At 41.6% G+C, this 263,403-nt stretch overlaps 1 protein-coding gene across 1 annotated transcript; it reads left to right on the top strand.

Moving 5' to 3' along the window:
- The first annotated feature begins 43,965 nt into the window (after positions 1-43,965).
- On the top strand, positions 43,966-238,966 carry ANO10 (anoctamin 10). The gene is made up of 12 exons (XM_065885930.1): positions 43,966-44,104; positions 50,846-51,043; positions 52,187-52,321; positions 63,583-63,702; positions 65,853-66,422; positions 67,826-67,881; positions 70,234-70,308; positions 73,113-73,295; positions 83,855-84,046; positions 93,762-93,890; positions 205,906-206,022; positions 238,715-238,966. Exons 1-12 carry the CDS (start codon positions 43,966-43,968, stop codon positions 238,964-238,966), a joined length of 2,166 nt encoding a protein of 721 aa, XP_065742002.1.
- The last annotated feature ends 24,437 nt before the right edge of the window (positions 238,967-263,403 follow it).

The following is a 263,403-nucleotide window of genomic DNA, read 5'->3' as shown; positions in this document are numbered from 1 at the left end:
GAGCTGAGTAGTTTTCCACAGTTAGTTTAATCAGTCACCTGTTGAAGGACATCTGGGTTGTTTCCAATATTTTTGGATATTACAAATAAAACTGGCATAGACGTTTGTGCACAGGTTTTTGTGTAAACCTAAGTTTTTCATTTTTCTGGGATAACTGCCCCGGACTGTAGTTGCTGGTCACATGATAGTTACATATTTAGATTTTTTAAAGAAACCACCAAATTATCTTCCAGAATGGCTGTACCATTTTCTGTTCCCAACAGCAAAATATAATTGATCTCATTTCTCCATATCCTCACCAACATTTGGTGTTGTCTCTATTTTTTATTTTAGCCATCTTGATAGACCAGTAGTAATGTCCCATTGTGGTTTTAATTTGCATTTCCCTGATGACTAGTGATGCTGAGCATCATTTTACATGCTTATTTGCCGTATGTATGTTCTTTCCAATGAAATGTCTGTTCATGTATGTCTTTTGCCCATTTTCTAACTATTAAGTTTTGAGAATTTTTAATATTCTCTAGCGACTAATCCTTTGTCAGATACGTGGTTTGCAAATATTTTCTCCCATATGCAGCTTGTCTTCTTATCCTCTTCACATGGGCTTTTGCAGAGAAAACATTTTTTAATTTAATGAAATCCAATATATTGATTTGTTTTATGGCCTATGCTTTTGATGTTGTCTAAGAATTATTTGCCTAACCTGAGGTCTTGAAGATTTCCGCCTTTGTCTTTTTCTAAAAGTTGTATGGTTTAACATGTTACATTTAAACATTTAAGTCCATGATCCATTTTGAGTTAATATTTGTATAAGGTGAGAGGTTTAGGTCAAGGGTTTTTGTTATTTGCCTATGGATATCCAATTGTTCCAACACCATTTGTTGAAATCACCAATGGTTTTTTTTAGTTTTTAAAAAATATTTATTTATTTTATTTTTGGCTGTGCCGGGTCTTAGTTGCGGCATGCAGGATTTTCATTGCTGCGCACGGGCTCTTTGTTGCAGCGCATGGGTTTAGTTGCCCTGCGGCACGTGGGATCTTAGTTCCCCGACCAGGGATCAAAACCTTGTGCCCTGCGTTGGAAAGCAGATTCTTAACCACTGGACTACCAGGGGAGTCCTGAAATCACCAATGGTTTTTAATGTATTACTAGGTAGCCTCTTTTTGCTTTCTCCTATTTTTTTCTTTTTTTAAAAATTGAAGTATAATTGATTTACAGTGTTATATATATTCTTTTTCATATGGTTTATTCCAAGATATTGAATATAGTTCCCTGTGCTCTACAGTAGGACTTGGTTGTTTATCTATTTTGTATAGAGTAATTTGTATCTGCTAATCCCAATCTCCTCATTTATCTGCCCCCCTTTTCCCTTTGGTAACCATAAATTTGTTTTCTGTCTGTGAGTCTGTTTCTGTTTCGTAAGTAAATTCATCTGTATCATTTTAGATTCCACATATAAGTGAACTACTTATACTAGGTAACCTCTTATGCTCTTATAAAGGATGTCTGGTGTGTGAATAATGATAGGTGTTTTTCTGGGTTAGGAGATTTGTAGTGGTGCACATGGTGGTGGGGTGCTCAAACCCCTCTTCAAGGAAGGACTTATTACCCCAGCTGCTGTGAGAGCTTCAGTAGAAAAGCTCCCAGCTTACAGTCCTTTCAGGGAGCACATCAGCTACAGACAGCCACCTCACCAAGGTCATGCCCTCTGAGGAAGGCTCACAACTAATGAAGGACGGAGGTAGAGATGCTAAAGGACCAACCATTTCCACCCAAAGTGAGATGATTCTGATGAGCCATTTCTGCTCCAGAACTCCCTGTGGCTGAGGCTGTCTAGCCTACATCACGGCTCAAACTTCTCCCTCTGTCGGATCCCACTTTCCCCCCTCCTTTCCACAGGTGTGATCTTGAGGGCACTCCCTGAACATTATCTCAGAGACTGCTTCCTCCAGATTCCAAACTGTGATACTCGTTTTCATTTTTCTTTAATGATAAGCATGACATTTGGCTTAGGTACTGAGAATGGTGAAAAGGTTATAACTTGGTGGTCTTTACACCAGTATTATAGGAATCAGTAACAACAGGAAAACTCGCATCAGAAACTCTACTCTCAAAACACACCACTGCAAAAAAGGAGCAGTGAGCTGAATGGTAGGGAAAGGATAGGTGTGAGAGGTAAGATTAGCACAGGCACGCATATGAGACAGATCACAAGCGAGATAGAGTGAGAGTTGCATGACGCTGTCCCCTCCTCTGTCACCATGGTTTATAGAGGTTCCAACACTAGAAAGGTAGATGTGTGGGTGAGTATCCAGACGTACAGCAGACCAAATCTCCCCATCGACGTGATCAGAAATCAGGTAGGCCTAACCCTTGAAATAATTTCCAGGCTTATACCGGTTCCCATTCTAATGTGTTTCTGATACTTTTCATAACTTCTTAGGAAACCCAAATGTGGATAGATAGGGAAGTCATAGACGTGATTGTCCAGTTTCTACCTCAAATGCCGTTGGAGTTGGAGGCAGGAAAGAGAGAGAGGAAAAGAAGCCAGAGGGGCTAGCATTCAATTTGCAGTCATGTCCCCTGGCCCCAGGAAATTTGAAGTAATGATGATCTGGGGAGAGAATTTTTAACGGTGGCCCTTTTCTCCACCTTCCACTTCTTTTGATTACAATCGAAGAGTCCTAGATTTTTAGTTTCAGTAGAATCAGTGTTTTTAAAAAGGACTTTTCTCACACTATTTGACATCTTTTAACTTTTATTCTAGTTGTTTTTTCTGATCAGTCCATGCTGAACTAATAGACATTCTCATAAACCAGGAAAAATGTTGCCCTCCAAACTGCTGACACTGCAAATGTCAGTGGCCTTTCTGTGTTTCAACTTCCAAGAGCAAAACTCATCTATGTAGTTATTATGCCACTGAACACTTTTATCAGGGGCTGGTTTATACAGTAGTAGAAAGAAGGTGTTCATACCCATAATTCCCTCTGACATTTATGTTGCCTGTTTATTTACCCCCTCCCCATTTTGAAAATGCATCCTTCAGTGTAAAACAGTTTACTGAATATCCATTCCGCTTAGTCTGCACTTAGGGCAGAAAACAAACAGCAGTGGGTGTCTTGGCTCTATTACATTTTCTGACAAGTGGGAAATATGTTTGTAATGCAATAAATACTTGGTTCTAAGTAATTCAGCAAAATGGCTTATTTAGCTTTAACTCTGAAGGGATGCACAGAGGCAACAATTTTCACCCATCATTGATTCCACACCGAAATATGATTGTACGCCCGCAGCTGGGGGAACTTTGTGGTGGTATGAGTGAATAAGCAGTTAATGAAAACGCTGTTCGGAGTCAGTGCAAAACTAACAAAGACCTTACTGCTTACCTGGATGGCTGGAGCTGACTCTTGTTGGTTCATGAGCATCTACTGTTAAATATTCAAGAGTTTTGTGGACTTCCCTGGTGGCGCAGTGGTTGGGAATCTGACTGCCAGTGCACGGGACATGGGTTTGAGCCCTGGTCCGGGAGGATCCCACATGCTGTGGAGCAGCTGGGTCCGGGAGCCACAACTACTGATCCTGTGCTCTAGAGCCCACAAGCCACAACTACTGAGCCCGCGTGCCACGGATGCTGAGGGCTGCGCGCCCAGAGCCCGTGCTTCACATCGGGAGAGGCCACCGCAGTGAGAAGCCTGTGTGCCACGGCGAGGAGTGGCCCACGCTTGCTGCTGCTAGAAAGGGCCTGCACACAGCAATGGGGACCCAAAGCAGCCAAAACTAAATAAATAAATAAAAATTTTAAAAAAGTAAATAATTGTTATGGGTACTGTTTCTAAAAAAAGACAGTTTTGTGAGCTGGATGTTAAACCTTGCGGGACTTTGAAATTGGGAGTATTTACACCCCAGAAATTGGCAATCACTTCAAATCAGGGCTCTTTTTTTTTCCTTTTGAGAGCTGGTTTACCAACACACCATTGCGTACTCTATCTCAGTGTAGAAGAATTATCAATACAAAGCAGATGGCAGGCCAAGAAATTAAGTTTTCACAGGGAAGGGGGAATAAACACAAGTCAACTAAAAATACACAAAGCAATGGATGACAAAGGTATAACAACCTTCTGTAAAGGTACACGAGTATAGATTAGCACATTTAAGCACTGGAAAGACAGAGACCTGGTTATTAGATCAAGCAAGTGTGGTAATGATTTATGAAAGTGAGTCTCATAAGGCTTGTTTTCTTTTAGGTTGAAATATACAGCACAGATCATAATGATTATCACAAAGTGATAACACACCCACATAAACACAATCCAGATTATTAAGCAAATTTTCTAGGAGAAAAGGGGACGCTCTGATACAGATTAATGGAGTGGGCAATCCAGGAAGGCTTGCACCAGAAGAGATGGCTTGCAGCTTCACAACACATATCGAGCTTCAAGAATGTCACCTAGGCAATATAACCTACTCTGGATTTTTATTTTATTTTAATAGATGCTGCAAATCAGTTTATGAAGATTTTTTTGCTGTGCTGATGAATATACGTTTAATAGCTAAATGTAGGGCTTTTCTCCTTTGAAATTTGAATGTGTCGCTTAGCTACCCTCCTCTGTTTTTTGTGTAGTCTCTGATTTACTATAATTTCTTCAGCTGCAGGTGAGGAAAATGGGCTGTTATTAAATATCTTCCAAGTTCAGTAGCACATGCAATGTGTATATTGCTCTCTGATACTTTCGTGTTATTAATGTCTCCCAAAACTAGACATTTAAACTATCATTTATGTATATATGTGCATTATTTTCTTGGGGAGAAGTTGTATGTAAACAAGAGGGATAATGTTAGTGATGACACATGTCTATATGAGAGTTAATCTATCATTTTTTGTAATAAAAATTTGTTTTTTCAGTACAAACCTTTCAAACAAAAATTACACAGTAATATGAGATTATGCTAAAATGATTAACCAAAATAATTAAACTCTCAAAAGTGAACCCATCTTACATGCCCAGTTTTCCTTCCTTGAGTCCAGTAGACCTTCCTGTTCATCACATCTGAATCTAGTCACAGAGCATTGGAGGAACATCAGAGTCCTAGTCAGTGGCTGCAATTGGTTATATTTTCATTAGTTTGCTTACCAGCTTTCACTGGGGTTGGTCCTATCTCACCTGAAGTATAATAATTCCTTGAGAATAGAAATGTGTCTTATACTTCCTTTACAAGTCCCAGAAGTACTTAGAACTTTATTGTAATCTATATACTGTGGGGACCAAATCCTTTTAGTTGACTGAGTTACAAGCAGATTTAAATAACACCTGCAAGGAATTAAAAATGCTACCTGATTAAGCCAACTGATCTTTCCATCGCTCTCAACAGCTCATACAATTTCCATCATACAAAAGAGAAATCAGGGATTAGGGGGGTTCCATTGCTTACCAACAATTATACAGAGAGAACGAAGAGGACTTTTCTCTGTCTCTTTGTGTCATGTGTCCTAGCATGATGGTGGCTGTTCCGTGAAGTGACAGTAAGTTGATAAAAGGCTATCCCACCACACCCCCACTGCTAAGGCACTCTCCTGGAATTGTGTTTCTAACAGTGGTAACAGATTTGCATCTATTGCAGTGCAGTTGAAAGGAGCTAGCAATTACGGCTTTATCTATGAACCTGAAAGACTAGTTTTGTTGGCCTTTTTAGTGGGAAGCAATAACCACTGGTCTACCAGCTAAAGATACACTTTAGAGCCATAATGCAACTGTCACCAGCCAGAGACTCTGTTCCCATTGCCAGTCAGCCCATGCAAGTAATGCTCTAACTAGTAAATTAGAACAACTGAGACCTCAGCTATCCATTACATTTGTAAATCAGTTATACACTTGGGCCATTTAATTATAAGAATGCTGAATCCTCTGTTTTTGCCCAGTTTCACTTCTGAGGATTGGAGCAGATGGATTATTTTTCACCCTAATTGGAAACTTGGAAATCAAGTTGGTGTAGTCATATAAACATTATGTAAAAATATCACCAAAATCTGCTAAATAAAAATGTAGGCTCTTAACCATAAATCTCCCAACCTGTTAGAAAATTAGGAATGATCTCCAGATTTAGGCCATAGAATTTCATTTAAAAATAAACTAAAAATTTGCTTTGATTATGATAGATGATAGATTAATATCTACAATAAAGATGTATGTAGATATAGCCACTGTTTTTTTCTCCTCATGAGTATCCTGTCAGCATAACATTATCTTTTTTTTGGTTGAAAATGAAAGAAAGGAAAAGAAAGCAATTATCTCTAGACAAAGTATATAGAATCCTGGTTGAATTCCAAAGCAAGAGAGAATTTAGGTCTCTTATATTAATTTTTAACCATTTTAACAACTTACAGAAAAAGTAATTGCCAAGCTAACAATTCAATCCCCCAAATCCAGGATGAGATGTTTCATTCTCCTTTTAACTGTGATTCTTAATCTTTTCTTAATTTTTGAATTATCACTGCAGTTTAGCCTTTATTCAAGTGGAAGACTTTTTTTTCTCTTGCGAGAAAGAAAACAAAGAGACGTTAAGTACTTTTGTTTTTTTGGCTGTGTTGGATCTTCATTGCCGTGCACGGGCTTTCTCTAGTTGCAGGGAGAGGGGGCTACTCTTCTTGGAGGTGCGCAGGCTTCTCATTGCAATGGCTTCTCGTTGCAGAGCACAGGCTCTAGGCGCTCGGGCTTCAGTAGTTGTGACACATGGTCTCAGTAGTTGTGGTGCACGGGCTTGGTTGCTCCGCGGCATGTGGGATCTTCCTGGCCCAGGGCTTGAACCTGTATCCCCTGCATTGGCAGGCAGATTCTTAACAACTGTGCCATCAGGGAAGCCCAAGTACTTCTTTCTGAAGTACTCAAAATATAGATTTAATTCCCAGACCAATGTTTGCACTTTAAGAGCGTACAGATCAGGATTTGAATTTAAAAACCCTGAACCTATGACAGAAAGATAGTATTGTTCTTTAACATGTAAATAAACTACATTAATTTTTTTTTCTCATCTATGCATGCTCTTGTTTCTTTGGAGTTATTAGATTAAAAATGTACTCAAAACAAAACAAAACAAAAAACCCAGTAACACTGAAAGCACCTGCTAGAAACTCTTTATCATTGTATCATTAAACATCCCCAGGTTGGGAAATATAAAAGTAAACTTCCAGAGAGCAGTCACCTCACCATGTTAGTTACAGTGAGTGCATTACCCAACTTTGCTCACAATGATTTGAAAATATAATCACCTTTAAACTAGTTGGTTGAATTCTCAGAGTTGGAGCTATGGCCAAACAGTAAATAATGAGAATTTCGCTGGTGCCTCATACTCTATCCTTGAGCAGGAGCAATATGTTTTTAGAGAGGTGTTGATAAAGAGAGTGGAAAGTAAATGAAAAGGGCGACAGAACAGTTAATAAAGAGAAATTTATTGAGTTTTCGGTAATAAGCTGCCTTAAGAATCACAGTACTAGAAAGCCAAGATTTTTTCTTTAAAACCAAAAAATATATATTATTTTAAAAGATACTACCGGGCTTCCCTGTTGGCGCAGTGGTTGAGAGTCCGCCTGCCGATGTAGGGGACACGGGTTCGTGCCCCGGTCCGGGAAGATCCCACATGCCGCGGAGCGGCTGGGCCCGTGAGCCGTGGCCGCTGAGCCTGCGCGTCCGGAGCCTGTGCTCCGCAACGGGAGAGGCCACAACAGTGAGAGGCCCGCGTACCGGAAAAAAAAAAAAAAAAAAAGTAAAAGATACTACCTTTTTTCCCTCATTTTAAATTTTTTCTACTGAAATACATATGCAGAAAAGTGCACGAAACAATTATCCAGACCAATGCTTTATCATAAAGCAAACTCTCATGAAACCACCACCCAGGTCAAGAAATGGAACATGCCAAACATCCCTAATACCTCCGCCATAGGCCACTCAGTCATTACCCCTCTTCTTTAAAGGTAACGCCTCTCTTAACTTACAATACCACAGTTTAGTTTTGCCTGGTCTTGATCTTTACATCAGAATATGAGCTTTGGTGTCTGGCTCTTTTCACACAGCATTCCTTCACGTGACTACAGTTCCTACAGATGTTCCTATCCATGGTACAAAGACACCACAATGTATTGATCCAAGCAACTGCTCTTTCTTCAATGACTTGCTTTGTGACTTTAGATCTATTTTAATAGGTTCTTTTTAATATTAGCTTATGATCCTTCCTGTGCCTTGATGAACTGTCCATTCCCATGGAGTTTAAAAAATACACCTTAAGATATATTCATCTTGATTGTTCAAATTCCCTAGAGGCAATTTTAAAGCTATTTCCAATATAACTTGTACTACTATGATAGTTCATATTGTTTCCAAGGACTGTTTAAATAGCAGCGGTTGTGTGCTCTTATGGTGGGTTTTACCTAGGCGGAAGTGGGACCAGCAGGCAAAAGAGAAAGAAGAAAAATCAAAATATGAATATAAATACAAAATACTTATGTTTAACCCTGGGAAGAAACAGCAAAATGTCCAGATTGAATACACATCTTATAGGAAAGAATCAAGGGCTGTGTAATTTGTTTAGATCTTCAAATTTTCCCACACAATAAATAAAAACATAGCTCTTTCCAAGTTGACATTTGTGAGGCACTGACACTCTCTGTACCAGTTCCGTTCTTCGGCTTCAATCGTAGCAACTCCCTCGGGCCATCGTAAGCAAGAAGAAAGGTACCTGAAGGGTACCAGGGGCTATAGAATAGATGGGAGGCTGGATAATGGGGTTAGAATAAAGGCTGTCCTAGATTCCAGAAAGATCCTCAGTAGCCATTTGATAGCAAGAAGAATATGGGCAAGTGCTACGAGTCAGATGGAATTAAATTAGTTTTCAGTCTCTATTCCTCAGCTCAAGATTCACATTCCAAGGTGGGAACAACGAATTGCTTTGACTTGGGTCAGATACCTTCCCTTTAGCTGGGCAGAGGGGGTAGTGGGAGGAGGAGAACTTCAGTGACAGCCCCACAAAACCCTATGCACTAAGAGAAATGAAAACTTAAGTCTGAAAACAAAAAAAAAAACCCTCTGCAGTAATTGAAGGCTAATCCTAATAAAGGAAACTGAGGGGCAGATAGGAAAGGGAAATGGATGCAAGGTAGCCCCAACTCTGTTTTCTTCTGGTAACTCATTTAAATCCTTTTAAATTGTTTTATTGAGATTTAATTCACAAACCATAAAATTCACCCGTTTAAAGTGTAATGTCCAGTGGTTTTGAATATATTCATGGGGTTGTAAAACCATCACCATTATCTACGTTTAGAATATTTTCATAGCCCCCCAAATGATTTGAATACGTGATTCATTTGGAGTTAATTTTTTACACGGTGTTAGGTAAGGGTCCATCTTCATTCTTTTGCTTGTGAATATCCAGTTGTCTGAGCACTAATTTTTGAAACAACTATTCCTTCCCCATTGAATTTTCTTGGCATTCCTGTTGAAAAGCAACTCACTGTAAGAGTAATGGTTTATATGTGCACTCTCAATTCTATTCCATTGATCTATATGTCTATCTTTATGTCCGTACCACCCTCCTTGATTACTGCAGGAAGTTTGGAAATCAGGAAGTGTGAACCCTCCAACTTTATTCTTCTTTTTCAAGATAGTTGGCTATTCTGAATCCCTTGCCTTTCCATGTGAATATTGGGACCAGCTTATCAGTTTGTGCCAAAAAGAAAAACAAAAACAAAGGGCAGCTGAGATTCTCATAGAGATTACATTGACTCTATAGGTCAATGTGGGGATATTGCCATCTTAAGAATTTTAAACCTTCTGACCTAAGAATGTGAGATGTTTTTCCATTAATTTAAATCTTCTTTAAAAAAGAAGGCTGTTGTGTAAGAAACGCTGCCTTATTTATAGTCCTGGCCCCCTTTCAACTCTGGAGGAGTAGAACCAAAGAGAGATACGAAGCAGTCCTGCAACCGCCAGCTCTAGGCTGTGCTGTAGGAAGGAGGGAGGTAGAATCTGCTTCTGATGTTATTAAGGGTCAGGCCAGGAAGATTCAACCATAGAAATGTTGAAGCCTGATTGGAAAAAATAAAAATATTTTTCACATTTATAACTCAATGGGTTAAGACTTCAGTAAACCTGTTCACACAAAGCTGAATAGGAGAAAAGCTCTGCTCTCAAGAAATTCATCATCTTACCTGCTCCAAGTGACTTTGCTAAGGCTGCCTCTAGCCCCTTGTGACATCTCTGTGCTAGTTTAGAAGAAAAGCCCCATAGTTTCTCAAGACACTTTGCTTCCATCTTCAAAAAAATGTTGTAATAAATTACAGACCTACAACATCTACCACATGAACGGTGCCCCTTCCACTGTGATATAGAACGTGCAATGCACAATTGAACACGTGGCTGTTCTTAGAGGAGGAATTTCATAACGTTTTACAGCATGTCTTTATGACATAAGCTTGTTATCGTTTTAGCTGGCTTTTTAAGTCATCTTTTGTAGGTTTTTCTTCTGTGCAAGATTATAAATTCTGTGAAAGTGAGGACAGTGTAGGACACATAGTAGATATTTATTATTTGTAGACTTGGCTTGGATAGAACTGAATAAAGTCTTTTGAAAGAGGTTATGAATGGTCCTTTCATCCTAAACTTCGTCCAAATTTCACATCCATTATTTCACCTAATTTTATTGACTTTCAAAAATATCACATTTAGTGCCAAACACCTTTTGTGCAAGAAGCAGAATATTAATTGAACACAGACTTGCTGACATATCAGAGGGACAAGGAATAAGTGATGGGATGAGCACTTATTATTCATTTTATCAAAACATGCTGCCTGAAGGAGAACGCTGTTGTGTTTCTTGTCAAGGAAATTAACACAGGTGTTTGTTATTATAAATACAACTTCCACGAGTGATTTGGAAGCTGTTGACTTCTCTCAGAGATAGGAAAGTACTCATTTATTACATTTTAATGTATACAACTTAATACACACTATTTGTCAGACAGGAAATAAAAGAAGCTGAATTAACACAAAGTCAGAACACAGCTGCCTTAAGATAATTATTTAGGGCTATGGGGAAATGCTCAAAACAGCCTAAAACCTAGAAAATAATGATCCAGTACTTTAATTCTTGCATGTGTACTTTCCCTAAGCCCTACTCTAATCCCTACCCAGAAACCCTTTGATGACAGTCTTGCCTTTTACTGAAGCTATTTTTTGAACTTCCACAAAAGAATTTCTGATTGCATTTTTCCTGTAATTCTTTACGATTTACCCCCCAAAAGTTCAAGTTACTGCAGCTTGTCTCTTTTAAGTTTGATTTCCTGTTGCTTCTTTTTCTAATCACCCAAAAAGGCCACCAGACGATATCCTTGATGATTTTGCTCTGTAAATCAATGGTTTACCTCCATTTTCAAAACAGTTTCCTTTCTATTACTTGTTATTTTTCTTATCTTGCACCCACCATGTCCCTTTACTTACGTAGGACATTCCAAACACCTCTGTCTCCAGCCCAGACAGTACAACCCTGTTGTACTTGGTGAATTCTGTGTTCTCACTGCTCAGCTCCACTACTTGTGAAATCCTCTCTCCTCATGTGGTGGTGTGTGTATCACAGGATGATGTGTATGTATATGGGTAAGAAGGACTTTGTCAGGTTATGTATGTGTACAGCCATAACGGGAGTCATGACTAACTCAAAGTGGAGTGGACAAGGGACTAGTCTTATAGGCAGACATCAGCACTGGATACTTTAACATAGGGTATGCATTCTTCTTTTTCTTCCCTAACAGATTTATTGACATATAATCTACATGCCATAAAGTTCACCCTTTGCAAGTGTCCAGTTCAGTGGTGTTGGGGATATTCACAGTGTTACAGGCCTATCACTAGTATTTAATTTCAAAACATTTTCATCTGAACATTTGCATGTTCAAAAGAAAACATTAGCATCTCTCCTTCCCACAGCCTTACATGGCCACTGGTTTATTTTCTGTCTCTACAGATGTGCTTATTCCGGATATTTCATACAAATGTTACCGCACAACATTTGGCCTTTTGTAAATGACTTCTTTTTTTTTTTTTTTTAATTAATATATTTATTTATTTTTGGCTGTGCTGGGTCTTCGTTTCTGTACGAGGGCTTTCTCTGGTTGTGGCAAGCGGGAGTCACTCTTCATCGCAGTGCGTGGGCCTCTCACTGTCGCAGCCTCTCTTGTTGCGGAGCACAGGCTCCAGACGCGCAGGCTCAGTAGTTGTGGCTCACGGGCTTAGTTGCTCCACGGCATGTGGGATCTTCCCAGACCAGGGCTTGAACCCATGCCCCCTGCATTGGCAGGCAGATTCTCAACCACTGCGCCACCAGGGAAGCCCTGTAAATGACTTCTTTAACTTGGCATTTGCCCATGTTATATAACGCATCGATACTTAATTCCTTTTTATGGCCAAATAATATTCCATTGTATGGACATATCACGTATTATTTATCCATTTATCAGTTGATGGACATTTGATTTGTTTCTGTTTTTTAGTTACTATAAATAATGCTAATAAGAACCTGCTGTATAAAAGAATAAATAAAATTAAATTAAAAATAAGTAAATAAATAATGCTGCTATGAACATTCATGTACACATTTTTATGTAGACACACGGTTTCAGTTCTCTTGGGTATATACCTAGCAGTAGAATTTCTGGGTTGTATAGTAACTCTATGTTGAGCACTTTGAAGAATAGCAAAAAAATCTTCCAAAGCAGGCACAGCATTTTACATTCCCACCAGCAATGCATGAGGGTTCCAGTTTCTCCACATCCTCAGAAACACTTGTTATTGTCCTTCTTTTTGATTAAAACCACCCTACTAGATGTGAAATAATATCTCATCATGGTATTGATTAGCCTTTCCCTAAGTGCTAATGATTTTGAGCATCTTTTCGTGTGCTTGTTAGCTCTTTCTATATCTTCTGTGAAGAAATATCTGTGCAAATCCTTTGTCTATTTTTTTTTTTTTTTTTTTTTTTTACGGTACGCGGACCTCTCACTGTTGGGGCCTCTCCCGTTGCGGAGCACAGGCTCCGGACGCGCAGGCTTAGCGGCCATGGCTCACAGGACTAGCCGCTCCGCGGCATGTGGGGATCTTCCCGGACCGGGTCACGAACCCGTGTCCCCTGCATCGGCAGGCGGACTCTCAACCACTGTGCCACCAGGGAAACCCTGTTTTTAAATTATTTGTCTTTTTTATGTTGAGTTGCAAGAGTTCTTTATAAATTCTGGATATGTCTCTTATCAGATAAATATCCTGCACTTTCTCCCATTCTGAGTGAGAGCTTTATTGATGGTATTATTTGTTACAAAAAAGTTTTAAATTCTTATGAATGCCAGTTTATCTATTTTTTTCTTTGACTGCTTGCGCTTTTGTTGTCATATCTAAGAAACCATTACCTAACCCAAGGTCATGAAGTTTTAATCCTATGTTTCTTTCTAAGAGTTTTATTGTTTTAGCCCTTACGTTCATGTCTTTGATCCATTTTTAGTTCATTTTTTTATATATGGCATGAGCTAGGGGTCCAACTTCATTCTTTTGTATGTAGGTATCCAGTGGTCTTTGCATCATTTGTTGAAAAAGCTATTTTTCTCCATTAGCTCCCTTGCCAAAAATCAATTGACCATAAATGTAGGGGTATATTCCTAGACCCTCAATCCTATTCCATAGATTTGTCTATCCCTATGCCCGTACCACGATGTCTTGATTACTGTAGCTTTTTAGTAAATTTGAAATCTAGATGTGTAAATAAAAGAACTTTGTTCTTTTTCAAGATAGTTTTGACTCTTCAGGGTTCATTGCATTTCCATATGAGTTTTGGGATCACTTGTCGAACATTGTGAAAAAAGGCAGCTAGAATTTTGATAGGAATCGTTTGAATCTATAATCATTTTAGGGAGTAAAATATGAAATGAGATGTACTTCCATTTATTTAGGCCTTCTTTAATTTCTTTCAATGATATTTTGTAATTTTTAACATCCAAGTATTCAACTTCTTTTGTTAAATTAATTCCTAAGTATTTTATATTTTTGAAAAAGTTGCACATGAAATTGTTTCTTAATTTCCTTTTCAGATTGTTCATTGCTAGCATATAGAGATACAATTGATTTTTGTATATTGACCTTGTATCCTGCAACCTTGTATCCTCCTAACTAGTATAAGTCTTGTATTAATTGTAATGGTTTTATTGTGAATTCTTTAAGATTTTCAATATACAAGGTCATGTCATTCTGTGAATACTTCTTCCATTTCAAAGTTATTGTCTTTTATTTCCTTTTCTTGCCTAATAGCCCTGGTTAGAAATTCTAATACAGTAAACCTGTTAATAATGAGCCCATCACTAATATCCAGTGTAAACTTTAATACGGTTTGACAGTAAATAAATGTGAATTTTTTCAAGTTAAAAAAAAAAGAAATTCTAATACAATATTGAGTAGAAGTGGGAAGGTGGACTTCCTTGTTTTGCTCCTGCTCTATGGATGAAATCATCCAGTGTTTCACCATCAGTGTGATATTAGCTGTGAATGTTTCTTAGCTGTCCTTTATCAGGTTAACGAAATCCCTTTGTATGTCTAGTTTGGGGAGTGTTTTTATTTGTAAAGGCTTTTGCCAAATGCTTTTTCTGCTTCTACTAAGATTATCATGTGGATTTTCCTTTTAATCTATTAATAATGGGTGTGTGTGTGTGTGTGTGTGTGTGTGTGTGTGTGTGTATTGGGTGGGCCAAAAGGTTCATTCGTTTTTTTGCATAAGATGGCTCTGGTAGCATTTAGTTGTCTTTTTTAAAATTATTATTTATTTATTTATTTTTGGCTGCATTGGGTCTTTGTTGCTGCATGCGGGCTTTCTCTAGTTGTGATGAGCGGGGGGCCACTCTTCGTTGTGGTGCGTGGGCATCTCATTGCCGTGGCTTCTCTTGTTGGCTCACAGGCTCTAGGTGCGCGGGCTTCAGTAGTTGTGGCTTGCAGGTTCTAGAGCACAGACTCAGTAGCTGTGGCGCATGCCTTTAGTTGCTCTGCAGCATGTGGGATCTTCCCAGACCAGGGCTAGAACCCGTGTCCCTTGCATTGGCAGGCGGATTCTTAACCACTGCACCACCAGGGAAGTCCCACTTAGTTGTCTTTAACTTCATTCAAAACAATTTTGTTAGACTGTATGTGACAGTTGTCATATCAGCGTACATTTTAAAAAAAGACATCAGAATTGGTGAATTATTGTGTAGCTATTTTAATATTGAAGATGGAAGAAAAACAACATTTTCGGCCTAATATGCTTTATTATTTCAAGAAAGGTAAAAAAGCAACTGAAACGTACTTAAAGATTTGTGCTGTGTATGGAGACGGTGCTGTGACTGATCAAATGTATCAAAAGTGGTTTGTGAAGTTTTGTGCTGGAGACTTCTCGCTGTACGATGCTCCACGATCAGGCAGATGAGTTGAAGTGGATAGTGATCAAATTGGGACATTAACTGAGAACAATCAGCGTTATACCATGCAGGAGATAGCCAACATACTCAACGTATCCAAATCAAGTGTTGAAAATCATTTGCACCAGCTTGGTTATGTGAATCGCTTTGATGTTTGGTTTCCTCATAAGATAAGCGAAAAAAGCCTTCTTGACCATATTTCTGTATGCAATTCTCTACTGAAACATAATGAAAACGTTCCATTTTTTTTTTTTTTTTTTTTGCGGTACGCGGGCCTCTCACTGTTGGGGACTCTCCCGTTGCGGAGCACAGGCTCCGGACGCGCAGGCTCAGCGGCCATGGCTCACGGGCCCAGCCGCTCCACGGCATGTGGGATCCTCCCGGACCGGGGCACGAACCCGTGTCCCCTGCATTGGCAGGCGGACTCTCAACCACTGCGCCACCAGGGAAGCCCAAAATGTTCCATTTTAAAACAAACTGTGACAGGCGATGAGGAGTGGATACTGTACAACAATGTGGAATGGAAAATATTGTGGGGCAAGCGAAATGGACCACCAACAACCACACCAAAGGCCAGTCTTCATCCAAAGAAGGTGATGTTGTGTATATGGTGGGATTGGAAGAGACTCCTCTATTATGAGCTCCTTGCAGAAAACCAAACGATTAATTCCAACAAGTACTGCTCCCATTTAGACCAAGTGAAAGCAGCACTTGACAAAAAGCATGCGGAATTAGTCAACAGAAAATGCATAACCTTCCATAAGGATAACACAAGACCACATGTTTCTTTGATGAGCAGGCAAAAACTGTTACAACTTGGCTGGGAAGTTCCGATTCATCTGCTGTATTCACCAGACATCGCACCTTCAGATTTCCATTTATTTTGGTCTTTACAAAATTTTCTTAATGGAAAACATTTCAGTTCCCTGGAAGACTGTAAAAGGCCCCTGGAACAGTTCTTTGCTCAAAAAGATGAAAAGTTTTGGGAAGAAGGAATTATGAAATTGCCTGAAAAATGGCAGAAGGTAATGGAAGAAAAGGGTGAATACGTTGTTCAATAAAGTTCTTGGTGAAAATGAAAAAGTGTCTTTTTAAATTTTTATTTTATTCATTTATTTATTTATTTTTGGCTGCGTTGGGTCTTCATTGCTGCGCCCGGGCTTTCTCTAGTTGCGGCAAGTGGGGGCTGCTCTTCGTTGCGGTGCGTGGTCTTCTCATTACGGTGACTTCTCTTGTTGCAGAGCACGGGCTCTAGGCGTCCGGGCGTTAGCAGTTTTGGCTCGCAGGCTCAGTACTTGTGGCTCATGGGCTCTAGACCACAGGCTCAGCAGTTGTGGCACGCGGGCTTAGTTGCTTTGCGGTATGTGGGATCTTCCTGGACCAGGGCTTGAACCCATGTCCCCTGCATTGGCAGGCGGATTCTTAACCACTGCACCACCAGGGAAGCCCTGAAAAATGTGTCTGCCATTTTTACTTAAAAAACCAAAGGCACTTTTGGGCCCACCCAATATATATATATTATATATTATGTAATATATAATATATACATTATATATTATATAATATAATATATATACACACTTTATGTATGTATGTATATTTTACAGATTAAACTACCTTTACATTCCTGGGGTAAATCACAATTCCTCATAGTGCATATTCCTTTTAATATGTTGCTGCATATGGCTTACACTATTTTGTAGGGGATTTTTATACATCTACATTCATAAGCGATGTAGGTCCAGTTTTCTTTGTTTTGTGATGTCTTTGTCTGGTTCTCTTATCATGGTAATATTGGTCTCATATATTTAGTTGAGAATTGTTCTTCCTCATATTTTTGAAGGAATGTGTAAAGGCGTGGTGCCAAAACTTCTTTAAAGGTTTGGTAGAATTCACCAGGGAAGCTATCTGGACATGGGAAATTTTTAAAATTACTAATTCAATCTCTTTACTTCTTATTGATACAGATTTTAAATATTTTCTTGAGTTAGTTTTTGTCTTTCTAGTAATTTGTACATTTCATCTAGGTTATCTAATTTGTTGTCATACAATTGTTCATAGTATTCTAATATTCTTTTTTATTTCTTTTCTTTTTTTAAATTAATTATTTTGGGGGGAGGCTGCGTCGGGTCTTCGTTGCTGTGCGCGGGCTTTCTCTAGTTGTGGCGAGCAGGGGCTACTCTTTGTTGTGCAGCGCGGGCTTCTCATTGCGGTGGCTTCTCTTGTTGAAGAGCACGGGCTCTAGGCACGCGGGCTTCAGTAGTTGTAGTGCACGGGCTTAGTTGCTCTGCGGCATGTGGGATCTTCCCGGACCAGGGCTCAAACCTGTGTCCCCTCCGTTGGCAGGTGGATTCTTAATCACTGCACCACCAGGGAATTCCCAATATTCTTTTTTATTTCCGAAAGGCTAGTAGTGATGACCCCTCTTTCATTCTTGATATTAATAATTTGCATCTTCTCTCTTTTTTCTTGTACAGTCTAAGTAATGGTTTGTCAATTTAGCTGATCTTTTCAAAGAGCCGATTTTTGGTTTCTTTGATATTCTTTGTTGTTTTTCATTTATCTATTCATTTATTTCCACTTTAATATTTATTACTATTTTCCTTCCATTTGATTTTTGTTCAGTTTGCTCTTATTTTTTTTAAATTTCTTAATGTGGAAAGTTAGGTTATTGATAGGAAATCTTTCTTCTTTTTTAATACAGTTAGTTACAACTATAAATTTCAGTCAAAGCATTAGCTTTATTCCATAAGTTTTGCTATTTCATGTTTTCATTTGCATTCATGTCAAGTTATTTTCTAATTTCCCTTGTGAGTTTTTCTTTTATGTATAGTTATTTAAGAGTGTATTGCTTAATTTCCACATATTTGAGAATTTACCAAATTTTCTTTTTTATTGTTGATTTCTATTTTTATTACATTGTTGTCAGAGAATATTCTTTGTATGCTTTACATTATTTAAAATGTATTGAGTCTTGTTTTATGACCTAGCATACAGTAAATCTTGGAGAACATTATATGTGCACTTGAGAATAATGTGTATTCTGTTATTGCTGGGTGGAGTATTCTGTAGTTTCTGTTTGGTCTCATTGGTTTGTAGTGCTATTCAAGTCTTCTATTTCCCTGTTTATCTTCTCTCTAGTTATTCTATCCATTATCGAAAGTGGGATATTGAAGTCTCTAACTATTATTGTTGATTTTCTCCCTTTGATTCTGCATTTTGTAGCTCTCTTGCTAACTACATATATGTTTGTATGTGTTAAGTCTTCCAAAGGGATTGAACCCTTTATCATTGTCAAATGTCCTTCTTTTGCACTAGTAACAACTTTGGGCTTAAAAATCTGTTTTTTTCTGATATTAGTATAGCTATTTCAGCTCTCTTTTTGGTCTTGTTGACCTGCTATGTGTTTTTCCATCCTTTTACCTTCCATTTATTTATGTCTTTCAATCTAGTTGAATCCTGTTTTTGTACCAATTTTTGCCTTTTGATTGGGATATGTATTTCATTTGCATCCCATACTATAACTGATAAGGTAGGATTTGCATCCGCCACTTTTTATTCTGCACGTCTGATGTCTTTTTTGTTCCTGTGTTCCTCTATTACTGCCTTCTTTTCTGTTAAATATTTTATAATATATCATTTTAATTCCCTTATTTCTTTTACTGTATTTTGGGGCTATTTTTCTCAGAGGTTGCCTTGGAATTACAATTAACATCGTAACTTAAACCTATCTAGTTTGGATTAATACCAACTTGATTTTAATAGTATACAAAATTCCAACATGGCTCCAATTAAATGTTGAACAAAACTCCAGCATAGCTCCATTCTCTCCCCCTTCCTTTGTCTATTATTGTTAGGCAAATTACATCTTTACACATTATAAGCACATCAACACAGTCTTATAATTATTGCTTCACGAGTTGTCTTTTCAATCTGAAGAAAAGTACATTTATACTGTCTTTTATGTTTACATATGTATTTACCTTTACTGGTGATCTTTATTGCTTCATGGGAATCCGAGTTCCTGTCTAGTGTCCTTTCATTTCAGCCTGAGGACTCCCTTTAGCATTCTTCTATGGTAGGTCTGCTAGTGATTAATTCTCTCAGTTTTTGTTTATCTGGGAGAGTCTCAATTTCTGCTTCCTTATTACAGGTTAGTTTTGCTGTATATAGAATTAGTTGACAGTCTTTTTTTTTTAACATCTTTATTGGAGTATAATTGCTTTACAATGGTGTGTTAGTTTCTGCTTTATAACAAAGTGAATCAGCTATACATATACATATATCCCCATATATCCTCCCTCTTGTGTCTCCCTCCCAACCTTCCTATCCTACCCCTCTAGGTGGTCACAAAACACCGAGCTGATCTCCCTGTGCTAAGTGGTTGCTTCCCACTAGTTATTTGGTAGTGTATATATGTCCATGCCACTCTCTCACTTTGTCCCAGCTTACCCTTCCCCATCCCCGTATCCTCAAGTCCATTCTCTATGTCTGCTTTTTTATTCCTGTCCTGCCCCTAGGTTCTTCAGAACTACTTTTTTTCTTTTTCTAGATTCCACATATATGTGTTAGCATATGGTATTTGTTTTTCTCTTTCTGACTTAACTTCACTCTGTATGACAGACTCTAGGTCCATCCACCTCACTACAAATAACTCAATTTCGTTTCTTTTTATGGCTGAGTAATATTCCACTGTATATATGTGCCACATCTTCTTTATCCACTCATCTGTCGTTGGACACTTAGGTTGCTTCTATGTCCTGGCTATTGTAAATAGAGCTGCAGTGAACGTTGTGGTACATGACTCTTTGAATTATGGTTTTCTCAGGGTACATGCCCAGTAGTGGAATTGCTGGGTTGTATGGTAATTCTATTTTTAGTTTTTTAAAGAACCTCCATACTGTTCTCCATAGTGGCTGTATCAATTTACATTCCCACCAACAGTGCAAGAGGGTTCCCTTTTCTCCACACCCTCTCCAGCACTCATTGTTTGTAGATTTTTTGATGATGACCATTCTGACTGGTGTGAGATGATATCTCATTGTACTTTTGATTTGCATTTCTCTAATTAGTTAGTCTGTTTTTCAGTACTTTGACTCTATCATTACACTGCCTTTTGGTTTCCATGGTTTCTGATGAGAAATCAGCTGCTAATCTTGTTGAGGGTCTTTTGCACATGCGTTTCTTCTCTCTTGCTGCTTTCAAGATTTTCTCTTCCGCTTTTGACAGTTTAACTCTAATGTGTCTAGCTGTAAACCTCTTTGAGTTTGTTATAATTGGAACTGGTTGAGTTGCTTTGATGTGCAGATTAATGTTTTCATCAAATTTGTGACATTTGGACCATATTTTCAAAAAATATTCTTTCTTTCCTCCTTTTTTCTCTATGCTCACCTTCTGGGACTTCAATGATGTGTATTTTGTCCCTTTTATAATCATGGAAAATAGAACTCCTGGAACCTTCTGTTTTTATATTATATAATAGTGAAACCCTTATGATTTATTCCCAAGGTCAGTAGTCACTGAAACAAACGTAAGTCATAACTTTGAACATGACTCAGCAGTAGAATAATAAACCTCCCATGCAAGTTTCCCACTGGTCAACTAAGCAACTTATAACTGGCAGAGCTATTTGAAAACCTTTGCTAGAGCCTTTTAAAAGCTAAGTACAGAAATATCAGGGTAAAGAAATATACTCAGGAAATAGCATCTGGGGCTTGGCTATAAGTGATGGGACTAGGGGTTTTGTTTTTTAAGCAAAGATACCAGAGCCTGTACTTGCTCCTGTCTGACTTCAAAGCAATCGCCCCAGAGAAGATACCAGCACAGAGCATTTTAGGAATGCTTTTTAGTGGAACTGTCTTCAGAGTCAGAGAACACTGTCTTTAGTGTCCTAGGAAGAGTTCAACCTTAAGCCTTTGAAGATGGACTTGATTTGTGAAACCAATCACAAATTAGACCAGAGCCTTGTATAGCAAATTAGGAAGATAATCAAGATAAATAATACCACACTGGATTTCTAAATGAGGTGTGACATAATTGAGTGTTTTTCAGCTTTACTCTGTAACATTTCTAATTTGGGGATGGTGGAATGGAACCATACTGCCTACCTTTTTGCTGATAGGTTGGTGTGTATTTGTGATGCCATTGGTATATCAGGCTCTGACAGGACACAGACTGCATGCTCAAAGGGCAGAGAGGCATAAGTGAAAATGGTTTAGGAGGACCTTTTTACAGTGGTGTGGGCGGGACTGAGACAGCAACTGGGCAGGACAGAGCATGGATCTAGAACGGCTAGTGGAGGACCACGCATGTCTACCATTGTGAGCATTGTTTCTCTCCATTCCAAATAGTGAAGGAGTGTTTCTATTCCACACTAGAGTTAAAATGTCTATTTGTGGGTCTCATTTCTCCCTGATGTTTGTTCCTTAGTCTCTGTGTGCTGCATTATATCAAGTTAATGTCCAAAAATAAATCAAGTTATTCCTATCTGAGGAAAATATGGGCTTTTTAATAAATGATGTTGGGACAGAGAGAAAGCCATCTGGAAAAGGATGAAAGTGAATCTAAATCTCACACTGAAATAAACTCCAAATGAATCAGGGACCCAAATGTAAAACATGAAACCAGAGACCTATGAATTACAGGTGAATTATTTTATAACCTGGAAGTGAGGAAAGCCTCTCAAAATCCAACAGTAACATAGGGAAAAGACTGATAAACTTTACTACCTAAAAACAAACAAGCAAAATGAAACACCATAAGCAAAATCAAAAGACAAATGATAAACTGGGAGAGAATATTTGCAAGTTATTTCACAAATGAAGGCAAGTACACAAAGAGCTCTTAAAAATGGAGAAGTCCCATATATCCGGAAAAGACAAAAGCTCTTAACTCAAAAAGATACATGCTGTGTAGCACAAGGAACTGTGCTCAATTTTTTGTAATAAGCTGTAAGGTAAAAAATTCTGAATCTAAAACTGAATCACTTTGCTGTATACCTGAAACTAACAAAACATTGTAAATCAACTATACTTCAATAAGAAAAAAAAAGATACATGCACCCCAATATTCATAGCAGCACTGTTTACAATAGCCAAGACATGGAAACAGCCCAAGTGCCCATCAACAGATGAATGGATAAAGAAGATGTGTTATCTATCTATCTGTCTATACACACAATGTAATATTATTCAGCCATAAAAAAGCATGAAATAATGCCATTTGCAGCAACATGATGGACCTAGAGATGATCATACTAAGTGATGTAAGTCAGACAGAGAAAGACAAATATCATGTGATATCACTTATAGGTGGAATCTAAAAAAATGATACAAATGAACTTATTTACAAAACAGACTCACAGACATAGAAAACAAATATATGGTTACTAAAGGGTAAAGAGGGGGAGGGATAAATTAGGAGCTTGGGATTAACAGATACACACTACTATATATAAAATAGGTAAACAACAAGGACCTACTGTATAGCACAGGGAACTATATTTAAAATCTTGTAATAACCTATAATTGAAAAGAATCTGAAAAAGAATATAAATAAAAAATATATATATATAAACTGAATCACTCTGTTGTACACCTGAAGCTAACACAACATTGAAATCAACTATACTTCAATTTTAAAAAATGGAGAAGCCCCAAAATTGTATATAAATATGGACAAGATTCATGAACAGAGAGGAATGTGGTAACAGAGAAAAATAAATGTGAGCAGTGAGGAATATGGTAACAGAGAAAAATAAATGTAAGTCGCTCCTTACACATATGAAATGATGCTCGCTTTCCCTTATAATAAAAGAAACACAAATTTGAATTTTCCTGAATCTAAAAGTTTGATAACATGCTCCGTTGAGAGTGGCAGTGCAAAATGGAACAAACCCTACAGAAGGGGATTTGGCAAATTTTAACAAAATTACATATGCATTAACCTTTGACCCAGCAATCCCACTTTTAGGCCCCTACCCTGAAATTTCCATAAACTTGCACAAGGTTATACAATATTGTTTGTAGTACCAAAAGATTAGAAGCAACTTAAATGTTCACCAACAGGAGAGTGGGCAAATAAACTATAGTTCATAAATGAGTTGGAGACCAGGCAGTCATAAAAAGACAGGAAAATGTGAACTGAAATAATCTCCAGAACATACTTTTAGATGAAAAAAGTTAGCAAACCTCAGTATATAGAGTATGCTATATTTTGTGTTTAGGGAAAAAAGGAGGACAAGAATATATTTAGATATTTGCTTATATTTTCAAAAAGAAGCAATAAAAATGGTTACCTAGAGGAGATGGGAGGAATGGAGTGAAGAGAGAGTTGGAATTGATACTTCTGTGAGTTTGGTTACCTTCTCACACAGTTTTTCTCCTTTTTATTGATATAGTTTTTATTATATAAGTTTCAAGTATACAGAATTATAATTTGACATCTGTATGTACTACAAAGTGATTACCACCACAAGTCTAGTTACAATCCATCATCATATAGTTGACCCCCTCTTCCCATTTCCCCCAATCCCCTTTCCCTCTGATAACCACTGATCTCTGTATATATGAGTTTGGTTTTGTTTTATTTCGCTTGTTTTGTGTTTGTCAGATTCCACATATGAGTGAAATCATTTGGTGTCTTTCTCTGGGTGACTTATCTCACTTAGCATAATACATTCAAGGTCCATCTATGTTTTCACCAATGGCAGGATTTGATTATTTTTTATGGCTAATATTCCACTATATATATATAAAGAATATAAATAGAATGTGATATATAATATAATATAGAATATTCCTTATCCATTCATCCTTATCCGCATCTTTGTCATCCGTTCATCCATTGATAGACACTTAGGTTGTTTCCATATCTTGGCTATTGTAAATAATGCTGCAATGAACATAGGGGTACATATATCTTTTCAAATTAGTGTTTTAATGTTCTTTGGATAAATACTCAGAAGTGTAATATCTGGGTCATATGGTAGTTCTATTCTTAATTTTTTGAGGAATCTCCATACTGTCTTCTATATTGGTTGCATCAGTTTACAGTCCCACAAACAGTGTGCAAGGGTTCCCTTTTCTCCACATCTTCTCCAACATTTGTTATTTCTTTTCTTTTCAATTGTCATTCTAACAGGTGTCAGCTGACATCTCATTGTGCTTTTGATTGTGTTTCCCTAATAATTAGCAATGCTGAACATCTTTTCATGTGCCTGTTGGCCATCTGTATGGCTTCTTTGGAAAAATTACTATTCAGGTCCTCTGCCCATTTTTTTTTTTTTTTTGTGGTACGCGGGCCTCTCACTGTTGTGGCCTCTCCCGTTGCGGAGCACAGGCTCCGGACGCGCAGGCTCAGTGGCCATGGCTCACGGGCCTACCCACTCCGCGACATGGGAGATCCTCCTGGACCGGGGCGCAAACACATGTCCCCTGCATCGGCAGGTGGACTCTCAACCACTGCGCCACCAGGGAAGCCCCTCTGCCCATTTTTAAATCAGGTTGTTTGGTTTTATTTGGTTTTATCAGTTGTTGAGTTGTATGAGTTCTTTATATATTTTGCATATTAACCCCTTATTAGATATATGATTTGCAGATATCTTCTCCCATTCAGTAGGTTGCTTTTTCGTTTTGATGTTGATTTCCTTTGTTATTCAGCTTTTTAGTTTGATGTAGTTCCATTTCTTTATTTCTCCTTTTGTTTCCCTTGCCTTTAGAGTCAGATCCACAAAGATATTGCTAAGACCAGTGTCAGTGAGGTTACTGCCACTTTTTTTTTCTAGGCATTTTATGGTTTCAGTTCTTACATTCAAGTCTTTAATCCATTTTCAGTTAAATTTTTGTGTATAGTGTGAGATAATGGTCCAGTTTCATTCTTTTGCATGTCATTGTCCAGTTTTGCCAATGCCATTTATTGAAGTGACTTTCCTCTCTCCATTGTATGTTCTTTGCTCTTCTGTCATAAATTAATTTCCATATATGTGCGGGTTTATTTCTGTCCTTTCAGTTCTGGTCCATTGATCTGTATGTCTATTTTTTGTGCCAGTACCATACTGTTTTGATTACTATAGCTTTGTAATATAGTGTGAAATCGAGGAGCATGAAACCTTCAACTTTGTTCTTCTTTCTCAAGACTGTTTTGGCTATTTGGGATCTTTTGTGGTTCCATAAAATTTTAGAATTGTTTGTTCTAGTTCTATGAAATATGCCATTGGAATTTTGATAGGGATTGCAATGAATATATAGATTGCTTTGGGTAGTATAGACATTTTAACTATATTACTTCTTTTAATTCATGAGCACAGAATATCTTTCTATTTATTTGTGTCTTCTTCAATTTCTTTTATTAGTGTAATAGTTTTCAGTGTACAAGTCTTTCACCTCCTTGGTTAAATTATTTATAGGTATTTTATTCTTTTTGATGCAATTGTAAATGGAATTGTTTTCTTAATTTCTCTTTTTGATAGTTTGTTATTAGTATATAGAAAGGCCACAGACTTCTGTATATTGATTTTGTATTCTGTGACTTTACTGAATTAATTTATTAGTTCTAACAGTGTTCTTTTTTTACATCAATCCTGTGTCAAGTTCTTTAAACATGTTAGTATGGATAAGGGCAACAAATGTTTCCCTTCACTCAGTATGACAATCTCTAGGTCCATCCATGTCACTGCAAATGGCATTATTTCATTATTTTTAATGGCTGAGTTAATATTCCATTGTATATATGTACCACATCTTCTTTATCCAGTTCTCCATTGGTGGACATTTAGGTTGCTTCTGTGTCCTGGCTATTGTAAATAGTGCTGCAATGATCCTAGTTCAGAATTATAACACTATAATAAGTCCCCTACATATGAATGAGTTCCATTCTAAGAGTGCGTTTGTAAGTCCAATTTGTTTGTAAGTCCAACAAAGTTAGTCTAGGTACCCAACTAACACAATCAGCCATATAAATAGTACTGTACTGTAATAGGTTCACAATACTTTTCACACCAATAATACATAAAAAACAAACAAACACAAGAAATAGTGAAAACATTTTTACTCTTACAGTCCAGTACCTTGAAAAGTACAGTAGTACAGTACAAGAGCTGGCATCGAGTGAGCAGGCAAGAAGAGTTACTGACTGGAGGAGGGAGAGGAGGTAGGAGATGGTAGAGCTGAAGGATCGTCAGCAATAGGAGATGGAGGGCAAGCTGCAATTTCACTCATGCCTTACATGATTGGACATGTGACACACGTTTGCATCTTTGAAAGTTTGTAACTTGAAGGTTCACATGTAGGAGACTTATTGTATTAACAATACATTTCTGAGTGAAGTTTGAGATTTCATTCTATTCATTTATCCGTAGATCATATCCCACAAAGGGTGGATAATCAGAGTACTGAAATAATTCTGTTCTCTGTGTAGCTATGTCGCCACATTTCAAATAAAGTTAGGCTCATTTGTCGCAAATTGTTTTCCACTTTAGGGGTTTATTTTTATCTTTTTAAAAAATCTTTTGAATATGTAAGATATTTACATGATTCCAAAGTAAAATCTGTGTGAAAAGATGTCCTAGCTACAGTAATGAAGCAAGAAAAGCAACAAAAAAAAATGTTATCCAAATAAGAAAGGAAGGAGAAAAACTGTCACTATTTACATATGATATATAATATAGAGAGAGAACCCTAAAGACTCCTAACTTCTCCGTGATTCTCTTGTTTTTAATTGACACCTTTCCAATGGAGAAAGAGGCTCGGGTTTTGTTTTTTCGTTTTTGTTTTTTTGGTGTGTTCGTTTCTGCTTTATAACAAAATGAATCAGTTATACATATACATATATCCCCATATCTGCTCAGGTTTTTTTAAAGCTTTTGAGGCTCCCACTATATTAGACAATAAACAAAAAGTCAAAGCAGGGTTATAAAGTGTTTAAATTGTTAATTAAATACATTAAATATCCACATTTAATGCAGTGCATCCTTTAACACAAAAGTACAAGACAATATAATTATACTAATTACAAGATAATGAAAAATATTAAATTCATCGTATATAACCATTACTATTGTGGTCTGTTAAAGGGACACAAACTAAAAGTTACTTGATAGGCGTGTTCTTTCATATCTCTATAACTACTTCTGTACCCTTAGAGATGATGTTTTGCTTAAATCTGGAGACTTTTGTGAATGTAGATTATGCACCAAAGGACTCCCTAGGCCCTGTTAATGACCCTTGTAGCAGGTGCAGGCATAACCCACCTATATTCCCTCAGGGCTGTCCAATGGCCAGCACTGCATCTGGTAGCCTCGGGGTGCCTCTGGTGCTCCCAACAGAAACTTTAGCCAAAATACCAGAGAAGAAGCCTCTTCCAGCCAGCAGTCCTCAGCCAGCTCCCTCATCCATCAGGCAGGAAACTGCGGTGTGTTCTCCACTGGCTCCCAGAGTTGCCCGGGAGTTTCAGCCCCTTCTACCCACAGAGCCACCTGCTTGACCACACCCCCTGCATGCCCCATCTCTCTCCTTCACTCCCCCACCTGTGCTCCCTGGCTTTCCTCCCAAATAAACTGCTTGCTGTGAATCCTTGTCTCAGGCTCTGCTTCTGGGGAAATCCACACGAAAACAACACTGATTTGGGTTTATGTTTTTTGCTTATTTGTTTGTTAAGCATTCACCACATGAAAATACTTACCTGTCACACACTGGGCTCCTCAAAAAGAAGGTGTCAGAGCTTCTAAATTATAGGAACAAAATAAACCCAAACTATAAGTCACGTCAAGTCAAAGACCTTCCAAACATTCCCTTTTTCTACTTTATCTATTTCATATCCCATTCTATTTCCATAGGTTAAAGGACTATATTTACTTTATAAAAGTCAGAATTCATTTTCGTCTGTGGACTTAGGTGTACTGGACAATACTTAAATAGAGAGTAATATCTATAGCATATATTGGAAGATGTCAGATGAAAGGATTTTAAATTACGTCCTGTATACATGAAAGAAGACAGAGAGATGGGTAGGGCTTTCCAGGCTTCAGTGCACCAACGTTTGACATGAGTGATGAGCAACAGTGGGGGCTCAAGTTAGCCTTAGGCTCAGAAACTTTTGCTTGCCATGAAGGAAGTAGATGCCAGCGACAAGGTGTCCTAAATGATGCGTGAGTTGTTACACGTGGGTTCAGGACCCTGGTCTTGTAGTGGGACCAGTGATCATTTTTGCCGCACTCATGCCCAAGAAGACCATGGTTGGCAGCAGCACCATGTCTGAGCCCTCACCATGAATGACTCCTCCTTCCATCCCTTAATTCCTCACCTACCTTCTGCCCAGCTCCATGGACTGTTCCTTGTTTCCCTATTGCATGATTTACTTTCCTGCCTCTGTACCTTTGCTCATGTCTTCCTTCTTCCTAAATGCCTGTCTACTCCTCCACTCCCCACCCCCTGCCCAACTCACGCATGTTCCCATCTCCTTTCACTGAAGCCACCTTGGGTGTCACACCTGCCATCGATCCTCCCAGCAGTCCTTCCAACTCTGAGTAATTTATCCCTCCTCTGATCTCCTATAGTACATTTCTTTTTGCTGCTCTACCTGAAGTTGACACTTGAACAATACAGGTTTGAACTTCACAGGTCCACTTACATGCAATTTTTTCTCAATAAATATGTACTACAATACTACACTATCTGGTTGGTTGAATCTGAAGATACAAAACCACGGATACAGAGGGCCCACTGTAAAGCTGTTCACAGATTTTTGACTGCTGGTGGCCGTTGACCCCTAACCCCAGCGTCGTTCAAGGGTCAACTGAATTCTTTATATTATAATTGTGTGCGTAGGCACCTTGCTCCTAACCCCAGCGTCGTTCAAGGGTCAACTGAATTCTTTATATTATAATTGTGTGCGTAGGCACCTTGCTCCCCTACACATGTAAGCTCAGTGAGTGGTCACCAGTGGGGAATGCATGAGTAAGGGAATGCAAGAATTTTGAAAGTCACTGGATGGAACTGGAGTATTTGGGGTTTTAGATTTTTTGGTCTGTCTTAATTTTTACTGTTTTTGGTGTGTGGGGATGTGTGAAGAAGGAAATAAGATTTTAGGTAAAGGAAACTTTTTTTTTTAAACTAAAAGACATATAAAGGAGAAATCCAGTAATCTTTTGTCCTCTTATGAAGTGTGTGTAACTCTGAGGTTTGGCTATATGTGCAGGCTGTAGGATATACTTCCATTGGGAAAACTCATGAGTTGGGCTGGTAGCAAGGCTACTCCTAATTGTTGGGAGATAATTCTACAGGGGCGTGTGTCTGCATATCTTCTGAGTAAAGGTGCTGACATGTTTGTTCCAAACTATCTTTTTGAAGGATGTTTGCATAGCAAACGGCCTTGAGATTGAGCTGGTTTCTCCCTGTGGAGCAGAGGGCAGACCTTACTAGCTCACAAGTATGGTAAGATGTCATAGCATTTGTAGTTCTTGACACTAATGATATAGATTTTGATAGTTGAACATACTCATCTTCATCAAAATCTAATATTTAGGACGATCAGTTCTCCTCAGGTGAGCAATTTCATAGAGGAATTCTGTTACTTCAATGGCTTTATTCCAGGAGTGTGTTAGATACACAGAAGACACAGAAGAGACCCACGAGCCATTTAGCCTGCTCTCTGCTAAGACAAGAAATTGAAATAATTGTGTCCTTGGTTACTAGGCAGATGTCAAATTGTCATTTCTCTACATAACGTAGAGGTTTCCAGTAAAAATAGAGTGGAAATAAAACAACACTTTCCCCAGGATATTCAAAATACTTATATGATCCTTCATCTACTCTAGCAAATAGGTGCTTGTATTCAACACTTACAGGAAAGATGGAAACAGTTTATATATTTCTTTCTAGGAGGATGAGATAAGTCTTTCAATATGTGAAAGTAAATTTCTGTTTTTCATTTTTAGATATCAAAATGGAAAACATCAAAAAATATTTTTGTTTAAGTCACCAGTCTGTGATTTTTTGTTTGTTTGTTTTATAGCAGCCAGAACTGACTAAAACACTCATCTTTGACAAAACAAGGAGACACTGAAGCTCCAAACCATACAAAACTGATGGCAGTGGTCCCCAGGGCAGTGAGGATAAGTAGGGACACTGGCAGAAGTAGAAAGAGCACACCCATGTCATGAGAGCAGATCTCAGATGGGGCTGGTGGATACTCCAAGGTAAAGGGCTCAGGGTAGACGGTGCACAAAGCCAAATCCCAGCTAGAGGAGTGGCATGCAGAGAATAAAGGTCGAAGCAAAGAGGGCAGGGCTCAGTGAGGACACAGGCAGAAAAAACATATATTTGCAGGAAGCAGCCTGCCAGCGAACAGGGAGAGGGGAGGACCGCATTGTGAGCAGCCCTCCGAGCCCTCCAGCTGCCTATTTTTTCACTGACGAGGAGTAAAGGCTGAATCAATTCACTCACCTAATACTGAGCCATAAGAAAAACTCCTTCCAGCCAGGAACCTGGACCCTATCAATATCTACATCCTGCAAGTAGCTCACGTGAGAGAAGGTGAGACAGAAAATAAAACATGAACTGGTAGCACTTCAAAAAGAAGTGAAAGGAAAAAAAAAAAGGCATCAAAGAATTGAAGGAAAACTGGAGGAAGTCCATGAAAGAACAGACACTAAAGAAAACCCAGCAAGGGCCATGGAGATCAGGAATGAAAATAGCAAAATAGAGTTTAAAAGGATTAGAGAGAGTAGGTTACACTTAAATAGGGAGATCAGAGTAGGACTCACTGAGGAAATGACATTTTGAACAAAGTCTTAGATGAGTGAAGGAGTAAGCTGTTCTCTAGGAAAGAGTGAGCACCTTAATGTCAGATATAAGACAAGAAGGAAGGAAGGAAAATTATAATGGTTTTCAGATTATGGGGCTGTAAAATTGGAGATCCTAATGGAATAAACCACTTATAAACTGCAAAAGATTTTATTCAGGGCATAAAATTAATATGCATAAATTAATGTTCATACAACAGGCAACAACCAAATAGAAGCTATAATGGAAGAAAAAAATCTCATTTACACTAGCAATGAGAAAGGTAAATTACCTAGGAATAAACTTCATAAGAAATGGGCAAGATTTATATGAAGAGGTGCTGGGTATAGGTGTTGGAAGCCTAAAAATAGCATCAGTTTCCCTTGTTAGATGCACTCACTTGAGATCAGGTAGGTGGGAGTTAGGAAACCATCCTGCTGTGGCTCTTGGCCTTGCTACTGGAGAAGTAGGGTGTGGTTTCTTTGCAGCTAGTTCCCGTCTTTATTCTCAAGCTTCCTGGGTGTCAAGAAGCAGCAGTGATTGTGGCAGCTTCCTGATCTAACTCTGAGATCCTAGGATCACAGGATGAGGTGTCCATTCTCTACATTCAGCCAGTGGCTGTGGCTCCAGCCCTGGCACGGATCAAGTAGCCTCAAAAGTTGCAGCTCCCAGTTCAGCAGTGTTGCTCCCTCCAAGATACACGTCTACAAGTGCTTTCCCAGCACTTCCTGATGATTCGATAAGGACTTAATTCTCTTTATTAAATCTCTTCCTGTGTAAAATACGCAGAGTGATTTCTGTTTTCTGTACTGAAATTGGTCTGACATATTTGATATTGGAAGTGGTTGCAGAAATCAGGCCCTCAAGATGGGAGTCTGGGATTGGATCTGACCCGGCTAGGTTTGAAGATAATGGTGAACTTGCCACCAGGGGAAAATGGGATACTGCAAATCTAGGACATGCAGTGGAAAAAGTTCTGTAATCACCTGTGGTTACCTGGAATGAACAGTTTACTGAAGGCAAAGAGGCTTCAGTGGCTGCCCTACTAGATAGCTATGATGGGAATGAGGGATTCAAGAACTTTTGGGATGGGTTGGCCTTTTCCGACTGTATTGGAGAGTTTAAAGAAAGAAAATGATATATGGTGAAAGTCCAAAAATACAGAAGTAAATTTAATTATGATAACAGTGGCATTTAAAATCAGTTGGGGAAAGACGGATTATTTAGTAATTGAGGTTGGGCAAATGCGTAGATATCAAAGTTGGATCCACTGTACTTAACTCACATCAAAACAAATTTCTGAAGGGTCAGATTTTTAAAGGAAAAAAGCAAAATCATGAAACATTAAGAAGAAACCATGGAAGGATTTTCAAAGTAATCTAAGAGAGGTGAAGTCCTTTCTAAGTCTAATATACCCAAAAGTAGTAAATAGTAAAACAAAAGCTTGATAAAAGTTGACCAACTAGAAATGAAAAAGGTCTGCATGGCCAAAAAAACAAAACAAACAACAAAAGCAACCCAACAAACAAAAAATAAGCAAGTAAAACAGTGTAAGAAAAGTCAAAAGACATGACAAACTGAAAAAAATTTTTGACATTCATTTCTTTTTTTTTTTTTTTTTTGACATTCATTTCTAAGGAAAGGACCATTCTTACTATTATATAAAGTGTTTCTATATCCAGTAGAAAAGTAGACAAAATACATAAATGGATAATTCATGGCAAATGAAATACAAATGTGCTTTATCACTCATAATAAGAGAAATACAAATAAAAACATTTTTTCATTTATTAAATTGATCAGTTCCAGTTCTGGCTGAAATGGACTATGTCCACTGCAGCCTATGTCCACCACAGATGACTATTAAAACCTCTGGACAAAATATGAAAAAAAGGCTACCACAAGCTGGAGAAAGGAGTGAAAACTCCTGATTGCTTTTTCTTCTCCCCACTCTGTCCTGAGGCCACTCCCAGTCACAGAGCTTCCCTGCTATAGTACAGTGACATGGATAACTAGACGCTGATAGAAAACCTGTCCCTCTGGTCAGAGGAAATGGGAAAAAGGACACATTGTGCAGAGTATGGGGAGAATCCCTGTCGTTTTTTCTCTCTTTCCCCTCAATATTGTCCCGAGGGCAGCCCCAGTTGCACAGAGCAGCACAACAGATATAAAGTATGGCAGACTCCAGGAGAACCCTATCTCTCTGGCCAGCAGAACTGGAAAAAGGGGGTTCTGGGTGCCAGAGATTATAAAGGAAATGCCCAAAAGGAGAGTGATGCAAAAGGGAATCCTTAATTCTGTGTAGCGGTTTGTTACACAGCAATAGCTAACTGATACAGGAATCCACGTCATTAACTGAAGTCTGCCCTTTGTGTTGTCCAACAGCTAATTTGTCATACTTAACACAAAGTTTTAATGTGCTAATTGTGGAGATGAAAGGAGACCATCTGTGTGAAACGCATTTTTAACATTTCCATTCAATCTTTTTTCCAATTCTTCCAGTCATATAAATATTAGAAGATGACATTATATGGAGGGATGGCCATAAATTCAAGGAATGAGAAGTTAGGAAGAGTGCAATTAAAAAACAAAAATGTACTGAGTAATCAATGTCTAAACCTGTTGAAGCGCATAAACAATTTGTCCAGATTTTCAGAAGAGAAAGAACTTCTGGCCACACCCATGATGGCCACAGGGGAACTGGCCAATAACGTTATAAGCTGCTATGACAGGCATCTAGAAAGATCAACAAAGGGCCCCTCGCAAGTAATTAGGCTTCTGTGCCTTGCCCCTCGTCTCCCTGTCTCCTGTCTTGAGTCTGGAAGACACAGAGAAGGGGCAGAGGATGAAAAAGCAGACACGGCTTTTCTGGCGTTGTAGGACCTTGAGGCATCTGTCTAGACTGAACTGCGTGTACGGAAGGATAAAGGGTTCATACATTGTTTTCTTTCATTCCTTTGAGTTATTGCATGCCTACTGTGACTCTAACGCTGTTCTAGGCACTGGGGATGTATCAGTGGATAAAACAGACAAAAATCCCTGCCCTTGTGAAGCTTACATTCTAGGGAAAGACTGACAATAAATATAATAATATAAAACGTTAGAAGGTGATGAGTGCTGTGGAAAAAAGAAATATGCTAAGGTAAGATAGTGGGATAGGGAGGAGAGCAGGTATTAAATAGGATGATCAGAAAGGGTTCTCAGTGAGAAGGTGAGATTCGGTTCCCGCTTCCCGTGAGGGAAGGGAGGAAATAAATCATCTTAATTAACGAAGAGCTTGCAAGGCACTGGGAACACATTCCCAGGGCACAGATCCCGAGGTGGGCGGGGGGATAATATATTGGAATTGGGTTTTTCACTGCCTGAAAGTGAATTACAACTAAAATGAGACTTGTTCTTATATTTGAAAGTGACAAGGAAGTTGGACTCTGGACCCTAAGAGACGGAAAAGAGGAAAATGTGAACGGACATATTTCTTTGCAGGTCGCCCCTCCATACTCTAGGAATGACAGCCCAGCCCCGCGAGGCCCCGCCTCTCCACCGTGGTGCCGCCCCCACGCGGAGTGACAGCCCATAAGGCACGCCTCTTCCTTAGCAGTCTCAGCTCTCACTCCCGGCGACAGCCAGTCTAGGCCAGTCTAGTGTTTCTCTGGAGCAGCCTGGTCTCTGCCGGGAGTGACTCACCCCTAAGCCCCGCCTCCCCCACCTCGGCCCCGCCCCCGCCTGCGTGCGATCGCGTCTCGGCCCCGCCCTGCACGCCCGGCGCTAGGTGGTACCCGCCCGGCAGGCCGCGGCTCGCCTCCCGCGGCGAGAGTCGGTTTCCCGGCCTGGGGGACTAGCAGGCTCTCGGGCCCGCCCCCGAAGACGTGGAGTGCTGTGGCGGCAGGTGAGTGGGGGAGGGACCTCGGACCCCCTCGCTCTCGGCGGCGCAGAGCCTGGGTCAGTGCAGGTGGTTGAGTCCGGGCTGTCGGGCGGCGGCGCGACGCTTCCAGTGACTCCTCCCGGCCGCCGCCCTTCCTTTCCGGGGTACCTCCCGGGGTTGGCAATTCTGGGAATGGGAAAGTAGGACCGGGAGGGACGCCGAGGTTGGGTGACGTTCGGGTGGGAGTGGCAGTCGCAGGTGGAAGCTGCAGAGGGCCGAGGTTGGTCTGAGGGTGGAGGGTTGATAGAAGAAAGTGGTGAAACTGAAATCTGGTGGCTGGTGGAGTCAGGATGCGAGGGCTTGGGGGGCTCCAGAGCAACGGGGAATGAGATGAGTGGGGGTGGAGGAGTCGACGAAGCCTAGTGAAGGGCGTTTGAGGGAAGGACCAGCTCACGGGGGCCCATGAGTCACGCTTCCCCGACTGTCCGGAGAGCCTGGAGCTTCGGGTATCTCGGCACGGGCGTGACGCTAGTGAGCTTGCGGGGTTGTGCTCTCACATCGGGGTGATCGGGTTTCCAGGCTTTCGACTGGGACACATAGTACAGCTTAAGTATTAGATGAAAGTCAGGGGCAATGCCTGGGACACCTGAGAAACGTGGCTGGAAGGGGTGCTTCTCCTATGGAATGCTTCTAATTTCCCTGGAGCCTTGGCGGCGCCAGCGTTGGTGCGGCGCTGTCTTCTGTGAAACCCTATTCCGGCAGCCCAGACGGTGTATGGAGGTCCTGCACAAAGTTCAGAGTTGAGGTTTTTATTCAGACTCAAAAGCAGTCGTATCACGTTCCCTTAAATCCTGCGGAGTTTTAATATTAAAAATATCTAATCCTGTGGGGTTTTAAAAAAAAATTTAAATCTTTCTTATCTGGCTACTTTGAATTTTAAAGTCACACCGAGCTAGAGAACTAGATGTTTTCTAAGAGCCTATTCTGTGAGTATGATAAACAATTTTAAATTAGCTGTGGAAAGTAGATCGTATCTGTTCTGACCAGTTATTGCTGAAAGAATTGTAGAATTGCAGATAAAGAATGAAATTGAAAAGATTTAAACTAATGGAAAGGGATAGAAAAGTCCTGGTAAATTGGAGACTGTGTGTGCTTAAAAAAACAAAAAACAAACTCAGTGAAACTTTTTTTCACTGTAAGAGAACTTGGAAGATAGAGAAAAGTATAAGAATGAAAATGAAAACTCCATGTAATTTCACCAACCCTAACATTTTTGTGCAATTCTTCTTAATTCCTTTTGTATTTTTTTGTGTATCTAAATGTACGTATTACATAGTTGGGGTCATATTGTTGTATTACTTTGTATTTTGCTTTTTTTCCCTTTGTATTTTTAGCATTTTCCTGGATCATTAAAAATTCTCCCTAAACATCTTTTTAAATGGTGGTATGTTCATCACGTGAATTCATTCTTTTATCACATATTAGCATTTCAGCTGTGTGCCAGGTCCTGTGCTTGGGGAGGAGATTCATTGTTGCTCTAGGTTTTCAGACATTATTCCAGCTCAAATAAGCAAAATCTTGGCAGTGTCTGGGGTACCAAGTGTAGAAAGAGAGTATGAGTGCAGCATCTAATCAGGCCTGGACCTGGGCTGCTGTGGCGAGGCTGTCTTCATTGTGTCGTGTCTCATCTCTCCTACACCTTCCTGTGGAGGCCTGAGGCCACGAGAGGTTCCTAGGTATGTTCCTCAGGGAATGGGCATCACCAGCTCCCCTACATTGTGGGTGTCACTGAGAAACTCTTTAGTGAGGGTGCATGTGTGCAGTGTTGATGTTTCATTCTCAAATCTGCCCTCATCTTAGGTGACTCTGAGAGACAGCTGCCCTAGGTCTCGAGGACGACTGTCCCATAATTGCTCTCATAATTAACTGCCTCTAAGTTGTCTTACACCTTAGAGGGGGCCTCCGGAGGGGTCCTGTCCCTTCTAGCACTTGCCATTAAAATTGCAAGTTTTCTTCTAGGAAATCCCGCTCATCTTCCTCCTTGATCAGTGTGGCCCTTCATTTTGCTCTCACTGATGTGTTCCTATTCTGCCTTACGACTGAGAGTAATTTTGGATTGTGTTTCTCCTTGAGTCTGAAATAAGGTGATTCCTAACCACAGCCTTATGCACTTACTTATTAGTCTTTGAATTTATGATAATTCCATTGATGTTTTTACTTTACCCAAACTCAGGAAGAGAATAAAGGGTCCCTTATTCTTTTTTTGAACCGTGATAAAATATGTGAGCCACCCCCCTCCATGCTTGAACTCCCAGTGAGTTTCTTTTCATATGTGCATTTCAACCACCAAGGTCAGGATTTAACGCTTACTATAGGCAGGTGATTCCAATAGCTAATGTAAGAGCCACAGGGATCCAGTTCCTTTGTAGGTCTCCTTTAGCCCTGGGTGCAGTTCAAAGCGTGATTAAGAAGACCAGAGTCTGAGATGGCTATCTACTGGTCCTGTGCCCAGAGCATATGGAACCTAGCTGCTCTGTGCTTTACAGTTATTGCTGGCTGCTGGCCTGGCTGACAGTCTGGATAAAAGGGGGAAATTGGCTGTGGAAGCAGAAATCATTCTACCCTCTAGTGCCCAGGAAGTCTGTGTGTTGAATCATTGCTTGTTTTCAGATCAGCCCCAACAGGAACCGTGAGGCCCTCTGCTGTGTCCACGCTTAAAGTCCTCATGTCCCCCCAGGTGGTATTTTGGTCCCATGTACTAGTCTAGTGTGCATGGTAATGGTGGAGCCATCCTCTGTTAAGACCCTCCAGTGAAAGTGGATTGCAGAAGTCAGGTTAGCCCATGCTGCCATGAGGCTTCTTATTTTCACCACCTTACACTTGGTATTCACACCGTCGGGCTAGCCAACGTGAAGAGGTGGGATTGGAGCAGGCCTGGATCGCGCTGGTCGGTGAACTGCAAGAGTGATGTTGCGTGCAGAACACAGAGGGGGCAGGAATCCCCCAAGGAGAGGGCGTCCCCAGAGGTGTTACTGTATAGTGAGGGCAATTCCCTGAGCAGAGGACACAAGAAGGACACACAGGGTTTCAGGGATGGGAACACGCGCAGTGTAAGAGAGGTTCCTGCCACTTAGGTCACCCAGCCTGTAAGTACCCTGTGGCCCAGTGGATGGCACAGGTGTGAAGCAGCTGAAAACAAGCAGTGTTGAAACTTCCAAGAGCATCTTATATACTGGAGCCTTGAAGGGGTTGAGGCTTACCAGGCTCCACTGAGCTGCTCAGTGCTGGCGCTTGGGTTAGTCTGTGAGACTCTTAACAAGTGAAAGCCCACAGCTCCACAGCTGTGGCGAGGCCAGCGTTACTTTTGATGGTGAGACTTTAAATTGGCTAAGTTCAAAAAAACGGGGAAGAAAGGTCTTCTGCATACGGTATGGTGTCATTCAAAGAGCACTGGATTTCAGTCTTATCTCTTGTCACACTGGTTGTGTGACTTTGGGTTTTATTAACATGAAATAGTGTGGTCTTGGGACTAATTGACCCCTAAGGCTCCTTCTGCTCTAAAATTTTCTCCTAGTCCGACTTCTGCGCTGCTTTTGCCAGTCTCATGGATAGGACGTGCCTAGGTCCCGAGTCCTTTCATTCTATATGCCGTTAACTTTTACCCCAAACCAAACAATCTTTGAAGCTAGGCGACTTCTTGTATACAAAGTTAGTATGTTTTTAATCTGAGGAATAACGCGAAATATTATCTTGTATTAGGTAATTTTAAAAGTATCATTTGGTCTCTACTACAGTGTATATTTTACACTTACGTTGAAAATGTGAGCCTTCTATTTCATGAACATAGAAGCCATTTTTTTCTAATCATAAGAAATACCTGCTCACCAAAATTCAAATCAAAAAGAAAAATGTAAAGAATAAAACTCATCGTAAATCCTACTACCTAGAAATGGGGATGGAGAAATATATCTGACTAATCACTGATGGAATTTTTATTAGACACACATACCTACACCGTGACTAACACAAGTGTGTGTAATACACTCATATCACATGTGATGAATACATATGTATACACAAATGTGGTTAAGGATGTCAGCTCTGGCATCAGGCTGCCTGGTTTTGAAGCCCAGCTTCCCCGCTTGAGACTGCATGATGTGGACAGGCTACTTTTTACTTCTTTCACCTCAGTTTTCTCATCTGTAAGATGGAAACGTTAAAGTTCCTTCTTCATGGGGTTGCTGTGAGAAATGACTGAGTTAATTCACATAAAAATGTGTAGCCCATGCTTTGATGCAGTAAATCCTCAGCAAATGTTAGCTAGTGTTGTCATTTTGATATTACTGTGGATGATATATATTCATAAATGGGGCCATACTTTGCATTTTTACCTTATAATGTGTTATGAAACATTCTCCATGTTAATTTAGTTGGATCTGTATCCTAGTATTAATGGTTCTGTTGTATAGTTATACTTTATTTAGCCAGTATCCTGTTGTTTGACTTTATAGGAAAGAGAGGAAAGACAGAAAAAAAGAAAGCTGTAATGAACATTTATGTACATTTTTGATTTTATTATATGTTTGGTATAAGTTCCTAGAACTAGCATTGTTCTGTTGAATGGTATGAGTATTTAATATTGTTTTTCAGATTGCTACTCTGCTTTCTGGGAAGGCGGTATCAAATCACAACATCTGGCAGCAATATGTGAAAATGCCCAGTTTTCTACTCCCATGCCAGACCTGGGTTCTGTCCATCTTTCAACAAATCTGAAAAGGGAAAAATAACTCATTGTTACTTTGCGTTTCTTTCTTAGTAACTTTAAACATCTTTTCAAGTGTATAGTTCTTCTTTGTGACTTGTGATTTTAGTTTTTTGTATTTTTTGTTATTGATTTATAAGAACTCTTCGTATATCAGAGATTGTGACATTTTTGTCTGTAATATATTGGAAGTCTTGGTAAGGTCATGCTCTGAGTCATGAAAGGCATACAGTATCTCAAATAAGAATAAATCATGAGCAAGTATTTACTGTGAGCTTCTAGATAATGCTCATATACATGTTGAGAACTGAAACCTGCCTTACTTTCTCAGAAAGATTGTTTCATGACCTGGTAATTGTGAATAATTCTCACTCACATTAGGCAATGCATAAAGGCTAAAAAACTTTGACCTTTGATTTGATGCCTGTGATGCCCTGCTGAGCCCTGTATTGTCCCTTTAACCTCACCATTCCTTCCATCTTTGCTATTTGCTAACTCCCATGTCCCAGGTTAGAAACCTTGGAATCATCTGGGTATCTTTTCCAAATTGCAGCCTGTCCCATTCTCAGCCTCCCTTCTCAGGCTGCCCCAAGCCCTCAGGTTACTGCAGTTGTACTGTTATACTTAGCCCTGTGTTAGAATGATTTGATGCACACCTGTTTCTCAAAACTAAGATGTAAACCTTATTTACTTTTGTATCTTCAGACTCCGTCATGGCCTGGCTCATAATAAGCACATGATTAATGTTTGTTGTATTTGATATTTCCATGTAAAAGATGATGATGGTAAGCCTCTGCAGTCTACTGGTAGATTAACATTTTCCCCCAACTTTTTAAAAAAAATTAATTTATTAAATTGATTTATTTTTGGCTGCTTTGGGTCTCCGTTGCTGCACGCAGGCTTTCTCTAGTTGCAGCGAGCGGGGGCTACTCTTCGTTGCGTTGTGCAGGCTTCTCATTGCGGTGGCTTCTCTTGTCGCGGAGCACGGGCTTTAGGTATGCGGGCTTCAGTAGTTGTAGTGTGCAGGCTCAGTAGTTGTGGCACACGGGCTCAGTTTCTCCACGGCATGTGAGATCGTCCCAGACCAGGGCTCAAACCCGTGTCCCCTGCATTGGCAGGCGGATCCTTAACCACTGCACCACCAGGGAAGCCTCCCCCCAACTTTTTGTTATGAAAAATTTCAGAAGTTCAGGGGAGTTGAAAGAATACCATGAAGAACACCCCCTAAACTTACCTGTTGAGATTTCTGTCACTCTGACACATAGCCAGTCCTCTGCTCAGAAACCCCCAGTGACTCCTTACTGGCTGTCAGGTTAGATATAAACGGCAGCATACTTTCTCAAATGGTGGTAGCTTACAAACATGTTACCACTCTGCTCTGGTCGGGCCTTTACTCTCAAGCTTCATTGATAACTTTTGCACATGAAGTGTTCTGAGTTCCCATAGCTTTAATGGCTATCTGTTACCATTCTTTCCTTCTTTGTAATTCCTGATTATATCGTTAGCTATTTGGAGGTGAGAACTCAGTCCTATCTTTTTTTTTAACATCTTTATTGGAGTATAATTGCTTTACAATGTTGTTAGTTTCTGCTGCATAACAAAGTGAATCAGCCGTATACATACATATATCCCCATATCCCCTCCCTCTTGCACCTCCCTCGCACCCTCCCCATCCCACCCCTCTAGGCAGTCACAAAGCGCGGAGCTGATCTCCCTGTGCCATGCAGCTGCTTCCCACTAGCTATCTATTTTACGTTTGGTAGTGTATATATGTCCATGCCACTCTCTCACTTCGTCCCAGCTTCCCCTCCCCCCTCCCCGTGTCCTCAAGTCCATTCACTAAGTCTGCGTCTTTATTCCTGCCCTACCCCTAGGTTCATCAGAATCTTTTATTTTTTTAGATTCCACATATATGTGTTAGCGTACGGTATTTGTTTTTCTCTTTCTGACTTACTTCACTCTGTATGACAGACTCTAGGTCCATCCACCTCACTACAAATAACTCAATTTCTTTTTTATGGCTGAGTAATATTCCATTGTATATATGTGTCACATCTTCTTTATCCATTCATCTGTCGATGGACACTTAGGTAGCTTCCATGTCCTGACTATTGTACATAGTGCTGCAATGAACATTGTGGTACATGACTTTTTTTTTTTTTAATTCTTTATTGGAGTATAATTGCTTTACAATGGTGTGTTAGTTTCTGCTTTATAACAAAGTGAATCAGTTATACATATGTTTCCATATCTCTTCCCTCTTGCGTCTCCCTCCCTCCCACCCTCCCTATCCCACCCCTCTAGGTGGTCACAAAGCTCCGAGCTGATCTCCCTGTGCTATGCGGCTGCTTCCCACTAGCTATCTATTTTACGTTTGGTAGTGTATATATGTCCATGCCACGTGACTCTTTTTGATTTATGGTTTTCTCAGGGGTATGCCCGGTAGTGGGATTGCTGGGTCATATGGTAGTTCTATTTTTAGTTTTTTAAGGAACCTCCGTACTGTTCTCCATAGTGGTTGTATCAATTTACATTCCCACCAACAGTGCAAGAGGGTTCCCTTTTCTCCACACCCTCTCCAGCATTTATTGTTTGTAGATTTTTTGATGATGGCCATTTTGACCAGTGTGAGGTGATACCCCATTGTAGTTGGTCCTGTTTTGACCTGGCTTCCCTTGTAGATCCTAGCCTGGGGAGTTTGATTGGGCAGATACCTTGAAATAGCATTCCTGATGTATTTGTAGTATTATTTGAATCCAGCATTGATTTATAACACCAGTATTGCCCCAAACAAAACTTATACTCTGTTAGAGAAAAACAAACCTTATCAGTCCAGGCCAAACAAGCTGGATCTGTTTGATCAGCTTGCTGAAAGATTGTGAATTCCCCCAGAGAAAGGAAAGATGTTCTGTGTTGTTGGTCATTCCTTTTGTGATTGTTCCCAAGAATTGCTTTGCACTTCAACTTTGGAGTCATTAAAACTTACATTAAGCACAAAGTTAGAGTAAATGAGTCTAAAGTCTGAAAATTGCCCCTGTTGAGAATCATGGAGTTAGAGAGGTCCACATGAGAAACATTTTCGAGGGAGGCCATCAGGCCTTAGTGACAGATGCCATTTGTGGGTTTCCAGGTTGACTCCATTATCTTCCCAGCTTGGTGACAGAGATAAAGATGACATCCCTGAGAAAGTTAGGGACACTGGGAAGGGAAGCTGATGCTGGGGACATCAACTCCACACAAAAATATGAAATTGGGCTGTGTCAATTCCCTTCCCTTAATGAATTGGTGATTACCATTGTTTGTTGGAAAAGGCCCAGTTAATTTGTAATAATCAGGGGCCTTCATTAGATACCAGCTCCCATCCTCCTTTCCTCTAACTCATAGTTAACGCTCTAGCTGTACCTACTCACTTGTATTTCTCTGAGTCTCTTGGCTATTTTTTTTTTTTTTTTTTTGGCGGTACGTGGGCCTCTCACTGTTGTGGCCTCTCCAGTTGCGGAGCACAGGCTCCGGACACACAGACTCAGTGGCCATGGCTCACGGGCCCAGCTGCTCCGCGGCATGTGGGATCTTTCCAGACCGGGGCACGAAGCCGTGTCCCCTACATTGGCAGGCGGACTGTCAACCACTGCGCCCCCTGGGAAGCCCCATCTTGGCTATTTTTCATCATTGTTTTATAGGGGAACACTGTTTCCTCTGCCTAGAATGCCATCCATTGTCAATCTGGCAAACTCCTATTCATTCTTCTAAATCCTGTTCAGGTCACACCCTTTGTAAATACTTTCTTAGTCCTCTTGTGTGAGCACATTTTACACTGTTATCCTTCACTTACCTGAATGTACCCCCTGCCTTATTCTGAGCTGCTTGCGGATACGAGTGGTGTTTCCCTCGTTTTTGTATAGGGCCTGGCTTGCACAGGTGCTGTGAGCCATTGGGGGAGCCTGTCATGTAACCCATCTGGCTCGTGAGAAATTTTCTTCCATCCAGGAAGCCAGAATTAGGTTTAATTAAGAGAAAATACAAATACAGTCTATATTTATTTTTCCCATTATAACCCATCTTTGCTTTTTATTTTCAGCAAGTTTGTCAAAGATGAAAGTGACCTTGTCAGCTCTGGATACTCATGAGAGCTCTTTCACGCCTCTGGTTGTCATAGAACTTGCTCAGGATGTCAAGGAAGAAACCAAAGAATGGCTGAAGAACAGAATTATCAGTAGAAAGAAAGATGGAGGTGAGTAAAATAAATATCACTCAGATTTAGTCATGCCAGTGAGTAAAACTGTGTTTTCAAATGTGTTTCACAGTTTTTTAATTGATATATTTTTAAAATTAATGTTCATTTCTTTGCTCTTTATTATTTATCTAGGACTTGAAAGGAGGTCTTAAATCAACATTAGATTGTAAGTCTCTCTTATACCGTAAGCAACGTGAGTGATTTTGTTCACAGCTATAAACTCTGTGCCTATGTACAGTGCCTGGTGCATAGTAGGTGCTTAATAAATATTTGTCAAATGAATGAATATCTTTGAGTATTCTTTCTGTGTTGGTTATGGTGCTAAGGGAGAGAGAAACACACTTCTGCCTGCAAGGATGTTACTGTCAGGGTAAAGAGACTGAACGCTAGTTCCAGGAAATTGAAGGAACAGGAAGAAAGGCTAAGGAAAAAGCTGTTACAAAATACTGCATGATACTTAAAAAAAAAAAAATCATTATGTATACTTGCTGTGAAAGTAAAGGGGGTCTTCCCTGGTGGTCCAGTGGTTGAGAATCCACCTTCCAATGCAGGGGACGCGGGTTCGATCTCTGGTCGGGGAACTAAGATCCCACGTGCTGCAGGGCAGCTAAGCCTGCGTGCCACAACTACTGAGCCCACATGCCACAACAAGTGAGCCCACATGCTGCAACTAGAGAGCCCACATACTCTGGAGGCCATGCGCCACAACTACAGAGCCCACGTGTTCTGGAGCCCGTGCGCTACAACTTGAGAGCCTGTGTGCTGCAACTACCAAGCCTGCATGCCACAACTAGAGAGAAGCCCGCGCGCTGCAACAAAAGATCCCATGTGCTGCAACTAAGACCCAACACAGCCAAAAATAAATACTTTTTTTAAAAAAAGAGAGAAGATGATAATTACCAATAGGAAGAATGAGGTATGTAACATTGCTACAGTTTCTACAGATATTAAAAGGAAAATAAGGATGTATAATTAAAAAAAAAAATAAAGGGAAGGACGAGGTGACACTTGGTGATGCTTTTTGGGGTGGTAAGGGATGACTTTATAGAAGAAGCCGAAGGTTAGCCCTCTCCTGTAGGGCACAAAAAGGGGGCTAGATCTGGGTAAGAGGGTGGAGGGAGTTTTACATGAGCAGACACTTCATAAAACTACACAAAACAACCCCTAAAACTTCACTAAGTCTCGAAACACTGGACAAAATGTAAATAAGACTCTTTTAAAAAACGATTTTGACTGTAAATGGAAATGCCTTCTTAAAAATAAAACTTTGAGTCAAAGTGGAATTTTTAATTTTTTTCAAACAATTGAACCAAAAAAAAAAAAAACCTTTAAAAAGAAGAATACTTGATTGCTGAAATCTGAGGTGTTTCACTGGACTGGAGTCTCTTCTTTAAAATCCCTGTGGTGGGACTTCCCTGGTGGCACAGTGGTTAAGAATTTACCTGCCAATGCAGGGGACACGGGTTCAAGCCCTGGTCCGCGAAGATACCACATGCCTTGGAGCAACTAAGCCTGTGTGCCACAACTACTAAGCCTGCACTCTAGAGCCCTCAAGCCACAACTACTGAGCTGGCGCACCTAGAGCCCATGCTCCGCAACAAGAGAAGCCGTCACAATGAGAAGCCCACGCACCACAACGAAGAGTAGCCCTGACTCGCTGCAACTAGAGAAAGCCCACACGCAGCAACGAAGACCCAACGCAGCCAAAAAAAAAAAAAAATAATAAATAAATTTAAAAAATAAATAAAAAATAAAATCCCTGTGGTGTAAGAACATTTGTAGTGTCTTAGAGTGAGAGAGGCCAGTGTATTCCCAGTCGTCTTCTCTGCTCTTTGTGTGGCTTTAGCAAGGACACATGAGGATGGGGAGGGGATGGCATCCTCCTACAATGCTGGGGCAGTCATAATAGAACCTTCCAAAAAAGTATTCTGGGTCTTTCAGGTAAAGGTATTGGATTTAACACTCATGTTTACTTTTATTCTCTTACAAACTCCTATTAAAATGACAATAAAAGGATCTTTTAAAAAAAGACCTAAGTCCACATTGACAAGAAAGGAGAAGATGTAACAGCAGCACCGTTCTAGAAGCTAGTAAACAGGTGATGAGTAGTGAGTAACTTCTCAGAGTTGAGAAATCCAGAGCTCGAGCTGGCTGGGGAGAAAACTGAGATACAGTTTGGTTTACACTGCAAAATATTCCTAAAGACTCAGGAATTAGAGACATTAGGGGCCTATAGAGGTAGAAATAAAAACGGTACCAAGAAAAAAAAAAAGAATTGGCTGAGATCTGTTTAAGAAATAGTCTGATCCCTAGGTCCCTTCTGTATTCTACCACCCCAGCAGAAGTCTCTGTTATTCTCTGGAGAGGGTCAGATGCATGGATTTGGGCATGGGGCCTTTATGTACAGTTGGTAACAGATTCTGTACATAAAGCACATACACATTCTGTACGTAAAGATAATTAATTGAATCTTGTTACCCCCGTCCTCCATCCCACCAGTCTCATACCTAATTAAGTTTCCACAATGTAATCATCTCGGAAGGAGATTTGAATAATCTTTCCTTGAGGAATCTGAGCAACTCAAGACAAAGGTGCAGAAATCAAGAGTTGCCTATGGAAAGTAACCTGGCCAGACTACCTTGCATTAAAGGCCATTTTTTAAAATAAATTTATTTATTTTATTTTTTTATTTTTGGCTGCGTTGGGTCTTCATTGCTGGGTGTGTGGGCTTTCTCTAGTTGCGGAGAGCGGGGGCCACCCCTCGTTGAGGTGCACACAGGCTTCAGTAGATGTGCCCGTGGGCTCTAGAGTGCAGGCGCACGGGCTTAGTTGCTCCGCGGCATGTGGGATCCTCCCGGACCAGGGATCGAACCCACGTGCCCTGCATTGGCAGGCGGATTCCCAACCACTGCGCCACCAGGGAAGCCCCAGAGGCCATCTTTGATGAGTTCCATCTAAACCTTCAGAACTTCGGTTCCACTTCTTAGAACTGCTTTCTTAAACATGAGCTTATAACAAAAGATCACCAAACATCTGAGGAAAATCCCTAACGTGAAAGAGAAAGCTAAAAAAGATAAAAGAAAACCATGTAGGAGAAAACCAAAAGAGAATTAAAAACTCAGTTCTCAGCGTTATGAGAAGACAAACCACCTACACATCAAGAGTAGGATATTATAATCATTTAGGAAAAAAAGCAGCTCATAAAATGAAAGTATGAGAGCAAAATTTAAAAACTCAGTAAAAGGGTTAGAAGACAATTTTGACAGAACCTCCCAGAAAGTAGAGCAAAAAGGTCAAGAATTGGAAAATCTAAGAGAAAAAAAATAGGGAAATTAGAGGACTAGTCCAGGAGGTATACCTCTGAATAAAAGTTCTAAAAAGGGAAGAGAGAAAAAGGAGAGGAAGAAATCATCAAAGAGAAACTCAGGGCTGATGTGTGCTTTTTCAGACTGAAAGGGCCCATGCAATGCCCAGCACTGTGGCTGAAAATGGCATATCACTGGAAGGTTTCAGAACCCTGAGGACAGGGAAGATACTACAAACTTCCAGAAAAAATAAAGTAGGTTAGAAACACTGGAAGCTAGAAGGCAGTGGTATAATATCTTCATTTCTGAAGGAAAATGATTTCAGTCCAGAATTCTGAACCCACCCAGCTGTCAACAAGGTGTGAGGGCGGAGTGAAGAGAGATTTCTCTAAGAAGATAATGTTAACAGCCTATCTCTCTTGGCAGTGTATTGAGGGAAGACTTAAATAATTGGCAGAGCTTGGGGGATTGAATTAGCAGTAAGTGCATAATAAACCAAGCATATGATAAGATACCAATTTTGGGGAAAACGGTAAGTTGTAGGGAAGGAAAATCATAGCAGGTCGTAAGGCTCAACTATAACGTATGTAGTCATAATAAGGAAAATACTGTTGATGGGATGAGAAGGATGATATGACGATATTGTGAGAATGGGATGATGGAAAGGGTGGGTGGAAATGGTGAAGGTGGGTTGGAAAGAGAGCTAAATCCTCATTTGCCAAGGTTTAAACAAAAATAAATAGCTCTATAAGCATGTTGTTTGGTGACGTGAAAAGAAATCACAAAGGAATCACCTGAACGAGTTGAAAGTCTTTGCCTTGGTGGGCGGGGTGCCGGTGGCGGGGATGGGGACTATTTTTCAGAACAAGATGTTGACAAATGTTTCTCTGTGAAGGTTATATCCTTTTATACTCCCCTAGTGATGTCTCAGAGTGCCTTTCCCCTCTCACTCCGTGTCAGTTTGCATCGTCCAAGCAAGAGATGCCAAACGGGATTATTTTATTTTATTAAAATTTAAAAAAAATTTTTTATTTATTTATTTTTGGCTGTGTTGGGTCTTTGTTGCTGTGAGCAGGCTTTCTCTGGTTGCGGGGAGTGGGGGCTACTCTTGGTTGCAGTGTGCGGGCTTCTCATTGCTGTGGCTTCTCTTGTTGTGGAGCACGGCCTCCAGGCGCACGGGCTTCAGTAGTTGTGGCTCGCGGGCTCTAGAGCACAGGCTCAGTAGTTGTGGTGCACGGGCTTAGTTGATCCGCGGCACAAGGGATCTTCCTGGACCAGGGATCGAACCCATGTTCCCTGCATTGGCAGGCAGATTCTTATCCACTGCACCACCAGGGAAGCCCACCAAATGGGATTTAATGCACAAGAGGTTTGTTGAGGGGAACATCTGTAGAAAGATAAAGGGAGAAGCAGCAGGCTTAGACATTGAGAGCCTTCAGACTTTCGTGTAGGTCTAACACTTCAGAAAGGAGAGAGGGAAGAAGGAGGCTAGGATAGGAAGAGCCTCCGACTGCAGCATGGTTCTGAGAACGTATGAGCCAGGCCCAACATTGCCCTTTAAAGGAAACGCATGTTGAGCAGAAATGGCCACATTCCAGTGTCCCCTGCGTGTTCAACCTGTGGCTGGGAGCAGCTAGGGGAGCATGGTCTAGGTGTGAGGGTGCTGTGGCCAAAGGGGGCAGCAGGAGGCTGCAGTCAACTCTGCTTCTCACAGCAGATTCTTTTGATGGGAGATCTGGGTGGAGCAGGGCACTTCCATGGCTACCATACCCACCAACCTAGTTTTTAACCCTACTTTTGATTTTTGCAGTGTGAGAAGTGAAAAGTAGCATATTGGTGTTGGTTTTTTTTTTTTTTTAATTAAACAGAGCACCCAAATGGATTTATTCAGCTGACTTTTGTTTTATAGCATCATTTTCTGAAGAGGTGACTCATGGACAGTGACACTTGAAGAAATTCTGTTACGGGAACAAAGGACAGATTTCTTAGGTCAAAAAGACTGCACATAATGCCCTACGCTTGGAGACTTAAAATGCAAATAAACATAAAATACGTTTTGAGTAATTTCACAGTAAAGAAATCTGTTCAACTTTGTTTAACCCAATTTTTTGATGGTATTTAATCACAGATCCCCTTTTCCCATGCAGCATCTAGTATGGGTCATCGAATATGCTTTGGGCAACACTATTGAGGTAGCATTTAAGAAGAGTGGAACTTTAGAAGGGAAAATAGAAAACATACATAAAAATCAATGTGATAACTTACAGATAGGTTTGCAATTCATATATAAAATACAACCAAAGTCCAAAGCACTAGCCCTTAATAGCAGCCAGATTAGCAGGACTCACTTTCAGAGAACATGGAGTTAAAATTCTTAACCGTGTGCATTTCCAAAATGCTGCTTCTCAAGAACACTAGGCTAATGCCCTATCCATGGAAGAGAAGAATCATACAAGTTTTTTTCTCTCTCCTTAAACACACACATTGCATTTATCTTAATATGAATGACATTAAGGATTTTATATTTAAGAGACATTTGTGTTTTCTTTAAATTGAATATCTTTTATTGTATTTTATTTATATCTTTTATTGATTTTTTATTAAAGTCTTCAGTACCTCTGTTGTAAATTACCTAAATAATAGTGCCATAGTACGTTAATCTGTTAATCCTTTGGGTAAGTGAAATGTAAATTCTGCTATTATCCTGTTACCATCTGATTAGTAGTTTATAATTCCTGTCAATCCTCTAGAGAGGATAAATAGTAAAGAAATAAATGTACCTTAAAAAGTTTGATGTAGGTAGAAATTAAAAATAAGGAAAAAAATTCCTTTTTCTCCATAATATTTTAAGTGAAATAATTCCATATACAGTATCAAATCACAATATCTACTCTTAACATTTTGTGAATCTGTTTAAGAAAAATACCTTTAAACGTAATTGCATGTACTTATGGGAAAAATCATTGAAAAATTATTTTGCTCTTTATTATTTAGTATTTAACGTTCACAAAATCTGTTGTAGTCCGATGTAATTGTGTTACATTTGCAGCATTTTTATTGGGATATTTTATTTCAAATTAATTTTCTTAAATTTTGGTATTTTATTTTTATATTAAACTATATCCTTTTGCTCCATATTTTTACTGAGAGCTAATAAATATTCGATTCCTGTCTCATATTCTAATTTGAGTAACCGGCAAGCCACTTATTATTCCATTTTCCAATTTTGGCATTTATTTCAAAAAGCTATAAAGAACTGCCATCCCCAGCTTACTCACATTTCTTATTTATTTGGAAAATAGATTTAAATTGTTAATATAATTTATTTGCCTACTACCAAACTAGGAACATAATATTTATTTAGAAGGCTTTCATTTTTGAAACTTTTATGTTTATCTCTGTCTAAGATTGTGCTTATCTTTTGTTTCTGAAGGTGCTCAGCTGTTGTTTAGACCGTTGTTAAATAAATATGAGAAAGAAACACTAGAAAATCAGAACTTATATCTTGTCGGTGCCTCCAGGATTAGATTGTTACTGGGGGCAGAAGCAGTGGGATTGGTGAAAGAGTGCAGTGATGACACCATGAGAGCCTTCATGTATGGAACCCGACACAACTTCAAAGGTTTTGATGGTGAGTTCCAAGATTGCTTCTACCAGAATCAATTTATCAAAAAGAAGTTTTTGATGAATAGATCAGGGGTCAGCAAACTTTTTCAGTAAAGGGCCTGATATTAAATATTTTAGGCTGTGTGTACGGTATGATCTGTCGCAATTATTCAGCACTGCCACTGCAGAGCAAAAGCAGCCTTCAGCCATAAGAAGTGAATGGGTAAGGCTGTGTTCCAGTAGAATTTTATTTATCAAAGCAGATGGGGTCAGATTTGGGGTTGCAGATTTACTTTGTAACCCCTAGAATAGATGAACATAAACTAGGATGACACATGTAACTTATATTATTCTACTTCTTAGAATGGTGAATGTTCACTGGATTGATACAAATAAGAAACAGAGTAGTATTCTAGTGTCCTATAATCCCCTATTCTGATTCTGTTCTGGCTTCAAAGGGGGTTCCAGAATAGAATGGTTTCTGGAAAGAACTGAGAAAGCCAGGGTGGCTATGCTATCAGAGTGGGAGTTTGCTTTCAGAACCAAACTGGTCCCTTTCAGGGCTTTCAGAGTTAGAAGATGTGATTTCGACTTCTTCAGACTCACTCACTCTGGATTTTTATATATTAGTAAATAAATGATCAAGGTGAAATTCACCTCATTTGAGAGGATTCACCTGTCAAGAAACAACACTGTTTTCTTATCAGACTTTCTTCTCCCTCATTTATGGGAGGGATGTTCAGCTGCAGAAGGGAATGGCCTGGGCTTGAGAGTTTGAAGGAGGAGAATTTGCCATGTAGGCAAACTTCAGTTGCATCCCTAGTTAAAAATACTGTTAGAATTAAAGAATGTATTGCCTTCAGCTCATTGGTATTAAATGAGATCAAGCAAGTGTCTGCCATTTGGATGTTTGTACCATATTATAGAATGATTAGTATAATAATTAAAGAATTATATATTATATGAAGGCATTACAGAATATTTTTATTCTTATAAAATATCTAAGGAGCTTTATGTTCTATTTAATTTGTTAGTTTTATACTTTGCTTACTCATGTTTATTATTCATTGTCTATACCATTATTTCATAATCGCATGTTATTTGAATATTATTAATTTTATTTTGGCTATTACTGAGAAAATAACTGTAAATCTTTGTTTTATTTTAGATGATAATGATGATTTCCTCACCATGGCAGAACGTCAATTCATTATCAAACATGAACTTGAAAGTCTTAGAGCCAGAGATGAAAAAATGATCCCTGGTTACCCCCAGGCAAAGTTGTACCCAGGAAAATCATTATGTAAGTCATTGTATCAACTGGCTTCATGAATATACATTCTAATGCAATTATTTTTGCTTAGTAGACATAAATAACAAATTACAGAGGCTTTTGTCCCCTCTAACTGAAGAGATTACGCAACTTTACAGTAACTTATTTTTCATAGTTGTATCTTTTGCCTTTAGATCTTAATTGTATTGCATCTTTAGATCAATTTATTTGTTCTTTATGGTTCTCTGCTTCTTATTTACAAGGTCTCACAGCATTCAGTAAGCTTAAAATTCAGCGTGAACATATTTGCATATTACTCAGTTAAAATTAGCAAAGCTTACCTTATACCCAAACCTTGTAGTATAATGAAAATCTGTGGAGGAATAAAAAGCAGAGACACGGTCTTTTCCTGAAGCTCTCTTCCCATCTCCTCTCATCCCACTGGGTATGAACATGTACAAACATAGAAAGGCTTAAGAAGATTCACAGTGTGACATGATAGCTGAATGCAAATTAGCAGTTTGTAACTTTCTGATTTTTGTGTAATTCCATTTGAACGAAAATACTAGTTTGCAGACTGAAAGTATTTACTACAATGTGTAATTCCAAATTTGCCTCAAACCCGGATAATGGCAAGGCCCAGAGCATTTTTGCTGCCTAAAATATTCTTTAAACATAGAGGTTTCTGTGTCCCCTAGTCTGGTTTCCTTCCAATAGTCAGTGTCATTCAGGAGGACGGATGCCCAAGAGTCAGTCCATATTCAAATTTTCTCCCTTGTCACCAAATATATTTTAGATCTGGTTTGTTGAAACCAAGATCCAATCATACATCACCCATTTTGTTTGGTTATTATATCTCTTAAGTCTCTCTTTTTTTCTATTGTGATGAAATACATATAACATATGTTGTATATGATTTTTAAAAATAAATTTATTTATTTATTTTTGGCTGCGTTGGGTCTTCGTTGCTGCACACAGGCTTTCTCTAGTTGTGGTGAGCGGGGGCTACTCTTCATTGCGGTGGCTTCTCTTGTTGCAGAACATGGGCTCTAGGCATGTGGGCTTCAGTAGTTGTGGCACATGGGCTCAGTACTTGTGGCTCATGGGCTCTAGAGTGCAGGCTCAGTAGTTGTGGTGTGCAGGCTTAGTTGCTCCGTGGCATGTGGGATCTTCCCAGAACAGGGCTCAAACCCGTGTCCCCTGCATTGGCAGGCAGATTCTTAACTACTGTGCCACCAGGGAAGTCCCTATATATGATTTTTAAGTGTACAGTTCAGTGGTATTAAATACATTCATAAAGTTTTACAACCATCATCACCATCCATCTCCATAGCTCCTTCCATCTTGTAAAACTGAAACTCTGTACCCATTAAACAATCTCTGTCCCTTCTCGCCTAAGTTTTGAAATCAGGAAATTTTGTGTTTCTTTTTCGAGATTGTTTTGGCTATTTGAGGTTCCATGAAATTCCATATGAATTTTAGGATGGGTTTTTCTATTTTTGCAAAAGACGTCATTGGGATTTTAATAGAGATTGCATTGAATCTGTAGATTGCTTTGGATAGTATTGACATCTTAACAAGATTAAGTCCCGTGAATGTGGGATGTGCTTCAATTACTTTATGTTTTCTTTAGTTTCTTTTAGCATTGTTTTATAGTTTTTATTGTACAAGTCTTTTACCTCCATAGTTAATTCCTAAGTGTTTTATTCTTTATGATGCTATTAGAAATGGAATTTTTTTCATAATTACCTTTCCAGACAGTTCATTGTTAGTGTATAGAGATGCAACTGATTTTTCTGTGTTGACTTTGTATCCTGCTACTTTGCTAACTTCACTTATTAGCTTTGACAGTATTTCTGTGGAAATTTTAGCATTTTCTACATATAAGATGATATCATCTGTGAACAGGGATAATTTTACTTCTTCCTTTCCAGTTTGGATGCTTTTTGTTTCTTTTTCTTGCCTAATTGCTCAGGCTAGAACTTCCAATAATATGTTGAATAGAAGAGATGACAGTGGGCGTCTCTGTCTTATTTCTGATCTTAGAGAAAAAGCTTTCATTCTTCCACCATTCAATATGATGTTTGCTGTGGGCTTTTCATAGATGGATTTTATTATGTTGAGGTAGTTTCACTCTATACCTCATTAATTGAGTGTTTTTTTAATCATGAAAGAGTGTTGGATTTTGTTAGATGCTTTTTCTGCCTCAATCGAAATGATCATGTGGGTTTTTCCCCCCCTTCATTCTGTTAATGTAGTATATTACACAGATTGTTTTTAGTATGTTGAACCATCCTTGCATTCTAGAAATAAATTGCACTTGTCATGGTGTATAATTCTTTTAACATGCTGCTGAATTGAGCTTGCTAGCATTGAGTATTTTTCCATCAGTGTTCATGAGGGATATTGGTCTGTAGTTTTCCCTTCTTGTAGTGCTTTTGTCTGACTTTGTATCAGGGTAATGCTGGCCTGTGAGTGAGTGAGTTAATAGTGTTCCTTCCTCTTAAATTTTTGGGGAAAGTTTGAGAAGAATTGGTATTAGTTTTCCTTTAAATATTGGTAAAATTCACCAGCGAGGGTATCAGGTTCAGGGTTTCTCTTTGTCAGGAGATTTTTAGTTACTGATTTAATCTCCTTAATACTTACAGGTCTGTTCTAGTCACATTTTCTCTCCCTTCCTGTTTTAGTCTTGGTAGGTTTTGTGTTTCTAGGAATTTGTCCATTTCATCTAGGCTATCCAGTTTGTTGGTATACAAGTGTTCATAGTACATGCTTACAACCCTTTTTATTTCTTTAGAATCAGTAATAATGTCCCCATTTTCATTTCTGATCATAGTAAGTTATGTCTTCTGTCTTTTTTCCTCAGTTCATCTAGTTAAAGATTTGTCAATTTTTTTTTTTTTGGCTGTGTTGGGTCTTTGTTGCTGTGCATGGGCTTTCTCTAGTTGCGGCAAGCGTGGGCTACTCCCCGCTGTGGTGCACGGGCCTATCATTGTCACAGCCTCTCCTGCTGCAGAGCTCGGGCTCCAGGCACATGGGCTTCAGCAGTTGTGGTGCACAGGCTCAGCAGCTGTGGCTCGTGGGCTCCAGAGCGCAGGCTCAGTAGTTGTGGCACATGGACCCAGCTACTCCACAGCATGTGGGACCTTCCCGGGCCAGGGATTGAACCCGTGTCCCCTGCATTGGCAGGTGGATTCTTAACCACTGTGCCACCAAGGAAGCCCCCAGATTTGTCAATTTTGTTGATCTTTTCAAAGAACCAACTTTAGTTTTCTTTAATTTTCTCTATTATCTTTCTATTCTCTATTTTGTTTATATCTGCTCCAATCTTTTTTATTTTCTTCCTTCTGCTAGCTTTGGGTTTAGATTGTTCTTCATTTTCTAGTTCCTTAATTGTAAAGTTAGGTTGTTATTTGAGGTCTTTCTCATTTTTAAATATAAGCATGTATAGCTATCAATTCCCCCCTTAACCTTGCTTTCTCTGTGTCCTATAAGTTTTGGTATGCTGTGTTTTGTTTTCATTCATTTCTAAGTATTTTCTGATTTCCCCTGTGGTTTCTTCCTTGACTCACTGGTTGTTTAAGAATGTGTTGTTTAATTTCCACACATTTGTGAATTCCCCAGTTTTCCTTCTGTTATTGATTTCTAACTTCATCCCGTTGTGGTCAGAGGATACTTTTTATGATTTATATCTTTTTAAACCTGTGAGGCTTAATTTATGACCTAACATATGGTCTGTCTTGGAAAATGTCCCACATACACTCGGGAACTAAGAGTGTGTTGGTTCTTTACTGCCTGACTTACATGGAAACTGCATTTTGTAGTCTCCCCTGTCTCTGAGTTATACTGTAGACATGTATCATGGATGCTTTTGCTTGCTTTCCTTTTTGACCTGTATGGCTTTTAGGAGGTGTCTGGAAATCTGAGTGCAGGTACTCATCATTCATGTTTGTCTGCATTTCCAGTTATCTGCATATGTCTTGATATTAATTATTCTGTAGCAGGTTGTTTTTGGACATATGTTCTTTCAATTTGTGGATTAAAGATTACCATGATTTCAGAAACATTTTCTTCAGTTACCTTTGAAGATTTCTTTGGCTGTATTTTCTCTCTCTTGTCTTTAGGTATGCCAATTATATATATGTGAATCTTACATATTCTCTGAAATATTTTAAAGTTTTAATGTAATTTTCTTAGTCTTCTTCACCATTTTCTGGCTTTATTTGTTCAGTTTTTTCTTTTTCAGTAGCTTTTATTGACTTTGTATCTATAGTAGTTTTATTTTTCTCTTACTTCACTTTTCTAAGATCCCACCTTCAGCTCTGGTAGGTCTTCCTCTAGTTTTAATTTCAGAGGTGTGACTTGCTTTAATTTCTTTAATTCCTTGAAGAATTCCATAATTTTTCATTGCTTTATGCTTTAAATTTTTGCTATGTTTCTTCTCTGCCTTTTTTTTTTAAAGGTCTTCCTTTTTTCCCTTGTATTCTTGCATAGTTCTATGCCAGTTTCTTTGTGGTGTTTACTTATTTTTTAATGAGTCCCTATTTTTTTCAGACCAGCTATTTTGGGAGGAATTGTGTGTGTGGGGGAGAGGGGATGTTGGGGGCCTCCATTCGGGAACTGTGGTGGTCAGGAGGTTGGATTTTGCCTGGCAGTGTGCTCTCCTTGAGTCGTCTTAGAGCCTCCATGGAGCCCTGTTTCTTATCAGGAGTTTTTGCTGGGTTTGGCCTTTAGGTCTGTCTTTAGCCAACAAAGACCCACAGCTCCTGAGCTGCTCACCTCCATCCCTGGGTTCCAGCGGGCAGCTCTTTTCCCAAGACGGCAGACCCACGCTTTCCTTCCTCCAGCCTCGTGTCTCTTGTCTGGCTGTGGTGCCCGGCAGGGAGCAGACACACGTCAGGGGTCTGCCAGGCGTCCCCTTTGCCTTCATTCTGGGCAAGGAGACAGTGGTTTCCTACCCCTCAGTGTCCAGGAGAACCCTGCCCTCTGCCTGCTGGCCCTGGTTTGCAGGGGCATGGGTGCTCTTAGCTTACCCTGGGCTGACTTTTAAGGCCACTTTTCAAAGTTTGTGATTTCAGTTTATAGTTTGTTTTGTTTTCTTTTGTTCTACTTTCATCAAAGGTAGGGTTTCCTTTTATGTTTCTTGTTTACTTTGTTGTTTTGAATTTGGCCTCATGAACAAGAACAGGGTAGGGGTGTCTTTCTGCCACCATTTGTTACCAGGAGTTACACATTCTGTTTTTAGGCCATTGTTTGGTGCCATTCCAAAATTTCAAGTCTTTTTTTAATCTTAGTGGGAGGGCATGTTTTCAGACACAGCTGTGCCCTGTATCAGTTAAAAGGCTAAGCCAACTGAGGTACTGTCCTAGTTGTTAATGTGAGCATCTCGTTTCTTCTTGTTCATCATGTTAATCAGACCATCACGTGGAAATCACTGCTTCCACCTGTTAAAGAGTGAGTGTACGCTTTCATCAGATGGGACTCAGGAGCAGCACTTTCCCAAGTGCTCCCAGTTGCTTCAAAGACATTTTCACTGAGCTAAAACCTTGCCGAAAATATGTAAATGGATTTCTCTTGGGTGTGTAGGTAGCCAGTCTGGCGTCCTGAAGCCGTAATAGAAATAACTTTCTTGTGGGCAGGATGAGGCTTTTGTAATCAAGGATCCCTCCTCCCTCCCTTCCTTCTTCTCTTCCTTTTTTGCAGTAAGTATGAAAACAATAAAATCATCTCCGTCGGGATCGTTTGAAATTTTGAATGCCATCCGAGATAAGAATCAAATTAAAGTTGTAGAAGTCTGGATTTTGAAATTCTGCATTATTCTCTTCCTCTGTGTCTTTGAAAGTGTGATCATAATATTTGGTTGAAGAAGGAATGGTATACGCATAAAGTGTGAACTATTTTCAGAGTGCAAATTTTCGAATGAATGAAACTTAGAGTAATTTAAAATCCTAGATGTTCATGAAGTTAATCCATAGAAATGGAGCTGGCCAGGGCTTTCATGAGAGACACTCTCCTTTAGCTTAGGTTTAAGTTAATTTTACACACAATGATTATAATTTTATTTGTCATAATGTTGTGTTTTGATGGAAAGCTTTCATTAAGTAGAGAGCAGCTTGCGTGGTTGTAAACACGAGCTAGGAGCAGTTGACGGTGCTGTGAGCTCTGCATTTCAGGGCTCCCTCCTTCCATCAAACAGCAAACACGTGGAGAACTAGGAATTGGTTATACGTGTGTCTTAGTCATCAGCGGTCATCTTGAGGGGCATCTCCTTTCCAGTTTTCTGTGTGAGCTATGATCTCTTCATAACCTCAGACTGCCTTTGCCAGTTGATTCCTAATAGTTAATAGTCATGCAAATAACCTAACGAAAGATTTTCTTTAAAAAGAGGAGTTGAGGGAGCGGAGAATTTCTTATGTATTAAATTTATCCTAAGGGATATTATTTAGCTTAGGTAAAAGCTCTGTCTCAAAGTGTCTATCAGATGATTCTGATGTTTTGATTGATGGGATATGGCAATCTCATGGTAGGTCTTTAATATTATATTGTTACTCTTTTAGAACATTACAGTAACTACTTCTGAATATCTTCTATATACAAATGGTTAGATTTTTAGAGTAATCAGATATAATCTGTCTTCTAAAATTATTTATTGACCATATGAGAATAATAGAGTGGATGTCAAGTAAATATCATGTAGCACGCTTGTGTGTAAGACAGTGAAACCATCGATGTATGTGTGTGTGTGTATGTGTCTAGTGCCGGGTACAGCACCATATATCTATATATCTATATCTGTGTATCTCCACACACGCTGTGTTTTGCCACGTACATACTTGCAGTTTTTCTGTTAAGCAGGGATGAAAACAATGCAGGAATATGAAAATGTATTTTGAAAACACAGGTATCCCTGAGAAGCAGTTTTTTCCTCTTTAAGACAAGATTGGTCTGTTCACAGCTGAGAGCTAGATGCAGGCGGGCCCTGGGGCAGGGTGCTGGGCACAGCAGCGGCTGCAGGGGCAGAGGGACTCTGTCTTCACTGTGTGGCCTCCACTCCCAGTCGGAGCTGATCACCCCTCTGCTGGATCGGAGGCAGCATGACCCGCCCCTCCCTGCTGCACAGAAACGCCGGAAGGAGTTGTGGGAGGGATTTGTGCTTCTATTTTTTTTTTTTTTTTGTGGTACACGGGCCTCTCACTGTTGTGGCGTCTCGTTGCGGAGCACAGGCTCCGGACGCTCAGGCTTAGCGGCCATGGCTCACAGGCCTAGCCGCTCCACGGCATATGGGATCTTCCCGGACCGGGGCACGAACCCGTGTCCCCTGCATCGGCAGGCGGACTCTCAACCACTGCGCCACCAGGGAAGCCCTGTGCTTTTACTTTTACGTCATGTTAAACAGACTGTGTTAGTATTGTTATTGCAATATTTAATTTAGAGGGTCCTACTCACAGCCAGGCTACTCTCCCTTAAATTAGATTTTGGTTAGTTTTGCTAAGTATTAAATGGCTGTAATAGTTATAACCCTAGTTCTTGACAGCAGATCATTCAGCATTCTTAAAGGAAGGAATCTTGGTTTGAATTGTTCCTTTCTTTAAATAGGCCTGCACAGCATCATATTTTCCTTTGAAGGTAAGGCTCAGTTTAATTACATGCTTCACTGACATGAGAAAGTCAAGGGATTGGAAAAAAAAAAAAAAAACCTCTATTTTTAGAAGCTGAAACCAGAACCATGCTTTTGGCATTGATGGTGAAGCGAAGCCCAGTAATTTAGGACTTGTGTGTTATATTCTTTCTGAGTCCCTCAGTTTGCAGCCTTATTTTTAGAGGTATACAGGTGGCTTTTTATGCTTGTCTGGAAAGTTTTCTATAGCAGAATGGAGTGATTTCTTTAAAAAGAGCTTAGAAATAGTAAAATAATAATTTAGATGTTATCAGTCAGTTCAAAGTTCAGAAACTTGATACAGTAGTTGAAAAGGATAGTAATAGAAGAAAGAATAAGGTACAGCTCTGGATCCCTAAATAAGAGCTAAGAATCAGAACCGGTGTGGGTGATTGACTTTCACTCATGTTCGCTGCAAAAAAACCCACTGAAACACTTTAGAATAAGTCACGTACCACAATGTTCATTGCAGCACTATTTACAGTAGCCAGGACATGGAAGCAACCTAAGTGTCCATTGACAGATGAATGGATAAAGAAGATGTGGCACATATGTACAATGGAATATTACTCAGCCATAAAAAGAAACGAAATTAAGTTATTTGTAGTGAAGTGGATGGACCTAGAGTCTGTCATACAGAGTGAAGTAAGTCAGAAAGAGAAAAACAAATACTGTATGCTAACACATATATATGGAATCTAAAAAAAAAATGGTTCTGATGAACCTAGGGGCAGGACAGGAATAAAGACACAGACACACACAATGGATTTGAGGACACAGGGAGGGGGAAGGGTAAGCTGGGATGAAGTGAGAGAGTGGCGTGGACATATATATACTACCAACTGTAAAATAGCACAGGGAGATCAGCTCGGTGCTTTTTGACCACCTAGAGGGGTGGGATAGGGAGGGTGGGAAGGAGATGCAAGAGGGAGGGGATATGGGGATATATGTATGCGTATAGCTGATTCACTTCGTTATACAGCAGAAACTAACACAACATTGTAAAGCAATTATACTCCAATAAAGATGTTAAAAAATATATTAAAAATGGACTTGACAGCACCAGAGGCTGATATAACTTAAACCATACAGCTTTTTACCCTAGTTGTTGATATTTTGAGTATATACCTTTTTCAGTTATTGAGAAGGGGGATTTTATCACAACCCTAGTTTTTTTTTTTTTTTTTCTTATTTTTTGCGGTACGCGGGCCTCTCACTGTTGTGGCCTCTCCCATTGCGGAGCACAGGCTCTGGATGTGCAGGCTCAGCGGCCATGGCTCACAGGCCCAGCCGCTCCGCGGCATGGGGGATCCTCCCGGACTGGGGCACGAACCCGTGTCCCCTGCATCGGCAGGCGGACTCTCAACCACTGCGCCACCAGGGAAGCCCCCAACCCTAGCTTTTTAAGACTTTCTTCCTCTGTATAACTTATGCATGAGATGCAGTTGTAAGAAGATCCATCTATTAAGAATCCTTTTTTTTTTTAAGATCCATACTTTTTCCCAAGTATTTTCAAAATCAGTTTTATCTTTTCTAATCTGATAAGAAAGGACTACATTCACAAACAGCAGATATCAAAATCAGAAGAAAAAACTTCCTGCTTTCAGCAATCGTTTGGTATGATTTTAACACTTGTGCACATATCTGGGAGAGACGAACACATTTAACGAAAGACAATATCCCCTAGTGATAATATTGATAATTTTTCCTACTGTTAGTATCAGATATCTCCTCTTTATTATCCTTTTTTTCATTTCCAAGAAGTTAGGTTTTCTTTTAAATTACTCTGAAGATTTTATAATAGGGCATCTGTCCTGAGAATACCATCTCTCTTTGTTATATGCAGTATTTGTACATCAGATACTTAAATCATGTTTCTCTTCCACGCTGCGGATATTTATTTGCCATCCTCATTGAAGGGCCTACTGCCTGATACGCTCATCACTTGTCTTTGGGAACAAGGTAGATAGGAGATAAGGAAGGCAGGCCCTCAGAAGAGATGAGCTGATTAAAACAGCTGCTAGGAACTTGCGTGGAAAGTGCTCCGTCTCCCCCAGTGTGGCACAGGGCATGCATTTGAGTTCTCCATGAACTGAACACATTTCCTCTTAAAGACCTGAAGACCTGTCTACCCAGTGAGTCATTCTGAATAATTATGGATGAGAGAATGCCCCGTTTTCGTTTATTATCATTAGGGGACATTGTCTTTGGTTAAGTTTGTTTGTCTCTCTGTAACCAACCTGGGTTCTTGGACCCTTCAATCAATAGAAATTGTGAAGAGGCCAGATGAAATTCAGGGAAGGCTTTATTGGGACTCATGCTGCAGCTCAAGGGAACTAAAACAAGTAACAGGTGCCCTTGCTTGTTCCTGGGGGGTGGGGGTTGGGGGGAGGTACAAGGTGGTCCCTTAAATAGGGTGAGGCTGGGGGTGGATTGGTGGGTCAGGCTGGAGGCGTGGCTTAGGTTGTCTGCCCAGCCGCTTGGTGGTGCTGTGTGCAGGGGGCATGTGCAGTACTCTGCTTTTGCTCCCAGCTCCTCAGAAGTGGCAGTTGGTTTGTGGCCTTTTTGAATCTTATTTTTCATAATTTGCCCCAACTGCTCTTGACCTGCATAAGGTAGTTTTTAGTCCCTTATAATTTCTTCGTATTCTGTTGCTGGAGGAGACATTTGTCCAGGTGCAAACACTCCTGTAAAGGGTCCCAGGTCCCAGCTTGTCTCATCTCCCAGGTATGTGCACAAGTGTTAAAATCATACCAAACGATTGCTGAAAGCTGGAAGTCTTTTTAAATTTTGATATCTGCTGTTTGTGAATGTAAGCCTTTGTTAGCAGATTAGAAAAGGTAAAAATGATTTTGAAAGTACTCAGGATCAGTAACAATGAAAGGAACTGAACATTCTCTTACCTTCACTGTAGTGAGAGGACAGATTGGTAAAATTTTTTCTAGAGGCTGTTTTGTAATATGTATCCCAAGTTTAAGATACATATGCTCTGCTCTTGGAGCTAGCAATTCTACTTCTAAGTGTATGTACCAAGGAAATAGTTGACAGGTGGGGAAAGTTATATGTATAAGAATTTTAACATTATTTGTAATAGTGAAAAAAGGAAACAAGTATTTTTCAATAGAGGATTAGTTAAATTATAGCACTTCATACAAGGGAATATTATGATGCCGTGAAAAAGGTCATTCATGTTCTATTTATATTGTCATTGAAAAATGTTCATCATATACTACTACTACATGAGAAGATTACAGAATGATGTGTAGAGAATTATCGCTTTTGTTTCTAAAATAAATATTTATATACGTATATTTTGAAGTCTGCTTACACACTAAATTGCTATTTACAGTGGTTATGTTTTTGTGGAAGGGAGAGAATAAACAAGAGCCTCTCTAAATTCTAACCTGTGCCTTTCTGTAAGGTTTAAATTTTACATCGACTTGTATTGCTTTCATAGCCAAAGGAAATAATAAAGATATTTACATTCTGAAGAACAGAAGAATACACACCTTGGGAGCAGGCAGGATAGCGTTGATCTCTGTGTAGACCTTCTCTCTTCCTGGAGAGTTTGGGTAGCATTTGATGAAGCGTATCATGAGCAATCTCAAACCCGTCTCGCCTGTTCCTTCCGCAGTGAGGAGGCTGCTCACATCTGGCATCGTGATTCAGGTGTTTCCACTGCATGACAACGAAGCCCTGAAGAAGCTGGAGGACACCTGGTATACTCGGTTTACTGTAAAGTATCAGCCCATAGGTATGTGTCAGCGCCTGCTCTCTTAGAGAAGAGGAAGATGCAGCAGTGGTGGTATCCCTCTTGGGTAGATACTTAACGCTGTGCTGGGCAGGGCTCGCCAGCTGCATGTCGGCAAAAAATTGGTGAGGGGTTAGAGGGGTTACATGACCTATTTGTTTATTTTATTTCTGATACCATTTTAGATGAACTGAATTACAGGCTGTTATTAAACTTCACCAACGATACAGGCAATCCAGAGTGGCCTTCATGACTACGTGTCAGATTTGTTGTAGAACATACTTGATAAGAATCTAGTTTGACCGTGATTATTTTGTGTTTGAAAATTTCTGTTTCTTTAGCACTAATCAGTGGGCCAAGCTGCGTTCATTCTTAGTGGCAGACTAGCAGGCCTAAATGTCTTTTGAGGTAGTTTGTAAGGATCTTGGTGTGCATTACTGGAACTGTGCATTTTCTCTGAAGACACTTAGAAGAATAACCGTTAATTTATTCGGTGTGTATTGAATATTACTCTGTGTAAACTTCTGTCAGTATGGATGTTCAAGTGTTTTTGGTTCAGTTATGTCTTTTAAGCAAAAGGATTATATTTAAGATGGTAGTTTTCACCATAAGCATTACTATCAGTTTTTCTTTAAAGGACATTGCCTTTTTCACTTTGTTTAAAGGAATTCCTCTCAAATTTTCTTTCTAATTGCCATTTCTGAAAACAATTATTATAATATTGTAACAGTGAACATAAATCATTTTTAAGGTCAAATTTTGAAATTGCATTTTTTCTTGTATTCTTTGAAAGGAAAAATGTTTGTTTTTGATAGTTCCAGGTGATGTAATAGTCATTTTATGTTACACTTAGGACATTTTTTCACCTTGTTTAGCATTTAGGTGGCAGTAAATTTAAATATTGCCTCTAGGTCTTGTGAGTGACTGTATCCAGGAGCTACTACTTAGAAAGTGAGGGGGAAAAAGTGAGTTGGTGGTGAAGGCTGAGCATGGGTGTGGTAGTGGTTTAGAGGCCTCTGGGAGTGCTGGGACTGAAGATAGTAGCTGGGGCTCAGGAAAATTTTGAACTTCCCACTGAGATCAAAAGAGAGAGGTGGTCTGATATGGAGCCCAGGACCATGAGTGGCTTTTTTTTTTTTTTTTAATCTTTTAACCTGATTCTGATTTGAAGTTACCTCATCATACCCACTGTTTGAACATACTCCTGAGTTAGTAGGAGAATTAAGGATAGGGGAAAATAGGATCCCTGTTTACTGTAAACCATCCACATAGACTGATCTGACACATTATCTTAAAAAAAAAAAGAAAAAACCACTATGTTTTAACTTCATGTAATTAACCCAGAAATACTAACTCTAACTCTTACACCTCCCTCACCCCCTGCATCCCACCTTGGTCCCAGTGCAAGATGCTTTTACAGTCTAGGCAGTCACCCATGTAGATGTGGTCGGCAAAGGACACGGTGTTCATGACCTCTTTTGGGTTAGCTAGCTGATGTTGCTTGGCCCTTCTTCTGCCCAGTGCATTTATCTATATGAAAGTATAGATAAATGTATTCCATGTATTCTAAAAGTTAATGTGTAGAATATTGTTTTGTGCTTTTGAATAATTTTTCTTCAGTGTATTGAAAAGTTTGCCATGACATATTGATGAAAGTTTACAGCTTTGAGTAATGGGGGCAGGATACTATGGATGAGGAGTCTTCTTTGAAAATAAGCTCTATAACTGCAGTATTAAAGTGAGAGAAGAGTGGGGAGCATAAAGTAAACCCCCAAATTAAGCAGGTTCATTGGCCACGGCTGAATTTAAACTAGGACCTTGGAGACTGAGGATGAGCCCGAGGTGAGTTTTTCCTTGTGAAGAAGGCATCCACCAGATGAGAAGGTGAAGAGAAGCAGACCCAAAGCAGCCCCAGCAGCTGTGGCCTGAGCCCTGAGCTGGGGGAAGTGTCAGACTTATTGCTGTAGAGACAAGCGAGGTCTTTGTACTTCATGGAGGATGGATTTACCATCACACACCAATTGGGAAATAAGGGTTTTAAATGATCCCCACTTAAGTGAAAAAGTGGATAAGCTTACTTGAAGTGATTTTTTAAAAAAAATCAAGTCTTTGCCAGTTGGGACTTAAGGTCCTTTTGTTTCCTTTCGTTGTAGATAGTATTCGTGGCTACTTTGGAGAAACAATCGCTCTTTACTTTGGATTTTTGGAGTATTTCACTTTTGCCTTAATCCCTGTGGCGGTCCTTGGGCTACCTTACTACCTGTTTGTGTGGGAGAACTATGACAAGTATGTGGTCTTCGCCTCATTCAACCTGATCTGGTCCACAGTGATCCTGGAGGTGTGGAAGCGCGGCTGTGCCAGTATGACCTACAGGTGGGGGACCCTGGTCATGAAGAGACAGTTTGAGGAGCCCCGGCCAGGATATCACGGGGTCCTGGGTATCAATTCCGTCACCGGCAGGGAGGAACCACTGTACCCCAGCTACAAGAGACAGTTGCGCATTTACCTGGTCTCCCTGCCGTTTGTGTGCCTCTGTCTCTATTTCTCTCTGTTTGTCATGATGATTTACTTTGACATGGAGGCCTGGGCCTTGGATCTACACGAAAACAGCAGGTCCGAGTGGACCGGTATCTTGTTGTATGTGCCCAGCATCATCTATGCCATCGTGATTGAGATCATGAACCGCTTCTATCGATTTGCTGCCGAGTTTTTAACTTCATGGGGTAAGACTCAGTGCTTTGAATTTATGTCTCATTTGCCTATAAGAAATATTGCTTCGATCATAGGATTCGTGTAGTCACTACCTTGCAAAGAAGATAGATGTTGCTCTGGGCTCATTCTAGAGACATAAGGAAAAGTCATCGGCTCTGGGAGCTCTGATGATCTCTAGGTCATGGTTCTCACAGCTCTTATTTATTGTTAGTTACTATGTTCTAGGTGCCCTCCTAAGCACTTTATCCATAGTTCCTCATTTTCACCTGCTCAGGACACCATGAGATAGAAGTTATTTCACAGTTTTATGGCTAAAGATACTGAGAATTAACAAAGTTTAGGCAGCAAATGGTAGAACCAGGCTAGTCCAACCTGTGCTCCTAATACTATATCGTGTTTTATGCTAAGGATAAAATCAGTTGAATTATCTCCATAATCCTCTGGCTGAAAGAACTATGTCTGGGATCTGAAAACCAGTTGTGTAGTTGTGTGGGGCCTGCCGTTGAACTCAGTGAAGGCAGGTGTTCTTGTCTGTCTCTGTAGTAAAAGAGGAACCTGGTTATAGTTTTAAAAAGGTCTTGATGGGCCATTCACTCATTAATTAATTTATTCATTCAAACAAATAAATAGGCTATATTAAGCCCTAGGAAGAAGTCTAGGCCTTAACTTCATGGACCAGAAAGGTATTTTAAATTCTTTTTATTAGTCATGTAACAACAGCTACCATTTATTGAGTGCTTTCCTTGAGCTGATGCTGGGGTTTGGTAGTATTTGTAATCCTGACGGTGACCCTGGGAGGAAGGTGGTGTCAGCCCTGTTTTGTAGGCAAGGAGGCTGAGTGTCAGGAGGTTAAGTGACTTGCCCAAGGTCAGATAGTGGCTGAGTTGAGGTTCAAATCCAGGTCAGCCTAACATTGCCTCTCTGTGCAAGGTGATACTTCTGTTCAGAATCTTCCTTTTTTGTCCTTTTGCCCTGCTGTCTTGGGACCTGCACAGTGTCTCCTTTTCTTAGGGTGGAAATTTGAGTTTCCTTTTAAGTAAATCCTTATAAACTTTATTTATTGCCCTACTCTTTAGAGATTGTTCTCAGTTTTACTATTACCGCTGATACAGGGTCTTTTTTTGGTATCTGTGGGATCATTTGCCAACACTTACTACATTCCTTTATTGCAGTAATATTTAAAAAATAATTTCGGACCACGGTGCTATGGCAGTATCTTGAAAAATGTGTCTTAAATTTAGTTTCTTTTTTGTTTGATGTTCTTGGCGGTAAGCAGTAGCCTGGCACGTTTACTGACTGAGGCTCTGTTTTTGAACATCTCTGCCCTCAGCACAAGTCTCACTTTACTTCATGACAATGCTCCCATTCTGCTTTCTTACCTGAGAGACATTACCTCTCCTTTTTAATATTTTAGAGAATCACAGATTGGAATCTGCCTACCAGAATCACCTAATTCTGAAAGTGTTAGTGGTAAGTAGATCTTTTATATACAAGTCCATTGTACTTTTGAAACTAACACATAGTACTTAATATTTAGGAGTATAAATATGAAGACTTGATTCTGATTTAAGGTATCAGGTAGTTAATATACTTTGTCCAAGTAGGCAAGGATCGATTAATGTGTGTTTACATGAATGTTCAACAGTCTTATTACAAATGTGCACATGGTATAAGACTTTAAATGTAGAAATTAGTATTATAGCCAATTTCCAATTATTTAAAAAAACTACTTTATAGACATGTTTCTGTTATTTTCCTTTTGGTGACTCGGGTTTGAATGTTTCATTATTCAACAATCCTTCCAGTTATCCACCTTCTGTTTAGTGATGGAGCATTAAATTACTATTTTTTAAAAATTTTGTCTAAGAAATTTCCAAAGTCCAAGAGGTTCCCAGCATGTTTTGAAGAGTAGGAGGAAAGGGATGGAGGAAAGGCGCTGTGTAACCTGCTTGCTGTTTGTGTAAAAGCGCACACATTATGCCTCTTCCCACCATTGTTAGAAATAACAAAGAGGTACCATCCTGAAATCACCTTGTTTATCTGGAGATTACCTGAGCCGTCTGTAACATAGCTGAGAATCAAGAAAGAGTGCATAAGGAGTCCTCTGAACTATCCGCTGGAATTGATTTAACCCAGTCCATGTACTTTACTCCCAGGCCCTCGCTTAGAAAGAACCTTTGTTCCAGCTGTAGGAGTCATTCTGAGAAGCTTATTTATCTCGCTTTTCCATCCTCAAAGGATGAAAAACCACCATTAGGAAGGTGATTAGGTTTCTGGAAGTAGGTAAATTTGTAGAGGCAAGAGCCCGGGAGGAAATGGAAAACCTCTCATAAATAGGTAATGAGAATTCAACAATGTCAGCAATTTGGACATGAGAAAAGGGGCAAGCGGCCATCCATATCTAAAACGGCTCCGAAGGCCTCACTCTGGCCGTGTAAAATAATTTATATTCAAAATGTTTGTGCTGAGTCGGCAAGGATGCTTCGTTCCGTGTTCTCTGTGGGAGAAAGCAAGCAGGGGAATGTGTAGTGCATTAAAAGCTTCATTCAGAAAGATCCCAATATGGAGCTTTTGCCCTTAGAGGTAAAACACTCCATTTGTCTTAAAGAATTTAGTTATTTGTTAGACTTGATTATTCTCTGATGGTGCCAGATACAACGTCAGGAGACTGTCTGGTAAAGAGACTGTTCATCCTCCACTGTGTGTGCTAGGTCTCTCCCTTCCTTTTCAGTCTTGTGCGGAGAGCGTTTCTCAGCCTTCCGAGCTTTCGCTTTTCAACTCCTACTCTAACTCAGCACCCCCATCCCTACGCCCACCTCCCCCTACCCTGTGGCCGCATTGGGTTGCGGCTCATTCTCTCCAGTTGACTCCCCCTTCCCTCACTAATGAAGTGCTCATACTGTTCACAGAGCAGTCTTTTGTCTCGGAAAGTGATGCTGCACAGGGGGAGGTAGCCAGCGTGCGGCTGGGGGCCAGGAAGGAAACCCATCATTCCTGGGGGCAATTGCAGGCTCTTGAGCAGGGGAACTACTTGAAGAAATGGCACCTGTTGTGGTGGAATCTCCACCCCACTCCCTGCTCCCCTACCCCTGAACCATGTGTCTGGGCAGGGCAGTCTCAGGCCCATGGTGACAAAGATGCTGCCCGGGCCAGGCTGGTTGTTCTGGCTGATCTCTCTTGCTAGTGCCCCTCGGCTAGCTAGGTGTCTCTCTAGGGGGCGGGGGAATCTCAGGTCCCTTGGCACAGAGAGTCTTCCGGGGCTGGACTGCTTGTTGGGGCAGGGCCCTGCCTGGCCACCCCACCCAGCATCTCTCCGTGGGGCAGGGGAGTGGCAGCGCGGAAGGGAAGGAGAGCACATCCCCTCGCAGCTTATTGTTAGTGGGGGTCCTCGTCAGTCTCCCTGTTAGTGCTGCTGGGCTTGCCTGTTGTCAGGACTCCTATTCTGAGCGGGATGGGCAGGAATGTGTCTCCCTGCTGCCTGGGTTACTAGGTTTGGGGTGGGAGATGCTGGGCCTTGGACTCTCTCTTTTGTAAGAAAGTAGTAGGGATGTAAGATGCGCTGGTGCTGTGTTGTTCCTTCAGCCCTGGGGTCCCAAACCTGATCTTCTTCCTCTTAGCACCTTTCAGAGCTCTCCTTTGGTTGCCTCTCGCGATATTTCGAGTTCATAGATGTGCTTAGCGAGGGGGAGTAGGAGAAACACGTCCAAGCCACCTTCTCTGGACCGGAAGTCCCTCATTACGTTTCTCAAATGCGATTTTTATAGTTGTAATGAAGTACTGTGATGCAATATTAAATATTGCTATCTTTTTTTGTTTTTGCAGTTCAACTTTTTAAATTGCTTTGCCTCACTCTTCTACATTGCCTTTGTCCTGAGGGATATGAAGCTTTTGCGTCAGGTGAGTGTGAAAAACAGAAAGGTATCAATTTTTTAGGTTTTAGAGGTGGTTTCCTATATTCAGGTAATGTAATTGTCTTCCCATTACTATCTTTATAAATAAAATTATTAAATTTTGTGTACTTCTAAGCCCAATTCTAAATAAACAACCATTAGCAATTGCACCGTGTATTATACTCAACTGGAAAGAAATTTGTTGACGCTAACCAACTTGCAAAATAAATCATGTAGAGCACAAAATCAAATACAGAGTTCGTATCAAACCTTGTAAAAGCAATTTTAACAGCAAAATGTATTCATTAATTGAACTTCTGTGTGTGTCTCAGGTAATGGTATAACCTTAAATAGTTCTTTCACATTTCTTTTTTTTTAAATTTAATTTAATTTTATTATTTTTGGCTGCATTGGGTCTTCATTGCTGCATGCGGGCTTTCTCTAGTTGTGGTGAGTGGGGGCTACTCTTCGTTGCAGCACGCGGACTTCTCATCGCGGTGGCCTCTCGTTGCAGAGCACAGGCTCTAGGTGTGTGGGCTTCAGTATTAGTAGCACGTGAGCTCAGTAGTTGCAACACTTGGACCCTAGAGTGCGTGGGTTTCAGTAGTTGTGGTGCACGGGCTCAGTAGTGGTGTCTCTCTGGCTCTAGAGCGCAAGCTCGGTAGTTGTGGCGCACGGGCTTAGTTGCTCTGCGGCATGTGGGATCTTCCCAGTCCGGGGATCAAACCTATGCCCCCTGCATTGGCAGGTGGATTCTTTTTTTTGTTTTTTAATAAACTTATTTATTTTATTTATTTATTTTTAGCTGTGTTGGGTCTTTGTTGCCATGCACGGGCTTTCTCTAGTCGCGGCGAGCAAGGGCTACTCTTCGTTGCAGTGCGTGGGCTTCTCATTGCGGTGGCTTCTCTTGTTGTGGAGCACGGGCTCTAGGCGTGTGGGCTTCAGTAGTTGTGGCACATGGGCTTAGTTGCTCCGTGGCATGTGGGATCTTCCTGGACCAGGGGAGATGGGGTCAAATGGGATCTGTGTCCCCTGCGTTGGTAGGTGGATTCTTAACCACTGTGCCACCCGGGAACTCTCACACATTTCATTTTTAAATTAATAAGTTGTTAAACTTTAGAGACCAGCAGATCCTATGCACTGCTGTATTGTTTCTGAAATGTTTAAGAAAGATGACATATTTTGTTGTGTTACCATTTCTGGATCACATGATAATAGTGAATAATAAATTATTGCCTTCTAATTTCTCTTTTTTATACTTGAGCCAACTACCAGTAAGGGCTCTTCCTTCCTGGTTTTAATATACTGTGATTGTTAGTGAGCAGAATCTCAAAGCCTAGGCTTCTTAATCGTTATATGAGAGCTTGGGATCATTTTTCAAGGAATTTAAAAATTTGTATAACAGAGAAAGTTAAAAGATTTTGTAGTTATGGTTCTAAGAGCTTGCATAAAAGTAAAATTAAATATTGTGTTCTTAGTATTTAAAAAATTATTTTTGAAAATACTACATTTGAAATTGATAGGTTAGATGTACATACCTTTTCCAATCCCACCATTATTGTATTAGTGGGGTATGACTCCTCATTTCTTATACTTTAGAGAGTCTCCTTTATTTAACAGGGGACAGGGGGTTGGGGGAAGTCTCTTTAAAACATAGAATTTTAATATCAGCTAAGGTGGTTTGTGATGAAAACACTGATACCTATCTGGGGAAAGTGGAAATTGACACAGTACCTCTGGAAACTACTTGGGCAACTTTGCCAAGAACGTTAATCCATCCCTAGTAAATCATCAGAGGTGGGGTGAAGATTCTTGTACGTAGGTAAGGGGCAGCATTTATAATAGTCAGGGTTGGGAATAATACTTAGATTCAACAACAGTGCATGAGCTAAGTAAAAAAGAATTATTCATGACATGGGAAAGTGCTCACAATATAGTAAGTGAGAAAAGAAATCTACAAAGCTGTTTATATATAGGATGATTCTACTTTTATTTTTACATATGATTATAAAGAAATATTTAGGGGACTTCCCTGGTGGTGCAGTGGTCAGGAATCCGCCTGCCAATGCAGGGGACACGGGTTCGATCCCCAGTCCGGGAGGATCCCACATGCCGCGGAGCAGCTAAGCCCGTGCACCACAACAACTGAGCCTGCGCTCCAGAGCCCGCGAGCCACAACTACTGAAGCCCGCGCGCCTAGAGCCCGTGCTCCGCAGCAAGAGAAGCCACTGCAGCCAGAAGCCCGTGCACTGCAACGAAGAGTAGCCCCCCACTCGCCTGAACTCGAGAGAGCCTGCGCACAGCAACAAAGACCCAGTGCAGCCAAAAAATTAATTAATTAAAAAATATATTTAGAATGTTAATAGTGGTTCTGACATGGTTGTGGAATTAAGGGTGACTGTTTTTCTTTTAAGTTTTTCTACAGTGAGGGAGGATATATTAATTTTATAATAATAAGCTGTGGCTAAACTTTATTCAAAGTTGGTGACGTCATTTAGACTCACATGTTGCAGCCAGGATGAGATAATAAAAAACGCAATTTCAAGTTAATTTGTTCTCCTACCGACTCATAACCAGTTTTTTATTATAATCTTATTTGTATTATAATCTTTTTGTATTTTAGTCTGTCTTTCCTGTGAAAAAAACAATAAATTAGAACATCATTCTGACACCTAGCTTTTCCAATACTAGTTTTTATAACATAATAGTATACTATTTATTGAAGATTCTTTTCTTTTACCGCATAATTATACACATGCTTTGGTTTTGTTAAGCCACGTCGCCAAGTATCATTTATGTGCTTCTCTTTAGAGCCTGGCTACTCTCCTGATTACCTCCCAGATCTTTAACCAAATTGTAGAATCTCTTCTTCCTTACTGGCTCCAAAAGAAGCAGCATGTGAAGGTAAAGAAGAAGGTGCAGGCTTTAAAGGCAGACATCGATGCTACATTATATGAACAGGTGGTTCTGGAAAAGGAAATGGGAACTTACTTGGTAAGTTTGAATATTGCTGAATTAAACATTGATTGAAAGTGAGTAACAGTCATGTCCAGACTGTATACAACAAATAAGTAACCACTCATTGTCTCAGGTGTGACTATTTTGTAAGTGCTTTCCAGCCAGTTTCCTTACCATGAACTACTTTAAAGTTAAAAAGATGGAACTGTGTATCAAAATGCTGCTATCTTGAACCGGAAGTTATGCCTGACATCGAAAGGATGAGTCCAGTGAATTTCGAGACTGCTCTGCTGAGGGTGGTGGGAATGTTTCATAGATGGCAGAGCAAGGGAGAGGTGAGATGGCTGTGGAGCCATTGTTTGCTCTGGACACTTGAAACTCAAAGAAAAAAATTGAAGCCCATCGTTAAAAATGGAATGCCAATCTGAAGATTAATTTATAATATAGTTTAAATTACTTAGTGCTGTAGTAAATATAAAATAGTTCTTTTAAGACAGAGAATTTCTGAATTATTTTTAGGAACTCCAAATAGGTCATTGGAGGTTCCTGAACCTTAACATGTATTCAGCAAATGTTTACTGAGCTCTGCCTATATTCAGTATATCTCTTTTGAGGGGGTCAGGTGTTGGGGTCATGTTTGCTTTAGGTCATTGTTTCTTATATCCTGCCCCTTCCTTCTGGGTGTGATATTCTTCTTAGTGAAATAGATCCTTTAGTGAGGGTCCATTATCGTTAAACTTTCCTAGTCTTGGTTTTCATCACGAATGCATGAGTCTCCTGATGACTGAATTTCTTGGCTGACTTTCCTAGTTTTTCTTGTATGCCTAAGAATTTTAGTTTGTGTGTTTATGTTGAGCAGTTTATTCTCTCTCTCTCTCTCTCTCCCTGCTCGCCTCTCTGTCTTATTTTTGCAGTCCCCCCTGCCCCACCCCCTAGTCCAGAACCAGGAGTTTGTAGCCCAAAGCTCGCATCCGATCTTGTGGTGATGGTGGAGATTCTGCAGAGCCAGCAGGTAGCATGCTGTTGACCCAAGCTGTAGTTCCAGGGCAGCAGCTGTGGCTTTTTTCAGGCCCCTTCAAGGGTAGGGGCCACTGTTCTCACCCGTGGTTTTGCTCAAACAACCTGCTTCCAGATGCACGCTAGAGGAGTGGTGTGCCTTTGGTTCCCCTGCCTGAAGGATTCAGATCCTGGCCACCGTGCCCAGCCTGTGGACGGAAGCCTGGCCAGGCTTCTGATTACTATCTTGCACTTCGTTCCATTTCTCGCTTGGGCGGCTGATTTTTTTGTTTTTGAGTGATGATATTCTTTTGATTAAAATAAACGTATATGCACTAGCATTTTCTATTATTGCTGTGTTTGGGGGAGAAGATGATTCAGGGTATAAACTTACAGCATATCTTGACCGGCAGCACTGTTTATACATGAAGTATCAGAGAAACACACACGCAGGCAGTTAAGAGTTAAAGAAAATAGCGCTTGGGCACAACGTGCAGCCACCTTGCCTGCGTTGGTCGAGTGCTGGCTTACTGTGGGTTACAAGTCAGTCTAATTCACATAGTGTCAGAAGCCTTTCCTCGCTTGTTCTGGGGGGTAGTATTTTGGGCCGTATTTATTTTTTCCCTTCATTTTCTCACAGAAACTAAACCACCATTCTTTCCCCCGAGTTCTTTATTCCATCCCCTCTCTCATTGCCCCAGGCCCACCTGGAGCTCCCGGGTTTCCTGATTCCCCCTTCTCCCCTTCCTGTTTCAAAGCAAGCAAACCTCTCACGTCGTCTGCTATTTTTGTCCTGTCTCTTTCCTGCCCCTGCCAATTTCTTGAAATAATTCTTCTCCATGTTATCATCTCTACATCCCTCTTCTCTACCCGCTCTCAGCTCTTCTTTTTCTCTGAATCGTTTGGGCAGACAGCGTCATCCCCTAAAGTGACCAGAGCCAAGCTCGCAGTCTTCTCCAGACCAGTTCCTCCCCCTTTCCTCAGGCTCAGCGAATGGTACACAGTAATACAGACAATATGCCCTTCTCAAAGCTGTTTTAATTCATCTAAGAACTGTATGCTGACAAGGTGACAAAATCTTACCTCTTACCTTTTTGATATTTCATGATATCCGATAATACGTTTATAAAGGAAGGTAAGGCAGGCACTGCTTTTCTCACGTTAATAATAGGCAGTTGAAGCTCTGTGTTATTTTTTAAAATTTATTAATTTTATTTATATTTGGCTGGGTTGGGTCTTCATTGCTGTGCACGGGCTTTCTCTAGTTGCGGCGAGCAGGGGCTACTGTTCGTTGTGGTGCGCGGGCTTCTCATTGCGGTGGCTTCTCTTGTTGTGGAGCACGGGCTCTAGGTGTGCGGGCTCAGCAGTTGTGGCGCGCGGGCTCTAGAGCACAGGCTCGGAAGTTGTGGCGCACAGGCTTAGTCGCTCCATGGCATGTGGGATCTTCCCGGACCAGGGCTCGAACCCGTGTCCCCTGTGTTGGCAGGCGTGTTCTTAACTACTGCGCCACCAGGGAAGTCCGAAGCTCTGTGTTATTAATCACCTGGTGACTAAATCGGAAGCAAGGTTCAGGACTTTGCTTTTCTCTTCAGAGTCTATTATTCAGCACGGGCTCTCTGATATGAAGTTAAGGAAATAGTATATTAATTTCTCTCGCAGGCCCTGGGTCTGTGTGTGAATGCTGGGGTTAACAGTGAGTGCCTCTCCTTAGTAACTTAACTTGCTTGCGGGGCCCCGCGTTATCTGACTACTTGTCCTTCCTAATCTCCTACAAGTTCCTCCTTTACTCTCTTCGTGGAAATGACATCAGGTATTTTCTATTTCAACTCTCCCCATATATTTGGAAAGGGGGAGATGCTTTGGGGGCACATTTGTTCTAGATCGTTGTTTGCTATGCGCTCATCCTTCCCTCCGGGTCTATTTTTCTTCTCACTGAAGCCAATGAGCTTAAAATTGTATTTTCTGTAATCTCATCCTGAGTGCTATATATGAATCTAAAACAATGTTGCCAAGCTTTGGGGAAAAGCAGTTTGAGACTTAAAAAACTTGATTCTAAAAAGTCATACTTGCTTACTTACTGTAGAAAACTTGGAAAACATAGAACAGAGTATAAAGAAAAAGACATTCTCCATAATGTCTCCAGCAGGGGTGATCCACTGGGGTCTCCCGACCCTGTTTCTCCAGCCACAGGGCCAGGGCTGTATAACCCCTCTGATCTCACTGTGCGCTGCTGTTCCGTTCCTGGGAACAGTTCACGTGCAACTGCATAGCTGCGTGAGGCTGAATTTTCATGATCAGTATTCCAACTAGAGCAGCATGTTGCCACACAGCAAATGAGCTGCCCTCTAGTGAGCTAGACGTTGACGAGGTTTGCCAAAAACGTAATGGAGCGCCACTCACCGCACTAGACATTTTTTGTTTTGGAAAACATAATGATTTTTCAAACAATATTTTATTAATGTTAATATGCTTTTTATTATTGAAATGAATCAATGAGAAATATTTTTTAAGTTCTGAGTTTTAATTTCTAACACAGTAAATAACACGAGGTATAATAACTCCCATGAACAAAAAGTCTTCGGTGCCCTCAGTGATTTTAAAGAGTTTAGGGCTTTGGAGACCTGAAAGTTTGCAGATCTAGAATAATTCCCACTCGATTTTGTTTTTCAGAGCATTAGCTTTCGTGAAGTGGATTTGTCCCATTTGTTACTCCCTAAGATTCAAGTTCAGCAGTTTTGGAGGTATACCTCCATTGTACCCCATCAGGAGGCATTGATGGCAGGTTGACCCTTGTGTGGGGCTGCCTTGTTAGATCACGTGATTGACTGGGTGACAGTTTGCAAAGGTTCTTTTTCACTTTGTGTTGAATAGGTTATCTGTGGTAGATTCTTTGAGACTATCCTATTCTCTATAAATGGTAGCTCTTTAAAAATAGTTTCTAATCGTTTGTTGCTGGCATATAGGAATGCTGTTGGTTTTTGTATTTTTTATCCAGAAACTCTGCTGAATTCTCCTATGTTTTTGGATTTTATTAGGTTTTCTATGTAGACAGTTATTTCACCTACAAATGAATAATGGCTAGGGATTTCCCTGGTGGTCCAGTGGTTAAGACTCTGTGCTTCCACTGCAGGGGGCACGGATTCAATCCCTGGTCGGAGAACTAAGATCTTGCATGCTACGTGGTGTGGCCAAAAAAGGCTATTTTTTTTTTTTTTTTCAGTACGCGGGCCTCTCACTGTTGTGGCCTCTCCCGTTGTGGAGCACAGGCTCCGGAAGCGCAGGCTCAGCGGCCATGGCTTACAGGCACAGCCACTCTGCGGCATGTGGGATCCTCCCGGACCGGGACACGAACCCGTGTCCCCTGCAATGGCAGGCGGACTCTCAACCACTGAGCCACCAGGGAAGCCCCAAAAAACGCTATTTTTTGATTTTAATTTTATTGAAGTATAGTTGATCTATAATGTTGTGTTAATCTCTGCTGTATAGCAAAGTGATTCAGTTATATATATATATTCTTTTTCATATTCTTTTCCATTATGGTTTATCACAGGGTATTGAATATAGTTCCCTATGCCACACAGTAGGACCTTGTTTATCCATCCTATATGTGATAGTTTGCGTCTGCTAATCCCAAACTCTCAGTCCTTCCCTTCCCCACCCACCTCACTAATGGCCATTTTGTTTCTTCCTGCAGTCCTTATACTTTTTATTATTTATTTATTTGGTTCACTAATATGTTCAGTACAATTTGGACAGAAGTAGTTATAACAGGAATCTTTATCTTGTTCCTGATTTTTTTTTTTCTTCTAACCGTTGAGTATTATGTTTGTTCCGTGTTTTTGGTAGGTAACTTTTTATCAGTTTATGAATGTTTTTTTTCTCTTCCTTATTTGGGAAGAGTTTTTATCGTGGATGACGTTGAATTTTATCAAAAGTTATTTTTTTTGCTTCTGTTGCGATCATCATGTTATCTCCTTTAATTAATATTTTCATTTATATTTGTAAGTTTCCTAATGGAACACCATGTTTGCATTCAAATGATTAACTTCACTTGTTCAGTATTTTTTTAATCTACATTGTTATGTTGAATATGCTAATATTTTGTTTAGGGTTTGTGCCATTTGCTAGTAATTTTCCTTTCTCAGTCACTGGGATAGGGTCCCTGTGTTATTTATCGTACAAAACTCTGTTGCTAATGCAGAGCCTGGCGTTCAGCGGGTGCTCAGTGTAATGTTGCATAAAGAACAGTTTTAGGAAAAGAGCAGCCCAGCCCCTGCTGTCTGTGTGCTGCTTGTTGCCCTCATCCTGTACTTTATCCTCCTCACATACTCAGAATGCGGAATTCTGAGACGTGATGTTTCTCCAGGGATGGTGTGAGGGGCCAGTGGGATGGATCCCCTGGAGGCTGAAACTTTGTGTTCATACATTCTTAGAATCATCTTAGTAAGTTGGTGTTTTCTAACTTGCAGCTGTTGGGGTAGATTGTCTTGTTTAATGTGTTTTTTAGTATGTGATTGTTTACTTTGTTAAAATTGCATTTTTTTTTCCTTCTTGCTGTTGGATTACGTCCCTGGTTTGCTGAATTGACTGACCCCAAAGTGCTCAGAAGTGTGAAAGTACTGATAGAATTACCATGTAAATCCTACACTCCGAATCCGCTTGTTAGATGGGAACACAGAATGGGGGGGAGGGGCTCCCTGGGTGCTGGATGCTAAAAAGGCCAGGAAGACCTTTGCGTGGCTTCTGGAGGCTGCACCTGGTACATCTGAGAGAAACTGTCTACGCATCTCTGCAGAGGCTCACCCTTTTATTTCACGAGCTGAAACAACACAATTTTGAAAGCTGAGCATAGGCTATCACGATTTCTTAAGATCGAATTGGGGTAAAAATGGCTTGATTGCTAAGAGTTTCACTGTTGATTTCTTCACTCTTCAGAGAAGTAAATCGATGCTGTATTGCTGGGCACATTTAAAAACCACATCCGTATGCTGCAGCACACATAAGGACATTCTTTCTGGAGCCAAATGCAACCAAAGAGTTGTTTAGAAACTGCTCAGCACTGAACCCCCAGCTGAGCGTCAACCTGCCAGCTCCCAAAGCACATGTGTTTGGCATTGCTCTTTGGCAAGCCTTGCAAACAGCCAGTGAAACTCACTCAAAACCCCTGGGTTCACACTTCATCCAAATACCCAGAGCATCTGGCAGAAGCACTTCTTGCCATCCCCAGTACTCTGTAATTATGTTTGAGTGTTTTCAATTTTAGTAAAATATAAAATAAAAAAGGAAACCAACTAGAGATAGAATCTGACTTATACTAAAGCTCTCAGCTACTGAGCCTAATATGCCTATCTCGGTGCAGGACTGACTCTGAGATGCAGTAATGATAATTATAATTTAAAGTATTCATGTTACTTTAAAATATTATGATGAATAGTTTTCTTAAACTGAAACTGTTGCTGCCTGTGCACTGGATGATCATGAGAGTGCCTGAGGATGCTGGAAGTGGGTGCCTGTGGCTCCCTCACCCAATCACCGCACCACCTAGAGTGCTGCCCAGCCCCTCTTGGATCAGGATGTGAGCAGCAGGCCCTTGGGTCCAGTCAAGGAGTTACTCAGGTGACAAGTCACAGTCACCAATGACCAGGCATCCCATTTCAATGCAGGCGCCTTTTTCCAGTTATTAAAGATCACGAAGTAACTCACCTCTTACCGTTTATCTCTCTTACCTACAAATCAAGGGTATGTAATGGCTTTTGCTCCTTTCTTCCTTTGAACTAAACCTTTTAAAGCACATCAGAAAGGTTTTTAAATATAGTATCAGAGGGATTTCGTCATGCTTTCCTGGTTTCCCCCTTTTCTTCTGTGGACTCCTTTTTCTTTTTTGCCTCTTTGATGTGTCTGCTACTTCCACTAGGGTGATTCTGGGGAGCTTCCTTGTTACTAACAGCTTTTTTTTTTAACTTCTTTAAAAAGTTGAGGTAATAATTCACATACCATAAAATTAACCATTTAAAAATGTACAATTTAGAGTTTTTTAGTAAATTCACAAGGTGGTACAATCATCACCACTATCTAATTCCAGAACATTTTCATCATCGACCCCCAAACTCCCCATACCCATTAGCAGTAACATCTTCCCCTAGTCTGGCAATCACTAATCTACGTTCTGTGGATTTACCTATTCTCTGCATTTCATATAAATGAAATCATGTAATAGGTGGCCTTTTGTGTCCGGCTTCTTTCTCTAAGCATAATGCTTTTAACGTTTATTCACGCTGTACCATGTGCCAGTACCCCATTCCTTTTTTTGTGGTTGAATAATATTCCATTGTATGGATACACTACGTATTGTTTATCCATTAATCAGCTGGTAGACATTTGGATTGTTTCCACTTTTTGGCTATTATGAATAATGCTATTGTGAACATTTTTGTACAAGTTTTTGTATGAACACATGTTGCCATATGCTAGGTCGTATGTTAACTCAACGTTTAACTTTAAGGAACTGCCAGACTATTTTCAAAAGAGGTGGTGATTCTATATTCCAACTAGCCACGAGTGGGGTCCCATTTTTTCCCACAGCCTCACTTTTTTTTTTTTTTTTAAATGATAGCTATCCTAGTAGGTGTAAAATAGTATTTCATTGTGGGTTTACTTTGGATTTTCCTAATGCCTAAATATATTGATCATCTTTTCATGTGATTTTTGGCCATTTGTATCTCTTCTTTGGGGAAATATATATTCACATTCTTTGCGCATTTTTAAATTGGGTCATCTGCCCTTTTGTTATTGAGTTGCAAGAGTTCTTCATGTGTTCTGAATATAAATTTCTTATCAGATGTATGATTTGCAAATATTTCTTCCCATTCTGTTGTTTATCTTTTTACTTTCTTGGTGGCGTCCTTTGATCCATAAAAGTTTTAAATTTTGGTGAAGTCCAGTTTCTCTCTTTTTTGTAACTTGTGCCTTTGGTGTCATGTCTGAGAAACCATTGCTTAATCCGAGGTCAGGAAGATTTACTACTCTATGATTTGTTGAGTGCTTTTATCATGAAAGGGTGTTGTACTTTGTTTTTCCTGTGTCTATTGAGATGACTAAATATATTTATACATGCATACATGTATACCAAAAAAACTGTTAATGTGGTGTATCACATTGACTGATATTTATATGTTGAACCAATCTTACAATCCTGGGGTAAATCCCACTTGATCGCAGTGTAAAATCCTTTTACTCTGCTGCTGGATCCACCTAGTATTTTGTTGAGGAGTTTTATATCTTTATTCAGGGGTGTTGGTCTGTATTTTTCTTATGAAGTCTTTGTCTGGTTTTGCTATTGAGGTTGTACTGGCTACACAGAATGAGTTGGGAAGTGTTTCTTCCTCTTGTTCTTTTTGGAAGACTTTGAAGAATTAGTATTCATTCTTCTAGTGTTTGAGAGAATTCACAAGTGAACTGTCTGGGCCTGGGTTTTTCTTTGTGCAAAGTTTTTGATTGCTAACTCAATCTTTTTACTTGTTTTAGGTCTGTTTAGATGTTCTGTTTCTTCTCGAGTCACTTTTGATAGTTTGTGTCATTCTAAGAATTTACCCATTTCATCAAGGTTATTTAATGTTATTTTTGGCATATAATTGTTGTCATGTCCAACCGGTTTTTGTCGTATCCTGCTCTTAATGGTTGTATCATTCTTTTAATGGTTTCGCCCTGCCCCTTCCTTTCTATCTCAAATTGTTCATAATTCTTCTTATAATTCTTCCCCTTCCCCTTACTGACCTTAAAGGTCAATAGTAATGTCCCTTCTTTCATTCCTGATTTTAGTAATTTGAGTCTTTCTTTGTTTCTTGCACAGTTTAGGTAATGGTTTGTCATTTTTCGTTGATCTCAGTCATTTCAAAAAACCGAATTCTGGTTTTATTGGTCTTCTTTGTTTTTCTATTCTCTATTTTATTTATTTCATGCTAATCTTTATTATTTATTTCCTTCTGCTTGCTTTAGGTTTAGATTACTCTTCTTTTTCCGGTTTCTTAAGATGAAAATTTCAGTTTTTTAGAGATCTTTCTTCTTTTTTAACAAAGGCATTTACAGCCATAAATTTCCCTGTGAGCACTGCTTTCACTGTATCTTATTGAGTTTTGGTATGTTTCATTCACCTCAGAGTATTTACTAATTTTTCTTGTGATTTCTTCTTTAACTCATTGTTTTTTTTTTAGGAGTGTGTTGCTCAATTTTCACATAGTATGTGAATTTCCGAAATTTCCTTCTGTTATTGATTTCCAGTTTTATTCCATTGTGGTCAGAGAAGATACTTTGTATGATTTTTAAGCCTTTTAAATTTGTTGAGAAGTGTTTTATGGCCTAACATATTATCTATCCTGGAAAATGTTCCATGTACACTTGAGAAGAATGAGTATTCTGCTATTGGATTGAGTGTTTTCTACATGTCTGTTAGGTCTTTGTTATTGTGTTAGGGCATGCCTTCAGTACTAAGCCAGGAAGTTTAAAATTCTGCCCTAGCGTTCACTTTCCGCTTGTGCAGAGCTTCAGGGTCAGTCAGAGGTGAGATCTTAGACCTTTCTCAGATCCTTCCTAAGCTTATGTGTGATCCTCTACATGTGCCTCATCTTCTCAATTCCCAGTAAAATGTGGGAGCTTTGCAAACCCCCTGTGGATATCTCATTCTTCAGCCTTTTCTTTGGGGCTCCCTGGCTAGTCTGTTGTTTGCCCCAGCTGCTACCCTTTACCTCAAGCAGACTGATGTTAAAGCATTCAATTAACATCCCTGGGGGAGGAGCCTTTAGTTCTGGGAAGACTCAGTGCCGCTAAATAGAGACAAGCCTTTTGAGTGGGGTCTTCTAGAGCCAGGTCAGATAATGATTTCCCTCTGGGAATGAGGCTTTCAAAGATGTGTGTCCCCCCTCTCCTCCCTCTGGCACAGGAATGCATGCTATTATTTTTCGAGGCTGCTGCAGAACTCGGGAGCAGGATATGAAACTAGAGTAAGTTAAAGTGCCACAAGGTTGAGCTGTTATTCTTGACTAAATGCTGCCCCGAATACTGCAAGCCTTTAGTTAATTTCCAGAGTACTGAAAAAGTTGCTTTTGACAAATTGTGTCATTTGTTGTTGTTGTTTGCTTTTATGGAGGTGTAAACTTCTGGAGGTTCTCAACTCTGCCAGTTTCACTGGCATTACCACCATCAGTTTTTTAATGGAGGGTCAGGGGCTGAGACGCTGGGGTACGCATGATATGAAGGGACCATCATGTCAGATTTCTAATAATGATCCTGGATCATTTCTTTTTACTTGGTCTAGAGCAAACTTCTTTAGCTTTGCTGTTATTTACCTTAGGGGAACAAATGTAATAATCCAGTGATTTGACATGATATGAGCAGCTAAATCATTTTTTTTATTCTTCATTTCAGGGACTTTATAAAATTGTCTTTGAATTTAAGTAAATTCTGTTGTTGAGAAGGAGGAATTGGGAGAAACTCTGAGGTTTTTTTTTTGGTTAGATGCTCATGCCTTGAATAGTATTGCAAAAGACTGTTCTTATTAAGTGATATTAAAACAATGCCTGTTTTCTTCTTTTTTACATTTTCAGGGCACCTTTGATGATTACTTGGAGTTATTCCTGCAGTTTGGTTATGTGAGCCTTTTCTCCTGTGTTTACCCACTGGCAGCTGCCTTCGCTGTGCTAAATAATCTCACCGAAGTTAATTCAGATGCTTTAAAAATGTGCAGGGTCTTCAAACGCCCATTCTCAGAACCTTCAGCCAGTATTGGTGTATGGCAGGTAATTATTTGAGAAAAAATTATTTCTTTAAAAACAAACAAAATGAGGCATTGTGTTTAAAAAAAAAAGGTCTATGGAGAGATTTGGGAAAACTGGATTTTATCCTTGCCATGCCACAAACTAGCTGTGTAACTTCAGGTGGTCATTAACTTTCTCTGGGCCATGCTTTCCTTGTTTTTAAAGTTGGGGGCGGGGATGAGCTGCAATCTCCACGACTCCTTTCAGGTGTGAAACTTTGACAGTGTTCTTGGAGAGTAGTCAGCTGGGCCTCACCCACTGGTACTATTGAGGCCCTCCCCACTGCAGTGTCGGTGGAAATCACTGACACTGGACTTCTGCTGGGGAGCCTGGACTTCCACTTCCACTCCTACCTGGCAGTAATGAGATTCCCTTTCAGATCCCTGCTAGGGTGGTCTCAGAGAAAGCCCAGTGGAGAGTCAAGACTTTTAATATCATCCAAGAGGCCACATGAGTGCACAAAGGAGGGACTTGTACCCCTCCATCAAAGGAGGTATTAGTGGTAGTCTAGTGGGAAGCCAGAACTCTGGCCCCTCTCCAGCAATAATGACCCCACTCCCCACCTTGGGTGTCAGTGGTGTCCAGGTGGAGAACCTGGACTTCTGCCTCTACCTGCTAGTGACAAGATATTGTCCCCTGCTGGAGTGGTATCAGAGGAACCAACTAAAACAAAAGGTTATACAAAATCTGGAGTCTTATAACACCTAAAGTATCAAGGTTTTTATTAAAAAATCACTCATTATACCAAGAGCCAGGATGATACCAAACTGAATGAAAAAAATGGCAGTCAGCAGATGCCACCACCAAGATGACACACACATGTTGGAAATACTGGACAAAGATTTTAAAGCAGTCAGGTTAAAAATGCTTCAACAAGCAATTGCAAACACACCTAAAACAGATGAAAAAATAGAATTAGAACGTCTCAGCAAAGAAATAGACACAAAGGAGAATCAAATGGACATCTTAGAAGTTGAAAATATAATAAACAAAAAGCTCAGTGAATGGGTGCAATAGCAGAATGGAAGGGATAGAGGAAAGAAGCAGGAACTGGAAAACAGAAAAATAGAAATTACCTGATCTGAACAACAGAGAGAAAATAGACTGAAGAAGTAAATATAGCCTCAGAGACCTGTGTGACTATAACAACAACAAAATCTAACATTCCTGTTATTGGAGTCCAAGAAGGAAAGGAGAAAGAAGGAAGGGCTGAAAAGGCACTTGAAGTAATAATGGCCAAAACTTTTCAAACTTGGCAAGAGACCGAAAACTATAGGTTCAAGAAGCCAAGTGAACCCCAAACAAAGAAGTTCATGCCAGAACACATCATAATTAAACATCTGAAAACTAAAGACAAGGAAAAATATTCTTGAAAGCACTGAGAGAAATGACCTCTTACCTCTAGGGGAAAAACAATTAGAATGACAGCCAGTTTCTCATCAGAAATCATGGAGGCCAGAAGAAAGTGGCACGGTATTTTCCAAGGCTTAAAAAATACTGTCAATACAGAATCCTATATTCAGAGAAAATATCCTTTGGGAGGGAAGGGGAAATCAAGACACTCTCAAACGAAGGAAAAGTAAGAGAATTTTTTGCTAGCAGACCTATCCTAAAAGAATGACTAAAAGTTCTGTAAACTGAGGAGATGATAAAGGGACAATGTCAGGAAGCAAAAACATGGTAAACAAAAACACAAGTAAAAACAATATATTTTCCTTTTACTCCTGAGTCTTTAGAATTATGTTTGACAGTTGAAACCAAAAAATACAACACTATTTAATGGTTCTAAGTATATGTAGAAAAAATATTATGACAATTATATTATAAATGGGGAGTGATAAAGGAAGGTAAGATTTCTGTATTTTACTCAAACTAAATGATACAAGTAGACTGAATGTATACATATATATACACACACATATAAAATATAGTATATATATTTGTGTGTGTATGTCTATATATAGAACAACCTCTAAAAAGCTATATTGTTTGAAAGATACACTCAAAAACATAGTTAAATCAAAATGTAGTAAAAAAAAATGTTGAGGTAACCTACAGTAAGACAACAAGAAGAAAACAGAGAAATGAAAACACAGAAAACGAAGAAATGGCAGACTTAAGTCGATATTTTGATTGATTGTAAAGGGTCTAAAGACATGAGTTAAAGACAAAGATTGACATAATGGATTAAAATGCATAACTCAACTATATGCCATCTACAAGAAACCCAATTTAAACATGATTAAGCAGGTTGAAAGTAAAAGGGTAGAAAAAATATATGTGGAAAAATTAATTGTAAGGAAGCACGAGTGGCTATATTAATATCATATAGAGCAGACTTCTGAGCAAAGAAAATGACCAGAAAGGAACATTCTTTGGTGATAAAAGGGTCAAATTATCAAGATGATTTAGAAATCTTAATATATATTCAGCAAACAACAAGGTTGTAAAATATGTGAACTAAAAACATAGAACTATAAAGGAGAAATAGAAAAATCCACAATTACAGTTAGAGACTTCAACATCCGTTTCTCAACGATTGACAGAACGCTGGATAAAAAATCATCAAGGCTATTGACGAACTCAACAACACCATCAAATTATGAATCTAATCCATATTATAGAACATTCTACTCAACAGTAGAAGATACTGTCACCTTCAACTTGATAAGGAGCATCTATTTAAAAAACTTAAAGCTAACACCATACTTATTAGTGAAAGATTGAATGCTTTCTTTCTAAGATTAAGAACAATGCAAGAACGTCCACTGTCACTACTTTTACTGAATATAGTACTAGAAATTCTAACTAGCATAGTAAGGCCAACGATATCTCCAATTTACCCACTAGCTGACCACAGGTACATGAGCAAACCCAGTCAAGGTCAGCTAGACCAGAAAAATTGCATAGATGAGCACAGCCTAAATTGTCTACCTGCAGAATCATGAGCTAAGTAAATGGTTGTTGTTTTAAGCCAGAGAGTTTGGGATGGTTTGTTACACAGCAATAGCTAACTAATGTAGGAAGACTCAGTATTCTAAATATATCAGTTCTCCATTAATTTACAAATTAATTAATCTACAAATGAGCTTATAAATGTAGCACTATCCTAATGGAAGTTTTTCTTTTAACTAGGTAAACTTATTGTCAAGTTCACAGGGAAAAATAAACGAAATAGAATAGCAAGAAAACTCTAAAGAATAAGGGCAGGGACACTCCTTCCTACATAGTAAAGCTTGTTATAACCTCAGTTGTTAAAGTAGTGTAGACAATCAAACCAATGGAGCAGGATTAAAAGTCCAGAAATTCAGTATATGATATAGGTGTAATGTCAGTTCAGTGGAGAAAATCATTGACTGTCCACCAATAGTTTTGGGATAATTAAGTCTCCAAAGTGTGTGTGTCAAGGGGTAGTTTGCTCTTCAGAAGTTAAGAGGAAAAACGGCAAGACACAGAATGGGAGAAAATGTTGACAATACATTTGTCTGCCAAAGAATTTGTATTCAGATTATATGAAGGACTCACCAACTCAATAATAATACAATTAAATGGAAACATGGACAAAATATTTGAAGAAATGCTTCCCTAAAGAATATATACAAATGGCCAATGAGCTCATGAAAATATTTAGAATTAGCTACCAGGGAAATGCACATGAAAACCACAACACAATAGCACTGTACACCTGTTTTAAAATTAAGAAGACTGGTGATGCCAAGTGTTGGCAATGAGGTGTAGTAACTGGAACTCTCATACATTGCTGATAAGGATGTACTCTGATGGTCACAAAACTAGATTGCAGTTTGTAAAAAAAGTTCAACATACAGCTACCATGCCACCCAGCACTTCTGCTCTTAGAAATCCAGGGGAAATGAAAGAATATGTCCATACAAAGACTACACAGGAGTGTCCATAGTAACTTTATTCACAGTAGTCCAAAACTGGAAACAACCCAACTTGCTGTCAATAGGTAAATGGGTAAAAAAAATAATTATGGTATATTCATAAAATGGAGCACTACTCGGCAGTAAAAAAGGAATAAATTACTGATAACATACAATGTTAAAATCTGTATGCTGCTAAACCAAGATGGTGGAGGAGTAGGAGGACTTGGAGTTCATCTCTTTTCACAAATGCATCACAAATACATCTACAGATGGAACAATTCTCACAGAACACTGGCTGAACACTAGCAGAAGACCTTGGACACTGGAAAGGACAAGAAAGATCCCCACATAACTGGGTAGGACAAAAGAAAGAAGGGAAAAAGAAGAGGAGAGGAAGCAGGATGGGATCTGCGCACTTGGGGAGGAGCTGAAGCAGAGGAGAGGTTCCTGTATCTGGAGAAGCCCCCTCACCGACGAGGAAATCATTTGGGACAGAAGGGGATCATCTGAGGCTCTCGGAGGAGCATGAAACGGCTGGTCTGTGGCAGATAGGACAGAGTAAGATCTACATAGATTGTCCGTGCCACAGCCCTGTGCGTCCCAGACTGGGACGTGAGTCCACCAGTGCACACGGGAGCTGAGAGCTGGAACGTGGGGATTGGAGAACAAACCCAGGGGGAGGACTGCTGTTGGCTGTGAGGAGACAGCCAGAGGGGATGGGAGAGAGGTCATCCACAACTGGGAATGCTTGTGGAGGAAACCCAGACTGCCATAGAAGCAAGGTGCCACTGTTAAGTGACGCGCAGGGGGTGGAACCACCATTGAAGCCTCTCTCTCCCCATGCGCTGGCCCCCTGCCCCGCCAAGTGCTAGGAAAAGCCCCCACCAGAGCTGACCTTCTCATGCCTGCTGCCAGGTGCTAGGAAAAGACCCACCAGGGCTGACCTTCTTGAACCAGCTGCCAGGCGCTAGGAAAGGCTCCCACTAGGGCCAGATCTCTCACGCCCATGGCTGCCAGCTTTCCCATACACTTGTCGCCGGCAGGGCCCCTGCAAACCAGGCAGCTGTGCCACCTCCACGTCCTGTCCTCACCGGGGCAGACATGAGTGCTCCAGGGCAGTCTCAGGAGCAGACTCCTGTGGATGGCCCATGTGCAGAGGTGGGGCTAAAACCACAGATGAGCCCCAGGGGCGGGGCAACTAAGGAAGAGGAACAAAAACCTTTCCATGCAGCTGCACAAACAGCAGATTAAATCCCTGCAATCGGCTTGGTAAACCCTGAGTCTGGAATATCTGAATGGACGAGTGTTCCCATAACTGAAATCAGTCTGGCTCTAGCTGCTGTGGACTTTGGGGACTAGTACACATGGGAGTTGGGCCAGGTCAGAGTCTGAGCTGCCCCCACAGTGCCCGCAGAGGGACCAGAGACTTACTTAGGGGTTTTGGAGGACCTCCTGGGGAGGTGAAGGTTGGCTGTGACTCACGGTGGGGAGAAGGACACTGACAGCTGAGACCCCAGGAAAATATAATTATTACTGTTTTTTTATGTTTTGTTTGGTTCTTTTCTTCTGTTTTTTAAATTTGTTTTTACTTTTTATTTAGTGTAAAAATTTTTAAATATATTTTAAATTCTTTTATATTTCTATGTTACTTTTTTGCTGTTCTGTTTTTTCCTTGTTTTCTTTCTTTCCTTTGTTCTATTTGTTCTTATCTTTTTTATAATTTTTTTTCTCATTTTGGTGTTCTGTTTTCTTTGCTTTTTCCTTCAGTTTGCATTCTGCTTTTTTTCACTAATATATAGTGACAAAAAAACAGATCAGTGTTTGCTTGGGGCCAGGTATAAAGTGAGGGGTGGTTTGCTTGGGGCCAGGAATCTTTGGCGAAAATGGAAATATCCTATTTGTGATGGTGGCTTCACTGGTAAATACACTTATCAAAAGTTAATGAAGTGTATACCATAAGTGAGTACAATTTATTTTATGTAACTTGTAACTCAGTATAGGTGATATTTAAAAACCCAAAAGCTTAGTTAGAAATATATTAAAAATATACATTGCAAGAAAAAGAATAAAATACCTAGGAATAAACCTACTTAAGGAGGCAAAAGAACTGTATGCAGAAAGCTGTAAGATACTGATGAGAGAAATCAAAGATGGCACAAACAGATGGAGAGATATACCATGTTCTTGGATTGGAAAAATCAATATTGTGAAAATGTACTACCCAAAGCAATCTACAGATTCAATGCAATCCCTATCAGACTACCAATGGCATTTTTCACAGGACCAGAACAAAAAACTTTACAATTCGTATGGAAACACAAAAGACCTCAAATAGCAAAAGCAATCTAGAGAAAGAAAAATGGAGCTGGAGAAATCACTCTACCTGACTGCAGACTATACTACAGGGCTACAGTAATCAAGACAGTATGGTACTGGCACAAAAACAGAAATATAGATTAATGGAACAGGATAGAAAGCCCATAGATAAATCCGTGCACATTGTGGTCACCTTATCTATGACAAAGGAGGCCAGAATATACAATGGAGCAAAGACAGCCTCTTCAATAAGTGGTGCTGGGAAAACTGGACAGCTGCATGTAAAAGAATGAAATCAGAACACTCCCTAACACCATACACAAAAATAAACTCAAAATGGATTCAAGACCTAAATGTAAGGCCAGACACTATAAAACTCAGAATGGGAGAAAATATTTGTAAATGAAGCAACTGACAAAAGATTAATCTCCAAAATATACGGACAGCTCATGCAGCTCAATATCAAAAAAACAACCCAATCAAAAAATGGGTGTAGTGCTTCCCTGGTGGCGCAGTGGTTGAGAGTCCGCCTGCCCATGCAGGGGACACGGGTTCGTGACCCGGTCCGGGAAGATCCCACATGCCGCAGAGCGGCTGGGTCCATGAGCCATGGCCGCTGAGCCTGCGCTCCGCAACGGGAGAGGCAACAGTGAGAGGCCTGCGTACCGCAAAAAAAAGAAAGGGTGGAAGACCTAAATAGACGTTTATCCAAAGAAGACAGATGGATGCAGATGGCCAATAGACAGATGCAGATGGCCAATAAACACATGAAAAGATGCTCAACATCACTAATTATTAGAAAATGCAAATCAAAAGTACGATGAGATATCACCTCACACTGATCAGAATGGCCATTATCACAAAGTCTACAAACAAATGCTGGAGAGGGTGTGGAGAAAAGGGAACCCTCTTACACTGGTGGTGGGAATGTAAATTGTTACAGCCGCTATGGAGAACAGTTTGGAGGTTCCTTAAAAAGTAAAAATAGAATTACCATGTGATCCAGCAATCCCATTACTGGATATATACCCAGAGAAAACCATAACTGAAAAAGACAGATGCATCCCAGTGTTCATTGCAACACCATTTACAATAGCCTGGGCATGGAAACAACCTAGATGTCTATTGACAGAGGAATGGATAAAGAAGTTTTGGTACATATATTCAATCGAATATTGCTCAGCCATAAAAAGGAATGAAATTGGGTCATTTGTAGAGACGTGGATGAACCTAGAGACTGTCATACAGAGTGAAGTAAGTCAGAAAGAGAAAAACAAATATACATTAATGCATATATGTGGAATGTGGAAACATTGGTATAGAAGATCTTATTTACAAAGCAGAAATAGAGACACAGACATAGAGGCCAAACGTATGGATATCAAGGGGGGAAGGGGTGTGTGTGGGATGAATTGGGAGATTGGGATTAACATAATACACTACTGATACTACGTATAAAGTGAATAACTAATGAGAACCTACTATATAGCACAGGGAACTCTACTCAGTGCTTGTGGTGACCTCAGTGGGAAGGAAATCCAAAAAAGGGGATATGTGTATTCATATAGCTGATTTACTTTGCTGTACAGCAGAACCGAACACAACATTGTAAAGCAACTATACTCCAATAAAAATATTATTAAAAAATCAGTATGCCAAGTGAAAGAAGCAGACATAAAAGCATGTATACTGGATGATTCTAATTATATAGAATTCTGGAAAGTCAAACTAATATATAGTGACAAAAAAACCAGATCAGTGTTTGCTTGGGGCCAGGTATAAAGTGAGGGGTGGTTTGCTTGGGGCCAGGAATCTTTTGGCGAAAATGGAAATATCCTATTTGTGATGGTGGTTTCACTGGTAAATACACTTATCAAAAGTTAATGAAGTGTATACCATAAATGAGTACAATTTATTTTATGTCAATTGTAACTCAGTATAGGTGATATTTAAAAACCCAAAAGCTTAGTTAGAAATGTATTAAAAATGCAGGAAGCCAGACACTGTCATTCGCTGCCAATGGGAAAGTGAACTGGTCAACCCTGGGGAGTTCAGCTTGGTCTTACCTATCAAAACTATGAACACAGTGGCACCTTTGACTCAACTAGTCCACTTTCAGGAACTCATCCCACTTCCACACTTCTCAAATGATGTGTTTGCAAGTTTACTAATTGTAGCATTGTTTGTAATAGCAAGCAATAAGGAAATGGTTAAATAAACCTTGGTACATTGATGCAATGAAATACTTAAGCAGTTGTGACTTAAGTCTTTCGTTGTGACTTAAGAATGAGGGAGATCTTTGAGTACTGACACAGAATATCCTCCAAGACATTTTAAGTGACAAAAGCAAGGGGCTTGACAATGTGTATTATGCTGAGAAAAGAGTAAGAAAGTATATGTTCAGGTTTGCTTATATTTATTTGCATACAGTGTCTGGAAAGATACATAAGAAATTAATAATAGTGATTATCTTATGGAGAGAACAGGAGGTGACGAGGGGGAGAAAGGGGACAAGGAGACTCTTCCCTATACACTGATAACATTTTATTTTTGAACTAATTTATAATAAATCAATAAATAGAAATTTAAAGCTATTTTAAGATAAAGTCCTGAGTAGATTTGTTGTAAAGAAAACTGGAAAAATAAGAAGATTACACAAAGGATTTCTAAAATATTATAAGATGGTAGATATTCTTCCTGGGACAAGATTTTATTAAGTTTGAATCCAATCGTGTTTTGTTTTGCTTCTATATTTCTAATAGTTAATTGTATTTCTTAGAATTAGACATTGTTATCAAGTAGTGATCACCAAGTGCTGTACATAAAAAGAAAGAAAGAAAGAGAGAAAGAGGGAAAGAAAAGAAAGAACAATGGTCACAATGTTTCCATAGTCCATACTCAGTAATACACACCAGTTTCCTTCATGGGACCCTGGCTCAGTCTACTTAGTAGGTCTCAGTGGGGCCTGGCATCTGTATTTTTCTGAAGTTCTACAGGTGATTCGTTAAATGCCACTAGGAAGGGATCATTATCGCTGGTGCCTTGGGTATGGCCGAACCAGATGTGGTATGTGGTCTGTCAAAGTAGAAGGACAGTTTCACGAAATGAATTCTATTTGAAATCATACCTAACTGCTTTTGAATGTGAAACATTCTCTCTGGCGGCCCTAGTTTAGATTCCCTTTAGCTATGCATAGAGTCAAGTAACTTTAATAGTGTATTTTTCTTGGATGTGTTCCCAGTTCAGGTCCCTGGCCACCTCCATTTGGGAAGATAGAACATACTGTTTGGGATATTCAACCCAAAAGTAACTGAAATACCTCTAACAGTATGGCTTTTTTGAGCTAACGAAAATCATGGCGTTATAGAGAAAAAGTTGTACATGTCCTTGGAATGTTTAGAACTAAGGAAAGACTTTAGATAATACGAAAAAGGATGAGGAAATATGGAAGCAGTCCTTATGGTCTTTAATTTCACATTTTCTTTTTCTTTCAGTTGGCTTTTGAAACAATGAGTGTTATATCTGTGGTCACTAACTGTGCTCTGATTGGAATGTCACCACAAGTGAATGCACTCTTTCCAGAGTCAAAAGCCGACCTCATTTTGATCGTAGTAGCAGTGGAGGTAAGTGAACATTTAGACCTATTTTAAACAGTCTCTACGTCAGATGCCTGTGTTATTCTAAGGCAGTGATGTCACTGGCTGTCAGTGATGGGCAGTTTAGCGACATGCATTTACTGGTAAGAAAGCGAAGTGCTCAGGTAATAGGAACACATGAGGATCCAGGCTGTCCGTTCCTGGTTATTGACTACTACAAAAAAGTCACCGTGATGCTAACAGGACTGATTTTTCCAGCCTTTGTGCTGGCCTGTCTAGCGTTGAGGAGATAAATCCTATTTGAAATAGAATTGTATAGATTTAATGGGTTTTTTTTCAGTCTGTCTGAGGGTGAGGGAATCGGTCACTTCCACTTTCTAAAGCAGATAAATCCTGAGAAATGCTTTTTGATCATGACTTAAGTCTCATTTGCAATAGGTGTGGGATTCATTGCAAAACACTCTAAAACTCCAAAATGTAACGTGTAGGAAGACTCATAATTTCACATACCAAGTACAAGTAGGCTGTCTGTGTACTTTTTAGATATTTGTCTCGTTTATCATGTTTCTGAATACAGATTACCGTAACATCTTGAAAATTAAGCACTAACCAGTTTGCAAATGGAAGAATTTGCAGGAATTTTTTTGTTGCTGGTGATTATAGTTGTCAGGAATATTGTGATCTTTCATTTTTAGATACTAAGAAAATAGAGCAGTAGTGGAGATTTATCAAAGTAGAATTTAGTAGGATCATAGAGCAGTGATTCCGGACTTAGGGCTGACCATAAGAAATGGAATTGTGAACTTGTACATTTCTAATGGTGGCTAAAGAAATATATTCTCCTTTGCTCTGTTTGCTCTTTTAGTGTATTTGATAGGAATCTGTGTTCATGATAGAAGCTGTATGTAGAGTATGCATTTTGGAGAATGATTTTAGACAGCAGCCACTAGGAAGGGAAAGAATGGCTTTGCAGATAAAAGTAGGTCTGTTTTGAATTTTGTGAGTTGAACAGGATTTTGGAGAGCTATTTGCAAGACGGTTTATTACCTGTGGCAGTAAGAGAACAAAACAGAGGTACCTTAGACAGGGGATGGCCAGCTGGCCAGGCTCACAGTGCATCTTCTTGATTTAAGATATGGCCCTTAACTTTGCAGATCTTGGAAGTTGTCTTTGCCAGCACATCCAGAGCTAATAAGGCTTTGTGGCTGACTTACACTTAATCATGAGACTCACAGGGGACTGACCAGAATACCAGGTAGTTAATCTACCATAAGGAGACTTTTCCAGTGCTTATAACCGTAGGTGTTAAAGTAGAAGTGGAGGGTTTCCTTGGTAGCGCAGTGGTTAAGAATCCGCCTGCCAGTGCAGGGGACACCGGTTTGAGCCCTGGTCCGGGAAGATCCCGCATGCCGCGGAGCAGCTAAGCCCGTGTGCCACAACTACTGAGCCTGTGCTTTAGAGCCTGCACGCCACAGCTACTGAAGCCCATGCGCCTAGAGCCTGTGCTCCGCAACAAGAGAAGCCATCGCAATGAGAAGCCCACACACTGCAACGAAGAGTAGCCCCCGCTCACTGCAACTGGAGAAAGCCCGGGCTCAGCAACGAAGACACAATGCAGCCAAAAATAAATAAATAAAATAAATAAATTAAAAACAATAAATAAAAAAGTAGAAGTGGAATTGGTTGTTAGAAGATTTCTTGGTAAATTTAGAAGCAGAGCAGGAGGAGTGTAATAGTCTTGAGAGATGCAGGATACCTGAAATCCATCCCTTCCATCAAACAGAGCAGAGCACTTTCATGAGCCGGATCTTGGTGTCCATCGCCAACTTCTGAGCAATGCTGGATGATTTCAGTACTGCCCACTTCTTGATTTTGCCTTCGCTTGCTCTAGACTCTTGGCTGGCCCAGTCTTCCTGAATATTCCCATTAATTAGACCACTGTCTTCTTTTGTATTGGTGATCTCTTAATCAGATAGCCACACCCTGCTTCTTAATTAATGTGGGAGATTTCCTGGCCCATAAGACTGTCCTGTAAATGGCTAACCTCAAGTGTTGCAGACTGATTTTGCTGGTCTAATCCTCATGTATTCACTTAATCTGCAAGTTTTAATGTGTACTTTGTTGTTCCCCTGAGCTAACCCTTATGCCTCCTCTTACATTTTTAGTCTCTTCATATAGTATTAAAGTAACTGTTTTACTGTCATTATCTAAACTGGTTCCTTAGAGTACAACAGAAATAAGCCTCTATTTAAAACTCTTGTGAGGAGAAACCTTAGGGTTTTTTTTTTTTTAATTTTATTTTTTTGGTTGCCTTGGGTCTTCGTTGCTGCGCGCAGGCTTTCTCTAGCTGCGATGAGGGGGTCTACTCTTTGTTGCGGTGCGCAGGCTTCTCATTGTGGTGGCTTCTCTTGTTGTGGAGCACGGGCTCTAGGTGTGTGGGTTTCAGTAGTTGTGGCACGCGGGCTCAGTAGTTGTGGCTCACGAGCTCTAGAGCGCAGGCTTAGTAGTTGTGGCGCACGGGCTCAGTTGCTCCACGGCATGTGGGATCTTCCCTGAGCAGGGCTCAAACCCCTGTCCCCTGCATTGGCAGGCAGATTCTTAACCACTGTGCCACCAGGGAAGCCCCAGGATTTTTTTTAATTAAAAAGAAAATTTTAGATTTTTTTTTTTTAAAGCTTGATTGAGTATGCAATGTAAAATTGAATAAAAGACAAAACGATCATTATTTTATGTTGGTAACTCAGTGTCATGTTACAACTTTTGTGTATTTACTGCCATCTAGTGTTTCCTTTAAAAACTCATGAGACTTCAACACTACTTTTATTTGTATAATAGTTGCAGAAATTTATTACAGACTGACCAAGAGAATAGCCTACCAGTATGTGAAACCATATGATAGAATCATATGAAATGCCGTTTTCTGGGTTAAAAATAGTCAAATATTGGGAATTTCATAAAATTCAGCCCACAGCATTAAGTCAGTATCTAAATAATTTCTCTTAAATAATCACCATTATCTTCACTTCTGAGACAAATTTAGCTCACTTCTTTGATGTAATTTCAAGGAAAGGATCACTATGTTAAATGCAGAATTACACAAAGGTCTCCATTTCCTAAAAGATAGAAATGGCCTAAAATCCTCTAACTATCAAATGTTTGATAATCTTTCATTTTAGCATTAAATGCATTCACAGTTTTCTTTTAATTTTACACTTGGCAAGATGCAGCAAACATATTGAATGCTAACAATTCACCTACTAAATGCTGTTCTTTTTCTAGGGTGAAAATGAATTAACTCACCTACAAGTTGCACTGCATTTCTGATGGTTAGGTTCTGGTGACCAGCAAGCCAGTCTGCACCATGCATGTTTAATTGGTAGTTTTAAAAATATCACTGAATTGCAGTTTATTTTACAAAAGAATGTAAGTTAGGTAATTTTCTGTCTAGTGCTGCTCAGAAACAGTTGATTCTCTTCTCTTTGTAATGACTAAAGGTGTCTTCTGAGAGTGGACTGAACCCTTAGGGTTGGTTCTTTTGTGCCCCGACTCACAGGCTTTATTTTCCTATTTAAAAAAAAATTCGTTGCATACTTAAAGAAAAGTTGCAAGCATAATACAGATAATCCCTATATATCCCTTTATTAGGAGTCACCAGTTTTGAACATTCTGCCGTATATGTGCTTGCTCTCTGTCTCTTGATGTACATCTGTATATATAGATATTTCAAACTATCGAGATTCTATTTCTGTACTGCCTCTTAATGCACTGTGGCCCTGGGCCAGTCACCTTGTCTCGTAAGCTCGTCTCCTTGACTGCGTACTGAGCCCAGTGCAGCATCCTTTCCAGGGATGCTCTGAGGAGTGTAGTAGAAATGGCACATGTGTAACCCTAATCACAAGTGTCTGGCATGGAGCAGGTGCTGAACAAATTGCAGGTCTTGTTATCACTTTTACAAGGCAAGATACTGTGTATGTAAAATGCCAAACGCCGAGCTGGGCACTTGGTCAGGGTACAGTGGTTGTGAGCTGCCGTTCTAACCATCTCTGCGATGGCAGAATGAAGCTTTTGTTATCTTTATTATCATTCTGTCATCATTTGTTAAGCAGGCAGTATAGCAGCATGGTAGTAGCTTGGGGTGTCAGAGTCAGGAGGTAGATGAATTAGAATTTCAGCTCTTCCCCTTAATCTCGGCACACCTTGGTTTCCTTAGATGTAAAATGAGAGCATTGGTATTGTACACAAGAAGTGATGGCACCAGGTCTGACACAGAGGAGGAGGTGAAAAAGTGATAACTTCACAGTACCACCATTGTTAATGAGTTAATCCTTTAGCAGTTGGGTCATATGTCTCCATCAGCTCATTCATGCGTTTCCATGGGCTTGGTTCTTCATAATATTACTGAATTGGTTTTGTTTGTGCTGAAGTTTCTTACTTAAGTATTAATTGCCTTCTCTTCTGTGCCTGTTTCCATCCTGTGATATGATTCCATTTTTCTTCTCTCTTCCTGGTCTTGTTCCCACATCTGAGTTTAGCCCTCCCTCCCACCCATCCATCACGCATCAAGTCTTGCTGATTCTGACTTCTGAATATCTGTTGAGTTTCTCTTCCCTGTTACCATTGGCATGGTTTGAGTTTAGGCTCTCACCATTTCTCATCTAGACTTATTTTTTAACAGCTTTTGGAGATATAAGTCACAGAACCATACAGTTCACTCATTTCAGATATACATTCCTCGCCTCTTACCTGGACTTCTACAGCAGATCCTCACCAGCCATCTGGTTTTCATGCTTTCCCTCCCCTGCCTCGTGCTCTCTACTTCTGGAGTGGTTATTCTAAAATGAAATTCTGATCATATTTCTCCTCTGCTTACAGAAGAAATGCCCAAGTTGAACATCAGGTTCTTTATAACCTCCTTTTCCCCTTCACCTCCCCTGCTGCCCCATCTCACCCTTGGACATGCCGGAGCCCTTCCTACAAGTTGCTATTAGCATTTACTAAAACTGTACGGCAATCATGTATCTCTTCCACCAGACTGAGCTTCCTGAGAGCAGGGGCAAGGACAAGCACGTAATAAATACTCAAAAACTGAGAAGTGGCCCTTGAATTACTTTAACTCTTTGTTTTCAAGTGATTAAGCAATCGCTTGTTGAATGTTAATGAATGAATGAGTCACATATAGTTGTTGTTTTTATTTCTTCAGTGAACATACAGTTAGTGTTAGCTATTTGAGAATTAACTTCAACCTTTTAATTAAAGATTCTGCTGTACCTTTGGGAAGTACACGAACAAAACCCCTATGGCAAAATATTAAAATTATGTTATTTATAAGAAAAGGTGAACTGAATTAGGCAGTATGGTACAGTGATTAAGAACATGGGCACTGGATTCAAATCCTGATTCCAGTTTGACAGGCTATGTGTCTTTGAACGACTTTGAACAATTCAGTACAATTGGTATGCAGATACTGAATAAGTGCACGGGGTATGCTTACCACAGTGCTTGGCAAGATGAAGTATTCAGTATTTGTTAGTAATTGTTGTTGTCTCAGAAAGAAAGATCTGTTCTCATAGAAGTCTCTTCACCTGGTTGAAAGGTCTGATTAAATTCAGAGATTTCAATTTAAAAACTTGCCTAGGAAGGAACCCACAACCAACTCTTCACCTTCTCCACTTCCCAGTGTGAGACCATGTGTTGGGTTCCTAAGAAGGTAAATAAGGTTTTTGACCTTTGGATTAGGGTACTTGGGATGGAATTATTGAACTGGGTTTTTTCCTTCTTCCTTTTGCTTCATCAATTCCTGTGATAATCTTGGTAATTTTCTCATCTTTCTATGGGCTGCCCCCCTCTTCAGTTTGATGAAACATTGCTCTGTGTTCTCTTAACGGTGTGGGAATAATTAAAGACAGTCAAGGTAAATTCTTTCATTGGATATGTATTCACTGGGTGCTTACAATATGCCGGGCATTACCAAGATACAGCCCTGGCTTTAGAAGTGCTCACAGAGAGAATCCTCTGAGAGATAAATCACAGTGCAGTAGAAGGCCTCTTTCCTAACCTTCCCCAGCTCTCTCCATCCCCTCCTGACAGAGTTCCGACTGGCATAGACCCTCCCAGCTTGCTGGGTGGGAGCCATGGGCAAGATGTCCACTCACTGAGTTAAGTGCTTACCAAGAGGCGCTTTGTTCCCAAATCTGTTTATGTGTGGTATTCTCGTTACTGTGATTGGCATAATTTAATTAAATGGAATGAAAACTGATGAAATGTGTGTGCTAAAATAGAGAAAGCCGTCATTTCCGTGAAAACCTTTGGAAAGACTCCATAAAGACAAATTACTATCAGATGGATAAAGATGAGTCAATTATAAAAGATTAGGGAAAATCATAAAAAATATGGGCAGCTTCCAGATTCTGTTTTTATATTGCTTCACAAGTGTCTTTAAATTTTCACTCTTTGTTAAAGAAAACAAACCTGGGAATCTTTGACATTGTATCACGGGTGTTATTTATGCCTAGAAGACAGTGAGAAGCTCCATCACTGGATCCTACTCAAAGGAAAGGCCTTGGCTCCACATTAAAAGATTTGCAAATAAATGTATACATTTAAATGTTTGTTAAAATAAAATATTAAAGGTAGGCACTTTTTTTAATGGGTCCTCATTTTAGCTAACTTTTTTGGTTAACTGAGGAATTACTGACCCAGGTGAGCTGCCTAAAGGAGCTTCTGTCCTTGGGGAATAGGGGATTAGGGGCCTGGCTTTTTTTATTTTTATTTTTTTTTGCGGTACTCGGGCCTCTCACTTTTGTGGCCCCTCCCGTTGCGGAGCGCAGGCTCAGCGGCCATGGCTCACGGGCCCAGCCGCTCCATGGCATGTGAGATCTTCCTGGACCAGGGCATGAATCCGTGTCCCCTGCATCAGCAGGCGGACTCTCAACCACTGCGCCACCAGGGAAGCCCAGGGGCCTGGCTTTTAAGTTTGTCAATTAATGGGAAATATTGGTTTGTTGAAGGACCCAGTGCCCTTCAAAGTGATGATTAGTATATAATCTGTTTAAATGTGACTTTGTTGATATCCGAGTTTTGCAAATTACATTCTTTTTTTTTTTTTTTCTTACTCTGCATTCTTTCAAGGTGATAACAGGGGTTATAACCTGTTTCTTATCCTGGAAAGTTTAGGAAAAGGCAGGTCTCTGAAAGAGATCAGTTTATACTCGGAATGAAGTTGTTTTCAGATAAGAATTTTGGAAGCATTAAGAATTAGAAAGCTTGACAGTTTCTCTACACTCTTAAGTCATAATTTCTACCTTATTTAAAGTAAAATTGCAGAACATCCTGTATATCCATATTCAAACGTAAATACACCAGATATCCACAAAGAAAATGACTTGGGTTATTCGTCTTTGAGGACTGTCACTCAGGTCTCCTCTCAGTTGGCGCTTTCAAAGCCTCCTGTCAAGTACCTGCTCCCTCTGATATCTCCTATTACATCCTAGCCTGTGCCCCGCCTTCAGCCACAGACCTGCTAAGTGCACTGGCTTCCACTCGAACTTACCTGCTGACTGCCTCTTTGCATGACATTGAACTTCCCTTTCTGATACATAAACCAGTTCACAGTCAAACTTGCCTCCTTTCTCTGCTTTTCTCTTTTATTCCTTTGGAGAATGGGAGATAAGAAAGCATTTTGGTTTCGTTTTTTTTCCCTAAGATGGAAAGCAAGTTGTGCTTCAGAAATTTGAGAGTAGACTTTAAGAACATAAGAAATCTCCACTCTTTATAGTATTGGATGGGATGTTGAGAAGTACCAATCCAAGGGGAATACATTTGGGGAGGCCTTGTATGGCAGGGGACCTCTTTTGAAGGAAGAGTGGGACATTGGGGCAGCTCCAGAGGGAGGAGTGACTTGGGAATGGTGTAGTCATAGGCCATGTGGGTTTGCTTAGGGAGAGTGAAGAGCATGAATTGGGGTATAGGGGTAATGGGTGGGGAAATGGGTGGAGGGCTCAGAGCTCATGAGGAAAACTTTACATTGCATGTACATTTCATTGTAAAGTGGTCCGTTTTAACATGCTCAGAGGCAGAACTGCAATATTCATTTCCCCTCATTAATGTCAACTCTACTTGGCTATTCCCAGTGATATGTGAAAATGAATAGCTTGAAGATTGAATCTACCATATCTCCCCTCCTTTCCTTACTAGGGAGTAGGTGCCGCATGTGGGTATGAGGAGGTTGAAGTGGGTTTATGCCTGAGGAGCCTGACCCTCCGGGTGTAGACAGCATTGGCTGTCCTCTGCCCTGGGCCACACCTGCGCCCTCCTGTGTCTCAGTGGTCCCAGTAGCCGCCAGGTTTCTCTGCTCTTTCCACAAGGGTCCAAAAGCTGGAGTCTGCCACGACCTCTTTTCCATTGTCCTCCAATCCACCTTGTCTTTTTGGTTCCTGCAGTCCTGTTGGTTAGGTCCCACTTCTTTATGCCTGCCAATCCTTATAGTTTATTTCTTCTGCCAGAAATACAAAACTGTCAGAATAGTTGTTCTTAAGGACCTGTTCTTTCAGCTTTCCGTCTGTGTTTTCATATAACTTGTTTTATTTCAGTGTGACATGCTGTTTCTCGGTTGCTGGTCTACACTGGAAAGACAAAGAAGAAAAATTACACTCTTGCCCTCTAAGGAGACCTCAACTCACAGGCAGAGCATTTCAGTAGTCATTTTTGATGCCTATCTTCTTGCTTTTCCCCTCAATTAAAACAGTGCCTTTAAATCCATGTTTCTCAGCATCTGGACCCTGCTTAATCACCCCTCTCCTTTAGGAAAGTTCTCCCACGTTAGCAGTACCGAAATCCAAAATGTTGTGTTTGTCCTCTAGGTCGAATCTCACTTCAAGAAACCCTTCACTGTTTTTTTTACACTGGAATTCTGTATCAAAGATTGAACCAGGTTTGAATATCATTTTTTAGTGCCGTAGATTTTGATGTATTAATTGGATTTGGTAAAATGGTATCAATTTGACCAGTTAACGATTTTTCTAGTTATTTTTATGTCATAATTACTTTTTTATTTTGTCGTTATTTCTGTTTTCCTTCTTCCACCCCCCCCCCTTTAGTCTGTAGCCTAAAAGGTTCAGGGGGCTTTAGTGTCTTTTGTAGTCCCCCAAGGGGCTGTGTTCTAAAGACCGATTAAATTAGAAATCGCGTGAGAGTGTTTTTTGCAGACTCCAAGGTGCTTATAAACGTAAGACGTTAATATTACCACTGTAATTTCTTCCTAGGTAATAAAATGTGTTCCCAATCCCATTATGTTATAAATGTTACTAAAAGTGGACTATTTTCAAAGATGTTAAGAATCATGAAAGGAAGGGAGAGAAAGATTTTAAATGTTGATTACTTTGTAAGAAAACGTCTTTTTATCTTACATATTTTAGTTAAAAGCCCTTCTCTTCCAATTGAAAGAATGTAAATGCCATGTTTTACACCCACACACATTCATACATACATATATACACATATATACATATATGTGTGTGTGTGTATTTTTTTAATAAGATACGCCTGTTCTGAGCCTGAAGATCAAGTTTCTCCTCTGGCAGCCTGAGCACAAGGTGGAGGATGAGCTGCAGAAAACGTAAAGATATGATTATCCCCATGCTTCCGTCAGTGGGCCCCAGCTGGGACCATTTCTGCATGTGCACTAAGACTGTAGTGCTTCCATTATCCTTTCTAGTTCAGCACTTCACGGGAAAACTAATTGGCACCATCTGTGCTAATAATTAAATCTGTGATGTGGTCACTGGTGCACAAGGAATTCAGGTTGAGGGAGTGTTTCACAGCAGAAAGGTGGTGAGATTGGAGCAGAAAAAGAATATAATTTATTAATAGTCTTTCATGATGAGTTGTAGAAAAGGAACCACAAGGAAAAAGAGCAGCTGTCTTTTGGGTCAGTGATATCCTTCCACTGAGGTTTTAGGAAGGATGGAGGAGCAGGACTATGGAGAGAGCTCATTGCAGTGTCTTCTCTTTGCTCTTACATCCGTCCTGTAGATTTTTGTCATCTGCATCCAGTCTAAATTCGAGCACTGCAGTTTACTGAGGGTGGTTGTCAGGGAGTTAGCAGTAAGGTGAGTATTTGACTACGAAGGTACAGCACAAGGGCATTTTTTGGAGTGACGGAATTGTTCTTTATCCTGATTACGGTGATAGTTTCACAGCTAAGAGCATTTGGTAAAACTTAAAGAGCTGTACACCAAAAGGAGTGATTTTTACTCCATGTAAATGAAAAAGTAAAATTTTAAAAGTATAAAAATTTATTGAAAAACATGCTTTGGAAAATCTTTTGTCTCTGCCTCAGAATATGTTCACGATGAAAGAAGTACTTTTTCCCCAAAAGTAATAAAGAAACAACCTAATACCAATTAATCTAAAATTTGACTTTACATAGCAAGTGGCTGTTTTCAAACTCCAAATAAGATTTCGTAATTGAATTTTTAGAGATAGTGCTAAAAGGATTAAGAGAAGTAGGCTTCTTTGGCTTTTCTTTTTTGAGCCCTCATAACTTTGTTTCAACATAAAAGGAAGCCGCTCATCTTGAGTATATTTTTTGCTGATGAGAGGAAATTAATGAGGGTGAGCCACAGTTCTCAGACATTGGAGAATTCACTGGTCATGCTAAGAACAAAAAGGATCAGCTGTTTTTATATTTTATTGTATTCAGACTCTGTTTTCTGAATGTGGGTCATGCAAAAAAATGCAAACAATTATGTGGAAAGTAATATGCACTGCTCTTAAGCCTTTTAAAGGCACAAGGTATTCTTCCTGTGCTTCTAGAATCAGCAAGATTCTAGGACAAATAGGAAGCAGCACAGTAGGAACAAGTAAATGAGGGATGAAGATTGATGTCAGTTAGTGGAATCATTAAAAACCATAAAGTTTGTACTTGGTAATTTTTTTTCTCTGCCATCTATTTTCTTTTCTTTTCTATTCTATACATAGTATCAATAGTGTATATATGTCAATCCCACCTCCCAGGTCATCCCACACCCCCTTTCCCCCTCTGTTTCCATACGTTTGTTCTCCACATCTGTGACTATTTCTGCTTTGTAAGTAAGATCGTCTACAACAATTTTTTCAGATTCCACATATACGTATTAATATATGATATTTATTTTTCTGACCTACTTCACTCTGTATGACAGTCTCTAGGTCTGTCCACGTCTCTACAAATGACCCAATTTCATTCCTTTTTATGGCTGAGTAATATTCCATTGTATATATGTACCACATCTTCTTTATCCATTCCTCTGTTGATGGATGTTTAGGTTGTTTCCATGTCCTGGCTGTTGTAAACAGTGCTGCAGTGAACATTGGGGTGCATGTGTCTTTTTCAGTTATGGTTTTCTCTGGATATATGCCCAGTAGTGGGATTGCTGGGTCACATGGAAGTTCTATTTTCAGTTTTTAAGGAACCACCATACTATTCATAGTGGCAGTATCAATTTACATTCCCACCAACAGTACAAGAGGGTTCCCTTTTCTCCACACCAGCATTTATTGTTTGTAGATTTTGTGATGCTGGCCATTCTGACTGGTGTGAGGTGATACGTCATTGTGGTTTTGATGTGCATTCCTCTCATAATTAGTGATGTTGAGCATCTTTTCATGTGTTTGTTGGCCATCTGCATGCCTTCTTTAGAGAAATGTCTGTTTAGGTCTTCCACCCATTTTTTGATTGGGTTGTTTGTTTTTTTGATATTAAGCTGCATGAGCTGTATACTTTGCAGATTAGTCTTTTGTCAGTTGCTTCATTTGCAAATATTTTCTCCCATTCTCAGTTTTATAGTGTCTGGCCTTACATTTAGGTCTTGAATCCATTTTGAGTTTATTTTTGTGTATGGTGTTAGGCAGTATTCTAATTTCATTCTTTTACATGCAGCTGTCCAGTTTTCCCAGCACCACTTATTGAAGAGGCTGTCTTTGCTCCATTGTATATTCTGGCGTTCTTTGTCATAGATAAGGTGACCATAGTGTGCGTGGGTTTATCTATGGGCTTTCTATCCTGTTCCATTGATCTATATTCCTGTTTTTGTGCCAATACCATACTGTCTTGATTACTGTAGCCCTGTAGTATAGTCTGAAGTCAGGGAATCTGATTCCTCCAGCTCTGTTTTTTTTTTTTTTTCTCAAGGTTGCTTTTACTATTTGAGATCTTTTATGTTTCCATACAAATTGTAAACTTTTTTGGTCTAGTTCTGTGAATAATGCCATTGGTAATTTGATAGGGATTTTTATTGTATCTGTAGATTGCTTTGGGTAGTATAGTCATTTTCACAATATTGATTCTTCCAGTCCAAGAACACGGTATATCTCTCCATCTGTTTGTGTCCTCTTTGATTTCTTTCATCAGTATCTTATAGCTTTCTGCGTACAGGTCTTTTGCCTCCTTAGGTAGGTTTATTCCTAGGTATTTTATTCTTTTTCTTGCAATGGTAAATGGGATTGTTTCCTTAATTTCTCTTTCTGATCTTTCATTGTTGGTGTATAGGAATGCAAGAGATTTCTGTGTATTAATTTTGTACCCTGCGACTCTACTAAATTCATTGATTAGCCCTAGTAGTTTTCTGGTGGCATCTTTAGGACTTTCTATGTATAGTATCACATCATCCGCAAACAGTGACAGTTTTACTTCTTCTTTGCCATTTTGGACTCCTTTTATTTCTTTTTCTTTGATTGCCAGAGCTAGGACTTCCAAAACTATGTTGAATAATAGTGGTGAGAGTAGGCACTCTTGTCTTGTTCCTGACTTTAGAGGAAATGCTTTCACTTTTTCACCATTGAGAATAATGTTTCCTGTGGGTTTGTCATATATGGCCTTTATTATGTTGAGGTAGGTTGCCTCTGTGCCCACTTTCTGGAGAGTTTTTATCATAAATGGGTGTTGAATTTTGTCGAAAGCTTTTTCTGCATCTATTGAGATGATCATATGGTTTTTATTCTTCAGTTTGTTAATATGGTGTATCACATTGATTGATTTGCATATATTGAAGAATCCTTGCATCCCTGGGGTAAATCCCACTTGATCATGTTGTATGATCCTTTTAGTGTGTTGTTGGATTCGGTTTACTGGTATTTTGTTGAGGATTTTTGCGTCTATGTTCATCAGTGATATTGGCCTGTTATTTTCTTTTTTTGTGATATCTTTGTCTGGTTTTGGTATCAGGGTGATGGTGGCCTCATAGAGTGATTTTGGGAGTGTTCCTCCCTCTGCTGTGTTTTGGAAGAGTTTGAGAAGGATAGGTGTTAGCTCTTTTCTGTTTGATAGAATATGCCTGTGAAGCTATCTGGTCCTGGAGTTCTGTTTGTTGGAAGACTTTTAATCTTCCAGTTTCAATTTCATTACTTGTCATTGGTGTGTTCATATATTCTAGTTTTTCCTGGTTCAGTCATGGAAGATTTACACCTTTCTAAGAATTTGTCCATTTCTTCCAGGTTGTCCATTTTATTGGCATATAGTTGCTTGTAGTAGTCTCTTATGATCCTTTGTATTCCTGCGGTGTGAGTTGTAATTTCTCCTTTTTCATTTCTAATTTTATTGATTTGAGTCCTCTCCCTTTTTCTCTTGATTGAATCCGGCTAAATGTTTATCAATTTTGTTTATCTTCTCAAAGAACCAGACTTTAGTTTTATTGATCTTTGCTCTTGTTTTTTTTTTCATTTCTATTTCATTTCTTTCTGTTTTAATCTTTATGATTTCTTTCCTTCTACTAACTTTGGATTTCGTTTGTTCTTCTTTCTCTAGTTCCTTTAGGTGTAAGATTAGATTGTTTATTTGAGATTTTTCTTGTTTCTTAAGGTAGGATTGTATAGCTATAAACTGCCCTCTTAGAACTACTTTTGCTGCATCCCATAGGTTTTGGGTCATCATGTTTTCATTGTCATTTGTTTCTAGGTATTTTTTCATTTTCTCTTTGATTTCTTCAGTGATCTCTTGCTTATTTAGTAGCGTATTGTTTAGCCTCCATGTGTTTGTGTTTTTTACATTTTTTCTTCCCCTATAATTGCTTTCTAATCTCATAGTGTTGTGGTTGGAAAAGATGCTTGATACGATTTCAGTTTTCTTAACTTTACTGAGGCTTGATTTGTGACCCTAGATGTGATCTATCCTGGAGAATGGTCCATGTGCACTTGAGAAGAAAGTGTATTCTGCTGCTTTCGGATGGAATGTCCTATAAATACCAACTGAATCTGTCTGGTCTAATGTGTCATTTAAGCCTTGTGTTTCCTTATTAATTTTCTGTCTGGATGATCTGTCCATTGGTCTAAGTGGAGTGTTAAAGTCCCCCAGTATTATTGTGTTACTGTCAGTTTCCCCTTTTATGGCTGTTAGCATTTGCCTTATGTATTGAGGTGCTCCTATGTTGGGTGTATAAATATTTACAATTGTTATGTCTTCTTATTGGATTGATCCCTTGATCATTATGTAGTGTCCTTCCTTGTCTCTTGTGACGGTCTTTATTTTGAAGTCTATTTTGTCTGATATGAGTATTACTACTCCAGCTTTCTTTTGATTTCCATTTGCATGGAGTATCTTTTTCCATTTCCTCACTTTCAGTCTGTATGTGTCCCTAGGTCTAAAGTGGGTCTCTTGTAGACAACATATATACGGGTCTTGTTTTTGTATCCATTTAGCCAGTCTGTGTCTTCTCATTGGAGCATTTAATCCATTTACATTTAAGGTAATTATCAGTATGTATGTTCCTATTACCATTTTCTTAACGTTTGTGGGTTTGTTTTTGTAAGTCGTTTTCTTCTCTTGTGTTTCCTGCCTAGAGAAGTTCTTTTAGCATTTGTTGCAAAGCTGGTCTGGTGGTGCTGGATTCTCTTAGCTTTTGCTTGTCTGCAGAGTTTTTGATTTCTCTGTCAAATCTGAATGAGAGCCTTGCTGGGTAGAGTAATCTTGGCTGTAGGTTTTCCCCTTTCATCACTCTAAATATGTACTGCCTCTCCCTTCTGGCTTGCAGAGTTTCTGTTAAAGATCAGCTGGTAACCTTTTGGGGATTCCCTTGTATGTTATTTGTTGCTTTTCCTTTGCTGCTTTTAATATTTTTTTCTTTGTATTTTATTTTTGTTAGTTTGAATAATATGTGTCTTGGTGTGTTTCTCCTAAGGTTTATCCTGTATGGGACTCTCTGTGCTTCCTGGACTTCAGTGGCTGTTTCCTATCCCATGTTAGGGCTTTTTTCGACTTTAATCTCTTCATATATGTTCTCAGACCCTTTCTCTTTCTCTTCTTCTTCTGGGACCCCTATAATTCAAGTGTTGGTGCATTTAATGTTGTCCCAGAGGTCTCTGAGACTGTCCTCCATTCTCTCCATTCTTTGTTCTTTATTCTGCTCTGTGGCAGTTATTTCCACCATTCTGTCTTCCAGCTCACTTATCCATTCTTCTGCCTCAGTTATTTTGCTATTGATTCCCTCTAGTTTTAATTTCAGTTATTGTGTTGTTCATCACTGTTTGTTTGTTCTTTAGTTTTCCTAGGTCCTTGTTAAACGTTTCTTGTATTTTCTCCATTCTATTTCTGAGATTTTGGATCATCTTTACTATCATCACTCTGAACTCTTTTTCAGGTAGACTGCCTATTTCCTCTTTATTCATTTGGTCTTGTGGGTTTTTACCTTGCTCCTTCATCTGCAGCATATTTCTCTGTCTTCTCATTTTGTCTGACTTACTGTGTTTGAGATCTTCTTTCTGCAGGCTGCTGGGTCATAGTTCCTCTTGCTTCTGGTGTCTCCCCTCGGTGAGTGAGGTTGGTCCAGTGACTTGTGTAGACTTCCTGGTGGGAGGGACTGGTGCTTGCATTCTGGTGGGTGGAGCTGGATCTTTTCCCTCTGACAGGAAGTGTCACGTCCGGTGGTGTGTTTTGGGGTGTCTGTAGGCTTAGTACGACTTTAGGCTGTCTGTCTGCTGATGGGTGGGTTTGTGTTCCTGTCTTGCTTGTTGTTTGGTGTGGGGTGTTCAGCACTGGAGCCTGCAGGTAGTTGGGTGGAGCCAGGTCCTGGAGTTGAGATGGAGACCTCCAGGAGAACGCTCACTGATTAATATTGCCTGGGGCTGGGAATTCTCTGGTGTTCCAGCATCCTGGACTTGGCACTCCCATCCCAGAGGTTCAGGCCCAGCCCCCAGCCTGGGAACCAAGACTCCACAAGCTACACAGCTTGGCAAAAAAGGGGAAAAATAAGAAAGGAGAAAGGGTGGGAAGAAAACAAATGAAGACAAACAGGCAAACAAAACCTAAGACAAATTGTGAAAGCTAAACCAAACAAAGAAGCAAAGAAAATAACCAAACACATAGATGCACAAAATAAGAAAGAAAAACAGGGAAAGCAAAAAACAAAAGAACACCCAGACAAACAAAAGAATCCCCAAACAAAATCAAACAACTAAAAACAGAACTAACAAACACAAAAAATAAAAAACAGAAGAAAAGCAGAATGCAAACTGAAGGAAAAAGCAAAGAGAACAAAAGAAACACACAAAAACAATAAAGATAAGAGCAAATAGAACAAAGGAAAAAAAAGATAAAAACAAAGTAGAACAAAGGAAAGAAAAAAAAAAGGAAAAGACACAGAACGACCAAGGTGTAATGTAGAAAAAATATATATATTAAAAAAATTTTAAACTAAATAAAAATAAAAACAAATAATAATTTAAAAAACAACAAAACAAAACATAAAAAAAAACAGTGGTAATTATTTTTTCCTGGGGTCCCAGCTGTCAGTGTCCTTGACCGCACCATGAGTCACAGCCAACCTTCACCTCTCCAGGAGGCCCTCCACAACCTCTAGGTAAGTCTCTGGTCCCTCTGTGGGCACTATGGGGGCAGCTCAGACTCTGACCTGGCACCACTCCTTTGTGTACTAGTCCCCAAAGCCCACAGCTGCTAGAGCTAGACTGGTTTCAGTTGTGGGAACACTCGTCCATTCAGATATTCCATAGATGCAGGGTTTACCAAGCCAATCACGGGGATTTAATCTGTAGAGTGTGTGGCTGCAAAGAAAGATTTTTTCTCCTCTTCCTTAGTCGCCCTGCTCCTGGGGCTCATCTCTGGTTTTAGCCCCACCTCTTCATGTGGGCCACCCACAGGAGTCTGCTCCTGAGGTTGCCCTGGAGCACTCGGGTGTGCCCCAGTGAAGACAGGGCATGGAGGTGACACAACTGCCTGGGTCACAGTGGCTCCAGCAGCAACAGGTGCATGGGAAAGCTGGCGGCCACAGGCACAAGAGATCCAGCCCTAGTGGGAGCCTTTCCTAGTGCCTTGCAGCTAGCTTGAGAAGGTCAGCCATGATGGGCTTTTATAGCACCTGGCGGGGCAGGGGGCCGGTGCGTGGGGGGAGAGAGGCTTCAATGGAGGCTCCACCCCCTGTGCATCTCTCAACAGTGGCGCCTTGCTTCTATGGCAGTCCGGGTTTCCTCCACAAGCATTTTCAGTTGCAGATTTCCTCCCTCCTGTCCCCTCAGGCTGTCTTCTCACAGCAAACAGTAGTCTTCTCCCTGGGTTTGCTCCAATCCCCACGTTCCAATTCTCAGCCCTTGTGTGCACTGGCAGACTCATGTCCCAGTCTGGGGCACTCAGGGCTGGGGCACGGACCATCTGTGTAGGTCTCGCTCTGTCCTATCTGCCACAGACCAGCCGTTTCACCCTCCTCTGACAGCCTCAGATGCTCCCCTTCTTTCCCAACTGATTTGTGTGTCGGTGAGGGGGCTTCCCCAGATGTGGAACTGCTACTCTGCTTCAGCTCCTCCTCCAGATCCTGTCCCGCTTCGTCTCCTCTTCTTTTTCCCTTCATTCTTTCATCCTGCCTGGTTATGCAGGGATCTTTCTTGTCCCTTCTGGTGTCCATTGTCTTCTGTTAGCGTTCAGATGGTGTTCTGTGAGAATTGTTCCATCTGTAGATGTATTCGTGATGCCTTTGTGGAGAGAGATGAACTCCATGTCCTCCTACTCCTCCACCCTGTTGGTTCCGTATTTGGTAATTTTTAAACAAGTAATTTCAAATTAAAAGCATTTTAAGCAACTTGGAATATTAAACTTACTCCTGAGTTTAAATTCTGTGAGGACTGTTTGAATAGTCTATAAAATATCCTAAGGCAAGAAGCTATTTAAAGGGTTAACCTGAAGAATAGTTTTTAAAATATAAAAGACTGGGGACTTCCCTGGTGGTCTAGTGGTAAAGAATCCACCTTCCAATGCAGGGGACACGGGTTCAATCCCTGCTTCAGGAACTAAGATCCCACATGCCGTGTGGCAACAAAGCCCATGTGCCACTACTACTGAGCTCGCGCGCCTCAACTAGAGAACCCACGTGCCGCAACCTCTGGAGCGTACACGCTCTTGAGCACATGCCACAGCTACAGAAGAGAAAACCCGCACGCCTCAACAAAGACCCAATGCAGCCAAATAAATAAATGAATATTAAAAAAAGACCAAATAGTATGTTATTGGGATCCAGTTGAAAGCTGATTTAGGGACTTCCCTGGTGGTGCAGTGGTTAAGAATCCACCTGCCAGTGCAGGGGACACGGGTTCAATCCCTGGTCTGGGAAGATCCCACATGCCCCTGAGCCTGCGCTCTAGAACCTGCAAACCACAACTACAGAAGCCCATGCGTCTAGAGCCCATGCTCCTCAACAAGAGAAGCCACCGCAATGGGAAGCTCGTGCACCGCAACGAAGAGTAGCCCCCACTCACCGCAACTAGAGAAAGCCCGTGTGTAGCAACGAAGACCCAATGCAGCCAAAAATAAATAAATTTATTTTTAAAAAGCAAACTGATTTATCAGTTGGTATCATATATTTTCTGAGTACTTATCTTGTAGCTTTTATGCTTTAAAATAAGGGTCAGTGACTTTTTACAACTAGGGTGCCAAGCCCTACTTATTTATTCTTTTGGGAGAAAGAAGGTTTATAATCTGAAGTATTTGGGAAGGGGTTTATCTCAAGCCCTTATCAACTGATATCATAGCTATTAATTCACACATTAGCTGAGATTAATGGTATTTGGATTTTCTGGATTTTCCCCCCTGTTCTTTTGGTCCACATATCACTAAAACTCACTGTCATTTGTACTCATCATAATTTACAGTGATACTGCAAGTGGTCCACACACTGGGCTGGGCTGGGAACTGTTGGTTAGTAGTTTGCAGAAAGATAAGGAGCTCATACCAAAATGTAAATCAACAGGCTGCTTCCTTCCTTGAAAATGTCTAGGTATGGAAAAAACTGTCAGTTGAGCTGTAAGTGTGCTTATTGACAGTTGATTTGCCTTCTGGCGCAAGTCCTTCTTTCCTTGTGGACTGGAAACAGTGCGCTGACCTGCTCTGGTTTGTAGCATGGCAGATGAATACTTTTTTCTCTCCTTTCTAAGCGTGTCATTGGGTTTGGATAACATTCATGCTTCTGAGCAGGAACAGTGCCTGTTTTGTTGTTCCCATCTTGACTCTGAAACTATGGTGTTCCATTGTCCTACTCTGTGGCTGTCCATTTCCAGGTGGACCATGAGACGGTGCTTAGGGGTGGAGGACTGTCCTGCAGAGAGGTCACCTCCACCGTTTGGCTCTGCAGGTTGGAATTGTCCGGATGGTTGTCTGGGTCAAGGAAATGTACTCTTTAGAGACTGTGCTGCTTATGACCTCAGCTGTTACCTCAGCTGCATTGTTCTCTTACACACACACACACACACACACACACACACACACACACACACACGAGTGAACAGAATTTTGAAAACAGCAGCAGATATTCAGTTGGGCATTGCAACCATTGAGAGAAAGAACCAGCTCCAAGCATTCCTTCTAGGCACTTTTTGTTTTAGTTGTATAACTTTTAATCAAGATTTTGGAGAAGCTCTTCTCTCCCATATACATCTTTTGTTTGGATGTTGGTACTTGGCCTCATCTTCCATGTGGCTTGATATATAACAGTATCTTTTTTTTTTTTTTTTTTTTTTGCGGTACGTGGGCCTCTCATTGTTGTGGCCTCTTCCCATTGTGGAGCACAGGCTCTGGATGCGCAGGCCCAGCGGCCATGGCTCAAGGGCCCAGCCGCTCCGCGGCATGTGGGAGTTTCCCAGACCGGGGCACGAACCCGTGTCCCCTGCATCGGCAGGCGGACGACTCTCAACCACTGTGCCACCAGGGAAGCCCTATAACAGTATCTTTTGATATGATTTCACTTCTGTTGTTAGCTGGCAGCATGGAAACTACAAAGCTGTTTTCTTACAGAAGTAATGATCTTCTTTATTTAAATTTTTTGGTGTTTATTCTTTGAATAGTAATACATTTATATGATTTAGAACTTGAAAGGTCAAAAACACAGTGAAAAAAATCCCTCTACCTTTTGCTCCCAGTCAAACAAATTCTCTTTCATGGAGGCAGCCAATGTGATAAGTTTCTTATATATGCTTCCAGGAATATTTAATGTGCTGATAAACAAATACATATGTAAGAATAAGGATTCATGAGCAGAAGTTAGTGAATTTGTTTTACACCTGGCTGTTTAGTACAAATGAGAGTGCTATTGGTAATTTAAAAAATATTTATGTAAAGGAATGCATATGTGAGGACATCCGACGTTACTGAACTTTACAGTTTATGACTTGAATGGTGTTTTACAAAGCAATTTTGACCTTTTCAGGATAGTAGAAGTCCTTGCATCATGAGGAAATGACAGGTTGAAGGATAATGACTGGTGTGCTTGTTATTTCAGGTTCAGGTCAGTTTCACCTACAGTTTAGGAAGAGCAAAAGCTGCTTATTAATAACAAATATTTTGTCCTGCTTTTTGCCAAGGATAGTACCAGGATTGGATTGGGGCCAAAGCAAAGGAGCAGTCTATGTAGTTTGTGCATTTTTTATAATTTTTTTAATAAGAATGAATTTCAAATAGATCATCGTGCAACTACGGGAAAAGAATCAGTTGCAGCAGTCTAATTCAACACAAATGAATTGGATTAGGGAGTTTTCAAGGGTTTTTCCTTTATTAAATAAGCTTCATAAATTTTAAACAAATGTGAAATAGGTATAGTCTTTTTTTTTTTTTTACATTTTTATTGGAGTATAATTGCTTTACAGTGGTGTGTTAGTTTCTGCTTTATAACAAAGTGAATCAGTTATACATATACATATGTTCCCATATCTCTTCCCTCTTGCGTCTCCCTCCCTCCCACCCACCCTCCTTATCCCACCCCTCCAGGCGGTCACAAAGCACCGAGCTGGTCTCCCTGTGCTATGCGACTGCTTCCCAATACCTATCTATTTTACATTTGGTAGTGTATATATGTCCATGCCTCTCTCTCGCTTTGTCACAGCTTACCCTTCCCACTCCCCATATCCTCAAGTCCATTCTCTAGTAGGTCTGTGTCTTTATTCCTGTCTTACCCCTAGGTTCTTCATGACACTTTTTTTTTCTTAAATTCCATATATATGTGTTAGCATATGGTATTTGTCTTTCTTTTTCTGACATACTTCACTCTGTATGACAGACTCTAGGTCTATCCACCTCATTACAAATAGCTCAATTTCATTTCTTTTTATGGCTGAGTAATATTCCATTGTATATATGTGCCACATCTTTATCCATTCATCCGATGATGGGCACTTAGGTTATTTCCATCTCTAGGCTATTGTAAATAGAGCTGCAATGAACATGGTGGTACATGACTCTTTTTGAATTATGGTTTTCTCAGGGTATATGCCCAGTAGTGGGATTGCTGGGTCATATGGTAGTTCTATTCGTAGTTTTTTAAGGAACCTCCATACGGTTCTCCATAGTGGCTGTACCAATTCACATTCCCACCAGCAGTGCAAGGGTGTTCCCTTTTCTCGACACCCTCTCCAGCATTTATTGTTTCTAGATTTTTTGATGATGGCCATTCTGACTGGTGTGAGATGATATCTCATTGTAGTTTTGATTTGCATTTCTCTAATGATTAATGATGTTGAGCATTCTTTCATGTGTTTGTTGGCAGTCTGTATATCGTTTTTGGAGAAATGTCTATTTAGGTCTTCTGCCCATTTTTGGATTGGGTTGTTTGTTTTATTTGTTATTGAGCTGCATGAGCTGTGTATAAATTTTGGAGATTAATCCTTTGTCAGTTACTTCATTTGCAAATATTTTCTCCCATTCTGAGGGTTGTCTTTTGGTCTTGTTTATGGTTTCCTTTGCTGTGCAAAAGCTTTGAAGTTTCATTAGGTCCCATTTGTTTTTTTTAGTTTTTATTTCCATTTCTCTAGGAAGTGGGTCAAAAAGGATCTTGCTGTGATTTATGTCATAGAGTGTGCTGCCTATGTTTTCCTCTAAGAGTTTGATAGTTTCTGGCCTTACATTAGGTCTTTAATCCATTTTGAGTTTATTTTTGTGTGTGGTGTTAGGAAGTTTCTAATTTCATTCTTTTACATGTAGCTGTCCAGTTTTCCCAGCACCGCTTATTGAAGAGGCTGTCTTTTCTCCATTGTATATTCTTGCCACCTTTATCAAAGATAAGGTGACCATATGTGTGTGGGTTTATCTCTGGGCTTTCTATCCTGTTCCATTGATCTGTATTTTTGTTTTTGTGCCAGTGCTATACTGTCTTGATTACTGTAGCTTTGTAGTATAGTCTGAAGTCAGGGAGCCTGATTCCTCCAGCTCCGTTTTTCGTCCTCAAGATTGCTTTGGCTATTCGGGGTCTTTTGTGTTTCCATACAGATTGTGAAAATTTTCATTCTAGTTCTGTGAAAAATGCCAGTGGTAGTTTGATAGGGATTGCTTTGAATCTGTAGATTGCTTTGGGTAGGTGAAATAGGTATAGTCTTTGACCTAGAAATTCTACTTTAAATAATTTATCCTCAGGAGAGAGAGCTTGAGGGTGGGGTTGCTTAGCTTCAGTGATACAGTTCTTTGGATGAGCTTGCTTTAACTGTCCAGTTTTTCAACCCCCTTTTCACTCTCATTTTCTACTGTCATCCCTTTCTCCCTTACCTCTACTATCCCTCAAGTTTCTTCTACCTTTCACTTCTTATTTCCATCCTCTGAAATGTATTGCCACCTCTTTTTTGCTGACAACCCCCTATTTTAGGCCTCCTTGTTCAACTCTTCTCCAGCTGTTTCACTGAGGTCTTAAGCCATGTCTTGGGCTGGGAGCAAGCAGAGGTATATTAAGTCCCTCCTGGATTGGGGCTCTGGGTTTGGCCAGAGGCCATAAACACAGAACAGAGAACATCTGGCTGTTGTGGAACAGGAACCACTAGATTCCTAATCAGAGAGCAGTGCCTTTAGAGCAGGGCACATACTTTGTGTGAATTCTTTTCCTGAGAACTAAAAAAAGGAACTGAGCACAAATAAACTTTACCTTATCCCTGTGTTTTTTGAATCTCTGGGTCGGTGATTGCCAGATGTTTGGAGGGATTGTTTTGGTTTACTCTTTGTTTTACTCTTTTGTGGGAAAAAGCATTAAAATAATGTAAATTAAATTAATTTTGCTTTGAATGACTATAAGATGTAATGAGGGATTTTTGAAGGTGATGGAACTGATCTGTACCCTGATTATGGTGATGGCTACATGAATCTATGCAAGTTAAAATTCATGAAACCGTATCCTAAAAAGGTCAATTTTCTTATATAATATAAAAATAAAATTTAAAAACAAAATAACTTTGTTTAAATAATTTTATGTATTCCTGCAAATAGCGATATAACTGTGTGTGTCATTAATTAAGGAATCACTATTATACTGGATGAACTATCGCATGGCCCTATCATAAATATTGGGATTACCCCTCCTTCCATAGACACACCAGCATGTATTTTCGTATTTAGTATAAAATCAGTTCCAAATTGAATGAAAATAGCAAGTCAGTGATGATGGCCCTTGGAATTTTTCCCCTAAATGCTTAGGAAGAATTTTGAGCCATTTTAAACTTAGCATAAATTTTGAGAATTTATATGCAAAGTTTAAGTGAAGGAAAAGCATTTGCAGTCATCGAAGCGTCAGTTACTCTTGCCTGTTTATTTAGAGAGACTGAGTCCTTGTCCCTTTCACTATTAGATCTTTACTCTCCTCTTTGCATTATTAGTATCTCTGGGAGCATTTGAGACTTTAATCATGGCTGTTTGTGATTCTACTCTTCTTCTTGTTGGCAAGATACAGTTGATGTCACACATGGGGTTGCCAAATGAATCAGTAAGTTACTAGTTGGGGACATCTTCATGGTGTGTGTCAGTAACGTTTATTGGGCAAAACATCACTGGACTTGTGACAGTGCTGTCAGCTGTTTAATTAATATGTTTTTAATTACCTACAGTAAACGAAAGAATTGTGAGGCCACACATTTTATTTTTATTTTTGAGACCTGCTATATGTATTTTTATAGTAGTTACAAAGCAGAAACATAAAATGTTAACTTTTCATATTTTAAAATGTTAATGCAAGAAAAAACTCTGCCATAGACATCAAAAGATAGAGATTTTTTATCTGAGTCATGAGAGGCCCTTATTTTACCTTCCTTCTCATAAAACAATTTGGAAAATCTGGAATAATTTACAAATCTAAGATTAAAATGAAGTAGACCTTGGTGAATTTTTTGGATAAGGATTAAGCCAGGATTTGTAACTTTAAAGAATGTTAAAATTTTTTTCCAAAGTAAAATGGAGTTTGCTTTAAAAATACATGTTGGTTCTTGGGAGTCTGTCATTTTGTTTTGTCTTCAAAATAGTTGAATATTAGTTAAACAGCATGTGGCTGAAGTCAAAAGTTAGAACGCCCATACTTGTGACTATAGACTTATTTTTAAAATTTTTTGCCCAGAGTTTATTAATAATGTGGCACATTTAGGTTTTAGTTAAAATTATATTCAGATTTTGTCTTTTAGATACATACATGCCACTTGAGTTTGAGACTTTTTTGTGACCCAACATAGGATCATGATTTTGAATGTTTCATGTGTGCTTGAGAAGATATATTCCCTGTTAATTAGCATGTAATATTATCAATATCTATATCTATTTCTCCATAAGCTCCACCCTATTAAACATATTGTTTAGGTCTCCTAAATTATTACTTACTCTTTGTCCACTTGTCTTGGTTTAAGAGTGGTGTTAAAGTCTCCTGTTAAATAGTATGTTCCTGTTACAAAGCATCTAAAGCATCTACTGTAGTTTCTGGTTTATGAATGTGGTGCTGTGTTATTTGGTGCATAGAGATTCATAACTGCTGTGTTTTCATTTTGAATTGTGACTTTTAACATTATAAAAATATTTCTTTGTCATTTTTGGTGCTTTTTGACCTAGATTTTACTTTGTGTGATATTTAAATTGTATTCCCTGCTTTCTTAATATTTCCTTTTTTTTCTAGAGTACCTTTATTTTTAGCCTTCCTGAATCCCTTTGATTTAGGTGTATCTCTTATATACAGCCTAGAATTGGGTTTTCTTTTGTAAGAAAATTTGAACTATTTTGCTTTTAATTGGTGTGTTCAGTCTATTTGCATTAATTGAGATTCATGGTGCGTTGGTCTCAACATTGTCGTGTTATTTTACTTATATATACTATGGTATTATGTTATATTTACTGTGTTTCTTTGTCTATATGATCTGTTTCTTTACTCTCATTTTTCATGGGAAGTATTTAGGAAGGTTTCTCTTGTACCTTTATAGTTTTACCTTCTATAATGTCCTTAATTCCCTTTGCCTTTACTTAGATTTCTACTATTTGGTTTGTCAATTTTAAATAACATCCTTTGATTATGTATTCTCTTTTTGACAATTAATGTGTTCTCCTTTATCCTCTCATTATTTCAGTTATATTGTTCCTACTTTGTCAGAATATTCAGCATTTACGTATATCTTTTTTCAGTCCATGGTAAGCAGTTAAACCCCTTCAGTGCTTCCCATCAGTTATCTTGCCAAAGTTTCCCTATTCACCTCTTTTTCTATGAAACTTGTTCTCTAGTAAAGTGCTTCTCAAACAATAATGGGCGTGTTAATCATTTGGACCTCTTGGGAGGGGCCTAGATTCTTATTCTTTACAAAGTCCCAGATAATGTCAATGCTATGGGCCATGAATCCTACTTTGAGTAGCCAAAGATTCCTCAAGAAGAGTATTTAAGTTCTTAAATGTTTAAGACTGGTCTGTTACAGCATTTATGTTTGAAAGACAACTGGCTGGATTAAAAAAAAATTTGGTTAAGTTTTCTTAAAGTTTCTTGAAAATGCTACTGCATTATTGCTTTGGTTTATTGTTGTTTATAAACCTTATGTCAGTCTGATTTTTCTCCTTTTGTGTGTGACTTAGTGATTTTGCTTTGAGGCCCGGGGGTTTAGTATTACTTTTTAAATTTATCTTTAAAATCTAATCATTTTATAGGTATATTTCTCAGAGTTGATGGGTCCAGATCACAGGTACATGGTGGTCCTTTCAATGCAGTTTCAGGTTTCCTTTTATTTCAGGAACATTTTTCTTTCTTTATAGTTTTCCCTATTAATTGTGTTCTGTTGTTTCCTTTGTCTTCAGGGTCTTCGGTTATATTGATGTTAAGATCTTCTATGCCTGTCTTTTATATCAATCACTTTCTTTCATCCTGACATCTCTTTGTTTTATTTTTGTCCTCTAGGCTTCTTAAGCCTTTCTTCAATGTTCCTTACTATATTTTCATTTCCATCCATTCTCCCTTGGCCGCTTTGTAATTGAGTTATCATTTCTAAGATGAGTTTGTCTTTTTATTTAATTCTTTACTGGGTTTTCACTCTCACTTTATAAATTCCTGTTTGTTCATTTGATATTTCTGTTCTGAATTTTAAAATGTCTTACTTAAAGGTTTTCTTTCACATTTATACGTGCTTATTTAAGATTATTTCATTTAGATTCAAATATTGAGTTGTAATTTTCATCTAGTCCATGTTTTGTTTATTTGATTGACTTTTGTTTATTTTTTATTTTGGGGGGAACAAAATGAAAAATTGAAATACCTTGACTCTGAGTGTTTTATTCTTGTAGTAATTTTGTATAGGTGTTATCTGCTGTTTATTTGTTCATTTTAAAATGAATAATTTTCCTGGACTAGCAGTAGTACTAGTTGGCAAGGAGAAGAGGTTTGAGTGGTTAGTCAGTTGCTTAGTTTGAGAGTGCTTCCTTTTCTTGGTAGGGTAAAATGCCATTTTTAAAGTGAGTACCTTCTTTGTGGTGAAAAGTGTGAGTATTGCTCTGGAGTATTTCTGCAGGACCATAATTTCTACCTTTTACTTTCTCCTTTCCCGTAATTACCAGCTTCCCTGGGTGGCTGATCCTTCATGTAATCTTTCTCCCAGAAATAGTGCCTTCCTAAGATTATACCTCTGGTTCTGTTCATTTTCAAGCCCCATCCTTTTGATTCTTCAGAAAACCTCTGATCAGATCTGTTCTCAGTGGTTCCTCACTCACAGTAGAAATTTCTCTTTCTGGGGGTGATTTTATATGTGATCCAACACCATTAGAACTCTATTTCTCTCTACCTTTTTTTTTTTTTCGAAGTCCCTGACTTGACTTCCCACGTAGCTGTGAGCTCTGGAGCTGGTCTTAACTAGATTTGGGTTTTTCCCTATTTTCATGTATCATGAAGTTCATAGCATTCCCCATCTTCTAGTTATGTTGCAGGCATGAATAATGGATGGTTTCATTTGTTCTCCTCATTGATCTGTTTTATTGTTTTGAGGATGTATGGAGAGATTTGGAGTTAGGTGGCCCCATTATCCTGTGAGAACCCAGAATTCTGTAATGATACTTTATATCTGAAAAAAATCATATTTATTTTGGTAACTTTGGACAGTTTTAATATATGATAATTCATTTATGAACTAAAGAGTACTTCATTTCCTGTTTAGTTTACAGCATATTTTGTATTATTTGTATTATCACTATACTTACCACTCTACTAATTTATACCTAGTTTGCTACAAAGTCTATTCTTGTTAATATAACATAATATAGCATAATATGATGTATCTAATATGTCATCTATAAGAAGCATGCTAGGCATGTTGTAATGGTTTAATTGGATAAGGGGCATTTTTAAATTGAATTTTATAAATATATAGCCATTGAACAAGATGTGAAAAAAATTCGCAGAAATTCATTACACTTATGAGTCTGTGAATTTGTGAATTAAATCCTTTGTATCTTTGCCCCAAGCCATTAAAGAACAGCAGTGTGTGTGTGTGTATTATGTCCATTGTATGTATGTATTTTATAAACATACACTGTTTTTCCACACTTGTTGGAATCAAAAAGCAAGTTAGAAATTATTTTAAACCCTAAGAGAATTTAAGGGACCTCTACTAAAAACACACTGATAGAAGACTGTAGATGCTACATTCTATAATATTTGTAGGATATTTTTAAAATATAAATTTATTTATTTATTTATGGCTTTGTTGCTGCACGCGGGCTTTCTCTAGTTGTGGCGAGCGGGGGCTGTTCTTTGTGGCAGTACATGGGCTTCTCATTGCGGTGGCTTCTCTTGTTGTGGAGAACTGGCTCTAGGCGTGCGAGCTTCAGTAGTTGTAGCATGCAGGCTCAGTAGTTGTGGCACATGGGCTCGGTTGCTCAGTGGCATGTGAGATATTCCCGGACCAGGGATGGAGCCTGTGTCCCCTGCATTGGCAGGTGGATTCTTAACCACTGCACCACCAGGGCAGTCCCAATATTTGTAGGATATTTGAAGTCAATGTTCATAATATTTTAGAGAGCTTTTTATTAAAATGTAACATACATATAGTTACTGGTTATGAGTGTCGAGCTCCATGGAGTTTCCAGAAGTGAACATACTCCTAAGACATAGAACATTTTCCCAGAAGCCCCTTCTTGCCCTTTCTATTACTCACCACCACCCAAAAGCACCCACTTCCCTGACTTCTGCTGTCATTTAGTTTTGTCTCTTTTAAAATTTTATGTGAATTACATCATACACTATGTTCTATCAGTATGGTTTTCCAGTTGTCTCAGTCTGTTGAAATTGTTTCCCAACGATGCTGCTTTTTAGCAGTTTTTCCCTCCAACTTGTTCATTAATCATCTAGAATCACCATGTTGGTGTGCACTGTGACACTCAACGTGGCTGGCAGTGAGCTGCAGTGCCCCACAGATGCACCATTTCTAGCATTATAAAGATAATCATAAACATTGCATCTGTAAATCCAGGGAAGAAATTGTCAAAATGATGGCTAATTAGAGACATTAATAAAATATGAAGATATTTAAAGATTCAGTGACAGAACAAGACAATGAGTACGTTGCTAATTCTGAAAGTGAGTCTAAAATGGAAGAGATAATGTTCCACTCCATATGTTAGTCATCTCCCTGACTGAAGAGATGTTGGCAGTCTTTTTAAAGCTTCATCGTTTTCATCATTCGATTGGTTTTATTTCCCTAAGTGTGCTGATTTCAGTGACTTTTTTAACTTAATGCTTTCTAAGTATTTTATGCGACTATGCTAGAGTATATCGAATGTTGTCATTTGAAGATAGAAGTGATAGCTCTGTTGCAAAACAAACAAAATAAATAAATCCAAAGTGCAGAGATGATGTTGGCACATTATAGTGGCAGCAGATCCTTGGATTTGAAAGGAATGGTTTCCAGACAGCCTGAGGTTTATATTGACCAGTCTCCATTTAGTTCCTCATAAATTGCTGGCATTTTGATGTTGAAACAGAAGAAGAAAAGTTTGTTAATGGTGAGGAGCAAATTTGAAAACGGGGCCCCTGTTCTTCCTAAATGCATCAGCTCCTGTCCTCTGCCATTTACAGGTTTATTTTAGGAACTTGGAAAGAGGAGAGGAGACAAAACATCTTTTCCTACTTAATAACTCTACTCCCTTTGCATTACTTCCTCCTCACCAGATGTGGTTAAAGTGCTTTGTGGTATCGGAGAGGGCAAGGTCATTGGCCTCTGACCATGGGGTTGACAGTGTCCCGTGAGGGATGTTTACCCAGCGGATTTGGGGGATTGCACACCTTGTGCCAGGCCCTGAGCAGAGGCAGGCTTGGTCCTTGGCCTCTTGGATCCTTAACTAGTGTGGATACAAAGCACCAGATGGTCACACAGATAGATGCAAAATGGCTGAGGTGCAGAGTGGAGGATGGTTCTCACTCATGCTCAGATGGAGGATGTTTCTGGGGGTCAAGAGTGAAAATGAATTATGCAGTAACTGCAGGGTGCAGGGGACAGATCCTGGTAGCTTGGACCAGGGCAGGCAGTGGCTTTTCTGGAGTGGCACATGTGGGAAGCAGTATTCAGAGGCCTCAGTGACGTGTTGGGTGTGGAGTGTGTTAGGGGAGAGGAGATGTCACAAGTGACCACAGGTGTCCAGCTTGGGTATCAGGTGGAGAGCCAGTCACTGAGACAGAGGATGCTAAAAGAGGACTGTGTTTTGGCAGAAGATCCTGAATTTGCTTCTGGTCTCACGGAGTCTCAAGTGTTTGTGAGACAGGCAGGAGGAGGCCCGTGGGCAGTCTGATGAGCCAGAAGGCCATGTCTGTGAATTGCCTGCATGGGGAATCCATGCTCCCTTTTCCCTCCTCCTTGCTCTCCTGGCCGAACTGATGCACATGGGCCATGCACAGAGCACTTGGAGAAGAAAAGATGTATCTTGGGGAGACCTTCCTGGTCTCTAGGGCTCCAGGAAAACTGCAGCCAGAGTAGGTAAGGTGGTGTGTGGTGGACTACAGGTGCTAGAATTACCACTTTGAAGTCATGTCTCAGACCCTACGTGGAAAAAGTTCGGGTTAAGGGAGTTGGAGCACTGACTTAGAAACTTGACAAAACTGCTTCCTGAAATTTGCTTTGGATTTTTCCCCCGCCAAGAACCCAGGTCTTCAAAACTAGGTAGAAAATATACTCTTAATTAGAAACGTACTCACACAGCCATTACAGAAACTTGAAGTTTTATCATTATCTGTGTGGAGAGCTGCTTAAAGCCTGGGAGGATGACTAAACATGATCCTTGCACAGCGCTTGTTTGAGGTGAATGACCCAATTCATCCTTTGCTCTGAGAGATTGGTCTCCTGGTTTTCTTCCCACCTCTTTGACCTGTGCCTTCTCCAACTTCTTCCAGGATTTCTCCTCCTGAGGACTCATCCCATTCCTCCTGTCCTGTCCCTCATCACTCCCTGGGCGTCCCCTGCCCTGGTTTGCAGTCTTCCCTGTGACTTCCGCTTTGCTGCAGTACCCCCTGTTGATCATGTACCGGGCATCTGCACCCAGACTGCCTCTACCTGAGTGTTACCCGGTGCTCTCAGTCAGCCGGTCCAAAGCCGCGTTCATCTGTCACATCCACCTGGTCTCAACCAGAAGTTGGAGGTGAATCACCCTCACTCCCCAGTCCAGCAGTCGTTTCATCTGGACTAAAGTCTTCTCCACTCACTGCCCCGTGTGTAGCCTTAGAGCAGGCCCTTGCCGTTTCTTGCCTGAGTTACAGCAAGTTCTTAACTGGCATCCTGGCCGGGGGCTCTCCTATCCATTCTGCTGCTAAATGGTTGTTCTAAAACACAAATCTGATCTCATTCTCTCCTTAAAAGCCTTCACTGGCTCTCCAGCATCTTCAGGATTCAAGTACAGATTGAGTTTTGCAGGCCCCGGATGGAAGCTTGCAGCCCTCCCCAGCTGTTCTCCTCCCCATGCTTTATCATATTCAGCTCCTCGTGGCTCCTCCAAAGGATTGAGCTCTTGCTTGCTTGGTGCTCTAGGTGGTGCTTCTTCCTCTAATGAGAACTCATTTCAGGCATATTTTGCTTGAAATGTTAATTTTGCACATTGGTTGGCCTGAAGACATGGTGCAGTGAACATGTCATTTTCTTTGGTCATTGAGTGTCTAAGCCCCGTTCCTGTGTCCAGAGAACCTCTGACCTTATGAGGCAGAGACCCCTTCCCATTTTAGAAGCAGACAGTGCCAGATGCTCCCTTCGTGGCCTCCTCTGCTTCCAGGGCATGGACATGGCACATGATACGTATTCAGCTGGTTTTAACCTTGCCACTCCAGACTTTGCACTGGAAGCCAGTGACCCCAAGAAGCAGGTACCATGCAGGATCCACTGTGGGGAGGAAGGCTGCAGTGGTGTCTGTTGTCGGGGGTGTTCCGTCTATGCCCAGCAGCTGGGGCCCTGGCATCCTTACTGGATAAGCTCTGGGCGTGATTGTGGACATTGCTTCTGGCTGTGTGACAGCCACACCTGGTGTTGTAGACTTTGGAGGGTATGTGAGCTGCCTGATACCTTTTTTTTTTTTTTTGCGGTACGCGGGCCTCTCGCTGTTGTGGCCCCTCCCGTTGTGGAACACAGGCTCTGGACGCACAGGCTCAGCGGCTGTGGCTCACGGGCCCAGCCGCTCCGCAGCATGTGGGATCTTCCCGGACCGGGGCATGAACCCGTGACCCCTGCATCGGCAGGCGGACTCTCAACCACTGCGCCACCAGGGAAGCCCTGCCTGATACCCTTTTAACACATACTTTCTTTGCTCAAGTAAAACAGAATTGGTGTTTGTGGCTTGCAGATAAGAACCCTGCCTGACTCAGGTAGATCTCCAGCATCAGTACCTGCAAGGACAGAGGGCAGAATGCCATCATCTGTATAACTGCAGTGACACATCCCCACATTGCTACGGTACTAGAGATGGTTGAAGCGTGTGTGTACTAACAGCTGTGGACCTAGTTTTAAAATATATATGTGTATATATTTTATTGTGGTGAAGTATATATAACAAAATTTGCCATTTTAAGTGTACAACTTCGTGACATTAATTACATTCACAGTGTTATGCAACCATCACCACTATAAATTTCCAAAAATTTTTTAATCACCCCAAGCAGAAACTCTGTATCCATTAAGCAATAACCCCCCAGTCCCCTGTCGCCCAGTCCCTTCTAACCCCACCTTTACTTCCTATCTCTATGAGGTTGTCTATTCTAGACATTTCATAAAAGTGAATTTGTATAATTATTTGTCCCTTTTTGTCTGGCTTATTTTATTTAGCATAATTGTAATAATGCTTCAGTGAACATCAGCATACAAGTATCTGAGTCCCTGCTTTCAGTTCTTCTTTTGAGTATATGTCTAGGAATGGAATTGCTGGATCATATGGTAACTCTATGTTTAATGTTTTGAGGGAACTACCAAACTGTTTTCCACAGCTGCTATACGATTTTACATTCCTACCAGGAGTGCACAGGGATTCCGGTTTCTCCATATCCTCATCAACACTTATTTTCTGTCTTTTGTTTTTTGAAATTACAGCCATCCTAGCGGTGTGAAGTGGTATCTCATTGTGGTTCGGATTTTTATTTCCGTGATGACTAATGGTGTTCAGCACTTTTTCATGGGTGTGGAGCGTCTTGACTGTCTCAGCTGTGTCAGGAGCATCTTGCTCAGCTAATCCATTTCTGTAACTGGCATTTTTCCTAGAAGTAAGCATATGGGTTCTCTACCATATATCATTTTATGGCCAGGCCCAGCTCTCAAACGTAAAGGTCCCCTATAAATACTAGTAAAGGCTCGACAGTGAGTAGCATTTACAAAAGTATCCCTTTTCTTCAAGCTGAAAAAGGGCTGCTATGCAAAACTTACAGCTAACATCATACCTAATGGTGAAAGACTGTCTGCAGCTGACATAATCTAGTAAATAGAAATTCCTAAGGAATCTACTTAAAAAACGATTAGAACTACTAAATGAATTCAACAAGATTACAGAATACAAAAACAGTATAATTGTATTTCTATACAGTAGCAATGAACAAACCAAAAATGAATTAAGAACACAATTCCATTTACAATAGTATAAAAAAGAATAAAATGGAAGACTTAATACTGTTAAGATGGCACTATTCCCCAAATTGATCTACAGATTCAACACAATCCATAAGAATATCCCAGCTAATTTATTTGCAGAAATTGATCCTAAAATTCATATGAAAATGCAAGGGACCCAAAACAATCTTGAAAAAGAAAAACAAAGCAGGAGGACCTACACTTCCCAATTTCAAAATTTACTATAAAGCTACAGTAATCAAGGCTGTGTGCTGACGTAAGAAAGGACATATAGATGAATGGAATAGAATTGAGAGTCAAGAAATAGCCCTCACATTTATGGTCTGTTGGTTATTTTTTTGTTTTGTTTTTTTTTTTTTTACAAAAGTGCCAAGGTAATTCAATGGGGGAAAGAACAGTCTTCTCAAAGAATAGTGCTGGGACAACTGGATATCCACATACAAAAGACTGACGCCCACCTAACACCATGTACAAAAATCAACCCAAAATGGATCAATGACCTAAATGTAAGAGCTGGGGAAGAGGGCCATGCAGGATGGCAAGAGAGAGGATTTTATGGACCAGGCCTGGAAGGAGCACATTATCACTTCTACTCACAGTTTACCGGCTGTGAAAAATAGCCATGGCTGTTAGGAAACAACGTGGTCACTGGGAGGCTGGGAGATGTGGTCCAGCTGTGTGCCCAGAAAGAGGAGGTGGTTTAGGTGCACGGCTAGCCTTCTCTGTTACAAGGAGGTTGCCATTGATTCATCTCTGGGGTGTTCACAGTTTTGAATTTCCGTTCTGTATTGGCTCTCTCTCTTTGAGTCCTACACTTATAGGAACTGAAAAGAAGTAAGAACAATAACACTCAAGTCCCTTTTCCTTGGATATGAAAAAAAGACTCAAGTTCAGCCAGCAAAGTTTTACACAGCAGTCCTGTTTGCAAAAAATAAATTCTGTGATCTTGTGCATCTGTGGCATGATGCAAGCTTGAGACCATGATCATCTCTCTTGATCTCTGGCCTGTTTCCATGTGAACGGAAAGGATGAATGTGGTTCTCATTTATAGTATAGAAGCTATCTGAAGCTTTGGAAGATGAACAAGCAATACCTTATAGGAAAAGCAAACACACTAATAATTATTCATAATGAAAACCGAGTGTATGAATTAGATTTCATTGAAGATCCTCTGGAATGGCCATCAGGAAGTTAGACATCTCTGCATCGGGACCAGAGGGTCCTCACCTCATCGTCAGGATCATGGGAGTTAATTTTCTCATCTGTCTAAGTCAGAGTCTCTTGAGGGCAACTGTTTTGTGAGTTTGTATGTATATATATTGTCAGTTGAAGAAGAAGTAATACTCCAGCTATGAGTTTGTAATCAAGTTGTAATGTGCTTTGTAGATATGATTATGGAGACTGATGGAAGAGCTAAAGAGAAACAGAATTCCAGGGGCATCATAAGCAAGGCCCAGTGTTGTTCATTTTTAGGAACCTGCACTCTGCAGTGTCTTGAGGAATCTTGCCTGCGTATGATGTGATGGAATCCTGAGCTTCTCTGTTACTCCCCTCACCCCAAGCATACATCTGGTTCCTAACGTGTTTAAAATGTATGCCTTTATTTCTAGTTCTATGTTTAAGCCAAGTGTTGCATTTTAAAAAAATCATAGAAAGACTATAAAGCAGTGCTGGCTGAAGCATGGTCTGCAGACTGGTGTTACTCCACAGAATGTTCATTGCTGGTCCACAGTGAGATAAGCACAGAAACAGAGGGTAAGCATTTAGAAACTCCTAAGGCAGTTCGACATTGCGGCTGCATTTAAGTGTACGATCAGTGGCCTCATCTTGTTGAATGAGGTATAAACCAGTTAGAGAAGTGTTCAGCTTGCGTGGAACTTGCGTGACGAGCTGTGTGTTGTGCAAGCTCATTTGGTCATAGGCAGTATGGATTAGTCTCCTCTGGCTGCATAGCCCGGTGCCACAGACTGGGTGGCCTAAACAACAGAAGTTTATTTCTCACCATTCTTGAGGCCGGGAAGTACAAGCTCAAGGTGTCAGCAAGGTAGAATTTATTCTGAGACCACTTCTTTTTGGCTTGCGGGTGACTGCCGTCTGGCTGTGTGCTTACATGCCCTCTTCTTTGAGTGCATTCAGAGGAAGGGAGAGAGAGAGAGAGAGGACCGCCCCCGCTTCCCAGCCACCTCCCACACTCTTTGGTGTCAAGAGGCTAGTTCTGTTTATCAGGGCCCTACCCTTCTGACCTTATTTAACCCTGATGACCTCCTTGTAAGCCCTATCTCCAAATATAGTCACACTGAGTGGGGGAGGGGGTTTGGGGGCTGGTTAGGGCCTCACCATATGAATTTGGGTGGGACACAGTTCAGTCCAAGCGCATAGGACTGTAGATAGGTCCATAATGGACTGGGAATTTTAGAAATTGGTCCTTCATCAGATGTTTGTGAAGCTCTGCAGGAGACATACATGGGGCTAATTAACCTAACCGCAAGTAAATATTGCTAATATACAGGCAGGAAACAATTTGCTTTAGCTTAAAAATGTTTGAATATTTATGAAATTTATGTATCGTGACGTTCAGTAAAATCGTTTTGTGTGAAATGTCGAATCTTTAGAAGAGATTAGATTAAAAACTGGGAAAGATGTATTGCGTAGGTAATTCCTGCAGAGGCCTGGGCTTGATGTCATTATAGCGCGGTAGCTGCTCTTGTAGCATAGCCGTCCTGTCTGTGAAGCCGACTCATAAATCTGTGCCCCCGTTTGTGCGCTCTGGCCTCTGGCTGTCTGAGGACGCCTCCTCGGGGCCAGTCTGCCCACACCACCATCTCAGCCATTCAGAAGGGAGCACAGCATCCTCCCTGGGAGCCCCTGTCCCCCATGCTTGTGCTTTCTTCTTTCTCGGGATTTTAGATCTCAACAAACAGCATCGTATCTTCATGATGACTCACTTTGAAACCAGGGGACATTTTTTACTTTTCCTCTTTCCCTTTGGAGATTTCTTCTGTCTACTACTTGCTGATTCTGCTTCCGGAATGACCCCTCCGTTGGTCTCCTCCTTTCTAAGGTGCAGGCCACCTCGCACCAGGCCACTGTTGTCATGCCTTGGTGGGGTCGTTCAGTGAACCCCTAACTGCTGTCCTTGACTTCAGTTTCTTCCTCTGCAGTCTCACGTTTGTAAAGCACAGTCCTGACTCTATTGCTTAGAATCTGAAAAGATTTTGCCTGTTTCCCTTTCTTAAAAAATAAAGTCCAGGGGCTTCCCTGGGGCCTCAGTGGTTAAGAATCCGCCTGCCAATGCAGGGGACATGGGTTCGAGCCCTGGTCCGGGAAGATCCCACATGCTGCAGAGCAACTAAGCCCGTGCGCCACAACTACTGAGCCTGCGCTCTAGAGCCCGTGAGCCACAACTACTGAGGCCCACGTGCCACAACTACTGAAGCCTACGCCCCTAGGGCCCGTGCTCTGCAGCAAGAGAAGCCACCCGATGGGAAGCCCGTGCCCCACAACAAAGAGTAGCCCCCGCTCGCTGCAACTAGAGAAAGCCCATGCGCAACAACGAAGACCCAACACAGCCATAAATAATTAATTAATTAATTAAAATAAAATAAAGTCCAGCCTCATTAGCAAGGGGTTTCAGGTCCTCTGTAATCTGCCTCTTAGGTACTGTCCTTCCTCCCCTCTGTGCCATCACCCCAGCCTTTCAACATGCACACCACATGCATAGTTTGGTATTTTCCTGCCTCTGTGTGTTTCCCTAAATTTCCTTTGTCCTGGATTTTTCTCCCACCCAGCTTCTGCTTGTCACAGGACCCCTGGTCCTTCAAGGACCAGTTCAGACATGACCTTTCCCACAGTTTTCCGTGGTCTCCCCATTTAGGATTAATGATTAATTAATGTGCTCCCATAACATGTTGTGGTCTCATGCAGTGTTCCACTGACTCCAGGATGGGACTACAGCTTCAGCTGCAGCCCTTCAGCTATGTGCTTCAACTTTTCCCCATCACCAGGATGTGTCTTTCTTATTCCTGAGATTGGTGATTTGTATCTTCTCTTTTTCCTCATCAGTCTGGCTAGAAATGTATCAATTTTATTGATCTTCTAAAAGATCAAAAAACTTTAGTTTTCATTGATTTTCTGTATGTTTTACTGTTTTCTGTTTCTTTGATTTCTGCTCTGTTCTTTATTTTTTCTTCTATTTACATTGGGTTTAATTTGTTCTGTTTTTTTTCCCCAGCCTTTTAAAAATTTTTTTATTTTATTTATTTACTTTTTATACAGCAGGTTCTTATTAGTTATCTATTTTTACATATTAGTGTATATATGTCAATCCCAGTCTCCCAATTCATCCCACCACCTCCCCCCTCCCCCCTTTCCCCCCCAAAGGTGTCCATACCTTTGTTCTCTATATCTGTGTCTCTGCTTCTGCCTTGCAAACTAGTTCATCTGTACAGTTTTTCTAGATTCCACATATATGCGGTAATATACGATATTTGTTTTTCTCTTTCAGACTTACTTCACTCTGTATGACAGTCTCTAGGTGCAGCCACATCTCTACAAATGACCCAGTTCCATTCCTTTTCATGGCTGAGTAATATTCCACTGTGTATATGTACCACATCTTCTTTATCCATTCATCTGTCGATGGGCATTTAGGTTGCTTCCATGACCTGGCTATTGTAAATAGTGCTGCAGTGAACATTGGGGTGCATGTGTCTTTCTGAATTCTGGTTTTCTCTGGGTATATGCCCAGTAGTGGGATTGCTGGGTTGTATGATAGTTCTATTTTTAGTTTCTTAAGGAACCTCCATACTGTTCTCCATAGTGGCTGTATCAATTTACATCGCCACCAACAGTGCAAGAGGGTTCCCTTTTCTCCACATCCTCTCCAGCATTTGTTGTTTGTAGATTTTCTGATGATGTCCATTCTAACGAGTGTGAGGTAACACCTCATTGTAGTTTTCCTTTTTTTTTTGTGGTATGCGGGCCTCTCACTGCTGCGGCCCCTACCGCTGTGAAGCACAGGCTCTGGATGCACAGGCCCAGTGGCCATGGCTCACAGGCCCAGCTGCTCCATGGCACGTGGGATCCTCCTGGACCAGGGCACGAACTCACGCCCCCTGCATCGGCAGGCAGACTCTCAACCACTGTGCCACCAGGGAAGCCCCCTCATTGTAGTTTTGATTTGCATTTCTCCAATAATTAGTGATGTTGAGCAATTTTTCATGTGCTTCTTGGCCATCTGTATGTCTTCTTTGGAGAAATGTCTATTTAGGTCTTCTGCCCATTTTTGGATTGGGTTGTTTGTTTTTTTAATATTGAGATACATGAGCTGTTGTGTATTTTGGAGTTTAATCCTTTGTCCATTGCTTCATTTGCAAATAATTTCTCCCACTCTGAGGGTTGTCTTTTTCACTTGTTTATAGTTTCCTTTGTTGTGCAAAAGCTCTTAAGTTTCATTAGGTCCCATTTGTTTATTTTTGTTTTTATTTCCATTACTCTAGGAGGTGGATCAAAAAGATCTTGCTGTGATTTATGTCAAAGAGTGTTCTTCCTATGTTTTCCTCTGAGAGTTTTATAGTGTCCGGTCTTACATTTAGGTCTCAAATCCATTTTGAGTTTATTTTTGTGTATGGTGTTAGGGAGTGTTCTAATTTCATTCTTTTACATGTAGCTGTCCAGTTTTCCCAGCACCACTAATTGAAGAGACTGTCTTTTCTCCATTGTATATCCTTGCCTCCATTGTCATAGATTAGTTGACCATAGGTGCGTGGGTTTATCTCTGGGCTTTCTATCCTGTTCCATTGATCTATATTTCTGTTTTTGTGCCAGTACCATATTGTCTTGATTACTGTAGCTTAGTAGTATAGTCTGACTTCAGGGAGTCTGGTTCCTCCAGCTTGTTTTTTTTCCCTCAAGATTGCTTTGGCTATTTGGGGTCTTTTGTGTCTCCATACAAATTTTTGGATTTTTGGTTCTAGCTCTGTAAAAAATGCCATTGCTAATTTGATAGAGATTGCATTGAATCTGTAGATTGCTTTGGGTAGTATCGTCATTTTCACAATATGGATTCTTCCAATCCAATACCATGGTATATCTGTCCATCTGTTGGTGTCATCTTTGATTTCTTTCATCAGTGTCTTACAGTTTTCTGCATACAGGTCTTTTACCTCCTTGGGTAGGTTAATTCCTAGGTATTTTACTCTTTTTGATACAGTGGTGAATGGGATTGTTTCCTTAATTTCTCTTTCTCATCTTTCATTGTTAGTGTATAGGAATGCAGGAGATTTCTGTGCATTAATTATGTATCCTGCAACTTTACCAAATTCACTGATTAGCTCTAGTAGTTTTCTGGAGGCATCTTTAGGATTCTCTTTGTATAGTATCATGTCATCTGCAAACAGTGACAGTTTTACTTCTTTTCCAATTTGTATTCCTTTTATTTCTTTTTCTTCTCTGATTGCCGTGGCTAGGACTTCCAAAACTATGTTGAGTAATAGTGGCTAGAGTGGACACTGTCTTGTTCCTGATCTTAGAGGAAATGGTTTCAGTTTTTCACCATTGAGAATGATGTTTGCTGTGGGTTTATCATATATGGCCTTTATTATGTTGAGGTAGGTTCCCTCTATGTCCACTTTCTGGAGAGTTTTTATCATAACTGGGTGTTAAATTTTGTCAAAAGCCTTTTCTGCATCTGTTGAGATGGTCATATGATTTTTATTCTTCAGTTTGTTAATATGATGTATCACATTGATTGATTTGCATATATTGAAGAATCATTGCATCCCTGGGATAAATCGCACTTGATCATGTTGTATGATCCTTTTAATGTGTTGTTGGATTCTGTTTGCTAGTATTTTGTTGAGGACTTTTGCATCCATATTCATCAGTGATATTGGTCTGTAATTTTCTTTTTTTCTAGTATCTTTGTCTGGTTTTGATATCAGGGTGATGATGGCCTCGTAGAATGAGTTTGGGAGTGTTCCTTCCTCTGCAATTTTTGGAAGAGTTTGAGAAGGATGGGTGTTAGCCCTTCGCTAAACGTTTTATAGAATTCAGCTGTGAAGCCATCGAGTCCTGGACTTTTGTTTGTTAGAAGATTTTTAATCACAGTTTCAATTTCATTACTTGTGGTTAGTCTGTTCATATTTTCTTTTATTCTTTTGCGGTACTTGGGCCTCTCACTGTTGTGGCCTCTCCTGTTGCGGAACACAGGCTCCGGACGCGCAGGCTCAGCTGCCATGGCTCACGGGCCCAGCCGCTCCGTGGCATGTGGGATCTTCCCAGACCAGGGCACGAACCCATGTCCCCTGCATCGGCAGGTGGACTCTCAACCACTGTACCACCAGGGAAGCCCGGTCTGTTCATATTTTCTATTTATTCCTGGTTCAGTCTTGGAAGGTTATACTGTTCTACAAATTTGTCCATTTCTTCCAGGTTGTCCATTTTATTGGCAGAGTTGCTTGTGGTAATCTCTTAGGATCCTTTGTATTCCTGCGTTGTCAGTTGTAACTTCTCCTTTTTCATTTCTAATTTTATTGATTTGAGTCCTCTCTCTCTTTTATCAATTTTGTTTATCTTCTCAAAGAACCAGCTTTTAGTTTTATTGATCTTTGCTAGTGTTTTCTTTGTTTCTATTTCATTTATTTCTGCTCTGATCTTTATGATTTCTTTCCTTCTACTAACTTTGGGTTTTGTTTGTTTTTCTTTCTCTAGTTCCTATAGGTGTAAGGTTAGACTTTATTTGAGATTTTTCTTGTTTCTGGAAGTAGGCTTGTATTGCTATAAACTTCCGTCTTAGAACTGCTTTTGCTGCATCCCATAGGTTTTGGATTGTCGTGTTTTTGTTGTCTCTAGGTGTTTTTTGATTTCCTCTTTGATTTCTTCAGTAATCTGTTGGTTATTTAGTAACGTATTGTTTAGCCTCCATGAGTTTGTGTTTTTTACATTTTTTCCCCTGTAATTGATTTCTAATCTCATAGCATTGTGGTTGGAAAAGATACTTGATATGATTTCAGTTTTCTTAAATTTACCGTGGTTTGGTTTGTGACCCAAGATGTGATCTATCCTGGAGAATGTTCCATGAGCACTTGAGAAGAAAGTGTAATCTGTTTTCAGATGGAATGTCCTATAAATATCAATTAAATCTATCTGGTTCATTGTATCATTTAAAGATTTTGTTTCTTTATTAATTTTCTGTCTGGATCACCTGTCCATTGGTGTAAGTGAGGTATTAAAGTCCCCCAGTATTATTGTGTTACTGTTGATTTCCTCTTTTATAGCTGTTGGCATTTGCCTTATGTATTGAGGTGCTCCTTTGTTGGGTGCATATATATTCATAATTGTTATATCTTCTTCTTGGATTGATCCCTTGGTCATTATGTAGTGTCCTTCTTTGTCTCTTGTGAAGGTCTTTATTTTGAAGTCTGTTGTATCTGATATGAGTAATGCTACTCCAACTTTCTTTTGATTTCCATTTGCATGGAATATCTTTTTCCATCCTCTCATTTTCAGTTTGTATGTGTCCCTGGATCTGAAGTGGGTCTCTTGTAGACAACATGTATACGAGTCTTGTTTTTGTATCCATTCAGTGAGCCTGTGTCTTTCGGTTGGAGCATTTAATCCATTCACATTGAAGGTAATTATCAATATGTATGTTCCTATTACCATTTCCTTAATTGTCTTGGGTTTGTTTTTGTAGGTCCTTTTCTTCTGTTGTGTTTCCCACTTAGAGAAGTTCCTTTAGCATTTGTTGTAGAGCTGGTTTGGTGGTGCTGAATTCGCTTCGCTTTTGCTTGTCTGTAAAGCTTTGGATTTCTCTGTCGAATCTGAATGAGATCCTTGCTGGGTAGAGTAATCTTTGTTGTAGGTTCTTCCCTTTCATCACTTTAAATATATCGTGCCACTCCCTTCTGGCTTGTAGAGTTTCTGCTGAGAAATCAGCTGTTAACCTTATGGGAGTTCCCTTGTATGTTATTTGTCTTTTTTTTTGATTACACATAGTTTGATTACTATGTGTCTTGGGGTGTTTCTCCTTGGGTTTATTCTGCCTGGCAGTCTCTGTGCTTCCTGGACTTGGGTGGCTATTTCCTTTCCATGTTTGGGAAGTTTTCGACTACAATCTTTTCATATATTTTCTTGGGTCCTTTCTCTCTCTCCTCCTTCTGGGACCCCTGTAATGTGAATGTTGTTGGCGTTTATTGTTGTCCCAGAGGTCTGTTAGGCTGTCTTCATTTCTTTTCATCCTTTATTCTGTTCCATGGCAGTGATTTCCACCATTCTGTCTTCTGGGTCACTTATCCATTCTTCTGCCTCAGTTATTCTGCTATTGATTCCTTCCAGTGTATTTTTCATTTCAGTTATTGTATTGTTCATCTGTTTGTTTGTTCTTTAATTCTTGCAGGTGTTTGTTAAACATTTTTTGCGTCTTCTTGATCTTTGCCTCCATTCTTTTTCCGATGTCCTGGATTATCTTCACTATCATTATCCTGAATACTTTTTCTGGAAGGATGCCTATCTCTACTTCATTTAGTGGTTTTTCTGGGGTTTTATCTTGTTCCTTCATCTGGTACGTAGTCCTCTGCCTTTTCATTTTGTCTGTCTTCCTGTGAATGTGGTTTTCATTCCACAGCCTGCAGGACTGTAGTTCTTCTTGCTTCTGCTGTCTGCCCACTGGTGGATGAGGTTTATCTAAGAGGCTTGTGCAAGCTTTCTGATGGGAGGGACTGGTGGTGGGTAGAGCTGGGTGTTGCTGTGGAGGGCAGAGCTCCGTAAAACTTTAATCTGCTTGTCTGCTGATAAGTGGGGCTGGGTTCCCTCCCTGTTGGTTGTTTGGCCTGAGGCGACCCAGCACTGGAGCCTACAGGTTCTTTGGTGGGGCTAATGGCGGACTCTGGGAGGGCTCACGCCAAGGAATACGTCCCAGAGCTTCTGCTGCCAGTGTCCTTGTCCCCACGCTGAGCCACAGCTGCCCCCCCCCTGCAGGAGACCCTCCAAAACTAGCAGGTAGGTCTGGTTCAGTCTCCTATGGGGTCACTGCTCCTTCCCCCGGATCCTGATGCACACACTACTTCGTGTGTGCCCTCCAAGAGTGGAGTCTCTGTTTCCCCCAGTCCTGTCGAAGTCCTGCAATCAAATCCTGCTAGTGTTCAAAGTCTGATTTTCTGGGAATTCCTCCTCCTGTCATCAGACCTCCAGGTTGGGAAGCCTGACGTGGGGCTCAGAACCTTCACTCCAGTGGGTGGACTTCTGTGGTATAAGTGTGCTCCAGTTTGTGAGTCGCCCACCCAGCGGTTATGGGATTTGGTTTTATTGTGATTGCACGCCTCCTACGATCTCACTGCGGCTTCTCCTTTGTCTTTGCATGTGGGGTATCTTTTTTGGTGAATTCCAGTGTCTTCCTGTCGATGATTGTTCAGCAGTTACTTGTGATTCTGGTGCTCTTGCAAGCGGGAGTGAGCACACGTCCTTCTACGCCGCCATCTTTAACCAGTCTCTCGGGTTTAATTTGTTCTTGTCTTTCTAGTTTCTTAAGGTGGAAGCTGAGGTGTTTCCTCCCAAGTTGCGCTTTAGAAGCAACCCACAGATTCTGGCAAACGTTGTTTTCATTTTTACTCAGTTCAAAACATTGTCTAATTTTTGATTTCTTCTTTTTCTTTTAAATTTTATTTTATTTATTTTTATACCGGTGGCTCTTATTAGTTATCTGTTTTATACATATTAGTATATATATATGTCAATCTCAATCTCCCAATTCATCCCACCACCACCACCACCACTCCACCCCCACTTTCCCCGCTTGGTGTCCATACATTTGTTCTCTATTTCTGCCTTGCAAACTAGTTCATCTGTACCATTTTTCTAGATTCCACATATATGCGGTAATATACGATATTTGTTTTTCTCTTTCTGACTTACTTCACTCTGTATGACAGTCTCTAGATCCATCCATGTCTCTACAAATGACCCAATTCGTTCCTTTTTATGATGAGTAATATTCCATTGTGTATATATATATATATAGCACATCTTCTTTATCCATTCGTCTGTCAATGGGCATTTAGGTTGCTTCCATGACCTGGCTATTGTAAATAGTACTGCAATGAACAGTTGGAGTGCATCTGTCTTTTTGAATTATGGTTTTCTCTGGATATATGCCCAGTTGTGTGATTACTGGGTCATATGGTAATTCTATTTTTTGTTTTTTAAGGAACCTCCATACTGTTCTCCATAGTGGCTGTATCAATTTACATTCCCACCAACAGTGCAAGAGGGTGCCCTTGATTTCTTCTTTGATCCATAGGTTATTTAGAAGTGTGTTATTTTTTTTCCAGATGTTCGTGGGATTTTCCGGAAATGTTTTGCTGCTGATTTCTAGTTTAATTCTTTTGTAGTCAGAGAATACACTTTGTCTGATTTGAATCTTTTTAAATTTATTGAGACTTATTTAATGTCCCATAATATGGTCTTGCTTGGTAAATGTTCCACGTGCACCTGAAAAGAATGTGTATTCTGCTGTTGGTGGTGGAACGGTCCATAAATGTCAAGTAGGTGAGTTGGCTGATGGTATTAAGTCTGTGTCCTTGCTCATTTTCTGTCTACCTGTTGTATCAGTTGATGAGAACAGTTTTGAAATTTCCTATTATAATTGTGTGTCTATTTTTCCTTGTAACTCCGTCACTTTTTGCTTCCTTTAATTTGAAGCTCAGTTATTAGGCCGTTAATTCTTTTGTCCTCTTCATGAATTGATGCCTTTATTTTTATATGACCTCTTTATCCCATGTTCTTTGTTTTGAAACATGCTTTGTCTAATGTTAATATAGTAACTCCAGCTTTGTTTTGACTAGTGTTACATGGTATCCTTTTTTTTTTTTTTTTTTTTTTTTTTTGCGGTACGCGGGCCTCTCACTGTTGTGGCCTCTCCAGTTGCGGAGCACAGGCCCTGGACGTGCAGGCTCAGCGGCCACGGCTCACGGGCCCAGCCGCTCCGCAGCATGTGGGATCTTCCCGGTCCGGGGCACGAACCCGTGTCCCCTGCATTGGCAGGCGGACTCTCAACCACTGCGCCACCAGGGAAGCCCTACATGGTATCCTTTTTTAAAACATCCTTTTACTTCTAAGTTATTTGTGTCTGTGTATTTTAAGTGTGTTTCTTTTAGGCAGCATATGATTAAGTCTTACTGTTTGAAATAATCTGACAGTTTCTGCCTTTTAATTGGGATATTATAGCATTTATATTTAACCTGGTTATTGACATGGTTAGATTTAAGCCTGCCATCTTGCTATGTATTTACTGTTTGCCCCATCTGCTGTTTGTTCCCTTTTCGGCCTTCTTATGAATTCATAGAGGTTTGTGTGTATGTGTATGATTCTGTATTTTTCTCCTTTGTTGGAATTAATAGCTATAAATCTTTGTTTTATTGCAGTGGTTAGTTAGGGCTTACAGTATACATCTTTATTTTATCACAGTCTACAGTACATCAAGAGATATAGCACTTCATGTACAGTATGAGACCCATTTCCCTTCTCCTCCTTAATTATTTTCTGGTACTGAATCAGGACTCTCTGAGTATTCTATCTGATCACCCCTGAGTTAGGTTTTCTTATCTGGCTGGTGGAGAACAGACAGTATTCCAAGTCCTTTGTAAGCAACACGCACTCTTCCCTCCAACCCATTCAGATGTTGCTTTCCTGGACTGCAGGTGGTTTCCTCACACACGTGGGCTGGTCATTTGTCCACTGAATACTTGAGGGATGCTGGCTGCGGGCCTCACGAGATGTCTCTTTCTGTGCAGTGCTCTCCTCTTTTGTAGTCACCCTTCAGACAGTTGGTGCCATATTCTCCCTGGACTCTTGCCCTAACTCAGGGGGTCTGCTGGGCTCAACCTGGCCTCCTCTCCCCATGCTGAGGCCTGGAGACTCTAGGCCATAAGCTGAAGTGACTGCACACTCACCTTGTTTCCCATCTCTCAAGGACCACGGTCCTTCATTGCCTGATGTCCAGGGTCTTGAAGAGTGTTGTATCATAAAATTTTGGTTGTTGTTGTTTCATGTGGGAGGGTTATTTCATCTTGGTGGAAGTTGAAGTCACCCATCAGGGTATTTTTAATAGGTAAGAGTGTAATATTTTCAATAAAGATAAGTGTGTAAAAGAATGAAAATAAAATCTTTCCCATTTCCGTAAATGGCAACTCCATCTTCCTAATTGCTAAGGCCCAAGACCTTGGAGTTGTCCTTGACTCATCTAACTCCAACCCCAAATCCCAAAACTTGTTTACTCTGCTTCAGAATATATCCCGAGGGACTTCCCTGGTGGCGCAGTGGTTAAGAATCCGCCTGCCAGTGCAGGCGACACGGGTTCAAGCCCTGTTGCGGGAAGATCCCACATGCCCCAGAGCAGCTAAGCCCGTGCACCACAACTACTGAGCCTGCGCTCTAGAGCCCACGAGCCACAACTACTGAGCCCACGTGCAACAACTACTGAAGCCCACGCACCTAGAGCCACCGCAATAAGAAGGCTGTGCACCACAACAAAGAGTAGCCCCTGCTCGCCACAACTAGAGAGAGCCCGTGGGCAGCAACGAAGACCCAACACAGCCATACATACATACATACATTAAAAAAAAAGTCCAGAATCACCACCTCCACTGCTAGCACTGTGGTCCAGTCACACTCTGTAAATGTGGACAGATTACTGAACTTCTTTGTACCTCTGTTCCTGATCTATAAAATAATGCATGATAATAGTTCCACCCTTATAACATTGTTATGGAGAAAAAAATAAGTCAATATTTTTAAAGGGCTTTGAACAGTGCCTGGCATTATATTATATTATGTTTATTAAATGAAAAGGGGCAGGTCTGGGATTCTTTCTTGTGTCTGGGCTGGCTCCTGACGTGTTGATCTTCCATCTTACCTCTGCTTTTCTCCTGTGCCCAGAGCTATGATCAGTGCTGGAAAATACAAAACAGTGAGAGGGTGGCCCCCTTCCCAAAAGACACTTGCCCGTTAGTTGGGTGACAGAGCCCAGAGGCATGAAGCCAACAGTAAAGCTGGTAGAATCACGCACTGATGTGAGTGAGACGTCGTGGGCTGCAGCCATTTGTCGCAGCAAGCATGTTCTCCCATGGGGGGCTCTCACCCTTCTCCCCACTCCCACTCCAGCCTACAGACTGGGCAGTTCTCTAAGGAAAGCACAGTTGGAGCTCGTGACACCCTGGGTTTATGTGACGAGACTGTGCTTCTTTGCAGTTTAGCCCTTGCCCCATGGACCTCATTGTCCTGTGCCTGTACCCAGGAACACACCTTAGAGGGGGGCAGTGCCCCAGCGGCCGTGAGGAGCTGGTGCCCTGACCCCCAAGGGCACAGTGAAGAGCCCCCCACACTTTGTGAGAGGTTTCTGAGTTCAAGAAGGCATTTTCTCCCTCCAGAGAAGCCTGCAGGTCTCGTTCTTGTCAGACTACAGACACGAGCTTCTCCGATCCTCTCAGGTATCAGGGCTGGTTCAGGCTGCACATCTGAGAACTGAAAGTGGGAGCTGTGGTGGCAGCCCGGACAGGAAGGCCAGTGACACTAAAAGACGAGTGAAATCCTGACTCCATGTGTCCGCAATCATGATTTACAGGTGAAGAGAGAAGCTTAGGGTTATTTTATAAAAGATTATTTTCAGGCAGAGATAGGGATTAGACATTAGACAGACATTAATTTAATATGGAAGAGTGTACGCAGACTCCACTCTTGGACTAAATAGAATTGGGAATGTCAGTCTAGAACTAGGACCTTGTTAAAACATTTTTCTGAGATTTTGCAGATACCGTCAAATCAATAGCGTGATATGTAGGCTATATTTTGTGAATTTAAAAAAATCGAATTTGTGTTACTAGAGCAGCAGTAAAAAAGCTAAAGAACCATAATGTATAAGTAAATTATGTTGGAAATATAATAATACTTTTTATTTTGTGCATGTTGCACTCCATTATTTTATTACTGTTAACTCTTTTTGCACTAACTATCTTCATATCACTTAAAAGCTCTAGTCTTTAAAAATGAAATCATTAAAGTGATCGTGAAATTTTGAATGTTGCATATAAAAATTCACTAATTGGACACAACCAAACTATACCATCCTTGCTTATTAACAATTTTAATTAAACCACAAAATGGGATAAACATTATGTAGTTAATTTTTGTCATCTTGAAAGCAGTATGATTGTACTGAAACAAAATATGATTGTGTCCAACTATTTAAAAAAGATAACCTTTTTTCCAATCTAGCTGGAGATATGAATAGCAGCACAATGTAATCTCTGGCTGACTTAGTAGGATTATTGGAGAGTTTTAATGTAGATCTAGTGGGTTTAATTAACTTTCAGTTGAATCAAATACATTTTCCAACTCTGTAAGCTTGCTCTCTTGCACATAGTGAAAAATTTAGTTAGGTCCAAGGCATTTGGAAGAAGGCGCCTAGTCAGACCATGTCAAGCTAATGACTTCATGATTTTTCACACGGAAATTTTTGAGATAATTGTAGGTTCGCATGCAGTCACAAGAAGTAATATGCGGAGACCTGTGTACCCTTCCCCCAGTTTCCTCCAGTGGTAACATTTTGTGGAACTACAGAGCCATTTCACAAGCCAGGATATTGACATCGAGACAACCCACTGATCAACCCGTTTTACTTGTACTCACCTGTGTGTGTGTGTGTGTGTGTGTGTGTGTGTGTGTGTGTGTGTGTTTAGGTCTATACAGTTTTATCACCTGTGGAGGTTTGTGTATGCACCGTCACCGTCAAGTTACAGAACAGTTCCATCACCATTAGAATCTTGTCCTTTTAAAACCACTGCCCACCCCCCTGCCACCTCTTACCCCTGGGAACCACCAGTCTGTTCTCTGTTTCCAAAATTTTGTCTTTTGAAAAAGTGTTATGTAAGTTAAATCATATAGTACATACCCTTTTGAAATTGGCTGTTTTCACCCAGCACAGGTCCCTGGAGATTCATCCAAGATATTATGTGTATCAATAGCTGTTCCTTTTTACTACTGAGTAGTTTTCCATGGTGTGGATGTGCCACAGACTTGTTCAGCCATTTACCCACTGAAGGACATCTGGGCTGATTTCAGTTTGGAGATACTACAAATAAAGATACTATGAACATTTTTGTACAGGTTTTATGTGAACATGCTTTTATTTCTCTGGGTAGATGTCCAAGAGTAACATTGCTGGGCTGTATGGTCATTGCATATTTAGTTTTATGAGAAACTGCCCACCTGTTTTTCAGAGTGGCTGTAGCATTTTACATCCCCACCAGCAATGTATGAGTGATCCAGTTTCTCCACATCCTTGCCTGGATGGTGTCATCACTGATTTTTATTTTAGCCATCCGCATAGATTTGTATTGATACCTCATTTTGGTTTTAATTGGCATTTTTCTGATGGCTAATGATGTTGAACATCCTTTCAGGTGCTTATTTGCTATCTCTGTGTCCTCTTTAGTGAATTGTCTGTTCATGTCTTTTGCCCATTTTTAAACTAGGTTTCTTTTTTTAAACAGTTGAGTTTTAAATGTTCGTTATGTAGTCCTTTGTTGGATGCGTGGTTTCCAAATATTTTCTTCCTGCCTGTAGTTCGCATAAGCTTTCACAGAATGAAAGTTTTCAATTTTGATGAGGTCTCCTTTGTGACTTTTTAATGTTTGGTTTTTTTTGAAAAAATAAGGAGATGTACCTTTAGTAAGATTGGAGCATTTTTCTCTTTTAGTTATTTGTTTTCTCTTAAGCATCATAAACATTTTCTTGGTTGTGAAAAATATTGTATATTATTCAAACTATAATTTATTTCCAGTGTTCTTAAATAAATACCTTTACATTTTTCTCCTACCCTTTACAAACATCTAGAACGTTTCTTCCTCATTTGACCACATTATTTGTAAGCATTTGTTGGTGACTGTTTACTCGCTTCAGTATTCACATGCTAACTGTAGAATCTTCCCTTTCTTTTCAAAACCAGACCCATGTGCCAGTGGCATTTCATTTTTATCACAGTTAATAGTGACCGAGCGGCTCCCTAGAGCCCACAGAGGAGTTCCCTAAGTTTAATATATTCATGTTCTCTGCTTAGGAGAAGGCCGCCACATCCATTGGGATTTAGAGACAGGCCTTTCCTGAGTGTCCCTGGTTACCGAGCCACCAGTGACTGTTCTGCACTCCAGCCACCATCAGAGATTTTTGTTTCCTTTCCTCAGGCCCTTTGTAAAGGGCTCAGTCTTAACTGTGAGAACATCCAGGCAGTGCCGACCCTACAGGGAGGGGCTGGCGGTGGCAGGGGTCGTGCTGGGGTCCCTCACACGCTTGATTGTCTGCGTGCGGTGCTGGTTGAGGAAGCAGTCTGGGCAAGGAGGGTCCCGCGTGAGCCCTGCACTGCGGTAGGGCCTGAGCCTCGCTGAACCCCTGTTCCTCCCTCCTGTAAAGCAGGGCTGGGGGGACTACAATACCGACCCTGCTTCCCTCAAACATCATTTCAGAAAAATTCTCTCCTCTTTTTTCCTACCTTACCTGGACTCTGGTGAGAGGAAGAAGAAAGTACCCAGTGACCTTCCCTGCTGCTAGGGATGCAGAGAGAAACTGTTCATTAACTCTTGGGCGAAAAAGTAACAACGTCAAGTCTATTAGGGAAAGAAAAAAAAAAAAAAGGCACTGACATACTTTGTCTTCTTATGAAACTGAGGTGACCTCTAGACTCTTCCAGTAAATAGGAATTGTAACTCATTCAGTTAATTCAAGAAGGATTTATTAGCACCTACTCAGTGCCAGACATTTTTCAAGGCAGAGATGACACAGCAGCAAACAAAAAAAAAGAAGAAAATATTCTGCCCTCATGGAGTGTATTTTAGGGGAGAAGATAGATAATGAATAAGGAAATAAAGTATGCAGCACATGTGAGTGGTAAGTGCTAAGGGGAGGGATTAAGTGAGGAAGGGAGGTGGGAGTGTCGTGATGGGGGTGGGGATCCAGTTTCTGGGAGTTCAGTCTGAGAAGGCTGCCCAGAGAGGGTGACACTGACTCGGCATCTGGAATGGGACCCGGTGGTGGACCTGGGCCTGGCCTGTTCAAGATGAGCAAAGAGGCATGTGTGGCTGGGTCGGAGTGATTGAGGGACAGTGTGGAAGGAGACGAGTCCAGAAATACAGCGGAGGGGGAGGCAAGGCAGATCATGCAGGGCTTTTCAGGTCAAGGGTAAGACTTCGGCTTAACTCTGGGTGACGGGAGCCTCTGGAGGTTCTAAGCAGGGGGTGGGTGGTCGGACTTATGTGTTAATGAGGTCACTGTGGCTGCTGTGGTGACAATAATGGGACGAGGGCAGAGGCATAGAGACCAGTTAGGAGGCCGTGGCAGTGACATACGACCAAGATGATGGCGTCCTCAGCCAGGGTAGGAAATGTGGAGGTAGCAGAAGTGGGCGGGTTCTGGATGTATTTTCAAGGCAGAGCCAAAAGGCGGTGATAGCAGGCTGCAGGTGGGATGCAACAGAAGCGAGGCATCAAGGATGGACCCCAGGTTTGGCCTGAGTAGTTTAGAGAATGGAACTGTCACTTCCGAGATGAGAACAACATGATAGATGAGTTGTGGCTGATGAGATCTAGATAATACTGCAAGAGCGTTTTCTTTTTTTGAAAAGTGGAGGATTAACAAGCATTTGGTGAAGTGTATTAAAGCGTGCTCATTTTAAATTGCAGTTTAGCAGGGACACTGTATCTTAAATATATTTTATTCATCATAAAAATGGAAGGAATGGTTTCTTCTTGAATTATTTACATGTTAAATGCTTTACCTTTTCTAGCTCTTCTGAGAAACAAGGTACATCTGTCTCTGCTACAAATTGAAACATAAACTTCACTTGTTCTACAAGTGTGCTTTATTCCTATTATGCATACTTGTAATATCCTGGCCCTGTGGGAGGAATAAAAAAGGTATAACCTCTGCCCCAAGGGACCATATTATTTTGTTAAACATAAATACAAGATGGGGAAACTGCAGAATAACGACCAGATAGAAACAAACCCCACTGGCTGACGGTTTTGGTGCCTTGACTCTGTGTATGTATGTCACCTGCTCTTCTGGAATATTTGTCACAAAGTGACAATGTTTTGGTTCTGTGACCTGAAAGATGACCGACTGAAAAGAGCATGTGAAGAAAATGTCTTAGCTCGCTCCTGATGAGTAAGAAGGCTAGGTGAGGTTTTGCAGCACACCTCTGGTAAAGGGCTTTGATGCGGCATAATTTGGGGTGTCACTGTATGTGAGTAAACCCTTGGCGATGATGGCACCTCGTGAAAACACATGCTCCTCAGTCAGTCCACGAGTGACGTAACGTCCAGGGCATCCAGCCTGTAGGCAGTCCTTGAGCTAAGCTGGAAAAATTCTCTGGTAATTAAAGCAATTTTAATTTGATTCTGATCTTCCCGTTGAAAAAATATGTGAGAGAGAATTTTTATTCTGACCAGGGATCCGGTATTCAACATTTTATAGAAATTACCAGACACGTTGGATTTAACTATATTTATTTTCAACTATAAATGGCACTTTTTAGCATAAACCTTATACAGTATTAAGAAACCCAGTTACCAGTCACGGAATTTTACGAATGCTGACACCGTCTCATACTGTGCCAGAAAGCTGCTTTTGTGTTCATGTAGTCTATCTTAGTTTCACTAAAACAAATCAGAGAAACTGTCATTGTACTTAGAGAATTCAGAAGAACTTCATTCAGATTTTTACTGTTATCTTTGAAACAGACTTCGGACTATTTGGTAATTTTTTGAGAAACTGATTCAAGAATAATTTTCTGAAAAGACTTTCTCCTCTAAACTAGGTGAAATAACCTGATTAAAACAACAACAGCAGCAGCAAAAAGAACACCTTTCTTAGCAGTGGCAGAAAATAGACACCATCACAGCCAGAGCTGTAATCAGTTAGGTACCAATTACATTGCCCACCTGTTTCATAATTGGTATTTACATTTCTTAGTGGAGGGATTTCATGCTTTTTCCCTTGGTTCCTCTATGTTTTTTGTTTGTATTGATTTTTTTTGCACCTGTAGATCCCCAACACTTTGTTGTATCGTTATGTAACAAGACTCAAAGCTTCAGTGCAAATGGCAGCCATACTCAGTTTTGTTAAAAAAAAAAAATCCCTTTACCTCAGCCGTAAAAACCGCCTCACTGGAGTGCAGTCTTTAATAGGATGCATGACTGGGCAGTGATGAGAACTTTCTGTACCTGACAGCACTGAAAATATCAAGCAGACTTAACTCTCAGAGCAGCCACAGCAGCCTACAGACTGAGGCCGGATTACCCTGAAGCCTGTTAGAAATGAATCCTTTTTAGTTTCTTCGGAGATGATTTCATAGCCATGTGAGAAAATTAATTTTTTACGTCGTGGTACAGCTCACTTCCCTTTGCATAGTGCAGGCCTCTTTCTCCGGTCCCTTCGCATCACGTGGCTTAGCTGTGTCTGTCCCCAAGCTCTTCATTCACTGCTGCTTAAGCTTCTGACTGGTCTTGAAGGGAGCAGATAAACTTGCTTTGTGACTTGGGAGCCATCACATTTAGTCTCTGGGCCTACTCCCCCCTCCTCATCTACTGGGATGACTGTTTGCAGTGAACTATTTGTTAGATTTGGATTTCCCAAGAGGAAAGGAACTAGGCGATACAAAAAATAAGAATAAAAGTAAATGACCAAAATACAGCAGAAACATCCTTTTAAGGATCTGAGGGTATGTAAAGGTGTTTTTAACCACTAGAGGGAGCCCATACTGTTCTGATTTCTGAATCCTATACCGTTTATCAGTTTGATTTTTTTGGCTGTAGAAAAGGATACCTCCAGCCAGCGGTTTACACATGTGTGATTTCAATGGTCTTCTTCAGTTTGCTTTTAAGAGGAAAAGGGAGATCACCAGATCAGAACCACTGTCTACGCTGATGTTCTTGTCCCCCTGTGCTCCATGTCACGGAACGTGATGCGGGTGAAGTAATTTGAGCGAGGACCCTGCACTGGCTCTTTGGCGAGGGTCCCTGGCTCTCCTCCGTCTTCCCCATAACACTCACTGTCATCTTCCACGCCCCCCCTCCCCACCCCAGGCACATGTAGTCATTCAGCAGACGGTCTGTCATGTGTAGACATTACACCGGCCTCTGGCCAATTGGAAGGTGAATAATACAACCATCTCTCTCATCAGGGTAGGAATCTTAGTCTTACGTGTTGTGTTATGGCCTCTTTCAACCTCTCCTCCCTTTGCTCTCCTCTGAGGAGCTTTGTCCTCGTGATTTCTCAGATATCCTTTACCTCTTCAAATTCTTTAGGTTCTCTATCTTTCCATCAATGGAGTTGTGTTTGTGTTTCATTGTCTGAGTGCGTGGAAAGGATTACTCAGAATACTTGTGTTAACATTCAAGTTACTAAAACCCGTGAATGTAAAAAAAACTGTTTCTTACACTCAACTTATAAAGCTTACTTTGTTTGTAAACCTAGTAAATTTTACACGAAATCATCCTCACTTTTATTTATATTTTGATTAATATTCAATAAACTTATAAATAAACGCATTAGGACTCCCTAAACTATTAACCCCAACACAAAATTAGTTAACATTTAAACTTAATTTGCAGGCTTCATGTGTCTGACTCAAACCTGTCAAAGCTTGACAAAGCATCCTTGGAATCTAACAAGCGGAATCTTCGGAGCGTCAGGCAACTCAGATAAAATACAGCTAACTCATAAAAGTAGTAGATTAGATTCTGTTAAGCATTTCAAACATGTTAAAAGAAGGACGCACAAAATGGCCCAGTAATTTTTAAAAATGTTGTTGCACCCTTATGATAGGACTTACCCAAAGTTGTGCTATCTGTTTCATCCCAGGTTCCTCACTCACCTGACGGGAACAGAATTACTATTTCTGCTGTAACCCATACAGCAGCTGAGGTTATAGATTTGGTGAGGCTGTACCAGGTCACAGGGCTGGGGATGCTTCCAGTTTTTCTACCAAAGCCACCGTTTATTGAACCCATCTCACAGGAATGGTCTTACAGTAGTAAGACTTCGTTCACCTTTTTTAAAAAAATGTTTGGAATTTATAAAATTTTATAATTTTATAATATATAAAATTATAAAATTTTATATTTTATAAAAAAAATATTTATTTTATAAATAAATATTTTATAAATATTTATAAAATAAGTAAAATTTTATACTTCCTACCCCAGCGTATGAGTAAGTTCTTCACTGAGAAATTCGAGTTGATTCAGTTTGTTGTTCCCCTCCCCCCATAAGCCTTTTACCCACGCTTCACCTTTTACTTGTTTCTTTGGCCACCATTCTATATTGACCTATAGGAAGTCATATAGATCTGGAAGCTTATGTAAACCTTCATAGCTTATACCAATTCAGGATACATAGACTGGAAAAGCTAAGATATTTATTGGGATAATTTCTGTAACGGGGGTGTATGTATGTGTACGTGTGTGCATGCCCATGTCTGTTCAGGGTTTAAAAGACAAATTCCATCTTCAGGTTAGTTACATCCAAGGGTGGTTTTGGTACCAATATCTGTTAAGTTATAGCTTAGGATAAAAGCTCAACAGATTATACCACCTCATTTCATTGATTCTGAGGGCACATTTTTTCACATTTTAATGTCTCTGAAATTGGCTGCCTTTTACAGTGGCTGTCATCAGGTGGATGCCATGAGATAGTTGCCATTGTCAGTACATGGGCAAATTGAATCTTTCTGCCGGTAGTGTGATTTGGCAACTGTAACTTCTCATGGTTTCAGCCAAAAAGCTGTTAAGAACTCTTTGAAAAAGGGGCAGTGAGTCCTAGGTGGTGCTGAATACCTTACTAGTATAAAGAAAAACTTTAAAAATATATTTGTATCCAACAACTACTTTGCTGTCTTATTAGGGATGATTGGTTGTTCGTTGTATCTTGAGTTTATACTCAGATGATGTTTTCGCTCCTCTGCCAGTACTTACACTATTTATTTTATATCTTGTTGCATTAGCTAGGGCCTCCAAAACAATATTGAATAGTAAACATCTCTGTCTTAGTCTTGACTTAAATGGTAGTAGCCTAAGTATTTCACTGTTTAATGAGATGTTATAGGTTTGTAGTAATGACCTTGATCTTATTTAAGTATCTTTTTCTACTTCTGTTTTAGGTAGTTAGTTTACATGCTTGTTTTAGTTAGGAATGACTATTGAATTTTCCCAAATGATTTTTTAGCCCCTGTGTTTTATTGATATGGTTTTAATTTTTTTTACTTTAAGAAAACGTAAATGTAATAAATTATGTTGACAGCTTTCCTAATGGTGAGTGCATTTTTTTCTGCATTCTTGAAATAAACCCTGCTTGGTCATTTTATATTATTCAGTTAATTCACTGCTGGATTCCATTTACCAGTAATGTGTGTGTGTGTGTGTGTGTGTGTGTGTGTGTGTGTGTGTGTGTATATATATATATATATAGGACTTTGGCATCTCTATTTATAAGTGAATTTGGTCTTTTTTTAAAATCAGGTTTTAGTATTAAGTAGATTCTAGCTTCTTTGAATGAATTGGGGTAGCTTTTCATCCTTCTCCATGGTCTAGACTGGTTTGGGTACATAGCAAGTACCTGTTCTCTTATGATATCTACTGACCAGTGTTAGTAAAGTGTGGGGTTTTACCAGGCTTTTAATCTTTACCATTGTGATTTTAAAATATAACCTCATTGCTTTAAAGGATGATCTCTAAAATTCTTTTTTCTCTGTCTCTTCCAAACTGCCAGGATATGGGTTCTTTTAATGTTTTGCTTCTCATTTTGTTTGTGTCTACGGGAAAGTTTTAGAGTTTCAATAACTCTAAATAATTTCAGGCTGAATGCTTATTGCAAGAGGAGGGAACAAATGAAGGGAAGAGCTATATATATACCATCTAAAGCTTTTGCTGTTAGAGATGTGAGTAGATTTAGTAAGAAAAGGAGAACAGGGCTGGAAGTCAGAAGCCTGCTTCCAGCCCCAACTCCCTGAAAACTGGGTGACATTAAGCAAGCCTTCTCTGAGCTTCAAGCTGTTTTTTCCTCATCTATGTGTCATGCTGATAACTGCTTAATACAGGTGCCTTGAAGATCAGAAGAAGTAGTATTCAAGGGCTTCCAAATCCTTAAAGCACCGTATTGTTGCAGAAGGTACTTTATGGGATTATTCATTTTTATGTGGGATTATGATTAGCTATAATAGAAGACCTCTTCAGCAAAAGGAGATTTTTGTTTGTAAATGTTTAGGTAGTTGTTTATTTGTTGTAAGACAGTCTTTTTTGATGAGGACCACTAATGACCATGAGAGAATAAAAACAGGTTTTAAATTTTATTAAGTAATCTCAATTTTTAAAGATGTTACATTACGCCAATGAGCCAGGCCCAGTAACACTTTAATTTCCTGGCGCCATTAGCAACATTAAGAAAGTGAAAAAAACACTAGCTCATTAATTTTGGGGGTGTCACTATACTTTTCTTGTCCTCATAGAGAGAGAAAGACTTTTTCGCTGACCTTTATTTAGTCACTCGGAAGTAGATACCCCCTTTTTTTTTTGGTAGCAAAATGCTTCTTTAGCACACACACACAAATAATTTTCTCTAGCGTGTACTTAGAATATTAGCTAATTGAATCACCACATGTTTTGAGCGCCTGAAATGAAAATTATTGAAGAATTCGTCCTGTCAGCCTGTGTGCTCTCCACAGCATTACTGTGAAAACCTGCTGCTTCCTCTTTCACCCTTGGTGTCTTTAGTGGTCCACACACCAGGTCCCTACTCAGCAGTGCGATACGCTGCAGACACGGAAAGTCCAAATACGTGGCCAGCTGGTCATGCCGTTGGGGGAGAGTGCAGTCCTTTGTCTGTAATCAAGCATGGACGACATTGGCTTATGAGTCCGCCGAGCGGTGCAAGGTGCCAGGGCATTGATGTTAGTCGTTCGTGTCTGTTGCGTGGTTGGCAACCAGGCCAAGTGCTGAGTGTCGCCCCAGGGTGCATCCACAGGGGCTGTTAACGCGAGTCTAGTGTGGCTGCTGCTTCAGTGAAGTGCGAATGAGAAGAACAAAACCTGTCACCTGAAGGAAAAGTTGTAAGATCCCCCAAACACTGTAAAAATATATGGTTACTAAGCTCACTGGGAAAAAGGCCTAGGGCCTGGAAGCAGACCTTTCTCACTCTGGCTCGAGTCACGTAGGAGAACATTCTTTCCACTACCAATGAACAAACAAAGACAAAGAAGAGAATGAATTTTTTCCCTAAAGAGCGATCGTCTTGTTGGATTTCTGCTCTATGGCATTTGGTGCTGCTCACTCATCCGCGTGCCGAGCACAGGAAGCTCAGAGCATACAATCATTTGTTCCTAAGAGAAGATGTAATTAAATAATTCTTGAACATGGCCCCAAATTGAATCTCTCAAGGCATAAATTCAATAAACAGTCTCTTTCCCTAATGTCGGTGTCCTATTTATTGGATTGCCTGTCCATTACCCATTTCTTCTGGAAGCTGGCCTCCCTGGTCCCTGACTCAGTGGGTGCAGCCAGGGCTCCTGGTGGGAGCTGGGCCCCCGCCCCCGCCCTGTTCCCTGCCCAGTGGTGAGCTTGTGAACACCCAGCCCAGGCTCCTCTGTACGACCTTCCTTGGAGGGCTTGGAATGGCCAGCGAGGGGTGCCCGGCTTCGTCTGGCTGCTCTCCTGGCTAGGGGAGTTAACTCAGGAACTGTTGTTCTTGGCCGTTTGGGTTGCACATTTGGGGAAGCGGAGAGGGCCCCTCAGGAGGCAGAGAGCGGCCAGAAGTAGGAACTCAGAAAAGGAGAGACTCAGGGGCCAGGGCTGGTTGTTAGCATGTTCATCTGAGTGTGTTGTCCACTGAGATGCCCATTCCAGAGGGCGGGGCTGTCCTGGGAGCAGTTCCTGGAGCGGAGTTGTTCATGAAGTAGCTGGTTTCACGCTGGGGGCAGGTGGCATACGTCGGATGACTGTTCTCGTGCTTCTAGCCCTGAGTTACCGTGGTTCTCTACAGGCACAAATTGTGTCTGCCTTAGTACTTGCTATAACTTAAAAACTAGATTTTACACATTTTTCTGCTTATAATCGACCACACGCTCAGTTTCCTTTTCTAATTGTACTTTATTTTTGAAAGTAGCACATACTCATAATTTAAAAACCTGAATATTCTCTTGAGAAGTAATAACAAAATAACAGGTCACTTCCCCTTTCTGATTTCCTAGAGTCAGTGACTTAGCATTTTCACCCTTTCTTCTGCTGGTTACCTGTACATTTCTAAATAGCCTGTTTCTAGTGTTACTGACTCCCTGCTGTGTAACATAAATGCTTTTACACCCACCACATACTTCTTTTTTTTTTAATTTAATTTTATTTTTTTATACAGCAGGTCCTTATTAGTCATCAGTTTTATACACATCAGTGTATACATGTCAATCCCAATCGCCCAATTCATCACACCACCACCACCACCACCCCGGAGCTTTCCCCACTTGCTGTCCATACGTTTGTTCTCTACATCTGTGTCTCAGTTTCTATCCTGCAAACTGGTTCATCTGTACCATCTTTCTAGGTTCCACGTACATGCGTTAATATACGATATTTGTTTTTCTCTTTCTGACTTATTTCTGCTATCAGATGTTTAGCATCCAAGAGCTCTTCTTTGTTCTCTGAGTGTTTCCGCCCCCTTTTAAAACTAATATTCTGTATTTCTTTTCATGAATGCAGTGTCATCTCTCTGAAGTTTTTTTCTGTTCCCTGCCTGGTCTCTGTCTCCTGCTCCCCGCTTTCAGTGTAGTGGCATTTTCCCTGGTATGGTCTCTGGAGACGAAGTCTCTTGCCTTTCACTGGGCTGGAGGCCTGGCTCTCAAGGCTGGGAGAGAGGGGCCAGCGGGGAGGCTCCTGTCCTCCTCCTGTCCTCCTTCAGCTGGCCCTTCAGAGGTCCCAGAGCCCTGTCTCCCATACTTCACTTGGGTGTGGGCACTGTGGATGGTCATTTTAGTGAGATTTTTGAAGGAGAGGAGAGTAGAAATAAAAGTTCATCTGTTTATTCCAGAAGGCTCTCAAATCCCAGTATTAGATTTTGATTTTAACCATTTGGTAATTAGCTTTTCTCGTACATAGTCTATTTAATACTGTTACTTAGAAACGCCTGCAACCGTTGACTCCCCACCCGTCAAGCTCTCTTCGGGTCAGACGTACCAACCCCATTTTACTAAAGGTCATTACTTCTGTGGTTCTTTCCTTATCATTGAGCCCTAGGAATTTGTTAATTTTGGCTACATTCTTGAGTTTTAGATTGGTCAACTTCTGAATTAATTAGCATCAACATTTAATATTTATTTCTACCTTTACCTACTTGAAGAAGAAAGTAACAACAAAGTTAAAAATATGAGTAGGATAATGAGGTTAAGAAACTTGGATAGACTATCTGGGATGAAAGGGACAGTATGTTCTTACTTATCCACAGCAGACGAAATATTTAATACAGTCGGGCTTTAAATCTTGCCCTTAATTTCTCCTGTCAACTGAATTAAAAAAGGAAAGGTAGTACATCTTTTTTTGTTATTAAGCAAAAGAAAGCATAGAAATTCTTGAGACAATTAAAAAAAAAATTAAACTCAAAGATGGTAATGCATGGTAAGCACTGTTTTGAAGCGTTAACTTAAAAAGCAATTACTGCTTCCCCAGAGACTGGCTGTGGTGAAGTAGCTTCAGGACGTTCCCACCCTCACCCACCTGTGCCTGTGCTGTGCAGGTTGGCTGTCACCTGCCAAAGTCAAAGGCTTCTGTCCAAGTGGAAGTGATTCTTCTCCTTTTTGTGCTCGTAACCAGCAGCAGGCACCCTCTGTGTTGAGATTATACTTTGTCCAAACACTGAGGCCACGTCAACCCATCTTCCTGGGTGCTTTGCACATGATCACACCCCAAGTTCGTCTGACAGTCAGGGAGCTGTAAGGACATTACCGATGAGGGGTGCTTTGCCATCAGACCATGCCGGCCTGCTCTGAGCTTACCACAAATACAGTGTTGTGGTCCAGCATCTGGAGGAAGCATTTGAGCCTTGGATCTGTGTTGAGATTGTTTCATTTGATTCATGAGTAACGTGTACGTGATGATATGGTGCTCTAACACAAAAAATAACCATCAGCTGGTCTTAACTTTGTTCTTAGTAAGATGAACTGGAGGGTCCTAGTGGGTGGATCATGTCCTGTTTCATTTTCTATCCCTACCTCCTAGGAAAGTGCCTGGTATATGGTAGATGCTTAATAAATGTTTGTTGAATAAATAATTTATAAGTTTTTTCCATATTCATAAATACAAAGGAAAACATACTACATCTTTTCTGCATATCTGGATAAATCTCAGCCAGTACAATGCTTTTGATATGCCAGCTTTCTTAACAGTTTGTAATACCCTCTCTTCTCAATGGCATGTAATAGGTTGAGTCACCAATTTTAATTTGAGGGATAATGAAGGATTTCTCTATTTCCAGAACAGATGAATACAGGACTTGTCTCTAGGGAGAGCAGTGTAGGATGGGGGTAGGAGACAGGTCAGGAATGGATGGAAGATCTCCTTCTCAGCGTACCCTTTGTCTATTTTAAAAATCACGTGTACACATTACTTTCTCAAATGAAAACAAATCTGACCCATGCTAAAAGAAAAAGAGTGCTATTATTTATGTCTAAGCTGAGGAGAATGTACTTACCCCGCTAATTACATAAATAGTTGGGCAACAACTGTGTAGCTCGCCTTTCAGAGCATGCCCAGTTGTCCTGGGGACTGGAAGGTTTATCAAGGAGACTTTTTTTTTATAGATTGTTCAGTCAGTTGGTTATTATAACATAGTGAAACTCTTGGCTTTTCTCTGGGAAAGACCCCACGATCTGCCCACTCAGGAGATCTGCCTCTTGAGCAGACCAGGGAAACTACTTACCAATCAGAAAACGGGTTGCCATCTTCTATTTCTTCTTCCAAAACCCATAGTGTCGTCATCCATGTATTCAGAGCTAGACTTTTTTTAACAGTTAATCTTAGGTTACCTTATCATTTTAGTGTTTATTAGTGGTACAGTTGGCTTATACACATTTCCACAAAGCGATCTAACTCAGGATTTCCTGATAAGATGGTGAGGTAAGGGGAGAAGATTACAAAGAAAAAGAAAAGTCAGGGGAAAACTCCACTGGTACAGAAACAGTGAGCTAGTAGGGAAGTGGTGCCCACCGCATCCCACGAGCACTGATGAATTTTCACCTGCCGTAACACGCGAAGGAAGGAAGGACAGATCGGCTACAGGAAGACACCAAGAACCAATCTGTGACTTCCCTTCCTGAGAAAGTTGGTGCACTGTCATGAGAATTAACTTTCACAAATTCTAGCAGACCACTACAAACCCTAGTAACTGGAGAGACAAGAGCTGGCCTAGGAGAAGCAGGGGCCATTTCTACCCCAGGATTCAGTTAACATTCGGAGACTTGGCACAAGGATACTGCCATGATAAACCAAAGCTTAGGGACAGCCATCAGGTCTACCAACAGTTATTTAGTTATTTTATGAAGCTTTCTTTTGTCCCCACCCCCTTTGTTTTTCATTCGTGCTGCGCAGCATTCAGGTTCTTAGTTCCCCGACCAGGGATCGAACCTGTGTCCCCCTGCAATGGAAGTGCGAAGTCCTAACCACTGGACTGCCAGGGAATTCCCTCCTTTTGGTTCTTAATTAAATGTGATTTAAGTACGTGACAATTTCAGGGAAAAAGTAGATAAGCTAAAAGAAAAATACATCACTCAAATCTAATACCAGAGAAGACCAGTTAACAAAATAAAATAACAGTGAATAAACAGTGTATCAAAACACCTGATTTTAAGGTAAGTCAGGTAGAATAAATGGTGAAATAATGGTCATGAACATTTTTGGAGAAAATAATGCAGTGGAAGGGGTTTTTCCTTTCATATGTTATAAAGCTACAGTCACTAAAAAATCATGGTACTGACACCAGAGTAAATAGACAAATAAGTGGGACAGAATAGAAAGTCCAGGAGCTGTCAAAGTGTAGATATACACAATTTTGGTATATGTTATGGTAGGTATTTCTTGTCAGAAGAAAAAGATGAACTGGTTATTGAATGGTGGTGGGACAACTAGCTAGCCATTTAGGGGGGATAGTTAAAGTTAAATCCCCTCTTTTAATTATATATTAGATGTAAATTCAGTAAAATTAAGGATATAAATATAAAGGTGAAACCAATTAAAGTACTAGAAAGAATTATAGGTGAATATTTAGCTGATCTTTGAATGGGGAACCCTTTTACTATAAGAATGACACCAAAGGAAGAAACTATGAAAGACTCACAAGTCCTTCACAATGTTGAATGTAAGGTTCAAGACCGAAAAGGAGCTATCTGTCCAACATTAGACAGTTGATTAAATGTTGGCCTCTCCTATGGTATACCTTGCCTCTATGAAAATAAAACTGTATATAAAGCTTTATTATTGGGAAGAGGGCCATGATATAATGCTAAGTGAAAAACTTATAAATGTGTGTATTTACATGTATGCATTTCTATAGGAAAAGGCCTGGATGGTTCTAATCCAAATGTTACTAGCAATATTTTTTCTTTGGCTATTAAGATCTGGGTATTTCTTTCCCTTTGAATTTTCTGTGTCTTCTTTCCTTTTTGTAAAGTTGTGATTATATGTTTAATTAATTTAGTTTAAAACCAGAGGACAAAAAAGTTTTACAAAATAATTGGTGATAATAAAATTGGAGAGAAAAATGGAGATTTAAACTACCCTCTCGGCTAGACTAGATAGATTTCTTAGAAGGATTTTGGGTATCATCTGTTTTATTGCATAATAACTGCATTGCATTATATGGCAACTTGAATCTCTAAATAAATAAGTAAATGCAAATTAGTTTAAGCATAAAAGCCAAACGTATATATTGCTTCTAAAATAACTCTAAAAGATTGTATTTTTAAATGGTGATTTCTCTTATAGTTGATACTTGATTTATATGTACATTCATTCCCTTTAACCAGTCTTTGTTTTGTTTAGTTTCTCTGAATTAAGAAGCAAAGAGCTGTATTAACATACAGAGGTATTATAGTGCACCAAAATTAGTGAATGTGCCTCTGAATGAAAGCTTTGGTGTAGGCAACTTAAAATGTTTTTAAGTCAAAACGGTAATCAAGGAGAGATTGTTTTGGCTCATAGTCTACCAAGAAGCTTTCAGCTGCCAACAAGAAAGCGCCTCATTTCTGGAGAAATGTTGCCCCTTCTGCTTTGAGTCCTCCAATAGTTTATTGACTTGGAGGAACAGTATTGTTTTTGGATAATTGAGTCTGGTAGATTCTTTTGAGCCCACCAGCTTTCTCTCTTGAGCCATTGTGTTGACAATCTTCCATTAAGAAAAAGGAAGAGATTAGAAAAAAGAGAGCGCAGATTTTCTCTGTACTGAAACCTCCCCCTACTCTTTAATCCCTGGTAACCACTGATCTGTTCTTCTCTACAGTTTTGCCTTTTCCAGAATACCTTATGAATGGAGTCATATAGTATATAGCCTTTTGAGTCTGTTTTCGTTCTCTTAGCATAATGCATTTGAGATTCATCCATGTTATTGCACTTACTAAATAGTTCCTTCGTGTTGCTGACTAGTATACCATTGTGTAGGTGTACCACAGTTGGTTTGTTTCTTTGGTAGAAGAGGGAGATTTTGATTGTTTTCAGTCTTTGCTGTTTTGGACAGAGCTACTATAAGCATTTGACTAGAGTGTTTTGTATGAAATAGGTTTTCATTTGACTTCGGAGTGGGAATGCTGTGTGATATGTTAAGGGAATGTTTGAATTTGTTGAAATGTTGAAATGTTTGAAATTGTTGTCAAATTGTCAGTTGTTTTCCACAATGGCTGTAACATTTTGCATTCTCACCAGGATTGTGTGAGTTCCAGTTGTTCCACATCCTTGTCAGCACTTGGTATTGCTAGTTTTTTTTCTCTTATCCATTGTAATAAGTGTGTTGTGGTGTCTGCCCTTGTGTTTCTCTAGTGACTAATGATGTCAAACATGTTTTCAGGTGTTTGTGATCACATATTTTCTTTGATGAAGTGCCCATGACATTGACTTATGAAGCATCTAGGTCAGTTTTCCTATAGACCGTTCCACAATGTGGATCTGTTCCTTAAGGTACATATTTTTCTCTTTCTTCTTTCCTCCTTCCCTCCCTCTCTCCCTTCCTTCCTTTCCTAAAAACTGGTTCCTCCGTTCTTATATTGGAAATTAGATCTAGAGACTTGATTAGATTAAGTTTAAACAATTTTGCTGAGAATATTTCATGAATGATGTATATGTGAAGGATTTTAAAAAAATGAATTGGAGCAGATTCAAAGCCACACCTTGATGCTGTCACTCACTGCATTGCAGCAGCTTCCCTAAGGGTGAGAAGAGCTAGAATGATGTCCTTGACTATGTAAGAGGCACAAAGGAGATCAAACACAAGTGGAAAGTTTGGATGTCAATCCAGAGGGAGCAGAGGAGGGTATGGGTCCGGGCAGGTAGTGGGAAGAAGTGGTGATGGGAGCTCACACATGTTCTCTTCTGAAAGCTTCTGTTCTCTCCATGAAATTGCAAGGTCGGTGCTGAAAATGAGGAAGTAGAGAGAGGTGTTAGATGTTTGAAGAGAGAGGAGAAAGTGTAGAATCGAAGAGAGAGGAGAAAGTGTAGAATCAAATAGGAGAGTGGGAGATTGAATGGACCAGGGAAAAATACAAACGCCAGGCCCTAAGAGCCCTCTTGAGAGCATGAGTTTGAAGCGGGGTCAGTTGAAGTTGTGAAGTTGTGTTTCTTCCTCCAGCCATTGTTGTAAGCATGTTAATAATTAGAGCCGTTCCAGTTAATCGTGGGCTTTCACTTTTGGCGATTTTATCAAAATGTGGGAGTACCCATGGAGTGTATCAGTAAAACTGGTTACAGTGTAGAATTTTGACATCCTTGATGTTCAGGCAGGTGGCCTGAACACCCATCCTCTGCAGGAGACGGGCATTAAGAGGTTTCAGATCAAGAGCAGAAAATCTAGAAATCTAGACTTGCAAGGAATATTCCATTTCCTAAGCGTAGAATTTTGAAAGTTTGAAACTTAGTACTCCCAAAATAGACATTTTATGGTAAGTAAAGAAAAAAATAAGGGTTTTATTTATACTTGATTTTTTTCCCTGAATATTGCTTTTTGAATTGGATATGCTTTTTCTGTTAGTTAAACCTGGGATTGAATGTTTTATGGTACTTTAAATAGGTTTCCAACTGTGGGAAAGTGTTTTCTGAACATTTTCTGGGCCATTACAGCAGTGTTATGTAAGAGTGGAAATCATTATAACAAGTTGCATGGTGAACCATGTGCAGACATGCCAGGTGCTCTGGGGCTGATCTCTCCCTGGTCTTTGCTGCTCCCTGTGCTCAGTCACTCTGGGTCCTGCAGAAGAACCTGCCATTCCTCCAGGGCATTTCCTGTTGGAGGAAAGTCTTTGGGTTAGAAACGGTTCCTTCATCCATCCTTTCAGCGTTTCTCAGGGGCCCGTGTGCCCACGCTGTGCTGTACGCTGGGCATACAGCGGTGACTGAAACAGTTGTGGGAATTATGAAATTAACTTGTACAGTAGAATAGACCAGTGTGGAATCCTTTAGAATTATCTGCCCATCCAGCATAGTGCCCACAGCTAATTCTTTAAGCAGTGATATTACAAAATGTATATGAGAAGGTGCTGCTAAAAATTATAAGACATCATAGCCAAGGCAGGAAAGTAATTAATTTTGCTCTGAAGTAAACAGCTTGTGGAGTGAAAAGATTTATAATTAAAACTTAAAATATGACCCAAAATACTTACATTACACTTCCTCAGGCAACTCAAAAGAATACCTGTGTTTAATGCTAAGAAGTCCATCACTATGATGAAAGTTAATTAAAGTGTCAGTGTCTTCCCATGTAGTTTCATAGCTGTATATTGATGGAAGACTCTAAATTCCTCTGTACCTTTACAGTTTTGTTTGTGCATATCTCAATCTGACGTTAATTATTAATTACTAATATTGCAGATAAAATTAGAAGAGTTAAGGATTCTCTGCATTATTTTGTTATGTAGTATTTTAAATTAATTTTATTGAGGTACAATTTGCATACAATAAAATGCACCCATTTTAAATGTTCAGTTTGATTGGGTCTTGACAATTGTATACACCCGTGTAAGTACCACCACAAAAAGATGTAGACTATTTCCATCACTCCAGAAAGTTCCTTCCTTTCCCTCTGCATTTAGTCCCTCGTACTCCCTATCAAAGATTATCATTGAAGTGCTTTCTATCACTATAAATTGAGTTGTCTTTTCTATTCATATAAATGGAATAACACAGTGAATACTCTTTGTGTCTGGCTTTTTAAATTCAGCATAATGCTTTTGAGATTCTTCCATGTCGTTGTGTATAGTGTCTTTCTTTCTATGCTGAATAGTGTTTCATGGTATGAATATACCACAATTTTCTTATCCACTCATCAGTTGATGAACATTTTGGTCATTTCCATATTTTTACTATTATGAATGAAACTGCAATGAACATTCTTTTTTTTTTTAACATCTTTATTGGAGTATAATTGCATTACAATGGTGTGTTAGTTTCTGCTTTATAACAAAGTGATTCAGTTATACATATACATATGTTCCCAGTCCCTTCCCTCTTGCATCTCCCTCCCTCCCACTCTCCCTATCCCCCCCCTCTATGTGGTCACAAAGCACCGAGCTGATCTCCCTGTGCTATGCGGCTGCTTCCCACTAGCTGTCTGTTTTATGTTTGGTAGTGTATATATGTCCGTGCCACTCTTTTTGTCACAGCTTACCCTTCCCACTCCCCATATACTCAAGTCCATTCTCTAGTAGGTCTGTGTCTTTATTCCCGTCTTACCCCTAGGTTCTTCAGGACTTTTTTTTTCTTCTTAGATCCCATATATATATGTTAGCATACGGTATTTGTTTTTCTCTTTCTGACTTACTTCACTCTGTGTGACAGACTCTAGGTCCATCCACCTCACTACAAATATCTCAATTTTGTTTCTTTTTATGGCTGAGTAATATTCCATTGTATATATGTGCTACACCTTCTTTATCCATTCATCCGATGATGGACACTTAGGTTGCTTCCATGTCCTGGCTATTGTAAATAGAGCTGCAATGAACATTTTGGTACATGACTCTTTTTGAATTATGGTTTTCTCAGGGTTTATGCCCAGTAGTGGGATTGCTGGGTCGTATGGTAGTTCTATTTGTAGTTTTTTAAGGAACCTCCATACTGTTCTCCATAGTGGCTGTACCAATTTATATTCCCACCAACAGTGCAAGAGGGTTCCCTTTTCTCCACACCCTCTCCAGCATTTATTGTTTCTAGATTTTTTGATGATGGCCATTCTGACCGGTGTGAGATGATATCTCATTGTAGTTTTGATTTGCATTTCTCTAATGATTAATGATGTTGAGTATTCTTTCATGTGTTTCTTGGAAATCTGTATATCTTCTTTGGAGAAATGTCTATTTAGGTCTTCTGCCCATTTTTGGATGGGGTTGTTTGTTTTTCTGTTATTGAGCTGCATGAGCTGCTTATAAATCTTGGAGATTAATCCTTTGTCCTGTTGCTTCATTTGCAAATATTTTCTCCCATTCTGAGGGTTTTCTTCCCATATTAGGGAAGTTTTCAACTATAATCTCTTCATATATTTTCTCAGTCCCTTTCTTTTTCTCTTCTTCTTCTGGGACCCCTATAATTCGAATGTTGGTGCGTTTAATGTTGTCCCAAAGGTCTCTGAGACTGTCCTCAGTTCTTTTCATTCTTTTTTCTTTATTCTGCTCTGCAGTAGTTATTTCCACTATTTTATCTTCCAGGTCACTTATCCATTCTTCTGCCTCAGTTATTCTGCTATTGATCTCATCTAGAGTATTTTTAATTTCATTTATTGTGTTGTTGTCGTTGCTTGTTTCCCCATTAGTTCTTCTAGGTGCTTGTTAAATGTTTCTTGCATTTTCTCTATTTCCAAGATTTTGGATCATCTTTACTATCATTATTCTGAATTCTTTTTCAGGTAGACTGCCTATTTCCTCTTCATTTGTTAGGTCTGGTGGGTTTTTACCTTGCTCCTTCATCTACTGTGTGTTTTTCTGTCTTCTCATTTTGCTTATCTTACTGTGTTTGGGGTCTCTTTTTTGTAGGCTGCAGGTTCATAGTTCCCGTTGTTTTTGGTGTCTGTCCCCAGCGGCTATGGTTGGTTCAGTGGGTTGTGTAGGTTTCCTGGTGGAGGGGACTAGTGCCTGTGTTCTGGTGGATGAGGCTGGATCTTGTCTTTCTGGTGGGCAGGTCCACGTCTGGTGGTGTGTTTTGGGGTGTCTGTGGCCTTATTATGATTTTAGGCAGCCTCTCTGCTAATGGGTGGGGTTGTGATCCTGTCTTGCTAGTTGTTTGGCCTAAGGTGTCCAGCAGTGTAGCTTGCTGGTCGTTGAGTGAAGCTGGGTCTTGGTGTTGAGATGGAGATCTCTGGGAGATTTTCGCCGTTTGATATTACGTAGAGCTGGGAGGTCTCTTGTGGACCAGTGTCCTGAAGTTGTCCCTCCCACCTCAGAGGCACAGCACTGACTCCTGGCTGGAGCACCAAGAGCCTTTCACCCACACGGCCACTCAGAAAATGAGGAAAAGGGGGGAAAATACTATATCTTGCGCCCAAAGTCCACCTCCTCAATTTGGGATGATTCGTTGTCTATTCAGATGGTATTCCACAGATGCAGGGTACATCGAGTTGATTGTGGAGCTTCAATCCGCTGCTCCTGAGGCTGCTGGGAGGGATTTCCCTTTCTCTTCTTTGTTCGTACAGCTCCCGGGGTTCAGCTTTGGATTTGGCCCCGCCTCTGCGTGTAGGTCGCCGGAGGGCGTCTGTTCTTCGTTCAGACAGGACGGGGTTAAAGGAGCAGCTGATCTGGGGGCTCTGGCTCACTCAGGACAGGGGGGAGGGAGGGGCACGGATGCAGGGCGAGCCTTGCAGCTGCAGAGGCCAGCGTGACGTTGCACCAGCCTGAGGCGCGCTGTGCGTTCTCCCGGGGAAGTTGTCCCTGGATCACGGGACCCTGGCAGTGGCGGGCTGCACAGGCTCCCCGGAAGAGGGGTGTGGATAGTGACCTGTGCTCGCACACAGGCTTCTTGGTGGCGGCAGCAGCAGCCTTAGCGTCTCATGCCCGTCTCTGGGGTCTGCGCTCTTAGCCGCAGCTCGCGCCCGTCTCTGGAGCTCCTTTAAGCAGCGCTCTTAATCCCCTCTCCTCACGCACCGGGAAACAAAGAGGGAAGAAAAAGTCTCTTGCCTCTTCGGCAGGTCCAGACTTTTCCCGGACTCCCTCCCGGCTAGCTGTGGCGCACTATCTCCTTTCAGGCTGTGTTCACGCTGCCAACCCTAGTCCTCTTGCTGCGATCCGACCGAAGCTAGAGCCTCAGCTCCTGGCACCCCGCCCGCCCCAGCGGGTGAGCAGACAAGCCTCTCGGGCTGGTGAGTGCCGCTCGGCACCTGTGCGGGAATCTCTCTGCTTTGCCCTCCGCACCCCTGTTGCTGTGCTCTCCGCCGAGGCTCCGAAGCATCCCCCCTCCGCCACCCGCAGTCTCCGCCCGCGAAGGGGCTTCCTAGTGTGTGGAAACCTTTCCTCCTTCACAGCTCCCTCCCACTGGTGCAGGTCCCGTCCCTATCCTTTGGTCTCTGTTTATTCTTTTTTCTTTTGCCCTACCCAGGTACGTGGGGAGTTTATTGCCTTTTGGGAGGTCTGAGGTCTTCTGCCAGCGTTCAGTGGGTGTTCTGTAGGAGCAGTTTCATGTGTAGATGTATTTCTGATGTATCTGTGGGGAGGAAGGTGATCTCCGCGTCTTACTCTTCCGCCATCTTCTCCGACCGCGCTTTCGTCTTCGTGAACATTCTTGTGCACACTTTTTCATGTATATATGTCTTCGTTCTCGTGGGTGAAAACCTCAGAATGGAATTGCTGAGTCGTATTGTTAAGTATATGTGTCACTGTATAAGAAATTGTCAAACTGTTTAACAAAGTGATTTTAACATTTCACACTTCCACCAGCAATGGTTGACAGTTCCATTTGCCCCAAATCCTTGCCAGTATTTGCATTTGTCAGGTTTTTTCTTTCTTTGGTTTAGCCATTCTAGTGGATAGCGATATCACATTGTGGCTTTAACTTGCATTTTCCTGCTGACTAATGATGTTAAGCACTTACAACTCAATATGAAAAGAAATGCACTAAAAAGATGAGCGTGATAGTTGGATAGAACATTGACAAAAGGTATATAAAGTGCTAATAATCACATGAAAAGATGCTCAGCATTATTTGGCACCAGTCTAGCAATCTATAATAAAATATGGCCAAGTAGGGTATATTTCAGTAATGCAAGGTTGGTTTTACAGTAGAAAATTAATTAATTTGTATTTATAGATTTGATTTCCTAATATTATGCTAGGGATTTTTATTTTTATGCTAGTGGAGGATATTGGTCTATAATTTTCTTTTCTTGCGCTATCTTTGTCAAGTTTTGGTATCAGAGTAACACTGTCCTCCTAAGTGTATTGTCCTCCTCTTTTTTTCTGAGAGAGGTTGTATAGGGTTGGTATTATTTATTCCTTAAATGTTTGATATAATTTCCCAATAAAACCATCTGGGCCTGAGAAGTTCTTAAATTATAAATTCAATGTCTTTAATAGATGTAGAAAGCTGTTCAGATTTTCTGTTTCTTCCTGATATTGTAATTTGTGTCTTCTTTTTTATTGTTAATCTGTTTAGCTAGAGTTTTTATCAATTTCATTGATCTTTCAAAGCACCAACTTTTGGTTTTATTGATTTTTCTCTATTGCTTGTTTTCTATTTTACTGATTCCTGCATTTTCTGTTCATATTTTCTTCATTCTGCTTAATTTGGTTTAGTTCTTTCTCTAGCTGCTCTTAATTCTGTTTATGAATTTCTTACCCTAGATTCCCTAGCTCTTCTACTGAAGTTTCCATTTTGACAAACATTTGGTAATTTCCAAGAATTCTTTCTGGTTTTCCAATTTTTCCTTTTTCATGAGAGGCTGTTCTCACTGTATGAACACAAACTTTTCTTAGTTCTCCTTGAGGCGGTTATCTTTTTTTTTAACTGTATCTTCTGTTCCCTGAATTACCTGAATTATGTTTTCTCTGAGGTTCATTTTCTTTCTTTCTTTCACCCTGGGGTATGTGTCTGTCTGTTTCTCTGTTTTTATGAAGGCTTTTCTCAAGTGTCTGGTGATTCTTGGCTATCTGTTTATAGTATATACAGTAATAACTAAATAAATTAAACAAATTAAATTTGTAATGGGAGTTCCCTGGTGGTCCAGTGGTTAGGACTCGGTGCTTTCACTGCTGTGGGCTTGAGTTCAATCCCTGGCTGGGGAACTAAGGTTCTGCAAGGCACGCGACACAGCGGAAAAAAAATTGTATTTAGAATTCCTAATAGTCTCGAGGTGTGGAGCAAGGGTTCACATAGAGTGTGCTCATGTAGCAAACCGTGGTGGTGGCAGACTTAGAACTAGTCCAGCAGCCTGGAATTCAGTCCCTCCTGTCCTAGGTAAGCCCTCAGCAACACCCACCATCCAGGGCTGAGCTTTTCCAAGGCCCAGAAGGTAGCCTTTCACTTGCAGCTGTTGGAAGGCTGAGTAGAAGCTTCTGACAGGCATGGACGGGAAGCACTCACCAGCCTCTGGTGCCAGCTCAGAAACACCTTTCTCAGGAGGGTCCCAGGCGGAACCCAGCGGTTCCGGCACACTTCTCAGCCAGGTCACCTCTTTGCCCACACTCACCACTCCCTGCTGCGAGCTTCGCCCACAAGGCCTTCTTCCACTTCAGCCCCCACACGGGTATTTCCACAGGCCCTCTGGGACTATATTCCATCACCAACACGCCTCTCCCAGCCCTCGGCCCCTTCATGGACGACTCTGTGTGAACCTTGCCCCTCCCTGGTAACACCACCTTGTCTGTCACCCACCGAACGGGTGGTGCTCAGGTTTGTTGCCCTCCCTTTACTGGGAAGTGCATGGGGTAGAGCTGGGATCCGAGTGCACGCCCAGTGCTTTTCACTCAACCACACTGACTCCTGAAGGGGTGGGAGTCGTGGCTTCCAGCAGGATAGAACAAAGATGAAGCGACACGGCAGCAGGAGTGGGCCAGGGAAGGAAAAAGAGAAGCGGCACACTAGGTGGAGAATGACAGGGCCAGACAGCCATCGCTCTTGGAGCCACCAGATGGCCTTCAGGTGGAGTTCGCCCACCTTGCACTGAATGGTGCTGCCACTCTGCTCGTGTGTTCTTCGGTTCTGCCTCGTTCCATGCAACTCGGATGCTTAGAGATTTTGTCTCATGCCTGTGGAAACATGGATTCAGAAGCTCATGGCATACAAGAGATTGGTTCAAGATTGATGGGAGATTTAATGCTCTGTGTTTCCTGTCTACTTTTTCATTTGTTGTCAGTGAGAATTCATAATTCATGAGAGAATTCATGTAGAAATATTTTCTATGTAGAAATATTTTCAGAATATTTCCTTGTTACAGTAAGTGAAAGGAGGGTGTGGAGGAATTTTGTGGAGCATATCAACTTATTTCAACTTAAATTCAAAAACTTTTCAGGGCTTCATTGTTCCTTCTAAGAACAGGAAAGCACGTTTAGTGGAATCTTTGTTAAACTTCTTCTTAGAACAGATTTTTTTCTAAAGTGTGTCTGTCTTAGCCCTTAAAGGAGATTTGGCTGCTGTACAGATCTTGTTGAACAATAGTTGCCATTGTAAGGGCTTTCTTGACAAGGACTCCAGGATCAGCATTTATAACAGGTCTCCAGGGTTTTCATATTTCTATTTTCCAAGTAACAGAGGTCATATGTAGCCCAGTGTGGATTTGTTGTAATCGCCCCTTTTATAGGTAATAAGCTGGGAATGAAATGAGAGCTCCTGACCCTTCTTCCAGCACTCATTCATCCACTGTCTTTGTTGCCAGGAACTCAGTGTCGCTCAGAGAAAAGAAGGCAGAGAAACTTGAGCGATTGTTCCAAGATCACACAAAACTCCCACAGGAGTAGGAATGATTGATCAGATCGAGAGCCGCTCTGGCCCCAGGTCTCCCATCGTATAGTCTCCCCGGAGCACCAGGCCTCGTGAGTGGCAGCTTCTCACAACACACAAGTTCATTTGATTGCCACCTGTGCTGATCTCCTCCTCGCAGCAGGTTTTTACTTTAGGATGTAATTTGTAGTTTAGAGATGGAGAGCAAAAAGCGTGTTAGGAACTAGGAGCCTGTAGGAAACATATTTATTCTACAGCGAAACACGAGCACATTTTTGCAGTCAGCTCTGCCTGTCGGGGTGAGCTCGGACACATGTGGATAGCAGTGCCGGCTGTGTGGTATTTCGTGTGCTAAGCTACTCACCACAGTGGCAAGTTCAATTCTATAGGAGTCTTTTATTCTACTTTTCTCTCTGAATTTATTTCAAAGCTTTACTGTCCATTAGAGAGCATGAGCTAATTTAGCTTTCTAGTTCCTGTTAGATACCATCCCTACATTGAGATAACGATTGTACCAAAACATGGCAAGTTTACAGAATGGTGATAGACTGTTGGGTACCTTGTCACGGTGCATCATAGATGTCTGTGGAGCATGATTTACAAGTACTGGAAATACTGGAAAGCTTCAAGTACAAAAAATCCGTACTTATTAACTGCTGTTCCCTTCCCCTATGACCACCACCACCTCAGACACACAAAATCAAGTTGATGCTACTCGTTAATTCACGGCACAGGCATCTTTGCTTTTATTTTATTTACTCCCACTTCTGTGGCCCTTCCCTGGGATAGGCACCCATACTGGCATGTTTAGTGTATGTCCCTCCCCGCCACTTGTTTAATTAAATTGTGTTGTCCGTGTGTGTTTGTTAGCTTATGTGCATGGATCTGGGCTCTGAATCTCTACGTAATTATTTTTTGCTCAGTGTTATGTTTATGATACTCATCTATGTTGTCACATGTAAATCTGGTTCATTGCATTCTACTGCTGCATAAATGTCCATCGTTTGAATGTACCAGAATTTATTTATCCATTCTCCTAGTGATGGACACCTGCCTCCAGCCCTTTGCTCCTAAAGCCATTGCTACATGAGACTGCACAGCCTGGTCTGTGCTCCCTCGTGGATGTGCACACGAGCTTGCGCTGAAGCACAGGTGGAGAGAATGTCCAGGTCTAGGAGATGTTTAGCATCCTGAAGGTAAAACTTAGTGCCACCAGTGTAATACAGAACTTTTGGAGCTTTCAAATATATACATTTTGTATAAAAGATGGCATTCAGAAGTTCAGTTGAGATTCCTGTTCATTATAGACTGCACTGTCTGAAGATTCTATTTTCGTAGCGGCCTTTTTCTTTTCTCCTAATGGCTCTGCAGGTGTTGGTGACTGTCGCTCCTTGCTGGGCACCTGCTTCCCAGGGAGGGAGCCAACCTGAGTTATCTGAGGAGTGGGTAAAGTAGGACCTTGAATTCTATTTAAAGAAATTAATTATTTCATTATGTAGCAGGGACTTGAGTGTTTTATTTTTAATGTTAAAAATTCTCTTTGCTTTTCTTCATCTCCATGCAACAGAAATTATAATGAACACAATTCTTTGTCCCTGTTGCACTTGGACCTTGCTGTGGAATGGCTGTGCTGGAGGACATTGCTCTACAGAGTAAATGCTGCCTTGTGGACCACAGGACATTATAATTTGCTTTATATGTGTTTTTTTCATCTTTGTGCCCTAAGACCTAGAGTCAGAGTCTGGTGCCAAAAATGGAAAAAACGTTTGGAACCAATGTTTGATTGATTATGACGTTATGCTTGGAAATTTTGCACACACAGCTTACTCAGAGAAGATGAAACAGGCAGTGCCCATGCAGTTCTGGGAGGGGCCCTCAGATGGTAAAAGGGGAAAAAGAATAACCAGCCAGTCAGATCAGTTAAATTCAGCTGACCCTAAGAGGGATCAGTGGGACGGAAGATGCCCAGGGAGATGGCCCTGTTATTCCACCAACCAGCCGATTTCCAGTATGCATCCTTTCTCCCCCAGGTCACTCCCCGCCTTCTTTGGGCACTTAAGGGCCTGGCTGCAGACCCCTCTCTCTAATATATATCCCTCTCCATCCTGCACTACCATAGCAGCCAACTTCTTTAACCCCTTTCCTGACCTGTCTACGCCCTGACCTCAGCCCCTCACCTCCAGCCACCCTTGACCTTGTTCCCTCCATATAGCCATGTGACTAGTTCAGTTTAAATTCCCAGTCGCTGACCTCAATGGCCCTCCATGCTGCCTGGCAGTTGTGCATATCTTCCTGGTGCATTATCTTTCCTGCTCACTGAGATGACAGTTTCATGTCTTCTCCTCTCTCAGACCTCCAGCACCTCCTTCCCCTTCCTCACTCTTGGCTGATGACCATGCTTCTCACCTTACTGAGAAAACAGAAGCATCAGATGAAAACTCCCACCACCTGTATTACTTGCATTTGTCCCCATGTGTTTGGCCACCTTTCCGGTAACTGCGAGGGAACCAAGTCTAAGGACACCTCCCTGCTCGTGAACTGGGTCCCATTCTCACGTCCCTCCAGCAGTGCCCCAGCAGTCACCCCACTCTCGCGTACATCATCTCGTTCCCCCTCTGCGGTATCATTCCCATCGGTGCACGCACATGCCAGTGTTTCTCCCATTTTGATCTCCCTCCAATTTTTGCTCCATTTTTCTTTAAACAAAACTCCTCTTAAAAAGTTGTCCATGGGCTTCCCTGGTGGCGCAGTGGTTGGGAGTCCACCTGCCGATGCAGGGGACATGGGTTCGTGCCCTGGTCCGGGAAGATCCCACATGCTGCGGAGCGGCTGGGCCCGTGAGCCATGGCTGCTGAGCCTGCGCGTCCGGAGCCTGTGCTCCGCAGCGGGAGAGGCCACAACAGTGAGAGGCCCGCGTACTGCAGGAAAAAAAAAAAAAAGTTGTCCATGATCACTGTCTCCAATTATTCTTCATTTTCTCTTGAACCATCACTCCACCTAAATGCCACTTCCCAAGGTCACTGGAGACCAGCAGGCTGTTAATACACAGTCATCTCACTCTCTATTTTTTTTTTTTTTTTTTTTGCGGTACGCAGGTCTCTCACTGCTGTGGCCTCTCCCGCTGCGGAGCACAGGCTCCGGACGCGCAGGCTCAGCGGCCATGGCTCATGGGCCCAGCCGCTCTGCGGCATGTGGGATCCCCCGAGACTGGGGCACGAACCCGCGTGCCCTGCATCGGCAGGCGCCACCAGGGAAGGCCCTCTCTCTCTTTTTTTTTAACCATTTGTTTCTCATCTGACTTGACTCCCCTCTCCTGGAAACACTTTTTTCATTTGGCTTCCAGGACCCTATTATCACCTGCTTTTCTTCCTGCCACTCTTCGTTAGCTTGGCAGTTCCACTCCTAGGTGTATGTGCAGTAGAAATGTAGTATTTTTTATAATAGCGCCAAAATGGAAACAACCCAAATGTCCATCAGCTGATGAATGGATAAGTAAATGTGGTTGATCCATATAATTGAGCATTATTAGACAGTAAAAAGAAATGAACTACTAACACATGCTGTACAGTATGGTTGAAACTTGAAAACATTACGCTAAGTGAAAAGCCAGTCACAAAGGACTGCATATTGTATGATTCCATTTATATAAAATGTCCAGAATAGACAAATCTATAGATACAGAAAGCAGACTAGTGATTGCTTAGGGCTCAAAGGGATAGGGGATATTTAAGGGATGATGGCTGAAGAGAATGGGTGTTTATGGAGGTGTAAGGAAAATGTTCTAAAATTGATTGTGGTGATGGTTGCACACTTCTGTGACTATACTAAAGGCCATTGAATTGTACACTTTAAATGGGATAATGATATATCACTAAAGCGGTTTTTTAACAAAGGAGAACCAATTTATAAGCCTAGAGTGTTAGGTAAGTTTGTTTTAGAATTGCGCTTCAGCCTGTTTTATTAGTAATGAATTTTTAGCCTTTGAGGGTGGATTTTTTAATTTTTAAATTAAAAAATTTTTATTTTTTAGCATCTTTATTGGAGTATAATTGCTTTACAGTGGTGTGTTAGTTTCTGCCGTATAACAAAGTGAGTCAGCTATACATATACATATATCCCCATATTTCTTCCCTCTTGTGTCACCCTCCCACCCTGCCCATCACACCCCTGTAGGTGGACACAAAGCACCAAGCTGATCTCCCTGTGCTATGTGGCTGCTTCCCACTAGCTATCTATTTTACATTTGGTAGTGTATATGTGTCCATGCCACTCTCTCACTTCGTCCCAGCTTACCCTTCCCCCTCCCCATGTCCTCAAGTCCATTCTCTACATCTGCGTCTTTATTCCTGTCCTGCCCCTAGGTTCTTCAGAACCATTTTTTCCTTTTTAGATTCCATATATATGTGTTAGCATATGGTATTCGTTTTTCTCCTTCTGACTTACTTTACTCTGTATGACAGTCTCTAGGTCCATCCACCTCACTACAAATAACTCAATTTTGTTTCTTTTTATGGCTGAGTAATATTCCATTGTATATATGTGCCACATCTTCTTTATGCATTCATCTGTCGATGGACACTTGGGTTGCTTCCATGTCCTGGTTATTGTAAATAGAGCTGCAATGAACACTGTGGTACATGACTCTTTTTGAATTATGGTTTTCTCAGGGTATATGCCCAGTAGTAGGACTGCTGGGTCGTATGGTAGTTCTATTTTTAGTTTTTTGAGGAACCTCCGTACTGTTCTCCATAGTGGCTGTATCAATTTACATTCCCACCAACAGTGCAAGAGGGTTCCCTTTTCTCCACACTTGAGGGTGGATTTTTAAATAGGAAAAATAATTTAGTATCAAACCTTAGGGGTTTACCACGTCGCCAAACTGCCTTACACCATTGGGAGTAGAAAACCACTGACAACAGAAAGCCACTTTCATTCACTTGCTCTGGCTGTACATCTAAGAGTTCCAAAACCCTTTCGTGATTTTGCAATTCCAGCTCCCTGGAGTAAGGATGGAGCCTCCCAGATGCCTGGCTACCAGTTTCCTTGGGAAGCAAACCCTGAGAGGAGCCTAGTATGCAGGACATTCATTAGGGAAAGCTCTTGAGAATCAACACAGGAAAAGAGGAGAAAGAAGCAGGAATGAGCAGAGGGAGAAGGTGGGCAGCAGTGCAGTCTCAACAAAGACCTCTGCTGATCCCACAGGGAGCTCTGAAGCTGGGCTGGCCCTGCACAGTCGTCCCAAGTTGGGACGAGGTGGCCAAGCTTTTGGTCACCACTCCTCATGAACTAGTCATTGGGTGCAGGCTGCCTCAGGTGCAGGGGGTGACCACCAGCAAGGTGGGTCTCTTCAGTTGAGGTGTGCTTCCAGCAGCTGGGGGAATAAGTCCTTCAGTCCTGATGGGGCATGCGGGTGGAGTGTCCCAGCATCCTGTTCAATTCCCTTACATTCTGAGTATTGCTCCTCTCAAAAGTCAACTCCTTAAGCGCCTGTTTCTGTGAGAATGGACTTAGGGGACGTAACCCAGAGTAATGTTGACATTGCAGACTTCACATTTGTGCTGTGATATACTTTGAAAATAAGGAAAGTTTCTTCTTGTTATATTGGTCTTAATTTTAAGACTACGTAGTATATCTACTGTTAGTACTGTGTATTATAAAGCCTAGGCAATAGAAAAGAATACTGGACTTGTCAAACATATAATCCATTCACAGAAGTTTTTCAGAACTATTCCACAGTTTAATAGAAGTGCTTTTTAACCTGTTGCTCTGTTGCGTCACAAGAGACTACATAAATGTGCTCATTCACATTTTCTAATGTACAGTGTTATGACTTTAGCTCAGGTGGCTTGAGTATTTTGTTCAGGAATCTTATTACAAGCTGGTCACTTGATTTTTAAAAACATTTCCAAAGTGGCAAAGTTATTAATATAAAATTTCTTTATCATAACCAGGGAACTCTCTAAGATGTCTGATTCTGGTATGGGTAAAAAGCCGGATATGTAATTTTTCACCAACTCAGGGATCAGATTTTCTATATTTTTGTTTTACATTCACAGACATCTAGACAACTGTTTTTCTGTTTGACTCAAAAAACAGTGGTAAAAACTAGCAGATCAAAAGTCAATTGCTTACCTATATACCAGAAATAAAAATTGGAATTTGAAATAAAAAACATAACACCACTTACACTAGTACCCCCCCCAAAAGTTGAATTACTTAAGTATAAATTTAACAAAATATGTACAAGATCTTGATAAGGAAAACTATAAAACTCTGATGAAAGAAATCTAAGAAAATCTACCTGTCTGATAGTCCATGTTCATGGATGAAAAGACTCAATATTGTTAACATGTCAGTTTTTCCCCAACTTGATCTATATATTCAGTGCAATCCCAATCAAAATCCCAGCAAGTTATTTTCTGGATTTCAACAAAGATTCTAAAGATTTTGTGGAATGGCAAAAGACCCAGAATAGTCAACACAATAATGAAGAAGGAAGAACAAAGTCAGAAGACTGACACTTCCTGATTTCAAGACTTACCATGAAGCTACAGAAATCAGGACACTGTGGTATTGGTGAAAGAAGAGAGAAATATATCAGTTGAACAGAATAGGGAGACCAAAAATAGACTCACATAAATATAGTGAACTGATCTTTGATAAAGTAGCAAACGCAATTCGATGCGGAAAGGATAGTCTTTTCAACAGAGGGTGCAAGGGTGCTGAAACAACTGAACATTTACATGCCAAAAAAAAAAAAAGAATATACAAACAGACCTTACACCTTTCACAAAAATTAACTGAAAATGGATCAGAGACCTAAATGTAAAACACAAAACTATAAAACTTCTAGAAGATAATATAGAAAATCTAGGTGACCTAGGATTTGGCAACGACTTTTTAGATACAGTTCCAAAAGCGTGAAAGAAATAATTGATAAGATGAACTTTTTAAAAATTACAAAATTTCTCTGCAAAGAATAATTTTGAGAGACTGAAAAGATAAGCCACAGACTAGGAGAAAATACTTGCAAAACACATACCTCCTAAAGGACTTGTATACAAAACATACAAAGAATTCCTAAAACTTAGCATAACAGCCTATAAATAAACAACCCAACAGTTTATTTGTGGCTGGTCGGAATGCAGAATGGTTCAGCCACTTGGAAAAGTTTGGCCGTTTCTTACAGAGCTAAATATAGGTTTACCATACATTCCAGCAATTGCCCTCCTAGATATTTACCCAAGTAAGTTGAAAACTTATGTCTACACAGAAAGCTACACATGAATGTTTATGTCAGCTTTATTCATAATTGTCAAGAATTTGAAGCAACCAAGACATCCTTCAGTAAGTGACTGGATAAACAAACTGTGGTACATGTATACAATGGAGTGCTTTCACTGTTAAGAAGAAATGAGCTATCAAGCCATGAAAAGATATAGAGGAACCCTAAATGCGTATTACTAAGTGAAAGGCTCCCGTCTGGAAAGGCTTCATGCTCTACGAGTCCAACTATATGACATTCTAGAAAAGGAGAAACTATAGAGACAGTAAAAAGATCAGTGGTTGCCAGGAGTTTGTTAGGGAGGGAAGAAGGATGGGATGAAGAGGTGGCCCACAGATGTTTAGGGTGGTAAAACTATTCTGTATAATACTGCAGTGGTGGATACATGACATTATGCGTTTGTAAAAGTCCACGCAATGGACCTGAATGTGAACTATAGACCTTAGTTAATAATAATGTATCAATATTGGTTCTTCAGTTGTAACACGTGCCACACTAACACAAGATGTTAATAATAGAGGAAACTGGAGGAGTGAAGGGTATATGGGAACTCTCTGTACTTTCTATGCAAAACTAAAATTTCTCTAAAAATAAAATCTCTTAATAAAAAGTAATAGTAAAAAATCATTATGGTTTAACATGTTCTAGTATAAATTACATTAAATTTAAGCCAGAAGTCAAGTTCTTTGTACTTGTACAGAACTTAGCGTACTTTCTTCTTCCTCTCCTTCCTTTTCCTCCAATCCCTCAGTCTTCTCCGATGCTTTTCATTATGAACAGAAAGTTCACAAATAAATAAAAGGCAAATGGCTCTTAAGCATAGAAATAGATACTTAACACCACTGAGTAAGAAATGCAAAGTGAAACTAAACTGAAATATTAGTTGTCACCTATCACTGTTGCAAATCCGCAAGAGGGATGTTACCCTGAGTCAACAGGCTGTGGGGAAGCAGGCACCCTCATACACAGCGAGCGGCTAGAAGTGCACACTGGCTCAGCGCCACAGATGAGACAGTTTGGCAAAATCTACTTAAATTACAACAGCATATATCCTTTGACCCAACAATTCTACATTTGGGAATTTATCCCACAAATATAACTGCATGTGTGCAAAATGATAAATGTGTGGGGATAGTCATTGCAGCGTCCTTAATAATAACAAAATATTGGAAATAACATAAATGTCCATCACTGGTTAAGTAAATTATGGATGCTTTCTATGTACAAATATGAAAGCACTCTAATATTAATAAGTACAAAAATCAAAATGCAGAACACTATTGCTGTATGTTCCTTTTGTGTAAAAATGGAGAATAACAATAATATAGTCCAATTTACTTGTGTTGACTTGAAAAAACCACATACAACATGAGAGCTGTAAACTGAGATTATTCAGTGTTTTACTGAGGATTATGGCCCAGGGATAGTCTCTCAGATAGCTCTGAGAAACTGTTGTGAAGAGGTAATGGGGGAGGTCATGCACGATACCGACCAGAGTTCTTGGCCTTCCCCAATCAATAGAAATTGATAAAGGGCCAGACAAGAAATTCAAGCAAGGCTTTACTGGGGCTCCTGCAGGGAGCAAAAACAAGTAACAGGCTCCGTTGCTCACTCCCTGAGGGAGGGCGAGCTGGTTCCTTCCATGGGGTGAGGGTAGGGGTGTGTCCAAAGGTCGGGCCAGAGGGTTGGCTTAGGTGTTTTGCCCACCCTTTTGGTGCTGTTGTGTACAGGGGGCTTGCACAGTACCCTGCTTTTGCTCTCGACACCCTGTTTTTGCTCTGACACTCTTCAGGAGTGTCAGATGGGTTTTTTTGGTCTTTTTGTATCTTGTTGTCCATAATTTGCCCCAACTGCACATGCATGCAGTTTTTTTTTTTTTTTTTTTTTTTTTTTTGGTACGCGGGCCTCTCACTGTTGTGGCCTCTCTCATTGCAGAGCACAGGCTCCGGACGCACAGGCTCAGCAGCCGTGGCTCACGGGCCCAGCCGCTCCGCAGCATGTGGGATCTTCCCGGACCGGGGCATGAACCCGTGTCCCCTGCATCGGCAGGCGGACTCTCAACCACTGCGCCACCAGGGAAGCCTGCATGCAGTTATTTTTCGTCCCTTATAGTTTCTTTGTATTTTGTTACTTGGAGACATTTGTCCAGGTGCAAGCCCTGCAGCAAAGGATCTCAGGTCCCAGGTCCCAGGTCCTAGCCTGTCTCGAGCATATAGGTGATCTTGGCTAAGGATATGTGTAATCAAGCACGCATCTCGTTACAAGGTTGCTGCTAGTCACAGGGAACAGGTATCTTAGTGGTTTTAACGCTGGTCTAAGTGTGGGAAGATGTGAGAATCGAGGTTCATAAAAGACTTCTCCTGAAAATGTCCATTTGCAGGCCTATTCTGCCAGTTTTCCCAGAGCACTAAGCGCCTCATTCCTGATCTGTGCCATTCCTTTCAGGGTGTGTTGAAGGTCAGTGACTGCGGTAGCAAATGACTTATCAATAATTCTCATAGAACAGGATGGTGAGTGACCTTCTTTAGTTGGCGCTTGTACATTGGGCACTGGGCACAGCAGGGCACTGGGCAGATAGATGCAAGGGCAAGCAGGAAATTTTTCACTATATGCCTTTTTCGCCCTAACCACATGACTGTACTACAGTCATGTTTTGAAACATGCATTTCAAAAAACAAAGAATTATAAAATGTGAATATTTACTATAAACTTAGAATACCTAGGAAAAATTGCTTTTTGCTATTGTCACACCTTAGAAATTATTTTTATCTGCGTATGAAAATCCTTCCCTTGGGTGTTTGCAGTATGATGAGTTGTTAAAGTTATTTTTTAACTGTGAGGGTCGTTTAATGTTCCCAGTGAAAACCTGACTTTGCCAAAAAAGTAGTTCAGATTTTTTTTTTTTACTTTTCTAACAGTAATGTTCATTAAGCATATCTAGTCGATTTAAGAAGAGAAAAAGTAGCAAGATATTATTTCCTTTCAGAAAGTATGTCAGTGGAAAATGTCAAATTTTATCTTCGATCTGTTTTTTAAATGTGTAGCTGTTAAAAGTTCTAGCCCTTTTCTTCTTTGACACCAACTCCCTATTCAGTTGTATTAAGTTATTCTCTTTTAGAGCAGACTTTCCAGTTGGCTTTTTTTTTCCCCTCCTCTTTCTTCTACATCCACTGCTTCTATGCAACTACTTTTCTATTTCCCTTGCTCTGGCAAAGATGTAAATTGTTACACTAAGGCAATACCTGTCAAACAGGATATTGCTGCTAAGTTCTACAAGGAGTAGGCATGGATGCTGTATCTTAATGAGCCCTGGAAAACGAAAGGTAGGAAGCATTCCTTGCTGAACTACATGGGCTCTTGAGCCCTAGTGTGTAATGATCTTGAGGGCTATCTATATAAATTACTTGGAATTCTTCCACAAGGGAGGTTACTCTCTTCTCCCCATTTATTTATTCAATCATTGGCTCATGGATATTTATTTTATATTTTGGGATACCATGCAATACTACTTTATTTTGTTGCTCAAATTGTTCCAGCTTTGGCCATTGGGGGTTCTTTCGGTTGGCTTTGGAGTCTCTTTGACATACCCCCATTGTGTGTGTGTGTGTATGTATTTTCTTTTTGAGCACTCCCTTATTTTCTGTCACTATAAGATGTTCCAGATTCATTTTATATATTTCCTGCCCCAGTCCTAGAATCACCCAGTTCTCCAAAGAGCTCGGGTTTTTGTTAAATTGGAGAATGGTATTAGAAACCAAGAACTGCATGCATCTTTTTATTTTTAACCTATCTTGAGCCCCTATATTTAAGATGTGTTTCTTGCAGATAGCATATAGTTGAGCCTTGCTTTTTATCCTCTCTGATATTCTCTGTCTTTTAACTGGTGTATTTAGACCGTGCATTTTTTAAATGATTATTGATGTAGTTGGATTAATGTCTACCATGTTTTTCAGTTTTCTGTTTGCTACGTTTGTTCTTTATTTCTTTTTTGCCTTTTTTTTTCCTGCTTTCTCAGGTTTTACTTGAGCATTTTGTATGATTCCTTTTCATCTCCTCTCTTAGCCTATCAACTATACTTCTTTTTTTTTTTTTTTTTTTTTGTGGTATGCAGACCTCTCACTGTTGTGGCCTCTCCCTTTGCGGAGCATAGGCTCCGGACACACAGGCCCAGCGGCCATGGCTCATGGGCCCAGCTGCTCCGCGGCATGTGGGATCTTCCCGGACCAGGGCATGAACCCGTGTCCCCTGCATCGGCAGGCAGACTCTGAACCACTGCGCCACCAGGGAAGCCCAACTATACTTCTTTTTAAAAACATTGTACTGGTTGCCATAAAGTTTAAAATATACATTTTAAGCTAATCTAATCCACCTTCAAATAGTACTATACTACCTCATATGTAGTGTGGTACATGTATACCTTATAATAAAGTATTCCCAATTCCTCCCTCTTGTCCCTTAAAACGTAGCTATCATGCATTTCACTTTTCCATATGCTATAATCACCTAATAACAGTTATTGCTTTAAACAAGCAGTTATCTTTTAGATCAATTAAGAATAAGAAAAATAAAATGTTTTATTTTACCTTCATTTGTTCCTTCTCTGACACTCTTTATTTCTGTAGATCCAGGTTTCTGACCTACATCATTTTCCTTCTGCCTGAAGAACTTCCTTTAACATTTCCTGCAGGGCACGTCTGGTGGCAGTGGGTTGTCATTCATATTCATTCTCGCTCTCTCTTTCTCTCAGACTTCTAGAATAATAACTTATGAAATAATAGAAAGTTTTTACTTCTCTTTCACTTTTGAAAGGTAATTTCAGCTAGAGTTTATCTCTCTAGCTCACTGGGGGTTTCTTTCCACACTTTGAATATTTCATTTTATTCTCTTCTTGCTTGCATGGTTTCTGATGAGAAGTCTGCTCTATTTTATTCTTGTTCCTTTGTAGGAAAGGTGTTTTTCTCCCATCTTCTCTCAAGATTTTCTCTTTGTCTTTGGTCTTCTGCTGTTTGAATATAATATGACTAGGTATAGATATCTTAGTATTTACCAGCTTCGTGTTTTATGAGCTTCCTGGATCTTTGATTTGGTGTCTGTCATTAATTTTGGAAAGTTCTCAGCCATTATTTCTTCTGCTCCGTTCTCTCTTTATTCTCTTTCTAGTGTCACAGTTACGCACGTGATACACATTTTTAATATTGTCCCACAGTTAATGGCTAATTTCTTTTTTGTCCATTCTTTTTCTCTTATGATGTTGGCTGCAGGCTTGTCATATATGCCCTTTATTATGTCGAGGCATGTTCCCTTTATCTACTTTGTTGAGAGTTTCTATCACAGATGGATGCTGAATTTTGTCCAATGCTTTGTCCACTGAGATGATCACATGGTTTTTATCCTTCATTTTGTTTATGTGTTGACTGATGTGAACCAACCTCGTATCCTGAAATAAATCCCACTTCAGCATAGTGCATGATCTTTTTAATGTATTGTTGAATTTGGTTTGCTACAAGGATTTCTGCATCTATGTTCATTGGGGGAAATGGCCTGTAATTTTCTTTTCTTGTGGTGTCCTTGTCTGGTTTTGGTATCATGGTAAAGCTGGTCTTGTAAAATGAATTTGAAGCATTCCCTCCTCTTCAATATTTGGAAGAGTTTGAGGAATGGTATTAATTCTTCTCTGAATCCTTGGTAGAATTCACCAGTGAAGCTGTCTGGTCCTGGACTTTTGTTTGTTGGGAGGTATTTCATTACTGATTCGATATCCTTACTAGTAATTGGTCTAGTAATTGGGAAGTTTCTTTTGACCTATCTTCGAGAGTGCTGGGTTTTCCTCAGCTGTCTCCTGTCATCTGATGAGCCTATCAAAGGCATTCTTCATTTCTGTTAGTCTTTTTGATTTTTAGCATTTCAATTTGATTGTTTCTTAGATTTTCCATTTCTTTGCTTACATTATTCATCTGTTCTTGCATTTTGCCTACTTATACCATTAAAGCCCTTAACATATTCATCATAGTTATTTTAAATTCTCTTCCTGATAATTTCCAAATCTGTTATATCCAAGTCTGGTTCTGATGGTTTCTTCAGAGTGTTTTCCTTGCCTTTTGGCATGCCTTGCAATTTGGTGTTGAAAGTCAGACATGCTCTATGGGGCAGCAGATGAGGTAAATAGACCTTTAGTTTGAGAATTTACATTAATCTGTCTAGGAGTTGGGCTGTATTCAGTGTTTATTCTGCCTATAGGTACCAGAGGCTTTAAGTTCCTCTAATATCCTTGTTTTCGTTTCTCCTCTTTACTATGGGCTTCCCTATGTTTTCCTCCTTAGGGAGAGTCTGTGTCTTACAGCCCACGTAACTATAATCCACTGTTGTTATACTTGAGCCCTGTTGGTGTGTGAGAACATGTTGGGGAGGGGACACACTCTGTAATCTTCCAATTAAATCTCAGTCTTTTAGGGGGGACACTGTTTCAGGACAAGTGTTCATCCCCGGTATAGCTTTTCCACCCATCCCCATCCCCTTCCCCTTCCCTGTCTGCAGAGTTCCCGGTCTGTTTCCTTGAAACCCTGACCTCTGTTGACTATGTTATGTTTTTGTCTTTATTTCTCCCTAGGTGAGACAGGATGGCTGGAGGGGGCTGGAGCAGGGAGGAATTTCCCTATCCCAGTTGAAATCAAGTTTCAGAATTTTCACTGGCTAAGTCCTTACCCCTGGAGGGTAAGCCATTGTTATGGAGAAGGTTCTGAACAGTATTTCCTCATGCCTGTTCTTCTTCCCCTGCAAGACCCATGTGGGGATCCTTCTTGTATCCTCACCCTGGGAACCTGATAAGAGTTCCTGGAGGGAAAGCCTGTGGAAGTGTGGGGACCCCCCTAAGACAGCAACCCTTAGGGGTTTCTCACTCATGCTAGTCTCACTCAACCACTAGCAATTCATCAAAATTACCAGTTAAGTGTTCCTGCTAGTTTATGCCTCCAGCAGCTTCTGTTCCAGCTTCTGTTGCTTTATCTCTCTGGATGCACCTGTCTCTCCAGACTTTTTGGGGTGGTGGTTTGTCCTCACTTCTCAGACGGGTCAAAGAAGTCATTAATTTTCAGTTTGTCCAGCTTTTTCTTGTTGTATTGACAGGAGTGATGTCTTCCAAACTCTTTACATGTTGGAGCTCAAACCAGAAGTGCTTGTAAGTCTTTTTTGAGGAACTTTATTAGGTTTTGTATAAATTTGCCAGTTACAGAAATAGTAAGTTGAAGCATATGTTCAGTAGTAAATATGACAAATCTTGCTTCAGGGAAACATATAAAGCAGAAAAGAAATGTTTAAATAATTAAGCAAACCAATTATTTGCTCAATGACAGTGGCAGTGTAAAGTCCACTGTGGGATAGGCAGAAATCTAACCCCCCACCCTCTCCTGCCCAGTCTTTTAGGCTTTTCTTCTTTGCAGATTCTGAGATGCAGTTTAGGACCTTTCTGTCATCCATCACCCAGTTAATTTGCTGATGCCGCTGGGATGGTTTGGTGCTTGAAATGTAAAGCCCATTATATCCTGGCACAAGTTCTCGATATAGAAGTATATTTTTGTTCGAAACATTTGTTCAGAGTGAAAACTGCAGACAGTGACATTGTGGCCTTCCACAGAACATTTGTATATGTATATAAGCAGTATTAACTGAATTGGAATGAAGACTTATGAAGAGCAGAATTAAGAGTTACCATTTTTCATTTATAAACAGATACGATCTGATTTTTTTTTTTTTTTTTTTTATTGTTTGCGGTATGCGGGCCTCTCACTGTTGTGGCCTCTCCCGTTGCGGAGCACAGGCTCTGGACGCGCAGGCTCAGCGACCATGGCTCACGGGCCCAGCCGCTCCGCGGCATGTGGGATCTTCCCGGCCCGGGGCACGAACCCGTGTCGCCTGCATCGGCAGGCGGACTCTCAACCACTGCGCCACATTCTTTGCAGTAATTTCTTTCTTCAAAAACATAGCTGATTGGTTAAATTGCTGCCACTAAAGTCTAGAGTCCTAAACTAAGTTGAAGAAGGTCAGAGAGTCCAATCTGACAAAGTAGTAACATACTAACTTTAGGAATTAGCATTTCTAGAGGGTGGTTCAAGAGGGCAAGTAGGAAAATCCTGAACTCACCTCCTCTCATGGACACACCAAATCTACAGCTGCATATGGAACAACTCCCTCTGGAAAAGACCTGAAAAACCGCTGAGTATCTCCTTCACATCAAACAAGAAGAGGACCACATTGAGGTGGGTAGGAAAGGGTGAGACACAGTCTCGCCAAAAACCCCACCCCCAGCACTGTGACCCACAATCAAGATGGATCTCACACACTTCAGATGCCAGTCACAGGCTCAGTTTATCACCTTTGCTTTTGACTGTTGAGCTATAGATTAGAGGTTCCAACAACCCCCTCCTTAAGTTGTTATCAACATAAGATAGATTATTCTAAGTACAGGTTGTTCTAGCAAGCTTCATGGTAACCACAAAGCAAAAACTTACAGTAGATACACAAAAGATAATGAGAAAGGAATCTAAGCATAACACTACCAGCAAACCTCAAAGGAAGAGAACAAGAGAAGAAGGAAGGAACAGAGAGGAAAACAAATAACAGTCTAGCAATAAGTACATACTTATCAGTAATTACTTTCAATGTAAATGGACTAAATTATCCAATCAAAAGACAAAGAATGGCTGAATGGATGAAAATTAAGACCCATCATTATGCTGCCTACAAGGTACTTCAGGTGTAAGGTCACATAAACGGAAAGTGAAGGGATGGAAAAAGATGTTCCATACAAATGGAAACCAAAAGGAAGCTGGAGTAGCTATACTTATATCAGACAAAATAGAGTTTAAAACAAAGACTGTAATAAAAGACAAAGAAGGGTATTACATAATGATAAAGGGGCCAATCCAACTAGAGGATATAACGTTTATAAAAATGTATGCACCTAACAAAGGAGTACCTAAATATATAAAGCAAATATTAACAGACATAAAGGGAGAAATTGACAGTAACACAATAATAGTAGGGGACTTTAATACATCAATGGATAGATCAAACAGACGGAAAATCAATAAGGAAACTTCAGTCTTAAATGACACATTAGATCAGATTGACTTAATAGATATATAAAGAACACTGCATCCAAATGCAGGGGGATAGACATTCTTAAGTGTACATGGAACATTCTCTTGGATAGATCATATATTAGGCCACAAAACAACTCTTAATAAATTTAGGGAGTTTGAAATCATATGAGGCATCATTTCTGACCACAATGGTGTGAAACTAGAAATCAATTACAAAACGAAAACTGGAAAAATCACAAATATATGGAGATTAAACAACATGCTACGGAACAACCAATGGGTCAACAGAGAAATCAAAGGAGAAATCAAATAACACCTCGAGACAAATGAAAGTAGAAATGCAACATACCCAAATTTATGGGCTATATCAACAGCAGTTTTAAGAGGGAAGTTCATAGTAATACAGGCCAACCTCAAGAAACAAGAAAGATCTCAAATAAACAATTTAACCTTATACCTAAAGGAACTAGGAAGAGAAGAAAATTTGAAGCCCGAAATTAGTAGAAGGAAGGAAATAACAAAGATCAGAGGAGAAATAAATGAAATGGAGACTAAAAGACATTAGAAAAGATTAGTGAAACTAAGAGCTGGTTTTTTGATCTTAGCTTAACTCATGAAGTGAAAAAGAGTGCTCAAATAAATAAAATCAGAAATGAAAGAGAAGACTGATACCATAGAAATACAAAGGATCATAAGAGACTGCTATGAACAATTATGTGCCAACGAATCAGACAGCCTTGAAGAGGCGGATAAATTCCTAGAAACACACAACCTTCCAAGACTGAATCATGAGGAAATAGAAAATCTGAAGAGACCAATTACTAGTAAGGATATCGAATCAGTAATGAAATACCTCCCAACAAAGAAAAGTCCAGGACCAGACAGCTTCATTGGTGAATTCTACCAAGTATTCAGAGAAGAATTAATACCATTCCTCAAACTCTTCCAAATATTGAAGAGGAGGGAATGCTTCAAATTCATTTTACAAGACCAGCTTTACCATGATACCAAAACCAGACAAGGACACCACAAGAAAAGAAAATTACAGGCCATTTCCCCCAATGAACATAGATGCAGAAATCCTTGTAGCAAACCAAATTCAACAATACATTAAAAAGATCATGCACTATGCTGAAGTGGGATTTATTTCAGGATACGAGGTTGGTTCACATCAGTCAACACATAAACAAAATGAAGGATAAAAACCATGTGATCATCTCAGTGGACAAAGCATTGGACAAAATTCAGCATCCATCTGTGATAGAAACTCTCAACAAAGTAGATAAAGGGAACATGCCTCGACATAATAAAGGGCATATATGACAAGCCTGCAGCCAACATCATATTGAATGGTGAAAAGCTTTCAGCTTTTCCTCTAAGATGAAGAACAGTCAAGGAAACCCACTGTCACCACTTCTATTCAATTTAGTATTGAAAGTCCTATAGCTAGAACAATTAGGCAAGAAAAAGAAATAAAAGGCATCCAAATTGGAAAGGAGGAAGTAAAACTGTCACTGTTTGCAGATGACATGACTTTATATATAGAAAACCTTAAAGACTCCAGCAAAAAACTATTAGAACTGATCAACGAATTCAGTTGCAAAATACAAAATCAATATACAAAAACCTGTTGCATTTCTACACGCTAATAATGAACTATGAGAAAGAGAAATTAAGAAAACAATCCCATGTACAATCACATCAAGAAAAACAAAATGCCTAGGAATAAATTTAACCAAAGAGGTGAAAGACCTGTACGCTGAAAACTATATAAGACATTGATGAAAGAAATTGAAGAAGACACACATGAAAGGAAAGATATTCCATGCTTCTGGATTGGAAGAATTAATATTGTTAAAATGTCCATACTGATGCAGACCGGGGTTCTTGGCCTTCCCCAATCAATAGAAATGGACTAGAGGCCAGACAAGAAATTCAGGCAAGGCTTTGTTGGGGCTCCTGCAACCGCAGGAGGAAGCGAAAACAAGTAACAGGTTCCCTTGCTCGCTCCCTGAGGGGGGGGGGGGGTGATCTGGTTCCTTACATGGGGTGAGAGTGGGGCTGTGTTCAGGGGTCGGGCCAGAGGGGGGGCTTAGGTGTTTTGCCCACCCTTTGGTGGTGTTGTGTACAAGGGGTGTGCGCAGTACCCTGCCTTTGTTCCTGACACCCTGTTTTTGCTCAGTGCTCTTCAGAAGTGGCAGTTGGGATTTTTGGTCTTTTTTTCTAATCTTTTTGTCCATAATTTGCCCCAACTGCGCATGTACGCAGTTGTTTTTAGTCCCTTATAATCTATTTTGTTGCTTGAGAAGATGTCCAGGTGCAAGCACTGCAGCACTGCAGCAAAGGGTCCCAAGTCCCAGCCTGTCTCAGTACTACCCAAAGCAATTTACAGATTCAGTGCAACCCCTATCAAAATACCAATGACATTTTCACAGAAATAGAACAAAATCTTAAAATTCATATGGAACCACAAAAGACCCTGTAATGGAAAACCCTCAGTCTTCTACTTTATGTATAGGGAAAAAGCCAGCTCTTCCCTACTTTCTTTCTTGTGTGTCTCCTTTACCTTCACAGAAAACACTTCACTTCAGACACTTTTGGACACCAAATACGTGGAGGTTTTTCCACTCACCAAGCAATTTTACTCAGTTATGACACTGTCTACCCAGAGGTAGTATCAGATCCCATAGGTTAAGCCTCAGTGACACAGGATGTCCCACCATACACACTTCAGACACCAATCGCAAGCCCAGGTTGGACTTCAGATGCCAGTCTCGAGTCCAGCTTGTTACCTGTACCTCTGACTTACTTGCTATAAATCAGAGGTGTCCACGACCCCCTCTACAGGTTTGATTAATTTGCTAGAGTGGTTCACAGAACTCAGGAAAAGTTTACTTACATTTACTGGTTTCTTATGAAAGGCTATAGTAAAGGATATAGATGACCATCCAGGTGGAAAGGATGCACAGGGCAAGGTATGTGGGAAGGGGTGTGGAGCTTCCGTGCCCTCCCTGGGTACCCACTCTCACAGCATCTCCATGTGTTCACCAACCTGGAAGCTGTCCAAACACTGTACTTCTAGGAAGGCTTTATCACGTCAGCATGAAAGATCATTAACTCCATTTTCAGCCCTTCTCTCTTCTCAAGAGCATGGGAGATGGGGTTGAAAATTCCAATCTTATAAGATTAGCTTGGCCTTTCTGGTGACCAGCCCACATCCAGGAGCCCACCCAGAGTTACCTCAATAGAGGAAAAGACACTCCTGTCACCTAGGAAACTACAAGGGCTTTAGGAGCTCTGTGTCAAAAACAGAGGTCAAAGACCAATATTTGAAAAAGAGATGTTCCTAGTGTTCTTATCACTTAGGAAATTATAAGGGTTTAAGTAGCTCTGTGCCAGGAACCAGAGACAGAGACCAAATAAATATTTTCTATTATCTCACAGACTCTAAATAGCCAAAGCGATCTTGAGAAAGAAGAGCAAAGCTGGAGGCATTACATTCCCTGCTTATAAACTATATTACAGGGCTCTAGTAATCAAATAATATGGTATTGGCATAAAAACAGACACATCAGTGGAACAGAACAGATAGCCTAGAAATAAACCCATTCACATGTGGTTAATTAACTTATGACAAAGAGACAAGGATATACAGTGGAGAAAAAGCAGTCTCTTCAATAAATCGTTTTGGAAAAGCTAGACAGCCACATTCAAAAGAATAAAACCAGACTATCTTATACCATACACAAAAGTTAACTCAAAATGGATTAAAGACTTGAATCTAGGACCTGAAACTGTAAAAGAGAGTGGCATCCTCCTAGAAGAAACCACAGGTGGTGAGCTTCTTGACGTCAGTCTTGGTAATGATTATTTGGATTCGACACCAAAAGCAATGGCAACAAAAGCAAAAATTAACAGATTGGACTACTTCAAACTAAAAAGTTTCTGCACAGCAAAGGAAACCATCAGCAAAATGAAAGGGCAGCTTACTGAATAGGAGAAAATATTTGCAAATCATATATCGGGTAAGAGGCTAATATTCCAAAATATAAAGACCTCATACAACTCAATAGCAAAAAACAATCCAGTTAAAAAATGGGCAGAAGATCTAAATAGACATTTTTTCCAGAGAAGACATACAGATGGCCAACAGGCACATTAAAGGTTCTCAACATCACTAATTATTAGAGAAGTGCAGATCAAAACTGCAATGAGGTATCACCTCACACTGGTCAGAATGGCCATCATCAAAAAGTCTACAAATAATAAATGCTGGAGAGGACATGGAGAAGAGGGAACCCTCCTACACTGTTGGTGGGAATGTAAATTGGTGCCGCTACTATGGAAAATAATATGGAGTTTCCTCAAAACCTTTTAAATAGAACTATCATGTGATCCAGCCATTCCACTTCTGTGTACTTATCCAAAGAAAACGGAAACACTAATTTGAAAAGACACATGCATTCCTGTGTTCATTGTAGCATTATTTACAATTGCCAAGATATGGAAACAGCCTGTGTCCATCGACAGGTGCATGGATAAAGAAGATGTGGTGTATACACACACACAAATGGAATACTCTTAGCCATAAAAAAGAATGGAATCTTGCCATTTGTGACAACATGGATGGACCTTGACGGCGTTATGCTAAGTGAAATAAGTCAGAGAAAGAGAAATACCATATGATTTCACTTATATGTGGAATCAAACAAAACCAAGCTCATAGGTACAGAGAACAGATTGGTAGTTGCCAGGGAGGCGGGTTAAAGGGGGTCAAAAGGCATAAACTTCCAGGTATAAAATAAGTCATGGGGATGTGATTGAGGTACAGCATGGTGACAATAGTTAATAATACTTTACTGCATAGAGAGTAAATCTTGAAAGTTCTCAGCATAAGAAAAATACTTCATTACTATGTATGATGACGATGGTAACTAGACTTACTGTGGTGATCATTTTGCAGTGTATACAAATATCGAATCATTTGTTGTACACCTGAAAGTAATATAATGTTATATGTCAATTATACCTCAGTGAAAGAATTAGCATTTCTATATGTTGACTACTCACCACATATTGGGTGTGACAGTGCTGTATCACACGAGGAAAGTGAGGCTCCCATGGCTCACTGATGTGCACAGCATCCTGCAGGAGGTGTCTGCACGTGGGTCCGCCTGACCTCCGAGCGTGTGCTTTCCCATGGCCACTGTGTGTGTTCACAGAGCACCACCAGCAGGGTCACATGGGGAGAGCATCGTGTAAAATGAAGAATCTAGAACTTGGCTCTCAGCCCTGACGTGTAGTCCCTGAAGGTCAGTTTCTTGCCTTTGAAGTGATTGACTTTAATTTAAAGACTCTCTCAGATTGTTTCAGCTCTAAAATCTCTGCATAGCAGATATGGCAACAGGCATCACTGTCCACCAGGGAGTCCTTACATGGAAGCTGTAGCCCCTGTGTCCTCCTGTACATACCCAGTTGAGCTTCATAAGGACTGGAGCATGGTAGGAATAAAGGAAGACGATGTTCTGGGGGACATGGAAGAGGCATGAACCTTCCAGGGACCCTGGCGGAGAGGGGATAGAAGCAGCAGCCCCTGAAGGGGACACATTTCAGAGGCCAAGTCCAGACAGGGCATTGGCAAATTCAGGCTGGTTCAAAGCGAAACGAGATGGGATAGAACTTAAGCCCAGTAGTGTCAAAGAAATGCCTGTCTTTTTTTTTTTTTTTTTTTTTTTTTTGCGGTACGAGGGCCTCTCACTGTTGTGGCCTCTCCCATTGCGGAGCACAGGCTCCGGACGCGCAGGCTCAGCAGCCGTGGCTCACGGGCCTAGCCGCTCCGCGGCACGTGGGATCCTCCCGGACCGGGGCACGAACCCGTGTCCCCTGCATCGGCAGGCAGACTCCCAACTACTGCGCCACCAGGGAAGCCCAGAAATGCCTATCTTTACTTTACAGTTGGGACTCAAGGAACTGTGATTAAATATAACTAGTTATTAACTCATTTAGTTCTGTACTGGACAAGTTGTTCCCATGGCCACAGCATCTACATTAGAAGGGGGAAAAAAACTATAAAGAAAACAAAGACTTGGAAGGAAGCAGACAGTCTGTGAATGAAGAACCATCTCAGGGGTCACAGGCTCGTGTCACATATGTACTGTAGCCATGAACACATCCTGCCACCACCAGGGTGAAGGGGAAGAACTCCCCTCCCCTCTTGTACCTGTGGCTTGAGATCCCCATTGCCATTGAGCCTTGAAGACTTTTTTTTTTCAGTTTCAGAGATTCTTCCAGTGTCCACTGTACCTATATATGTCTGAATATAAACAATGGTCGGGGAGGCCGGGGAGGAAGGGACAGCTCAGTTGGCCCCAGATTGCACTCGTTTGCTACAGGACTTCACCATCTGGTTTTCTGAGCCTGCTGCACTCCTTGCCTGGTGGGGTCAGGTGAGGAGGCAGGGCTCCCGGATCAACCGCCACTGACCAGCCAAGCATTAGGCAGGTGACCCCAGGAGGCTGATTTTGTGTCCTTGCACTGCGGGAGAGCCACCACCCTTATTATGATCCCTGGCATGCACCGTGGCTGGCCTCTGTGGCTTATGATTTAGAGGTTACAAATGTGTGTTTCTCCAGGGTGAGTTAGATTCTCACTTGATGGTCCACTTAATGTAAATGAAGTAAGTGTACAGTGAAATGAAACCGCAATCTCAGGGTATCACTTTGCTTCACAGGCCTCAGTTAGAGAACATTCCCAGGCACACAGTTGTTAAGTGTGGCTTGATTTTTTTGTTTGTCAAGTGATCAAAATAATTGTTGAAAAAAACAAAACAAACTCCAAGTAAAACATAACCCTCCTACAGGTTGCACTTCCTTTCACAATCATCAAATCTATCCTAGAAATGGCTTGAAATGTGCCTCCGGTCGGGAGGAGAACAAGCCTTACAAGCTTTATGGTGGGTAGTGACACCTGCTGCCATATCAGGAATGCACAGATTTTAGAGATGAGAGAAGCTGAAAGAGCCTTTAAATTCAAGTTAATCACTTCAAGGGCAACAAGCTTTAAGGCTGGATAAGATGTTTTCTTTGGTGACACAGAGGTTGCCAAAGCCTTGAAAGCTAGCTTTCTCATCATCCCAGTGACAAATGACAGTCTCATCACTCAGTGTCCTTCACCAGTGAGGGGCCTCTTCTGTTAGCAAATGCCTACAATGGAGATTATATATATTTTTTAAAATAAATTATTTATTTTTGGCTGCGTTGGGTCTTCATTGCTGTGCATGGGCTTTTCTCTAGTTGCAGTGAGAGGGGGCTACTCTTCGTTGTGGTGCGTGGGCTTGTCATTGCTGTGGCTCCTCTCGTTGCGGAGCACGGGCTCCAGGTGCGTGGCTTCAGTAGTTGTGGCACATGGGCTCAGTAGCTGTGGCTCGCGGCCTCTAGAGCACAGGCTCAGTAGTTGTGGTGCAAGGGCTTAGTTGCTCCGTGGCACGTGGGATCTTCCTGGACCAGGGCTCGAACCTGTGTCCCCTGCATTGGCAGGTGGATTCTTAACCACTGCGCCACCAGGAAAGTCCTGGAGATTATATTTTTAAAGGGAAGAGCTGATGAGGCATTCAGCTTGATTTATTTGTAACCCTTAAAATTATTTCCTTGTATTATTCTAGTTTAATTGACATTTTTTTCAAACCACTGTTTCATTATGTGGTGAGATAGAAGAAGAGGAGGTAAAAAATTTTTCATGTTTTTATAGTAATCAGTTACTCTTAGCTCTCTGTTTTAATTGGCTCTCCTAACATTTTCCTACTGCTTTTTTACCCTGTACACTTCCTTTAGATTCAACTTTCCATTAACCTTTTAAGCCCAACTCCTTATTCATTTGACTGATCTTGGGAAATAGCCATGTGGATAAGAGCAGAGGCCCAGGCTGTCTGTGATGACGGCATCTCCCAGTCCTGCCGTGTGTGTGCATCCTCCACGCACCTGGCGCAGATCCTGATCAGGAGCACAGTGTGCTGGTGTCACAGGTGCTGCGTCTCTCAGGGTCTGGCAGTGACTCGTCAGGGTTAGGGCCTGAAGATGCTGTGAGAAGCCTTCTTTGAAACTCCAGAGAAGGCTCCTATTCATCTGTGTTATCGAGACAAAGGCAGATTTTTGTGAGGTTTTCTCATCTTTTGACAAACATTCATATGAATTAATTGGTTAAATAACTAGAGTTTTCAGTCTTTCTACGCACCCTGTACCAAAGGACAGCAAACTCTGGCCAAAGGACCAGAGCTCTGGCTGCTTCTTAACAGCGTGATGTTGGCGCACAGCCACACCCATTTCTTTATGTATCAACTGTGGTTGCTTTTCACACTGTATGGAACGGCAGGGTTGAATAGTTGTGACGGAGACATATGGCAAGAAAACCTAAAATATTGACTTTGTGGGCCTCTAAGAAGTTTGCTGACCCTGCACCAGACTAAGAGAATCTATCATTTTGTTTTCTTTAGGGAAGTAATGGATACATATGGGGATGGAGGGCAATATCACAAAGTCCAAATAGTATAATAAAGTAAAAACAGTCTCCCCCGCACCATTTTTTTAAAGTTGAAATATAGTTGATTTACAGTGTAGTGTTAGTTTCAGGTGTACAGCAAAGTGATTTGGTGCTCTGTGTGTGTGTGTGTGTGTGTGTGTGTGTACACACACACACATATACTTTTTCAGTTTCTTTTCCATTATAGTTTATTATAAGATATTAAATATAATTCCCTATGCTATACAGTAGGTCCTTGTTGTTTATCTGTTTTATATATAGCAGTTTGTTTCTGCTAATCCCAAACTCCTAATTTATCCCTTCCCCCCACCTCCCCCTTTGGTAACCACAAGTTTGTTTTCTATGTGAGTCTGTTTCTGTTTTATAAATAAGTTCATTTGTATTATTTTTTTTTTAGATTCCACATATAAGTGATGTCATATGGTGTTTGTCTTTCTCTGACTTACTTCATTTAGTATGATCATCTCTAGGTCCATCTGTGTTGCTGCAAGTGGCATTATAGCTTTAAAAACTTCACTTAAAACATGTGTCTCTTGATTTGTCAACTTTAGGTAATATTGTGTCCTCTCGTTGAAGATGAGGCTGTTAACGTAGTTAATCCTCCTTTGTCTTCCACTGCCCTCTCCTCTCCCCATTTTTGCTGGCTCTTTTATTACGTTTACACTGCAAATTATAATTGGCTATGATTTGTCTCCCAGTTGGTGATAAAAACAGAAGAATGAACATTTATAATATTATGAATATTAGATACTATTTAACCATTAACGTTATTGAACCTGAAGAGAAGGAAATATAATCCTAGGATTAACACTTTGCTTCTTAAAGGAGAACCTTGTAAGCATTCAAATCCAAAGGGTTTGTTTTCTTTTAGCCTCTTATAAGTCATGGTCTGCTGCTTGTGTTTCTTATTTTCCCTGTCATTGTCTTAGATTCCATTTACATTTTCCTGGAGTAACTCCTCGAGTAATTTTCTTTTTCATATAGCACATGTGGGCAGTAAACTTTGAGTTCTTATGTGCTCTCCAAATGTCTGCTTTTGTCCTCGAGGGTTAGCTCTGTTTGTTCATCTTGGCTATGGCATTTGTGGTCCTCAGCTTTGTGACACTGTCCGGTGGTTGGAATGGTGAGACGAAGAGCTGCTGCGGCTTCCCTCTGCCAGCGTGGGTGTGCAGATCTGTTCCTCGGAAGGGCTCCCTGTGCTAGGAGATTCTATCAGTACATGAGGAGAGTCCCTGGGAGGTTCATGAGCTGGGAACAGACTGGCCACCCAGGGATTTGACTGACCTCACTCTGAGTCTGAAGAACTTGAGTATCTGCCATCCTGGGCAGCAGTACCCCTCCTTGTTTGGCTTTCTTTTTTGGTAGGGGGGATTGTTGGGGTTTTTGACCTGTGAGTCTGTTAATTGTGGAAAAAGCACATAACATACAATTTACCATCTTAACCATTTTTAAATGTACAGTACAGTAGTGTTAACAATATGCTCATTGTTGTTCAACAGATCTCTAGAGCTTTCTTATCTTGCAAAACTGAGACTCTCTACCTTCTTTTCAAATGGCTGAATAATATTCCCCCATATGTATATACCACAATTTCTTTATCCATTCATCCACTTATGGACTAGGTTGCTTCTACTTCTTGGCTATTGTGATTAGTGCTGCAGTGAACATGGCTATGCAAATATCTCTTCAACATCCTATTTTCTTTTCTTTCTTTCCTTTTTTTGTTTTGGAATATATACTCAGAAGTGGGATTGCTGTATCATATTGTAATTCTGTTTTTAGCTTCCATACTGTTTTCTGTAGCAGCTGCCTAATTACTTCGGCTAGGATTTCCAGTGAGAGAGGTCATCCTCGCCTGTTCATGATCTTAGAGGAAAAGCTTTGAGCTTTTCACCATTGAGTGTGTTGTTAGCTATGGGCTTTTCACATATGAGCTTTATTATGTTGAGGTACTTTCCTTATTTTCTTCTTGTTGATTGTATTTATCATGAAAGGAAGTTGAATTTTGTCAAATGCTTTTTCTTCGTCAATTGAAATGATCATTTTTTTCTTCATTCTGTTAATGTGTTATATAACATTGATTCCTTTTCATATGTTGTACCATCCTTGCATTCCAGAAATAAAAACTACTTGGCTATGGTGTATAATCCTTTCAGTGTGCTGCTGAATTCACTTTGCTAGCATTTTGTTGAGGATTTTGGCATCAATATTCATCAGGGATATTGGTCTGTAGTTTTCTTGTAGTAAGTTTGTCTAGTTTGGGTATTAAAGCAATGCTGACTTCAGAGAATGAAATGAATTTGGAAGTGCTCCCTTATCTTCAATTTTTTGTGGGGAGAGTTTGAGAAGGATTGGTGTTAATTTCTCTTTATATATTTGGTAGAATTCTCAAGTGAGGACATCTGGTTCTGGGCTTTCTGCTGGGAGATTTTTTATTACCGATTAATCTTCTTACTAGTTCTGTATCTATTCAGACTTTTTATTTGTTCATGATTCAGTCTTTGTAGTTCGTATGTTTTTAGAAGTTTATCCTTTTTTTTTTCTAGGTTATCCAATTTGGTGGCATATAATTGTTCATAGTAGTCTCTTACAATCCTTATTATTTCTGGCATCAGTTATAATGTCTACCCTTTCATTTCTGATTTTTGTTATTTGAGCCTTTTTTTTCTTTGTTAGTCAAGCTAAGAGTTTGTTGATTTGTTGGTCTTCAAAAAAACCAACTCTTAGTTTCATTGATTTTTTTTCTATTGCTTTTTGTTTTCTAATTCATTTATTTCTGCTCTAATCTTTTTTATCAATTTATTTATTTTATTTATTTATTTTTGGCTGCGTTGGGTCTTCATTGCTGCATGCAGCCTTTCTCTAGTTGCGGCGAGTGGGGGCTGCTCTTCGTTGTGGTGCGCGGGCTTCTCATTGCAGTGGCTTCTCTTGTTGCAGAGCACGGGCTCTAGGCACACAGGCTTCAGTAGTTGTGGCACGCGGCTCAGAAATTGTGGCTTGCGGGCTCTAGAGTGTGGGCTCAGTGGTTGTGGCACACTGGCTTAGTTGCTCTGCAGCATGTGGGATCTTCCCAGACCAGGGATGTCCCCTGCATTGACAGGTGGATTATTAACCACTGCACCACCAGGGAAGTCCCTCTACTCTTTATTATTTCCTTCCTTCTGATAACTTTGGGTTTAGTTTGTTCTTCTTTTTCTAGTCCCTTGAGATATAAAGTGGGTTGCTGATTTGAGATATGTCTTCCTTTTTAATGAAGGCGTTTAAGACAATAACTTTCCCTCTTAGTTCTGCTTTTGCTGAATCCCGTAAGTGTCGGTATATTGTGTTTCATTTATGTCAAAAATTTTCTAATTTCCCTTTTGATTTCTTCTTTGGCCCATTGGTTGTTGAAGAGTTTGTTGTTTAATTTTCACTTATTTAATTTTTCAGTTTTCATTTTGCTGTTGATTTCTAGTCTCATTCCATTGTTGTCTAAAAAGATAATTGATATGATTGCAGTGTTCTTAAATTTGTTAAGATGTGTTTTGTAGCCTAATAGGGGATCTATCCTAGAGAATATTTCATGTGTGCTTTAGAAGAATGTGTATTCTGCTCTTGTTGAGTGGAGAATTCTGTCCATGTCTGTTAGGTACAGTTGATCTATAGTGTTCTTCAAGTCCTCTGTTTCCTTATTGATCTTCTGTGTGGCTGCTCTATCCATTATTGAGAGTGGGGTACTTAACTCTCCTACTGTTATTGCATTATTGTCTACTTTTTCCTTCAGTTCTGTCAATTTTTGCTTCATATATGTGGGTACTCCAATATTAACAATATATAATTATTGGTGGTCAATTGACCCTTTATCATTGTATAACGCTCTTGTCTCTTATCTCAGTCTTTTAAAGTCTATTTTGTCTGATACAAGATCGCCACTTCTGCTTCCTTTCTTTTTAATTTTTGGTTACCATTTGCATGTAATATCTTTTTCTGTCCTTTCACTTTTATCCTGCATGTGTTCTTACATCTAAAGTGGGTCTCTTATAGATAGCATTTAGTTGGATCTTGTTTTTTGGGGGTTGTTTTTTTGTGTGTGTGGTACACGGGCCTCTCACTGTTGTGGCCTCTCCCGTTGTGGAGCACAGGCTCTAGACGCGCAGGCTCAGCGGCCATGGCTCGCGGGCCCAGCCGCCCCGCGGCATGTGGGATCTTCCCGGACCAGGTCACGAACCCGTGTCCCCTGCGTTGGCAGGCAGACTCTCAACCACTGCACCAGGGAAGCCCTGGGTCTTATTTTTTTAATCCACTCAGCTTCTCATGTCTTTTGATCAGGGAATATAATCTATTTACATTTAAAGTAACTACTGGTAGTAACAAAATTATTATTGCAATTTTATTCATTTTTTCTGTATATCTTATAGTTATTTTGTCCTTTGCCTCTCTTGATGTACTCCTTTGTGTTTTGTTGATTTTTTTCGTAGTGACTTGTTTTTGATTTCTGTCTCATTTTTCTTTTATGTGTTTTCTATAGGTATTTCTTTGTGGTTACCATGGAGAGTACATAAAACATCTTATAGTATATATAGTAATCTATTTTAAAATAATAGAAACTTCAGTCATGTACAAAATGTCTACTCTTTTACATCTCCCCTCCAATTTGTTATTGATGTCACAAATTACACAATTTTATAGTTATAGTTATTTTTATGAATTTATCCTTTAAATTCTATACCAGAATGAAAAGTGATATACACACCACCATTACTGTGTACTGTATTTGTCTATTTATTTACCTTCACCAGAAAGCTTTATATTTTTATATGCTTTTGTGTTGTTGTCCAGCATTCTTTCCTTTTAGCTTAATGGACTCCCTTTAATATTTCTTGTAAGGCAGATGTGGTAGTGATGAATTCCCTTAGCTTTTGTTTATCTGGAAAGGTCTTTATTTCTCTTTCATTTTTGAAGGACAGTTTTGCTGGATATAGTATTCTTGATTGGCAGGTTTTTTCTTTTAGCCCTTTGAATGTATCATCTTACTCCCTTCTGGCCTATATTTTTTTCTGCTAAGAACTCTTCTAATAATCTTACGGTAGCTCCCTTGTACATGACGTGACACAGTCTTGCTACTTTGAAGATTCTCTCTTTGTCCTTTGATGGTTTGATTACAGTGTATCTCAGTATGGGGTTCTTTGGGTTCATCTGAGTTGGAGTCTTTTGAGTTTCTTGAATTTGGATGTCCAATTCATTCCTCCCATTTGGGAAGGTTTTGACCTTTATTTCTTCAAATAAGCTCTCTCCCTCTTTCTCTCTCTTCTCTTTCTGAGATTCCCATAATGCATATATTGGTAATACTTGCTGATGTCATTAAGTATCTTGAGCTTTCTTCATCTTTCTTGATTCGTTTTTCTTTTTGCTCTTCTGACTCAGTAATTTCAGGTGACCTGTCTTAGAGTTCATGGATTCTTTCTTTTGCTTGAACAAGTTTGATGTTGAACCCATATAGTGAACTTCTCAATTCAGTTATTGCATTCTTCGGTTCCAGAATTTGTTTAGTTCTTTTTTTGTTGTTGTTGGTATTTTCATTTTGTTCACACATCATTTTCCTGATTTTGGTTACTTGTCTGTGTTCTCTTATAATTCATTGAGCTTCTTTAAGATGATTGTTTTGCATTCTTTGTCATGTACTTCATAGATTTCTGTTTCTTTAGGGTCTTTTTTTGAGATTTATTATTTTCCTTTATTGTGTCATATTTCTGTTTGTTAGTGTTCCTTGTTATTTTTTTGCTGAGATTTGGGCATTTGAAAAAACAGCCATCTCTCCCAGTCTTCACAAACTAGCTTCATACAGGCAAAGACCTCCATCAGTCAGCCCAGCTAGAGATTCTGGGAATGTCTCAAACATTCTGGAGATGTGTCTTTTCTAGGCTTGTGCCATGTATTTACCCAATTAGGGAAGTCTGCTGGTTTCTTTTTTAGGAGTTTGTAATCTCTTCCTCCCTCTGGTCTCTGTCTTCAGTACTGCAGGTTCTCTGGTATTTCAGCAATCTCTCCTTTGTTTTTATTGGCCCCCCCCCAGGCATCCAAAGTATGCAGGATCCTCTCCAGTGCCCTGAGTCTAATGAGACAGAAACCAGTTCCTAGGGAAGTCCCTTGAAAAGATGGAACGTACATTGAATGTATGTTACACGTCTCTATTCACAAGTTGGGTGTTTTCTCCCAATTGTGCTGAGCTGTGCCAGCTTGGAGGAAAGGTTATCATAGGTGAAATCCAACAGCTTTTCTTACTCACTTACTCACTCTAAAGCAGCTGTTTTTAGCTTTGTGCTTCCCTAGAGTACTGTAGCTTCTTAGCTGTTTTCTGAAGTTCTCACGAAGGCTTTTTGGACTGTATGTTGTTCTTAAGTCAGTGTCTCTGTGGGGGAACAAGGTTTGGGACTTCCTATCCTGTCATACAGCTGACATCACTCTGGTCTCCAAGTCTTTAAATAAGAGTCTGGTATGACCTTAGGCTCAGCTTCTCTCTGGGGCCTGGCAACCCCACATAAGGAACTCTCCCAGAAGATCACATGCTTTCTTTAAAGGGCAGGTTTTTGGCTTTAGTGCAAGTAGAACTTGCAGTCAGTCTGTTATAAGGTGGCATGAGAAAGGGCTTCCTATGGCCCCAGCTTTTCTGAAGGTAGTTCTTTAATGCATTCACTTTGGTGCTGACTCCCTGCCCCAATCCTTTCCTTTTGTGGGGTTGAATCTGACATCTTCTTCTGAGGCTCCTTTGGGAGGACCTGCCTTTGTCTCAGGAGACTTGAGCAGCACTTTCCACTCCATAAGTTCTATATTCAGAAGTTCTGGAAAATTCTCTTGTTTTCCAGTCTTGTTCTTTTTAGACTATATTTCTGTCATTTCAGGGGACCCTGGGGAGGTAGAAGAAGTACATGTGCATGCTTGATCTACCATCTTAAAATGAAAATCCCTGATTTTTTTTTTCCTTAAGAGCCTAATTCCATAATTTTTTTCAGTCTCAGCTTCATTAATCATTTCTTATTAATTGGTACTTCACCTTCACGTTTAGTTTGTCCGATAATCAGCAGAGGATGCTTTTCTGAAGGACTTTTCTTTTATTCAGTAAGCTCTGAATGGAAAGAGGTAATGTGGCAGACCTACCACTGTAGAAATCAAATTAACTTTTCAGAGTTCCATGAATTCAACTCTAATTTGCATATTCTATTTCAGAAGAGACAGGGTTGGGGACACACTGCTACAAACACAGCTGCTACTGTTGATCATATCATGAATTTTCTAGTTTTTTAAAATAAAATGGTTCCTCTCACTCTCTGTGCACCTGGCACGAGACTCCCAAGAGTCTGACAGCCCTGCAGTGGCCACAGGTGAGCGACACAGTGATGGTGGAGTGGGCAGTACTTTACCGCTGGCACCAGAAAACATGTAGCTTCTGAGTGTCAATTTTCTCTGGTCCCGTTCTTTTTCCCTTTCCCAACAAAGACGCCCTGCAATCATCACCTGAAGTATATTGTCATGGGTAGCCAACTTCTTTGTATTTATTAGTTTAAAAATTCTGCCCATCTCCCCACCCCACCCCTCACTGTTTCTCTTCTCCTTTACTTTGTTTAGGATAAATTTTGTGAGTTTCACTCTAAAGGAAGATTGTTGGTGAAGAACCACAATCATGGCCCATAAAATGTCTTCTCTTTTCATAAAGAGGCTATGAAAAGCCGATCCAGCTCTTCATTTTGAGTGTGTTTTTCTTCAAATCTGAGCAGATTTGTATTTTATCTTAGGCTTTCTCTTATTTATGAAAACAAGTAAAAATAGCTAAAATTCTTTTCACAAATTTTTTCCTCTGTTCAGTTAGTGTAAAGTAGTTCCCAGCCTAGAAACAGATTTTCTGTATGAAAAATATAAACGAGATTTTAAACATTAATCTTGTGAAGCACAGTGCTATAAATGTTATTTAGGTTTCTAGGCTAGACTACAAAAGCTTATTTAAATCCATCGTGGTGCTCAACTTGAATTCCGGATCCTGGGTACAAGAACCCACTAAGAAGAAAGAGGGGGGTAATGTATCCTTTCCTGATCATTCAGACAATGTTGGTTCCTCTCTGCTTCTCTTTACCCCCCTTCCTTGAAGCTGATACCCTGTATTGCCTTCCCCGCCCCACTCCCAAGGCCTCAAGGTTATTGGGGAGGGGGAGTACAGAGAGAGAGTGTTTGCTAACCCCAGCCAATTAATTAACAGGTATCTGTGAATGGTGATGCTTCTTAACCCTGCCAGAATATTTTCCCTTTTTAAAGATGGTGTGTGTTACGCCACATAAACCTAAAATTGGTGAAACTTCTGAGAGTGTAGCAAAGTGGGGGGAAAAAATCAGTGTGACAAGGTTCTGATAGGTAAGGTGGGAGAAGGCCACCACTGAAGCAGTCTGGCCCTGCATCGTTGTGCTCCGTCATTTGCAGAATGTGTGATTCCTTTTGCCAGCTTCTTGGACTCCCGATTAAAAGGCAGACTCTCTGAGCTGCAGGTTGTTTGGTCTGGGTCTGTTTACTGGGCATGTGGGCAGTGGTGGCCAGGTGGGTTAGGAGCCTGGCAGGGCACGTGTAGCTCGATTTTTAAATGAGTGGAATCCCTGCGTTCTTTTTCACATAAGTGTTTTTTACCCCGTACAAAAGTAACGCATGTCTGTTAAAGACTAAAGATACAGAGGTTGCCCAAAGTGCCACCATCCAAACAAAATTTCATGTGAAGATGTTGATATTCCTTACAATCTGGTTAACGAAGTTGGCATTTGTATTTTGTTCTCTGAGACACTTTTTTCTCTCTGAACCCTGTGGTCGGCACCTCCCTCCTCCAGCCTTGCCTGCCAGTCCCGTCCCAGCCCACTGAGTCCTGCTTCTGCGACCACTCAGCCGAAGCCACTCCCACCAGGGTCACCAGAGGCCTCCAGGTGGATAAACCTATATGTTCCCCCTCAGGCTTCATGTACTTGACCCTCCGACACCCTCCTTGACTGGCTTCTTTCTCTCCCCTTTGCTTCTGAAACTCCAGAACCTCCTCGATCTCTGCCAGTTGCCGCCTGCTGCTTAAGCACAAGGCTTCTTGCTGGCCCCTCTCGCTCGCTCGTCATGCATGTTTCGCTTCCCCCACTTCCATCCTCTGCCATCGTCTTGCCATCTCGTCTTTCCTCTCTCTCACCACACAGCCTTGCAAATCTCGTCCACTCCCATGGCTTTATCTGCCACTTGCACACATACAGCAGTGACCCAAATCTCTGCCTCCTTGACTCCGCTACCGTACTGCGTGCTGGACGTGTCCACTTAGACACTCCATAGACATCTGAAAATCCACAGCCCGCGCAGACCCCTTCTCCCCTCTGGCCTGCCCCCCGTCCTGTGCTCATCAGTTCAGTGCCTGAGTCATGGCGGTCTGGCGAGTCTGCTGCTAACGAGCCCTCCAGTCACTCCTGGAGCTTCAGCCCCACTGCTCTAACGCACACTCAGGTCACCCTGCTCACTTGCCTGCACTTCCACACTCGTCCACGCCCCTTGCCACAGACAGAGAAATCTGATTGAGTCATTCCTGTGTTTATGCTTTCAGCGCCTCCTCTGCTGCCTGTGTCCCCGGGCTCCTGGTTGCCTCTGCAGCCCCTCTCTTTTCAGCCCCCATCCCTTTGTCCGTTTGCCCTCTCTCTGGAAGCACTTCAGCCCCCTCTCCTTGCCTGGCTAACTCCTTCTCATCCATCATGTCTCTGTTCAAACTTATTTCTTCAGGAAGCCCTCTCTGACCTGCTGGTCCAAGCTCTTGTGGTCTCATGTGTGTACCCTGCCAGTAACACTCCCACGTGGCGTTGTGATGGCCTGTCCTTACCCATCTCCCCACCTAGACTGTGCGCCAGGACATCAGCCCTTTCGCTGCAGTGGCCAGCACAGCAGTCACGAATGGAGCGATGGACACAGGGCTACTGCCCTGCTGGCTTCTGGTGGTGTGGGAACCAGTGAAGAGTGCCGGCTCTGCAGCTCGCGGGGCTCTTCAAGGAGCGTGACCCTGGGGTTGTTACGTGGGACGTGAAAAGCTTGAAATAAGCAGGTCTGCTAGGCTTTTTTGCAAATGTAGTTCCAAAGAAAATGATTTCTCTCCATATGGGCTTTTAAAAGCATTTATTATAGAATATTTGGGGGGAAGTAAACCGTAGAGAACCACTCATAAAAGCTCGTTGCTGCATAAGTGTTTTAACCATGTTAAAATGACTTCCTGTTTTAACTAATACTGTCTAATGAATACCAACGTTTTTTCAATTCAAGAGAGCTTTATGAACATTTCCTATGGAAACTATGAGCACCAAGGTCTGTGGCAGCCTTGCCCAGTCACCCAGTAGCCAGTCCTGGTTCCCAAAGAAGAGTTGACACATCTTACAGGTCCCCTGTAAGGGAAGTGCTTGACAGGGTCTCCTTTCTCAATAATTCCTCCTGAGACTCCAGAGAAGAGAAAATGGGGACAGATTTGCTAGGAGAGATGGGATGGGGCCAGTGACCGTGTCATGGTGGGGCTCTGGCAACTTGAGGACACACAGTTTCTGAAAAATACGTATTTCTTTCCATTCACTAATTTGTTTATTTCTTGTCTAACAATTCTACTGAAGAGTTTAAGTCTTATATAAAGTTATATCTCAGTGCTCCAGTGGAATGATATAATGACACAGTATAGCTCTTTCTAAATTATTCATTTGTTCTTTATTATCTCCAGGTTCCTGTTAATTCAGTTCACTTAGTTCAGAATTATAACACATGATGTCATCTGTTTTCTCTTCTTGTTTTCACACTATAGACACCAAATCAGTATCTTCCAGTGCCTTCTTTGGTCCTGGTAGTCACATTTCAGTGAAGACTGCCCATCCCTGGTCTGCTCCAGATCTCCTGCTAATACCAGGCAGTGCCTGGCCTTCCCTGGGGTTCTGCCGGTTTTCAAGGTTTTGTATTGAATTATTGCTTGTTCCGGCACGATGCTGATTTCCTTCATTATTTCATGCTTCTCCCAGGAGATGTCCGCATGTTATTTATCCTTCATCCCCCTTTTGAAAATATCACAGTAAGGAATTCACTTGTTTCTTTTCAGCTGTCTTCCTTTTCTGTCAATAATTCAATGCAACATTTCTTACAGCCTGTTCCATCTCCTTCACTGATTTTCTTAATGCCTTTTAATTATTTCCTACCTTTAAAATGTGTTAACCAGCCTTTAATATTTAGTAATTCATGCTGTCATCAAAGAGGCAACTTTAAGGATCATTCAGCTTCCTGTGGGTCTTGATCCTGGGTCACAGGATGGAGGCAGAATTAGAGAAACATCGAGTCGAGGCTGTGCATCTGAGGAGCAGGCTTACCAGGGGAAGCAGTCCTGTTGGCTTATTTCTGCAGAGAAAGAAGCATAATTATAAACCTCATATTATTATGTTAGAAAACCTCTGTATGGTGTTGGTGTAGAAGGGAAATAAAATAGCCAGGTTCTAAGTTTCCCATGTTATAAAGGATACGTTTTACATAATATAAAGGATACGCTCTACATTTCTGTGTACATTTCTGCCTCACAATACGTGGAGTCCGCAACACAAGGTAGCACATTACAGTCGATCAACTCATCAATATTTATTGATTGTCATTTCATGAAAGAAACTGCACCAGACACTACTGGGGATGCAGAGGATACAAGGCACCAAAAGGCACATGCACGTTCCACGTAACTCAGCCTGAAGTACAGCACAGGGGAGGATGTTGTTACACAAAGAGCAACGTTTGGCTCTGCACACGTTGCACACTAAATACATTGGGGATTAAGACATGCGTTAAAAAAAGCATTTGGTGGGAGACTTCTCAGAATAAACTTTATTTTTCACTGAGAGTAGCATACGGTATCATTTTAAGGGAATAACTGATTTTAAAAGAATCAAAGTAAGTCCATAATTCTTGAATGGGCCACAGTGGGATGGATTAAATATAACTCATGGACCTGGTTGATCTGTGATACATCCCAGGCCAGTAATTAGAAGTGACCCAAGATTAACGAGAAGGATCACGGTGTTGAGGTGCTAATTTGTCTCCTCGTCCACATGGTCTAATGTGTCCCTGTAACGTGTGCTCTTTCTTGTTTTCAGCACGCACTCCTGGCTTTGAAGTTCATCCTTGCGTTTGCCATACCTGATAAGCCACGGCATATCCAGATGAAACTGGCCAGATTGGAATTTGAATCTTTGGAGGCATTCAAGCAGCAGGTAAGGGCAACTGTCCTGAAAATAAAAATGTATTTCTTTAGCAAATGCCAGGAAACATAAGTCAGAGAACTCACTCTCAGCTTTTACTTCAGCCTTGAAGTTACCAGTTTAAATAAGTATAGAAGATTCCAGTTTTTAATTTTTGTTTATTTATCTTATTTTTGGCTGCGTTGGGTCTTCGTTGCTGTACGCAGGCTTTCTCTAATTGCGGCGAGCAGGGCCTACTCTTCGTTGCGGTGCGCGGGCTTCTCATTGCGGTGGCTTCTCTTGTTGTGGAGCACAGGTTCTAGGTGCGCATGCTTCAGTAGTTGTGGCACATGGGCTCAGTAGTTGTGGCTCATGGGCTCTAGAGCACAGGCTCAGTAGTTGTGGCTTACAGGCTTAGTTGCTCCGCAGCATGTGGGATCTTCCCACACCAAGGCTCGGACCTGTGTCTCCTGCATTGGCAGGCAGATTCTTAACCACTGTGCCACCAGGGAAGTCCCTCAGTTGTGTTTATTTTTTTTAATTTTTATTTCATATTGGAGTATAGTTGATTTACAGTGTTGTTTGTTTTAGGTGTACAGCAACCTGATTCAGTTACACATATCCATATATCTATTCTTTTTCAGATTCTTTTCCCATTTAGGTTATTACAGAATATTGAGCAGAGTTCTCTGTGCTATCCAGTAGGTCCTTGTTGGTTATGTATTTTAAATATAGTAGTGTGTATATGTCAATCCCCAAACTCCCAATTTATCCCTCCCCCTACCTTTCTCCTTTGGTAACCATAAATTTGTTTTCTAAGTCTGTGAGTCTGTTTCTGTTTTGTAAATAAGTTCATTTGTATCATTTTTTTATTTTGGATTCTGCATGTAAGAGAGATCATATCTTTGTCTTTCTCTGACTTACTTGACTTAGTATGATAATCTCCAGGTCCATGCATGTTGCTGCAAATGGCATTATTTAATTCTTTTAATTGCTGAGTGATATTCCATTGTATATATGGACCACATCTTCTTTATCCATTCATCTTTCAGTGGACATTTTGGTTGTTTCCATGTTTTGGCTATTGTAAATAGTGCTGCTATGAACACAGGGGTGTGTGTATCTTTTTTTTAAATTACTTCATTAATTTTTGGCTGCATTGGGTCTTTGTTGCTGCGCGTGGGCTTTCTTTAGTTGCGGCGAGCGGGTGCTACTCTTCGTTGTGGTGCACAGGCTTCTCATTGCGGTGGCTTCTCTTGTGGAGCACGGGCTCTAGGCGCACGGGCTCAGTAGTTGTGGCACACAGGCTTAGTTGCTCTGCAGCATGTGGGATCTTCCCGGACCAGGGCTTGAACCCGTGTCCCCTGCATTGGCAGGCAGATTCTTAACCACTGTGCCACCAGGGAAGCCCGTGTTTATAGGCTTTTTGCTGATGGCCATTCTGACCGGTATGAGGTGATATCTCGTTGTAGTTTTGATTTGCATTTCTCTAATAATTAGCCATGTTGAGCATCTTTTCATGTGTCTCTTGGCCATCTGTATGTCTTCTTTGGAGAAATGTCTATTTAGGTCTTCTGCCCATTTTTTGATTGGGTTGTTTGTCTTTTTAGAGAAGATTCCAGTTTAGGATGGCATAACAAAACCAAATTCCTAATAATATGAGCAACAAATAGGTTTAAAGAACTAAACTAAGCAAAACAAAAAATATTCAAGCAATGTTAAATGAAGACTAGAGCTGGCATTCAGCAAAAGAACCAGACAGAGATTTCCAAGAATCTCCCTGGGGCAGGTCCACAGTTCCCAAGTCTACCTTCTACAGAAACATTAGGGGAGGAGAAATGAGGAATTGGAATCCTGAATAATATCTCATAGAACACGAGAGAGAACGGGAAAGAGTGGGCAGAAGCAGCAAAAAACTGCCGTGGAGGTAGAATCCTCTTCCTGACGATTTCCACATTCTACCAAAGGATCCCCCCCACCCCTGCCCCAAAAAGAAAGAGAGAATTTAAAAAGCCATGCTGGAGTTCACCATTTTGGTGATTTTCTACCTGTAACAGAATGAGAGTCGGGAGACAAAAGATCCCTAGATGCCTAGAGCTGGTCATCTGCAGTCATACATAGGAATTTAACGAATGAGAAAATCAATAAGACAGAGTCATCTGAGGGGACAAGCTCTGGGTCCAGGACCTCTCTGACCCACGCAGTCCTGTATGCTTCCAAACCACCTTTTACAGGAATATTTCCTTTTATATTCGGGGAATTGGGAGAAAACAAACTTGAAGAGGACCCACCCAAGCCAACCTTCTGATAGAAGCCCGGGCTCCAAGGGTGGTGCTCCAGATAGGGGAACCCCACATTGGGGCAGAACCTGACCCTGATTAGGTGGGGTGAGCCCAGCAGAATAAGACTTGTGATCAGAGTGCAGAGAAGAGGGAGAACCCCGGGTCCACCGCGTTTGCTGTTCTGATGTTTGTCACAGTGGGTGAGGAGACTGAATTAGCTGTGTTTCCTAACTGCAGGGCAAATTCACTTTGGGCCTGTGGGCTCACCAGTGTGTTTGTCTCTTAGATGGAAACGCGCGCGGCATCATGCTCAGTAGTGAAACACCAGCGACATTCACAACAGTGTCAGGAGACCCGTTATCACTGCTGACGTTTAGCATTGTCCTGGAGGCGTAACAATGTAGTTACACAAGAGGAAGAGATAAGTTCAAGGAACCTGGAAGAGGCAAAGTTATCATTACTTGAAGATTATAAGATTATGTGTCTAAAACTCACAAGATAAATTCTTATGACAACAGGAAAATTTGAAAAGAAGCAGGTTGTAAAGTTTGTCTAAAATCATTTGTTTCCTTTCAAAAAAATAGTAACCAGTTTGAGAATATTATTGAGAGAAAAGTCCCATTTACAGAAGAAACCAAAATAAAATCTGTAGGTGGTAGTTTATGAAAACTATGTGGGTAATCAATGTGAAGAATACTTTTTAAACTCTACTGGGATCAAAAGATTCAATCTTGTGAAAATGTAATGCCAAGTCAAATATATAGAAATAAGCATTTGAGAATAGCAAGGAAACTTCTGCAAAAGAAGGAAAATGAGGCCTCTAGTTCTGCCATATTAAAGTGTATTTTGAATAATTCAATCGTCATGGTAATTAAATCCATTTTGAATGAGAGGAGAAATGGACAGGTCAGTGGAATAGATCAGAGATTCCATAAATGGACCCAAATAAAAATAGGACTTTATGGTAAAAGTGACGTTTTATGTCAGTAGGAAAAAAGAAAGATTGTTTGTTACGTGGTTTGATGATGACAAACAGTTGTTTGGGAAAATTATTACACTTGATTCTACCTCATTTCTTATGTACCTCTCTCCCCTCCACCCAACAAAGTTCAGATGGTTGAGAAATTTAAACGTAAAAAGCTTAAACCATAAAAGGTCTATTAAAAAGCATGGGTACTTTTTCCAGTGGGAAATGCCTTTCTAATCAGGACACAAATCCCCGAATTTATGAAGGAAAATATTGATACAGTAAGATACAAGAAATTTTTAAACTTCTGTACCACAGAAAAAAAAAGAAAATTGAAAAGATAAATTGGACAAACTGGGGAAATAATGTGCTCAGCTCTCACTTGGAGGAGAGGGCAGAGAGGTAGGATGGACGGGGAGGTTCCTTAGACTCTGCGAGGAACGCAGACTGTTATGAGGGCCTCAATGTTGAGATTCTCAGCTTAGATGAGTCCTCTTTCCTGAACATAGCCGCCTGAGCGCGCTCAGGCGTCCTGCTGGTCCCTCCTGGCTGTCCATGGCCACACCTCCTCACCTCTCACAAGGATCCTTCTTCCACATTGCAGAAGGAAGCCACACCTCTCACCGTTTGGAACCCTACCATGTGCCTTGCCCCCAGAGTTACCCCCCCAACCAAGTAACAGAACCTTTCAAAATGGAGGTGTCGGGCTAAGCTGCATTCGATAAAGGCACCCCAATCTCCTGCCCTCCATCCCCTTAAGAAATGCATTTCCAAAATATAGCTAGAAATTTATGTTCAATGTTTATCAAAATGTGTACTCTGTTTATATAATTTTTATCATTTATGCACCAGTAATAATTGTAATGATCAGTCAGTCCAGAAGAAGATTTTAAATACCTATCGTGACACTTCTGGTCATAGGGAATTTTAAAGGCTTCTTAAGTTTCAATTTTGAGCATCTAATGATTGCAGCAAAGTATTAGAAAGAGATTGATGAAGACTTTCAAGCAGAACAAAAATTTATTAAGTTAAGATTCTTTGGGAGAAGTGGAAAGAAGATATTACTTCAAGGAAGAAAAAGAAGGAAAAGCACAATTTTTACTATTAAGAGCATGTTCATGTATCTTTTGAACGGGTGATGGTGGATATCACGTCACTATAATGTTTAGCCTTTCTTGGATATCTTTACAAGAGTGACCTCATAGTTTATTTTTAAGTGTCAGTGTTTATAGTGTGCTAGAAAATATATTTTTGCAACTGTTTTATTTATGATGAAAATTTTAGATGTCAACTTAAAATTGTGTGGGAGGGCATTTGGCATCCAGAAATTTTAAGGGTTATGTAAGCAAAAAAATTTTTTTTAATTGAACAGCATTGTCTCTGGAAGAGTTTTGGTAAATCAGGTTTCTCCACTGATTACATTTCTAGTGAGGTTTTAGAGATTGGGGCAGGCTGGCCATGTACACACCTTCACTCCAGGTCAAGACAAGATCTTGCTTCATGTTAGGAAAGACTTTCCTCTCCTCTCACTCAGGATTTCACCCTGCCATGTATTTGTCTAAAAAGCAAAGGGTCTTTCTCGATGTTGGATATGACTAACGTGTCTCTTGTTACTAAACACATTTACCTGAAAGTCCTACTTCAGAGCTGTCATGTTTGCTTTGGAGGGACTGGTGGATATTAGTGTTTACTATGGATGTGACTAAATAACCTCCCAAGTCATCTCAGCTCCTAGATTCCCGTATCTTCAGATACACCCCACCTGACAGTAAAGCAAAGTCCAAGGTCGACGACAAGTTCTGTTTATGGTCATCTTCACTGGGAAATGAAACATTAACCAAAATTCTATCTTATATTATATAAAAAGAAAAAACAATCTGAGTGATTTTAAGTCTCTTTGGGGTGTTTTCTCCTGAGGACATAGATGTGATTCTCTGATTAACATCCCCTTCTAAGAAAACGTGATTTTGGTGCCGATTTTGCTGTTAAGGTTCTGGTGGGACAGAGATGTCCGATACGTGTCCACTCAGTATATTTATCAGATGCCTCCATAGAAGGGTGTTCCTGGCTTGTGCTAATAGGTGACTTAAATTTGTGCACATGCAGCTCCAGTGTCTCGGGTCCATCAAGTAGGCAGGAGGCCATGATGAGTACTTGTGGTTTCCTAGGGCCTTGACTGCAAACCCAGGAAAAGCTTTCCTCTCCCCACCTACCGCCCCTGCTTGTTTTTGTTAAAATTACAATCTGAGAATAAAAGGTCCAGAGTAAGACCTGGACAGAAGGTCTTCTTTTGCTCACTCTCTCTCTCCTGTGGGCCCAGGGCTTTGCCGCATGGTTGACACTGCTGCCTGGGCCACCCAAGTTCATGCTGCTGCCAGTCGGAGACAAAGATTTTCTTCACATTTCCTCTTTAGTCTCACTGTTCAGAGGTCCTGAAAAGTCTGAAAGGTCCTAGGTATGGAAGGTCACCCACTTTGTGCTTTTCAAAAACTCAAATTCACTGGCGTGTCTTCAGTTTACTTGCTCAACTAGTGTCATTTCTAGGATATAGATTTTTTCTTTGCTTTTTTTTTTTAACTCTGACATTTAACTATCTGCTTTGTAAACAAGTGGAGCCTCACCTCACTGGGCTATTCCCATGGACCAAAGGCAGAGAGAGCTTCTGCCATGTCTTCTGGTCAGTTGTGGACCGTGATCAAAAATGGAGTCACGGAAAACGTATTTAAGAATAAATCCCATTAATGCCTAGCCTGTCCCCAGACTCTTTCACTGTTAGGTGACTAGAAATTGACGACAAGCTTGTCAATAGAAATGATTACTCATGAATAATTACTGTATTATGTTTAATTTGTATTTGAATTGCTACCTTGCAACTCAGTTCCCATTTTATGGACAAAATGTGATTGGGAAATGTAAGTCATTGGACAGTTCTTAAATCAGGCTGTGCATCTCGAAAGTAGAACTCGCAAAAAATGCATGAGGCTGGGCCACACACCATGAAGACTGGTCCCCTGAAACTAAGGTGGAGCCCAGATACCTACATTTTCAGAACTCCTCCTATTGCTCCACACCCCTTCCCTCAACCCCTACCTCCCAGCAGAGATGGATCCCAAGCGCCGTCAGGTGAGCAAGTTCTGGGCCAAGTCCTGCCACAGGGAATGAGTTGGGTAGTGTCTTTGCACCTCAGCTTTTTTGTTTTATAAAATGAAGGTCAGCGGGAAGGGCCAGAAATGTACGTGTTTTACCCAGCACCCAAGTGATTCCAGTGCAGGAGCCGTGGAGCCCACTGGGGGAAGTGCTCTGTGGTCCTGGCTATTCCTCCAGCTCATGGCAGGGAGGGGGCCGTGGTGAGTGTGGGAACGAACATGGAGAGGAAGGGTACCCCGGGCAGTTAATTTTTTCAGTGTCAGATGGGAAACTGTGGCATTTCTAAATGTATAAGCAAATGAGATATACTTCAAGGTGAGAGGCGAACTGGGGAAAATAAAATTGTTTGCTTTGCAAAGGGCATTTTCAAATGATTAGACTTCAGTTAGTGAGACCTTTACAGAGAATTCTAGACAGTAAATATCATCCTAGTGATGCCCTTTTATTTCTTTTCAAATTGATGTATTCAGCTCTCAGTAGTTTTAAGATCCAGTTAAAAATAGAAAGGAGTCTTATCCAGGTACCACCATTTGCTCCCTGGATGGCCTGGAGCACAAGGACACAGCATCCTCAGTACAGTCATACCTCTGGGCAGCCAGCCCTCTCGGGAGCCAAGCACCCACAGAGGCCAGGGAGCTGGTCCAGATGGAGCCTTTGAGAAAGAGCACAGCCTCAGAAGTCAGTTGAAAGAACAGATAAGGACTCTAAGAAGACACCACAATGTGAATTATGGCCCTCAAGGGCTTCCAATCAAATGTGAGACCTTTGACCAGCAAGCCCGTTGGGCCAGCCTACATTATGTAATGTCTTTGTTTTCTAGGGTTAAGTATATTTAAACTATTTCCAACATTTCCCAAGAGCTTCTGAAGCTTTCTTTCCCTGCCTATTTGTGCTCTCAAGTTATGGTAGCTAGATACACATTTTTAATGGAAGGTTAAGAGTTTCACAACATAGAATGAGGATGCTAAAGTATTTGACCTTTCAATATGTAATCACATGTTGATCTGCCAACTTGTAGTTCGGAATGAAATCTTGAATCCAGATAAAGAATTGGCTTCTGAGAAAGCCAGTGGCAGTCAGTGCTGGAGCCTCGGTCCTTGGGGAGGGGATGGTTCATTGCCCAGGGCCTCCAGTCAGCCCCCGCCTAGTAAGCTCAAAGTACAGGTAAACGGAAGTCCACAGTGTTGCCAGAGTTCAAGTGGCCCCTCTAAGCTGGCGTCTCCCTCTCTCCTGTGTCGGGAGTTTGTCTCACAGCCCTATGCAGCTTCAGGGCAAGTGGCTTGACCCTCCTGTTTCATTATCTCCCCAAACAGTCCTAGCACACATGGGCAGAGTGAGGCTGCAGTGACACAGCATAAGACACACAGTGTGAAACAGGGCAGCGGCGGGGAGATGAGTTTGGTGCTGGAGGAGGAGGACCACCTCAGGCTTGAGTGCCCTACATCACTGGGCAAACCAGGAGGGAATTCTGGGATGAAATGGTACCATAAAACCAGATGGGATGGCAAATCAGAATTGCACCTTTGCAGCGGTCCTACCTGTTTTCATGACCCGAACACAGCCGGGCAGTAATGATGACAGGGGTGGTAACAGATGGCACGCAGTGGGAGGGCACGTGAGCCAGGCACCATTCTAAGCCTTCTGCGTGGGCTGTGACTCCTAACAGCAGTTCTCAGAGGTGGGGTCTGTTAGCCATTTATTTGCACTTGATTTTTCACACAGTAGATTTCTCTCTGATTCATAAATGATAACTGTCTTCAAGGTGATTAATGCACCAACAAATACTGGCTCCTGTGCACCTCCTGAGTCCCTTCTGCTGTCACTTCTTTTTTTTTTTTTTAGTATCTTTATTGGAGTATAATTGCTTTACAGCGTTGTGTTAGTTTCTGCTGTATAAAAGAGTGAATCAGCTATATGTATACATATATCCCCGTATCCCTTCCCTCTTGCGTCTCCCTCCCTCCCACCCTCCCTATCCCACCCCTCTAGGTGGTCACAAAGCACCGAGCTGATCTCCCTGTGCTACGCGGCTGCTTCCCACTAGCTATCTGTTTTACATTTGGTAGTGTATATATGTCCATGCCACTCTCTTACGTCGTCCCAGCTTACCCTTACCCCTCTCCGTCTGCTGTCACTTCTTCCTTACTTTTGGGTCTAGCAGGATTGCACTGCTCATGGATCCCCCAAGCACCCCTGCTGTAGCGTAACCCTGACCACCCAGACACCTCTTCTCCACCGTCAGTGGCATAGACCCTTCCTCCTCGGGAGAGCGGCCCTCTGCTGTGTGACAGAGGGTCCTGGTGCCCATTTCTGTGTATCCGCCCCTCTGCCCTTGGCCAGGTGATGCCTTCCTCACCCCTGCATCTCCTCACCCAGCACAGGGCCTGATGCCCAGTCGACTCTGACTAAATCTCCACTTAATCAAACTGAGTTTGTTGACTCATACATAGTTCAGAAGCTAATATATTAAGTAAATGACAAATGATGTCCTTGGACAAAAAAAGAGGAATCTTAAAATAGGTACTCGGGCAAAAATGGAAACAGTTAGGTCATATTTCTTTCTGGGATCACTAGGGAAGAGAATGCATTCTGAGGAATTACATATGAGCACTTTAGAAGGACTCTATACGTAGCCTTGATGAAGCACGAATCCTTTTTTTTTTTTTTTTAAAGACTGTGATTGATATCAGTAAAAAAGGGTGGCTCCCAAAAGACCATAAAATAACCCCAAATCAAGCCAGATAGAATTCTAAGGTAGTTTGTACTTTGCACAGATTCAGACTCTGGAACAATCCTGTCCTTACCACTGTTGGTTAGGGTTTTCTTTTCTCTGCATCTTTTGTTTTCACTAGAGAAAAAATGATTTAAGGTTCACGGAGGCATCCAGACATTAAAGTAAGATGCTTCACTAAAAGTTCTAGAAAAGCCTCTGATCATTTTTGTCTCCCTAATAAACAATCTATATAAATTGCTACTTATCTCATTCCCCTGGCCTTCTAAGCAAAATTTAAAATTTGTATAAGACATGGCCAAATTAGAACCAGATTTATTTTCACTTGTGGAAATTCCTGAAAAGGACATGAAACAGAATAAAATGTAGCATTTTCCTAGTCACCATAGGAGTTGATGAGAAACAGTGTGGGCAGAAGGGGCCTGGGAGCAGAGATCTATTCCACAGAGAAGGGCCTCAGGTTCACTGTATGGTGGAAGGGATGCCCTGTGCTTTGGACCGTGTATACATATGTCATTAAAATATGTCTGTATTTGTAAAGAAAAAAATTCACCCTATAATAAATTATTCTAGAGATTTCAGAATGCTTAAGGCTATATGTTTAAGAAGAAAAGAAAGATACATTCTGGTAAGTTATTCAAAGTTCTAAGAGTTCCAATCTCAGATTCTGTACTAGATTAGTAATTACATTGCCTTGAGGGCTGATGTGTGTGAGAGCAGGTCTTCCTTCTCCAGGTAAGTGCGTGAGCTGTTATTCATCTATTTAACTTTTTTTTAATATATATACCAAATGTTCTGAGATATTAAAAGACTATATTTTTGGCTTCATCAAGATCAAAGATATTTGTCTGTGACTACCAGACTAGAAGCATCTTAGAGACAGGATTACTCCAGACACAGAATTCATATTTGTTGAATGAATGAACTTGTCAAATGAATGAGTCAGTAATTAGATGATGAGTCGCAGCCCCATCCCTTTGTGCCTTTTTCTGTTATTAAATTCTAGTCCTTTGGCTTTGAAGTTGTCCTCTGTGTGTTAGATTTGAGATTGAGGAAACCATCGTTGAGTACTTATAGTGTCGCTTTTTTTAAAATTACTTTCATTTTTAATTACTAGTAAATTGTTAAAATGGAAAACCTCTTTTTAAGTATAATAAATAATATTCATTTCTGTGGATTTCCAATGCTACAGAACCTCAAGGATATGATTAAATATTACTGTATCATGTAATGAATGTAAACCTAAGAGATTGGGCTGAAAATATAGTGATTGATAGACTAGGAAATTTAGCCTTTAAAGTAAATCCCTAAGAACAGCACATATAGTGATTTGCTTCTTTCTCCTAAGAACAGAATGCAGAAAGCAAGAAATGTTTAGATTTAAGAACTTTTTGAAATACTGTTTTCCATTGATAATGGCTCTAAGAACATAAGTAGTAAATTCTACTGAATTCATAATAAGTCAAAATTAAAATACAGATATTAAAATTCAGTTACTGAGTACATGCTATGATCAAAGCACAAAAATCGGAAGTATCAGAAATTCCTGTCATTCATATAATTGTCAAATGGTAGAGTTGAAAATCTTTACAGAAAAGATCGTGTCCCAAACGCTGATTGTACAGACTAAGGAAAGGGTCGTTAACTGTGGGTGTTGGCTTCCAACATGGTCCCCAATGATCCCTGCCTCCTAGTGTTCACACCCTGTGGAGTCCCATCCCACCCTCTATCTTGGTTGGTCTGTGTAATCAATAGAGAACTGTAGAAGTGTTGGCATGTCTCTTCTGAGGCTAGGTCATAAGAAAAACACTGTGGCTTCTGCCTTCTTCTCCCTCTTGGATCACTTGTTCTTGGGAAGTTAGCTGCCATGTTGTGAGGACACTCAGTGTTAGAGGAGGTCATCCAGAGGTCATGACTGCTGGTCGGCCCCAGAGATGGACATAGGCAAGCAAGGCTCCTTACCCCCTCTCCTGTCCTTGGGAGCTCTTTCAAGGACGTAGCCCTGAAGGAGTGATTTCTTGTTGAGACCATCTTGTGCATGGGACTGAACCCAGTTAAGGCCACTATATAAACTTTTAAGGTTCTGGTGGGCTGGTGCAGAGATCTACCTGTGTTATGGTCGCCTGAGACAAGTCTTTTATATAAGTCCCTTTGTTTATTAAAACTGCCCCCTACCAGTCTGGAGTCTCTTTCTTCAGTCTCTCCTTGCCCTCCACTTGAGGGTGCGTTTCGAATTTCACCTGAGGGACTCCTGAGATTGCAAACCAACACTCAAGCCACCAGTGGAGAGGCCCACATGACTAGGAACATGAGCAACCACCAACAGCCGCGTGAATGAACCATCTTGGAAGCAGATTCTCTAATCGAGGGGTTGGCAGACTTTTTCTGTAAAGAGTCAGATAGTCAATATTTTAGGCATGTAGGCCATAGAGTCTGTTTTGCAACTACTCAGGCCTGCTATTGTAGTGCAAAAGCAGCCATGGACAATATGTAAATGAAAGGGAGAGGCTGTGTTCCAATAAAACTTTATTTACAAAAACAGGCAGTGGGCCAGATTTGGCCTATGGACTGTATCTTGTCATCCCCTCCTCTAGCCTCAGTCAAGCCTTCAGATGACTGCAGTCCCTGCCTGTGTTCTGACTACAGCTTCATGAGAGACCTTGAGCCAGAGCCACCCAGCTGCTTCCAAATTCCTGAATAAATACTGTTTTAAGCCACTAAATTTTTGAGTAATTTGTTACACAGTAGTAGATAACTAATGCAATAATAGGTAACTAACCCAGTAAAGAAGGTTGACTGACAGATGAGCCAACTTTGTGAGTTGATAATTGTTGAAGCTAGGGGGTGGGTAGATCCATGGAGTTTCATTGTATTATTCTCTCTACTTCTGTGTAGTAAAAGGTTAAAGGGGGAAAAAAAAATACAGAAAAAGAAAAGCTGTTAGGTAATTATCTAAAATCAGAGCAGCAATAAATCCTGAAGCCTGTGCTGCTCACCCAGGTCTCTGGCTCTGAACCCTGTGTTCTCTTGGCCCCCTCTTCCTGCGTAAAGAGCAACCAGCAAAGCTTTAGCTGTTTGTCTGTATTTTTCCATCAGTTGTTTACTGCCCTAGTACCTCCAACTTAATATCCAAGGTAGTTCTTCGGATTTTGTTACCATTGCTGTTGTCGAGCCATCTTTGAGACTTTTACACTTTTACACTTCTTTATCCCTCTTTCCACTGTAGACTTTAAAATCAGTCATTACTTAGAGAGGGAGCCTTGTTCAAAGATCTACAGAGTCCAGCCTCAGTGTGGCCTGGGATGTAATAATACTTACATTTTACCTTCTTATTGAGCTTGGCTGTCAGCGGAGCACTAGCAAATCCATTCTCTTAATGAATCCTAACACAGCCTGGGAGGGTAGGCCTGGCAGGTTTCACTCTAGCATTTTATAGATGAGGAATCGGAGAGTCAGCAAGTTTAAGTGATCAGACAAAATTCAGCTGGGTGCACAATCTGGCTCCTAGCCCAGTGTTCTTTCTTCCTGCCTCTCCCGTGCGTGAGGAGAAACAGGTAGAATTTGACTTCAAATAAAATCAAGTCACTGTGTAAAAGTGCGCCGCACAGTGCTTGGCACATAGTAGGTGCTCAAACAGTGAGTTTACCTTCCCTTTAAAATCCCTTTGAGGGCTTCCCTGGTGGCGCAGTGGTTGAGAGTCCGCCTGCCGATGCAGGGGACACGGGTTCGTGCCCCGGTCCGGGAAGATCCCACGTGCCGCGGAGCGGCTGGGCCCATAAGCCATGGCCGCTGAGCCTGAGTGTCCAGAGCCTGTGCTCCGCAACAGGAGAGGCCACAGCAGTGAGAGGCCCGCGTACCACAAAAAAAAAAAAAAAAAAATCCCTTTGAAATTGGAAATCACCCTGACGGGGTTTTAATTGGCAGTATAAATAACTTAATGTGTTAGCTACATGAAATAGATATTTGAAATAACTTGTCTTTTGATTTATTGCATTGATCCCCAAAGTGGTTCATGTGTTGGATTAAGAGAATGGGTCTGGATTATTCTGTTCCTGCAGTTCCCTAGGATAACCATGAAATAAGATTTAGTGTTGGGTTTCGAACATCTCATGCTTTCTGTACATTTAACCAGATGTCCTTGGTGATGACATTTACAAATGAGATAAAATTTTGTGAACAGGCGAAGAAAGTGGTAGGAGAGCAAAGAGCAGAATACCAGACCTGATAAAATGCAACTGAATGACGAAATTCAGTTCAACAGGACATCATCTTCTCTTTCCTGTTTCTTTTCAAAAATCTTTTTAATGTTGTGTTTTCCTATCCTAAACACGTGGTTGGGAGGAAATGAATTTTCCCCCCATAAACGTTTGAGTTTTAATTTCCTTCCTTCCCGCTCCTCCCTCCCTGTCTCCCCTCCTTCCTCCCTCTTCCTTCCTTCCTTCCTCCCTTTCTTTTTCTTTCTTTCTTTCTTTCTTTCTTTCTTTCATTCTTTTTCCTTTCTTCTTCCTTCCTCCTCCCCTTCCTTCCTTTCTTTCTCTTTCTTTCTTTCATTCCTTCTTTTTCTTTTCTTTCTTCCTTTCTCCCCCCTTCCTTCCTTCCTTCCTTCCTTTCATTCTCTTTCTTTCTTTCTTTCTCTCTCTTTCTTTTTTCTTTCTTTCTTTCTTTTCTTCCTCCCTCCCTCCCTCCCTTCCTTCCTTTTCTTTCTTTCGACAGTCCTTTCAGATAGAGTCTACAAGCACTTGCTATCTGCCAGGTAACTTTGTTATTAGGGCTATAACTTTTAATTCTTCATCCCCCCCGCCCCCCCTCCAATTTGGAGAAAAAGATCTTTTATTCGTTATTTGGAAAATAAATGAATCTTAAGTTTCTCTCCAGGTCTTCGTTCAAGTTGCCTAAAGCAATGTCCACGTGGATAGATTTGCAGGCTCTTTTGTTTGAATTGTCTTGGAAAAAAAATGATAGGCATATTTTTAATTTGCGAGTCTGGTTTTAGTCACAGGCACTAGAGAAAATGAGCTGCCAGATGTCTGGGAAGCAGAACTCCAACCCCGTCTACTTTCACATGTGATAAATATTGTTTTGGTTAGAGACAGAATAAATCCAGGTTGCTTTTTTTGACTTCTTGGACTAATGGGTTCACCTTTTTTTAAAGTATGTTGTAGAAAACCATTTGCAGAAACATCAATCTGGGTTATTTAAACTTTATTCAGGATAGCTGTGAACAAATCAGTTCTGAGAAAATGATGTATGATTAAACAGTTACAATCAGAGCAATTCACTAAGGAATTGTCATTTTTATTCACAGTGTGTACCAAAACATTGACCTTAAATGAAGCATATGTCCTCTGAGGACATAAAATGTGCCAGGAGCAGGACGGGTGGTTTGCATGCCTTGGGTGTTAAGAGAACGGCTTTTGGAATCAGGTATACATGTCTCAGGAATCCCAGCTTTACCATTACTGAGTAACCCTGGGCAAGTTACCAAACCTCCCTGGGCCTCAGTTTGATCCTCTGTAAAATGGGCATAATGACAGGAACAAGCACATGGGGTGAGCAAGTAGAGGGAGGCCCAGGCCAGCACCTGTAAGTCTGTGGCTTTTCTACCATTTTCCACCATAGAGCAAATAGGTATAAATAACAGAATTCTTAATTGAGTGCAATGCAGAAGTTCTTGACCATTAGGAAATAAAATCCTCCTTTTTAAAATTCTATCCGTGGAGATCTTGCATAAGAGAAGTAACTACCTTCTTTGGAGATTTCCCTGCTTTCTGCCAATGAGCAGTCTCAGATCCCTCCCAGCCTTCTGATTCCTTAAAAATAGTTGCTATCCAGCTGTATTCTAACCCCAAGCAGGTCATACTGAAATGCTAATCAACCAAAACTAATTCGGATTTCGGGTGAATTCTGGAAATGAAGAGTGCTGGCAGGTTACTGGATGGTGGCCTTCCTTCAGAAATTACAGTGGGGCTCTCCTTGAATGGTTCTTCTTGGGCTCACGCTTGAAAGGATAAGTCTTTGCTCTTTCCGTGGCAGAATTCACTGAGTAGTAGATGTGAAACAAATTAGAGCCTAGAGTTTGTAACAAGAATAATGATATTAGTTCAATATGATAGAAGTTGATAGAGCTCCAGGTATAGTATTCTGTAGAATCTTTGCGTGCATGTCAGTCGCTATTTTCCTTTCTTTTGCCTCCTCCTCTCCCACTCCCCATCTTCATCTCTTCTCTTTTCTTTCTGTTTTCCAAGAAAGGAAAAGGGCGTAGTGCACAGAGTAGCCATTCTTTGAACTTGATGTTGTCCAAATACCCTCCCTTTAACCTTCGTTCTTCGTCCTTGTGTTACTGTTTGCATCCTCATTTGTTGGCTTCGTTTCCTTTAAGCAAATTATCCTGCTTTTCCTTCCATTTATCTTCTCATGTGCTCATGCATCCCTTTTTATTCTGCTGGCTCTATCTTCCAACCTTCAAAGCACTTGGTCTCACACCCTTTCCCGGGATGGCCACAGGCCTGGAGGTCTGTGCTGTCAGCCGGCCTTCCCGCTGAGGAAGTTCTCTGTTGAGGATCACGTCCCTCACAAAGCCCGGCCTCTCTGAATGGTGGGGGGGCGTAGGGTTAGGGGGCTTCAGAGCCCTTCCATCTCAGCTGCCAGTGGCCCACGCTGGCCAGGTGTGCTCGGTGAAGCCCTCCCAGTGCCTCCGATCCCCGCGGGGGCCAGGGGGACATACAGGCTACTTTCCTGGTAAGAGCAGGTGAGTTAAAAATGGATCTGATTCAGACCCTGTGGTCAGGGATGCAGCCCTACAGCCAGTTTAACTCACTGTTCTCTGAAGAAAATGGTCTGCCTCTGTCAATGATCATAAACGAATTCACTTTTAAATGTTGCCACATTAGATGGCAAACAAGGAGCTTGTCTTTAATTGAACTGGAACCTAAAAGTACATGCATTCTACGGGGGAGAAAACTCTCTGCCCATCCTACCCTGTGACCTCTTTTATAGACAGAGATAGGCACAGAAAAGTAGAAAGTAGGATGAACGAGAAACAAAAAGTGGAGCATTTGAGAGCTCTACCAGAAGTTACCTCCTGCCGTGTCTAGACTGTTGTAATCCCAAGTACAGGCCTTTTTTATGACTCTAGCATAGTAAAGATTTTGTTTGAGATCACAGTGCACATAATTTTCATTGTTCAAACAAGGCAGGGAATAAAGACAATTGTTTGCCTTGTGTATGGTTTCTTTCATTTGATCAAAAGAGAGTACTCTCACTGTGACTGAGAAGTGATGCCAGAAGGCCTCGCCATAGACACAAGCGGTTGATTGAGAAGGGCTGAGTGCCCTCCAGAGCTGGAACCGTGGGCTCTGTAGGGCTGGCTGGTAAGTAGGCTGGCGCCTGGGCCACTGACTGTTCTCAGCCGCTATCAGCAGTCACGCCTGAAGCGGCAGAAACCACCAGGAGTCTGGGCTGCCATCTCTCGTGGCCTCCTTTCCACGTTCTCTTAAAACTCCCTGCTCCAGCATTTCTGATGTGCCACGTTACCCGCCACTCCTTAGGCTCCCTCAGATTCCTGTTCAAGCTATGTGTTCTTGGTTGGAGGGTGGATACGCGGTAATGAATTAGTATTGCTGTGTGAAGGCAGAGTGGGTTTGATTTTCATTCACGTTTGCTTGTGTGACCTGGTTGCTTTTCCATCCTTGGCTTCAGGAATCTTCTTTAAGCCGTCAGTCATCAGCTTGTGACAGCCCAGATAGCCCTGTTATTTGGACTTGTCAGTTTAAAGTACACGCACATGGGAATTCCCTGGCGGTCCAGTGGTTAGCACTCTGCGCTCTCACTGCCGAGGGCACGGGTTCAGTCCCTGGTCAGGGAACTGAGATCCCACAGGCTGCTCAGTGCGGCCAAAGAAAAGAGCTCCACTCTTGCCAACGCCCTGGGCTTCTCACTTAATCTGCCTTCGTGGGGCACCTGTTTGCATTTGGAGACTCAAAGTAATTAGTCCTCAGCTGGAAGACTTGCCAGAATCAGTGTGATCTGCTTTTGAACGGCTGTACGTAAAATGGGGAGGCAAGTTTCTCATACAGGAAAATTACCGGACAAGAAGGTAGTATGGCCCCAGAGTGGCCTGTGCAACCCTTCGATTCTTAATGTAGCATCCAGTAAATCCTGGATTAACGTCTTAGTCACACTGCATTTATGCCTTTCTGGCTTTCCGGAGCCAGCTCCCTTCCAGCATGACTACATGCAAGTGTAACAGCAAATCAAAACACTTATTGCCTAAGGCTGTAGACGTGATGGTTGAGGTAATAATTGGTTTTCAGTGCACACACCACAAAAGTGTACACATACCGGCAAGTTGCTGAAGAACCTTGTCATGCCGATGTTACAGAATGTTTTTTTACAGGGAAGCCAGTAAGGAAGGTGTTAGCTTCTGTTTATCATATCAGAGAAGAGTTATTCTTCAGACCCCTTGGAATCATATTTTCCACCTGGAAACAGTCACAGAAAACATCTTTTTCACAAATATAGCCCTGTTGTACTCAAAGTACGTTTTCTCATGCAACTAAACGCAGTGGGCTGGCGTAGACTTTTCTGCATGTTCAGTATTGGATGAGGCTAATAGGATGTAGTGGGCTTGGTAACGTCCCCATCTTGCTAGTTACATAAACGGGACCCTCATTGAAAAGGTACAGTGTGTTTTCTTATGGTTTTGAAGAGCACATCAAAAATAGTTTACTAGGCTGCAGGCTTGGAATGTCTACTTTTTTTTTAAGAGAATATAAATGCAGAAGGACTCAGAATATTGCAGTCACAGAAGGTTCCATTATAATCTAGGTAATGAAATTCAAGTAGTATTGCCCTGTAGAATCAGATATGGGGCCAGCAAGAAAATGTTAATGTTTTAAAATACATTTTAAAATGACAGTAATAGGATATATTTAAAATTCCTTAGAGGAAAAATCTTTTTGCAATAACTTCTTAGTAAAATACAGTTGAAAATCAAAACTTGAACAACATTCTTTTTGTTTTACCTTTTTCTCAGCATATGTTAAATATGGAAGATTTTGTGAGGCAGGGAAAGGTTAGATAATCTCACAGAATGTAATACGTTTGATTGTTCATTTTCCAAAGCAAATAGTGTGGTAGTATCCCAACTTCTCATCTAACACAAATGAAGGACTCAAATCACTCTTTTTCCTTCCAGTTTTCTTCTTAAAGGATGGGTCTTCATGAGTAATAATGCTGTAATGCTGAAAAAAGAAAGAATAAGATTCAAATGTAATGTAAAAAGTTGTAAAAAGTCAACCCCCCCTTAAAGACACTTAGCTTTGATAGTGCTTTTTCAGTCCAGTATTTTGTTAACATGACATTTACCCTGAGTGTGAGATGTGAATTAGATGGGTTAGTTGGTTTTTATCTGACTCATGGTTTAGTAATGTCACATGTGTATGGTTTTTTGTTTGTTTGTAATTGTTTTTTTTTATTGTATATTAAAATTAACTAGTAAAATCCATTCCAGCTCCCTGCAGTAATTAATTAAAAGTAACATGAAGGGCTTCCCTGGTGGCGCAGTGGTTGAGAGTCTGCCTGCCGATGCAGGGGACACGGGTTCGTGCCCCGGTCTGGGAAGATCCCACGTGCCGCGGAGCGGCTGGGTCCATGAGCCATGGCCGCTGAGCCTGCGTGTCTGGAGCCTGTGCTCCGCAACGGGAGAGGCCACAACAGTGAGAGGCCCGCGTGTCGCAAGTAACATGAACTACATTTTATGTCTGGGGAAACAGGATTCTGAAAGATAGATGCTCAGGTACAGAGGAAGTAAGAATAGCCCTTCCTTTCTTCCTGATGGCCATGGCCCCAGAGTCCTTCATGTCCAGCCCTCTTCCATGGATGCCGGATATTTGGGCAGTAGTGGTGGTGATGTGTGTGTTTAAATCAACGTCACCAGATACTGTTAAATACTTTATAGTTAAGGTAACTTGAAAGCAAGAAAAGGCTGGTGTTGGACAGATACTTTAACTGGTCAGGAAATATCTAGAGCTACAGAGCTCTTACCCTGTGATCTTGTATCTAGAATCCGCAGCCAGAAAGTAAAAGTGAAGAACCGGCAGGAGGGAGACCTAGTCCTTCTCCCAGGGAAGGGTGCCCAAGTGGGTCTGTTCAGGGAGTGAGCAGGGAGCACTGTGGTTTGCCTCACTCACCCAGCAGGTACTTTGTACATCTTTGCGCCTTAAGCAGGGCTGTGAGTCAAACACGGGGCAGTGTGAGAGGAGCAGATTTGGACCTCATACATAGTTGCTGAAATTGGGAGAGCTGGTTATAATTCTTCACTTGCCAGACCCTTAAATTATACCTTGGAAATCCTCAAAGGAGCAAGCGCTTAGGTTGAAAATCAAACCGTTTTCAAAATCACAATGTACATTTCTGGTTTCCCTTTTGTCTCTCTTTTCATTTAGTGCTTAAAAAGTACAGAAATGATCATTCTAAGGATTATAATAACATAAGCCAAACTGCTAAGATATACTTAATAAATAAACTATGTTTATAAGTCAGTTCTTAGAAGAACTGAGATGATTCTTTTACATCCATAGGGAACTCTCTCTGACCAAGAACTGCTCATTACGGTAACAAGCAGTGTTTGGGGGTTTCCTCTGCTAGCGTTAGGAACTCAAATCCCTAACTTGTTATTTTAAACGGTATCTGGACTTTGCCAGTATTTTTTTAGTGAGACTTTCTTTTTAACAGGACTGTTGACGGGCTCCCCCCTCACCCCGGGGTGCTCCCCTGCCCTCTGACTGGTCTCTACCTCCCTCTCTCCTCACTCCAATCCAGTTCCCCCTTTGCTGCCACAGCTCCTGTCCCAAATGTAAGTGTGACTCTGCGTCATACTCTGCTCAGAATCCTTCAGCATCTTCACATTCCTCAAGAGAATCCTGGCCCCTCGCCATGGCTGTGTTTCAGCCCGATCTCCCTGCTCAAGCCCCTCTGTCCGGCCTCACAGAACTGCACTGTGATCCCAGCACACCCCTGTCCTGTTGCCTTCGCACGTTCTCTTTACTCCACTGCTTCCCTGCGTCCCCTCGTCTTCCTGGCAACACCTCCTCCTCTTTGAAGACTCATGGGTCGCCACCACGGGAAGGCTGTCCTTCGTGGGCACGGATCCCGCCCCCGTGTGCTCTCTGGTTTACATACCTGTGTCCTGAATTGGCCACAACCAGAGCGTGGCTCATCTGTGTTTGCTTAGTACCCAGCTTGTCGTGGGTGTGCCTTAGAGAGCGACCTGGTGATCCCGTGTTTGCGTTATCTATTCCCAAAGAAGGTGATGCCGTTATCTTAGTGAAAGCTCCTGAGGGACAGGCCCTGTCCCTGGGAGTCAGAGAAGAGTGGGGTTGGGAGAGAAACATTTTATTTGGAGTTAGAACCCCAGCAGTCAACTTGGCATGCTCCTTGGGTCCAGTGACCTTAACCAGCCTTCTAGGAGTTTATGATGCTGAGGCCTGGATTCTGGTCTGAGCGCTGGGTGGAGAAGCCATGCAAGCTTTGGTGAGTCTCCCAACTGTGGCTTCTGTGTCCCCGTCACTAAACTGATGGCTGGACCAGGCGATCCCTCAGGTGCCCCCGTTGCTACCGAGCATATCCTCTCATGGAGACTCGGCTTGCACACTGTGGGGTGGGGCGACCCACCAGGCTTCTCCCTTAGGTGTTCAGACGATAGTCACATGGTCAACTGCACCGTTGTCCAAAAATGCCTGTGTTCCCATAGATGGGGAGGGAATTGGGATGTTGTACATGGAATTTAGTGTTCACTTCGTCTTTTTTGCTCTGTGGGTAACGAGGGATATAAAGCAGCAGTTTGCTTTTGGGAGAGACGTCCAGGACCCCTGTCTTTTTAGAGTGCATTCTGCATACTTTAACTGTCATGAATTGGGTGTCACATGATTTGTCACGTAAGCCCTTCAGTGTCATTAATAACTGGTGTTCCCTACCAAACGTAAGATAGATAGCTAGTGGGAAGCAGCCGCATAGCACAGGGAGATCAGCTCGGTGCTTTGTGACCACCTAGAGGGGTGGGATGGGGAGGGCGGGAGGGAGGGAGACGCGAGGGGGAAGGGATATGGGAACATATGTGTGTGTGTGACTGATTCACTTTGTTGTACGGCAGAAACTAGCACACCATTGTAAAGCAATTATACTCCAATAAAGATGTAAAAATAAATAGATAAATAACTGGTGTTCCTATTAGCCATGATATGTGTGTGAGACACGGTTCTGCAAGTACTGGTACCTTATCAGCGTAACAGTATAGTGACTGTTTCAAACTTCGCAATAAACAGGTAACGATGGCTCCTTTTTTACCTTAAAGATTTCAGTATTGCGGCATTTAAAAACTGGCCTCTAGAAATGCGGTCACGATAGTGTTAACTAAATATCCCACTGATCTGTAAATGAGTTGAATGTGGTAAGTGGACGCATTTGCATGTCGTGTGCCTTTGCTGTTCCCATCTTGTTTCCGGGGGTGCGAGCTCTTCCTCAGCGAGGACCAAGTGCAGCCTGCCCTCCACATGGCAGCCGTGTCCCCACGGGATCAGGAGCCCTGCGTCATCCTGCTCCCGGCCCACCTCTGTCTAGAGGCCCATTCAGAAGGTGCCGGAAGGCGGCAGTGAGTGGCTGCCACGGCAGGTGGGGTCGTTCCTGCTTCCCGAGGGCTGCGTTTCTCCAGCCGTGACTGGTGTGGCGTCATCACAGTCACGGTGTGCGGTTAGCCTGCTCCATTGTCATGATTTCTTTTCTTTCTCCTTTTCCACAGTACACTTTCAAGAATGGTTCAAATTATTCCACCTTAGCTACCGTGCCACTTGAACTAAATTAGAGGAAAATTGTTGTTCTCTTCAGACCCAAAGAAGTAGGTAATTACCTTTGACAAAATAGCTGATGAAAGTATAGCAGTATCAGGTAAATGAGCTATGATAAGTATACGTTTTAGGTTCTTTGGGGAAAACCTACAGGTAGAAAAGTATTAAGGAGTCGTTTGTCAGTCTCTGATAAATTAACAGAAAGCTTTGAATCTTGATAAAGTCGTAACACAGCGGGGTCACAGAAGGGCAGTGGGACTTCCTGGGTGAAGGTGGCCAGTATCACATCATATATATGTGCCTCCTCCCTGTAAACTGCTTCAGGAACCCACGGGCCCTTCTTCTAATTAAGCTACAGGACCCTGTTTACCCCCAGGATTCCTCCAGGTGGGATTGCTTGGAACTCTAGTGTTTAGAGGTCACCAAAGGGTAGAGGTTCTTAAAAGTTAAAGCCACCAGAATCCTGCAAAACCAAGAAGTTTGCCAGAAGAGCCAGGCAACACACAGGAGTTTTAATTTGCCTGAGATTGAAAGCATGTCAGGTCAATCTGCAGATGAAAATTATGGCCCACATTGGAGACATTTTCTAAATCTTCCTTTATTTAAAACCATAAAAAGTTTGGAGACAATTTCGGCTTGACTGTTTCATCAAGAAACAGTCATCGAGAATGTAGCATAAATAGCTTCTACCTTGGGTGCTATGTCTTCTATTGTTCTGTAACCATGAACACAAGCTTAGTGGCTTAAAACAATACACTTTTGTCATCTTACAGTTTCTCTGGGTCAGGTCAGGACACAGCTTCACTGGGTCCCCTACTCAGGGTCTCACCAGCCTGCAGTCAAGATGGCGGCCAGGGCTTTGGGCTCATCAGAGGCTCAAGCGGAGAGAGATCTGGTTCAAGCTTTCTAAGGTTCACAGAACTTATCTTCTGTGGCAGCAGGACTGTGAGGTCCCTGTCTCGCTGGCTGTCTGCTGGGAGCTGCTCTTGGCTCCTGGAGGCCACCTCCCTTCATTGCCCTCCCCACAGGCCCCTCACAACTTGGCAGTTACTTCTTCACAGTTGACGAAGAAGACTCCCTGTGCTTGGAGCCTCTGACCTCACGGGCAGCCTAAGCCCTCTTTTCTCAGGTAGACTGCCTGTCTCCACGTCACTTAGTTGTTCTTTTGGGGTTTTATCTTGTTCCTTCATCTGGAACATACTCCTCTGCCCTCTCACGTTGTCTGTCTTTCTGTGTTTGTGGTCTCCGTTCTGCAGGCTGCAGGACTGTAGCTCCTCTTGCTGCTGGTGTCTGACCCCATCTCGTTCTGGCTTCTTCTTTGTCTTTGGATATAGAACATCTTTTTGGTAGGTTTCAGTCTTTTCTGTCAATTGTTGTTCAGCAGTTAGTTGTGATTTTGGTGCTTTCATGAGAGGAAGTGAGCTCAAGTCCTTCTACTTCACCATCTTGTCTCCAGCCTGGCTCCCCGGCCTGGTCTCCCTCACTGGGGGAGCCACCAGCCCATCAGCCATGGGTCTCCACAAGGTGCACTCAAGATGGTCTGCAGGGCCTGCTCCCAGTGCCAAGGTCACGGTCTCGCAGAGGCGCCCATCCTTGGATCCCTAAGCTCTCTTATAAAGGGGTCTCAGCTTGTTAAGTCCAGCCCACTCAGGATAATCTCTTTTTTGGTTAACTTGAAATCAGCTGATGAGGAATGTTATTCACATCTACACAATCCCTTCACCTTTGTCGTGTGATGTAACTATCACGGGAGTGATGTCGCATCACCTTTGTCATAGTGTGTTGATTAAAAGCAAGTCCCAGCTTCCACTCACTCTCAGGGGAGGGGATTGTCCAATGCGTGGACACCAGGAGATGGGAGTCACTGTGTGGTGGGGGACCTAGTATATACCCCAGGGTTTGCACACCACAGACACTCAGTGAATGTTTATTAAATTGATTCTATTATAAGCCATTTATTTGGGATGCAGAACACATGTTCTAATAAGAAGAAAGTGATCATTTGTAGTTAAGTTTATAGGTGAGCTGACCAAGCCTATTTAAAACAAAGTGTGGCTAGCCTAAAATATTACAACGCGATTTACATTGGGTTTGGAATAAGACCACGGGATGTGCAGTATGGGAGAGGTGCTTCCGAGGCTCAGGGACCTCCTGCCCGTCAGCGCCTCGCCACGCCCACTGCAGTCCTGTTGGGTGATAGGTCACATCTGCTTCCCCTTTGCCACAAACCTGGAGCAGCCCAGCCTCTCGTGCGGCCGTAAGCATCTTCCTGTTGCACCCACGCACCCCCGGCCCAGCCCAAGTCCCCTCTATGCCCAGGTGACCTTTCTCCTGCTCCCCCAGTCAAAGCCATTCCCCTCAGTAAGGCTCACCTCACCAGGTATTAGACTGAGCGGGATTAGCCTGAAAGCATCAGGTGTGGAGGAAGACTAACCTCCATGGCTCCTCTCTGATAGCTGATGCTGGGTGTTGCTGTTTCCCTCGAAAATTTAAAGTGTCAGTGGCACTGCTGTGAGTTGCGTGCGGTGCTCTGGGTGCCCCGTGCACAGCTGAGAGCTGTGGCTCCACCCTGGCGGGACGCATCACCCCCCACTGCCCACTGCTGAGCACTCGCTGTTTGCAAGGGTGAATGTTTGGGCTGGGATGGCGAGTGGAGGAAGAAATATGCCAACCAAGGACTTGAACACTGAGTAGAATGGATTAGAGGTTTCGCACTCTCCCTCCGGAGAGGACAGAGGAAGCATGTTTAATCCTGGGTTGGTGTGGAAAGTGGCCGTTTGCCTTAAGACAAAACAAGCGTCAGCCCTGGCAGGATGCTTCCTGAAAAAACGTCCTTCTTATTTGCCTGGAGCAGAGCTGAAATCCTCAGTAGATGGTGGGTGAGGTCTTGGTGATCTGCTGATTTGTTGTCGAGCATTTCTTCCCACTAGAGACGTCAGCTGTCTGACTGTCCTCAGTGAGGACACTGAGGTGTTTTTAGATTGGCTTGAAGAGAAACATGAATGCTAGTCACGTGTCCCGCCACAGCACTCCCCCTCCGGCTGGCCAAGGGTCCCCAGGGGTGCTGGCTGCCGGGTGCGGTGCTAACAGGGCCAGGATGTGGGACAGTTGTGGGATGGGGGGCTTTGGAAAGGACCAGGACTCCCTCAGCCTCCAGCAAGGTGATGGTGTCTCTACAGCACACATAGGGAGGGCTGCTGGGGGTGGAGGAATTGGCACGCTGGTAACCGGTTCACCCTGGAGGCCCATGTGGGTGATTCTACCACTGACATAAAGTTTTAAAATGTACAGAGTAATTCTGTGCACCACTTAGGCGTAATACATCAGGGGGAAGACAACTACATGGGAATGATAAACACCAAATCCAGGAGAGTGGTCCCTTCTGGGGGTCGAGGGTGGAGGATGAGACCCAGAGGGGTCTCCGGGGCGGGATGAGTTGTATTAGCAATGTTCATTTCTTAAAGAAATGGGGACAGGGGTGGGACATGGGGATCATATAGCATTTTTTCCAATGCAGTGTCTTTGTGAAATATTTTATAATTTTTAATAGAAAGAGTAGTACTTCATAGATTTATGAAAATTAGGTTGTTTTGTTTGTGTTCGTTTGCTTTAAGGGAAACTAGCCAGGGAGCAGGTATATCAGGCACCCATCTACGGTTACAGAGTTGTATAGCTGCCGAGGTGAGGGGAAGGCTGGGTCTGGGGGTGCTGGAGGCTCTGTGCCCCCAGTGCCGCTCTCACCCTGGGCACAGTGACACCCCCCTCAGAGCTGGACTTCCTCTTTAGGAAGAAGGGGTGGTGATGCCAACTTCTCAGAGCCACGGTGCAGATTAAGAAGAAACAGCAGTGCCCACGCTTGGCGCTTACCACAGAGTAGGTGTCAGTTAAACCTGCCTCTCAAAACGTGATGGCTTTTGGACGCTGCTAAGGATGCTAGGGAGGGACTTCCCTGGCGGTCCAGTGGTTAGGACTCCGCACTTCCACTGCAGGGGGCGCAGGTTTGATCCCTGGTCGGGGAACTAAGATCCTGCATGCCCCGTGGCATGCCCCCCCCCCAAAAAAAATGCAAGGGGAAGGTTAGGAAATACAGGAGGGTATTTGTATTGATCTTATTTCTCATATGTATTATAGAAGTACCGAACATTTTTACTTTTATGGAAAGGACTCCACTCTGTAATTAGAACAAAAAAGCAATCATGTAGAATAGTGCCAATTTCAATTCATTTATTTTTCCAACCTGAAAATAGTCTGGGATCTTTTGTAACAGTCCACTTTGCCCGAAACAAATTGCAACTGCTGGTCTGTGAAATCACTGAACGAATTAAAAATGTGTGTAAACAGCCTGATCAAAACTAACAAGAGAATCTAACGGCAGAAGGAGGAGCCCATTAACAAAAGGAGTGAGTCATGAAGGCTATTTGTGGTATATTTTTGTGTTTACTTTTTCCCCCTTTTAAAAACTTTAATGTTTTTTTGTTTTTTTTGCGGTACGCGGGCCTCTCACTGTTGTGGCCTCTCCCGTTGCGGAGCACAGGCTCCGGACGCGCAGGCTCAGCAGCCATGGCTCACGGGCCCAGCCGCTCCGCGACATGTGGGATCTTCCCGGACCGGGACACGAACCCGTGTCCCCTGCATCAGCAGGCGGACTCCCAACCACTGCGCCACCAGGGAAGCCCCAAAAAATTTAATGTATTTTTATGCAGAGTGATTTAATGACAGAACTTCAGTCTAAATAGGAACTGAAATTTTAGAGTTTTTTATTTTGTTTTTTGAAATGAAACTGTGTACTCCTTTGGATCATGAATATGATGGAAACTGCATGTTTGAAGATGCTGGTCCCTGCTACTTCACCCCAGCAGTTCCTTGATAAATGCTGTGGCTAGCCTGTCTTAGTGCAGAAAAAAATACTATAGAAACTTAAAAAAAAAAAGTCTGTGGGACCAAGATTATTGATACATTTAAGGACAAAACAAAATCTTTCAATGTAGTTTTTTAAAACCTAGTACTACTAAGTACTGGGTCGATATTACAAATATATACACATGTGTACTTTTCTTCCAGAAAGTAGATAGAGGCAGACTCAAGTCCATCGTGAAAGATGGTTGAGGAAAAGAAAAAAAAGTTCTTGACATGACAGACTATGGGCTTGACTCTGGCAAAGTCAGTCATGTGTGGCTTGTGGTTTCCAGCATCCCTAGCTGTGCCCATGCTCGCTGGCTCCCCTTCCACAGAGCTGTAGAGCCAGAAGACTTCTTTTAAAGACACAGTGTTTTCCAGATGGAGAATGAGACCACACAAGCTCAGGACTTTCCCAGGCTTCCCGGCCAGCCAGCTTTCTATATGCAGTGTGACTGGTCGGCCTGGTGACCTGGCCAGCTCTGCTGTCTGTCTCTGGGGATGACTTAGTGGACGTTCCATGGGAAAGCGAGTTCGCACGTCCCTGGCACTTATGACCATCAAGTAGGACTGCCGAGCTCAAAACATCCCATGTACTTCTGCCTCATCCAAAGACCATTTCAAACAAAAGGAAAAATAAGAAAAGCATAATGCATTAAAAATCTCGGAAGACAAGAGAGAGTACCATCAGCTAACCAAAAAAGGCTGAGAAGTTTCTGTAAAAGAGAAAGCAGACTAGGAAAGGGTGACAGAGAACTAGAGCAGAGACGCTGCAGGTGACCGCTGGGGGCTGAGCGCAGCCCCACTGTGGATGGGGACACGGGGAGCAGGCCAGCATTGGGAGGCTCATCACAGGAACTCCACTTCCCCAAAGAGAGAAAATTAGGGCGGCTTAGGTAGGCAAGGAGCTTTGGAACTGTGAGGGATCTCCAAGTTACTCTGGACTTCCGTGACCCACAGGGAGGGGCGGCAGGCAAGGCCATGGTACCCGGGGCTGGAAGATGCTAAACCTGCACACCCGGGGCTCTTGTTATGGCTCCTCGCGGGCTGCAGGTCACCTCCTGCCGCCTGCACACACACCCTAAAGAGAGAGAGGCTGGGGGGTAATGAAGTCTGCTTCCACAGAGCCCACACCCCTCCCCCCACTCAGAGGGGAGGGCCAGGTGGAGACAGGTGGGACCAGGAGAGAGGACACCCCCGGAGGCTTTCCATTCTTGTCACCTAGTCCCTTTCCCAAATGTGAGTAGCCCACCAAGGATCACCTAGTCCCTTCTTTCAAAAATGTGAAGAAGCCACCAGGGAGCATCAGGAATTTGAAGAAAACCAATAGTATGAGAGAGAGGCAGACAGCCTGGACTAATTTTTGACAAAGGTACAAAGGCAGTGCAGGAGAAAAAGCTCAGTCTTTTCAACAAATGGTGATGGAGCAATTGGACGTCCATGTGCGACAAAATGAACACGGACCACATTTCACTTCAACATGGCCCATAGACTTAAGTGTAAAGCCCAAAACTATAAATCTGGGGGAAAAAATAGGACAGAATCTTTGTGACCTGGCATTAGGCATTAAGATTTCTTAGGCACCTAAAGCATGATCCATAAAAGAACAAATGGATAAATGACACTTCATCAAAATTAAAAACATGCTTTTCCAAATCTCATCTATACAACGAGAAAGCTAGAAGAAAAGCAGACGAATCTGCTAGAAAACGGTCCTAGGAGGGACCTCTGGAACACTGATGGTTACTCCCTCTGGGCTGGAGACGTGCTGTGTCAGAGTTGAGCTGCCTGGCCCCCTGCCCAGCCCATGCCCTGCTCCACTGGGTGGGAACAGAAGCAGGGTGGCAAACAAGTCCAGAAAGTCGTAGTTTCCTGAAATCAACTGTTTTTAGGAAAAGTCACAGAGGAGTATACTTCCTTTGAATGCCAGAAAATATGGAAATGGAGGGGATTAGGAAAGCAGTGGTTTGGTGCCAAGCAGCCCTGGATTTATAGCCCACTAAAGCTCATTAGCGCAGGCGTGTGACGTCAGCACAGTTACCACATCTGTGGGAAGCATGATGAGAATTAGAGATGGGGAGACCATGTGACCCCGATGCCAGCACAGGTGGCCCGCAGCGAGCCCCTCTTCACTCAGGTGTGCTGAGTGACGGGGACGCCTCTTGGTGTTCCAGGCCAGTGTGGGAGCCAGGTCTCCCAAATGTGGGGTCTCCAAATGTGGAAAGTGCATGCAAGTGTAAGATGGTTTGTTTTGTTTCCTATAAATTCTCACTGATCTCCTTGCTAGAAGAGAAGGTCTAGGCTTTAACATTTCAGAAGGGATTAAACATTCCTCTGCCGGATGGAAAAAATTCAAGAAGGAAGCCAGGAAAACAAACATCCCGAGGAGGCTTAGAGTCAAGAGGTGAGGGTGGAAGAATTTGACACGAGGGAAAGGGAAAAATGCAGAGCTACTGTTGGAGTATTTATGACAGATGCTTTCCCCGTAGCGGGTGACTCTGGCCTGCTTGAGAGGCAGCTGCACACCAGGCCTGAGAACAAGAAGAAGCATCATAGCCAGGTCGGAGGACACCTGCTACTGACCACATGGGCTACTCGCCCAGGTGGAACCAGAGGACGCGAGTATAAGGCTCGTACTGCCGAGTGGAAAGGATGTTGTCTCTTTGGCACGTGTTTCCGAGATGGGAAAGCAAATCTGCCAACACCTGTAACCCTGCCAGTCACCCTAAACTCCCCCTGATTCTCTTGAAAATGAAGTGTGATCGAAAAAAACAGTTATCATAACCTGTACATCCACACCTTCCCCTGCCAGCTCGGCCCCTAGGCTTGTGTGCAGAGCAGAACTCTGGGGTGGACAGAGTACTGAGGTGACAGGCCAGCTTGCTTTGCAGATGAGGGAGGAAGAGATCTGGAAATGGAAGAGGGAGCAGAGACCAGAGCGTGGGGACGCTGGACTGAGGGGGACTTGGGGAAAGAGACGGGTCGCCTGAGGTGGGCCGTATTGTGTGGCTGAGTGAGACAGGCCACAGGGGGCCAGCTCACGGGAGGTGCCTCAAGTTGCTTCTGGACTGTGTTGGAGCCATGTGTGTCAGAGAGAGGCCTGGAGCTGCTTCCCTGTGTGCAAGAGAGGTCAAGCCTTTGTAATGAAAAAGAGAAATAAGTAGCTGCTGGGAACGTCAAAGAACATGATTTGGGTTTCTGAACAAGGCTTAACATGTCATAGTATAACTAGCAATCCATAGAAAGTACCTCAGAGTATACCAAAAGAATGAGCTTGTCAGAAAACTGGCTGGTGGAATCAAGAAAACTTTATAATTTAAGGGAGAAAAACATGCCCAGACAAAGCCTTCAGACTAGGTGGAATTATAAACAATAGATATGACACATTTAGTTGAGAAGGTACCCAGTAATTTACAGGAGAATGTAAGAATGATGAGATTTAGGAACTTTCATAACCTGGGATATTTCTGCTTTGTTCCCATATAAAGAATAAAAGTTATTAAATGAACTCAAAGTGTAATACAACAGTTAATCCTATGTGGGCCTGGCCCAGGGTTAGGGGAACAGCCGGTGATGTCATTAAGAAACTAGGGAGACCTTTTCTATCTTCCCACCCAGGCACCCTCAGTGTGTTGGCTTTCGTCATGGTCACAGGGTGGATGCCAGAGCTCCAGGCCTCACATCTTCACACACATGTCCAAAGGCAAGGGGATAAAAACAGTGCTGCTCTTCAGAGTCTCTTTATAATAAGGAAGAAAACGTTATCCAAAGTCCACCAACAAGACTGACCCTGAAGCCCCACTGGCCAGGATTTAGTTACTGGTTCATGCCCTGACTACTGAGGAGACTGAAGGCACCTGGCATTTTCAGCTTCTAGAGTGAAAGATGGGCTCTTAAAGGAAGGAAGGAGCAGAGGCGGGCTGGGAAGGGAAGGCGCTGAGTAGCAATAGAAGGGAATACAGCTTGTTCTGATACAGTTTTTTAAAACATTTTATTTGCTATTAGAATATAGTTGGTTTACAGTGTGTGTTAGTTTCAGGGGTCCAGCAGAGTGATTCATTTATACATATACATATATCCATTCTTTGTCAGATTCCTTTCCCAATTAGGTCATTACAGAATACTGAGTAGAGTTCCCTTGTTGGTTATCTATTTTATATATAGTAGTGTGTATTTGTTAATTCCAAACTCCTAATTTATCCCTCCCTCTGACATTTCCCCTTTGGTAACAGTGACAATTTTACTTCTTTTCCAATTTGGATTCCTTGTATTTCTTTTTCTTCTCTGATTGCCATGGCTAGGACTTCCAAAACTATGTTGAAAAAAGTGGCGAGAGTGGACATCCTTGTCTTGTTCCTGATCTTAGAGGAAATGCTTTCCATTTTTCACCATTGAGAATGATATTTGCTGTGGGTTTGTCGTATATGGCCTTTATTATATTGAGGTAGATTCCCTCTGTGCCCACTTTCTGGAGAGTCTTTATCATAAATGGGTGTTGAATTTTGTCAAAAGCTTTTTCTGCATCTATTGAGATGATCATATGGTTTTTATCCTTCAGTTTGTTAATATGGTGTATCACATTGATTGACATGCGTACATTGAAGAATCCTTGAATCCCTGGGATGAATCCCACTTGATCATGGTGTATGATCCTTTTAATGTGTTGTTGCATTCGGTTTGCTAGTATTTTGTTGAGGATTTTTGTGTCTGTGTTCATCAGTGATATTGACCTATAATTTTCTCTGGTAGATTAAAGTTTGCAAGAAGCTCTGAGTGTCAGGAAAATGCACAGCTAAGGGGAGCTGCATGAAATGAAGATGTAAAGGAAAGATGAGGGGAAGTTGGGGGGATGTGCTGGATGAAGGGGCCCAAAAAGATCATAGTAGGCTTCAGTGATGACGGTCCAAAAGGACAAGTTAAAATTTAATCAGGATCAACTGAAGGTCTTGCTTATATTTTTAGAAAAATCAATCACAAAAGTACAGGCAAAAAACATCTGACCAGACCAAGTACATGTGAAAAAAGCAGGCCTGTCTCCTTAGCTGCAAGTTCAAATGAGCTAGAGGAAAGGCTGCCAGAGAAGCTTATAGCTAGAGGCAAAGCTGCCAGAGAAGCTTATAACCAGAGGCTGCAGGAAGAGAATAATTTCCAGAAGAGGTACAACCCCAAGGCCTCCTGGGCCCAGTCCTGTCTCCTGCCCAGCCTCTTTCCCTGGATTTCTCTGCCACCTTCATTCTTTGGTGTCACCCTCTCACTGCTCAGAAAGCTCCTCTCAGTGACAGCTCAGCACGTGCCTTCCCTCATTTAATACTTGGTCAGGTGCTGGCTTCTCCAGTCCTCCCTGACCCGTGGCCCCCAGGCCCTAAGTAGAATCGACCACCGACACCATGTTTCCCCACCACACTCCTGCCTATAACACTTACCAGCCCCTCAGCCCTACCCATCTCGCGGCTGGGCACAAGCTCAGCTGTGAGGGACTCAGGATACCTGGTGCCTGTGTAGTGCCGGGCACGAATAGTAGGTGTTTATGACTGGTCACTGGTCTAGTGAATTAATAAGTGAATGTTCCAGTGTGTTCTGAGCACGCCAAGACTAGTGTCTCTCAAACGCTCAAGTGCCCGTGGGCTCTTGTTAAAATGCAGATTCTGATTGAGCTGGTCTGGGACGGAGCCCCAGATTCTGCATCAGGACGGGGTCCCAGGTGAAGCAGCTGTTCCTGCTCCTTGGACCACACTTGGTGTGGCAAGGCCCAGAGTATCGTTAAATTCTAGGCACTGCATTTCAGTAAAGACGGTGAAGAATTCAGGCGTGATAGAATGCTCTGATACTGGGGGAGGATTGTTTTCTGTCTCTGTTTTAGGTTCTTGTGTCACCAACTAGTGATAATAATAGCGGCCGGCTCGTGGAGTTACTGCGAGGCCAGTTGGCACGAGGCTGGTTGGCACGAGGCTGGCAGAGTGACAGGCACACAGTAAACAGTAGCTGCTCTCACTGTTGTCATTTTTGTTACGACTCCAAAAGTGGGACCTGGGACCTGGCCAGGAGGAACATTGGGATAGATGTGGCAAAACATAAAGAAGACCTTCCTAATCATCACACTGAACCAGAATGAGGAGGGGAAGGGTCTACTTTGTGAGGGGTGCCCTCCCTCTGACTGGGAATGTTCAAGTAGACTTTGCTGCCCAGCTTGGCAGGAGGGCCGGCGAAGGGCCAATCAGCACAGTCCCTTCCAGTTCTGCTTTGGTATGGAAGGGACCTGGGTTTATAGAGACACATAAGGGAAGAAGCAAACGAGCAGCGCTTTTCTCCCGTGGTGTCCATCACTCAGGAGCCAGCTCTTCCAGAACCTTCATGTTGTGACTAACAGGAGGGTTTTGTTTGTTTGCTTCCCAGAGTTAGAGAAGGTGATGTTGAAAACTAGGAAAGGAGTCAGAAAGAAATGATAACGTCCCCACATGGTAACTGCAGGAGACAGAAGACCAGGGTGACTGCAGGGAAGCGGGGTGGCCACGGAGAGTTGGCCAGTGGTTGGCAACGTCAATCCTTGCACACTTGACTGTGCCTCTATCCCTGAAACACAGGAAGCCACCGAAGGGGCTCGAGCATCTTCACATTTACATTAGGTTACAGCATAGAGGACAGATTGGGAGGCGTAGCCAGAGAGGATACAAGTGGACCAGTAAGGAGGTTGTGCCACCAGTTTCCATGATGGGTTCACATGGAGGTAGTCAAATGTGGAGACGTGGACAAAGCTGAGAAATGATCAGGAGATGGAGTCAACCACACTTGGTTTTCGGAGGCTCGTTAGCTGTGCATTTCACTAATTGGGAAGATAACCTAGCTTCAGAAGATGATCTTAAATTTAATTTTGTCAGTTTAGAAACATCCAAGGGAAGATGGCAAGCAGGCATTGGTTATGTGAGTGTTCAGTGAGTTTAGAGGAAAATCCGGGCTGGCAATAGAGATGTGTGCGTGCTCTGCCCGTAGACGGTGGCCGAGGCCATGGTGTGTGTGATCTCTCTTAGGAAGAGCGTGTCAAGCTGCACTGTCTATGGTTGCCATTAGCCACCTGCGGCTACTGAAATTTAAATTGGTTCAAATTAAATCAGATGAAAAATTCAGCTCCTCAGTTGCACTGACCACATTTTGAGTGCTTAATAAATCATTCCCAGCATCACTGAAAGTTCTGTTGGACAGTGCTAATCTAAAATGAAGCGAGGGCCTAGAATTGATCTTGGAGGAATGCCAGCTGTTGAGGGCCTGCCAGAAGAAGACCAGATAGAGAGGTGTGGGAGGGCAGGAAGGCCAGGTGGGCCATCACGTCACAGAGTCAAGGGCAGAAGTGTCAGGAAGGAGATAGTTGCAAAATGTCAGCTGCGGCTATGAAAGCATCAGATGAAGACGGGGGCACGCCCCTTGGATTGAACCACACGGCACTCAGGGTGATCTTAGGTTAATAGGACCGGGAGCCGATTTGGAGTGGTTGGGAAGCGAGAGGTGAGAAAACAATCAGGATAGACAACTCTATCAACAAGTTTGTCTGGGAAGGGAGGCGAAAACTACAGTGTCAGCTGGAGGGGAGCATGTGGGTAAGAGGTGGAGGGGAGGGTTTTGTTTATTTGTTTAATGAGAGAAACCAGGATGTTTAATAGCCTATGAAGAATTCTAGGAATTTATCCCAGAGATACACTCACATGTTCATAAGGACGCACACACACCCGTAACCTAAACATCCTGGCTTACAGGGGGGCTAGTTAAATGAACTGTCCTGTCCATACAGTAGAATTCTTGCAGATATTCAAAAGGAAAAGAACTTTCTACAATTCCCGATATAGGGCCGTCTCCAAGATTTATTTTGCAAGATGCAGAATAGGACATATTATGCGACCCTCTGTATTAAAAACAAGAAAGTAGATATTTCAGAAATATCCTACGCCGATATTTGGGGAAAAAAGACTTTTGAAAGAATGACCGCGAAATTGGTAATGTAATAAGAGGAGGGACGGGGGCACAAAGGTGGGGGTGAATTTTTTTCACAATATACTTTTTTAGTGCTTGATTCTTTTCAACTAGGTACGTGCATTTTAAAAATAGAAATATCTTTTAAAGTCGTTCGGAAGGATTCATTTGAGAGAGAGGTTGAGTAATCAGGAAAGGAGAGAGAGAAGTGACCCCCTCCCACCTCTCTGGCCAGGACCCCTTGACCCTTGATTATGCCATTGACAGAGCTTCATGAAATCAAGCATATTTTTACTTCAAATGAGATTTGGTGACGTTCCATCTTAACCATCCCCTATATCTATTGCTGGAGAACAAACGACCCCAGAAGAAACATTCACCCCCTCACAGTGTCTGTATCTGCACGTGGCTCCTGGGTGCCTCTTGAGGCTGTAATCAAGGAGTCGGCCAGGGCTGCAGGCGTCAGGGCTGACTGGGGGGGCACCCTTCCCCAGCTCACAGCCTCTGGGCAGGGACATCAGCTCCTCAGCACGTGGGCTGCTCACACCGGGCAGCCGACTCCCGTCAAGAGCCAGCAAGCGAGAGAGGGAGCCCCAGGACGGAAGCCGCGGCCTCTTTGTAACCTCATCTCGGAAGCGATGTCCCCTCACTGTGCCGTGCTCTGTTGTCTGGAAGTGAGTCACTGGGTCCAGCCCACACTCTGGGAGAGGGGCTTCCGCAGGGAGAAGGAGGGCATTACTGGGGGCCCTCTTAGAGGCTGCCCACCACCTGTCCCTCAGTTCAGCTCAGTGGAACGCTTGCTGACATGCTCCCGTGCTATCGCAGTTCATCAGAATCATGTCTGCCGTGAACACAAGGGAAGCCGTGCGTTCATCACTATCTGCTTTTCCTCAGAATAACCAGTTGTTCTTTTATCATTCTGCAGTAATGCATTAGGGGCTCCCAGCTGTTTTTATACTTTGTGGATTCCGTCAACTTGATAAAATTTGGGAAGTTTGATAAAATAGGAAATGACCATCACTTCACCCTTCAAAATCATTAGGGAACATTTTCCTATACTATGTAAGAAAAAGGCCTTGTTTTTAGGAAGTATATACTGATGTAACTAGGGGCAAAGGGGTGTGTCGTCTGCCACTTACTCTCAAATGAGTAAGAAAAAAATAATATAAAGAGAATGATAAACAGGGAAAAATGGAAGCAGTTGGTAAATCTGAGTAAGCGTATTTAAGATCCTTACACTATGCTTGCAATTTTTCTGTCAGTTTGAAATAATAGCAAATTTTAAAGTTTGGAAAAAAAATTCTCAGGCCCCTCCTCAGACCTGCTAAATGAAAAGTGGGAACTCATCTTATGAAAGATCCTCAGATATATTCTGATTACTGATCATCAAGGTTTTTGGCTCTCACTGCCTGAGAGCCCATCTCACTTTGCTCTTAAAGCTGCTGCGTAGGGACTTCCCCGGTGGCGCAGTGGTTAAGCATCGCCTGCCAATGCAGGGGACACAGGTTCGATCCCTGGTCTGGGAAGATCCCACATGCCACAGAACAACTAAGCCCATGCGCCACAACTACTGAGGCTGTGCTCTAGCCCGCGAACCGCGACTACTAAAGCCTGTGCGCTCTAGGGCCCATGTGCTGCAACTACTGAGCCCACGTGCTGCAACTACTGAATCCCATGTGCCTAGAGCCCGTGCTCTGCAACAAGCCACTGCAATGAGAAGCCTATGCACCGCAAGGAAGAGTAGCCCCCGCTCACCGCAACTAAAGAAAGCCTGCGCGCAGCAATGAAGACCCAACACAGCCAAAAACAGCTGCTGCGTAGAGCATCTGAAATCGCCAAGTGGACTTTTGCTTCTTTGGTAGAGGAGGTCGTCCGTGGGCTGGTGTTCATCCCCTCACCAGCACCCTTGGCTCTCCTTCAGCGGTAGAATTGGCTCTCTGAGGGACGGGGATTTCGATGGCACAGGGGACTCTAATTTGGAAGCCTAGGGAAGAAAGGAGCCCCCTGGGATGTGTTCGCGGTCGCCGTGAAGGGCAGATGCAGTTGGTCTCAGCACAGAGCTGTGCATCCGCCCCAGCCTGCCTCTTGGGCTCACCCACAATTCTGGGCCACATCTTGATCAGCCCCGTACAGGGGCCCTGGCTGAGCTTATCTAGTGAGTGACCCTGTCCTGGGGAGCCCACCGTCCGGTAGGGAAGCCACAGGCAGCCCAGGGGGAGCACAGGGTGGGGCCTGGCAGCCTTCCTGTGGCAGGCCAGGGAGGCTTCGTGGGAGGTGTGACACACGAGTGGCTTTGAAGAGCAGCAGGAATTCACAGGTGCATGTAAAGCCGTGGGACCCTGAGACGAGTCCCCTGCTGCCAGGTCCCTGTGCTGGTCCCGGAGGTTGGGAGTGAGTGCCAAGCGCGGCCTGCTGCCCTGCCCTCGGGGCTGAGGGCGGTAGGGAGGGGACTAGAGAACCAGGAGAAGAGGCCCGCGAGGTGGGTTCAAGGGCCAGTCCGGTGTGCCAACCTGGCCAGAAGCCCAGGGGTCTCCCGCTCTCTCCCGGGGGCTGCAAGCTCTTCACAGCATGAAGCATGCTTAGCCCAGTAGTAGATGCCACCGGTGGGGTCAGTGGGGCTCTGCCTCCCGGGGGACGGACAGCAGTCCCTGGAGGGCGGGAGCTCCAGCGCCGTGGGGTGAGCTTGAGTTTGCACCTGAGGAGGGCCTTGCTTGGAAAGAGCCGTCATCTCATTGCGTTGAGGCCTTTGGGCCCTGACTCACCCTGCTGGTTTGTGTTGTTCCATTTCCCTCGGGCACGTTTTCCTCTGTGGTCCTGGTTACTCCCTCCCAGCCCAGGACACGTGGCTGCTGGGCTGTGTGTGCCTGGGGAGTGGCTGGCTTTTCTAGCCCACCCGAGGGAGCCTCGATACCGGTGCCAGTTCCTTTTTGAAAAGAGGAACGGTGGGGCTTTGTCGCTGAGCTTATTTTATTAATCATTATGGATGTTATTCTCGTCCCTTCCAATGGCTGTCATGCCCTCTTAATTAAGCCTATATGAGTAACAGCATTTATCTGTGTGGCTTGCCATGTACTTACCTGGAATGCTTGGTTCAAAGGGTAAAAAAATATACATACCCACAACCTGGAACAACTGCATAATTATTTATTTGGTGCAAGCTTGTTTGTTTGACTTGTCCAAAACAACTTACGGAAACACTGGTTTGTTTCCCCCTCCTAGAGCTGTGTAACTTAACTGTGAATCAGCTGTGGGCTTTGCTAGGTGACAGAATCACTTCACCCAAACCTGGCCGTGTGCTCCTGAAACATTTATCCCATCTCCTCTTAACAAAATGACTTGCAGGTCGTTCAGGGTAACAGGCAAAAATCATCTGTAGTTTATGACTTTTACCAAGGGATTCCCTGTTAGTAAACAGCTTATCTCTTACGCTTTCTGCTCTTCTTGGCTTCACGCAAGAAAACAGCATTAATGGTAGAGGAAGAACTGAACAGTTGAAGACATGTTTAATTCAACACCTACCAGATGGATCAGCTTGTGTTTCTAAATAACAGAGCGAGGAGGTTGAGTTCTGACCAACTCGAAATAGTGTGACTCTTGGTTAGAACCTTTGTCAGAACCTAAGTATGAGGCTCAAGCAGGACTGTGCTGGCTGACCGCTTAACCTAAATGGTGACTGGGATCTGTTCTTCCAGAGGTTGGACTAAAGAGAACACTGATCACATGGGCTAGATGCTGTCTTTCTAGAACTTTCCAGTCTCTGAAAAGTGTGTCATGGAATCAGAGAAGGAAGCCATTGCTGCTCTCAAAGCATAAACTACAGGCACGTTTTAGACTTAGAAGCGGCGAGTAGAAGCAGGTGGAATTGGAATGAAGCTTTTCTGAGGTGATTTAGGAGCCTTACGAAGTGCGTTTTACTGCTGCTTCCCGTTTTAAGTACACTCTTCTGAATGTGCCTTGTAGATAGAGCTACAATATTTTAGCCCTAGCTTTTACTGTCTTTCTGAATTCACAATTTTCTTCTCAGTAACACACCTGAATTTTGGTAATACTGGCCTCACCTAGAGAACCAAGAACATCTTCTAAATTCACCCATGTGTTTTGGGCCTAAGAAAAATCAGAACTTTTCTGTTTCCATTGGGTGAACAAAGTATGACCCTGTGATATTACATCCAGAATAATAAATTTGCTTTTACTATATTTCCATTATTTTGGAAAGAACCGCAGAGATCCTTGGGACTGTGGTCAGAAACAGAGACGAGCTCATGCACCTGCATTGTGGTCTCGCAGCGCCTCGCTCTGACCCACTTCCCTCCCATCTGGGCATCCTGGGAGCACTGCCCTTCAAGGCCGAGAGGGGCACGTGTGTAATGCACTAGGCAGTCAACCCATGATTGATTCCAAAATTAGTTTCAGCGAAATTCTGTAATCACTGCAATTCTGAAGATCCCGTCTCAGCCCATCTAACACCGCACACGCCACAGGCCAAGTCTCGCCAAAGCACTCACACACCCAGGAGAAGCCCACTGTGGTTTGAGTAGGCTGTACTTGGGGTGGGGGGTGTCAGCCACAAATGCTCCGATTTCTTCACGCAGGCTCTGGGCTCTGATCACACTGGGATCTTGGATTCTTTGCTCTCGAAGACCTAGAGTACACGTCTGCAAAGAATTCATTTCTACTTCACAGACGAAGCTGTGCTGCTGTCCTCACGCAGGTGTTTCTGTCGTGCACACACATCGTTATGGCCTGTTCCTCTGAGAAACGTTAGCATCCAGTGTCAGATGTCAGTGTAAAAGGGGAAGTGGGAAACCCACAGGTATTTCCCCTGTGGTTCGGTGCTATGGGGACTCCGGACAGATTTCAACGGCCTGTTGTCACCAACTGGGACAGCATTGTGTCACTTCAGTTCTAGATGTCAGAAACAATTGACTGGCTGCCCGGGTGTGTGCAGGGCCCTGTGATGGAGCAGTGAGGAGTGGGCCGTGCCAGTGCCATCAGCCTGTGTGGCTGTCAGCACTGGGCACAGGGCCTGCCACTCACCCAGGAGGGATGCAGGTGATGGGGAATTCAAGTGGAATGAAAGACGTAGGGGTGAAGCAGGAACTAATCCTACTTCATGAGGCTTAGAGGTGGGAATCAGTGGGAATTATCTGTTCTGAGCAAAAGGAAATCAAGAGGATGAAGGTTCGAGTCCCTGCCTAGCACTTAGGGTGTTTTTCTTGGAGAAAAAGATCACGCATGACCATCAGCTGTTCCTGGCTCCAACTTGACCCAGGCAGTGCCACTCGGCAGCCACGGGCACCCAGGTGGCCATTCCTACCCGCCACGGGACAGGACCCACCGCCCCAGGGGTGGAGGGCACATGTTCATCTCTTGGGCATGGAGGCAATAAAGTCACAGTCAATATTAGGATTATTGGCTTGGTTTTGTCATAATGTTGACTTTGAGATACTAGATGACACGAATGGAGGACATAGATGTTTGTGTTTATCAAAGGGCCACACCCTGTTTAGGCGGGGAGAAAACCCAGCACTGCTGGGGACGATCCCAAGGGTGATGGGGAACTCCAGTGCTTTCTCTGCGGCCTGAAGTCGTGCCTGCACTTTACAAGGGGTGATGGGTGAGGCGTCGCTGCAGGCGGGAGCCCCCTCTGCAGGGAGCAAGGGCCCAAGTGCCTGCACAGGCAGGTGCCCAGAAAGGGGTGCAGACACCGTGGGCACAGATGCAGCCACTCACACTCTCCTGCTGTCTTTTTCCTGGTGGTGACCATCAGTGTTTCTTAGATTAGATGCTATTCCCCCTTGATATTAAGAAAAATGTTTATTTTAAATTAAAAAAATTGTTTTGGTTGAAACCCTGGTGTGGGCAGTGGACTGTTTCCTACATTTCGTTTAGTGAACTGTTTACCTCAGCCTTTTATTTTTCTAAACTCTGGGTTTATCTTTCATGCCACAGTGAAATTGTATCCCCTCATACTCTGAGACTCAGGACTCACTGAAGGAGCCTTGGGGGTGGTGCGGCAGGGGAGTTCTTTGGAGCCTCCCCTTGTGGGTTGGTGCCTGTTATCCCTCTGTGTTGGTGCCTGTTCACATCCCATCCCCCAGCCTGAGCCCTGAGCCCTGAGCCCTGGAGTGTTCTTGCCCATCAACTTAGGACACATTAAAGATGAGGACTGACCAAGATCACTGTCGCAGATTTGGCTGGTTACAGACCCCTCTGGGTCTCATCTCCCAAGTAACCCGGGTGACCTGTGTGCTATGCATGGGGCTTCCAGAGCTCGACAAACTCGTGCTGCAGGAGAACACTGCCCCCGTCCTTGGCTCCCAGGCTTCCAGACAGGAAGGGGGAGGTATCTTGCAGGCCCAGCACACCCTTGCTCCCAGGCCTCTGCCTGCATTCAGATCAAGGGGAGGCTGGTTCCTGAGCATGTGATGCTGTGAAAGTCTTGTCCAGGAAGCACCTCATGCAGAACAGATGCCACTGGTCATCTGGATGATCTCAACAACTGGGTGATTGTCCTGGTAGCATCAATGAATGTGTCAGTGTCATGGGCTGATGGTAACATATCAGATTGTCAACCTCTCTCTTCTGATAGACCGTCGCCCAGGACCATATTGTAGCAGAACCTGGACGGAGGATTTCCTCCTGCATTTCAGTTTGCAAAATAACATCACACCTAGAGATCTAGTTACTATACTGAGTGATGCCTTTAAAAAAGTAACTCAATTTTTAAAAGAAACTTAGTCATCAGTCCTCTGATTTGGGGGTAAACTGATCACTATACTATTTTTACATGAATACTTGATAAAATACGAAACGCTCTTTTCCCTTTCTTCCACAGAATTGGTGTCGCCTTTGTCTGTCTTTTCTGTCCTGCCGTCTCGGGTCATCCCTGTCATGTCACCCTTGCCTTTGTCACCTTCTTTTGTGGTCACAATGCACATTACATGATGTGATGTTCCAGAAGTATTCATTGTGGTATATATATTTATTTATTTATATTATTTTTATTTCCTTATGATTAGTCATAGCTTGTTTTTGATCTTAGGGACACTGATTCTTTTTATTTCCAGTTACACTTCTCTTATACAAATTCCGTCTGCCTTCTGACCTGATCCTACACGGTGGGACCAACTGCTCTGGGCCCCGGAGTGGCCAGGGTTAAGGCACCGTCAGCCGAAGCCTGGCCTCGAGCCACTGCTCTATTGTCCCCCTTTGTGGATGTCCTCAAGGCCCTCCAGAGCCCACAACTCGTATCTGGATGTTTCCAGATTACATCTGTTCAACTCAGCTGCCTCTTAAGCAGCATCCGTCACCACTTTCCTCTCCTCATCTAGTGAAGGAGATGTCGCTGATCGTAACCTTCCTTGTTCCTGGATCATTCCTGAACATTTCTACTCCCTCTTGATGTGTTTAGTAAAATTGCACTGTGTTGCCAGGTCTAGGTTTGCTCATTCTTTACATTTCCCTCTGTTGGAGTTGCTCTCTTAAGCTCTTCACCCATCACTAGCTTTCTTTTCCATGTTTTAGCTGTTCAAGTGCTTGTGATTTTGCCACCTAACTTTCCCACTACATTTTCCACACTTTCTTGTTCTTTGCCTTTCTTTAGGAGCGTTTCTTTAAAACATACTCACACGGATTTCTGTTTTTTTTAATTAACTCTTAAACTTCCTTTCCAGAATTTTAGGCAACTTTTAAAATTTGCTTAAATTTGTGCTTAAAGGTCAGAACAGGGTAAACATGGTATGTTCTAGAGCCAGATTCCCTCGGTTTAGAGATTTAGCTGAAGCAGGAAAAAGTCTGAGCCAGGTGGGACAGGACAAGATTTCAGCCTCACCAAGAATTTCCAAAATACAGGCAGACCTTCACAGGACGGAAGTGTGGTCCATCCAAACCCGAATCTCACAGCACAGGTGAACCCAGTGGATAATGGGGTGATGTTATAATAGTCCAAAACCAGCACAGAGTCCGGACGCACCATCAGGCGAGAGCCAGGCAGCCGCAGGTTAGTAGCCTGGGCTCTGGAGCCACATGGCCTGGGCTCAAACCTCCTCTGAGCTGTGTGAGCTCGGACAGGTTTCTCAACCTCCCTGTGCCTCAGTTTCATCTTTAAATTGTTGATAATGGTGTGCCTCGCATCGGGCGGTTACAAGGAGCAAATGAGTTAGTATATGTATAGTTTAGAACAGCGCCTAGTATGTAATGTAAGTGGTGGTCACTGTAAATTAAGTTACATGCAGGTAATAGAATGTAACAGACATTAAAAGTTATATCAACAAAGCAAGAGGAAAAAGAGGTTTTGACATACAAGCTTGGTTAGAAGTGCAGGAAATGGGGAGGGGGGAGGTCAGTAACCAAGACTCCCATGAAGCTGGCACAGAGGAATGTGTATGAAGCACAGGGACTCGGGGACACTGCCTGAGCCCCACAGCCTGCAGGAAACAATCTGTAGGGAGTGTGTCCACCCCACGCTAAGGCCCGGGGAGCCCAAGGAGGGGTCTGTTAGACTTATCACTTAGTGATTTCATGTGGATTTGGGATAAATGGGAAGGATCACATGTTAGGGTGCCCATAACTTGGAGAAAATATTAGCACCCCCTGGTAGAGTATGAAAGGACAGCGGTGATGAGCAGCTCTGATGAGGGCTTTTCGTTCCTAATAATGTTTCCCAAACCCAGGGAGGTGGGTCAGCCTCTCCTCAGTTTTGCTTTGTCATCTTTTGTTAGTGCCTTGCAGCCACCTGTGCACCTTTGTGGCCTGTAGCATTGGCAGATCTGTAATGATCTTAACAGCCCTGATTGGCTGTAGCTAAATCAGATGTGCAAGCCTCCCTGCTCCAGCAGCGTCAGCACAAGTGCACACCTGAGGGTGGTTGAGAAGCAAGCCTCTGGCTTCTGCAGGGCCCCTCACTCTCAACTGAAAGTAATCTGCATTCTCAAAATATCTGCGAAGTTTTCTTTTAAAGTGCCTTTAACTTTTGGAAATGTCAATCTGAAACCCAAATAATATGCGGAGAACACAGGCTCAGAAGGTGATGTTTCAAAAACTTCATTTATTAAACTACAGTTGATTTACAATATTGTGTTAGTTTCAGGTGTACAGCTTCAGATTCTTTTTTCAGTATAGGTTATTACAAGGTATTGAATATAGTTCCCTGTGCTATACAGTAGACCTTGTTGTTTACCCATCCTACATATAATAGTTTACATCTGCTAATCCCACACTCCCAGTCCTTCCCTCTCCCTTGGCAACCACCAGTCTGTTCTCTATGTCTGTGAGTCTGTTTCTGTTTCATAGATAAGTTCATTTGTGTCATATTTTAGATTCTACATATAAGTGGTATCACATGGTATATGTCTATTCTGATTTACTTAGTATGATAATCTCCAGGTCCATCCATGTTGCTGCAAATGACATTATTTCATTCTTTTTTATGGCTGAGTAGTATTCCATTGTGTATATGTACCACATCTTCTTTATCCATTCATCTGTTGATGGGCATTTAGGTTGCTTCCATGTCTTGGCTATTGTGAATAGTGCTGCTGTGAACATTGGGGTGCATGTGTCTTTTCAAATTATGGTTTCCTCCAGATATATGCCCAGGAGTGGGATTGCTGGATCATATGGCATTTCTATTTTTAGTTTTTTAAGGAACCTCCATATTGTTTTCCCTAGTGGCTGTACCAATTCACATTCCCACCAGCAGCATAGGACGGTTCCCTTTTCTCCATACCCTCTCTAGCATTTATTATTTGTAGACTTTTTAATGATGGCCATTCTGACCAGTGTGAGGTGACACCTCATTGTAGTTTTTTAAATGAATTAATTTATTTTTGGCTGTGTTGGGTCTTCATTGCTGCTCACGGGCTTTCTCTAGTTGCGGCAAGCAGGGGGCTACTCTTGGTTGTGAGCACGGGCTTCTTACTGCGGTGGCTTCTCTTCGTTGCAGAGCGCAGGCTCTAGGTACATGGGCTTCGGTAGTTGTGGTGCACAGGCTCAGTAGTTGTGGCACATGGGCTTAGTTGCTCTGCGGCATGTGGGATCTTCCCGGACCAGGGCTTGAACCCATGTTGGCAGGCAGATTCTTAACCACTGCGCCACCAGGGAAGTCCCCTCATTGTAGTTTTGATTTGCATTTCTCTAATTATTAGCAATATGGAGGATCTTTTCATGTACCTGCTGGCCATCTGTATGTCTTCTCTGGAAAAATGTCTATTTAGGTCTTCTGCCCATTTTTGATTGGGTTGTTTGTTTTTTTGATACTGAGTTGCATGAGCTGTCTGTGTATTTTGGAAATTAAGCCCTTGTCAGTCATTGTTTGCAAATATTTTCTCCCAGTCTGTAGGTTATCATTTCATTTTGTTTATAGTTTCCTTTGCTGTGCAAAAAAGCCTATAAGTTTGATTAGATCCCTTTTTTTTTTTTTTAATATTTCTTTTGCCTTGGGAGACCTAAGAAAATTTTACTGCAATTTATGTCCGAGAATGTTCTGCCTATGTTCTCTTCTAGGAGCATTATGGTGTCATGTCTTATATTTAAGTCTTTAAGCCATTTCGAGTTTATTTTTGTGCGTAGTGTAAGGGTGTGTTCGAACTTTACATGTGGCTGCCCAGCTTTCCCAACACCACTTGCTGAAGAGGCTGTCTTTTCTCCCTTGTATAGTCTTGCCTCCTTTGTTGAAGATTAATTGACTACGTGTGTGGGTTTATTTCTGGGTTCTCTATTACGTTCCATTGATGTTATGTGTCTGTTTTTGTGCCAATATCACGCTGTTTTAATTACTGTAGCTTTATAGTGTTGTCTAAAGTCTGGGAGAGTTATGCCTCCATCTTTGTTTTTTCCCCTCAGAATTGCTTTGGCAATTCTGGGTCTTTTGTGGTTCCATATAAATTTTAGGATTATTTGTTCTAGTTCTGTGAAAAATGTCATGGGTAATTTGATAAGGATCACATTAAATCTGTAGATTGCTTTGGGTTGTGTGGCCATTTTAACAATATTAATTTTTCCAATCCAGTAGCAGGGGATATTTTTCTATTTCTTTGTATTATCTTCAATTTCATTTATCAGTGTTTTACAGTTCCCAGCATATAGGTCTTTCACATCCTTGGTTAGGTTTATTCTAGATTTTTTTTTTTTGGCGGGGGAGGGGGACACTATTTTAAATGGAATTGTTTTTTACTTTCTACTTCTGATATTTCATTGTCAGTATAAAGAAATGCAACAGATTCCTGTATATTGTTCTCGTATCCTGCTGCCTTGCTGAATTAATTTATTAGTTCTAATAGTTTTTGTGTGGAGTCTCTAGGGTTTTCTATATAGAGTATCATTCCACCTGCATACAATGACAATTTTACCTCTTCCCATTTTATTTCTTTTTCTTATCTGATTACTGTATTGACTTCCAATACTATGTCAAATAGAAGTGGTGAGAGTGGACGTCCTTGTCTCATTCCAGAATTTAGCAGGAAGCCTTTCAGCTTTTCACCATTGAGTATTATATTGGCTATGGGTTTGTTGTAAATGGCTTTTATTATGTTGAGATATGTTCCCTCTGTACCCATTTTGGTGAGATTTTTTATCATGAATGGATGTTGAATTTTATCAAATGCTTTTTCTGCATCTATTGATGATCATGTGGTTTTTCACTTTTCTTTTGTTGATGTGGTGTATCACCTTGATCCATTTGTGTTTCGAACCATCTTTGTGACCCTGGAATGAATCCAACTTGATCATGGCATATGATCCTTCTTATGTGTCATTGGATTCTGTTTGCTAATATTTTGCTGAGGATTTTTGCATCTATATTCATCAGAGATATTGGCCTGTAATATTCTTTTTTGGTAGTATCTTTGGTTTTGACATCAGGGTGATGGTGGCTTCATAGAATGACTTTGGGAGTGTTCCCACCTCTTCAGTCTTTTGGAAGAGTTTGAGAAGAATAGGTATGAGTTCTTTGTATGTTTGGTAGAATTCCCCAGTGAAGCCATCCAGTTCTGGACTTCTGTTTGCAGGGTGTTTTTTAAATTACAAATTCTATTTCATTTCTAGCCATCAGTCTGTTCAAATTATCTGTTTCTTGATTCAGTTCTGGCAGACTGCATGTTTCAAGAAACTTGTCCACTTCTTCTAGGTTGTCTATTTTGTTGGCATATGATTTCTTATGGTTTTTTGAATTTCCGTGGTATCAGTTCTTATTTCTCCTCTTTCACTTCTTATTTTATTTATTTGGTTCCTCCCTTTTCTTTGTGGTGAGCCTTTCTTCTTCTCTTTTCTTCTTGATGATCCCTGGTGGCCAGAGTTTGTTGATTTTGTTTATCCTTTCAAAAAAAACAGCTCTTGGTTTTTTATTGATTTTTTTCTATCTCTTTTATTTCCTCTCTGATCTTTATTATTTCCTTCCTTCTGCTGACTTTAGCTTTTGTTTCTTCTTTTTCTAATTCTTTTAGGTTGTCTATTTGAGATTTTTCTTGTTTTTTTGAAGGAGGCCTGTATCACTATGAACTTCCCCTCTTAGGACTGTTTTTGCTGCATCCCATAGATTTTGTATGGTTGTGTTTTCATTGTCATTTGTCTCAAGGTATTTTTTAATTTTCTCTTTGATTTCATCACTGACCCATTGGTTTTTTAGTAGCATGTTGGTTAGTCTCCATGTAGTCATTTTCTTCTCATTTCTCTTTCTCTCGTTGATTTCTAGTTTCATGCCATTGTAGTCAGAGAAGATGCTTGAAATAATTTCTGTCCTTTTAAATTTGTTGAGGCTTGTTTTGTGCCCTAGTATGTAGTCCATCCTAGAGAATGTTCCACGTGCACTTGAAAACAATGTGTATTCTGGTTTTTTTAGACTGAGGTCCTGTAGATATTAATTAAGTCTAACTGTTCTATTGTGTCATTTTGAGTCTTTGTTTCCTTTTTGAGCCTGGAAGATCTGTCCACTGATGTCAGTGGAGTGTTAAAATCTCCTACTATCATTGTGTTCCCATCAGTTTCTCCTTTTAACGTTTGTTAGTATTTGTTTTAATGTATTTATGTGCTTCTATATTGGATGCATTTATATTATATAATATTAATAACAAGAATATTATAACAAGTATAATATTCTCTTCTTGTATTGATCCTTTTATCATTTTATAGTGTCCTTCTTTGTCTTTCTTTATGGCCTTTGTTTCAAAGTTTATTTTGTCTGATATGGGTATTGCAACCCTCGCTTTCTTGTTGTTTCCATTTGCACGAAATATCTTTTTCCATCCCTTCATTTTTAATCTATGTGGATCTCTTGTAGGCAGCATGTTGTAGGTTCTTGTTTTATTATCCAGTCTGTCACTCTATGTCTTTCGATTGGAGTGTTTAGTTCATAGACATTTAAGATAATTTATTGATAGGTATGTATTTACTGCCATTTTAAACCTTGTTTTCCAGTTGATTTTGTTTGTATTTCTTCTTTGTTCCTTCTTTTTGTTTTTCCTTTTGTGGTTTGATAATTTTCTTTTGTATTACACTTGAGTTCTTTCCTTATTGGTTTTTGTGAATATTGTATGTTTTTTTTTTTAATTTAATTTTTTTATACAGCAGGTTCTTATTAGTCATCAATTTTATATACATCAGTGTATACATGTCAATCCCAATCGCCCAATTCATCACACCACCACCCCCACCCCCCTGCCACTTTCCCCGCTTGGTGTCCATATGTTTGTTCTCTACATCTGTGTCTCAATTTCTGCCCTGCAAACCGGTTCATCGGTACCATTTTTCTAGGTTCCACATATATGCGTTAATATACGATATTTTTCTCTTTCTGACTTACTTCACTCTGTATGACAGTCTCTGGATCCATCCACGTCTCAACAAATGACCCAATTTCGTTCCTTTTTGTGGCTCAGTAATATTCCATTGTATATATGCACCACATCTTCTTTATCCATTTGTCTGTCGATGGGCATTTAGGTTGCTTCAATGACCTGGCTATTGTACTGGCTATTGTAAATAGTGCTGCAGTGAACATTGGGGTGCATGTGTCTTTTTGAATTACAGTCTTCTCTGGGTATATGCCCAGTAGTGGGATGGCTGGATCATATGGTAATTCATTTGTAGTTTTTTAAGGAACCTCCATACTGTTCTCCATAGTGGCTGTATCAATTTACATTCCCACCAACAGTGCAAGAGGGTTCCCTTTTCTCCACACCCTCTCCAGCATTTGTTGTTTGTAGATTTTCTGATGATGCCCATTCTAACTGGTGTGAGGTGATACCTCATTGAGGTTTTGATTTGCATTTCTCTAATAATTAATGATGTTGAGCAGCTTTTCATGTGCCTCTTGGCCATCTGTATGTCTTCTATGGAGAAATGTCTATTTAGGTCTTCTGCCCACTTTTGAATTGGGTTGTTTGTTTTTTTAATAGTGAGCTGCATGAGCTGTTCATATATTTTGGAGATTAATCCTTTGTCCATTGATTCATTTGCAAATATTTTCTCCAATTCTGAGGGCTGTCTTTTTGTCTTGTTTATGGTTTCCTTTGCCGTGCAAAAGCTTTGAAGTTTCATTAGGTCCCATTTGTTTATTTTTGTTTTTATTTCCATTACTCTAGAAGGTGGATGAAAAAAGATCTTGCTGTGATTTATGTCAAAGAGTGTTCTTTTCTCTAAGAGTCTTATAGTGTCTGGTCTTACATTTAGGTCTCTAATCCATTTTGAGGTTTTTTTTGTGTGTATGGTGTTAGGGAGTGTTCTAATTTCATTCTTTTACATGTAGCTGTCCAGTTTTCCCAGCACCACTTATTGAAGAGACTGTCTTTTCTCCATTGTATATCCTTGCCTCCTTTGTCATAGATTAGTTGACCATAGGTGCTTGGGTTTATCTCTGGGCTTTCTATCTTGTTCCATTGATCTATGTTTCTGTTACTGTATGTTTTTAATTTGTGGTTACCCTGGTTTTCAAATATGGTAACCCATAACTATAACTACTTGCTTTAGACTGATAGTCATGAAAGCTCTGCATTCTAAAAGATGTACATTATCCTACTACCCTTCTCCACATTTTGATGTCCATTTTACATCTTCATGTTTATCCATTTGCTGTTCCTTGTAGTTGTAATCACATTCAGAAAATTAAAAAAAAATTTTTTTAATCTATGTACTGGCTTATTTAACTGACCTTCAATCCTTTTATATATTTGCCTTTCCTATTGTGATTTTCCCCTTTCTTATAGGTTCTTGCTTCATTTCTATTTAAAGAAGACCTTTCAGTATTTCTTTTAGGATAGGGTTAGTATTGCTGTATTCTTCTAGTTTTTGATTGAGAAATTCTTTATCTCTTCTTTTAATCTAAATGATAATCTTGCTGGGTAGAGTATCCTAGGTTGCAGAGTTTTCCCTTTCAGGACTTTGAATAGAGCTTGCCACTCCCTTCTGGCCTGCAATGTTTCTGTAGAGAAATCAGTTGATAGCCTTATGGGGGTTCCCTTGTAACTGACTCTTTTTCTCTTGCTGCCTTTAGAATCCGCTCTTTAACTTTTGCCATTTTAATTATATGTCTTGGTGTGGGACTCTCTGTACTTCTTGTCCCTGGATATCTGTTTCCTTCTTTAGGTTTGGAAAGTTTTCAGCCATAATTTCTTCAAATACATCTTGATCCACTTTTCCCTTTCTTCGCCTTCTGGAATTCCTATTATGTGTAGATTGGCACACTTTATATTATATGTCTCGTATGTTGCTTTCATTTTTTTCATTTGTCTTTCTGTCTGCTGTTCTGATTGGGTGACTTCTGTTATTCTTACAGATCACTTTTCGTTCTTCTGCATTATTTAGTTTGCTATTTATTGCCTTTAGCTCGGTTTTTATCTTGGCAATTGAGTTGTCTAATTTTGATTGTCTCTTTATGGTTTCTAGTTCCTTGTTACAGTGATCTCCATTTCTACTGATAGTCTTTCTTAATTCCTTCAGCATTTTTATTACCTCCTTTTTGAACTCAGCGGTCTGGTAGACTGGAGAGGTCTGTTTCATTGTTTTTTCTTTTGGGGACTTCTTTTTCCTTTTAATTGGGAGTACTTCCTCTGCTTTGTCATTTTACTTTCATTTCTCTTACACTAAGAATTTAGGAGAAACAGTTACGTACTGTGGTCTTGAAAGGCTGCTTTTATGTGGGAGCATCCCTTTGTAGACTGCGTAAGTCCAATATTTTTGATGCGAGGGCTACATTTGGTGTGGATGCCCGCCATGACTTCGCTCAGAGCGTGCTGGCCACTGTCCCCTTGATAAGGGGTGTGTTTGGTGCTGTGGTGACCAGAGCCTGCACTGGATATTGGGCGGGGCTTCCTCTTTGGTTGTCACGGCCCTGTCGGGGGTAGGGTTTGCTCCCCAGTTGTTGGAATAAAAGCCCCCAGGTCCGGTTCTAAGCTGCAGGGTGAGGTAGGTGAGACTGGAGCACTCCCCCTGGAAAGGAGGTGCTGGGTGTTCCTCTGCAGGACCTGTTTGCTGGGACAGGCAACTCTGTGACACCACCCATCACCTGGTGTGCACACCCACAAAGTCGGCCTACCCTCTACTGCCAGAGCGCGTGCGTCAGCTCTGCCTGCCGTCGTCACGTGCACACTCGCAAAGTGGGAGCTCCGGAAGCTGTGCCCGCTGTGAGCATGGTGCGAATGAGGCTCTGCCCGCTTTCAGCTGGTATTCACTGTTTGTTCTTTCAGGCGACTTCTCTTTCTCTTTTAATTGGGACTGCTTCCTCCACTTTTTCATTTAGCACTTTCAGTTGGTGTTCTGTGAGAACTGTTCCAGTTGTAGATGTATTTTTGACATATTTGTGGGGGGAGGTGAGCTCCACGTCCTTCTGCCCTGCCACCTTGATCTCCACCTCCCAAAAGATGATTTAAGAAGTAGATATTTTCTTTAAGTTGAACTGACATTTGTCTTCCCCAGGATCAGCTCATGCAGTTAATGAACTCGTGGACACTGGCATCTCACTGGTTGGGTGAGCTGGGCTTGGACCTTCTTGGAGGAGTCTTGGTTTCCAGCTGGGACCAAGATGATGATCTGGCAACTTTCCTGGTGGCCCTTGACTTTCCCCTGTCATCTTCTCTCCACCCAGCTCTACCTGCATACCACCTTCCCTTCACCAGAACCACCCCTGAGGGCTTGGGGGACTGAGATTCCTGTCTCCACTGGGTGACATCCTGAGGGGCTGGACCCAGGTCTGCACTGTTACCAGGGCAGGGAACCATCTGGAACTCCAAAATCCTGAAACTTCTGACATACAGCCCATGTTACGGTGTGTTTCCTATGACCCTATACATGTGACGGGCACATTTATGGTCCAGAAAGTGACGCTGACTTCAAGAACATGAATGTGTCTCATTTACGCACCCATGAGAAGGGAGGCTTTACCAGTCTGTGTTGTTCTTGATGAGATTATCGGCTGAGCTGTCATCTCTGGCTGCTGCTGTAGGCTTGGAGCTGTGCTTGGTTGCTCTTCCACAGGTATCTGTGGAGCACCAACTTGGTGCCGGAGCTTTTGCAGGCCCTGGGGGCAGAGTCAGGAGACCAGGTATTAGATGGGATAGAATGTTTAAAGCAGAAAAAAAAACAAAGTTCACATAGACAATTAAAAACCAGATGGTCTGAGTGGAGTGCAGGAATTAAAATAAAGGGATGTGACGGTGACGGGAGACTCCTCTGGGTAAGTGATTTGGGACGGCTTCTCTGGGGGAAGACAGGCTGAGGAGCAAAGCTCAGTGGCAGGGCAGGCGAAGCAGATGGTGATGAGCCTGCGGGAAGAAGGAGCTAGACTGGAGGCAGCGGGGCTGTGAGAGAAAAGTGGAGGCTTGAGTTTTCATCTCGAGTCTTTGGGAAACCCCTGTAGTGGCATGTTCTGGTCCCGTTTTAAAACATGGCTTGGGCTGCGTTTGCACAAGCGTGGGAAAGTTTGGGAGGTGGTTTCGGTGCAGCAGGTGCGACAGCCCTAAGGTAGGAAGGAGTTGGGAGGAATGGGGTGTGCTTGGCAGGTGGAGTCGACAGGACCCGATGGGGAGGGGCAGAGAGTCATCCAGGGTGACGTCTGCAGTTTGGGTCCGAGTAGCCGGCTGGTAGTGGTCCCTGAGATGGGGGCGACTGGGAGAAAAGTTGGCCGGGGTGGGAGGTGAGGGATTCAGAGCGCTGGCCTGTTTGGGTGTCAGCAAATCTCACACTTCTACATTTTGTCAAATGGTAAAATGAACCAACCCCTCCAGAGGGAGAGGAGGTGGATGTAACTCCCCACTGGTGCTGTCCCTGCACCTTGCTGCCCCTCCACCCACTGCTTGGGGTTGTCAGAGCCTGATGGCATCGCCAGGCCCAGGACAGATCTGGAGTTAACTGTTACTTCCGAATGTGTTCAGCCTGCTGCGTGTTTGAGGAACTTTCCTCTAGATCTAACAGACAAAAATCGTTTTTGTGAAAATGCGGTACTTCAAAAGGCCCGTTCTCTACTTCCCTTTTCATCTGAATTGCCAGACCCTTGCTTAATTTTGCCCTGACTCTAAGTACATGACCTCAAACAAGTGACAGGATAGAGGAGACATGCTGTGGTTGCCGGGGTGGATGGGGAGGGAGGGCACAGCTGTGCACGAGGGAAGCGCCCTCTCCTGCTGGCCCCGCCCACTGTGGGTGGGGCTTCCTCCCAGGCAGTGGTTCTCTACCCCAGCTGTGCGATAGAATCATCCAGGGGAGCTTCGCTAACCCCCAGGCCACACCCCAGCCCAGTGGGGTAGGGCAAGTAGGGATGGGTGATGGCAGTGCTGTCACCAGGACTGCGCACCTGAGGCTGGCGGGACTCAGGGACCCTGGTCCCCCAGGTGCTGTTGCTGAGCTGAACTGACCTGAGAACCCAGTTCATGTTTGAGCTGCTGTCGTGGGATGAGATGGCCTGGCCGCAGAGGCCCTTAGCCTGGCTCCAGCCACTCAGCTCCACACTCAGAGACTGGAGGCCTCTAGCAAACAAACAGGAAGAGATGAGTGCACAGGTCTGGCCTGTCCTCAGCCAAGACCTGCCCAGATAGAGTTGTTGCTTTGGGGGAAGGAGTAATGGAATAGCTGCTAACAGACCGAAAACTGCGCGGCACTGTAATGAACTGATTTCCTGAGCGACGTGAGTGGAAGGATCCCAAGACTGATTATGGGCTCAGCGAGGCGGAGTCTCTGCCGCAAGCCCGGGCGGATGAAGCCCCGTCTGAGGACTGCGGGTCTCAGAACGCACTTCTGTACTTCTCCACGGGGAAGGAGGGATCTGGTTACTCACCGTTTCTCAGGTTAAGCTGCATGTTTGGCCAGCACGCGTAGTGATTCGGTTCCTGTTACAGGCAGACCTCCGAGATACCCTGGGCTTGGTTCCAGGCCACTGCAGTAAAGCGAGTCACGTGAATTTTTGGTTTTCCAACGTGTATGAAAGTTATGCTCGCACTGTCCTACAGTCTGTTAAGTGTGCAGCAGCATTATGTCTATAAAAACAGTGTACATACCTCAATTAAAAACGAAGGTTGCTTGACAAACGGCACCAAGAGAATCGCTCAGCACAGGATTGCCACAAACCTTCAATCTGTAAAAAACTCAATTTCTGTGAAGCACAGTGACACAGGGTCCACCTGTATCATCATTGCTAATGATGAGGCCAAAAATCAGTCTGTGCTTTTTAAAGAGTAATTTGGAGCATGAGTGTTTTAATGAATCTTGAGTTGAGGAAACTTTCATTCTCTCTTCATTCTGGTGCTTTTTATGGGGAAGAAGTCAGGACTTTTATCCTGCTTGTATTTTTAATAAGGTTTTGATTTAAGAATCCCCAAAGAAGCCAGTTTTTTCACCCCACCCTCCAGGCGGGGCAGCTAAAGAGAAGACGCCAAAGAGCTGAGCTGCAGGAGGCAGCGTGAGGCCCTGAGGGGACGGCGCCTCCCCGCCAGAGCACACACGGTGGCCTGGATCTGCCCAGCATGGCCCGCGACGCCGGCTTGCGTGCTGGTGAAGGATGGCAGACAGCAAACCAGTGACTCCCCACCCTGGGTTTGTCCACGGAGAAACTTCGAGGGCTTGCTGAAAGTTCAGAGAGTCCTGGGTCCCTCTACAAGCCAGCATGACGGCATCTTAGCATCTCGGGGAGGTACCGAGAGTCTGCATTTAACAAGGTCTCAGGACCAAATGATCACCAGGGTTCCTTCAGAGCAGCAATTTCGTGCTTCTGGAGTTAGTTCTGCCAATGCCCACCATTTCACCAGTAGGCAAGGATGTGGAAAGCTTCGCTGGGGCGGGGGGCAGTTGCATTACAAGTTACGTGACCACACACTGAGGGGATCCAGACCCAAGAGCAGTGGGCAGCGGCCGGTTGACCCAGGACAAGCTGTCTCGAGGCCAGATGGCATCTGACCCCATCTTTCAGGCAGGAGCCGAGTAGGCCTGCCCCGTTTGTGCAGGAAAGGTTGCAGCGTCGCTCACTGACCTCAAATCCAGTTTAACTCTTCAGCTCAGGCAGGCGGGCCGTTGCAGTTTGTTTCCTCTTGGCTGCTGGGTTTCTTCTTTGGGCTTTAGCTACAGATCTTAAGTTCTGGTCCTGCTCCCTGCCACCTCCCAGGGCCTCGGCACTGTGCAGAGGAAGGCCAGGTAGAGGTCATGGGGGCGTAATAAGCCTTCCCGCCCCCCACGGGCCACGCTGCCTTTGGGGATCACAGAGCCCTGTGAGGCAGATCGAGCCCTGAGGGACCCAGCCATGGGACGGCCGCGGGGGTGGAGTGGGGTTGGCTTGACCCAGAGGCCTGGGGGCCTGTCACTCTTCAGCTTCAGAAGCAGCCTTGCTCCAGGACAGGCGAGGAAAGGGCACGAGTGGAGACAGGAGCTCCTGTGTAGACTGCCTGAGGCATGAGGGGCAGGGGGCGAGGGCGGGGCGGGGCGGTCCCTGCCCCGGTTCCTACCTTTGCTTCCAGCAGCGCAGTTAAGTGTAGACGAGCCCGTGACATCCAGGAACCGCTACCCTTAGGAGCTGCCCTCAGCAGGGCAGGCACTGCGGGTGGGCAGTCGTCCAAGCCCAGTGGGTTCTGAGTCTCTTCCCCGGCCTGGGCCAAGCCCCCAACCTGGGACCTGAAAGAAGAGGCATCTTCGAAAAGCTAGGTCACTTGGGGCTGGGTCATTCAGGGCAGAAGGCCCGTCAGATGGCTCCCCTCGTTCTCCCGCGAGGCCTGCGGGACGCTCTGGCCTGACGCCGAGGGGCTCCCCCCTCCGCAGCCACGCACGCAGAGGGGGGGCTGTTTGCAGCTCACAGGGAGCCTCGAAGGCTTGTGGAGGGCAAGTGTGGCTGGTAGATTCTGGGACAAACGAGGGAATGTCGTGTCCTCATTTTGATGCTAGTTTAGTTAAATTTATGTCGCTTTTAGTTTCTTACGGTTACTTGTCAAATCAGGAAATAGATTCATCTTCTGTGCCTCACCCCCTTTCTGTCTCTCATAAATAGACGTGTTTAAAGGTCTCGTAAGTATTAAATGACACCAGCTGCAAGAGTCTGAAGTGCATCTGGGGGGAAATACTACATTTTACATCAGTAGTTGACAAAGTGGGCTCGTGAGAGGACGGGAGAGTTTGTGAAGTAAATCACACCGTCTCCGCCGTCCTGTCAGGCTGAAGGTCGCATAAACCCCGCAGCTGAGGGGCGCCTGCTCTAGGCCTGCTCAGAGGCTGCGGGAAGAGCCCGTCCCCACTCGGCACCTCCCCCATCAGGAGCCGTCCCCTAACCCTGCTCCCCCAGACCCAGGCAGGCCCCTCCCCAGCCCAGATGGACAGGGGCCAGCTGCCGGGAGCCCATCTCAGCATGGCCCTGCGGAAGGCAGAACAGGCTAGAAAAGAGGAGGACTGACCGGAGTGACGGGGGCCTCCTGAGATGCTACAGGCCTAAAGGAGCCTTCGGGGAGGGAAGCAGGTTGCAGCAGGAGGCAGAGGCGTTCGACTTGCAGTCTGTGAACCAGCCTCCTCTCCCCAAAAGCCGGCGGGAGTGTGCGCCGTGTCCAGCCCGTGTGGTGTTTGGGGCTCCCAAGAGGGGCAGCCAGGTACCCGGGCACCAGCAGCGTTTGTGCTCAGAGTCTTGTTTTCTCCATAAGTAAACAGCTGTTATCAGAAATCTCCATGTGTATTTTAAGCCAAATCCCAAAGGAGTTATTCATTGGTTCAGTACCCAGGGTAGAGCTCTATGCACGCTGTCCGGCACCCAGGGCACAGAGGCGGCCGGGGCCCCGGGACTGGAGCAGCTGGACTCCCGCCGCGCCGGCGCCTTGATGCCGGAGCGGGGCCTGGGCCGCCCCTGAGGCACCACCGCCCAGCCTCACGTGACTCAGCGTGTCCTGTGTTCTCTCGACAGCAGATGAAGCACGTGGCCGAGAACCTGAAAGAGGACTGGAGGGAAGGCGGGAAGGAGTCGGCGCCCTGAGGGCCGGTGGAGCCAGCGGGCGCCCTCCCCGTGCGGAGCCACGCACGCACGCACACACGCCGCCCGACCTTGCTCTGGAGCCGCCGCTGCCCAGCCTGGCACGTGGGCGAACCGCCAGCTCCCCGGGTTGCCTTCACAGTGACCGTCGGCCCGTCGGGTCGGCAGGTGGG

Source organism: Phocoena phocoena, chromosome 10, assembly GCF_963924675.1.
Source record: "Phocoena phocoena chromosome 10, mPhoPho1.1, whole genome shotgun sequence".
Classification (NCBI taxonomy): domain Eukaryota; kingdom Metazoa; phylum Chordata; class Mammalia; order Artiodactyla; family Phocoenidae; genus Phocoena; species Phocoena phocoena.
This window is presented reverse-complemented; position numbering and strand designations above follow the sequence as displayed.

Coding starts and splice junctions, on each gene's coding strand:
- ANO10 (XM_065885930.1), top strand. CDS start 43,966: ATGAAAGTGACCTTGTCAGCTCTGGATACTCATGAGAGCTCTTTCACG. Junction 44,105..50,845: donor CAGTAGAAAGAAAGATGGAG/GTGAGTAAAATA, acceptor TTGTTTCTGAAG/GTGCTCAGCTGTTGTTTAGA. Junction 51,044..52,186: donor CAACTTCAAAGGTTTTGATG/GTGAGTTCCAAG, acceptor GTTTTATTTTAG/ATGATAATGATGATTTCCTC.